Consider the following 237,399-nt stretch of genomic DNA (forward strand, 5'->3'; position numbering starts at 1 on the left):
TTGCTGTATTTAACCAAGCCCAATTAAACACTTAACAGGACTCTTAACATTCCTGTGGGAGTTATGCTTGTAGATCATTAACATGTTAAGTTTTGAGGATACCAAAATTGCCATGTGCTTAACCTAAAAGCACTGTGGGTACTTAAGCCACATGGTCAGGTGCTTTGCTCAAGGTTCTTTTTCGTGAATGGTTGTTGGTCCTGGGTGATGTCGTTGATTGAAAAAACAACAGGTATTGAAATCTATCAGACATTTCATCCTCACTGTATCATGGCGCCGTGGATAGAGCAAAGCACCAGAATCTTTTGGGTTGTTAGTTCACATCCCACTCTCGTTTATTCATATTTTTATTATTTTAATATGAGCAACGGAATGTCTGCTTTTCACTGTGAATCGCAAATCATAGCATTATTTTCTATGGAGATTTGTTCACGTTCTGCCTAATTTTAAGAACGTGGCGTGTACATTTTCATATTCCTAGTCTGAATGATGCTTTAAGTTTTTATTTATTTTTTATTGGCATTGGAATGTTTTTTTTTTTTTTTTTTTTGCTTTTCAAATATTAACCCTTATTCTTTTAAATATCTCACAGATAGTATTATTATTATTATTATTATTATTATTATTATTATTATTATTATTATTAGTAGTAGTAGTAGTAGTCGTAGTAGTAGTACTAGTAGTAGTAGTACAATAGTATAAAAAAAAATCATAACTGTGAAATATTAAATAATAGTAATTCAAACAGTAATATGTATGTGTGACGGGGGACTGCCCCGTCTTTATGATCATGGTTGGGACTGGCAGGGAGGGGGTTAAAATTCCTCCCTGCCAGGAAAACATGTGAGAATGTGGCTGGAGCCCTAATTGACTAATTAGCAATTATTGATTAATTGGGCTCCAGCCACAGGGGATAAAAGCCAGGGGAGAGGCCCTGGCTGGAGAGAGTTGGAGAGTGGTAGAGAGAGTTCTGGAAGGAGTGTGTTTTGTTTGTGCTGTGTTTTTCTGTTCCAGTGAAGGCAACGCCCAGCCTGGAAATCTTTATTTTTGTAAGTTTTGTTTTTTTGCTTTGTGTGTATTTTGTGTTTAAAACCTTTTTTTGTTTGGCCCTTGTGCTGGTTTATTTTGTATTTTTGTCTATTAAAAACTTTATTTTTGAACTTTATACTGTCTCTGAGTCTCAAACCTCGGTCCATCCTGTCACAGTATGATTCCCAACTCCACAGCTGTGAAAGATCACATAATAATGTGATTATTGATTGACAGAGTAATGTCTAAAAACCAGAGTAACATTCCTAATATAAGATGGTGCTGGTGAGTGATCAGATTTGAATACCTGTTGTTATTTTTTTTAAACTATCTCCGCTGCACTATACAAGATGGTATTTTTTGAATACTTGGCCTTGGACAGTTACATTTCACCAAGGGATCGTGGTGACGCCCGGGTTTGTGTATTGCCATTGGTCTGGGGCTGGGGCTCAGTTTCAATAGACAACGACACCCAGGAGTTTACCCAAGTCCTCAAATCATGGTGAGCATATCATTTAAAGGGCGGCTTCACAATTATAGAATATAAAACACAGAGCTTTGCTATAATTATCATAAAGATATATTAAATAAATGATACAACACAAAATGTTTTGAAATACCACCGCATGCTTCTGTATGAAGTAAGAAACAAAATGTGACCTGGCAATGATTTTATTAACCTCAGAAAAGAAACAATTTGGGCGTGAAGCGATATAGAAACCTGAAACTCGGCAAAGTGCAGCTGCATCACTTTGTAGCCTACATTCAAAAGTTCCAATTTCCATTTTTCATTCATTATTTATTGTTTATCCTGACAACTTAACACACTGTACCTCTATTAGTATTATTTATGCACTTTGTTCTAGACAGCTATATTCAGAACAAAAAAAATAAATGCACAAGCACGCAGACAATTTCAATATGCTGCCAAAATGTCGTGTGTGTAAAACTACCCATTTAGTTTGCAGTTAGGTGCACTTCAGATTTTTTTTTTATTGTGTGGCCCGGGGTGTGCAATATGACAGTTAAATAGTTTACAATAATGTAATGTACAGTAAGAATGTACAGTGATACTGTACATTATTTAAAAATGTAAGCAGAACAATGCCATTGCATACAGTATGTTGAACCATTAACACAGATGCTTTAGAGTTCAAAAGCTACTGTTTATTGTGCAGTGAAACAGTCTATGGAGTAAAGCATACATATTTAAAAGCAAGTGCAAAGGAATAAAACGATTGCAGCAAGGAACAAACCAGCAGCTCAATAATTGTTGTTCTGAGTGTTAATGATGTGCCTTTGCACTTCCTTCAAAATACAGCAGGACCCATAGCAATACAGCACAGGTGCATACAGTAGTTTATCATGTCCCTATAACCCCCAAGACTGAAGGGTTAGGGAGAGTCAGGGTTACAGTCTGACAGGCTGAAAACATGAACCACACAAGGCTTTACTTAACCCTGACCATGTGGAGAGTCCTCCTGGAGAGGCGTCAGTGGGGATGGGGTGGCATGGACAGGACAAGGTGGGTCAGTGGTTCTGATCATTCTGATCTGAGACACCTATGTGGGGGATGTGATCTCCATGTCACAGTCCAGCTCCTCAGCCAACAATCATTTGGGAGAAAAAAAGAAAATGATGCTACGGAGAGGTGTGCAGGTGCAAAACAGCAGCCACGTTTCCTTCAGCTGCTGCGAAATGACCCAGTTGTTTGTAAAGTGCTTTGAGACCCTGTGTGGTTCAAATACGCTAAATGCAAGTTCCAGCCCCTTGTTTTACAGAAGTGCTAAATAAGGTTTTAAAATCAATTTAATACCACCAGCAGTGTTATCAGTTCAGAATGCAGATATTTCAAAATGCAACGCTATAGATTAGGGTACCTAATCACTCCCTGTGCTATAGATCACCTTATATGATTATGGCTAGACCTAAACAGTGCGCTGGAAGTAATTATGCAGCAGATTTGGATCTGTAGCGCAGCAGCACAAGCAAAGGGGGCCAGTAATACTCTTGCTAGAGGTACCACCAGGCAATTGATTTTAAATTCTTGGCTACCACTCCTTTAACCATGTAACGCATCCCAGTGGCATCACAGATGATCCAATCTTTGCTATGAGTACAATCCCACATTAAACACAACATTCCAAATGCTGGAATTCCAAAGGTTAATGACCTTTTCATTAGACCTGCTAATTATCGTTGCATCAAATTAGAACCGTTTGAAGTCTCCTGATGCCGGTTTGTATTAACCTTGAGTGTGTGAGAGTGTGCTTCTTTTAGTGCTAGTATGGTAGATTAACAAGGTCAGCGCGTTGCTAGGATACACACTTTAGGCCTCTACGTTCGCATTGGACAAGCCAAATCAGAACTAGGCCTATTGTATTCACATTTTCTTGATTTAAAAATTAAGGCAATACATTTTTTTGTTTGTTTGTTTAAATCTATTAAATCTACCGATTTACCTTTTTTTCTTTCAAAACATGTTGTGTTTGGATTATATGTCAATATTATATAAAAAAAATAAGATGAATTTAGTATGGAAGTTAAATTACTCAGGATTTGTGAGATTAATTAAAATGTTTTGCTTTGGACATAAAATGTTAACAGTAATGAGCAACCATAGTTCAGATAGAAATGTCTTCTGTTAAAATATAGTATTTTTTATTATTATCACAATGTTAAAGGGACATCTGATACAGACGCACACATATTCTTTTCAGCTGTAAAAACTCAAGTCCTTTGTATTTCTTCTTTTATATAATTGGAAGTGTTCTAATTTGAAGGTTTTTGTGTTGAACTATTATGCACAACAGAGTTTTTAGTTATTGGATCTTCTGTTAAAAAAAACGAATGTTCTTTAATTTGAAAAAGAAAACGTCAATCCATTGATTATCGTTGATAAATGCATATACTATAATCGAATAAGAAATTAGGTTGCCGATTACACCACTACTGCTAATAACTGCTGCTAAACGCTGACAAAAGAAGACCAACACACTTTGTTACACTTGTTCTGGTTTCCTTGCATTGGTTGCCAGTAACATTCTGCCTGAATTCCAATGTCCTGTTGCTGAAAACGACAAAGCTGCTCCATCAGTGACAGATCTGGTCACATAATTCATGATTCAAATGCCCAGTGCTAGACAATGGTGAAAGGATTTTCTTTTGTATTTATGTACCTACATTGTGGAATGTATTGCCTGCAAGTGTAACTGTTTACTGTTATACTGAGGTTAATGTATCCTGAATTAAGAGGTTTTCTGGTTTTCCGGATTGGAGATCCTTTCCAAAGATGAAAAGTTTAATGAGAAAAAAGTACTTTTCTTTCCTCATCTTCCCTGAGGTATAATGCTCTGTATCAACAGCCCAGGCCCCTCCCTGGATCCTAATGTCCTATACTGGCTTTGGAACAGTGCATGTCTCCCAGTCATTCTGTCGATGAATTTGAATGAAAAAGACATTCAACACTGGAACTGTCAACACGTTTATATGCTCTAACTCACTCCTGTGCTGTACTTACTTGTGTGCTCCATTAATGCAATACTGGCATGGGCAATGTTTCCATGTGAAATCTGGTTTTAAGTGCAGCAGAGTAGAGTACAAGGTTTTTTGATAACATGGTAGTAGTGCAATAATTTCATATAATTGGAGGCCTGGGTTTGTATCAAGCTTAAGGCAGATGTGCAGTGGATCAGCCAGGGTCAAAGAACTCAGAGGATAACAGTTAGCACACACCACAAACCCCCTAAAGTATGTGTAACAGACAAACAGACAACGCAAGCCTTTTAATCATGTGGGGAATGGCACTCAACACAAAGATAATCCCGACAAATCACAGGAGGCTTACAAGTGTGACATAATTAGAATAAATAAAAGTTAAAACATAATCACTCCTCTGGCAGAGTGCACAGCACTCCACCCTGCGGTGGGGAGCATCTACACACAACAAGGAGAGCATTAATCTGAGGGGGTGATTCAGCTCTGAATACTTCCAAGGGGATTCATCTGGTTATCTTGCCGAATTGAAGGGTCTTATCACACATATTTCCAATACTGGGAAGTTATTTATTCAACTGTAGGCTCTTTGGTTGGAATGAAAAGGGAGATATTAATGTAATATTGAATGAAACTCAATTAAACTGGTGCCCTGTTTAGAGCCTTGTGTATCTCAATATCAGAAGCAACTGGATTCCATCTGTAACTGGAAATAAAGAACAGGATAAAAAGACATACTGTACATATAGGATGCATAGATACAAAAATCAAAGAGACACAGAATGGGAAAAGGGGGTGGGGAACAAATACAACAATGATGAGTACTATTTGAGATGAGGTTGCCATGGCAACGGCCAGATCACTCGGGCTTCATCACTGAACTCCACGCTGCTGACACAGGGCTGTGTTAAAAATAGACTGTCCAGAGAACAGAGAGCTGTTTAAAAAGAGAAAAGAGAGAACAACATGGGAGTGTGACAAGTTTTTATTTTATTGTCTTTCAAAACAAAAACAAGAAAAGAATGGCAAGTTGGGATGGGAAACCCTGCAACTACAGCAGTGTGAACAGGCTGGCTGTAGGGGTGACGTCAGACCAGAAATGAATGCAAGGATACTGGATATGGGGTGAAACTGAGTCGCAGTGGATGCGCTCAGTATTTATTAAACTGAAAATAAACATTTAAACAAAACACAAAAGAAAACGGCACTTTGGCCAAACAAGTAAACACTAAATAGCAACAAGTAGTATGCTGGTTGCCAAGCCAGCATACATAACAATTATTCTCTTTTTTTAACCTTTACTCTACCTCCCGACTCCACGACCATTCTCCACTCTGAACACTTCCCCGTGCAGCCAAAGCTGCAGGTCTTTTATATTGGTGACCGAGGGATTAACTAGCTAACAATTATCTTATTATCCCTCGGTCACATTTAGCACGGGTTTAATAAGATGCGTGACTGTCAACTAATTATACATTTAGTAGCTGATCAGTCACGCATCTTCACAAGATAGTTCTAAATAATAAATAAATAAATAAATAAATAATGGCGGTGACTTTTCGTCTAATCTAATCTAAGCAAAGCAACCTTTTCATTGGCGTTCTTATTTTAATTGTTTCATTTTCTTTTAAGAACTCTGAAGAATATGTAGTTGTACTGTATAGATTGTAACAAACTGTATCAAATCCTGTGTCTTTCACACCCATTTGAATTTTGTAGCGAGGATACGCATGGACTAGAGTCGCTACAGTGTGTCTTCACTCCTGAAGAATTCATCTGGCTGTTTAATCTGACCCCAGACTATCCCAAAAGGGTTCAAACCAGTGGCAGCGGAAGCTTTGTACGGTTGGTGGGGGTGAAGCTACCTCAGTGCTATTGGTAGTGTTCCCACCTAAACACAATTCATGAGTTAATATTAAAAATAATAAAGGCCCTACTTAAATCGTGGTGAGATAGTTCAAGTGCCTTTATTATCAACTGTGGTAACGTGACTGGCGGTCAAGCCTGGCCAGCGGCAGAAATAGTAACCCAGACTGAGAAACTGTATTTCAGTGCTTTCTAGTCACTTTTATTAACAAACACAAACCAAATATAACTCACAAAAGCCTAAAGGTCACCCCACACCAGACGCAATGCGATTTTTTAATTGGCGACGAGACACTTTCACAGTGGCATGACCATACACACCAGAGGCAACAGAGGCGATGCAACAGGTTTGAGAACTGCCAGATCTATACTGTAAAATTGCTATTGACAAAACTTTGATCAAGACTGGTACATATTCGTCAACATGATGTGAAAATTATGAGTGTCTTCTGACGGTATTTCAACATATATTACAATAAATCATATGTACCAGGCTTATCCAGTTCCTTCGAAATGGACTCCCATATATTATCTTTCAAATCTGTATAATTGTGATGCTCTTTATCATAAAGCTCTGGGTATTTTTTCAACAAGTATGTTATTTTCTCCATCATTCTGGGTTCTGCTTCACCCTGCTGGACCATTTTCTCTGATTTTTCAATGCTATTTATTTCACTTCGCTCCAGTGCTCCCCTGGTACCGCTCCTGCGTTGCCTGTCGCGTCGCCTGTGGTGTGAAAGATACTTATTAAAAGTATAGGTTCTATTCATTTTGACGCATCACTGCACAGTTCCTCTTGCCGCATCACGTCTGGTGGGTAGCAGCCTTAACTCCTCCCAGGAGTGCTCAACTAAACTTACAAGTTCTAACTTATATAACTATAGTATCATTAATACAAGTGCCTGGTGCATTCATTGGTCAATCTACAAGCCAATTATAGGCAAGTTCCCATCAACCTATAAGGTATATAAACTTACTTCACAAACTCAGTCCTGCTGAGCTTTTGAATTACCATTCATCGTTTGTTTGGTTACGTATCCCCACAAGCTACCTAACTCCTGCCCTGTCCTGCTAAGCCTACATTGCCTAGGGCTGCCATGCTTGCAATGCCTAGAACTGCCATGCCTGCAAAGCTTAGGGCTGCCGAGCCTCCAATGCCTAGGGATGCCACACCTGCACCGCCTAGGCCAGCTCGCCGTCGCCTGGGGAGGCCTGCTCGCCATCACCTCGGGATGCCTTCACAACACCGCCCGGGGATGCCTGCTTGTCATCACCTGGGGCTTTGTTGTACCCAGCAGCAGCAATTAGGCTGCTGGAAATTCTGGGGCCGGAGCCCAAGAGAAGGGGGAGAGGTGATGAGACCACCTCCACCGGCAATAGTGTGTTCAGAGGCGGAACGAGAGTTAGGAGGTGAAGTAGAACTAAGACAAACAATTGCTCCCCGTGCTGGTTCTAAACCAGCGCGATACTTGTTCATTTGGTATTTGTTCTGTGTCTGTTTTGTTTGTCTGTTTTGCCATGCCGTTTTCTTTTGTGTGAAGGGTTTTGTTTGTTTATCCTTTTATTTATAATAAACTGGCACAACAGCGCATTCACTCACAAAACTGGTGTCTGTCTACTTCCTGGCCTGACAGAGCTATCTGTGACAATTATGTATCTTTCAGGTTAAAGAAAATCTCTGATCCATTTCTTAATATACATATATACCTCTTACATGCCATAAAGAGACTCACTTGGGGGTTGAAAACATATTTCTGCCCACCCCAGCCTTTTCACTGGGGGGGGGGGGGGGGGGGGGGGGGGGGGCTGAATGCCCCCCCCCCCTGCCCCTGTGGTTCCGCTGACAGTGGTTAAAACAATGATAATAATCTCATATTAGAGTGTGCACACTGCAGTGCATGCAAACCAGAAAACCAGTTAGTGAATGCAACAGTAATAAATGAATGAGTCCAGATGTGAATAGAGGAATTATCTGTGAAAATGGTAAAAATAAAAGGTTAAGGAAAGGATCACCAGCACAGGGCTCTAATGGCTGCGGAGAAAAAAAGCAAGCAGTGGTTGAGAGAAGTGATTGAGAAATCCAATAACAATACTAATGCAAAAACTGGTCAATAGAAAACCTCTTCTTTAGCCAAACACCACGTTTCATCCACCAAGCCTGAGCACTGGATCTTGCCAAGCTACTGAACCGAGCCTCAGTCCACCCAATTGTCCCGTCCTTTTTCCTCCCTGGGTCCCAAGCCAAGATTGACAACTTGGTGCAAACAGGAGTCAAACCATGCTTCCATGACTCCGGTGACTCAGTAAGTGATTCTGTAATCATACAATTATGCTTGCAAACCATGCTTGCTATGTGTTATTTAGTACATCTGAAGACTGTGTGCATGTGTGAAATAACTGTATGAATTGTGTGTGTGTGTGTGTGTATGTGATGTTTTTAAAGTTTGCTTTGAATACAAATAAATAGAAACAGGGCTTGTGTTTCCATTCTGCTCAGTATGTCTGGATGTTCTTCAAATATATACAGGCTTACTTACAGTGTAGTATATTTTAGTCAATAAAACTGACAAAAAAACAATACTTAGCTAAACCTTGCATACATAGTTACCTTTAATCATGTTTTTTGTACTGCATATTCTTTTTTAAAAAAGAAACAAATGACTTACTGCAGTACCAATGCTCCACCGAAATGTACTATGTTGCTGTACAGCACCTGTATTATTGATTATAAATGTCGCTGTACACCTGTATTATTGATTATAAATAACAGCGCTTGATCTACTCAAGTGCAGACCTTTCCAAGTCCAGACTGGTCAAAACCAGGTGAAATGTGAGCTGGAAACACTGGGTTTTATTTGAATACTGTATCCTTTGTAGTTTATTTTATCCGTTTCCAGAACTATAAATTCAATGAAAAACGTTCAGATGAGCATCCTCAGATCCCAGGACTGTCCCAATGGCCTCTTGACAACCAGGAGCTCCACAGCAGGTGTCTGCTTGAGCTCATCAGACACTGTGCCCAGAGGGGCGCTGCACCATTTTCCTACCTAATCTGCAGAGTATCAGGGCCAATGCAACACTCCCTGTCAGGTGATTTACATCTATAGTCAATGATGACCTGCACTGTATCGTGTAAGCCTGCACTCCCGTGACTGTGTGACTCACCCTGTAATCCATGCAGTCATGCCTTTACCAGGTGAGCCCCTCAGGGACCCTGTAAGAGGGTTTTAATGAGTGGCAGTAGAGGGTTATTTTAACTGGTAAGTGGGGACTGGAATGTTCTTGTTAATAGAAGGATTCATAGCTGCGGGGGAATTTGTGTTCATTTAATAGTCTGACCTCTTGTTACGTTTGTTTTCCTTTTTTTTGTATGTTTGCAACACGATGGGGGATTGAAATAATGAGAGGCAGACATGGTGATATTATGAGGGATAAATCCTGCCCCCACCCCTGCATGATTGCTGTTATAATCACTCTGCTGTGGCAGCTTGTCCCACGCCTGGTGAGTGCTGTTCTATTCTAGACAGAACTCACTCTGTGTGCAAAATCACCACTGGCTGGACTTGCACCCAAGGAGCGCTGTGTAGCTGGGACTGAAACGTGTGTGGGGGGTCAACAGGCAGGACCATAATCATTCCCTACAGCACAGTGCAGAGCCTGTGTGCCACAGGAGTTCAACCCACCTGAAGAAAAACCAAAAGGGCTGTCCCTGTCAGATCAGCATGTGAACATTATCACCGCACAAAAAACAAACAGCCCTGTACCTTGACTGCAACCAATCCAGTGCATCCATTTAGCTGCTTATTCTTTATAAATCCACTATAAACGAATTACTAACACATGTTCAACATACTGACGAATCTCCCCCCCCCCTACACACACACAGACACCCTTCATCCTGACACACTGTTACCAGTTATATAGGGCTTATAGCAAATCTGTCATTTTGAAAGGGAAAATAATTCAATAGACAATACTGGTATAATGGGAAAGCTGTCTGCTGTAGACAGCCAGACACATTTGTACATAAACAGACAAACAAGTAGCTTACTCAAGTGTTTGGCCAGATTGCTTCAGATATTCAAATTACTTAAACCCCTTTCACACTGGCATGCTGTTACCCGGGTCAGAACCTTCCCGGGTCAGGACCCAGTGTCCCAGTGTCCACTGAAACCGCCCTCCTGTCTGTCACCAACTCACTTAAGTGTGCCCGAGCTGCCTCTCTCTCCTCTGTCCTAATTCTCCTCGACCTCTCTGCTGCCTTTGACACTGTTGATCACTCTATTCTCCAACCGCACTTACCAGGTAACCTGGCGTGGAGCAACCTCCACACCTCACCCTCTCTTAACTGGAGTCCCCCAAGGGTCAGTCTTGGGTCCTCTCCTGTTCTCTCTCTACACCCGCTCCCTGGGCCCCCTCATCGCATGCTCAAATTTTCCTTTCCTTCCCCACCTCTGACTCCACCATCTCCTTCCGTATCTCTACCTGTCTGTCTGCTATTTCCTCCTGGATGCACTCGCATCACCTCAAACTCAACCTCTCTAAATCTGACCTCCTTTTCTTTCCCTCCTCCTCCCCCTCCTCTGATCTCTCTATCTCTGTTCCTCTGGAATCTACCACACTCTCTCCCTCTTCCTCCGCTAAGAACCTTGGAGTCACCCTGGACCCCTGCCTCTCTTATTCCCAGCACATCTCCACTCTGGCACGCACTTGCCGATTCTTCCTGAGCAACATCCGAAGAATCCGACCCTTCCTCACCAACTATGCTACCCAGCTCCTGGTCCAGGCCCTGGTACTCTCCCGCCTAGACTACTGCAACTCCCTCCTGGCTGGCCTCCCTGCGTCCGCCACCCATCCGCTCCAGCTCATCCAGAACTCTGCTGCCCGCCTGGTGTTCTCTCTGCCTCGCTTCGCCCACGCTACTCCACTACTCCGCTCGCTCCACTGGCTCCCGATCACTCAAGACTCTTGTACTAGCCTACAGATGCCTTGACCAGACTGCACCCAGCTACCTCCAGACCCTGATCTCTCCCTACACCCCCACTCGACCTCTCGGCTCCGCCTGCACTAGAAGACTGGCTCTACCTCTGCTACGCTCCCCTGCCTCCAGAGCCCGCTCCTTCTCCACCCTTGCTCCGCAGTGGTGGAATGACCTTCCTACAGATGTCAGGACTGCCCAGTCCCTGACCACATTCCGGCGCCTCCTTAAGACTCACCTCTTCAAACAGCACCTGTAGAACTCCTCTGTTTGTATCCTGGGACACTATCACCCTTCATTTAAATGTGCTTTATTTTGCTCTTATCTGCCCCTTATCTTACTGCATTTAATCCTGTACTTCAGAATACTGTAATCTGCCAAGTGTTTAACCTGTAGTATTTTGTATTTAATCATATCCTTATGTAACTATCACTATTTAATCATATCCTGATGTAACTATCACTATTATCTGCTGTATTATTGAATTGTGGTTTGTCACACTTGAACAAAAGTTATTGTATTTCTTGCTCTTATTGTATTGCTTGTATTGTAACACTTGAAATGTATTTGCTTACGATTGTAAGTCGCCCTGGATAAGGGCGTCTGCTAAGAAATAAATAATATTAATAAAAATAATAATAATAACATGGGTCGGGTGCGTGATTTCACACTGCTATTGATAAAGTAGGGTTGACCTGGGTGACAGAAGCAAATGCACAATGTGCCCCGGAAGCAGCTTGTTACTGACGCTTCATCCAAGCTTCTCTGGATTGAACCGTTGGGCCAAATGTTGATTACAGCAAATGTTTCTACATCCCTGCTGCAATCTGGCTCATGGTGTGTCTCAATCAACAAAAATATGGCTAAACAAAATAAACAGAAAAGTTCCTTGCGGAAGTGAAATCTTCACGCAGGCGTAGCTGTTTGTTATTTTGTTGCCTCATGAACGGCCCTCATGCATTTTGTCTCGCTCAACCCGGATCAATGCGTGTCGACCTGCATCCTGAGGTGGGTCGCTGGGACCGGGTCAACCCAGGTATGACCCAGGTACAGGGTTTCACACTACTTAGGATTGTGACCCGGGTCGTCAGAACCCAGGGCCGGACCTGGGTAGGAGTGCCAATGTGAAAGGGGATCTAGGTAGTTAGATATTCTCTCTTGGAACTTCTATTCTGTTTAGATTAATTGAAAAGAGTCGATTCTAGTACAAAACATTATTGTATGGCACACTCAACAACAAAGAGTAAAAACGTCCATTACAAAACCAATGCATTATAAATAACCCTTTCAGGGGGTTCAGAATGCAATGCAATTTGGAGCTCCAAATTAGGGTGCCCTAATGATCCCATGTATAACTGTTAGATGTACTGTACATTGAACCCAGATTATAGAACTGAATCGTTCTTTACAGAACCTAGAACAATAGAAAGAGTTCCAAAACAGTCCAGAAGGTTATATGTAGTAGAACGCACAGGAATGCTGCTTTCAGCACAAGCTGGATAGGGAGGAGACTTATTCTTTTTAAGTTTAGAAGCAGGGCACTTTATAGCACACTGGGGGTAGATACATACTGTATGTTGCATCCTGCATAACCACACTATGTAAAACAATTTTTGTTCCTGGGTAGTAAGTGTTATTTCCTAATTGCTTATGCCTCAAAAGTATAGAACATGGCTATTATTCCCCACAAACTTTGCTTTTGTGACCAGGACAGTGATATTTTGAAATTTACCTATTTCCAATGAGAAAACGGGCGAATTTGTGTCTTTTCGTTCACATAAAGTCAGAAAAAAACAACATATGAATCCAAATTAACATGTATTTATACTAAAGTAATACAAAAATGACTACAAAAGATTTAGAAGTGAGTAGTTTTTTGAGATTTACGATTATACTGTAAATCACTTTCACGAATCAGCCCCCAAATGTAGTCTCCCATCATGTTCTCGTTATACTGTCCTTGGTAGCGGCGTTCAAAGTCCAGTATATCCTGGTGGAAGCGCTCGCCTTGCTCCTCCGAGTACGCTCCCATGTTCTCCTTGAATTTATCAAGATGAGCATCAAGGATATGGACTTTAAGGGACATCCTACAGCCCATTGTGCCGTAGTTCTTCACCAGAGTCTCAACCAGCTCCACATAGTTTTCGGCCTTGTGATTGCCCAGGAAGCCCCGAACCACTGCGACAAAGCTGTTCCAAGCCGCTTTCTCCTTACTAGTGAGCTTCTTGGGGAATTCATTGCACTCCAGGGTCTTCTTTATCTGTGGTCCGACGAAGACACCGGCTTTGACCTTTGCCTCAGACAGCTTAGGGAAGAAGTCTTGAAGGTACTTGACGGCTGCCGACTCCTTATCTAGAGCTCTGATAAATTGTTTCATAAGGCCCAATTTGATGTGCAGTGGTGGCATCAGCACCTTCCGGGGGTCCACCAGTGGCTCCCACTTGACGTTGTTCCTCCCCACAGAGAACTCGGTCCGCTGTGGCCAGTCCCGCCTGTGGTAGTGCGCCTTGGTGTCCCTGCTGTCCCAAAGGCAAAGATAGCAGGGAAACTTGGTAAAACTGCCTTGGAGACCCATCAGGAATGCCACCATTTTGAAGTCTCCTATGACCTCCCAGCCATACTCATCATACTTCAAGGCGTCCAGCAAGGTCTTGATGCTGTTGTAATCCTCTTTGAGGTGCACCGAGTGAGCCAGGGGAAGAGACGGGTACTTGTTACCATTATGGAGCAGCATGGCTTTGAGGCTCCTGGATGAGCTGTCAATGAAGAGGCGCCACTCATTCTGGTTACAGGCGATTCCGATTGCCTCGAACAGACTGGTCACATTGTGGCAGAAGCAGAGCCCATCTTGACAGGTGAAGAAACTGGAAAAAGGTTGGTGACGCTTCCTCTGATCTGCGACTTGCACGTGATAGCAGGTGCATTCTTGCCAGTTCGACGTTTGGAAGGGTCCACCATGCAGAAGTAGCAGTTGCTTGAGTGGTCAGTGGGTTCCCGCCAAATTCTTGGGATAGCGAACTTCATGGCTCTCTTTTCCCCTCTGTACCATCCTACAAAAATACATTTATTTCACCCATGACTAATGTGTAAGAGATTCTCGCAACATTTTTCATATATGATAGATTTTTTCAATAACATTGAAAATTGTAAAACATTTTAAAATTAAAAACTTTTACAATTTTAAAAATGTTAACAAATTTTATAACATAAAATTCCGAGCAACAATTGTCCATCTTACCTTCCAGAGTTTTTTTGCAGTGCTCGCAGGTGAAATGAGGTGCCCAGGGTTTGTCTTGATCCCCGACAGGCACGCCGAAATATGCCTTGTAGGCCTCACACATCTTAGCAGATGCTTCCACGGAGTACTTTTTCGCTCTTGTCTTGATAAATTGGCCGCAGACATAGCAAAATGCGTCTGCCGGATGCTTGCAGCCTCTTGATGCCATCTCAGAAAAATGCAGATATGTATCCACTTAGGCAGCTGGAACTAAACTGAACTGGTGGGCTTAAGGCCCCTGTATTTATACTACTATTTATATTACTGGAAAGTTCTAGAAGTTACTTCAAGTTTACTCAGCACTGAATCTATCTGGAATGTTCTGGAAAATAGGTAAATTTCAAAATATCACTGTCCTGGTCACAAAAGCAAAGTTTGTGGGGAATAATAGCCATGTTCTATACTTTTGAGGCATATGCAATTAGGAAATAACACTTACTACCCAGGAACAAAAAAAAAAAAAAAAAGTTACACGGTGCCATCAGTGAATATTCTCGGTAAGATGTGATCCACAGCGACGGGAATTAAACCCTCCTTCAGGGCACTCTACTGCCATCCAGCACCAATCTGCGCGGCACAGAGGCACTGAGGGGAGAGAGGGCGGAGGAGGCTGGCTTTCCTTAATAACATCTCTCTCTCTCTCGCTCTCTCTCTCACTCTCTCTTTACCAAACACTTCAGAACCTGCTGGGCACATAACAACTACACACAACATCGGTGGACTATAGTAGCGCAATAAACCAGCGAGGCAAGGATACATCTATAATCAAGACTGTCCGCGGGGGTGAAAAAGAACAAGACAACGGTCAATTCGGTGAGGAGACTTCATGTGTTCATAGTTGCTTGGTTGTCATGGAGCTTGATGCTAATTTGTAGTGGAATGTTCGGTGACTAGAATCTCGAGACCGTTTCTGCATCTTTGTTCGGACACAATCATTTCAGAGAAGCATTGTTTTTACAGGTTTGCAGCGTGTAATACACGCGTAATTTCACCAATCTGCTTGCAGGTTTAGCAGGAATTAGAAAGGATGTTGAGGGCATATAGTGTTAGTGTCTTAAAAGTAAATTACACATTTATACAATTAATTATACAGTGGCATACTGAGAAACTCGTTTGAGACACCAGCGTTTGATTTTGTCGAATACAGTCTGTACTAATAAATGTCAATCAATATAATTTCAAGAACTGTGCAATATTAATTTACAGTACGCAGTGTCATATATGTTGTTTAATAATAGTAAATAGATAATAACAAAAGTTAATTGATAAGTAACATTGGCATTTTGAAATGTTTAAAACAAATATAACTAATTTATGGACATGACATTAAATCGTGATGATGATATACATACACATGATGTACCTTTCAGAAACAAATCTAAACCTAGAATTATTTCAAACTTTTAAACAAATCTAATCGAGGCTATTTACAAGCACGGCAATAGAGCAGACCGTTCTCATGTGTGATACACTATTACATCCGTGTGTCAGTTAAACTAGACCTTATATTAGAATACTGTGCACCGGGAATGAAACGATTCTGTTCCACTTTCCTTAAAAAAAGAAAGAAAGAAACAGTATATATTGTGTACAAATAAATTCATAATTAAACGGGAACATAAATCTACATAGCATGTTCCAGCTCCTCGATTTGTTTTATTAGCGGTGATTTATTTGCAATGCACAGGTATTCATGCATACTTTATATTGCTAAGAGAATATTGCATTTCGCAGCTGAACTGTCCTTACATACTGTTCTCTTACGAGTTCATGATTACCCGCGTGGTCAGGTACAACAGGTCAGGTAACCAGGAATAATAGCAGTGCACGTTACAGCAAGGCTTCGCTTGAGAATGACGTATCTATCTATACAGGTGCGTTTCTTGGTCTTTAAATATTTCATTCATATTCCATCTACGATACTATGATATCGTACCATATGACATCCGAGTTTTAGTAAAATGCTTTTATAATTGTGATGAAACTTGATTAAGACATTCTTAGCTCATGGTATTGCAATCTAGCATATTTGTTGCAGAAACCTGCTCTGTCCGTCCAGCTTTGTATTTTCCATATACTCGACGAAACCCTGCCAAAAAAAAAAAAAAAAAAATTCAAAATCTAACATGATATACTGTACAACTACCATGGCTACGGGTAGACTTTTGTGATAGAATTTTGTAGTTTCTTTGACTATATGATGCTCAATAAAATATCTAAATTATGTATGTATGTGTGTATATATATATATATATTAGTTAATTAGTTTCATAATGAAAAGAAAAAACTGTAATTAATAATAATAATAATAATAATAATAATAATAATAATAATAATAATAATAATAATAATAATAATAATAATTGAATGTCTGGGTTGATTTTATTTTGTTTTTTCTGAAAACATTGCTGCATTGTCGATTTGGAGTAGAGCTTTGAGAATCCAGCCCAGCATGTTCTATAGTACGTACTGTATAAAGTCTGATTTCACGGGCGATTGTGCCTTTCAACAATTTGTTTCAATATGGTCAACTTGGAGTCAGACACCTTTTCATTGTTTTTTAAATAGCGTATTCTACACAGTGATAAACATAAAGTGAGCAGCATGTTATAATATGTTATTATGATAGTGTGTTCTACTCAGATACCAGAAAGACTGCTGAGTGCAACTCGATGGCACAAGCCAGAAGTTCTGGTATGTGAGTAAACACACGAAAAATAATGCACCACAACTGCCAAAGTAAAGAGAAAAGGGGTGGAATTGGTTAGTTGTCTGCACGGTTGCCAGTGTGAGATGGTTTTCTTACTGGTTCGCACGGTTGCCAGTGTGAGATGGTTTTGTTACTGGTCTGCACGGTTCCCAGTGTGAGATGGTTTTCTTACTGGTCCGCACGGTTGCCAGTGCGAGATGGTTTTGTTACTGGTCTGCACGGTTCCCAGTGTGAGATGGTTTTGTTACTGGTTCGCACGGTTGCCAGTGCGAGATGGTTTTGTTACTGGTTCGCACGGTTCCCAGTGTGAGATGGTTTTGTTACTGGTCTGCACGGTTGCCAGTGTGAGATGGTTTTGTTACTGGTCTGCACGGTTCCCAGTGTGAGATGGTTTTGTTACTGGTCTGCACGGTTCCCAGTGCAAGATGGTTTTGTTACTGGTCTGCACGGTTCCCAGTGCAAGATGGTTTTGTTACTGGTCCGCACGGTTGCCAGTGCGAGATGGTTTTGTTACTGGTCTGCACGGTTTCCAGTGTGAGATGGTTTTCTTACTGGTTCGCACGGTTGCCAGTGTGAGATGGTTTTCTTACTGGTTCGCACGGTTCCCAGTGTGAGATGGTTTTGTTACTGGTCTGCATGGTTCCCAGTGCAAGATGGTTTTGTTACTGGTCTGCACGGTTCCCAGTGTGAGATGGTTTTCTTACTGGTTCGCACGGTTCCCAGTGTGAGATGGTTTTGTTACTGGTTCGCACGGTTGCCAGTGCGAGATGGTTTTGTTACTGGTCTGCACGGTTCCCAGTGTGAGATGGTTTTGTTACTGGTCTGCACGGTTCCCAGTGTGAGATGGTTTTGTTACTGGTTCGCACGGTTGCCAGTGTGAGATGGTTTTGTTACTGGTCTGCACGGTTCCCAGTGCGAGATGGTTTTGTTACTGGTCTGCACGGTTCCCAGTGTGAGATGGTTTTCTTACTGGTTCGCACGGTTGCCAGTGTGAGATGGTTTTGTTACTGGTTCGCACGGTTCCCAGTGCGAGATGGTTTTGTTACTGGTCCGCACGGTTGCCAGTGTGAGATGGTTTTGTTACTGGTTCGCACGGTTGCCAGTGCGAGATGGTTTTGTTACTGGTCTGCACGGTTCCCAGTGTGAGATGGTTTTGTTACTGGTCTGCACGGTTCCCAGTGTGAGATGGTTTTGTTACTGGTTCGCACGGTTGCCAGTGTGAGATGGTTTTGTTACTGGTCTGCACGGTTCCCAGTGTGAGATGGTTTTCTTACTGGTTCGCACGGTTCCCAGTGTGAGATGGTTTTGTTACTGGTCCGCACGGTTGCCAGTTGGTTGTTTTTGTGTCTGCCCTTGAACCAGTGGGGTTTGCAAAGCGTCTTGCTTTTGAAAAGGGAATTCTGGGGATAACTGTACAGTTGTGGGTGTTGTTATACTATTGAAGCACATGTGTATGACCTATATTATATACTGCTTTAATGTTAATATATGAGTTACAAAATCCACCTTGGAGTGTTTCTAATCACAACAACCCTTTGTTTTTGTCCTCTGGCACTTTCATTTAAAGGAGGGGGAAAGGTTGATGAATCCATGTTCTGTTAGTAGGGACTGGTTGCCATGTTGCTTTCCTTAATTGATTTTGCAGTTAAAGGGAATAAAGCATGATAGAAACTCAATATGGTACAGTTGTGATGTCATGAATAGGGTTTGTCTGTGATATGCAAAACTGGTGTTCTGATATGCTGAAAGCAGTCCCATCTCCATCATAAACAATGTCAACCACCATACAGGAAAATGCTAATGTATTCCTAACACAAACATATTATATGACAACATAAGATAGATATTTACAAGCATGCTATGTCCATGGTGCCTTTATACCTGCCATCCTGTTTGTTCGCAGCCTGTGCTCTTGTCACGTCCTTAACAAGGACAATAAATAAATACATAGATAGATAAATAAATAGACCGCAGTGTTTCATTAACTCTAGAACCAAAATACAATCCTGAGTCAAACGTGTAAGCATTCATGCAGCACAGCAGACAATCTTTGTCTGGGAGAGACGCAGTGAGTGAGGGGGTGTGTGTGGCGGGGTGACGATTTGCTGGAGAAAATAGAAACTGGAAGGAAAATGTATCCTATATTAGGACAAACAACAACAAACAGGGAAGATTGCAACAAATGCCCCCCTTTATATATTACAGAGCTCTTGTGCTTGATATGTTCATGCCCTCTTTCTCTCTCTATCTCTCTCTTTCTCTCATTCTCTCAGATCATAGTGTATCGCTGCCTTATTCAGGGAAAAACAATCATTACGTTATTGTGTAGTTCTGTGATGGCAGCATGGATGGAGCTTTTTTATTTTTTAGATGTTTTTATATTTTTATTTTTTACGTGTTCATGCAAGGTGAAAAAAGCTTCCCTTTACAGCTATAAAAGCTGCCCTTTACAGAGAGAGAGAGAGAGAGAGAGAGAGAGAGAGAGAGAGAGAGAGAGAGAGAGAGAGAGAGAGAGTAATCTGAACAACCCCTGCCTGTCTGCCTGCCGGTCAGTCCTGGCCCTCTCTCAATTGTTTGTCTGATTGTGCTGCGTTTGTTTTATGATGTGGAGGATTATGGTAATGTACACTAGAGTCTAGGTTAAGAGACCACTGACAAACTCCTTTTGACCAGAGAGACCAATTCAACCTCAGGTCTTAACAAGTGAAGAGCCCAACCAGTTACAGATTTAGCGTGATGCACTAGCGAGTCCTCACCCCATGTGTATTATTTAAAGAGTTAGGCTGCAGATTTCAGTTTTATAAACTAAAGAAAGTGTTGCCAGCAATGCAAAAAAAAAAAAAAAAGAAAAAAATCTAAAAAGAGCCTTTTCCCCTGTTCATCTTTCTGCTTTTGGACAAATGTAATTAGCATAAGCAGCAGACCTGAAAGCATCAGCTTACATGTGAATGAGATCAAACCGCTTTATTATTTTTTGCAAACGGAATCAGAAACAGGAACTGGTGTAAGGATTACTGACTGTATGTTTATTGGAAGGAAATGTCATTGACAGTGAGTGGCGCTATTGCTTCTAGATATATCATATCTCCACATTCAAGAATTTCTACAAGGCATCAGCATCTATGGTGACCGGAGCAAGATACTGATGGGAAACACACTGATGTACATATGTTAGGAGAATGTCTGCATGCTATATACAGGTTGCACTATACAAAGTGAGTATGAGATAGTATTCTGCATACATAGTGTAGTACAGTATGGGGTTTTTGCAAGGGGCTGCTCAGGTAATTGTGCTACACACAGGATGAATCTTATATAAGTTAATACAGGTACGTCTCTTTTTATATCGGTGACGTCTTGTGCAGCTTTGGCAAGAGAAGTTCTTGCTGCTCAGATTGCTTAAAATGATGTTTCTGGGCTGTGGTGAGTCTGGGCTGTGATGAGGCTTGGCTATGGTGAGTCTGAGCTGTGATGAGTCTGAGCTGTGATGAGTCTGAGCTGTGATGAGTCTGGGCTATGGTGAGTCTGGGCTGTCATGAGTCTGGGCTGTGGTGAGTCTGGGCTGTGATGAGTCTGGGCTATGGGGAGTCTGGGCTGTGATGAGTCTGGGCTGTGGTGAGTCTGGACTATGGGGAGTCTGGGCTGTGGTGAGTCTGAGCTATGATGAGTAGGCTGGGATGTTTCTGGACTATGATGAGTCTGGGCTATGGGGAGTCTAGGCTGTGGTGAGTCTAGGCTGTAGTGAGTCTAGGCTGTGATGAGTCTGGGCTGTGGTGAGTCTAGGCTGGGATGTTTCTGGACTATGATGAGTCTGGGCTATGGGGAGTCTGGGCTGTGGTGAGTCTCGGCTGGGATGACTCTGGGCTGGGATGAGTCTTTGCTGTAGTGAGTCTGGGCTGTGATGAGTCTGAGCTGTGATGAGTCTGGGCTGTGATGAGTCTGAGCTGTGATGAGTCTGGGCTGTGGGGAGCCTGGGCTGTGGTGAGTCTGGGCTACGAATTTCCTGGTTTGATTTGATTGATCCTATAGGTTGAGGTTGTATCTCACCTGTTCTGGTTCTAGTTCAGGATGATTGTTTTTTATTTTGATTGCATTATAACCTTTACTCTGTAGTATTATGATACTCTGCAGCAGACATGTGAGTTACATTGCCATGCTGTTCCCAGTATTATATAACAGGACACATTCAAACCGTTGTTTATTAAAGTGTATTGATTAGCAAAGTTCCAGGCATTGCTCAGTGCAACAGGGGAGTTCATGTAAAGAAGACTTCAATGCAGGGTAATCACATCAATGTCACTGTTTATTTGAGTGCAACAATATTTCATTGTATGGTATTATAATTAATATAAAGCAATCTATCTGTTAACAGTTAATAAACTGTAATATACTGGGACATATTACCATCAAGTTAATTATTTTATCTTTTCTTAAAATACAGTATATCATTTCTGTATTTGTCCTTCTGCATGGGACGGTGTTGCTTCAGAGGGACTCCCTTAATCTCAATGGAACTCCCCCTGTTAGCAAAGCCATTAAAAAACCACAGCCTTCATGTCACTGTTTGTAGCTCAGACTTGATGTCCGCATTTCTCCTCTGGGTTAGACAGCAAGCCAGTGTGAATGAAATGAGAGTTGGGCAGACTGGCTGCAAACCCGCCTCGCTGCTCTGAGAGATGTAGCCCAATGAGAAAATGTGACACAGCCTGCTCATGACTTGCTGGGAGTGGTGATAGAAGAGAGCTTTGTTAGCGCTGCTAAAAAGCTAAATCGCTGAACTGCACAGTGCATATTGATTTATACATGTGTATATATAAATGTGCCTTGTCCTTGGAGGCCAGCACTGTGCCAACGCCCAGTCTCGAGCTGGCTTGCATCAGAGCAAGCCCACTGATCTTCACTTCTCCTGAGCTGTTGTGAGGGAACACAATAGAGAATTCTAAATGTGGGAGAGAAACACTTCAAACAATGAGAAACAAGAAAGAAAAGAAACAAGAAAGGAATAAGACAGGCTTCCAGATTAGTGCAATCTGTGAAACCACAGATATCATTTGAAATTGTAAAGAAAGGCATTGACTTTATGGGTATATGGATATATGGAGGCGGTATTGTGGAAGACAACACGGTTATCGAAAGAACCCCACTGTACTGAGGGGTTTGTTTAATTGATCTAACCTGTGTTTGAATAATTGAAATAGGCCCCTTTCTGGTGTTAAAAACATGCCAAAGAGACTCGTGTGTGCTGTTAAATGTTTGCTTTTCATAACCTTGGTACACAGAGTCCTATTTTAATTATTAAAAGGGTGGCTGTATTCTTTAGATCAATTGCAGAGGCCCCAGAACATTTGCAGTTGCATTACTGTGTGATTATATGAAATAATTACGCACCAGTAAAAGGTAGCGTGAAAATGGTGTAAATACAGTATTTAAGGACATTGAAAAAGACTGCTAGTGGAAACGTGTGAATTTATGAAGTTTCTTTTAGTATTTCTAAATTCAGCACTATGGAGTGTTTCATAGTTATGGATGCTCAATACAGCACAATACAGTATGTTTGACAGAAGGAAGCCCCTTGTTTTAACAATTTAGATTAAGCGTTGTTTTCCACAATGCTCTAGTGGGCCACTGTGGTGAATGGTGATCAAAAGGTAGGCCTCTGGTGGGAGAAAGTTTGGGATCCCCTGGTTTAGTCGTTTTTCTAATTTCTTTTGTAATAATAACAGGTGGCAGTGTGGCAGCTCACAACAAATTACACTTAATTACGCCACACTGCAGTAGTTCCTCAGCTGTTACATATTAATGTCAGCTATGGTTTTGTTGTCTGCAAATTAACAGCGTTTTCAATAATGGAAAAATGTTCCTTTGCTGTGGCAGGGCTTTGGCGATTGACTTGGAACAAACCCCCTGTGATGTGATTTAATAAAATACAGTTTCCTAAAATGCAAACAAATGACTCCATTGCAAAATCATTTAAGTTGTAGCGTAGCCAAAAAAAAAAAATCAAACGAAGTTAAAACAAAATACCACAGAAGCTTTTTACTCCTTAAAAATAAGTACTTGATGCAATGAAAGGGGAGCCCCTGAATGGAGATTTACCTGCGTAAACAATTGACAAGGGTTGTACATGTCTGCTCTAAAGTACCAGAATCTAGGGTAATATTTCCTAGTAATATTCAGCTGTGATTTTACCTGACAGGGTGTAACCAACCCCTAAGTCAAGTGACACATACATGTATTTTGGTTCCCTAGACCAAAATAAATAACAACTAATATTTGTAAATGTTATAATATTTATTGTGCTACATTTTATGGATTATATGGACTGTCCTGCAAGTATCACACATTGTAGTTCCATTAAAGGTTAAATATATTCTGTAGAACAATTTTTAGTTTTTGGCCATCATACAGACTTGTCCTTTCTTCCATAGCTTAACATTCTGTGTACTCTGCTTCTGTAGATAGCAGACTTTGTTGGCAGCCTCAAGGCACACAAGCCTCCTCTCTACTGAAGCCTCCTAACAATGTCATGCTGTCTCTTGAACTTACACCTACTCTCCAAGCCACGTTTATAGAGTTTCAAATGACACCTCAGCATATTTAATCTAGCAGGGGTGGAGACTGCATTATGGCGAGCCAAATTATCATTTAGAGATGTCTCAAATTGCATTTTAAGATATCTTGAAATATTTAATCAGAGACAAAATTGTCTTTAGCATCAATGATCAGCGTCTGAAAGAGAGACTATTGCGAGAATCAGAGCTTACACTAGCGAAAGCCATTGACATTTGCAGAGCAGCAGAGACAGCTAAAACGCAAGCAATGGGAGCCACAGCACTTGAAAGGCCTGTACAAGCAATTTCACAGGCAAGGTCACAAGTAAAAAAGAATAAAGAGCACAGCAAAATAAACAAAAGTGACAAGTATGCGCACAAACAAAAAGCACATGATGAACCTGCAAGCACATGTGGGAGGTGTGGAAGTCACATCATCCACGGGCATGTCCTGCCTATGGAGTCACTTGTCATGCGTCTGGTAAATGCAACCATTTTGCTAAAATGTGTGTAGCTGGAAAAGCCACTGGAAAAGCTGTCTAGAAGAAACTCCCATAAATTGATGCTCTTTTCATAGGAACAGTGGCGTGCGCTGAAGCGAATTAGTCATCCTGTTGTGTGATGCATTCAATGCGAAGGTCAGTCTGCAATTCTTTGTAACCAAGCACTCAGCAATGCCAATTCTTGGCAGACAGGCATGTGTGGAGCGGAAATAAGTAAAAAGGATCGAGCAGCTAAATGTGAAAGCTCCAGCTACTAAAGAGGACTTAGTGTCCAAATTCCCCACAGTCTTTTAGGGTCTGGGACAGTTTCCTGGAGTGCACCACATACATGTGGACCCTGCTGTAACACCTGTCATACATGGATGCAGGAAGATGCCATTCGCTGTGATGTGCAGACTGACAATTACACAGCAGAAGCTATTGGAAGCAGACGTCATAGCTCCAGTACAAAAACCCAATGGATGGGTGAACAGTCTCTCGTCATAACAGAAAAGACAAACGGCACACTACGGGTATGCTTGGATCCCCGTGAACTGAACAAAGCGATAAGACGACAACATTACTCGATCCCAATGCAAGCTGGCGGGCAAGAAAATATTCACCATCCTGGATGAAAAGGATGGCTACTGGCAGATAAGGCTGGACAAAGAATTGTCAAATACATGGGACATGTCATCACCCCTGATGGAGTATGGCCTGATGCTGAAAAGTGCCACCTCTCTCCCTCCTCCTCAGCTAAGAACCTTGGCGTCACCCTGGACCCCTGCCTCTCGTATTCCCAGCACATCACTCTGGCACACACTTGCCACTACAACCCCACTCGACCTCTCCACTCCTCCTGCACTAGAAGACTGGCTGTACCTCCTCTATGCTCCCCTGCCTCCAGAGCCCGCTCCTTCTCCACCCTCGCCCCGCAGTGGTGGAATGACCTTCCTACAGATGTCAGGACTGCGCAGTCCCTGACCACCTTCTGGCGCCTCCTCAAGACCTTTTCAAACAGCACCTGTAGAACTCCTCTTTTCCCTCTGGACACTTTATCACTCTTCCTTAATGCGCTTTACTTGCACTTATCTGCTCCGTATTTTATTGCATTTAATCCTGTACTTTACAGAGTACTGTACTGTAATCTGCCACTAGTGTTATTCAATCTGTAGTATTTTGCATTTAATCGTATCCTAATGTAACTATCACTGACACTATTATCTGCTCTGATATTGATTCGTATTTTGTAATATACTTGTACTTACTAGAACTGAAGTCATTGTATTTTATCTTGCTCTTCATTGTATTAATACTTGTACTGTGATTCTTGAAATGTATTCTTTGTTTGTTTACGACTGTAAGTCGCCCTGGATAAGGGCATCTGCTAAGAAAATTAATAATAATAATAATAATAATAATAATAATAATAATAATAATAATAATAATAATAATAAAGGGCTGCAACGCCTGCTGGGCACGACGAGATACCTTGCACAGTACATTCCCAATGAAGCGTCTATCACTGCACCACTGAGGAATCTGCTGCGCAAAGCCATGCAATGGCAGTGGGAACATGAGCATGACGAGACCCTGATGCAGCTCAAACAAGCTCTCACTCCGGCTCCTGTAACCAAGTTCTTCGATCCAGCCAAGCAAATCACCATACAGGCGGATGCCTCCAAACACCGTCTTGGTGCATGTCTCTTGCAGGAAGGAAGGCCAACTTTGTCGGATTCAGAACAAAATTACGCTCAAATTGAAAAGGAGCTGCTAGCCATTGTCTTCGCAGTGAAAAAGTTCCATCAATATGTTTTTGGAACCCCGGTGATGGTTCAGTCTGATCATAAGCCATTGGAAGCCTTTCTTTCAAAGCCACTGGGAAAAGCTCCTGCAAGGGTGAGGCCCCTACACACAGTGATGAGCTCACAGAACAGAAAGTAGTTTATGCCATGGAAGCTACAGAAGCACTAAGCTCAGAGATGTTAAGTCAGCTGCAGGAAGCAACATTGAAATACGAAACCTTGCAAACATTGCTGGATGTGCGCAACAGAGGTTGGCCTGTAAGAAAAAAACAGTTTCACCTCAGACTTCATCAATACTGGCCTATTAGGGACACCATCGCCGTGAAGCAAGGCATACTGATGAAAGGAGACAGGATAATAATTCCTAGTAGTGCCAGACCAGTAATGCTGGAAAAAATGACATTGTGCGCATCAGGGCAGCCAACGCACAAAAGCTCATGTATTGGCCGGGGATGGCGAAGGAAATAGAAGAGATGATTGAAGCTTGTGCCACCTGTCAGCAATATCTCCCCAAGAACCAAAAAGAGGCATTGTGGTCACATGACATCCCGGAACTGGAAGTAGCAGTGGACATATTTGACCTCAAGGGTCGGCCTTATCTCCTGATCGTCGACTACTTCTCAAAATATCCAGAAGAGCTGCACATGTCCGACAAGACAGCTCACACTGTAACAGCTAAATTGAAGGCAGTGTTTGCGAGACACGGCATTCCAAAGGAAATGGTCAGCGATCACGTTCCATTTCCAAGCAGTGAGATGCGAAGTTTTGCAGCATCATGGGGAATAAAACTGACACACTCCAGTCCAGGGTACCTGCAATCCAATGGAATGGCAGAGAGAGCTATAAAGATAGTCAAACTGCTGCTTAAGAAGGCAGAGCAGACTAACGTGGATCCGCACCTGGTGATGCTCAATCTGAGGAACACACCAGTGACAGGCATGGAATTCTCACCAGCACAGATGCTTATGGGTCGAGTCTTGAGAAGTATGCTTCCAAGTTCCACTGCACTGCTGCAACCTGCCATACCGAAAGGAGTTCACACCAGGCTGAGACATCTCCAAGCTAAACAAGAAACATACTACAACATGTATGCTAAAGCACTACCAGTGTTACAGCCAGGCAGTACTGTGTACATGGAGATGGCCAGCTGTTGTCCAAGAAGCGAGGTCTGAGCCACGGTCCTACAATGTTATGTCTACATCAGGTCAGCGCTACAGGAGAAACAGACAAAACCTGAGGAAGACCTCACCAACTTCAGAGTGAATTCAAGAGGCGAAGCTGACCTACAGGACGTACCTGAACAACAAACTGTCCAAGATGCTGAGCCAAATTCTGAACCAGTGTTGGTGGAGACACAGAGAAATGCATATCCTGAGGCTTTCCAGAATGCAGGACCAGTTCAGCACCCCAGAAGTGGAAGGGCAGTGATTCCTCCTTCCAGACTCCATGATTTTGAAATGAGCCAACGGTAAATGTTGGGCTCCAACGGGTCAGTAATCTCTGACCCAGAGGCAAGTGCTGATGGACATTCAGTGATTTAGAGATATCTTTAAATGAACAGGAAGTTATTTAGAGATATATCCAAAATTACTTCCTGTGAAAATGCTATATGTTTTGAATGGACTTCCTGTCCATTTAGAGATATCTCCAAATGAACAGGAAGTTATTCAGAGATCTTATTTCGAGAAAAAATCGGCATTTCCTATGCAAATTCTAACCCGGGACTCTTAAATTCCAACCGTGACTCTCAAGTAAAGAAGCCCAATCCCGCTTATTATAAGCGGACTTGGCAACTGTGAATCCCACCTCTGCCACTGACTGACTCACTGTGTGACCCTGAGCAAGTCACCTAACCTCCTTGTTCTCCATCCTGCGGATGAGATGTTATATTAAATCAATGTCCTATTGTAAGTGACTCTGCATATAATGCACAGTTCACAGCCTCTGTTCATATATATATATATATATATATATACATACAAGCCTGTTGTTATCTCTACTGGACCTGGCAGCCATCAATTCCTTCGTTTTATACAAGAATGCACTGGGGAAAATATCAGTAGGAGAGATTTCATCTTGAAGCTAGCCACAGCGCTTCGGCAGAAACATTTCAATCAGAAAACTGCTAAGCAGCAGGCTGCAGCAGCTCAACCTGGATTCAGTGCTGCGAGTGACACACACACACAAGAGAAATCATATGTTACTTTTGTTTTCAATTAAAAACTACTTTTGTTTTTACAATTTTGTATGTACATAAACCTGTTTACACACTAGTTTGTTTTGAAATGTTTATTTTATTATAGTTTTTCATTTTTTGAAGTAGTGCTTTATATGTGGTAAGTTAGAAAATAAACCCTATGTTATGTTTAATTGTTCATTTAAATACAGTGTTTCGGCTGTGCAGATGTTTGATATGATGTGCTTGAATAAAACTTTGGAGTTGTATCTGATAGTTTGTCTTTCATTTTAATATTGATGATGTTTAAATGTACCCTGATAATGACTGACGTCTGCGGTTATAGGTATGAGTATAACCGCGGTGGTTTTTTAAAGTAGTTCATAAATGTACAGTGTGTGTGTGTGTGTGTGTGTGTGTGTGCGTGCGTGCGCGCGAGTGTGTGTGTGTGTGTGCGTGCGTGCGTGTTGCGTGTGTGTGTGTGTTTTGTGGGGGGGGGGTATGTTTTGTACTGCATTTCTGCTGGCGATTAGCTGAGATTAAGTCAGAAGAACAGGAACTTGGCTCCTGAAACTTTGAGCACAAGCACAATTCCTGCTCTTTACATGGGTTTTTACAGCTGTTTTTATCGTGAGAAAGCGATTGATCCTGCCGTTAAAGTCGCGCTACCAAAAGGACGTCCTGTTTCACGATGTATTCACGTGACAACGTCACACAGTCATGACTGCAGAGTCGATTTTCATGTTCATGTAAACCAAGTCATTGTCACACTGCAGCCTGAGTGATCAGGAAGTCTGGGACTGAAAGTATCTAAGGACACTGTCAGTGACATGAACACTGATGTGTACGGGGCGCACCTGACTGTTGCTGCCCAGCAGATGCATATTTAACTGGGATTGAGACTCAATCAGAGGGCTGGACAAAGCTCTCAGATTCAAATGCACAGGTGCAGGTGCATACTGGACCTGTGGATGGTAAACAGCATGCTCCTGTAGCAGAACCAAGTTATAGGCAGCATGCTCCTGCAACCAGTTTGCAATGCAGTGTCTGCTATAAAAGCCTTCTTAAATAAGTACAACAAACGATACAACCATATGGGGTTCTACATATGTCTGTGTGTATTAATCATTAGATTTGCCAGGGGTCTGTTTGTTCCAATTCCTGGCAACTGGTTATTTCAATAATATACCTGAACAAGGGGAGTTCTGATACCCGGGAGTGGGGGCAGGGAAGTTTAAAGCCCTGTGTGGTGCCCATGTTATTCTTGTTTATTTCTCAAATTCAGATTGCAAGAAGGTTTCAGGAGAGAGGCAGCAAGCGATCCTGCAGCTGAAAGCACCTTTAGGCAATGCGAACAAGCAGAGAACACATTTAAAAGAGAATTTTGGAAACAGAGATTTCAACAAGAAAAAAAAAGAAATGTGTGGGACTACTTTAAAGATGATTTCCCTGATCATTTTTTTATTTTCAAATATATATATATATATATATATATATATATATATATATATATATATATATATATATATATATATATACATATATTATAACATTATATGTGAAAAATAAAATCTTGGGTATGGTTGCCAGTGTTTACCAGTGTTTGTTTGGTGGAAGAAAAAAAAATAAAAAACCTGCTTTATTACCCACTAAACTCTGACTTGAATTATCTTCACACATGTATAAGACAACACAGCTTTGATATGTTTCATAGTTGTTGAAAGGTACCAGTTTTTATCTACAGTATGTAACATGTTGAAAGCTATGACAATTCAAGTTCCATAAAAACGTTCCTCTATCGTTTGCCATAGCATTCATCTTTTCTAATAGATGACACGGCTCATAAAATATATCCTTTAGCTGAAGCTCCATAGGGGCTTGAGATTTAGACTGTAATTTAATGACTTGAGTGACACAGCCTATAATTAATGTGCTCTAATCTCGGGATGAACATCCTGTATTTCACACGTCTCAGTACAAGCTAGACTCAAAATTATACTACATTCAGCAAGGATCTTTTTAATTGTGACACACAAACCGATTACTGAGAAATCACATGATTTGAAGTAAATTATATACAAGCATGTCACTAATATGAAAAACTGCAGCACCGTGACCTACAGTACATTCACTGACTGCACGTGTAAGAAGTAAGACAGACGAACGGACAGACAGCCTCTATATATACCACCAGATGTACACTCAATAACTTATGCTAAAGAATGGCCTTACCAAGTTTCTTCACAACTGGACAAGTGCTTCTCTAGATATATGCAAAACTATACACAATATCCCTGACGGCAGGGACATGCATCAGCAGTGTGGGGTAATGACTGTCAGCCTAATCTTAAATCCCTTTCTACTCCCAGGATCCTCTGCAGTCTCCTCTCTGAGATATGGCGCTGGGGTTCCTGAGCTTCTCTTCATCCATTCCTAACCTGTGGATTCTTCTCATGGTCATCGCAGTCCTTTCTCAGCCAGGGTAAGCCAGCCCTGCTTTCAACCAGTCACTTCCAGCGTACAATGCATTGCTGCAGTAGACACTCCTCGCCAGCACCATTAAAATGGCCTTTGTCCCAGATTGGCACCTTTGTTAATGCTGTGTCTTGTTCAGGGGTGTCCTAGTATGCCTGGTACATTGCACTGAATAGCACCATAAAACAGTGAATTAATGTGGGTCACAGATCACGGCTGCAGTGTTGATTGAATCCAGCCCTTAGAGTTATTCCGTTCCTAGAACAAGCTGAAGATGGCATCGGTGTACATAGTGAAATCTGAATATGTGGCTATTTAATTACCACCTGTTTTTTGAATGGAGGAAAATCCATGTTGATGTTAGACAAACAAACAGCTTATACTTAAGGGATCTTTAATTATATTACTTAGTTCTTGTGAAATAATCAAGGTGCATTTCATTTTCTCTCTATTCTTGCCCAGTGCATGTTGTAAAATGGCAAGATGGTTTGCAGAGTCTGCAGGGAGATTCAATCCACTTGTCAGGGTCTACCTAAAATATTTGTGCTCATTGAAAAGACTGTGGTGCACAAGCTTCTTTCTGTGTGGGTGTGTGGGTGAGGTCTCAGTACATTAGCTGCAGCTAATAAGTATGCACGTCTAGTGACGTTTTTAACAATTACACTAAGGGAGTCAGGGAGATACACTGATTGGAGTCTTCCTATGACTAAACCAATAAAGAAAGAGGGGAGAGAGAAAGAGAGAGAAATGTCCTAGAATGGGCATTGTCCTGCAAAATAAGCTATATATATATATATATATATATATATATATATATATATATATATATATATATATACATACAGTACTGTGCAAAAGTTTTAGGCAGGTGTGAAAAAATGCTGTAAAGTAAGAATGCTTTCAAAAATAGACATGTTACTAGATTATATTTATCAATTAACTAAATGCAAAGTGAGTGAACAGAAGAAAAATCTAAATCAAATCCATATTTGGTGTGACCACCCTTTGCCTTCAAAACAGCATCAATTCTTCTAGGTACACTTGCACAAAGTCAGGGATTTTGTAGGCATATAGTCAGGTGTATGATTAAACAATTATACCAAACAGGTGCTAATGATCATCAATTCAATATGTAGGTTGAAACACAATCATTAACTGAAACAGAAACAGCTGTGTAGGAGGAATAAAACTGGGTGAGGAACAGCCAAACTCAGCTAACAAGGTGAGGTTGCTGAAGACAGTTTACTGTCAAAAGTCATACACCATGGAAAGACTGAGCACAGCAACAAAACACAAGGTAGTTATACTGCATCAGCAAGGTCTCTCCCAGGCAGAAATTTCAAGGCAGACAGGGGTTTCCAGATGTGCTGTCCAAGCTCTTTTGAAGAAGCACAAAGAAACGGGCAACGTTGAGGACCGTAGACGCAGTGGTCGGCCAAGGAAACTTACTGCAGCAGATGAAAGACACATCATGCTTACTTCCCTTCGCAATCGGAAGATGTCCAGCAGTGCCATCAGCTCAGAATTGGTAGAAAACAGTGGGACCCTGGTACACCCATCTACTGTCCGGAGAAGTCTGGTCAGAAGTGGCCTTCATGGAAGACTTGCGGCCAAAAAGCCATACCTCCGACATGGAAACAAGGCCAAGCGACTCAACTATGCACGAAAACAAAGGAACTGGGGTGCAGAAAAATGGCAGCAGGTGCTCTGGACTGATGAGTCAAAATTTGAAATATTTGGCTGTAGCAGAAGGCAGTTTGTTCGCCAAAGGGCTGGAGAGCGGTACACGAATGAGTGTCTGCAGGCAACAGTGAAGCATGGTGGAGGTTCCTTGCAAGTTTGGGGCTGCATTTCTGCAAATGGAGTTGGGGATTTGGTCAGAATTAATGGTCTCCTCAATGCTGAGAAGTACAGGCAGATACTTATCCATCATGCAATACCATCAGGGAGGCATCTGATTGGCCCCAAATTTATTCTGCAGCATGACAACGACCCCAAACATTCAGCGAAAGTCATTAAGAACTATCTTCAGTGTAAAGAAGAACAGGGAGTCCTGGAAGTGATGGTATGGCCCCCACAGAGCCCTGATCTCAACATCATCAAGTCTGTCTGGGATTACATGAAGAGAGAGAAGCAACTGAGGCTGCCTAAATCCACAGAAGAACAGTGGTTAGTTCTCCAAGATGTTTGGGCCAACCTACCTGCCGAGTTCCTTCAAAAACTGTGTGCAAGTGTACCTAGAAGAATTGATGCTGTTTTGAAGGCAAAGGGTGGTCACACCAAATATTGATTTGATGTAGATTTTTCTTCTGTTCACTCACTTTGCATTTTGTTAATTGATAAATATAAACTATTAACATGTCTATTTTTGAAAGCATTCTTACTTTACAGCATTTTTTCACACTTGCCTAAAACTTTTGCACAGTACTGTGTATATATATATATATATATATATATATATATATATATATATATATATATATATATATATATACAGGGATATATGCAGAATCTAAACGTTGTTTCCTCTCTGAAACTTTATGTTTTAATGGACTTGTAGGGCCTTTTCTCAAACAGTGTTGTCCACTACTGCCTTTTAAAGATTTAACAATGAATGGATTATTGATCACCCTAAAATCCCACTGAACATATTTTGCAAGATGTCTGCATCCTACCTTTGGTATAATTTCATCAGTGCAGGATTTGGACGGGGAGGATGGGTAAGAGAAATTAATTTGTCTCCATATTTTCAAATCTGCTTCAGTCTGACAGGTTGTATTTGTTTAATGCATTTTTTGTTTTCACAATAACAATGCCAGGCAAACCTGTCCAGAGAGCAGCTGCATTAGCAGATGCATCGTGTTTAAAATGAGCTCAAAGGGAATGCAGATGAATGACCACAGCAGCGGCGTGGCGCGGCGGTTCTCTTTACAGAGGGGTTGTCTTTACAGCCAGTTGCTCTCATTACCTCCTGAACATTCATTTTTCAGAAGCAGAGGCAGAGGAGTGTGGGCGGCAGTGTGTGTCTAATCTCCATCACGCTAGGTTATTGGCCAGACTGGGGTGTCAGCATGATTGCTGGCAGTTTGTGAGTTCACACCATGCATTTAATTGGCTATCCACCTGGGTTATTTAGCAGGTTGCTGTGGACTGAGGGCAGTAATTGATAGCGTGCCCTCCGAGCGAAATAAACATCAGGCCAGGATTTAGGACAAGCATGGACCAATTCATTCCTCATCTACTGTCGCTAGGAAACACAAACTCCTGTTATCAAAGCCCCGGACTGCAACTCACAACCCAGTTGGCTTAAATGGAGAACAAAAATAGTTTGTGCTGTTGCCCACAGAAGTGGTCACTAGTATACAGTAAATACTATTGCCCTCTAAGTATTTAAAGTGGCCCCTATAGTGTGCACTTTTAAATTGCATGACACCACGAAACAGATTGTGTGGTGGCTAATTTTAGTTTATTACAATTTATAGTTTAGATGCAATATTGTCTGGATATTACAATAAAAAAGCAAGGGCTGGTGGACTCAATTTAAAATGTTTGATTGCTCTATTTCCTTCGTGTAGAATTATCTGTTGTATAATGAAAGAAGCAATGGATAATAGGCTCTTATTAAATGTTTATTTGAAACATGTTAAAATCAGATGCTGTCCTTGAATTCCAAGTTTCCAGTTCGAAGGACATGTGTGACCTTAGTGCCGTGTCGTAGGAAAGCCAGCTGTAAATTTAGCTAGTGATGACAGTGTGATTTATAACAAGATTCCGAACATGGGCATCGAGAAATAAATGAGTCATCTCCAGAGCTGGAGTTCATGTTGTGCCCTTTATAACTCATTGTAACTCTGTGTTGCCACCTGTTCTGGTTTTCTTGGATATGCCACCTTGGGACCAATCAGTCCTGGGTTTCAATCCCAGACACCATGAGGGTCGCCCACAAGCAGTAGCAGCTGGTGTTGATGGAGATAGCTGCATCAGCACCAGACTAGCAGGAAACTGAGCACACATTTTGCTTTCTGATTAGATAAACCGTGATACAGTATTACAATAACAATTTTTTTCAGTCCTGTGATAGGCTTTTAAATGGATTGCATTAGTTTGTTTATTTTTGGGACGTAACAAATGGCAACCCCAAGAGAGATTCCTGTCCCTTACATTTCCACATGACCTCCGTGGGGGATGCGAATCTCCACGTAAAAATACATAGAACCAAGGACATACATTTTGAAGGTTTGCAGAACAATATTGGTTTGGTTAAAGAAAAATGTTGTTCGCCGTTTTCATCGTGCAAGTGTGAAAGCTGTGTTGGCCATCTACAAATCCACAGGCTCTGAGCCGATGGGAGCTGAGTCATGCAGTAAGTACAGTAAAGTCTCATGTTCAAGCATTTCCATGTAGATTGTGTGGACAAGTCAGATAGGATGGAGTACCACGTGAAACCTGCTAATTGTGCAACAGGTTGTCAGTCAACACAGAGGCTTTGCTGCATCGTGCGATAATATTTAATGCATGAAAAATAATAAAAGGTCATGATTTTGTGTATTTGCACCCGAGCAAACTTTGCATCCTCAAGGAAAATAACACTGTAAATGTTATAAAACTAGTAAGAAAAATGTCCATTTAACTGCTTTTACAATGATAAGATTTCTCAAAGTGGAGCAAATGCTGTATATATGGATAATCCAGCTGACCCTTTAGTAAAAAATTAATATAATTTCTGTATTTCAAGATGATTTTGACACCAACCAGATACTTTTAAACTAACTTTACTTGACCCATTTTCTACAGTTTACTGCTATGCTGTAGCTCAGCTCACATTCCTTGCTGGAGTAACTGCACATGATTCGTGCTACAGTGAACACACTGAGGTCTGCGTTCCATTCAGTGAGTCTGGCTGGGGCACGCACATGGCTCTGGGAGCTGCTGAAACAGCTTTGTTCTTCCAAGTGCTGAAAAGCCTCTCCTCCGATCCCCCAGTCAGCTCTGCAGCTCCAGCCCTGTTGCGGGCCAGTGCTGCTTGGTAACACCAGTCTCATGTCAGCAGGTGGCAACTTTCATGTCTGACAGATTAGGCTTTCAGGACAGGGAACAGTAATCAAGCATTTGTTCTGTTGTCTTCATTGCTGTCATGGCTTCATATCCTTAGACTTGGAGCTGTACACTGCACTGCTGTTCAGGGCTGTTTAGTTGAATCGTCTTTCTCTATCTCTCTATCTCTCTCTCTCTCTCTCTCTCTCTCTCTCTCTCTCTCTCTCTCTCTCTCTCTCTCTCTATATATATATATATATATATATATATATATATATATATATATACATATACATTTGAAAAGGAAAACTGTTCTGTACCAATACAGAACAGAAAGAATAAGTTCATATTCATTTTTAAACAACACAATACTAATGTTTTAACTTAGGAAGAGCTCAGAAATCAATATTTGGTGGAATAACCCTGATTTTCAAGCACAGCTTTCATGCGTCTTGGCATGCTCTCCACCAGTCTTTCACATTGATTGGGTGACTTTATGCCACTCCTGGCACAAAAATTCAAGCAGCTCGGCTTTGTTTGATGGCTTGTGACCATCCATCTGAGGTTTACTTGAGTCCTTTTGTAGCTGAACAAGCAAACAAAAACTAAAATTTTACTTTAAATACTAAATACAAAATAAAACAAATGTGGTTTTATTTGGTTCTCGTTTATTACATTCCACATAAGAGAAAGTCGCAACAAATATATAATATATACAATCTATATAAAAAATCACTACACAACATTTCCAGCAAGTTGAGCGCTGTTTAAGCGAGGCCTTTCAGAACGACGTGCTTGCCTTTTGTATGTCTCATATTAATCTCACATGTCATACAGAGCTCTTTTTCATTTGCCATTTTTAAAACTGTTACGCAATTTGTGGTGAGACGGTAAGTAAATGCAAGGTATTTTGTAATTTCTCGCGGATACGAACATCCGAATACATTTAAAAAAATATTCGTTTGGATATTTGTCCCAGCACTAATATATAGGATTGGGTCCAGTTTGAGGCTATCATATATTGTGAATGAATGCAAATCTGATTATTAGAAAATAAGAGCTTGTACTGGAGAGAGTTATCCAAGCAGGTAACACAACCGCTCCTGAAGCCATTCCCTTATTGACTGAAATCAGGTCAGCAGATGAGGTGAAATTCTATTTAATGGGTTTAGTGATGATAATTTAATAGCATGTGTCTGGGAAATTAATCCTAAGTAATATTCTCAATGGACAGCTATGCGAGATCTTTCTAGCATAAAAAAGCGTCTGGGATAAATCTTTTTAAAGGACGTTACATTAGCATGGAAATTATTTTTTAACTGTCAATAACTGATTTGTTTAATTGTTTTAGAACAGTAACATTAGCATGCTTGAAAATGCATATGGCTCCAATACAATGGTGCTTGAAAATGCATATGGCTCTGTAACAGGGGAGATCTGGACTGACTATCTGGCACATGCGTGGTACTGCAGGAAGATGGCAGCAGTCTCGTAGGATCCGCCTGTCAGTCACGGCGATGACACGGAGAGGTGGGGAAGAAGGTGTGTTGGCTTTCCCTCTCTGAGTGGCTGAGAGGCGGGTCTTGGGAGATTGCTCGGCCCATAAGAACTGCGCTTGGTTGTGCATTGGGGGGGCCGTGTTTGGGAATATACAGTGACGTTGACAGAAGACGCCAGTGTAAAACAAGGACCAGGCAAACCCGGCTGAGGGAGACAGCCTGCCTTAAAATAATTTTATAAAATAAAATAAATAATTATGTACCCGTGGGGACATGTGTAGGTATACGGGGAACTCTGGCCATCCCAGTGTATAGAAATAGCTGAGCGTAGGTCGGAGGCCCGTGCTGACCGGCTTAGCGGCAGTGAGGGCACTGCGTAAGCAGCACCTTTATTTTGTAGTATTATTACTGTGTTTTATTTTCCTTTTCATTTCGCCTTTTGTTTTCATTATTATTTTGAGCACCTGTGAGTGCACCAATTTTTTTCTGTTTACCAGTATTGGTATTCCTGTGGCCCTGTGTACCGTTGTCGGTACTCAGGCCATGGACAACAGCGCCCTCTGCGGGCTAAAAGACAAAACATCAAAAATAATAAAACTGGGCAACAGTGCGTTGTTTTCAAATACAACTTCTGTCTCCCGTGTGTGTCAGTGAATTGCCCACCACCCTTCCACAGGCTCCAATACAATGACTCTTGAAAATGCATTGTGCTCCAATACAATTACAGCAGCTGTCCCGGAGGACATTCACATGATCATCACATTTACAAATCACTTCTGGAGTTTGGAATAATACAGTGAGAAAGACAACATCAGGCTTTCACAAGCGTTCTATAGTAAGTAGCTTCAAATGGGATTTGCTTTGCTTGTGTATATTCTCCTTACTATTCGGTGGTGTTTGCAAGCATTCCAAGTGGTTCTGGGTTCTGTGGCTCCAACACTGAGCTGCTGCTGTAGAAAAGTCACATGATTTAAATTGTAACAAGACTTTGGTTTTTACTAGAACTTGACTTAGAGAATCATAGAATACAGCAGTGTAACAAATTAGAAGCCAGAAAAAAAACACAGCAAATTACAGCAGAATATGCTTATAGATCTTGTATTAGTTGTTGGGTGGGTTTTGTTCTAACAATCTGTGATTGTGCTTCCTATTTTTACCCCCACTATTTTGAAGGTGTATACAAATGTGAATCCAGCACATTGTAAGAATCACAAGCTTTCATGAAAACAAACATCCATCCATACAAGAAAGCTTACAGAAACAGTACGTGCTGTAATGAATCTGCTCCTAGTGGCTTAATAATACGGACATCAGCAGAAGACTGGCCCTTATCTCTTGTCTATAGAGCTTGCTCTTCAGTTGAATGGTAAGATGTGCATCTTTGAACCCTATGGTTTGTGGTTAGCGTTCAGCCCCTGCCTTTCCATTAATTCAATGGGCGGAGATGCCAATTCATTAGTGTGCTGCAAACTCAGTGTTTCAGCAGCTCTCAGTTACAGTAGCTGCAGCCTGGCTGATTAATGTTCCCGTTGTTTCTTTTTCATATAATGGTTGTTAGGATCTCTGCATGCGTGGAATCAGGTACAAGGTGTTCACTGCGTTTCCATCATCTTGTTTGTTATTGCAATGTTGTAATATGGCCTCTCAGTGTATGTACATTCGGCAACATTAAGTTTCTCTAATTACCTAGTAGTTACTAAATACATGTGTACTTACTATGGCTGTCAATTACAATTTTTGATCGGTTCATTTATGGGCATTAGTTGATTAATCGGTAGATTAATCTGTGCACATTTTTAATAAAGGTAACGATATTATAGTGGCTGTCTAACATTGTAATACTAAAAAGTCAATATAATCTAAAAAAAATCAATAAATAAGCCCCAAGGGTATTTGGTCTTTTGAAAAGCATTATATTATTTTATTTTAGTAAATTTAACACATTTTCACAGAACAACCGTTCTTTCGTGCCACTGTCAGTCACATACCTGAAAACACAAGACAGCTGAGCTGCGTTTCCCATTACAACTACGTACTTAGCTTCCTGTACTTCTTCTTTTATTGCATCTAGCAAAACCTGAGACACCTAAGAGATGAAGTTGTTTTGAATCTTGTTAGAGGTACCCAAGACTACTGTGGCTATTGACAAATGATTGCTTAACATGCTGTCATAGTCAGAAATCAGAGAAAGTCATTTCACATAATTACCTCTATTGAGGAATCAGTGCCTTGCCTGCCAAGGTAAACAACAGAATCAATCAACCTCACGATCTTTTGTTACTTTCTCATTGTGATGTATTGTATACATGCTCTTCTGCTCATCCAGGTGCAGAGATGCCAAGGGTTGGCTTTCTTTAAGAGTGAGATTACATCCCTGTTTTATCAATACAACAATATGTTTATTTTGCATATCACCCTGTCATAGTGATCATCGTTTTGAAAAACACTTTACAGTACCAATATTATTTGGTTTGTTATTATTGCTCATATTACCTGTTTTCGATCAAGTCCTGCTCGTTTTTTGGGCGAACTCATACTTTGACAGTCAAGTGTTCACACACACACAAAACCGTGTCGCCTCCTCTTGCGTGTATATAGAATGCCTGTAGTCTCCATGGTTACCACAGTACACAAGCTTAGAAAGAGGCTTTTGATGCTCTAAGTCCCGTGCCTGAGGCCCCAGATGTACTGTTGTTTCTTGCAGCCACTGAGAAAACGTATTTTAAATTGTTACAGTGCCTTGCGAAAGTATTCGGCCCCCTTGAACTTTGCGACCTTTTGCCACATTTCAGGCTTCAAACATAAAGATATGAAACTGTAATTTTGTGTGAAGAATCAACAACAAGTGGGACACAATCATGAAGTGGAACGAAATTTATTGGATATTTCAAACTTTTTTAACAAATAAAAAACTGAAAAATTGGGCGTGCAAAATTATTCAGCCCCCTTAAGTTAATACTTTGTAGCGCCACCTTTTGCTGCGATTACAGCTGTAAGTCGCTTGGGGTATGTCTCTATCAGTTTTGCACATCGAGAGACTGAAATTTTTGCCCATTCCTCCTTGCAAAACAGCTCGAGCTCAGTGAGGTTGGATGGAGAGCATTTGTGAACAGCAGTTTTCAGTTCTTTCCACAGATTCTCGATTGGATTCAGGTCTGGACTTTGACTTGGCCATTCTAACACCTGGATATGTTTATTTGTGAACCATTCCATTGTAGATTTTGCTTTATGTTTTGGATCATTGTCTTGTTGGAAGACAAATCTCCGTCCCAGTCTCAGGTCTTTTGCAGACTCCATCAGGTTTTCTTCCAGAATGGTCCTGTATTTGGCTCCATCCATCTTCCCATCAATTTTAACCATCTTCCCTGTCCCTGCTGAAGAAAAGCAGGCCCAAACCATGATGCTGCCACCACCATGTTTGACAGTGGGGATGGTGTGTTCAGGGTGATGAGCTGTGTTGCTTTTACGCCAAACATAACGTTTTGCATTGTTGCCAAAAAGTTCGATTTTGGTTTCATCTGACCAGAGCACCTTCTTCCACATGTTTGGTGTGTCTCCCAGGTGGCTTGTGGCAAACTGTAAACGACACTTTTTATGGATATCTTTAAGAAATGGCTTTCTTCTTGCCACTCTTCCATAAAGGCCAGATTTGTGCAGTATACGACTGATTGTTGTCCTATGGACAGAGTCTCCCACCTCAGCTGTAGATCTCTGCAGTTCATCCAGAGTGATCATGGGCCTCTTGGCTGCATCTCTGATCAGCCTTCTCCTTGTAGGAGCTGAAAGTTTAGAGGGACGGCCAGGTCTTGGTAGATTTGCAGTGGTCTGATACTTCTTCCATTTCAATATTATCGCTTGCACAGTGCTCCTTGGGATGTTTAAAGCTTGGGAAATCTTTTTGTATCCAAATCCGGCTTTAAACTTCTCCACAACAGTATCTCAGACCTGCCTGGTGTGTTCCTTGTTCTTCATGATGCTCTCTGCGCTTTAAACGGACCTCTGAGACTATCACAGTGCAGGTGCATTTATACGGAGACTTGATTACACACAGGTGGATTCTATTTATCATCATTAGTCATTTAGGTCAACATTGGATCATTCAGAGATCCTCACTGAACTTCTGGAGAGAGTTTGCTGCACTGAAAGTAAAGGGGCTGAATAATTTTGCACGCCCAATTTTTCAGTTTTTTATTTGTTAAAAAAGTTTGAAATATCCAATAAATTTCGTTCCACTTCATGATTGTGTCCCACTTGTTGTTGATTCTTCACAAAAAATTACAGTTTCATGTCTTTATGTTTGAAGCCTGAAATGTGGCAAAAGGTCGCAAAGTTCAAGGGGGCCGAATACTTTCGCAAGGCACTGTATATAGTTACTCAAAATGGGCTACGAGTACCTTATACAGGCAAAATGGATTTGACATTGACCCGAGTTACAAACATTAACATCTTATTCAACTTTGTTGTTAATCACAGATTTAACTGCAATTCATTGACACTACTAACATTTACTCAAAATAAGTGACTTTGGGAATGCACATGTTTTTGTGCTGTCTTCGATAGACATCCTAGATTGCTGTAGCCAGTGCTGTTCCATATCACCTTTTCTGTACTGAACAAAAGACAGTATTTTTTTTTTAATTGACAGCTACCGATACCACGGATACCTTTCATACTTAGAATTTTGGAAGTGGTGAGTATATCCCTTCCCTTCCTGTGTCAGTTTGGGTATTTGTGATGTATACCTCCTTTTTTAACAATTCTGAGAAAGTTCTTGAAAATTGATTCATAACCAAATCGACTATGATGTCTTCATTGTCTGATGACATTTTTTTTCGAAGTTCTCAATATAATTCAATTGTAAAGAAAAAATAATCTGCGATCAACTCTTTAGTTGATTAATCAGTCTGATTAATCTGTTAATCGGATCCGCCCTAATAATAACATTGCAGTTCTGTGTAAGTACACATGTATTTACTAAGTAACTACTATTGATATACACAGTGATTGGAGGTACGTAATGTAAAGTGTTAAGAAAAGACAACCTATGACGTTATAAAGCAGGTTTAGAAAGAATTTCTAATGAATCACAGCAGCAGGTGCCAGAGTATTTAACAGTAATACTCCTTCAGTGCTCTGAGAAACACAGATTACCTATTTGCCCTTCAGATCCTTTTGCTTTTCATCTCTCCTCAAACCGCACACTGGAGAACAAAGGTCCAAAGCAGTCAATGGTGACATAATTACAGAAACATTAAGATTAGGACTGGGGTTTACTGACTGTGTTGATTGCTGTATGTAAGGCTGCAGAGCTATAATAGATTAATGGCTGGTTTCACAGACCTAGATTAGCACTAATCTTGGACTGCCTAATGTTATTTTAGATAAGGTAATCCAAGATTAGTACTAATTAGGGTCTGTGAAACCAGCTGTGAAACTATCTATGTAAACGGTCATTTAAACTATCACACATTTTATAGACTCGAGACAGTTTTCATAGTCATCTTTAGTTATTTTAGTTATTTTTTATTAAGTTATAATTTCACATTGATTTTGATACAGTTTTCAATTACAGTGGTTTACAATACATGAAGATACTATAAATGATGAAACATAATGGACATTAATGGAAGGTAAAGCAGCACATATCTAGTTAAACAATTTGTAAAATACTACTTTGTTTCAGTAAGCTGTTTAAACCTGCTGTTTACAGTCTTAATTGTATGATGCGCTGGTGTTTTAAATGGTCTTTTCTATCATACTGTTTGTGTGATGGTGTGTTGCTGCAGCCACTTTGCTCGGTCACCAGTGTAAATGAGATCCTTCATATCAATTCATGGATTGCATTCGCAGGATGATTTTTTTTTTTACATTTATTTTTACAAAGCAGCTTTGGTTACCATCACTTTGGAGTCTGCACCTCTATATCACAACATACAAACCTGTAGACATCTCTCTGTGTATAGTAGCTAGGAATATGTTCTGTACACCATCTGGCCAGCAGCACCAAGCTTGCAGTTAGTTATACTGGGAACGGTATGACTGACACCACTGAGGGAATTAACACTCCTGCCTGAGATTCTCAGTGTGACTACAGGTTCACAGGGACATTGCTTTTATTCCTTAGTTTGTGAAGGGACTGTATCACAGTCTTCTGTACCTAATGGCTACTGGGCATTGTAGCATTGAACATGTAAAAGAGATTGCAAATAATACAATACCGTATGCATTCCTGTTCTAAGGAAGTCGGCATTTAGATATTTCTTTAATTTATTAATAAACAGATTTCCAATACGGGGGCTGTGCCAGACCTATGTCACTTTAACAAAGGTCCTAGCTAGAACAGGAAGCCACTGGAGTACAGTGGCTGTACAGTGAGTACAGTAACAGATTTCAGGACCCTGGACAGAGCATTTGGGGATTAACTTTACTAAAGAGAAATAGTGCATGAACCTTGTTGCAGTTCCATGAAATAGCCTTCCAGTGCATGCTCTCCCTATTCAACACAAAAAGAAAAGTCATTGATAGGATCTTCCTTTATCATTCATAAATCATAATGAGGAGCTATGGCTATATGTATGTATGGATTTCATGTATGTGCATTGTATATGTATTTAAACTCCCATTACATTCAAGTTTTGTGTATGTTTTATTAAGAGCATAAAGGATACATAAGAACCTTTTTATTTTATTGTGTTACATGTTCCCATGTGTTGCTACAACTGATTACGTAAGGTGTGTGTATTGTTTTATTATTTTTTTTACATTTTGACCTCTGTTTTAAACTTTTAAATTGCATTACCTGCCTCAAGATGGCTTCACATGTACCCGCATGGACCTCTCAGAACTACATTTCCCATCATCCTCCTGCTCACTGGTAAATCCATCTCAGTTACATATGTGAGCATGAAGATGATGGAAAATGTAGAGAGGTCCATGCGGGTACATGTGAAGCCATCTTGAGGCAGGGAATGCAATTTAAAAGTTTAAAAAAGTGGTCAAAATGTAAAAAAAAAAAAAATAAATAAAACAATACACACACCTTACTTAAACAGTTGTAGCAACAAATGGGAACATGTAACACAATAAAATAAAAAGCCCCTTAAATCAAGCTTAAATCAAGTTCAGCCTTGTTACCTTTACAGGTGGGCAAATGATGCTCACAGTAAAAACCCTGCAATGGATCACACTGCTAAGCAATGGGTGTGCAATTATATTTGCATCCCTATGTAGGTCAGTTCAACATATTTTTACCAGTGTTTAAAAAATGTACTTGCATCATATTCATGAAAATTCATACTGTCATGAAATGTACCATCAGACAAAATTGTTTTCAAGGTTGTTTCGTGTTTATTTAGCCAGTAAAAGAAAGTTCTCAGTGTAAGCTGCTGAGTCAGCAAATTGCTGTGACAGCACACCAGAGCAGTGTTATAATAGTGCTATCTCTCTCTCTCTCTCTCTCTCTCTCTCTCTCTCTCTCCCTCTCTCTCTCTGTTGTGTCTGCTGTTTCTGAAAATACTTTTGAACTTTACATCCTGTACATTTTCTTTTTGTTATGTGGATCCCACATAATCTCTCAATTAAGCAAAGCTGTGGTTCTGGCAGGGAACTCAAATCATGTAAACATCAAGCATATTCTAGGTGCTTCCAATACCAGATTGAATTGTTAGTCGAATAGCTAGTTTGTTATTTGTACCTCGATAAACATTTCGCAGTTCACCTCCTCCTCCCCAGCCTCCACCTGCTTTTTTTGGCTTTGTCTAATGGGGAGGGCCGCTATCCTGCCCCCCTGCCCATGGCTTCCCAATGGCCAGCCTCTCCACTTATCTGTGAGCTGACAAGGCCAAATAGTGTAGCTTAAAATGTGTATATTGTAGTAATGTCAAGCCTGTTTTAATAAGTAATCTATCACCTGAGTTTTCTGACTGAATTATCGGTTCACTCGATGCCACTTCTAGTAGTAGAGCTTGCACATTGACAGCACTGGCTCTGAAGCATATGAAAGAGAACAGGGAAGGAATTCACTTGTGATTGAGCGAACCTGCACTGCCTGTTTGCCCCAGTCAATCAGTCTGTCATTAACACCTGCTGCTGCTGTCTGTTCATTGTCATCAGTGAGTTAGGGGAAAGCACACACCGTATCATAAAGAAACAAAAAAGCCAGGAACACAAAGAAACACTCAGCGTAGCAATTTCAATGGAATTAAATGAACACAATAAAAATCTCCATAGAGTGTAACCCTGCCACGCTGCTCCAGCTGAGGATATGTCATGTTGTTTAAGTGTCCTCTGCTAATCGCTCATATTCTTCTGCCAAGCCGGTGGGTTTGAGTCCTCAATAGGTAGCACACTAAGGTAGAGCAGCAGTATAAGAACTTGCTAAGTCTTACTTTTGAAATACATACACACTTCTTGAGAAACACGACAAGGGTAGTCCCATGTATGCAATGAACTGCATGCACAATGCATGCATTACTTTATAAAATTGCAATTTTCATAATATACAGTTAATGTCAAAATTATCTGAAGCGTTTCTTAAAATGCTTCAGATGTCATGAATGTCTTTACATTTTCGCCCTGTTATTAATTTATTCTGCTTGTAATGACTGTGAATGGCTCTGGGTTCTGTTGCACCAGCATTTTCCTTTACCTGGCTTTGGCCTGTTGAACATCCTTTCTCATGCTAGCCAAACCATGTGACAGTGAGACATGGGTGTGGCTTGCAGAATTGAAAGGTCTCATTGTCACATGATGTGACTAGAATGAGGAACGCTGTTCAGGCCTGGTGTCAGAGGACCATTATTCGTTCCCCCTAGGAAACAATATATTCGGGAATATTGGTTCCCCTTCCAAATATTTGTACCCCCTTATTTTTTTGTAACAAAGTAATCTTTCTTTGCATATGTCTATATCCATGGATTTTCAACTAAAACCTTAATTTAAGACCACTTTTTCTAACCCTAACCCTGGACTTGTACCATCCAGTCCCCTCTGACAGTTCCAGTCTCACCTACAATAATACATGATAACAGCCTGCAAACATTGCTTTATACATGCATAATTTACATACAAATAGGATAAATAACAAACGTGCATGTAGGGGGGAACAAATATTAGTTTACATTTAGGATTCTTAAATGGTAACTCAATAAGGGAGCGACAGAACCAAGAGTGATTACAGACACTCCGGAACAGTACAGGGAGTAGAACGAGCAAGAACCTCTGAGAGTGATTACAGACATGCCAGAACAGTACCGGGAGTAGAAAAAACAAGAACCTCTGAGAGTGATTACAGACACGCCAGAACAGTACCGGGAGTAGAACGAGCAAGAACCTCTGAGAGTGATTACAGACATGCCAGAACAGTACCGGGAGTAGAACAAACAAGAACCTCTGAGAGTGATTACAGACACTCCGGAACAGTATGGAGAGAGGAACAAGCAAGAACCTCTGAGACTGATTACAAACACTCCAGAACAGTGCTGCCCAAACACGGTCCTGGAGAGCCCCTATCCAGTAAGTTTTGTAGGTCACCCTAAATCGCTAATTTCTAAAGACTGGGAACACATGGAAGTTATTGATCAATTAAGCAAATAACTTGTTCAATTAAGGGAACTCTGGTCACTGGGCCAGTTTACATGCTGGGAAAATGTCATGACTTGTTTACTGTCTTGACTTATTTACGGTGGTACGGTCTGGATTACAATTTTAGTTAGTTTTGGTTTATGTTTAGTTTATGTTTGAATACAAATATAATACATTATACAAAAATCAAATACAACATGAAGTTTAAAAGCAGGAATTGTTAAATTAAACAAACCAAAACTATCTAAAATTATAATTCAGCCGTACCACCTTAAATAAGTCATGACAGTAGACAGATAAGTCATGACATTTTCCCAGCATGTAATCCAGGCCATTGAGGGCTCAAAAGGGTAGTTCATTTTTTGTACCAAATGATCTCTAAATGACTTCATTTAATAAATCACCTGCTTAATTGATCACAATGAAATTGTTCCAGGTGTTAAGAAATTGATGATTAAAGGTTACCTATAAAACCTGCTGGATAGGGGCTCTCCAGGACCGGGTTTGGGCAGCACTGCTCCAGAACATAGCATTAATTAAATGTAATTACATTTGACTGTACAGTGAAGACAGATTTCTGGTTCAGTACTTTTGCTTTGCCAGAATATTTGTTTTTTTATGTGGGAGGAAAAGCATAACTGTATAGTACTTCTTTAGCGATCGTCAGCAACTTGCACAGACTAATATATGTGTAGGCATATAGGCGTATAATTAAGACAAGGAAGTGGAAATGAAAGTCGTGGTTTAGATCTCATTTACTGCTTGTACAATCTTAGGTGAAAGACTGCAACAGAAGTGCTGCAAACTTACATTCAGCTCTGTGACAGCCTTTACTAATCCCTTTGGATTTAACAACATTGTTTCTTCTTGTTCCTGTCTGATCTGGTGCACGGCTGCACGGTATTTTAAATTAAACCTCCTCATGTTTATGTCTAAATCAATACAGCAACTGTGCGGCAGAATTAAAAAAAAAAAAAAACTTTAAATTACCCACCATGCAAACATCAAAACAATGTTGCTTTGTAATGCTGAGTTTCACATCTGAAGCATTACAATATTAATGCTTCAGATGTGAAATTAATATATTAAAACTTGGAAAAGTAAATGGTATGTTTCTCTCTTTTTTCTCTCTTTCACAGATATATGAGACATGACGTTCTCCTCCCAGATGACGGTAAAGATAATATCACAATCTTTACCCGAATCCTCGACAGACTGCTGGACGGCTATGACAACAGGCTGAGACCTGGCCTGGGAGGTGTGTAAGAGTTTCGTGTTGTGCATTGCTTGTGTTTTGTTTTTTTGTGGTGTTGACAGTTTTCAGATGTAGGCCATTTCTAAGTGCTTGTGTTCAGTCTCAGGGGCATCTGAACCTCAAAGAGATTTTATATAGAAAAGCTTAATTCCCAGTAACATTTTGAGTACTGTCGGATGAAACTACACAAACGTCACAGGATTTTAGCTGTATCTATCAGACCCAGACGTTTGAATTTGTTCAACACTGTAGACCTGTATGTAGGTCTAGGAAAGAGTGCTTGGAGGTGGGACACCACGCTCCTGCAATGATATAAACAGGGTGTCAAACAACAGAGATCAGTAGGAGGCGCTGTGGTCCTGAAGTGGGAAGTGACTCAGCACTCTGCTCACACGCACAGCAAAAGGGTTTTTTGTGTCGATTGCTATGTCTGCTGACGTGTGGGTGTTTGTGCATAAACATTTTTTTATTTTTTTATTTCAAGAATTCGTTTTTCTGGTTTCTTTGTTTTCTTGTTGTTGGCCCCATGGCAGCTCAGGCATGTATAACTTTCAGAAATCAGCACCACGCTGTCCATCCAGATGGAATTCAAGAGCTAAATGAGGAAAAATCCATTCAAACTGTGGTGCAAAAATAAAAAAGAATTACATTCTACAGGCTGGCATCAGAGCTCATTGAATAGCACTATGAGAAAACCCTTCAGTTTATATTTCACGTGGTGTCCCTGTGGGGTCTGTGCACTTGATGTGTGAATTATGCTGCAGGCACTGTTCCAGTTGCTTGTTTCCAGGACAGTGAACTGGGCACACATTTGGTCTATTGTTATTTCTCTGGCTGTTTAAATACTGTATTAAGCAGTGTTTGTGGTGCAGAAGGCTGCTCGCTCTGCATTACCATACATACCCTGAATCATCCAAACTCACCTGACGACATAAATAAGAACATTAGTCGCTAATTGATCCCAGAATCTCATCTAGCAGCTTCTTGAAGGATCCCAGGGTGTCAGCTTCAACAACATTACTGGGGAGTTGGTTCCAGACCCTCACAATTCTCTGTGTAAAAAAGTGCCTCCTATTTTCTGTTCTGAATGCCCCTTTATCTAATCTCCATTTGTGACCTCTGGTCCTTGTTTCTTTTTTCAGGTCGAAAAAGTCCCCTGGGTCGTCGTTGTCAATACATTTTAGAATTTTGAATGCTTGAATCAGATCATCGCGTAGTCTTCTTTGTTGAAGGCTGAATAGATTCAATTCTTTTAGCCTGTCTGCATACGACATGCCTTTTAAACCCGGGATAATTCTGGTCGCTCTTCTTTGCACTCTTTCTAGAGCAGCAATATACTTTTTGTAACGAGGTGACCAGAACTGTTATGGATCATTTATGTTGCATTGCATATGCTACAAGGAATATCTTATACCCTCTGAATTTATTTAGTATTGATCGTAACACAATTTTTGTTCCTGGGTAGTAAGTGTTATTTCCTAATTGCTTATGCCTCAAAAGTATAGAAAATGGCTATTATTCCCCACAAACTTTGCTTTTGTGACCAGGACAGTGATATTTTGAAATTTACCTATTTCCAATGAGAAAACGGGCAAATTTGTGTCTTTTCGTTCACATAAAGTCAGAAAAAAACAACATATGAATCCAAATTAACATGTATTTATATTAAAGTAATACAAAAATGACTACAAAAGATTTAGCAGTGAGTAGTTTTTCGAGATTTACGATTATACTGTAAATCACTTTCACGAATCAGCCCCCAAATGTAGTCTCCCATCATGTTCTCGTTATACTGTCCTTGGTAGCGGCGTTCAAAGTCCAGTATATCCTGGTGGAAGCGCTCGCCTTGCTCCTCCGAGTACGCTCCCATGTTCTCCTTGAATTTATCAAGATGAGCATCAAGGATATGCACTTTGAGGGACATCCTACAGCCCATTGTGCCATAGTTCTTCACCAGATTCTCAACCAGCTCCACATAGTTTTCGGCCTTGTGATTGCCCAGGAAGCCCCGAACCACTGCGACAAAGCTGTTCCAAGCCACTTTCTCCTTACTAGTGAGCTTCTTGGGGAATTCATTGCACTCCAGGATCTTCTTTATCTGTGGTCCGACGAAGACACCGGCTTTGACCTTTGCCTCAGACAGCTTAGGGAAGAAGTCTTGAAGGTACTTGAAGGCTGCCGAATCCTTATCTAGAGCTCTGACAAATTGTTTCATAATGCGCAATTTGATGTGCAGTGGTGGCATCAGCACCTTCCGGGGGTCCACCAGTGGCTCCCACTTGACGTTGTTCCTCCCCACAGAGAACTCGGTCCGCTGTCGCCAGTCCTGCCTGTGGTAGTGCGCCTTGGTGTCCCTGCTGTCCCATTGGCAAAGATAGCAGGGAAACTTGGTAAAACCACATTGGAGACTGTGGCAATGCGCCCCGCCCCTGTGTGCATTTGTGTGTTATGTGTTATATGTTGTATGTTGCGTGCGTGTGTTAATGTTGGTGTATAGAGATTGGTACACGGGATATAAACGGGTCTGTGTTTCACGTGTACTTAATGTAGATTTGTATTTAGGCACGAGGAGGGCACAAATCACTTCACGTGCTGGTTAAATGTAATATGTGAGCACGGGGTTGCACAGAATTAATTCACGTGCTGGGATTCAAGTGAATAATTAATTAGTAATTGAATCCCAGCACAACAGTATATATAGATGCACATTTCTGTCAGTCGGGGTTAGGTGTTCGGTGAGTGGAGAACGGATTTGGAGACGGAGGTAATTGTAAAATTAAAGTAAATAGTTAAATCTGCTCACCATGTTTTGTTCGTCTGTCTGTGCACTGTCTAGTCCGTTTTGTGTGTCTATTTATTTTGGCGCAAGTGCCGTGTCCAGTGTTTTTTGTGTTTCAAACCTTTTATTTTCTGTGCTGTTTTATTAAATGCTGAGCGAAACCATTCGCTCAGCTCCACCAAACTCCAAGTCTGTCTGTTTATTTCCTGCATCTGGTCTGACGCCACCCACTCCGGCCGTCTTTGTGACACGTGGTGTCCTGCGTGGGATCTACAGCGCCTCCAGGACTCAGGCCAGAGCAGGAACAGCATTTTTGAATTGGAAAAAAAAAGAGAAAAAAAAAAGAGGAAAAAAAAAATGGCAGAAGACGCCATCAAAGTGCGGGACTGGATGCTGGAAAATGCTGGGCTGGAGGCCCAGTCTATACCAGTAGTCATCCGGTTCCTGCAGTTTATGGATAGAGAGCGATGGGAGGCGTATGAGAGGGAACAGACCGTAAGCACCTGGGAGGAAGGTGTGGGGTTGGTCCTCAGCTACCTGGAGGCAGTTTTAAGTGGAACAGCAGCCCAGGTAGCAGGTCCACCAGCAGAGGAAGAATGCCTGCTGTCCCTGTCTCCACCAGCAGAGGAAGAACGCCTGCTGGTTTTGCCTCCACAGCCCAAGCGGGAGGAGCCTGAGTGTCCACAGCCCAAACGGGAGGAGCCTGAGCATCCACAGCCCAAGCGGGAGGAGCCTGAGCGTCCACAGCCCGAGCGGGAGGAGCCTGAGCGTCCACAGCCCAAGCGGGAGGAGCCCGAACGTCCTACGCCTGAGTGGGAGGAGCCCGAACGTCCTACGCCTGAGTGGGAGGAGCCCGAACGTCCTACGCCTGAGTGGGAGGAGCCCGAACGTCCTACACCTGAGTGGGGGGAGCCCGAACGTCCAAAGCCCAAGAGGGGGGAGTCGGTGCGTCCACAGCCCAAAAGGGAGGAGTCGGTGCGTCCACAGCCCAAAAGGGAGGAGTCGGTGCGTCCACAGCCCAAAAGGGAGGAGTCGGTGCGTCCACAGCCCGAAGAGAGGGAAGTCGGGGCTTCCACAGCCCCAGGACCCAAGCTGCCAGCAGAGGGAGAATGCCTGCTGGTTCCACCTCCACCAGCAGAGGGAGAATGCCTGCTGGTTTCCCCGTCAAAGGCGGAGCTGCACCGGTTCCCTGCAAGAGAGGCAGAGCAGCACCAGTCCCCTGGAAAAGGGGGAGACTACACGCTGCTCCCACCTCCATCGGCAGGAGACTACACGCTGCTCCCACCTTCACCGGCAGGAGCAGAGCAGCCGGAGCTGCCTCTGCCTCCGCCACCTCCACTGGCGGGAGCAGAGGAGCAGGAGCTGCCTCTGCCTCCACCACCTCCAGGAGCAGAGGAGCAGGAGCTGCCTCTGCCTCCACCACCGCCAGGAGCAGAGGAGCAGGAGCTGCCTCTGCCTCCACCACCGCAAGGAGCAGAGGAGCAGGAGCTGCCTCTGCCTCCGCCACTGCCAGAAGCAGAACAGCAGGAGCTGTCTCTGCTTCCTGTACCTCCACCACAGAGAGTACGGTGGCCGGAGCCCCAGAAAGGGGAGCTGTCGGCCACGAAGAAGGGGGAGGAGGTCTGGAGACCACCAACCCCAGCAGCAGTTTCGCTGCCGGAGATCGTGGGGGAGGTCCGGAGACCTGCTCCCACTGCAGCTTCTTTGCTGCTGGAAGTACTGTGGTCGGAGCCCCACCAAAGGGAGCTCCCGGCTACAAAGACAGGGGGAGAGGTCAGGAGACCACTTTCCCCAGCAGCAGTTTCGCTGCAGGAATGGACCAGCATGCTGTCAGCCATGCCACTACCGGCAGGGGTGCTGACAGCATGGCCAGCCATGGGCCCACTGAAGCCTCCCTTCCCAGCCCGAGACTTTGTCCTGGACTGCTGGATTTTTAAGGGGGGAGGTGGCCGTTGAGGCCATGTGTGCTGCGCACAAGGGGGGGTATATGTGGCAAAGCGCCCCGCCCCTGTGTGCATTTGTGTGTTATGTGTTATATGTTGTATGTTGCGTGCGTGTGTTAATGTTGGTGTATAGAGATTGGTACACAGGATATAAACGGGTCTGTGTTTCACGTGTACTTAATGTAGATTTGTATTTAGGCACGAAGAGGGCACAAATCACTTCACGTGCTGGTTAAATGTAATATGTGAGCACGGGGTTGCACAGAATTAATTCACGTGCTGGGATTCAAGTGAATAATTAATTAGTAATTGAATCCCAGTACAACAGTATATATAGATGCACATTTCTGTCAGTCGGGGTTAGGTGTTCGGTGAGTGGAGAACGGGTTTGGAGACGGAGGTAATTGTAAAAGTAAAGTAAATAGTTAAATCTGCTCACCGTGTTTTGTTCGTCTGTCTGTGCACTGTCTAGTCCGTTTTGTGTGTCTATTTATTTTGGCGCAAGTGCCGTGTCCAGTGTTTTTTGTGTTTCAAACCTTTTATTTTCTGTGCTGTTTTATTAAATGCTGAGCGAAACCATTCGCTCAGCTCCACCAAACTCCAAGTCTGTCTGTTTATTTCCTGCATCTGGTCTGACGCCACCCACTCCGGCCGTCTTTGTGACAGAGACCCATCAGGAATGCCACCATTTTGAAGTCTCCTATGACCTCCCAGCCGTACTCATCATACTTCAAGGCGTCCAGCAAGGTCTTGATGCTGTTGTAATCCTCTTTGAAGTGCACCGAGTGAGCCAGGGTAAGAGACGGGTACTTGTTACCATTATGGAGCAGCACGGCTTTGAGGCTCCTGGATGAGCTGTCAATGAAGAGGCACCACTCATTCTGGTTACAGGCGATTCCGATTGCCTTGAACAGACTGGTCACATTGTGGCAGAAGCAGAGCCCATCTTGACAGGTGAAGAAGCTGGAAAAAGGTTGGTGACGCTTCCTCTGATCTGCGACTTGCACACTTTCATCCAACAAGTTCCACTGCTTGAGCCTAGACGTCAAAAGCTCCGCATTGGACTTGGTGAGACCAAGATCTCTAATCAAGTCGTTGAGGTCTTTTTGGTTGGGGTAGTATGGGTTTCTCTCCTCAGCTCCACCTCTGAAATTGTCTTCTGGATCTACAACGTCTTCCTCGCTCACTGACTTGCTGCTCTCTTCCGGAGGAGTGGGTACGGGGAGCTCATGGCAGTGTGGCACCGGGGCGATGGATGAAGGAAGGTCCGGATACGTGATAGCAGGTGCATTCATGCCAGTCCGACGTTTGGAAGGGTCCACCATGCAGAAGTAGCAGTTGCTTGAGTGGTCAGTGGGTTCCCGCCAAATTCTTGGGATAGCGAACTTCATGGCTCTTTTTTCCCCTCTGTACCATCCTACAAAAATACATTTATTTCACCCATGACTAATGTGTAAGAGATTCTCGTAACATTTTTCATATATGATATATTTTTTCAATAACATTGAAAATTGTAAAACATTTTAAAATTAAAAACTTTTACAATTTTAAAAATTTTAACAAATTTTATAACATAAAATTCTGAGCAACAATTGTCCATCTTACCTTTTTTGCAGTGCTCGCAGGTGAAATATGCCTTGTAGGCCTCACACATCTTAGCAGATGCTTCCACGGAGTACTTTTTCGCTCTTGTCTTGATAAATTGGCCGCAGACATAGCAAAATGCGTCTGCCGGATGCTTGCAGCCTCTTGATGCCATCTCAGAAAAATGCAGATATGTATGCATTTAGGCAGCTGGAACTAAACTGAACTGGTGGGCTTAAGGCCCCTGTATTTATACTACTATTTATATTACTGGAAAGTTCTAGAAAGTTCTAGAAGTTACTCCAAGTTTACTCAGCACTGAATCTATCTGGAATGTTCTGGAAAATAGGTACATTTCAAAATATCACTGTCCTGGTCACAAAAGCAAAGTTTGTGGGGAATAATAGCCATGTTCTATACTTTTGAGGCATAAGCAATTAGGAAATAACACTTACTACCCAGGAACAAAAAAAAATAATTGTTACATGGTGTATCAGTTTTTATCACCCCATGGTCTGTGTGCTTTATTTATAATTTCTTACCAGTTGGCATGTTTATTACATTTCTTCCTCCCTGAAACAGTGAGTTTGTCAGAAGTTTTCCATCACCCCTAGTGGTCATTTTTATATTGACCTCATTACAGAACAGAAGGACATAAGAACATGGGTGGCTCAGAGACTGCCCCAATGGTGACTATTAAACATGTAGCATATCTATGAGTGCAGACACACGAAATGGATAAGAAAGTATTGTACAAATTCAGAAGGTTTAATGTATACCACTCTAAAGCAGGATTGTTCACCGCACGTGTGATTATGTACAACAGTGCACCCCTGGAGTGGTTTATTGCATTTATAACACAGTGTTTACTTTGAAAAAGAAAGCAAAAAGCACGTATTTAAAGTTTTAGTTTTTGTTCACTTTCAAAAGTGGTCCCATCATTGTAAATATCCAGTGTTTCAGAGCCACACAAAAGTGAACTGAGGTGGATCGTTATTGGAGGTATGTTTGTGTATATTGCCTTTGTGCTTCAATAAAGAAGGTTTGGAAACGCAGACTAGCACAAGTGCCTGGATGGCAAATGCAGCCTATTTTACAGACTGCAGTTCTATACTGGGTACCTGTGTAGTTGCTGTACATGAATGCACCCCTATGATGCAGCCTCACACATTGACATGAAAAGAAAGACAATTGATGCCAGATCCCTAAGACATTAGATTTGATAGCTTGATTCAGCACAAGTGTGTGTCATTAGCCAAAGCTTAATGTGTATTTCCAGTTGGATGATGATGTAATGTATTGGAAACTTGTTCCTGAATTTTGCAATATTTTCTACTCTTTCTATTCACTAACAAAAAAGCAAAAAATAGACGTTTTTGTTTTTCAAGAAAAAAAAAAGCGCAACACTTCTCTGGCAAGGTTAAAGGATATATATGTTTCATGTCTGGTTCTATCAGCAGGTTTGTGGTTTTTCAATAGAAACGTTACAATAGAGATGAGGAGCTTTTGAAGTGATAACATCTTGTGACAAACAAAGACGGGACCCAAGATTATACCAGTTAATCAGTGTAGGTGTGAAATGTCATGTGCGGAGTTGAAAAGCCTTGCATTAAACACAGGAAAATCACACAATGTTCAGTTTCAATCATTTCTCACTTTTTTAACTTTTAAGGGGCGCATACAATTATTACAATTTATATGAAACCTTACAGACCCAATCCGTCCTACTAACAGTGAAAGGGGTTAACCCTAGTAAGGAGGATTGACAGAACACAAAGAGCACTTGATTCCTGATCCTCTCATCTCTCAGACTGCAGAGTGATCAACACTGTCAAGAATCTGCCCTAGATAGAGAGATGCACCTCTCATTGAAGCACCCAGGACATTGCTAGGCAACCATGGAATGTTTGCACAAACAGCACACTTCCAGGTTGTTTTCATGCTGCAGAGCATGGTGTTTGAAATTAGAATCCATGCCTGCTTTCCACCCTGTAGTTGTGCATCACACTGTTGAACACACTTTCACAGGCACATCAGCATTTCAAGCACATGTTTGCTTTTATACAAAGCCAATTAATGTGATGAAAATAGACACGGTCAAGGTGTACCTGTAACAGGGAGCGAAATGTCAACCACACACACCGCAATCGAGCATCTTAACCAGCGGGCGAGAAAGCCAGGATCGTCTGCAGGTGTGGAGCTTGTAACATCACCTCACCAGCAGGGCTCTGTGTCCGTAATGCATCACCCAACACTTTTTTGTTTTACTTTTACCCTACTCTACAAGTACAATTAATGGCAAGCCAATATAGATCTATCCATCCCTATTACAGTGGATTTGGCCATGCAATAAAATTGACAGTAAAATGTCATTACGTGAGCTCTCTTCCATTTCATGCAGCGTACGTTAATGAGCCGAGTTGCTGTAATTACAATTCCTTATGGGAACAGGCACCAACACAAGACAGCTTTATTCATCACTCCAAAGTCTGTGAGATGAACAAGCTTTGTACATATCTCACATTTCTAACAACAAAAACTTCAAACATACCAATACCAAAGCACTAAATCTTAGCCACATCATGTGGTATAAACATAACGTAAGATACTTGTTGTTTGAAAGAGCTCGTCATTGGTAAGATTTTCTTTCTATATTTAAATCAAAGTTCTCTCAGTTACCTAGACTAAGGAGTGAACCATGGGAGGAGATTTGACACAAGCCACAGTGAAATATAGTGAGTGCGCTCTGCAGAGGATACGTGTCTGTCCCTCTGTCAATACAGAGGCCCTTCACTGAGTCTCACTTATCATGAGTACTACTGATGCACCCAGACCCTTAACATCACAATATCAGTAACACCTGCAATTGCTGAAATCCTATAAAGGTGTTGGTATCCAGTCTTTTATTTTTATAAATGCTGCTTTCTGATTATTACCCCTTTTCTTAAGCTGAGGATGTGATCACATCACAAGGTTCAATTCTGTGTTCCAGAAATAGTCTCATGGATTATATCGTCTTAAATGCAATGCCATAGTCAGCCAACTGTTCAGAATCAAATACAGACAACCAGTATGTGTCCATCTTGTTTTTATGACTTTTTGTATTTAATTAAACCATTTATCTGTGGGAAAATCTGTTTCTATCAACACACTTTAAAAAAAACATGAATGCATATTGCCAATTTGAAAGGAGGTTTTGGCATGTTGTTGCAGGACAGAGTTGTATGTCTTGGTTAATGGATAGGGGTTTGAGATAAAGTCAAAACGTAGGGCCTATTCTGCAATTATTTTAATCCAGTCTGTAATTTTACCCCTGTTTTGATTAAAAAGTGAGAGTGTTTAACCTTCTCTGTGCCTGTGACGAGAGGACCCTCCTAATGCACCAATGATGATATCAGTTCCTACAATGGGTAACAGTGTTTCAATAAAGAAACTACATGGCCTTATGGGATCCCAGCAGGAGAGATAGCACCCTATTTATGGTTGGTAGGAAAGAAGATAATAGATTTAGTATCTAAAATTGAGAGGTGTTTTTTTCCTTTAAAAAAACGGAGCAAATTGCAAACAGGAGTAAACTGCTTCAAGCACAGGCCCTTTGGCTTTCCAGTGTGAAAAACAGCATGAGACATGCACGGAGCAATAAAAACACCAGCTCTCTCATTGTGATCACGCTGAGAAAATGCTGGTGGTATAGTTTAATCATAAAAATATATAGCAATTGATTGATAAAGGGATGCATCAATCACAGTATTATTTTTTACATGAAAAACATGATATGAAAAAGCATGGAGAATATCATGTGTTTATTGATAAGAAACTAGAATCATGTATTCTGGGATCGGCAGCCACTACCTTCAGCATCCTTTCATAAGCAACTACACTTCCTAGCAAAAGAGAAGTGGCTGAAACCACGATGGGCTTATTTTTGACCATCATGACATACAGTACTTCCATTTAACAAATTAAATCAGTAATCAGAAATAGGTCAGATAATACCTAGCTGCGTAATTGTACACAGATTAGATTTCTGGATGTACTCCTACCTTGAGTGCTGTTCAAACAGGATGTGAAGCTGTGGCGGGGTACACCCCGCCCCTGTGTGTATTTTGTGTTTTGTTATTTAATATGTATGTATTTGGGCACAGGTGTTTAAAGTCGGCTGGGATAAGTTCATACGTCCAGACTGTGCCTGGACCCGATTGAATGATTAATAAGCAGTCAAGCTCAGGCACAGCTGCATAAGAGGAAGAAATCTATCACTCAGGGTTGGGTGTTCAGGGAGCAAGAACGAGAAACGTGAGTGAAAACAGAAAATTGCTACTTGTGCTGGCTTTAAACCTCGCAGAACTGTGGTACTGGTCTGACTTCACCAGAAAGCGTCATTTCCACAGAAGCTCATGGAGGAGGACGGGCGGAAGGCAGGTGGAAAACCCTGATTTCAGAACACTGCCTAAAGCTCTGGGTGACTGCAGATATTAATAATAATACAACCGGGGGGAAGATTCTGCTACTGGAGTTGTCATGCCCTGTGCCAGACACTGCTTCGACTGAAGACACTGAAAAAGACTCCTAGTGGAAACGTTTGAATTGAATGTATTCAAGATTCTTTTAGTATTTCTAAATGTAGCTGTGTTGCATGTTTTATAGATATGGGTGATTTAATATGAAACAATCATGGCCTGCAATGGAAATGTGAAAGGGTGTGTTCCTATACCACTGCTGGTCAACAATGATAAGAGGGCAGAACCTACTAACTCTTACTGAGATCCCCCATTTTGAAGCCCAGACTGTTCCTTAAAGATAGTTGTCAACAGCTCAACAATGACATCATCCCTGTTGATCGGTTGGCATCCAGCAATGGATTTAGGAACACAGACGATGTCTGGAGATATTCCTGAGACAAGTTGACTAGAGTCCTGCAACTGCCTTAGAAACACTTACTTGGTGATTTATTGTGGCTTCTCTCTGACCATAACATAGCAAGTCAAAGTTGTGTGAATAGCTGGAGCCATAAGAGAAAGGCAATTTGAGCCCTCTCTGGTTTTGCTAAGCCTCTCCTCCCTGTCGTTTGCTATTTAAACTCACTGTAAATCATGGGAGGCCTTAAACTGCAATGCAATGGGATGCTATGCTGAACTATTCAGTTGTGCACGCTTAATATATTAGAACAGAACCGTTTATATTATGAAATGCGTTTAACCACTTAGCTTACCCCGATAACGCTTAAATTATGTAAAAGGAATTCTGGATGCCAGCTTGATTTCACCGCTTACGACAGCCGTCATGTTTTTGCTATTGCTATTGCTCTAAGCTCCTGCGGCTTGTTAACTTTCCTCACCAGATAAGAGAGGGGGCTTCTGCTGTCTGTGGCATGGGGCAGAGCTCAGACTGCTTTAACACTGCGTGGACTGGCATGTGTGCAAATCATTGAAATGGCTTATTCCTGTCTGACTGCTAATGACCTTTAAAACACATTAGTGTTGTGAAAAAGAACCCTCCTGCTTCAGGTTTACAGTGACGATGTTCAGCACATTTTCAGAGCTGACTATTTTCATGTTGCACGTTTGCATGGCTAAGTGGATCTCTCTCTCTCTCTCTCTCTCTCTCTCTCTCTCTCTCTCTCTCTCTCTCTCTCTCTCTCTCGTCAAGCCAGATGCAGTGTTTGTCATGTAAAAATCATTTCCCTGGCCTTTCACCATTCATCATGTGGAAAGACCAAGGGAGAAAAAGTGCTTTTGCTCTGCCTTTTAACAGGCTTGTCTGAAAGGCTGCTTTGCGTGCTTCCCATCACAAAACAGCCCTGGTTAACCATTGCCAGATGGGTTTGGTAAATTACCCTGCTAACAAACCATGTTCAGCTCATACATTTTCATTACCAGATCATGGGTTTCAGACTGATAGACAATTAAAAAAAAATATATATATATTAAAACTTAATGCTAATCGTTTTGTATCTTTGTTATTGTTTCCACAGAAAGTGTAACTGAAGTGGAAACAGATATCTACGTTACAAGTTTTGGACCAGTTTCAGACACTGACATGGTAAGTTTTGTGTGCACTGCATGTTGAGAAAATGATGATGTGTGGTTTCTTGAATTTATAATAATCATATGTTGTGCCTCTTCTTAAAAAAGCCAAATGTGCATTTCTCCTGACATGCATTCAAACTCACTTCTGATAAGGGCAGCACATTCAAAACAAAACATCTCACTGCCTAAATAAAAAAAGCATGTCAGTGACACCCATCCTCTGCCGTGGCTATAAATTCAAAACAAGAGCTAGCAGTAACAGGAAACAGTGGTGCATCCGCTGTTTGCACCTGGGCATATGTATGTTTGAGGTACGTGTAATGTCCTTACTCTCTGGTAAACAGGTAATGAAGATTCGGATGCACAGGTGGGTCTCAATTCACATGAACTTTATTCCATGGTTAGCAGGTAACATTAATGATGTTTATTACTGCTGTCCTGCACTACTGTTTACATTGTATTACTTAAAGGGGCAGCAGTACATTTCAAAAAGAAAAATATCTTCTTATGTTATTATTATTATTTTTTATTTCTTAGCAGATGACCTTATCCAGGGCGACTTACAATTGTTACAAGATATCACATTATTTTCTACATACAATTACCCATTTATACAGTTGGGTTTTTACTGGAGCAATCTAGGTAAAGTACCTTGATCAAGGGTACAGCAGCAGTGTCCCCACCGGGGATTGAACCCACGACCCTCCTGTCAAGAGTCCAGAGCCCTAGCAACTTCTCCACACTGCTGCCCACTAGTGTTTAAACATTAAACTATCCAGAACACGTGTGCATACTAGTGTTTAAACATTAAACTATCCAGAACACGTTTGCAACTCACTATATGTCCTCCTGCTATCCTAGAATGTACAAACAGATTCACAAACATTTACATTTGTTTTTTACATACTTGCATGTACCAGTCTTATGTCAGAACAAAGTCCTTCAGATGTGCAGGAGTGTTTATTCTTTCTTTGAGGTATCGAGGGGTTGCATCATCATCGTCCGTTCCCTCTGTGTGACTTTTTAACCCTTTGCGGTCCATTTATTCAGCGCGTGTCAGGCGCGTCAGGTCCAATTTATTTTCACACGCGCAGTTTATTTTAGACGCGCTGTTTAAAAGTATTTTTTTTACAGTAAAACAGGTTTAAAAGGCACTGCATATCAACAGAACACTCAGTACTGCATCTCCAGCCCCGCCCCACCCCTTGTTCGATATATTTTTTACATACCCCGTAATAGTAGTACATACCGATAAATCATCTCCTGATCACTCGTTTTATGACCAAACTCCTCAATAATGCGATCCAAGTCGTTATTTTATTACTATAACATCTAAAAAAAGCTCTGCAAATGTCGGTGATGTTCTCTGAGCGCTGGATGCGGAAGCAGCTATCTTGTTTGTTTATGTCCATGTTATCTATGTGGTGTCGGTTCTGTCAGTATTCATGAGATACGCCCCTTTTTTTCGGCTTCTCTCGGCTCCTATCGGTCTCACTCGGCCATTGAATGGTTTTCTCGGCTTTTTCCGGAGATCGTTGTCTACAGATGGAAGATTTGGAAGCTTGATTCTTAGGCTGTTAAACTACAGTTGCAGGTGCTTTGCCTGTGGAACAGCGTGGGGTTGCGCTGTAGACTGAGAAATCGGTATAGCTTTTGCTTTAAGTCTTTATGTTGTACTGTGGCAATGTCTTTTTCAGTGTCTGTAAAAATCTTTCCACATTGCCATTAGCTTGTGGCAAATCTGGTGTGATATTTTGATGGGGAAATCCAAGGCAGGTAGCAAATCGGGCAAAATCATCACTGTTAAATGGAGGTCCATTGTCTGTCTTGACAGTCTTTGATATTCCATGCTCTGAGAAGGTTTTGTCGAGTTACGGATTTGCTTCTCTGGCAGAAGTCGTGGACACTATTTCAACTTTTGGGAACCTGGAATGGTCATCCATCCTGACAAGTAAGTATTCTCCTTCAGTGCAGTACAGAAATGAATGCTGACTTCTGACCAAGGAGAACAGAGTCATTTGCAGTGGTGAGCGTACAATGCTGTTGGTTGCTGCTTCACATGCAATGCACGATCTAATGTGATTTTCTGCCATTGCGTCAGTGCCGGGGAACCAGACCTTTTCTTTTATCAGATGGTTGGTTTTGACAATGCCTTGATGGCCTTTGTGAGCAAGATCAAAGACACGACTGGGCAGTGATTCTGGGATTAAGAGTCTGGTTCCTCATAGATACATGCCTCACGTATGTATATTTGTCACAAAGACAGCCGGAGTGGGTGGCGTCAGACCAGAGCCAGGAAGTAACACACAGAGACTTGGATTTTGGTTAAGCTGAGCGTGTGATCGCGCTCAGCATTTAATAATTAACAGCACAGAAAATAAAAGGTTTGAACACAAAACAAAACAGGACATGGCACTTGCGCCAAAATAAATAGACAAACAAAACGTACTAAACACTTAACAAACGGTGCACGGAGAGACAAACAAACACGGTGAGTACAAACACTTATATTTACGATCTTATTTATTTTAACTCCTCTCTCTCTCTCTCCCGTTCTCCACTCTCGAACACCCAACCCTGAGTGAATGCTACGTGTCTCTATATATACTGTTGTGCTGGGATTCAATTACTAATTAATTATTCACTTGAATCCCAGCACATGAATTAATTCTGTGCAACCCTGTGCTCACATATTACATTTAACCAGCACGTGAAGTGATTTGTGCCCTCCTCGTGCCTAAATACAAATCTACACTTTTTAAATACACGTGAAACACAGACCCGTTTATATCCCGTGTACCAATGAATATACACCAACATTTACACACGCACGCAACATACAACACATAATAAGCACACAGGGGCGGGGCACATTGCCACATATACCCCCCCCCCCCCCTGTGCAAAGCCTCGGGCTGGGAAGGGAGGCTTCCAGGGGCCCACAGGTGGCAATGTTGCCAGTAGCCAGGCTGCTACTGGCCATGCTGTCAACAGACGTGCTGACAGCTCCCAGACTGACTCCTTCAGTCGGGGCAGTCCTGGCAGCGGAAAGGCTGCTTGGGGGATGGTCTCCTGACCTCCCCTCTTCTTCGTAGCCGGCAGCTCCCTCTTCCGGGGCTCCGGCCACAGTCTCTTCTGCAGCACAACTGCTGCAGTGGGAGCAGGTCTCCGGACCTCCCCCACGATCTCCGGCAGCGAAACTGCTGCAGTGGGAGCAGGTCTCCAGACCTCCCCCACGATCTCTGGCAGCGAAACTGCTGCAGTGGGAGCAGGTCTCCTGACCTCCCCCACGATCTCCGGCAGCGAAACTGCTGCTGGGGTTGGTGGCCTCCAGACCTCCTCCCCCTTCTTCGTGGCCGACAGCTCCCCTTTCTGGGGCTCCGGCCACCGTACTCCCCGTGGTGGAGGTACGGGAAGCAGAGACAGCTCCTGCTGTTCTGCTTCTGGCAGTGGCAGAGGCAGAGGCAGCTCCTGCTCCTCTGCTCCTGGAAGTGGCAGAGGCAGCTCCTGCTCCTCTGCTCCTGGAAGTGGCAGAGGCAGCTCCTGCTCCTCTGCTCCTGCCGGTGTAGGTGGCGGAGGCAGAGGCAGCTCCGGCTGCTCTGCTCCTGCCGGTGTAGGTGGCGGAGGCAGAGGCAGCTCCGGCTGCTCTGCTCCTGCCGGTGAAGGTGGGAGCAGCGTGTAGTCTCCTGCCGATGGAGGTGGGAGCAGCGTGTAGTCTCCCCCTTTTCCAGGGGACTGGTGCTGCTCTGCCTCTCTTGCAGGGAACTGGTGCGGCTCCGCTCCTATTGCAGGGGACTGGTGCGGCTCTGCCTCTGAAGGGAAAACCAGCAGGCATTCTTCCTCTGCTGGTTGTGCTGGGGAAACCAGCAGGCATTCTTCCTCTGCTGGTTGTGCTGGGGAAACCAGCAGGCATTCTTCCTCTGCTGGTTGTGATGGGGAAACCAGCAGGCATTCTTGCTCTGCTGGTGAAGGTGGGAACAGCTGCCTCTCAGGCTTCGGATTCCCGCGGTCCCCCCGTCTGGGCGCTGGACGCTCGCGGTCCCCCCGTCTGGACGCTGGACGCTCGCGGTCCCCCCGTCTGGGCGCTAGTTCCTCCTCTTCATACTGGGTGGGGCATATGGCTAACGTGTGCCCATAAGCCCCACAGCCAGGGCATAACTCTGCCGCGAGGTTCTTTAAAAAAACCTCCCAGCCATCATCCCCGACCTCCTCCCTTTTGGGCTGTGGACGCCCCGACTCCTCCCTTTTGGGCTGTGGACGTTCGGGCTCCTCCCACTCAGGCGTAGGAAGTTCTGGCTCCTCCCGCTTGGGCTGTGGACGCTCTGGCTCCTCCCGCTTGGGCTGTGGAAGCTCAGGCTCCTCCCGCTTGGGCTGTGGAGAGGGCAGCGACTGCTCCTCTCCCTCTTGCTCACTGGAAGGCATCCCTCCCATGTCTGCAGCTAGGTACCCCAGCACCACCATGGTGAGGTCACGAACGGATGCCGGGTTGTGCTGTTGCTCCCAGTCCTCCCATCGTTTCCCATCTCGCATCTGCAGCGCGTGAATAACCCAGGGGAGGTCACTGGCGAAGTTCCCCTCGGGGTGCACCAGCCAGTCCCATATTTCCCGGGACGGTGGGGAACCCGGTGGCAGTGGGGTGGCTACTGCCCCGTTGTGGCTGTCCACCTCCCAGCCCGGCATGCAGGATGAGGGCTGCAGCTGTTGTTGCTGCTGCTGCTGCTTCCGCTGCTTCCTGCAGCTCATTCTTCCCATCCTTGCTTTACTATATATATTTTTTTTATTTTTTTTTGTAATCCAAAACCCCCTCTCCTGGTCTGACGCTTGGAGGCGCTGTTTATCCCACTTCTGACACCACGTGTCACAAAGACGGCCGGAGTGGGTGGCGTCAGACCAGAGCCAGGAAGTAACACACAGAGACTTGGATTTTGGTTAAGCTGAGCGCGTGATCGCGCTCAGCATTTAATAATTAACAGCACAGAAAATAAAAGGTTTGAACACAAAACAAAACAGGACATGGCACTTGCGCCAAAATAAATAGACAAACAAAATGTACTAAACACTTAACAAACGGTGCACGGAGAGACAAACAAACACGGTGAGTACAAACACTTATATTTACGATCTTATTTATTTTAACTCCTCTCTCTCTCTCCCGTTCTCCACTCTCGAACACCCAACCCTGAGTGAATGCTACGTGTCTCTATATATACTGTTGTGCTGGGATTCAATTACTAATTAATTATTCACTTGAATCCCAGCACGTGAATTAATTCTGTGCAACCCCGTGCTCACATATTACATTTAACCAGCACGTGAAGTGATTTGTGCCCTCCTCGTGCCTAAATACAAATCTACACTTTTTAAATACATGTGAAACACAGACCCGTTTATATCCCGTGTACCAATGAATATACACCAACATTTACACACGCACGCAACATACAACACATAATAAGCACACAGGGGCGGGGCACATTGCCACAATATTGTATATTTTTTTCTTTGGCAACGACAAGTAACTGGTGCCAATGTCCAGTTCTGAGTCAAATCACGTTGAAGACAGGGATCTGATTTTGTGGCTTTTTAGATCTCTCTAGGGTCATCGCATGGGGAAAGGTGTGGTCAATGACAAAACTAACCTGTTCTTCTGCAAGCACTGTAGCCTGACTGTTGTCCATCTCTGAAGGTGAAAGCGGATGTCTTGAAAAGTAGTCAGTAGGATTGCTGGAGCCTGCTTTGTAGGTGACATCAAATTTGTAATTTTGAAATTTTAGTAGCCATCTCTCAATTCTTGGTGGTGGCTTGGAGGAAGGCTTGTTGAAGATGGGCACTAGTGGCTTATGATCAGGGATGACTGTAAATGTCTGTCCTAAAAGATAGAGGTGAAAAGGAAGACTGCCAGTGCTTCTCTTTCAGTCTGGGAGTATCTCTGTTCAGGAGATAATTCTTTACTGGCATATGCTAGTGTGTATATCTGACCATCTTGGGATCTTTGGGTTAACCCTTTGCGGTCCTATGTCGGATCTGGTCCGACATTGCAATTATTCCTATCCGGTCCAATGTCGGACCCTGTCCGACATCATCAAAAAGACGCAAAAAAAGGGTTTCTAGTCATTTTTTCTCCGGAAAAAGCCGAGAAAACCATTCAATGGCCGAGTGGGAGCAACAGGAGCCGAGACAAGCCGAAAAAAAAAGGGCGTATCTCATGATTAGTCATACTTGCCCCTGGCATCAGATAACGGCGGCCATAAGGAAACAAGCTGGCTGCTACTGCATCAGCGCTCAGAGAATATCACGGACATTTGCAGAGCTTTTTTCAGATGTTATAGTAATAAAATAATGACTTGAATCGCATTATTGAGGCGTTTGGTGATAAAACGAGTGATCAGGAGATGATTGATCGGTATGTACGACTGTTATTATTATTATTATTTATTTATTAGCATATGTGAAAGCTATAGCGAACGAAAGGGTGGGGCGGGGCTGGAGATGCCTAGTGAGTGCTTTGTTGATATGCAGGGCCTTTTAAACCCGTTTGACTGTGGAAAAAAAATACTTTTAAACAGCGCATCTAAAATTAACTGCACATGTGAAAATAAATTGGACCTTACGCGCCTGACACGCACTTAATAAATGGACTGCAAAAGGTTAATATGGCTCCTAACCCAACTGGACTGGCATCCACGCGCAGTTCTGTTTTCTTCAGCGGATCAAGTAGGCAGCACCGTGGTCACCTGTTAGTTTACTCTTTAGGGTGTTGAATGCTTAGTGATGTGGTTCAGACCAGGACCATGGCTGATCTTTGTTTTGTAAGCTCTCTCAGAGGCTGTGTCACTGTAGCTAGGTCAGGGATGAAATATCCACAATAGGTAACTAATCCAAGAAAGCTTCTTTGACTTGTTTAATGTCTGCAATCTTCTTGGGGTCTGCTGAAACACCTTGTCTGAAAACACACATCCAAAGAAACCCAGTCTTCTGACTGTAGTCACACTTAGCTGCATTGAGCATCAGATTAGTCTCATATCATCTTGAAGACTTTCTCTAGGTGATCATCGTGTTCTTGCTGAGTTGTGCCAAACACCAGTATGTCACTGCTGACATTCAGTACACCTGGTATGCCTGCTAGGGCTTCTCTGATAATGTTCTGGAAGATCTCAGCTGCCATGAGATTCCAGTTAAGCTGTTTGTAGCGCCACAGACCGACATTCTAGCAAATGATATCCAGCGTTTAGGTCTAGCTTAGAAAACACCTTTGCTCCATTGAGATCGGTGATAATGTCATCAACAGCGGGTGTTAAGTGTCTTTCATATAGAATGTGTTGATTAGGCTATCTCATATCAACACACAGTCGAATATTTCCAGACTGTTTTGGTTTTGGAGCAACAACTATAGGCGACACCAAAGGTGTGGGGCCTTCTCCTCGCTCAATAACATCCAGAGCTTCAAGCTCCTCCAGTTCTTTTTCCACAAGCTTACGCATGTGAAAGAAGAATGCGTCTGTGTGGATGAGCCGATGGTCGAACAGTAGGATCAATGTGGAGTTTTAATTGATGTCCCTTCAGCTTTCCTATGCATTGAAAAATGTCTGCATATTTTTCTACAAGCCAGCTCTTCTGTTTATCTTTGACATTACAAACTAGGCGCACAAGGTCAAACGCAACTGCTGCAATGTAGCCAAGCAGTGTGACAGCTGCATGATCTACTATAAATAGTGCCTTCTATGGTCTTGTCTCGAAAGTTCATTTGTGATTTAAATTTTCCTCATACTGGCAGAGGTGTAGTTGAACCATATAGGCATATATCAATCAATCAATCAATCAATCAATCAATATTTATTTTATATATAAGCCTTTCATAGTGGACCACCATCACAAAGTGCTTTACAAGATAGTGAGGAACAATGCATAATACATTAAATATAGGCATAATACATTAAATAAAAGGCTAGGAATTCTAAACATTGTGGATGCGTGTGTCAAGCTGAATCATACAAATAAGATGGAGTAAAAAACCTGAATTAGCAATTTAGACAACAGCTAATAACAGACACCAGGCTTAGACAGCATTAAAAGCAAGAGAGAACAAGTCTTAAGAGCTGATTTGAAGTGAGCGACTGTGGGAGCTGCACGCACTAAAGCTGGGAGAGAGTCCCAGAGAGTCGGGGCCATGAAGCTAAAAGAGCACTCTCCGAGTGTTATACGCTTTTGCTTGGGTATAACCAGCAGGCCTGAGTCAGAGGACCTCAGCTTGCATGCAGGGACATAGCGGGTCAGCAGGTTGGAGAGATACTCTGGACCTGTGTGATGGAGGGCCTTGTAGGCAAGCAGGAGAATTTTGTAATCCTGAATTTAACAGGTAGTCAGTGCAGTTGGGCAAGACAGGGGGTAATGTGCTCTTGTTTTTTACATCTGGTAAGGATCCTAGCAGCGGCATTTTAAACCAGCTGCAGTCTGTTTATGGCGCATGACGGAAGACCACCATAGAGAGAGTTACAGTAGTCGATGCGAGAGGAGATGAATGCATGACAGAGTATCTCTGCATCCAGGAGGGAAAGGTAGGGACGGACCTATGATATGTTTCAGAGGTGGTAGAAGAAGGTTTGTAATGAAATGGAAAGAAATGGTTTGCGGTGGCCGGGTCTCGGGGGTGTTACAACTGAGGGGGGACCGTGCATGACTGAAGCAGTGTTAGGACTAGTTGGCCTTGTGAAGAATAGGGAAAAAGAGATGGGTTGCTCAGAGATTCTCAATTACCAATGCATCATACAGCAGGAAGCTATTGTGTCATCTATCATCAATCTTGAAGGTGTAATGGACACTGTGGTGCAGTGTGTCAATTTTATAAAAAGCAAATGATTGAACCACCATCAGTTCAGAGCCTTTCTGGAGGAAACGGATGCACAGCAGGGAGATGTATTTTATTTTTCAGCAGTATGGTGGCTTAGTAGAGGGGTGACATTAAAGCGTTTCTTTCAGTTGCGAAAATAAATCGATGAGTTTATGCAGAGGAAAGGTCGCCACTTACCACAATTAACAGATGAAGCATGTCTATGTGATCTCAGCATCCTTGTGGATGTCATTGAGCATCTCAATTACCTCAATCTCAAGCTTCATGGCCAAGGACATTTGACCACATAAAAGCCTTTGAGCAGAAAATTAAACTACTGCAAAAGCACTTGAGCGAGGGAAACTTCACATATCCCTGCCTCTAAGAGGCTGCTGGTATACTACCTCACTTCACCAGTACACACAAGTACAAATCTCTCTTGGAGTACCTTCGGGAAGAGTTTGAGAAATATTTCCCAGATTTTCGATCCCATGACAGCGAGCTTGTTGTATTTGCCGACCCCTTCGGTTTTGACACAGAGACCACATTCCGGGTGACATGCAGCTAGAGCGGATTGAGCTCCAGAGAGCTTGCAGTGTGAAGCTGAGTTATGAAGCCAGAGTTTGACTGATTGAACTTCAGAAAGCTTGCAGTTCAAAGCTGAGTTATGAAGCCAGAGTTTGACTGATTTAATTTCAGAGAGCTCGTAGTTCAAAGCTGAGTTATGAAGCCAGAGTTTGACTGATTGAATTTCAGAGAGCTCGTAGTTCAAAGCTGAGTTATGAAGCCAGAGTTTGACTGATTGAATTTCAGAGAGCTCGTAGTTCAAAGCTGAGTTATGAAGCCAGAGTTTGACTGATTGAACTTCAGAAAGCTCGTAGTTCAAAGCTGAGTATGAAGCCATGGTTTGACTGATTGAACTTCAGAGAGCTTGCAGTTCAAAGCTGAGTATCAGAGCCAGTTTGACTGATTGAACTTCAGAAAGCTTGCAGTTCAAAGCTGAGTATTGAAGCCAGAGTTTGGCTCATATTGAGCTTCAGAAAGCTTGCAGTTCAAAGCTGAGTATTGAAGCCAGAGTTTGACTGATTGAACTTCAGAGAGCTTGCAGTTCAAAGCTAAGTATCAAAGCCAGAGTTTGACTGATTGAACTTCAAAGAGCTTGCGGTTCAAAGCTAAGTATCGAAGCCAGAGTTTGGCTCAATTCTATGCCAACCTTCCAGCTGCATCTTTCGTGCATTTTCAAACTCATGCTCTCTGGATTGCATTTCTGTTTGGCAGCATTTATGTCTGTGAGAAAACATTTTCGCTTTTGAACCATAACAAATCCAAACCGATCAAGGCTTAATGACTAACACCTCCATGCAATTCTTTGTATCTCCACCATGAAGTTTGAGCCACGACTTGATGCCATCATCAACAACAAAGTCCAGTTGCACAAGGCACACGAACACAAATAATATACAATACATGAGTAAGACTTTTCAGTATTTAAGTCGTTTATCTTATATATTGTGGCAAAGTGGTAATGACGTGCAGGTGAGTGCAGTGCAGAATAATCATACAGACAGACGTTGGTACAGGTGCAAGGGTGTTTATTTAATTTAATAAATGTCCAGAGCCTCAAGGCAAAACCTGTAAATAATAACAGTGCTGGAAGTGATACAGCGGCGTGTATCACTTCTAATTGTAATCCTACGGGTTTGACCCGCAACCCCAAAGTCCCGTTCCGACACCCACACTAAACACGAACACAAAGACAGTGCGTGATACAAGTGTTAAAAGGTGCAAACACAGAGACAGTTCCGAAAGTGAAACAGGTGAGTGGTGAAGTCCGGGTTTTCGCTGGCCTGCGGCTGCAGCTCCGGATCGTGCTCAGTAATCTTAGTGAGACAACAACACACAAGACACACAGTGTTAGGACACAGACACAAAACACTCACGGTCGCTTTCACGTTTCGGGCTCCTTCTCGGTTATATGTTTTAACCATATGCAAAGGAACAGATCACTCAAGCCATGCCCCCTATTTATACCCTCGCCCATGACCCCGAGGTTAACGAGCGCATCCGCTCCTCCAGTCCTCGGATGCCACACCGCTTACCGTCTGGGTCACTGAGCTCGGGTGCCATGGCTCCGCCCCCTTCCGAACTGACCGACTTCCATCTACCCTACGGAATAAATTGTCGTGCCATTTCATTAAGGGTACTCTGTTCCTCGTATACCGTGCTCTCACAGGTCGAGAGGGAGATCTAACACTAAGACTCATTCGATCTTTGTCACATATATATATATATATATATATAATATATATATATATATATATATATATATATATATATATATATATATACAGTATATATATATATTGCAATATAATGCCATAATTTACTCTCCTTTTAAAGTTTAAGATACAATTGATTATGTTGAGGTGGTCGGTATAGCATTGTTTATTTGCAGTAACTCAACCCTAGCCAGAGACAGCTTACTTGACTGGACATGTAGAATACCCATCGCCTCAATAGTAATCGATTGTAGATTAAAGGAGTGTATAAAACACAGTTTTTATTCCACACCACATACCACACACCTTGTGCACAGATGGTAATGATAGTCTTCACAATTTATTGAATAGGCTGTTACTGTTAATAAATGCCAAGTATTTATATATATATATATATATATATATATATATATATATATATATATATATATATATATATATATATATATATTGTGATAAACCTCAGGGCATGGTCCTGAATGGGAGATATGTGAGGGCAGAGATTTTGTTAGGACTTTGTCCGTTCACAAAATGGAGGTCCCAATAGGACTACAGTTTCCAAAATGGTCGCCCACCACAAACTACACTACCCAGGATCCTTACCAGGTAATTAAGGTATGTCAGCACACCTGCAGGTGATCAAGGGTAATGACCAGCCCTATAAAAGGAGCAAACTGACAGCACCATAGTGAGAGGGGAGTAGAAGGAGTTTGGTGCTGTGTGTTGAGAAGATTTCTGTGTGTTGAGAAGATTTCTGTGTGTTGAGAAGATTTCTGTGTGTTGAGAAGATTTCTGTGTGTTGAGAAGATTTCTGTGTGTTCTATTGATTTCTGGATTGCAATATTGTGTATGACCCTGGACTGTTTGGATAACCCTGTTGGCTTTCTTGACCCTATTTTGGATGACTACCTGATTGTTGGCACACTCTGGATTAACATTACAACTCTGATTATTGGACTTCCCTTGAAAATAAACACGCAGGTAACATCCTGTTTAAAATAAACTTACACTTGTTGTGTCTATTGTGTTGTCCCCGCTCATACTTGTGAACAAAGTACGCAAAGAAGGACTAACTTTGTCACAATATATATATATACACGGTATTACATGGTAATTGGATATTCAGTTGTCTAGGTATGATACATTACACGGTACACTAGTGTACCAAAAATAAAGGCTGCCATTTTTCTTAATTACTTTTTTTTTTTTAATAGCTAATTGTTTAGTGATTTTTCTAAAAACCATTAGCAAGCTTTGGTTGCAGTAGGCCTACTTTTAATTGTTATAAGAAAAAAAAAAAAAACGCCTTACCTTTTTGCTGTTATTGAACATCTGTTCGCATGGCGTGTGTTCCACTGTCTGCTCATGTCTCCCCACACTAATTAACCTCCCATCAGTAATTAACCATAGGCAATGGAAGAGTTTTGATTAATCATTTTACTTTGTAAGGAATACAGAAAGTATAAGTCATCCGATACTATGAGCAAAATAAACTTCTAATAGATTCCCCTGAACCTCTGCTCTTTGAGGGTAATTGTAAAGCCTCCACACAACTATAACAGTGTCACACGGTATTTGTTTCCCTTTTCATTACTCCTCTGATTATGTTATGTCTCTTTTTTTAAACAAGACAGGAAAACAGCATTTAGGTGTCTTTTTCTTTTTCTTTCCTTGTAAACTTACAAATCAGGGATTCAAAACAAGTGCCCAAAGCCCATTGAAACAGTTAGAAATAGCAAAGATGAAGCAAAGCTTTGTGTGTCCGAATCAAACTGCACGATGATATACAGTACACCGTCTTTCTGTACAATCCTAATCCCCAACATACATATTTGATAGTATGTTGTTGTTCTTGTCTAAATAATGTTTTAAAAAGTGCAGCTGTTTTTCTTTTCTTTTTTGTAAATGTACAAAGCAGGGGGTGGATGCTAGAATTTGAAACTATTCCATTGAATTAGAAATACTATTTTTTTTTTAATAACACATTTGTTATAGTACGTTGTTGTTATATTCTAAATTAAAGACTATATGAACTGGATTATTATTTTTTTTTGTATTTTAGTAAACTATTTTGAATGTATTGAACTACACAATTAGATCAAATCTTTCTTTCAAAACAAAACAAAAGAAGCGTTATGACAGCATGACTGGCGTATTACATCATATGTTTGCAAAATGTGTAACATACAGACTGATGGTGCGTTAAGAAAGTGAGCCGCTCAGAGCAGCTCAGTGAAATAACCCAGTTACAGCACGCTCAGTTCCACTCCATCTGAGCAGCTCAGAGCTGCAGAGCAGATTTCATCAGTGATCTGAGTGAGAGGGAAAATTCTTGCTATGAGCCGATGAGTTACTTAACGCACCCAAACAGACAGTCTCCATGTATTACACACTCAATAACTTGAAATAAAGAAGGTTTGCATCACAAAGCACTTTAAAGTTATAAGTGTAAACGTTGTCAGGATGTTAACAATGGAAAAAATACAGGTATGTTATTTAAACAGTTGTAGCAACATGTGGGGACGTATAACGCTATATTTATCAGCGTTATACATGTCCCTGTGTTTTTACTGCCCGATTCACACTTTTACAATTACTGGTTGTTTAATAAGGTCTGATGCAGAGCTCACAGAAAAATATTCCAGTATGTATGATAGAGAAAATGGGAATTACAATATCCAGTGGAGGATTTAGTCAAGAACTAATGGATTTTTGTGTACAAAAGGAATTGCTTTGTCGGTTTGACAGCCACTCGAGCATGGAAATCCAGCGTGGCATTGTACACCTTCTTTCCTTCCTTCTGTGGATTAAAAGCCATTTCTCATCTTTTCAGAAAGAAGATGAAAATTGCTCGGATTACTCTGAGCAAAATTGAGTGTCACTGAAATCAGCAACATTCATTTCAATCGATGACAAAAATAAAACGTTGCTCTGTTGATAACATTCATGGGTGGAATTAAAATGTTATATTACAAGCTGCTCCTGTATAAAAAGGGAGTGTGGGGCTAACCATTTGCTAAAGAAGCTTTTCAGAAGTGTCTGCGCTTCAGTGTGAAAAAGCACAGCCGGCATATTTACAGAATTCTTCTATTGAATTATCTTTCTTTTCTTTTTTTTCAATATATGGTTCTGTTTGGCTGTGGGTATGGTCTCTATGAAATACAATATGTACGATCAGTAAGATGAAGCCTTTAAAACATTCAAACATGGCCGGGTCTCACAGGCAACTACTTCATGTTGAGAAAAAGAAACACAAATGATGCAACCAGAATCTTACTGCTGTGCTTGTAATTATTGCAACAATGTGTTTTTGTCCCCATTGGATCGATCTCACTGTAGTGCATATTCAGGCTCAGGGGTGCCTAACTTTGTTTAATAGTGAGGGGTCTAAGGTACAGAAGAACTGTGGAGCGTAGCGAGGCACTTTTTTTTTTGCTAAGAAGCTCTGGTAAACCTTTTTACTGTTCAATCTTTTTGAAGTTATGGTTTTTGTAATAGTAAACCCACAAAATTGGACAGGTGTTTCAGCATAAAATATAGACTATTTAGTAACTGAGCATTTATTAAGTAGCACCAAATGGTGGAACCAGTTCCAGTGGCATATCTGCACAATGCTGTACAGTACTTGTAATTCCAACATGCAGCTTATTAAAGGGAAGTGCTAAACAAACACAAACAATAACATGTTATAATATGGCTTGTTTATTGAGAGATATATTGACATATGTATGTTAACAGTTAAAATATTTCTTGCTCGGCTTTGTTTTAAATGTAGTGCTGGATGCTAGAGAATGTTTTTTTCACGTTTTGTCATCAGACATTGCTCAATTATCACAGTGAAACCAGCTGTTCCAAGACTTTCGGAAAGTAAACACTCTATTGCAGGACAATGCTTGGTGCTGATAGGTTGAAACAATAAGCACCTGCCCTCACATTGCAATGCTTCGTGCTAATTGGTTGAAACACTAAACGCCGGCCCTCACACAGCCAATTCATGACAATATTACAGGCAGTGCAGATCAACCATACACTGCTCATACGTTAGCAAGAGTACAGTTGTATTCGGCCACACCAACAGCACTTCCACTTCCCGCATCCTTAGACACCAAAATAAATAAATAAATAAATATGGATGCGCCAAGTATGTGAAATGTACCTGCCCCAGACCAATGGAGTCAATGATATACTGAAATCTAACAGATTTCAGTAGGCCTATATCATGAGCACTGGCGTAGCCAGAACATTTTTGCCACTGGGGCAAAAAAACAAATATCTCTAGAAACTTTCAGTTTTTGCCAAGCGTTCCTGTTCTGATTCAGATTTAAGTAAAGCTATGGACAAAAGTTCTGCAGCACCTAGAATTTTAGAATTGGGAACAAAAATAAAAACTAAATATATGAACATAATTAATATATTTTATTTATCATGTAATCAAATAAACTACAAAATGATATCTCAAAAGTCTATCGGAAACCATAATAGTAGTACAGTATTTCATGTTCTGAAATGTCACATTTTTAAATTTTTGTCCGTATATGGAAAACTACAAAGATGTATTTAATGTTCATAAAATGTAACCAAAATGCATGTACCCATATTAGCTTATTAAATAGATAATATTAAAATACGTTCTCATATCGTACATGAATATAGATTCATATTCATTAACCAGGGTCTATTCTTTCATTTTTTTTCCTGAAAACATCCAGACTGAAAACTATAATCATTGGTTTAAATAAAGCTTCACAGTTTGATTTATTAGAGCGTGGCAATGTCGAATAACACTATTTGTCAGCTATTCAGACCTTACAAGTTACAAGAACAAAGTTTCATGAGTTAGATGGGGCAAAACGCCCATATTAAAAACATTAATAATGCATACGATTTCCAAAGGAATTAAATATATTTTTAAATTACTGCCACCTGTGCGTATGCAAGGCAGTAGTGATTGAAAAAAAAACTGCATCTTGCCCCATCCTACCCTGTTATTTCCAAAATGTACCATTTTTGTTAAACTGTTAACTATTTTGAAAGCACATAATAAACAATACATTCATTTGTATTACAGCAAACTTATAGGCAATGGGTAACAAGAAGCTAGTATGGCATTTAGTCTTTAATTACAATTATTATTTATTTTTATTAATAATGATCTAAAAATATGTAGCCCTAAAGACAAGACAAGACATGAAAATGAAGAGCATGGTACCAAGCACCCAGTTTAAATTATTAGTAAGTACACACGTTTTGATATGAAAGCTGAACATTAACATCAGCAAAGAACAACTAAGTTACATGTTTTTAATGAAAAAACAATTGTAGCCAACGTTTTCACTAAAGTAAAATCAGGCTTGTGTGATTGTAAAACGCCACTTTTTGATATATTTACAACTGCTTAATCTAAGTTAAAAATAAAATATTTTAGTGCAAACTGAACTTGTTCAAGGCCCCGCGGCAACATTACCCTATTTGTAATTCTAAAACCCAACATTATTTAATTTTTAATAACGGTCTGATACTCTCCCTTCCTTACCTTTTTTTCTTTTAATAGTGGTCTCTGTTCCTTCTGATATTTTTGCAAGTAATAAATAAAAAAATATATGCCTATATTTGAGTATTAATATTTCTCTGACCACCTGCCAAGTTCACATTCACTTAACAACGTTTTTTCTTACTGTTCAAACCACTATGTGCGTGTAGGGAGAATTTATTGTGATTGTTTTTAAATGTGGCCCATCCTCTGAATACTTTTCCATGTTTATATTAGATTTTAAAGCAAACCAATGCCAAACACAACAAAGTATAATACATAAATAATAAACAAAAAGTGTGTGTGTGGGGGGGGGGGGCAAAATATATAGTTTGACCCCCCCCCCCCCCATATTCAAAGTGGGGGGCATGTGCCCCTTCTGCCCCGTGGGGTTAGGCGCCTATGTTCAGGCTGTTAATTAGAGTGTAATAGTTTAAATTAGCATAGTATCAAACATTTAAAAATTGCCATGTCAAATATATGTTGGTGTTTATTGCAAGAGTATGTGGCCCTGTATGACTAATTTTGTTTTAATATTTGATATCCGTATATATCAGTATTTCACACAGTGTATTTCAGTGTTTCTCATTGCAGGTTTCAGAAACTTTCTAAAGTTCCAATTTAAGTGTGTTTATTTTTAAACCGATCCTAGCACCCCTAGTAAGGTATTAAAAAGTGTGTCGAAAATGACATAATTCACTCACCTACATGCAGCATGTATCATTCATGGTGTTTGGTTTCCAGTTATTATTTTGATTTGTTTTTTTTACATGCTTTTTTTGCAAGGTTCATAGCAATTTTTCCTTTTCTAAATTTCCCACAAGGGCTTGTTACATCCTCAGTGTGAGACTACAGGACTCATTTGATTAAGAACCTTGATGAGCTCAAACCACTTAAAAATATGTTTCAAGAATGGGGAAGGCAAACAAACTAAGAATTGGAAACCAAAATGCCTTGAATGATACATGGGTGAGAAACGGATTTCACTGTGTACACCCTACTTACTCTACCTTTTCAGCCATATTGCTTCAGGGACTGTGATTTAATGTTTTACAATCAACACTTTACAATGTTCACTCATTCTCAATACATTTTACCATGTACATATTGAATGTTCCCACGTTTTAAATAAGACACCTAGGGGGGGGGATGTTCAAACATTCGTGTTATTGTATGGAACTCGCGGAATCCTGAATGTACATTTAATCAGAACACTTCAAATATAAAATGCTGATTTATGATTATCTGGTGGTTGGTAGAAATTGGACGGCACGGATTTAAAAATAATAAATACAAAAATGAAATCCCACTATTCATGTACCCTCATTCGGGGGATAATTTGCCACATCTTATTACATAAAACTCTTTTAATGTGAATTTTGAAATCTTTTTTGGTTAAAAAGAAAACAGTATATATTTTTTTTCATCTATGTAGACTTGGTTGGGATTGATTTTCTAATGCTGACATTTACTTTTGTATGTATTTTAGTGTGTACGATTGTAGGCTATAAATAAATACGTTTGAACTGCCATTGGTGTTTGTAGTGGTTAGTTATTATACATGTATACCATGTATGTAACACTTCATTATATATTTATTAAGCTTTTAAATTATGATAGATCTCCCTAACAAGGATTAATATTTATTTCTTAGCAGACACCCTTATCCAGGGCAACTTACAATTGTTACAAGATATCACATTATTTTTTACATACAATTACCCATTTATACAGTTGGGTTTTTACTGGAGCAATCTAGGTAAAGTACCTTGCTGTACCCTGTAATGACCTGTAAGGAAACTTGATTGTAATAGTATGCTGTTTTCTATACCAAGATTTTAATTATTTACTCATGTTTTTATTTGTATAATTCAAATAAAATCTACAGTATTATTATTATTATTATTATTATTATTATTATTATTATTATTTATTTCTTGGCAGACGTCCTTATCCAGGGTGACTTACAATTGTTACAAGATTTCACATTACTTTTTACACTATTTTTTTTACATACAATTACCCATTTATACAGTTGGGTTTTTACTGGAGCAATCTAGGTAAAGTACCTTGCTCAAGGGTACAGCAGCAGTGTCCCTTAACTGGGATTGAACCCACGACCCTCCGGTCAAGAGTCCAGAGCCCTAACCACAACTCCACAGAATAAAGGTCAGTTGTCATATAATGTACGTATCCAGAGTTCAGATCATTTCTTGGTAGTAGCATTACACAGGGTACAAATAAGGGTATATAATTTTAGCAATACAACAAATGTTCCGTAAAGTTACAAATGGTTAAAACAATTACTCTCATTCATAACCACAAGTATAGAAAAGGCTAAAATATTTATAACTACAAATATTAAATTATCTAGATCCTTACAATACTGACCTACCAATATATCATCTGGTGTATTGGGTCTCTGAAATGATTAAACATAGCGGATTGTATCTAAATGTGTCATGACAGGAGACAGGGCAATCTGCACATACGTTCCAGATGTTGTAAGATGCATCACAAATCACCTGCTTGTTTAGTGACTGGAACCCCTTCCTGTTCACATGCGCATGGTGCTGCGGTGATTTGAGTGCAACGTGTGTGCAATCGATGACTCCCATTACTCTGGGAAATCCAGCAATGTCATAAAACTCCCTTTTAATATTGTGTAGCTGCTCCTGATTAAGTGGGATGCTGATATAATCGTTAACCCTCTTTATCAAGTTGTGACCCTTTGAAATGACCCATAGACATAAAACGACTATGCTGCCAAGCCAACACCTTCATATGCGGGGTACGGCACAGCCCCTTTTCGTAGGCAATTCAAGGTCCTCTCGCAGAGTCTGACAGAGGTCGACAAAATGCCCAATACAGATGCAGTTGAGTTTTTAGATCGTCATCTGGTAAATCTAAGACATGAACCCTGGTCCTGCCTTTGTATCGTCAGTGTTTTCCCACGCAAACAAAATAAATAGTCGCAAGAAGCTGCTTGTTGAGATATTAACATTATTTTGTAAAGCAACATAATTTATTAACACGATTATTTAATAACGAAATAGGCATAACGACTGCTTGAAAATGCCAAAGTCAATGTTACATACCGATGTATTTATCAGCACAGGAGTTATCATTTATGACCTTTTGAACCCCCCCCCCCCCCCCATCCCATTGCCTTAGCAAGTCTTGGCCTGTCTGTCTGTCTGTCTGTCTGGGTAAGGAGTATACATCTTCTTGGTTATATACAGAGTTAAGGGCTCTAGCAAAACATTACTATGTTAAACAAAACAAAAATATCACATAAAAATTGGGTTATTGCTTCTGACAAAGTAATAACCCAGTTCCACCAGCATTATATTGTGGTGATGCCTAAGGGGACAGTGCACGCGACACAGACCCTGTATTGAAGGGTGTTATTACATTCATAAATCTGATGGGAGCAAAACGGTTATGTGATATAAATTATAATAGTGAATAACATTACTTTTTATTTCCCATGTCAGTGTGTGAAGGCAGTAGAGTGCAGTTTGCGCTTGAGGCACTGTGTGAGATTATAGCAATGGCTCTTGCCTACAATGACAGCCCATTAAATAAAGAAGGAGGGAGCCCCTTGTTTTGGCATCTGTGCATATTCTCTGTGATGCTAATGAGCAGTGGGCATGTGATAGGTTGAAAGATGATTATAGCTCAATATGGAAAAGGACATGCCCATCAGTGTGGTTTTGCTCATTATTAACCTGGACATTTGGAAACTAATTTGTTGAGCATTCCCTTGAGGGTACCAGCTGATGAACAATGTAAAGAGATATAAACCACCTTTACTCATTTTTAAAGCATATTGGGCAAGGAAGGGTATATTTGATCTAAATACAAGACCTGGAGATTATAGTTGCGTGTTTTGGATGACATATAATGGTTCTGCGAGGTATACACATCTTTTATATATAATTTGTGGTGTTTGTCCTTAATTGCAATTCAAGAATTTTAACTGGCAGCAAAAATACACTTTTATTTTTGTTTCTTTCCATTACTAATTGCTTAACCTTTCTTTTTTACTTCAGGTACTCATTTTGAAACTCTAATTAGGCTTAATTAGGCTGTTAAAATGTCACCCAAAACTGCTGTCATTGTAAAAGTAACTGTAGTCTATTTGTACTTGTTTTTGATCAGTTAAGCTGGCTTGCTAGTTATTCTAAAGTGAGGGAATAGATGCTTAGCAAGCCCAGTCTAGGAAACACGATTTGCATCCTTAATATATTGCTTCAAAAGAGACCTTCATTATGTTACCATAGCTACAAGTCTTTCTGCTAGTTTGCTATCGAGATGCTTGCTGTGTAATAATCATGCAACAATAGTCGCAGCCTGCCTCCCAAGTATCCATGGTGAATATCTCTTGTTCAGTCTCAAGGACCATTTACTGTTATTCCACCTTTTCAGTAAATTACTTGTTTTTATGTCTGCTTGCTGACGTGACCTGAATACATTTGTTTTAAAATAGATATTTGTGTGTGTGTGTGTGTGTGTGTGTGTGTATGTGTATGTGTATATATATGACTGTGCAAAAGTCTTGCATTTTTCTACTCTGATGCATTATGAGCATCAACAATTTACTCAAAGCCTCCATGTGTTTTCTACTATTATAACAACCTTGACTTGCATCAAGCAAAAGAAAAAGCATTGAGTGAAATAGCTCGCATCACTTGATTTTCAAGGTGTGGTATCTGAAGCATAATCAACAAGTACAGAGAAACATCATCTGTAATTGACAAACCCAGGACTGGAAGACCCAAAAAGCTGCCTAACAAGGATGAGCAATACTTGAAGATAATATCCTTAAGGAATAGAAAGAAGACAAATGTTGAATTGACAACAGAACTGGCAGAAGGCACATGTGTCGTTGTCCATCCATCAACAGTCCAAAGCACCTTTGACCATTGTTCCATAGTCCAATTTATGTGTTCTTGTGCATATTTTAGCCTTTTAGTCTGGTTCCCCTTTCTTAGCAGAGGTATTCTTACTGCAACGCATCCTTTAAGTCTTGATTTCAAGAGTGACCTTCGTACTGTTGACTTGATGGACAACGACACCTGTGCCTTCTGCCAGTTCTGTTGTCAATTCAACGCTTGTCTTCTTTCTATTCCTTAAGGATATTATCTTCAAGTATTGCTCATCCTTGTTAGATGGCTTTTGGGGTCTTTGTGGCAAAGTGGTTAACAGTGTGCAGGTGCAGGTGATCAATGAACAGACAGACAATTATAATCCAGGTGCAAAGTTTGTTTAATGATATTTATGTCCAGTGCCTGACAGCGAAACAAACAGTAAACAATAAATGATGCTTTTCTAATGACTCATGTTGTAAGGTTTATGAAGGAAGGTAAGCATGGAATTAACTACTTTGTTACGCAGTAAGGATGAGACCAGGCCATGTTTCACATCTTAACAATGTTTACCATTTATTATTCCAAACAGCAAGCATTACATTCTACATTAAACATTATTGTTGAAATACAATAACGTGGCACTAACGCACCAGATAAAGAAATTGATCCAAATTACCATCCGCTGAGAGAGAAAGAGCTTCAGACACTACATCGATAATTACGTTGATCTTGAGGTATTGCGAGCTTCTCTGTCTGTGTATTCCTCTATGCCTGGTATTTATACTCTAGTTGGCTCAGAGCCTATGTGACTCAATTTTGTTTCTGTTATCTTACTAGTTATAGTTGTCAGCAGTAGTATTATTCAGCTGTTACTTCATTCAGGTGCAACCAACCACTAACTACTCTATTTTACAAGGTCACTGTGGTTAATGTTTGCTGTAGTTCTCTTTTCTCACCCATTCTTGCACTTGCCTTATCACTCAACATTCTAGGCTTAAGGCCAAGTGGGTAGTTGCCTTAGCAACTCTACTTATGTCAATGTCACCATAGCAAACTTGTTTCCTGTCATTTATATTAGAGCAGCGCAGACCTTGTTATCAGTTTTGTTGCTAGGCAGGCCTTGTTAGCTGTCCTGTTTAAAATGACCAACACAATTTCTTTCATATGATTACCAATACAACTTGTTTTAAAATGATACAAAATGATTTAAAAAAAAACAAAAAAAAAACATTTTTGCTACTGTATTGAAAGCATGCATTGTTTTTCTCTCGGTTCATCCACACCGTATCACCTACATTTCTGTTAGCATTATGACTTGCCAGTTTCTCATCTGTCTGTTTTTAATCAAAAATCGATGTCATTTGTGCAGTATTTCAAATCAGATCAGAGCAATACTGTAGATTTCAGTCTTTACATGAAAAGATTATTCTGTTGAGTGCAGCAAGGCGTATTGCAGTCAGTGTTTAAACAGGTGGTGTACAGGTGTATGAGAAGGGTACAACTATAATCCAATTCACAGAGACAGTCATGTAGATACATAGATAAAGTGACAGCACAGTTCTAGGGAGAATAATATTTATATGGCTGCACGCAGCTTAGACTTTACACAGATTGATGTTGATGTCGCTACAGTGCAGTACCAGCTAATCAAATGCATCGTGTGTGACAATAGGACAAGACACGTTAATGCATGCAACATGTTTTCGGATCTGCTTAGAAATAGCAGGGTTTTTTACTGTGACAGTTCTGTGGTAACCGATGGTGATACTTTACCTGGTTATTGATAAAATGATGACTTAAGATTATAACAGTATTTCAGGATATTGAGTGGGAGGCTCTGCAAGCTCTTGAGAGGGGAGAGAGGCAGGCTTTGTGTTGATCAAAAGAAATAGAAGATGCAGTGGAATTGAGGGAGGGCATTACACCTTGTGGATTTTATACGTATCAATATTTAATTGTTTCCTCATGTTAAGTCAGTGTCTCCCATTCCAACATGTTTTCACTGTCCCTCGATGTAATCCGACTGTGGTACTCGTTCATTTGCATATCTCGCACACAGCTTGTGGAATGCTTTGTTTTGTTGAAGATGTTCTGTCCGCAGGATCTTTGTCAGAATGTAAGATTAAGCTTTTTGTTCGTAGCTTTTCGTTTCTTGCTCTTACTGTGTGCATGTGGCATGCTTGCACCCAGCCTCCACCCTGTAAGACAAGGATAACTCCTTGTTTGTTTAGATGTATCCGGGATACTGTTGGAAACTAGTTGTTGCAACTCAAGCGCATGCTGTGGCTAGAGAATACAAATGTAATTGACAGCATAGGTATGTTCTCTGGGTGAGCTAACTTACACAAAAAAGCTGTGATCCCATTTTAATTCTGCAACACTCTTTCAGTTTAAATATTAAAGGGGGTTGGGGCACGTCATTATGCTGATCATGTGGGCAGGAGCCTGTGAGTAGGAACAGTTCATGCCATGGTTGAGAGGCCTGCCCTTTGAGATGGTTGGCAGACAACAAGTCATCAGATGATTTGGTTACAGCAGGATAATGAGCAGCCACACAGACACACAGACACACACAAACACTCCTATATGTTAGCAAACCTTTAATTTCTGCAAAAGTCATGTATGGTCTGCAGTTACTGTAATCCCTATCTATACCCTGTGGCAGGCATGCATTCAGTGGACAAGGCAAGCTCACACACTTGACCATCTACGATAAACTCCCCCAGTAAAAAAAAAACTAAACTAAATTTCAAGCTTGGACAACAACATATTCTCCCATAATCCTAAGCAACGTTGGAACAAGGCATTCTTTTAACAATGGGAAATGGGACCAAGAATGATGTTTGTGATACAAGCACGAGCTATCACAAAACCACCAAAAACACAGTGACACTCAGAAAACCAGCACCTCAATAACATCTTTCATTGCCAAAGGAAAAACAGAGATCAAGAAAGTTACATATGCAGAGACCTTCACACGTAGCAGACATGTTCCCAGACTCACACACTGCAGAGTATTCTGCAGGAAAGTCTGAGAGTGCACAACAGTGAAAGACGTTTCTATTACAGTTTCAGCATAAACATTGCTTTAGAAATTCAGGTTGATTGATAACATGTCTCTATATACTGCAATAATGTGCTCATTTAAAATAGTTGACAATGAAATGTGACTGACAGTGGTATTATTGATCCGCAAGATGCGTGCAGTGTAATGAATAACGGTGCAATACCACTTTGTTGTTCATTTGGGCTTTTTTCTTATTTATTTTTTTATGATGGACTTATTGCATTTAGAGTTGTTTTTTTCTTGTTATAAATTAGGTGCAGTAGCTCGTCCTTTGGGTTTGTCATGTGATGAAAGTAACAATGGCAACTGTGTTTGCTTTGCTGTCGTGCAAAATCAACTACAGTGGGCCTGTTTACAAATTGTTGGCTGCTCCCAAATCAGCCACCTACAATTACAGCACAATAAGAACAATTTGATTGCAAAGCATCTAATTATTTTGAAAGCTCAATGTTGACAGGTATGTATATGTTGTAAATATAATTTTTCCATCTGATCTATTCATAATAAAAATAAACTTTGAGGGACCCCAGAGTGGCTCCCCAGCGAAAAGCATGGCTGTTTGGTGGTTAGGGCTTGTCTTTTATTTATGACAGAATAATTGCCAGGTATGTCATTTACTATATATAGCCCATGTCCAACCCCTGTAAATTATTATAGATGATTGTGCTGTGAGCCTGTAAAAGTACCTACATAGCCCCTGTCTTGTAATACTTCGCATCTCCAAATACCAGTGGTGACATCACTAGTTTTTGATGATCAGAATCATAGAACATTTTAAATCACGATTGTTCACCAGCCGTTTCAGCTGGGAACTACAAGCTTTTAAAAATGTATGAAATGAGATATGAGACAGAACACTACACATGGTGCAGGCATAAAAATGAAGGATACAATTATATTATGTTGACAAGAAAGGCACAGAGAAATGCATTCATAGGAAAGTGCTGTTTGAGTCCTCACCACAAGCGGTGCTTGCAATGCAGTGGGACTGCCCTTCTGCTTGCCTCGTGAAGACATTTAAACATGTGCAGGGTCGTTCTGACTTGGGACAGTTTTAAGGGTTGCCTAGAAAAGCTTCTTTTATAAACTCAGATTTCAATGGAAAATCATTTTCAAACTGAACCATACCCATTTTACTGACAGCATTTGGTTGAAGCGCAAACACTCGCATGAGAATCAAATGAAACTGGACCCATGACATACCAGCTGCAATAAGAAAGGTGCCTATACTATTAAACTAAACTGTTTTATAACATATGGATTTTCTAATGTATTAATTTCCTTATTTTATTTCGCTGTGTTCTGAGCTTGTAAGCTATTCCATGGTACATTTTAACAAGTTAACTGAGGTGAAGAATTTTATGTTAAATACAGTAATGTAATTATTTCTAGAGTCGGTGTCAAACCTCAATGAAAAAAATGTGCTGCCGAGCTGATAAAGAACCTTGTGCACACGCGCACACACACGCACACGCACACGTGTTGTGTTGTCTTTGAAAACCGCATTACTGGAATGTGCCGCAGAGTTTGAAAACGATTGGTTTGATGTCTGACAGGTTTCTAGTGAGTATTAATAATACTGCATTACTGGAGATGAAACTGGACCCATATTCGTGATATTTAGAAATTTACATTGTATTAAGTTTCATATGGAATAGCTAATGTCAGTCAATGTGATTAACAAATAAATAATACTGTAGTTTTTAACAAGCCTTCCCCTTCTTTTTTCAGGCACTGTAGAAACAGATTTGTAGAAGTGTGCATTCTTGTAAAATGTAATTTGGTCTTGCTGAGCCACCTGAAATGTATATGCATGTAGACTTTAGAATGCACATCAAATGGCGTTGAAAGGGGGATATGTGTAATTTAAAAATTGACAACCCTTAAAGACTTAGAAATGTAGGCTAATTCATGTTATAATATTTAAAACAATTGCTCATAGAAACAGATTGAGCTTTATAAAGAGCTGTGGTTTGTCCATTCTTGCACATGCGGAATGCCTGGAATGCCCCTTTATTGCGCTAGTGTTTTTTTATCCCAAATAATTTCCACCTGTTTCTTTCATGATATTGTGTGTGTGTGTGTGACATTCTCCCTATGTGTGTGCTGGGTTAGGGTTAGGGTGAGTGTGTGACATTCTCCCTGTGTGTGTGTGCTGGGTTAGGGTTTGGGTGTGTGTGTGTGACATTCTCCCTGTGTGTGTGCTGGGTTAGGGTTAGGCTGTGAGTGTGTGACATTCTCCCTGTGTGTGTGTGCTGGGTTAGGGTTTGGGTGTGTGTGTGTGACATTCTCCCTGTGTGTGTGCTGGGTTAGGGTTAGGGTGTGTGTGTATGTGACATTCCCCCTGTGTGTGTGTGCTGGGTTAGGGTTAGGGTGTATGTGTATGTGACATTCTCCCTGTGTGTGTGTGCTGGGTTAGGGTTAGGGTGTGTGTGTATGTGACATTCTCCCTGTGTGTGTGTGCTGGGTTAGGGTTAGGGTGTGTGTGTGTGACATTCTCCCTGTGTGTGTGCTGGGTTAGGGTTAGGCTGTGTGTGTGTGACATTCTCCCTGTGTGTGTGCTGGGTTAGGGTTAGGGTGTGTGAGTGACACACTCCCTGTGTGTGTGCTGGGTTAGGGTGTGTGAGTGACACTCTCCCTGTGTGTGTGCTGGGTTAGGGTTAGGGTGTGTGCTGGGTTAGTGTTAGGGTGTGTGAGTGACACTCTCCCTGTGTGTGTGCTGGGTTAGGGTTAGGGTGTGTGTGTGACATTCTGTCTGCCACCCCTTCGCCGCCCCTCTTCCAGAATCCTGGAGTCACCACTTGGGGGTAGGCTATTCTGTCTGGATAATCATGAATAATCTTTACAATACTGCAAAGATAAGTTGTATTAATGATTCATTTCACACTATTTTTTTCAAACAGAATTCCTTTAAAAATAAATTTAAAAAAAAAAAAACCCTCCAACAGTATTGCTTATATGTTAGACATCAGGACCATCTCACATAGTCGACAAAACAAAAAAACTATGTCCATAATGATAGTTCAACATGCTCACTTTATACTAACAAACACTGTTGACTTTCAATGCCACTTTTTGACAGGTGGATTTCTGTTTCAAAACATATTTAAACGTGCACTGTAAAAAGTGTTTGATTCTGACAGCAGGCGCCTTTATTTACATTCCTTAATGATAAAGAAACATGAAAAAACTGGCATCCATCTATTCAGGTTGCCGTGATAATGAACTGTCACCTTGGCAACCGAAAGCAGTATCAATACTTTCCAAGCTTATAATGATCAATCAGAAAAGAGGAGACTCGCCTTTGAAAACATTTCAATTAATTTAGTATTAATTGATTTTTGTACTAAACCTGTACGTGACTCCACACTCAAAGACAACAACAAGGTGGAGTTCATATAAATACACAGATTGGATCACAAGCTCGATATTGCTTATATCTTTATTAGCTTTATTATTAGGTTTATTATTAGGCAGCTTTATTAGGTTTGGCATTGCCCTGGTTTGAGGGCATGTTCTCCTGGTAGACCCTGGGTCTCGTGATTACTCTAGAAGGCCGCACACATTTCATAGGCATTGCTGCGGATCAAGTCCTCCCAACAATGCCGCCTTGTATCCTGATGGTGCTGGCTACTTTCAACACCATAATGCACACATCCATTGAGCCAGAACTGTGCATGAATGACTTCAGGCTTTTCCCATGGCCACCACAATACCCAGATCTCAACCCACATGAGCATGTTTGGCATGAACTTCAACAATGGATTCATCCTCACGATCCCCTGCTTGCCTCTCTGCACAAACTGCCGATGATGGATGTATTACAAGGATGAAAGGGATGCCTCGAGACGCCTTCCAGCCCCTTCTGGGCTGTATGTCACGTTGTGTTAAAGCTGGGCTCAGTGGTGGCCAGCCAATCTTATGTACAGGTCCTAATAAAGTGGTCAGGCAGTGGACATACAGACTGCCAAGGCTGTACGAGATCTTTATGAAAACATACATACCCACATTAGAAACAGGTTTATTTCTGTTTCTAGGTTTCTTATTCATCTGGGCTGAACTCTGCAGGGAATATGGTCCCTGGAATAACGCTGGGAAGATGTGTTACCCCACTTAACGACACAGTAATTCAAGTATGAATTTTTAAGGATGCCCCGAGGATTCAACATCTGCAAGGCGTCTGTCGTCTTAAAATAATAATAATTAGTTGAAAGGTTTTAATGCATAATATTTGTGGTGACCCTAGAGGAGCAAATGTTAGGGGGAGTCCAGTGGCACTGCAATGAATACAATCCCTCTGTTTTTGTACAGAACATGTACAAAACAATTGCTGGAATATAAGGCTGACCCTGCATGAGTATACTGCACATACTTCTATATAATGTACAACTCGCATCACATAGACATTCTTCTAAAATGTGTAAAAGAGTAATTATTAAATTCTGAAAATGACAGGCAAGTAATTATTTCCACATTGCTTGGTAAACATTTTGAGGAGGTTTTTGTTAAATGCGTCACAACGACATTTATGTTGTAAAACTGAAGACAGCAAGAGTGTCAGTCAGTCCAATTGTTCTGGGGGTCAGTGCTCCAGTTGATTAATGACCCTGGACATGTGGAAAAAATATCAAGGCTAACTGTCAGGACAACTTTCATGGCGCCTGTGACCAGGGCCATGGTCCTTCACATATTATGAGCACTAAATCTGAGTGATAGTTCATAACAGGCAGAAACAGTAAGTAATGAGATTATAATAACAGGCAAGGAGGTGTGAGCCAACGCTAGAATACAAAAAGAATTTACATGATTAAGCAGATGCTTACATTATCCTACATTCACATTTTATTCTGCTTTGTTTTTCCCAATAAGGAATATACAATCGACGTGTTCTTCCGGCAGAGATGGAGAGATGAGCGTCTGAAGTTTGACGGTCCGATGAAGATCCTCCCCCTTAATAACCTGCTGGCGAGTAAGATCTGGACCCCAGACACATTTTTCCATAACGGGAAGAAATCTGTAGCTCACAATATGACCACACCCAATAAACTGCTCCGCCTGGTGGATAATGGAACACTGCTCTACACCATGAGGTAAGACTTCCAGTTTGTACTGTTTGTGTTTTCAGCCAGTATCCTCGACTGTTCTTCTTACTGGGGTTTGTTTTAATGATAGAATGCACACAGTAATCTGCTGCTGGGTTTTCCCCACTTATTACCTTGACAGAATACAGTGGAAAGCAGGTTTAGGACGGCTTTCAGCTCTTTGAAAACTATGCACTGTAAGCTTGATTGAATAATCAAAAAGGACTTCCTTCCTTAAAATAGTCAATATAAATCTTCTTCAGTTTCGTTTGGATATCTCTTTGCAACACAAATGTAACATTGCAGTGCATCTGTCCCTGGCAGACCAGCTGAATGCAGATCCTTGCTCATTTGTTCTTTCTTTCACTGGACTTTATCACCGCTAGCATTAAAAAGCATGACATAAAATAACATCTTTAATGATATGTATCTGCTATGTGAACGGAACAAAGGTTATTTAAATCCATCTCAACTTTTATATTTGAAGCCTTTGGGCTGACATAACTTGCAGTCAAAGTGATGTGGCATTGATGTTACAATGCATCCACTTCATTAACAAAGTAACTAACAGAAAGATAAGCTCAAAAGAACATCATTTTCGAAATTAGACATTTTCAGTCCCAGGCATGTTATCGGTTCATTAAATGTGGCATATGGTCCCAATATTCCTCAGGCTACGAATAACATTTTAAAATCAGATGGTTTTGAAATGTGCACGTGTCCTGATAATTTTATGTATCTCAGTTAACAAGTTTAACAGTGCAGTAATATGCCTTTTCTTTTTAAATCTGTGAAAAATTCATGTAAAACAGAGCTGTGTTAAATGTGTGTACAATGTTTTTGCACACCCTCACCACTGCTGGTAGCAAGTTGCAAGTAAGATAAAGCTCTTGTTATGATAAAACCAAAGTGCCTGGAAGGTGCATTTCTAGATATGCATTTTGAACAGCTTGAGGTCATCTATCTGTGCAAGCACATCATTAGCTAGTGGGGTTGTGAATTTTCTTTATTTTAAAGCAAATGGGCCAAAGTTGAATAGGCTAAGCAGAACGGTAATGTTGCTACTGGTTTTATAATGCACTGGTTCTTTCTCCTTTGAGAAGGCCCTTGGGCACAATGCCTGTGTTAGATGCATGGCTGTATGGAGACTGACCCCAACAGGTAAAAAGGTTAAAAGCTCTAAACATGCATGTGCAAACCAAACAGGCTTGTGTGTACAGTGTTTTAAGGACCCGCTTGGAGAGGCCCCCCGCTCCCTGTACTTTAGATCACAGGACATACATACACATGTAATAACATGGTAATAAACATGTAACTACCAATAGCTCCTGCTTACATGGTAACTACTGTTGGAATTAATTTGCATGTGACTGACCTATGTTGTGGTGTTACTGTTCGAATACATTAGGGAACACAATATTGTTTATAAGGCCATGTCCATGTAATTACACAGTCGTTACTGGAACTAATCATGTTATTACAATGCAATTACACAGCTATTCAAGCAAGTGCTGCAAAAGAGAACAAAACATGGATATGACATTTTTTTTATATAAGTACAGTGCACTCCACTCAGTATTGGCTGTTTCAATAACATTTTTTTTTATAGATATACAAAGGGCCCTGAAGAATTATTTTATCTCACATCATAAGCCCACAGCCTCTGTGGGGAGCACTGCTCCAGATACAGTACAGTTGTCCCAGCAGCATGACATTTTGAGTTTTTTTAGTGTCAGAGGACCTTGGCAATTTGCACACTATTAGGGCAGCAGTGTGGAGTAGTGGTTAGGGCTCTGGACTCTTGACCGGAGGGTCGTGGGTTCAATCCCAGGTGGGGGACACTGCTGCTGTACCCTTGAGCAAGGTACTTTACCTAGATTGCTCTAGTAAAAACCTAACTGTATAAATGGGTAATTGTATGTAAAATTAATGTGATATCTTGTAACAATTGTAAGTTGCCCTGGATAAGGGTGTCTGCTAAGAAATAAATAATAATATTACAGGTATTATGCAGCACGAGGATTATCATCATATTCTGCAACACTGGGGCTCTGCAATTATGTAATTTCGTTTTGCATAATTAATGTGCAAGTTTATAGTTCTACAGTTGGTGCATAATTTGGTAATACATTTTTTTTTTACCAGTGTAATTAAAATACCCAGACAAAGATGGCTGTTTCAGATACAGTATGCTTTTGTAAAGAGAGACATTATTATTTCCTACAGCAACATTTGAGAACATACAACGTTTAGAATAAATCAATATGACATTCCAGGGGAATAGAAGGTCTAATTGTCTGCTTGTTATTTCATTAAACTCCGTCTCGTTCTTTTGATGCAGGTTGTGTTCTGTGCTTTTTCTTGGTGTTTTTTCTCCAGTTCTACAGGGACTTTGGCTTTGGCTCTTAAGAACAAAAGAAGATTAATAACAATTGAAAAGCAGCTGCTGTGTTCTACTGTGAGGATGCTATTCTACTGATACAGAAATACTGTGCTGTTTGAGTTTAGCCTTTTATTCTCCATTCCACAAATAACATTAATAGCAATGTAATTACAAATTAACTAACACTTGGATTATCAATAAGGAATTTGATACTAAATTAATTTGAAGATAATATACAGTAATGCTGCATTCAACACTTGTCAGTTAACACTAGCCCTGCTCATATCAATGTACCTTTAGTAATGTTCAATGGCCAGCAAAGATTTTGTGAATGCTATCACAGGGCTGCAAATCCTTTTGAAAATGGGTACTGATTGGAGCACACTGATTCCAGGGGCGACCCAATTAGGTGGTCAAGCCACAGCAATGAACATGGTAAAGTCTGATAAATCACCATGCAAATTAGGCGTAATACATGTATAGCTTTTTTGTTTGATGATATTAATGGAGGCGCTATTAATGTAAAACAGTGATTCTGAACCATTTGAAACACCAGTAAGAATACTATCAATTTGGAGCTCCCATGGGCAGCCAGAACAACACTGATTTGATGTGGCAGTGAGTCTGCAAGGTGCTTAAACTGTTCTACATGGATACACTGCCATTCATCTAATTCCTAAAGGGTTGGAGGTTGTAATCTGCTTTGAAGTCTGTTATCCAGTATGGCCCGTATAGTCATTAAGTAATGTGTACAGTACAGCAGACACTAAAACATCTGTATTCAGCCCACTAGAAACCTTGTCAGATCTGCTGAATCTGACTTGTAACAGGAAGATGCAGCTTTACAGGGATCTTAACTGCATAACAAACGTACCTGTCATGCAAGAGACAGCATACTGAAGGTTTCTCCAATTTCTTGCCCAGACCCTGTATGGTGCCTTAAAATTCTTTCACACACCACATGCAGATTCTGTGTTAGAACATGCTAAGGAGGGCTTAGGTCGGCCAGGGTGTCCTCGGCTCACCGCGCACCAGCAACCGCTGTAGTCTGGCCTGGCGCCTGTGGGCTTGCCTGTAAGCTGCCCAGAGCTGCGTTGTCCTCCGACGCTGTAGCTTTGAGGTGGCTGCACGGTGAGTCTGCAGTGTGAAAAAAAGTGGTTGGCTGACGGCACACGCTTCGGGGGACAGCGTGTGTTCGTCTGCACCGCTCCCGAGTCAGCGCAGGAGTGGGAGCGGTGAGCTGAGCCTAAAAATAATTGTATATGCCAAATTGGGAGAAAATAATAAAATAATTGCCGATTACTAAGTTAAAAAAAAAAAAATAGAACATGCTGCAGGGATCATGCATTATCAGCACTACTGAGCTAAGGCAGGGAAGTACAGGTATCTTAGCTACAGCCCCTGGTATTCGCAAATGTCTGCTTGAAATAAAATGAAAACAAAATGATTGCATTAGATTGGGTCAAGGGTCATAAGATGCAGTGTGTTGAAATACATATGGTACACACAGTGGTGTGAGGCAAAAACACAAAATAAATCTCTGGGGGAATAATAGCTAAAAAATAAAAGTTCCCTGTAAACTCTGGTTCATCCAACACACCTCTGTCTTCCTATACTTTCACTGGGATTAATCCCTGTCCCTTTCCTACACAGATATGTCAAACTCTTGACCTTGGTTCAACACACAGGGATCCCAAGTTCACAAAGAAAGTCTCTGGGCAGCAATTAAATGCATTTTGACCCACGAAATGATGTCAATTGTACCAGAGTGGCACTGGCCTAACCCCAGGTGTTCCACGCTTGGAATACGCATTTCCAAAATCTAGAAAAGTATAGAACAATGACGGTTTGATGACATCTGGAATCTAGAAAAAGAACATCACATTCTGGGTGCCAAAAGGCATTGCAAATGTAGCCATTGCCATCATTTACCATTTAACAGTGACTCAAAGTGATCTTAGAAAGAGCATTGAGACTGCCTGTGATAATGGACATGAACTGCATAGTTCACAAGGCAGCTCCCTTCACTTTGTATCTTCAGCACCATTATCACCGCGTAATAAACCTGCATTTCGCTGTTTGATCAATGGAGGTCGAAGGTTCAGAAGTATATCATTTAGTGTGAAATTGGTACTGCAGCTTCAATACAAGGATGCAATCGTATTCGTTCTGAAATCCTGCTTTCCTTCAGACTTCTATTCAAGAGCTGGAATCTCAAGCCAAAAACAAGTTTGATGGAATCTGATACGATACTAGAATATCAGTACAATGTGTATTTCTTCCTGTCTTTGTCAGATACTGGCTTGGGAGCAGGTGGTCCATGATCTGAAAGATGAACTCCCCTGAAATAAACGTACTTTAAAATGACATTACCTAGATTTTATTCCTTTTGCAATTTCTCAGTGTGTTAAACATTAGAAACCTTACATGACGAATCAGCCAATCACTTGTAAGGGCTTATCAAAATTCGAAAACATCTCATACTGTGTATATGTAAGTAGTTCCCGAGTTACTCTTATTAATGATTTGTCATGGATTTAGTTTCAGTCTGGGAGTTGTACTAGAGAGGCACTAGATGTAATGTTCCGTGATTAGAGGCAGCTTGTGAAATGTTCTATATTCACTGACCCAAACCCAGTACTCCCCGCACCCTCTGCAGGGGGCTGCCAGTCCATTCAACACAACCTTGGAAAGTGTTTCGGATTGCTGTTTGCAGACATGAGCTGGTATTCCTCAGTGTAGCCGATAGGCAACGTATCAATCATAACTATCCAGACCTCAAACAGGTCTTGCACTGCCTGTAATCATTTCCGTGCCACGGTCAATAGAATGCTACATCCCCCTGGTGTTCCACAATAAAAATTGCAACTCCACATTGTTGTGCATCTGTTCTTTTTTAAATAATTTTGAAACAAAATAGCAACTTAGGGGAACTAATTTAGAGTTGTAATTTAAACAAAACCAGTGTTTGTCCTATAAACACCAAAGAGCTTATTTTGTGTTCCGTTTTCTTCATGGAGGTACAGCCTTCATTGTGATTCAGATTGGTACTGTTAATTGATTTGAGCAGTTTTCAGGATTTACAGCGGCTCTATCATTTAACTGTGAGTTACATACAATGTTTACAGTTGAAAATTTTACAATTGTGATGGAGGATCGGAAACAGCATAAATATAACTTGAAACCTGGTACTACTGTGAAGTTCTGTTTTACTGCAAGCTCAGGGAAATGCTGAGTAATTACATGCCCAACCTGTCTTGGCAGTCACACTTGCACAATTTAATTTTTGGGAGTAAAATAAAGAACGGGTGTTCCACAGAGATCCGGTATGAATGGATAAGATTTGAGGTTTCACTGCACTTGCGGGACGGATTGCTTATTAAAATCCTCAAGCACTGGGTCTGAGCGAGGTTGAAAGAGGAGGCAATTCCATGTGCTCCCATACCGGTATACAAGCCATCGAACAACACAAAACCCTAGGTGACTGGATCCGGTCCATTGTAAACGTTTTAAAAGAATTCAATGCAGTGACACAACCATCTTATAAGACATGCTCAGGATTTTAAGAATAAAACATAGAAAACCTTTGACTGTTTTGTAAGGAGACTAAACTGTACAAATCAATAAGGTTCAATTGTGGGTTTCTAAGACCACTAAATATCGTACATGTGCACAGGTTTCTAAGCAACAAGACCCTTTTCTACATTAACAAAATACTGTCTGCTTGTTAGGGTAATCACACACGTACTCTGTCCTTTTAGCATGTCTGCTTACCATGCTGTTCAGAACACCCTTAATTGAGTGGTCAGTACAGTGTGTGTGTGTGTGTGTGTGTGTATGTGTGTGTCTGTGTGTGTGTCTGTGTGTGTGTGTGTGTGTGTGTTAATCAACACAACCCACAAACCCTGGAGTGTGTTATCCCGCTTATAAAACAGACACAGTAATACATAGAAAAACAAACTTTTTTATATTTTTTTAAAAAACAAACAATTTTATTGTATATTCTTCCGCTTTGGAGAACAAATAGTCCATCAGGCATGGTAAAATGGAAGTTTTCAACATTTCCAACAGTAAATACAAATACAATAATAGAATACTATTGAATGAATTAAGCTATATTTATGCACGGCTTAAAACCCCTCAGCAGCCAATCAGCGTGCAGCAGTGTGGAGTAGTGGTTAGGGCTCTGGACTCTTGACCGGAGGGTTGTGGGTTCAATCCCAGGTGGGGGATACTGCTGTTGTACCCTTGAGCAAGGTAATTTACCTAGATTGCTCTAGTAAAAACCCAACTGTATAAATGGGTAATTGTATGTAAAAATAATGTGATATCTTGGAACAATTGTAAGTTGCCCTGGATAAGGGTGTCTGCTAAGAAATAAATTATAATAATAACATTCCGTTTTATAAATATATATATATAGGCAGTTAAGAATGACGTGCTAAATATACCACGTTGTATTTGTTTGTCCTCTAGTTAATTGTATCTAACCTGTTTTGCATCTCCATTGCCTACATATGTCTCTAAAATACAGTTTTGAGTAAAACACAAGCTATAGCAAACATGTATCATTTTAAAACATTATGGGCAGGATTTTCAAAAGGTCGTAAATGATAACTGCTCGCTGGCGGAAGAGTCGCCTCCCTGTATGCTAGTAGTTTCCATAACAGCGAATTCTGCTTCCATTCATTTTTCTTGATCTCGTTAACATGCATTTTGATTAACGAGTTCCCCTTATCTTGTCTTTGAGACAGAAAGTGATGTACGTGATCTGCGACAAGTAAGCTTTTTAACGAGAAATGCGTTCATTAATGACCTCATCGACTCACTTTCAAAGCATTAATGAATGGATTTAATTAACACATTTTGTTTGAAAATCACTTGCTACTAAAGCTCACGTTACTATACCACAAGTTCGATACAATAACACTGTTTTTTGAAAATCCTGCCCCATATCTGTTATTAGGGTATAGAAAGGTCTCAGTTTGCATGCCTTACTCTCAGGAAATCTGTTACACAAGGTCATTTCACCTCAGCAATTTATTTGTTTATTATTTGTTTATTTAGCAGACGCCTTTATCCAAGGCGACTTACAGAGACTAGGGTGTGTGAACTATGCATCAGCTGCAGAGTCACTTACAATTACGTCTCACCCGAAAGACAGAGCACAAGGAGGTTAAGTGACTTGCTCAGGGTCACACAATGAGTCAGTGGCTGAGGTGGAATTTGAACCGGGGACCTCCTGGTTACAAGCCCTTTACTTTAACCGCTGGACCACACAGCCTCCTAGCTGGGTCAAAGCAGCTGGTTGGTTAGACAGGAAAGAAGCCGTTGAGAGGATGGAGAAGTGATGAAGGAATTGCAGCACAATCTCAACACTTGGTTTGCAAACATAGTTTTCTTTAACCTAATGTAGTACCAAATACCAAGTTATAAAAAGCCTTATTTTACAGTTCTTTCAAAATTGCACCTTTAGGATCTACTATATACAACAAATGGAAGTGCACAACAAGTAACATTCCTGGGGTTATCTTGTTTGCTGCAGTCGCATTATTGCACACCATTATGTTATGAAGCAACAGCAAACGGTTCTGTGTTAAGCACAGGGAATCATGTGCAAGCTCTCCCTGCACTGCACAGTAACTGAATGCCAGTGCAATCTCCAGGCTTAGGGATTCTTGGCATCCTTCGCCGATGCTACCCAAAGTGTCAACAGATTGCTGGTAAACGTTTCTATGCTTACTCAGCTTCCTTTTCCTGGCACGCCTCGTCACCTGCCCTCAGAAATCAGAAAGGAGATTATCCTTTTTAAACAAGTTGTCCTCAGGGTGCCTTACCTCATTATTGCGTTTTGGCCAATGCTTTCTTCTTCTCTTCCATGTTGCGGTTTCTGTGTCTTGTGACAACATAATGTCATGTGATTAAACATTGGTGTAGAGGAGCTGGTGCTTAAGACTCATATAGATGCACATGTTTTTATTAGATTACTAAACATATATATAGATTTTACAGTACTTCCACTATAATTTTTTTTTTTTTAAATGCAAACATTTATGCTCCAGTGAGCTGACTTGAACACATACTGATTTTCACTCAAGTACAGCTTCTGTGGTGTGATGCACTTGCTGTTCATAACAGCAGAGCTCCAGATAATCTGTGTACTGGGTGTTTTACACATTGAAAAAATATGAGTTACGTATGATATTTAAATTGTATGCACATTGCAGTTTTGTTGCACAGGTTGAGTTTGCATGTTATCAAGCTTCTTGTGCTTCGTGGGTTCCCGGCGTCTCAATGGTCAGTTGTGAATATACTCCATGCTATAGCTATAGAATGGATCATAGTGATGTTGAGACAGCTGATTGTAACCTGCCTAGAAATTACCAGAAACATGTGACCAGTAAGTCCAGGGTTTTCAATAAAAACAATTAAGAAAAACATAGGGTTAAAATCACTCAGTGATGGGATTCTTCATCCTTAGGATTTCTCAGCTCCGTCTTAACACCTAACCTAACAATTTACCTATCTGTCAACTGAATTTTTAGAAGGTAAAACTATATAATAAATGCAATATTCTCTGTGTGGAGAGTCGGGATGCTTTTTATTGCTATAGCAAGGTGATCAATAAGGAATACAATATAGTTTAATAATATTTAGATCTCAGTGTTTTTGTTAATATAATCATTTGTTAAGAGAGTTCTGAATGGGTGTAAGGTTTTATATACATTCTGAATATTTATATGTGCCCTTTTAAAAGGTAATAACTGAGAGATTATTAAAACTCTGTTTGTGCTTAATATTTGGGGTTTCAGAATACTATATAAGCAACACACCCTTATTTCTGCCGGCCTAGTTTATCTAATCTGGCCTTGGTGTAAATGGCTAGTATTCATTCCTGGAGGGGGGATGAATGGCTGGTTAAATTATGTGACACTGAGCTTGTAAAGTAGATAGTGAGGAGACAGGAGAGAGGAGACAGGAGAGAGGAGACATGGGGAGCTTAGGGAAGCAATTTATATGTGTTTCTTTTTGAAAGAGCCGCGATAGCAGAAAAGGGGGCTTTTATGGTTTTGAGTGTAACTGTTACATAATATTTTGCACACAGGCTTAAAATGTGGTTGTAAAGCTGGCATATATATATATATATATATATATATATATATATATATATATATATATATATATATATATATATATATATATATTCTGTATGTTGCTGACAGACATTTCATCTTGCTGACACCAATACATCTCTGATACGAGATGAGGGCTCAGAAACTAAACATCTACACTGACCAGCCAGCTCACACACACCATCTCTGATACGAGATGAGGGCTCAGAAACTAAACATCTACACTGATCAGCCAGCTCACACACACCATCTCTGATACGAGATGAGGGCTCAGAAACTAAACATCTACACTGATCAGCCAGCTCACACATACCATCTCTGATACGAGATGAGGGCTCAAAAACTAAACATCTACACTGACCAGCCAGCTCACACACACCATCTCTGATGCCAGACGAGTGCTCAAAGACATCTGCTGAGGGCAGTTGCAGTTCAAATTAACACCAAATGAGACCTGGGAGACGCTCTTCATTTCGTGTTCAAAACAATTGGTTTCTCTGCTGTTTCCACAATAAAGACTTTGTTAGTTTTGACAGTCTTTGTCCAGACTATTTTATTGTAAAGAAGACGGACATTACATGGGCTTGAGGTGCTATGCTCAGAACTCAGCTTATTCAAGTCATTTAACATAACAAAGATTCAGAGCTAACTGATTTTTAAAGCACAGCAGTAGAAAACGCATGCAGCTGTACTCACAATAAAACATCCATTCTGTGGAGTGTTATGGTTTTATAGATAAGAGACAGCAGTTTCAGAAGCAATGCAAGACTGATAACAAAGCATGCTAAATGCTGTTTGATAACTGAGTCTGATGTTTCTAAAACTGCCTAAACTAGGAATTATAAATATTGCTTCTTGGAGATGGTCTGATACAGAGTTACAGACCCATAAACCTGTAGTTCCATGCTTACCATTAACGCACTTAACCCATTCACACTACTCAGGCATTGCACAATCTATAGCGATTGTGAATGACGTGAATGGCAATCACATGGTTTCAACATGTGATGATCAGGTTTTATTTAGCATGCGTGGATAGGGTCCTCCTGTTTTATACTGTCATCCTGACATCCTGACATCAAGGCTGTTGATTTAAAAGTACAATGTACTGAGTTTAAGAAGTTACACTGTACTGCTGTGTTGCTTTCCAGTACATATTTACCCTGGTCTTATTAAACAACACTGGTATTGGCTTTGCACTGCTACTGTTGTACGTGATTCTAAAGCTGTTTATAAAAGTGTTATGTCTTTGTGTTCTTGTTCTGTTTCCCTGGTGTTGTTGTTGTTGTTATTTACAGCTTAGGAAACCTTTCTTGTTAAGTTCTAGAAATGTGTGCTTGTTTTAGTTGAGTCTGTTGTACAGGACAGTATTGCATTGTGCAGTGCTCCATATTGAATGTGTATCAAGCTTGCAGTTGAAAGGGAGGTTTTTTTTACTGTAGGTGGTGCATTGTGATGCACATCCCTGAATTCCACAACAGATCATTTCCATAAACAAACCCTGCATACTTTATCAGGAGCCTCTGCAGGAGTCCATTGTTGTTAACGGCTACAGAGTGTGTGTAAGTGTGTTACCTTAAATATACCTAAACTCTGTAACTTGTAACAGTAAATAATTGAATAGTATTCAAATACAGCCAGTATCATTGTACTATAGTGTTACACTGTGTTTCCATTTTTAAGTAATGAGTGACACAATCACTCCAAGTACGTTCATGGACTGTAATATTCTATTTATAGAAAAGGTACAATGTAAGGGAAGCAATGTATTATCAAAGCTCTTCTTAGCAAGCTGGTGTAATCTGGAACATTGCTATACTCCCACAATGAATGCAAGAATGTCATAGCAATTATTTTGTACACAGGATTTTATGAGGCAAACCCATCTCCGCAAGCTGCTCTTATTGTTAGTATTTTGGTTAGCAAGTTGCTAGATCTTGTGAATGTGTATTGGTCAGGGTCTGGATTGGTAAGTGCAGGTATGACAACAGTCAACATCCTTCTAGCAGATTAGATTGTGTCCGAACAGTTGCTATGAACCCCTGGACTCTAAGGCTGAATTGATAATGTCGAGTGCTCTCTTCTGTTGCAGGTTAACAATCCACGCAGAGTGTCCCATGCACCTCGAGGACTTCCCAATGGATACACATGCTTGTCCATTAAAGTTTGGAAGTTGTAAGTTTCTGTTTTTTTGCCCACTCTATATTCTTTTAGCTTTAAATGCAATTGAAATTGTTTTTGTTGTTTTTCCATTTCCCTTTTTCATGATGTTCACAATGATTTAGATTGCTGCAATATCTCTACATGTGTCTTGCTTGCAGAATCAAAACTGGCAGGCATTGAACATCCTTGTTACATTCAAATCACTTGGTATACAAATACATATGGATTGATATCAAACTGTTTGGAATAAGGACTCTGTCAGCCTCTAGTCTGATATTGTAACAGAAGAGACTGTGTTGTGTGGTGCACATGGAAATCTCAGTAGAGATCTGCACATATCAGTTATTACATATCATTTGGTGCATTACAAGGAACATCACACATTTGAACAGACATTTCCCTGTTCCTTACTAAATCAGTACACAACACCACTTAACCCATATTTAAAATGTAGAAGTTTCTCTATGCAAAATAGTGCATGGCAGTTTTTTTTAATTAGTATACATCTCATGGATATAAGGCTTCAGAAACCAGACAAGGCAAAGCAGAATTGGTGATGCAATGCGACATGCACTTGAGGAAAACGCTGTGACTTGGAACTGTGTTCAGGCAGCAGTATCCACTGTTTCTACATTCCCTTTGGTACACTCAGTGTTCAGTAAATTAACAGCTGACTCCCCCACAGTCAACTTTCACTCAGTGCTGAAAAAAAGTAGCGAGATTGTAGCCCTTGGTAATTTAAATATGGGAACTGCTGAATCACATGCTGCCACCAAAAGCAATACTTAGTTGCTGATATTAACTATTGAAAGAGAGCAGTCTTTTACTGCCCTAGGGTGCTGGAGAATGAATAGGAATGGATGCAATGCTGGTAACCCTATTCCAAAGAGAAGGCAGTTTCAAGGAAGACACTTCTCACTGATTACTTCACACTAGATTGTATGAGTTTCCCTGAATTCTAGGGAGGGCTTACCCATTACACAAGACTGTGCTGATTCAGGTTTGACAAGGAGCCGTGACCTTAAATATTTGCATATACTTAATAATTAAGTAGTGTAGAACCCAACTACTCTGAGCACAATAAAAGGGGAACAGTAATAATGTTGTATTCAAAAGCTGTCCAAATGGATTTTAAATTAGCATAGGATAACAGTACACTGTACTTGGCTAATAATCCATGAGTAATTGCTGTATTTGTGTCCAGTAACTGAATTGTTTCTGTTCGATTTTGTCACTGAGTTTCCCTGAAGTCTTTTCAGATTAGAGCTGAGGTATATCTCACTGTTCACAGCTCTCTAAGCCAGTCCAGTTGCTATTGTATCTCTGGAGGTTCGTTTGATTGGCACAGTCTCATATCCTGCCACACTTCAAGTATGAAAGTTAAATGACGTGTAACAATACTTTCAGTGATATGTCAGCAATCTACCTAAACCTCAGAGAAAATGCAGTTCGCTCGCCAGAGCAGGGCAAAAGGGCGAGAGACTTTCTCAGATATATTCATTAGGAGCATGATACACTAGAAATTCTGACCTAGTTCAAAGAACATTATTCCTTGAAGGGAGTGACATGCTGTAGATGTGCTGAAGATCAATATGCTACACTCCTGACCTGTTGGGTGTCAGTTATAGTGTGAGTGAGCCAGCAAATGCAAACAGAACAGTAAATATTCTAGAGACAACTGATAATGAAATATGCTTTCATTGAAGAAATACCAAAGCCAGTTTGTTCCAAAGCCTTTAAAAACAATAAGGTTTATTACAGTACATAGCTTGGGTGGTGGAGTCTGTCAAACACAATCTGACCTTGTTCAAATGCCAAAGTGAGGCTGCAACTATTTCCAGCTGCAGCCAGACTTCAGAGAGTCTATACTGTTCGATTGTGTTTCTGTATTATTGGCATGTCATCCACCTACCTGCAGCCAGACTTCAGATGAGGAGAGTCTATACTGTTCGATTGTGTTTCTGTATTATTGGCATGTCATCCACCTACCTGCAGCCAGACTTCAGATGAGGAGAGTCTATACTGTTCGATTGTGTTTCTGTATTATTGGCATGTCATCCACCTACCTGCAGCCAGACTTCAGATGATGAGAGTCTATACTGTTCGATTGTGTTTCTGTATTATTGGCATGTCATCCACCTACCTGCAGCCAGACTTCAGATGATGAGAGTCTATACTGTTCGATTGTGTTTCTGTATTATTGGCATGTCATCCACCTACCTGCAGCCAGACTTCAGATGAGGAGAGTCTATACTGTTCAATAGTGTTTCTGTATTATTGGCATGTCATCCACCTACCTGCAGCCAGACTTCAGATGAGGAGAGTCTATACTGTTCGATTGTGTTTCTGTATTATTGGCATGTCATCCACCTACCTGCAGCCAGACTTCAGATGAGGAGAGTCTATACTGTTCGATTGTGTTTCTGTATTATTGGCATGTCATCCACATCATAGTAAAATGAATTGGCATCCCCCTGTTTCCGAAGTTTACTAAACTATCCTACTATATCTGAGTGTTCTCCTATTTCATCATTCCAACATCACAAAGGTGTAAGTTACTGTAGGTCCTGGGCAGGGAATGTGTAGACCATTCTTCTGCTTTCTTTCAGATGCGTACACAAACTCTGAAGTGGTTTATATTTGGACCCTCGGCCACGATAAATCTGTGGTGGTGGCAGAGGATGGTTCTCGCTTAAACCAGTACGACTTGCTGGGCCATGCTGTCAGCACTGAAGTGATCAGATCCAGCACAGGTAGGTGTGGGTTTAGCACTGAAGTGATCAGATCAGCACGGGTAGGTGTGGGTTTAGCATTGAAGTGATCAGATCAGCATGAGTAGGTGTTGTGGGTTTAGCATTGAAGTGATCAGATCAGCACGGGTAGGTGTTGTGGGTTTAGCATTGAAGTGATCAGATCAGCACGGGTAGGTGTTGTGGGTTTAGCATTGAAGTGATCAGATCAGAATGGGTAGGCGTGGGTTTAGCACTGAAGTGATCAGATCAGCACGGGTAGGTGTTGTGGGTTTAGCACTGAAGTGATCAGATCAGTACGGGTAGGTGTGGGTTTAGCATTGAAGTGATCAGATCAGCACGGGTAGGTGTTGTGGGTTTAGCACTGAAGTGATCAGATCAGCACGGGTAGGTGTTGTGGGTTTAGCATTGAAGTGATCAGATCAGCACAGGTAGGTGTTGTGGGTTTAGCATTGAAGTGATCAGATCCAGCACAGGTAGGTGTGGGTTTAGCACTGAAGTGATCAGATCAGCACGGGTAGGTGTGGGTTTAGCACTGAAGTGATCAGATCAGAATGGGTAGGTGTGGGTTTAGCACTGAAGTGATCAGATCAGCACGGGTAGGTGTGGGTTTAGCATTGAAGTGATCAGATCAGAATGGGTAGGTGTGGGTTTAGCACTGAAGTGATCAGATCAGCACGGGTAGGTGTTATGGGTTTAGCACTGAAGTGATCAGATCAGCACGGGTAGGTGTTGTGGGTTTAGCACTGAAGTGATCAGATCAGCACGGGTAGGTGTTGTGGGTTTAGCATTGAAGTGATCAGATCAGCACAGGTAGGTGTTGTGGGTTTAGCATTGAAGTGATCAGATCAGCACGGGTAGGTGTGGGTTTAGCACTGAAGTGATCAGATCAGAATGGGTAGGTGTGGGTTTAGCACTGAAGTGATCAGATCAGCATTAGTAGGTGTTGTGGGTTTAGCACTGAAGTGATCAGATCAGCACAGGTAGGTGTTATGGGTTTAGCACTGAAGTGATCAGATCAGAATGGGTAGGTGTGGGTTTCACTGTCTGTGTGTCACTGTCCGCACATGGCCGGCAGCCATAGCGCCTGAGACTCAAACCTCCCAGGTGTGTGTAAAGTGAAGCCTGCTTAAGATCACATTGGTTAAGATCAAATCCTGTTACTATCCCTATTTAGTTTCGTCCTCGTTTCTTTTGGTATGCAATGCTCTGTCAGTAACCAATCTGTCCTTTTTCTGTAACGTGCATGCTTTCAATGTGTACTGTGTTCCTTCACAAGCAGAAGCACCCTGAGAGGCTGCCTTGCAGGACACGTTGATCAAGGCAGCCCCTGCTCTGAGGACGAGCCAGGTGCACCCTGTGAAGTCACTGATCCTTCTGCTTTTCTGTGATTTCTGAATAGTTGCACACGACACCTTGTATAGGTCTAGTGGATCAGATGACCACAAAAAATTGCCTACATTTCAGACTAGGGAGTTCTCTTATTTAATTGCATTCTCTAACTTTCTGGCTGTCGTACTTCCACTGCCTGATTGATTACGAATATGAATGTAGCGTCATCAGCATGATAATAATATATGCATTACCCCCCTCTCTCTCCCCTGCAGGAGAGTACATAGTGATGACTACGTATTTCCATTTGAAAAGGAAAATTGGCTATTTTGTGATTCAAACATACCTCCCATGCATCATGACTGTCATTCTGTCCCAGGTATCCTTCTGGCTCAACAGAGAGTCAGTACCTGCGCGCACGGTGTTCGGTAAGTGTTATTAGACTCTAATCTTGGAATATGTTTCAAAAGCAACTTAACTTAACCTGGAAAATAGATATTCAGCTAGTTTTTATACCACCTGACAAATTGCTTCTTTATGAAATACTGTTCCTGTTGAAATATTGCGTGGTTTTTCAAAGTCGTGCCAAACCTAACTTTTTAGGTTGTTTTTTTTTTTGGGGGGTGGGGGAGGTGCAAATTAAAAAACAGCAGTGAAAAAGAATATAAGAGGGATCTGATACCATTTTGTTTTTTTCGTATTACCTTTTTAAACAAAATCTTTATGAACTTAGAGCAATTAATAAGCACTACTACTATAATAACAAAAGGGGAATGTGGCAGATAATTAATTAAGTGGTATGCTCAAGTTTATGAATACGGTAGTGTGTTATTTGTAAGCTGCTGAAACTTATTGTAGGTAAATGCATTTACTGTTGCACTAATGCTTTCTGAGTACAGCTCTGCATGTATGTTACAGCTTTAATTCCGCACTGCTGTTCAAATTTCATAGCCCCTTTCACAAGAGCCCAATACTGTAGCAAGTGCACCATTAACAGACAAACTCAAGTTTCTGTAGTAGAGAAGGAAGCATATTCTCATACCATATGTGCACAGTGCAGACTTCCTTGGAGAGACATTAGTTAGCATTCTGGGAAAGGGCAGAAACAGTCTTCCCTTTGCTGTGCCGTTTGGATATCTGTGAATTGCGGAGCTGCTTCATTGAGTGCTCCACTGGACAAGTGTCAAACGAGCAGACAGAAGGACCGCATGTTCGCTCATTAATATAAAATTAAACACTGCAGTGGAGCACATGTCAGTTGGCCCCTTCATGAAACTCTTGAGCAGAAGGAGCAGATTTTAGGAAGAGCTTGAGATGCCAGTAATTTACAATGCTGAGAGACAATACCTGTGCACAGCTTGAGGGATAGGACAGGATTGTGGTGCATTCGACTCTATAAACTCTTGAGGAGCATCAATATTATACAGGATTTATCCTGTTAATATGAAATGCAGTGTTTATTTATTACTGCTGAACTAATTTAAACCAGTGTCTCTTTATAAACTAATGCAAAAGTTATAATTAAATAAAACCTGATCTCATTTGCTAAACATGACATTGATAGTAAAGACAAACATAACCCCATTTCAATGGTATTCCCAAACTAGGGATATGATGTTTGCTAAACAGTTTTAGCTGACCAGGTTGTTACTGTATATTTTAATAACTAAAAACAAACCAATCTGTTAACGCATCTGTTATCAGTTAATATACTAAAAATACGCCCGTTAAAACATATTATGAAACATGTCTCAACTAAACTGTAACCTCTTGCAAATACAAAGAAATTAAGTTGTATTTCTGTATGAGTATAGTAAATTAGTCTTATAATTAATAAAACACCTCCGATACAAAAAAATGAAATTAGTGGATAGCCAATAAACACGGAAAACACTGGAAAACTGTGGAAATGGTTAATCAATTCACGTTGACTTTACCCTTTTCACATAAAAAAAATCAAACCTACTACAAAAATAGTAATAAATACATTTCTCTGTGCTGCTGGGCAATGTCCCGCCTTCCTGAGTTGTATCTATCATTGATTCGTTCTAAAAACTTTAAAGCCGCCCCAACTACTGAGTGACAGCACATTGCTACATTTCTATTGGAGACTCCACTTACGAGATTTAAATCGAGATTACAATCAGGATGGAGGCTTGTTAGCGGGATTTAAAGCTGTATTACAGTTAAGATACAGAGGATTTAAAACAGAATTGTGGCGAAATGTACAAAAATGCCTACACACAAAAACCCCAGAAGAATGTGCCCGTGACCATAGGGATTTTGTTGTGGAAGACAGCAATGGAAAGAAGGGACAACTTAATACATATTTTGACACACACACACACACAAAAAAAACGCTCAAGCATTTTGGAAAGTAACCGAAAACACTGATTTCATTAAAAATGTATTACTGGTATTTTGATATCCTTTTTAAAGAATGTTGTGTTTGTAAATTATAGTGCTAAGCAGTAGAAACTCCAGTAGTTTACAGCCTCATTACAAGATAATAAGCATGCTCATTCCTCCTGTAGTTAATACAAATACATATTTCCTAACGTTGCCACTGAACAGCTGGACAAAGCATGTAGCAAAAAAATCACATAGAATGAAAGATTGCAAATTTTGATAGATGAATACAGACAATTTTAAAACAAAAATGCTGCAGCAATGAAAAACCTGGGTCCCCGAGTGGCTCACCTGGTGACAGCACGGCTGTGTGGTGTGCAGGGTGAGTCATACAGTCAGGGGAGCGCAGGTTTGTGTCCTGGCTGTGTGGTGTGCTGGGTGAGTCATACAGTCAGGGGAGCGCAGGTTTGTGTCCTGGCTGTGTGGTGTGCAGGGTGAGTCATACAGTCAGGGGAGCGCAGGTTTGTGTCCTGGCTGTGTGGTGTGCTGGGTGAGTCATACAGTCGGGAGCGCAGGTTTGTGTCCTGGCTGTGTGGTATGCAAGGTGAGTCATACAGTCAGGGGAGCGCAGGTTTGTGTCCTGGCTGTGTGGTGTGCAGGGTGAGTCATACAGTCAGGGGAGCGCAGGTTTGTGTCCTGGCTGTGTGGTGTGCTAGGTGAGTCATACAGTCAGGGGAGCGCAGGTTTGTGTCCTGGCTGTGTGGTGTGCAGGGTGAGTCATACAGTCAGGGGAGCGCAGGTTTGTGTCCTGGCTGTGTGGTGTGCAGGGTGAGTCATACAGTCAGGGGAGCGCAGGTTTGTGTCCTGGCTGTGTGGTGTGCAGGGTGAGCCATACAGTCAGGGGAGCGCAGGTTTGTGTCCTGGCTGTGTGGTGTGCTGGGTGAGTCATACAGTCAGGGGAGCGCAGGTTTGTGTCCTGGCTGTGTGGTGTGCAGGGTGAGTCATACAGTCAGGGGAGCGCAGTTTTGTGTCCTGGCTGTGTGGTGTGCTAGGTGATTCATACAGTCAGGGGAGTGCAGGTTTGTGTCCTGGCTGTGTGGTGTGCTGGGTGAGTCATACAGTCAGGGGAGCGCAGGTTTGTGTCCTGGCTGTGTGGTGTGCTGGGTGAGTCATACAGTCAGGGGAGCGCAGGTTTGTGTCCTGGCTGTGTGGTGTGCAGGGTGAGTCATACAGTCAGGGGAGCGCAGGTTTGTGTCCTGGCTGTGTGGTGTGCAGGGTGAGTCATACAGTCAGGGGAGCGCAGGTTTGTGTCCTGGCTGTGTGGTGTGCAGGGTGAAGCATACAGTCAGGGGAGCGCAGCTTTGTGTCCGGCTGTGTGGTGTGCAGGGTGAGCCATACAGTCAGGGGAGCGCAGGTTTGTGTCCTGGCTGTGTGGTGTGCAGGGTGAGTCATACAGTCAGGGGAGCGCAGGTTTGTGTCCTGGCTGTGTGGTGTGCTAGGTGATTCATACAGTCAGGGGAGTGCAGGTTTGTGTCCTGGCTGTGTGGTGTGCTGGGTGAGTCATACAGTCAGGGGAGTGCAGGTTAGTGTCCTGGCTGTGTGGTGTGCTGGGTGAGTCATACAGTCAGGGGAGCGCAGGTTTGTGTCCTGGCTGTGTGGTGTGCTGGGTGAGTCATACAGTCGGGAGCGCAGGTTTGTGTCCTGGCTGTGTGGTATGCAAGGTGAGTCATACAGTCAGGGGAGCGCAGGTTTGTGTCCTGGCTGTGTGGTGTGCAGGGTGAGTCATACAGTCAGGGGAGCGCAGGTTTGTGTCCTGGCTGTGTGGTGTGCAGGGTGAGTCATACAGTCAGGGGAGCGCAGGTTTGTGTCCTGGCTGTGTGGTGTGCTAGGTGAGTCATACAGTCAGGGGAGCGCAGGTTTGTGTCCTGGCTGTGTGGTGTGCAGGGTGAGTCATACAGTCAGGGGAGCGCAGGTTTGTGTCCTGGCTGTGTGGTGTGCAGGGTGAGTCATACAGTCAGGGGAGCGCAGGTTTGTGTCCTGGCTGTGTGGTGTGCAGGGTGAGCCATACAGTCAGGGGAGCGCAGGTTTGTGTCCTGGCTGTGTGGTGTGCTGGGTGAGTCATACAGTCAGGGGAGCGCAGGTTTGTGTCCTGGCTGTGTGGTGTGCAGGGTGAGTCATACAGTCAGGGGAGCGCAGGTTTGTGTCCTGGCTGTGTGGTGTGCTAGGTGATTCATACAGTCAGGGGAGCGCAGGTTTGTGTCCTGGCTGTGTGGTGTGCTGGGTGAGTCATATAGTCAGGGGAGTGCAGGTTAGTGTCCTGGCTGTGTGGTGTGCTGGGTGAGTCATACAGTCAGGGGAGCGCAGGTTTGTGTCCTGGCTGTGTGGTGTGCAGGGTGAGTCATACAGTCAGGGGAGCGCAGGTTTGTGTCCTGGCTGTGTGGTGTGCTGGGTGAGTCATACAGTCAGGGGAGCGCAGGTTTGTGTCAGGGCTGTGTGGTGTGCAGGGTGAGTCATACAGTCAGGGGAGCACAGGTTTGTGTCCTGGCTGTGTGGTGTGCTGGGTGAGTCATACAGTCAGGGGAGCGCAGGTTTGTGTCCTGGCTGTGTGGTGTGCTGGGTGAGTCATACAGTCAGGGGAGCGCAGGTTTGTGTCCTGGCTGTGTGGTGTGCAGGATGAGTCATACAGTCAGGGGAGCGCAGGTTTGTGTCCTGGCTGTGTGGTGTGCTGGGTGAGTCATACAGTCGGGAGCGCAGGTTTGTGTCCTGGCTGTGTGGTATGCAAGGTGAGTCATACAGTCAGGGGAGCGCAGGTTTGTGTCCTGGCTGTGTGGTGTGCAGGGTGAGTCATACAGTCAGGGGAGCGCAGGTTTGTGTCCTGGCTGTGTGGTGTGCAGGGTGAGTCATACAGTCAGGGGAGTGCAGGTTTGTGTCCTGGCTGTGTGGTGTGCTAGGTGAGTCATACAGTCAGGGGAGCTCAGGTTTGTGTCCTGGCTGTGTGGTGTGCTGGGTGAGTCATACAGTCAGGGGAGCGCAGGTTTGTGTCCTGGCTGTGTTGTGTGCTAGGTGATTCATACAGTCAGGGGAGCGCAGGTTTGTGTCCTGGCTGCGTGGTGTGCTGGGTGAGTCATACAGTCGGGAGCGCAGGTTTGTGTCCTGGCTGTGTGGTGTGCAGGGTGAGTCATACAGTCAGGGGAGCGCAGGTTTGTGTCCTGGCTGTGTGGTGTGCTAGGTGATTCATACAGTCAGGGGAGCGCAGGTTTGTGTCCTGGCTGTGTGGTGTGCAGGGTGAGTCATACATTCAGGGGAGCGCAGGTTTGTGTCCTGGCTGTGTGGTGTGCAGGGTGAGTCATACAGTCAGGGGAGTGCAGGTTTGTGTCCTGGCTCTGTGGTGTGCTTGGTGAGTCATACAGTCAGGAGCGCAGGTTTGTGTCCTGGCTGTGTGGTGTGCTGGGTGAGTCATACAGTCAGGGGAGCGCAGGTTTGTGTCCTGGCTGTGTGGTGTGCAGGGTGAGTCATACAGTCAGGGGAGCGCAGGTTTGTGTCCTGGCTGTGTGGTGTGCTGGGTGAGTCATACAGTCAGGGGAGTGCAGGTTTGTGTCAGGGCTGTGTGGTGTGAAGGGTGAGTCATACAGTCAGGGGCGCGCAGGTTTGTGTCCTGGCTGTGTGGTGTGCTGGGTGAGTCATACAGTCAGGGGAGCGCAGGTTTGTGTCCTGGCTGTGTGGTGTGCTAGGTGTTTCATACAGTCAGGGGAGTGCAGGTTTGTGTCCTGGCTGTGTGGTGTGCTGGGTGAGTCATACAGTCGGGAGCGCAGGTTTGTGTCCTGGCTGTGTGGTGTGCAGGGTGAGTCATACAGTCAGGGGAGCGCAGGTTTGTGTCCTGGCTGTGTGGTGTGCTGGGTGAGTCATACAGTCAGGGGAGCGCAGGTTTGTGTCCTGGCTGTGTGATGTGCTGGGTGAGTCATACAGTCAGGGGAGCGCAGGTTTGTGTCCTGGCTGTGTGATGTGCAGGGTGAGTCATACAGTCACGGGAGCGCAGGTTTGAGTCCTGGCTGTGTGGTGTGCAGGGTGAGTCATACAGTCAGGGGAGCGCAGGTTTGTGTCCTGGCTAGGAAGTCGCAGGTTTTTGCTGTGGATTCTGGAGGGGGTGTCGCTTTGGCTCTGGCGCACCAGCAGATTAGGGAGACAAAACAGGCAGGGACATGTTTCTCCTCAGCGCGCTACAGCGGACCCTACTGGCCAGGTGCCGGTAGCTCGCTGACACCCGCTCTCGAGTTTCTGAGTGTAAAAGAGGAAAACGCGTTTAGTCATATGATCGGCGGGTGCCCAAAGCTTCAGTTCTCCTGTGCTGTGTGGGGAATTGCTGCGATGAGGGGGAAAATAATTGGGCATTCTAAATTGGGGAGAAAATCTTGGGTAAAATAATTGTAAATAAAATAAAAACCACGGAGTAAAATATGAAGTACACTGCTCCCTTTTTATAAGGTGTTGTGGTCATGGTGCCCATTTGCGCCATAATGCCATTCCATTCCACTTTCATTCTCTTCATAAGGCAGAACACAAATAGCACTGTATGATGTCTCTGTTTGGAGAGATGTGGTTCCTTTTCCTCTTTCCAATATTAGAATGTTTTATGAATAGCTTAGTATTATGTTGACCTTGAGAACTTATTCCCAAAAAGTATTATTCAGTAAACACTGTACTGTGTAATATGTTTTTTTATGTGTCTGGGAAACTAAATTCTGAATTTGCTGTCTGTTCTAGCCCACGCAGCCTGTATTGGGGCAATGGTTCTCAAATTGGGGGTTGAGGAAATGTTACAGTGGGTCCACATCACAAGCAGACCTACTATTCATAATGACACAGGGCGGTGAAGCAGCTCTTTTATATAAATTATACAGAATGCATTTTGCTTTAATAGTCATGTTCAAATGTATACAGTAACTTCTGACTGTGTAACATTTCTTTGTGAATAGCTTTTTTTTTAAAAGGGGAGGGGGTGTGCCTTGGGTACAGTGGGGTTCTAGAGGATCAGGTACAGTGGGGTTGCAGAGACGCAGGTACAGTGGGGTTCTAGATGTGCAGGTACAGTGTGTTCTAGAGGTGCAGGTAGAGTGGGGTTCTAGAGACGCAAGTACAATGGGGTTCTAGAGGCTCGGGTACAGTGGGGTTCTAGAGGATCAGCTACAGTGGGGTTGCAGAGACACAGGTACAGTGGGGTTCTAGATATACAGGTACAGTGGGTTCTAGTGCATGTACAGTGGGGTTCTAGATGCACAGGTACAATGGGGTTCTAGTACCTCAACTTTAGTACCCAAGATGTGCTGTATTTGAACTGTATTGTCTAAACTTTTCAACTGTGAGGTTACCTGGGGCTGTAGGCGTAACACTGCATGACTGAGGCAATGTTTTCTAATATTTATATAGCTGGGCAGGATTTGTGATGTTAATGTGTGAATGTCTATCAGCTGCAATGACTTTGTTTAAATTAATGAAGTTATTTTTTTTATTTTATTCATTTTATTGTGAAGCATTTTGAGATGGCTTTGCCATGAAAGACGCTATATAAAAATAATTTGATTGATTGAATTTACAACCAGTGTAGCTCTGTGAAACCGGGGTAAATAAATCAGAGAAAATAATAATTTGGTTTAAATAAAACGAACACCTAACTTCCTATGGGTTTATAGTGTCTTCCGAAATAAAACGGCACCCTTATCCTGTCCTGCTGGGTGTACTTTGTGCCTTATGTCATCATTCAGCACACAGCCGTGTTTCTTTCCTGCGCTGCAGCCCCTTGCGATGTGCCTGCCACCTCAGACAGATCGCTTCCTTTGAGAGCGAACACCTCAGGAAGTCATTACGGCAGCTCTGTATTTATTGCACCACATACTGTAGTATATCAGCTCAAGGTAAAATCAGAATATAGCTTCTTCTTAATTCAGGTCTTTACCAGTGTTATAGTAATATTAGAATGTGCTAAATTATTTATTATTATTATTATTATTATTTATTTCTTAGCTGACGCCCTTATCCAGGGTGACTTACAATTGTTACAAGATACCACATTATTTGTACATACAATTACCCATTTATACAGTTGGGTTTTTACTGGAGCAATCTAGGTAAAGTACCTTGCTCAAGGATACAACAGCAGTGTCCCCACCAGGGATTGAACCCACGACCCTCCGGTCAAGAGTCCAGAGCCCTAACCACTACTCCACACTGCTGCCCTACTACTCCACACTGCTGCCAAAAAGGTAAATAATGCATGTTAAAAATAGGCACAGTAATATTGCTGTATTTTTCTGTTTGCAAAGTTGGGAGTTAGATTTAAAAAAAATAATCATTGCAATACAGTAGTCAGTACCAAAGCCAGGCGTTGCTTGAAAACGAAGGAACATAGCTAAGAGGCGGATAGGTCTGTCTCGACTCAAACTGACAGCTATAGTCATTACTCAATTTGCTTCAAGGAACCCTATTGCATTGCATTGAAATCAGTTATTTCAAAGACTAAATTACATATGCTCAAATGTATTGGACAGGCCATAGCTACACATTAAAACAGCACAAAGCAAGAAACAATCGCTCCTGGTTCACTCAATCAGCAGCATGTTTACTCAAACAAACAAGCTCCAATTGAGCACTGCACGGCCTTGTGAAGAGGTCTCATCGTTTTTAGTTGTTGTTTTTCCTAGTTTAGGACATAAACAAGAGCAGCTCCAAATGAAAGCAGAACAGAAACCCTGGTAAGTGTTATTAACTGAAGTATTCTGTCATACGTTCTGTGCAAACTGAGTGCCATTTAATAGTACTCCCTGATCACTGCCTTCATTGTGATTTATGATAACAGCATGCTGTTTTTAGGGCCTGTACGTCCTTCCGCACAGTTTAAGCAACCAGAGCTCTCCCAGACTGTACAAGGTCACATCTCTTAAACAACAAGAGACACCATGCATGTCATTCTTTAACTTATAAAAGAGGCCAACGTACCAGAATTCAGGAATGAGCCAATACTCATGAAAGAAACCAACACCAGCACAGCATTCTTACCCTTATTTAGGCAGAATAGCATGCAGGTAGGGATTGATATGGGCATATGTAAAGAAGAGTATCTTTAAAATGAGAATTTAGGAGTTTATAGATTAGTTGGTGCTGTTCTTTTTTCCTTTGTGCTTCATGGCATACCCGAGTCGTGTAATTATTGTGCAGAAACCCACACCGTGTCGTGTCTTATTACTTAAATAAATAAACTCCCATCACTTTTGTCACTGTTGTTGATGCCCATTAGTGAGCTACTTTTGTAGCATCCGTTCTCATTTGGATTATTAATTATTGTCTGTATATTTTAAAGCACACAAGTGAATGGGCTGGGGTAGCTGGAGTGTGTATCACTGGCAGGCCTGAGCATCCAAGCTAATCAGAGATTTGGAGCATGACATTAGGATGTAACAGACAGGAAAGAATGTGCTAGAAGGGGCTTGCCATCCTTATCCACTTTCTAGAATTAGAGCCTGCAGCCCGGCAGATTGCAAGAACCCTTGATACTGTAGAGACTTTAGTAAGCAGAGGAAAGTGAATGTAGGTAAGGTAACTCAGACACAAAACAAACATTACACTTCAAAGATCCATTATGACCAATCAATACTGCATCTATAAATGTGTCACAGTAATGCAGTGCTATAACAGCAGCAGTGTGGAGTAGTGGTTATGGCTCTGGACTCTTGACCGGAGGGTTGTGGGTTGTACCCTTGAGCAAGGTACTTTACCTAGATTGCTCCAGTAAAATCCCAACTGTATAAATGGGTAATTGTATGTAAAATAATGTGATATCTGTATAATGTGAAATAATGTATAATGTGATATCTTGTAACAATTGTAAGTCACCCTGGATAAGGGCGTCTGCTAAGAAATAATAAATAATAACATGTAAATAAGGCGTTTGTAAGAAATCTTGGTAACACTTGTTTGTCTCTAATTACCGTGTATTTACATAGTAGTTAATATATAATAAATATATGTGTACTTAAACATAATTACAATGTTATTATTCATAGTTACAATGTAGTTAATGTGTACATTTCTTTGCATGATATATGTTACTAAACAATTGTATCATAAAATGGTTAGGGTTATATTGTGCAAAAAGATTTACACATGAAATATGTTGTAACTATGCATGATAACATTGTAAGTATGTGTAAATACACATGTATTTACTAAGTAACTACTATACAAATAGTAATGTAAAATGTTACAAAGAAATCTTATAATTACTTTATAACATTATTGTTTTGTTTGTTTGTTCCAAAGAAGGGGTCTGATGCATTGCTAAACAGTTTTAGCAAGTCTTTTTGTTGTTAGTTTATAAATAGGTTACTATATAATGGATTAACTAACCACTTTTAACAGTTGATTAAAATGAAAATCTAATTAAAGTAAAGCTTGACCCATTAAAAAAGTTATGGTAATAAAATGCTATTCCCAGTAATTAAATTGTCACAAATCCTTAATAACACGTTTATAAAATGTGTTACCAAAACAGACTGGCTTTATTTTTCATGCGTATAAATGCCAGAGTGTCATTAAACTGGTAACATACCTCCCTTCAACATGATCCTGAAAACCCAGAGAACGATGCAGATGTAATTACCTTTTACAGGGGACACAGAACAAGGTGATGTGGGTGAATCAGGAAATATATCAACTGTTATTTTAAATATGAGAAGAGAAAACCATACCAGCCTCAGATCATTCTCCTGTGAACGGGGCGAGATCCTTGAAATTGAATCAGGGTTTCCATGTGCAGCCGTCCCCAGCTCTTGTAGGTAATATTAGTTTCATTTGTTTCTGCAGCCACTCATTTATTGGTGGGAATACCTAACTGCCATGCATGATTTATGAATCTCCATGTCATGGGGTGGAAGAGAATGAACAGTATGCCCCTCGGCACTGACAGACTTTATTTGTATGCTAAGCAGCTCACTGACTCACGGTTTAGGCTTCTCTCCATACACAGTGTGTTTAGAGTTCAGGAATACAGTACCCTACCCTTCCTGCTGAACCCCTGGGAATCAGTTTATTATACCCAATAGAGGGACTCAATTAACCATCAAATAAGAGTCAATTTATTATACTCAATACAGGGACTCAATTAACATTCAAATAATCCATTAGGATCAAATAAACAGAGTATTCAATACTTTGAGATTACTGTATTTTGTCAGAAGAAAATCTGGCAAAATAACTGTCTGGATCAAAACCACTACTACTAATAATAATAATAATAATAATAATAATAATAATAATAATAAGAGGGAAAGTTTGGAGCTCTGCCATATTGATTGACACACCTGTCTAGCTAATCCTTCATCATAGAGAAGGAAGAGAGGCTCTCACTTTAAATATAGTATGCTTTTTTTCTTAGAAGATGTGATCAATGTACTGCATTCTCTCAGTTTCTCCTGCATTGCATATGTTGTTCAACATATTTTTGCTTATGTATATAATGGTTATAGCTTCTAAAGTAGTTGCACGGCAAGACTGAGCACCATAGAACACAAAAATGGAAAAAACTAGTGAGACATTTTCAAATCATTATTGCACAGTGGAATCCTGCAGTTACTATCGTGTCTGGCAGACTGAGAGCTGGTTACATGGGGGCACCTCTGGATAGCACTGAGATTGTAATTAAACAGTTTCCTCATACCCCCATATTCTGAGCAGCACTTTCAAATGTCAAGGAAAGAAAACAACGTACAAAGCTGAAAAACAAAACTCCTCCTCTCTAAACTGCATCCGGCCAAGACAGACCTGGAGTCAGCTGAATTGAGGTTTATCACTGACTTGAAGAAATTGTGACTGGCTAATCTGACTGACCTGAAAAATGCATGTGTTATGAATTCAAGGTGCAGATCACCCAATAGAATGTTAGCAGAAGCTGTGAAGAGGCGGTCGCCCTAGCAACCAGCAGCAGCACTGATTTAGGGTCAATCACAATGTTTACAGAGTTGAAAGTCAGTTTAAAGTCTCGCAGCGGTTCCAAAATGTTATGACTAGCTTGGCGTTTAACAAATAGGACTGACGGTGGCGCCAGGGTCACGGTGAAGAGGAGCTGTTGGTATTGTTGTTGTTGTTGTTTTCTGTCGCAAGCAAGGGCCCAGCCATCAAGTGCATCAAACCATTTTAGTTACCAGTATTTTTGCAACACTGTTTGCTGGTCACAAGATGTTGGGAACATACCTCCACTAAACAGTCCACATTGTGAGCTGTGCTCCACTCAACATACTCGGTTCAGTGAACTCTACGGCTGATTAAATCCACAGAAAGAGTATAGTATCTTCACAGATGGTGATAATCTGTTTCCATATTGAGTCCTGTGTGCTCCATGTCAAGCTAATTATTATTCATATGTTAAACGTATTCTGATGTTTCAGTAAAAATAACAGCAAATATCAACCCATAAAACCACAACAAACTGCACTTAAGATGATAGTGAGACCTAAAGACAGGTCATGAATGCTGTGTTTTCATGTCTGTAGAGACATATATACACATACAAATGTACATAACTGATCTTATTAAAAAGGTTGTGCATCTCGTAAGTGGACGAGCACGGCTTAAATAAGTCAGAAAGCATTGTTTCAAGAATCGAATATCATTGTTTGTGTTTTGTTCCACTCTTGGGGAGTCCATGCTCTCTGTTTTCTCAACTCCACATCGAAGCAAAAAAAAAAAGTTATCAGTAATAGATAGTATGAGTAACTAATTATGCTTATAATAAAAGAGCAGGATTGGATAGTAGAACCTCAGGGATCAGGGAGCAGGTACCAGTGCCCTTTCCACTGGGTTACAGCACACAACTCTGCAGATCAACCAAATTCCATTTTTTTTATTGACGATGCTGGTCTGTAAGCAGCGAAATTTATTCCTTCTACATTGCACCAGCCTCAGTAGTGGACTAGCACTGGTGTACATACTAGTGTTCTGCAGTACCTCATTTAGGCTACCTCGATACGATACCCTGCATAAGATCACGATATTCGATATTATCACGATTCTTTGGATTTTATGTCCATTACATGTTAATAAATGGCTGTCAAATAAAAATGTTCGCAAGTACAAAGTGTGGTATAAAAAGAGAACTGTCAATGCCAGGATGAGTGTTAAGAAAAACACCCAGTCCCACTGGTGCTAACAAAACTTACAGTACTGTGAAACAAAATAACACAAATACTTTTCTCAAACCATGCTTTTTATTACTAGGTCAGATGTTGTCATACAAGGGTGTCGTAGAAGTGCTCTAAGGAATGAAAAAAGGAAATGTTTTTATCGAGAGAGAGAGAGAGAGAGAGAGAGAGAGAGAGAGAGAGAGAGAGAGAGAATCATTTCTTCAAATTAATTTTATAAAATAAGTTCAGCTGGTGAAAAAAAAGTATTTCTGGCAAAGAACTTCTGATACTGTAGTACTGAAAACACTGATAACAACTATTAGAACATAATATAATGTCTCATCTTATTCAAGCCAAACGTCTCCTTCAAAACAACGTTGCAGTGCACTTAAATATAAACATAGGAAATGTTACACAATTTTATTCAGACCATCATGCGAGCATGGATGTTAATTTTGCTAAGAAAAAAAATTAGACAAAATACTTTTACAACTATATATTAGAGCAGATAGTTTACCTGCTGAACTGCGTATGCACGCCTTGAACTGTATAAGGAAAAAAAAACTATGCAGCCTGTGTATGTACTGTATGTTTTTGTGCTGAACCTGCAACAGTCAGACGTCCGTTTCCAGCATGAAAGCTAATTGTTTTACGCACACACAGAAAGAAAGTTTACCTCAAAATCCAAGGAATATATAAAGAGTGTTAACAAATATATTTGTGCATCTTAGTGAACTAACGAACGGCATTTTGATCAGCTTTTAGAGCGTTGCTATAGTGTTATCTTTACACAGTGTTTTTTTTTCATAGTATTGTACAAAATTGTACTATTTCAACTTCATATTGTTAAACACACACACACACACACAGACACACACACATATATATATATATATATATATATATATATATATATATATATATATATGTATATATATATTAATACTAACTGGGTGCATGATTTACATTTTGAAGGCGAGATGGAATTCACAGAATCTCAATAATATGTAAAACAAAAGAACTACAGTAAAAGTAAAACTATTTTCCCCGTAACTTACATGCTGTCCCTTCACTTCAACAAAGAGATTGGGGTGGCGATCTGATAAATGCTTAAATAAATTGGTGGTGTTTCCTCCCTTGTTTTTGACTTCTTTCAAACACCTCCTACATTTTGGATGTCCACCTTCAACTGGATTGCCGCTTTCATTTAATGGATAGCCAAAATAGTTCCACACTACACTTGTGGAATTGGCTTTAGAAACCAGCTGTTCTCCCGCGTCCGCCGGTGTTACTTGGGCAGTACTGTAATTAAATTTTCTGAGAACGCGCAGCGCAGGAAAGTTAGTTTCTTCCAGTATAAGCAAAAAAAGTTCATATTGTTTTTAAAGCACACAATTAAAGTGTTGTTTTGAAGTCTCAAAAAAAAAGAAGAAAAAAAGACAGGATCAAAAAACACAATATATCACCAAAAAAAAGATGGGACCGAAATAAACGATATATCAATTTTTTTTTTTTTTTTTTACCCGATATTAGGTATTGTATAATGTTTGTATCATGATATTTCGATATACCAAAATACCGCAGAACACTAGTACATACCATGCACTGTCGCTGGTGTGCGTATCGGTGGACACCCTTGTACTACATGTCAGTTGTCATTAAAGTTTCTTTTTCTTTCACAGGTGTCACTACCGTCCTCACAATGACCACCCTGAGCATCAGTGCTAGAAACTCTTTACCCAAAGTGGCGTACGCGACGGCCATGGACTGGTTCATAGCCGTCTGTTATGCCTTTGTGTTTTCTGCACTGATTGAATTTGCAACGGTGAACTATTTCACCAAGCGGAGCTGGGCGTGGGACGGTAAAAAAGCTATGGAGGCCCAGGAGCAGAGGGTAAGTGGTTTTGTCATATTGCGGGGGAATTGTAGTGCAGAAAGCCAGCATTAAGGAACATGCTGGATGACATACAGCAACAGCCCTTGCCTGTGCTGTTTGTGACCCAGCGTGCTCCTTACTGCTGGCATTCTGGACCATCATTCCCCACTGTGAAGCAGCAAGCGGGCGGGAAACAAGTTACTAGGCTTAAATAGGAAATAAAATAGGAAAAGTGATTTTGAACTTGGGAATAGTAAGTGGAGTATAGTACATGACAACAGGGGGTAATGTCACATCACATCAAGCACCCAGCTGACAACAGCTGCATGTCACTGAATGAAATACAGAGGACTTTATTATGGGATTTTATTTTGTGTGTTTTATGCTTAATTCTAGAAAATGTATGATCATTGCAAAAACAAGTTAAATCAGACTACAAAAATTCTCTACTTTCACTTTTAACTAGATTCTAGCTAGGAGCAGTAGAAAGCAAACCAAGCCAATGTGTACCAAATTGCAGTGTGCCAGGCAATTATTTTGCACTGAGCCTTATGTAAGCTTAAGAGCAATGCAAATTACTCAACACGCACAAATAATGATCCGCAATTATGATAATGAGGATCTCAGTGGTTGCATCAGTCTAATTAGCAGCTGCACTCGCAGAGTTAGGAGTACAGAGAGCAGTAGTCTCTGTATGGCATTTGTGGAGCATGAAAATACAAACCAAAAAAGAGGTAGAGGAAGAACAGCAAAGTCCTCTTGGCGCACGGAAAAGAAAAGAAAAGTTTTCTGAGAAGGAGCTGAGAGTCCTTGTGGCTGAGGTTACAGAGTTGTTTGGAAAAGTGTCAGCAAACATCAGTAATGCTAGAGTCCTTAGGAATTTATATATATATATATATCAGCCTGCCCTTTTTAGCATGACATCCAGACATTTGCCTAGAACTCTGGAAAAGGTGGATTTGGCTATCCCTCCAGACATTCCAAGTGTGGTCTGAAGTGAACCAGAGGCTAAGTAGTGCACAGAACACAGCACTTTCACATATGCAGGGATAGCGGTCCCTAGATTGATGCTGGGGTCTAGCTCATCCCTCAATTCAGCTATTGGGTCTAGGATGACCTGCGGAGTGAGACGATAACGCTTTAGCACAGCATCCTCCGGCATCCCAAACAAAGTGACCCTTGGATTGACTATGAGGGGTCTTATTCATCTTGCCCTTCTCCTCCAAACGTGTTCCTGCCTCTCCTCAACAAGAGCCAAGTGTCACCGCATCAGGAAGTGTAGCAGAGCAGCCATCCTGAAGCCAATGACAGGTATCTGCAGGTGTGTGCTTTTATACAGCTCTTAATTACTCGCTTCTACAATGGTTTGCACCTTGTAAGAAGAGGTGTAAAGTTTTTGGAGGGTCAGCAATTGCCTAAGTGCAAGGCAAAATCCTTACATCACATTATAATATTTGCACCCGCTTAGTATCCAGATCCCGCCCAATTCCATGCTCTTTTCTTCATTTGAATGTATTTCAGTATAATTGTAATGAATTAAACGCCAGGTGAACACCATTCTTTACATAAACCACATTTTTTGCAGCTCCTAAATCAGACTTTACAGCGGTTAAACACGATTTATGTCAGTATTATGGAGGTTTTCCACCCGCATACCACTTTGTGCATATCCTAACATCACCCCCTATATCTAATATCTTTAAACACATGCTCATACAATATATCTGTACAGTTCTTTTTCCAAATTGTTCTGAAATGACTTGTTTTGAGAATTCAAACTAAAGTACCTGAACAAACCATGTATGATGTGTAGAATGTTTGATAAAGTGAAACTTAACTAGCAGTTGGTGCTTGATGTTAATTAGCCACAAGGTTTTCTGAATGCTCTGTATTCCAACACAGAAGCACATGTTTTTCTACCTTAATAGACAAGTATATTATGCACATTATGCTTAGTACTGCTTAGCAATACTGTGTAATGCCCAATTGAAAAGCATTGGGGTTTTTTTATTAATCATTCTATATACCAGTATTTTATTCTTGGAAAACGCCTCACCCATCTTCTACATGGTGCCATTTAATGTACTGCATGTAGTTTACAGCTTTACTGCCATGACAGCCAAGTTTGCAGAACCCTAACATGAAAATCCTTTATACACAACTCAAATAAATAAATAAACCAATAAATATCTGCAATCTGAAATAGAAACAGTACCGCCTCCTCAGCTGACAGTGCATGCTCAATATTTGACCTTGGAATATATAACTATTGTCAGGATCATTGGGTATTATTACTTTAATAATATTACCATTGTCTATGCTGATTGTCTATGCCTCAGTTGCCTCACATTGACCTTAGAAATGGCTTTGGGGCTTTTTTGTTTTGTTTTGCAATTTTTAGTTGCACCAAAATAATCCTCTCCCTAAATGTACCCAGCACAGGCACAGTGGTGAAATACTGTATGGGTATGTGAACAAGATGGTATGGGGGTGACATCAGACCAGAAAAAGAATGGACAAAGTACTGCAAGTAAAGGGCTGCTGCGCGTATTTAATAAATAATAATAATAAACAAACACTAGACAGAACACAGAACACAGAACATAGAACACAGAACACAGAACACAGAACACAGAACAAGGGTAAAAAAAAACGGGACTATACAAAAAACCCCCAAAGAGTAAAGAACACAGGACAAACAGCACGGCACAGCACAGAGCACGAAAACCACTCACCACATACCTCTAACACCAACATTACCTCTAACACACTTACCCTTTCACCCTCCCCCCCCGTGATCATCTTATTTATACACCACATTCCCACGTGTGTTTGCAGGGAGGATTTTAACTCCGTCCCTGCCACCCAGTATACTCACATGTACAGACGTGCTCAAATTTGTTGGTACCCTTACAGCTCATTGAAAAAATGCTTCATTCCTCCTGAAAAGTGATGAAATTAAAAGCTATTTTATCATGTATACTTGCATGCCTTTGGTATGTCATAGAATAAAGCAAAGAAGCTGTGAAAAGAGATGAATTATTGCTTATTCTACAAATATATTCTAAAATGGCTTGGACACATTTGTTGGTACCCCTTAGAAAAGATAATAAATAATTGGATTATAGTGATATTTCAAACTAATTAGTTTCTTTAATTAGTATCACACATGTCTCCAATCTTGTAATCAGTCATTCAGCCTATTTAAATGGAGAAAAGTAGTCACTGTGCTGTTTGGTATCATTGTGTGCACCACACTGAACATGGACCAGAGAAAGCAAAGGAGAGAGTTGTCTGAGGAGATCAGAAAGAAAATAATAGACAAGCATGGTAAAGGTCAAGGCTACAAGACCATCTCCAAGCAGCTTGATGTTCCTGTGACAACAGTTGCAAATATTATTAAGAAGTTTAAGGTCCATGGAACTGTAGCCAACCTCCCTGGGCGCGGCCGCAAGAGGAAAATCGACCCCAGATTGAACAGAAGGATAGTGCGAATGGTAGAAAAAGAACCAAGGATAACTGCCAAAGAGATACAAGCTGAACTCCAAGGTGAAGGTACGTCAGTTTCTGATCGCATCATCCGTCGCTTTTTGAGCGAAAGTGGGCTCCATGGAAGAAGACCCAGGAGGACTCCACTTTTGAAAGAAAAACATAAAAAAAGCCAGACTGGAATTTGCTAAAATGCACATTGACAAGCCACAATCCTTCTGGGAGAATGTCCTTTGGACAGATGAGTCAAAACTGGAGCTTTTTGGCAAGTCACATCAGCTCTATGTTCACAGACGAAAAAATGAAGCTTTCAAAGAAAAGAACACCATACCTACAGTGAAACATGGAGGAGGCTCGGTTATGTTTTGGGGCTGCTTTGCTGCGCCTGGCACAGGGTGCCTTGAATCTGTGCAGGGCACAATGAAATCTCAAGACTATCAAGGCATTCTGGAGCGAAACGTACTGCCCAGTGTCAGAAAGCTCTGTCTCAGTCGCAGGTCATGGGTCCTCCAACAGGATAATGACCCAAAACACACAGCTAAAAGCACCCAAGAATGGATAAGAACAAAACATTGGACTATTCTGAAGTGGCCTTCTATGAGTCCTGATCTGAATCCTATTGAACATCTATGGAAAGAGCTAAAACTTGCAGTCTGGAGAAGGCACCCATCAAACCTGAGACAGCTGGAGCAGTTTGCTCAGGAAGAGTGGGCCAAACTACCTGTTAACAGGTGCAGAAGTCTCATTGAGAGCTACAGAAAATGTTTGATTGCCTCTAAAGGTTGTGCAACAAAATATTAGGTTAGCGGTCTGTGACAGGGTTGACCGATGGTGTGGTGTAAAATGACAGACTCCAGTCCAGTTTTACAATTTAAGCGCTTGGTTTTTATTTCCCTTTGCCCCAAGATACCAAAACGCGCTCCAAACAAATAATAATAATAAATCAAATAAACAATAGGGAAGCCGGGATACACAACAATGTGTAACCCGACAAAATAACAAGAAACGGGGGGTTGCAGTCCCAAAATAAACCAACAACAAAACAATAGTCTGTCTTCTTTGTGCAGTCCAAGCACGGGGAAAACACAGGGTAATAAAACTCAGCACTTCCGGGTTGTCGCTCCTCTAGCGTAATCCCAGAGCGTCCCGTTAGTGCTCTAAAGAGACAAGGAGTAGATGGGTTAACAGGACAGTCCAATCCACAAAACGTCCCTTCCTCTGTTTCTCTATTAGTTAGTTTTAGTTTTAGTTTCAGTTTCTCTCTCTCTCTCTCTCTCTCTCTCTCTCTCTCTCTCTCTCTCTCTCTCTCACACGCACTGTACCTTGCCAGAAGGAACAGAACCCCGGGCCACTCCCCCTTTTGTATGCCCCGTCCCGTGCGTGATTGCCACTGCGCTTCCCGACCGGGTCTGTGACGTTGCGCACCGCGGCTCCACCTGCTCCTCCTCCCCAGTGCCCTCACCGGTCGGAAGGGAGATCTAAAACAAGAATTCACTCTCTCTTTGTCACACGGTCCCATCATTTTTGTCCATGCCATTTTCATTTGTTTTCTTATTTACAATATTATGTTGAATAAAAAATCAAAAGCAAAGTCTGATTTCTATTAAATATGGAATAAACAATGGTGGATGCCAATTACTTTTGTCAGTTTCAAGTTATTTCAGAGAAAATTGTGCATTCTTTGTTTTTTGTGGAGGGGTACCAACAAATTTGAGCATGTCTGTACAACCCTGTGCCTCAGAAGGCTCTCAAACCTGCCACACTGCCACAGGGTAACAAAAACCTATTGTTCTGACTTTGCTTAACTATTAATGATATTATTAACGTTTTTTTCCTTAACTATTTGGTAAAGAGAATGTTACCCACAGTGTTCTGAATTTAGTTTGGCAAAACTAAACAGCACACTCTGTCACTGAGCTAAGATATGAATGAAACAAACAAACCAACAAACAACCAAAAAGGCCTTGCTGCTGGTAGTCATTGGAAGAGAAAGGGCAAGGTCATTGAAAGAAGACAGTGAAGGGTATATGATGGAAATAATCGAGGGACAGGAACACAAGCAAGACAGAGACAAATGTATTACTGCAAGGTAGTAACTGAGGTTAATAAAAGGGGTGATGAAGGGATGGGATCACAAGGTGCCTGGGGATAGAAGGGTGAGAATAGAATGCATAAAACAGTGGAAGACAAAATGGAGGGGTGACAGACAAGAGAGAAATACTGGGAGTCAAACTGTGCTTTCTCTGGAGCTGCTTGGTGTGAAAAAGCAAAGCACAAAGACACCAGTAATGATTGAACTCCATCAATTACTGCTGAGACATTTGAGTGTGTGGCTCCGGTTTGTGCAGGTTGAAACACTGCTGCACGTGTTGGAAGGAGGTAGGTTACAAGAAGGTACAGGGTGTCCCATTAGCATGTCCTCTGTTATACCAGGCAGCCACATCACATTGAATATCTGATTTGAATGTGTACTTCGGTGCCTATAGAGAACCAATATTAAGCATGTATACCAGTGATTCCTGACTTATGGGCACTCTGTGTTACCCTTCCGTGGCTGTATCAGTCTGTCTTGCAGTTTGTCATGCCACCTGTAGCGGGGTAGCAATGGGTTTCTCCTTGCTTTTATACACGTGTGGCGGGCAGTGGGGCCTGCAAATCGGGCAGAGCTCTCGCTTTTGTGAACATGGCGTTTCAGCTGATTCTACAGCTTTGACCAGGGTCGACCTACAAAAAGGTGAAGCAATCTGTCAGATTCCAGCCTAAAACTGTTTGTAAAGCTTCAGCCGGGGAAGGTAAAGAAAGACCCTGTCAAAGGGGGCTGGGTCAGTAGAAGGGCAGCTGTGGGTGTCAGCTCTGCTGAAAGCAGTCCCCAGGACCATGTCTATCCCCAACATCTGAGTAACTCCAGTATTGCTTTACTATGAGTTGGGATTTCGTATGAATTGTTCAACTGGACTAGCAAGCTTCCCTTTTCTGCTTGTCAGTCTGTATGTTTCTTAGTCAGGTAAGTGGACAGGAAAAAGTTGAATAAACACGTTAACTTTACGTTGATGTATGAAGAAAAGGCGGCTTGTTTTTCCACAACTACAACCTTGATCATGCACCCCATCACGGAATGTCCAAATAAAATATTAAAAAATTCTTGATTTTTCTTTTTATATTTTAGAAGAAGGATTCAGCACCGCTTTCAAAGAAAGCCAATAACACATACAATATTGTTGGGACGACCTACGCCATCAACATAGCTAAAGATCCAGGCTTACCTACGATTTCAAAGAGCGCGGCCACAGCAGCTGCAGCAGCGGCTCCCGTCAAAATCCCCCAAATGGAAGAAAGTCCCCCGGAAAGCAACAAAACCTACAACAGTGTCAGCAAAGTGGACAAGATGTCCCGCATTATATTCCCTGTGCTTTTTGCCATTTTTAATTTGGTGTACTGGGCGACCTATGTCAACAGAGAGCCCATCATTAAGGGGTCAAGCCCTAGTAAATGAATTTGCCTACACACGGTCAGGTTTTGTTGTCAAAACATGATTTTTCTTTTTTCTTCTTCTGTGTACCGCTAAAACTGTTCACAAGAGTTGTTTAAACATTCTCCTTTATTCTCTATGGGAAAATGATATCTTGTCACAAATTACTGTGATTCTGTCAAAGCAAGTTAAAGAGACAAGTCAGCTTAGTTATTTCCTAGGTTTCATTTGCTTGTAAGTAACAGTTCAACAGCGGGATTCAGTCAAGTTTCCTGCATTGCATTAAGCTTAGCTAGAGTTCTACAACAGAAGTATTATATACAGTACGTAGTCTTTTCAAGCAATATTATCTGGTATATACAATAATCATAAAACACTGATATGTTAACAAGGTAGAATATAAATACTGACTCACATACAAAAAAAAAAATCTTTCTTTTAGCGGAACAGCTACTATCCTGAAGATGCATACTGTATTATAGTGTTACATATTTTCTAATCTCATTGCATCCTTGTCTGTCTATTTGTTGGTAGTTTCCCTTTAAAATAAAATTGCATTTGGCAGGCGTTTTGTATGTTGAGGTTCCTTAGCAATAGCCACCACAGGTACTGATTTTGTTGGGGATTCATTGTGGCAGCCCAGAGACTGTCAACATACATTTACTACACTTCAATATGTTGTTCTTTTTAGCCTGCACTACTGTACTGGCAGAGTATATAGCAAAGACTCTTGATAGTTTAGCTCAATGAATCCAGCACTGGGGAGACAGTAGTTTACGATACAACCTGCGTCATTATGAATTTCAATTTTCAACCGAGATTTTATTTTTTTTAAATAATTAACTACATTTATAAAATAAAATAGACACAAGTTTACCAGTAGAGTATACATAAAAAGATAAAACAGTTTCAAATCTAAATACCACCACAGTTTAATTTCTGTTCCTTCCTTTTCTTACACACTGTGAGAGTTGACTTGGTTTCAAAACCTTGGTGTACAAGAGGTCCTATCCCCATGATCTGAACAGTATCAGGATCAAGGTCCACTGCTGTGTAGATCAGCTGAATAGACCCTGCCTCTGTGGGACGTGTGAACACAACTTCTAAAAAACGTGTATCTTTACTTGAGGACAACACTTGACAGTAATTTTTTTGGTTTTTAACAAGAAAACTGTGATCTTTGTCCGAAGGAGTGTGCCTGACCATTGGCTATGGCTTTATCCCTTTCTTTAGCTTGCATGTTCAATGGGAGAGTTCATGTGGGAGTGTTTTCTTTAAAGACTGGATATTTTGGCATCTCCGTCTGATTGTTCATTGATACAATGCCCCAGTGGGTCCCCAGTGGCTCACCTAGTGAATGCAGGGCGAGTCATGCGATCCCAGTTCAAATCCTGTTGCTGAACTTGGCTGGGGGCCCACAGGGTGGTGCAACATTTGTGCATTTTAATATTGGGTAGGATAAAAATAATAATACAATGTCCCGTTACTGTTAAAGTATAAGCAGAACAAACCCAATCAGACAAACCCATTTCTGGTAACAAGTTACGTTAGTAGTCCCAGTGTGTCATATTTACAAGAGAACCCTTAAGTCTATAGTCTATATACTCCAGTTACTCAAATGTGTGTCTAAAAAACATCCAAACACATACTGCATTAGTCGACTGTTTACTTTAACTATTCAAAGTTTTTACAGTTTATATTTCTGAAGGTTGTTTACTTGACAAGCCCATGTTGAAAATACTAACTGTATGGCTGTTTCATGTAAAATGTTATCAGTATACAAAAACACCAAAATATTCTTGCTGAGAGTGTGTAAAAGGCTACACTATGTAAGACTGTCATAGTTTGGGACACTGCTTTAAATAGCTGTTAATAGAGGGTGTGCCTTTCCCCAAATGTTCTGAAGTTCTGTCCCCCTTCCGGGGGGGTCTACAGTCTTCCATGGTCAGGCACTAGTTGACCTCTGGGTCTGCTGGATATTGTCCCTGACTTCCAAACAATCAAATTCACAAGCAGACAATATAAGAATATCACCACCACAGTCTGAGGCATTACTGATGAAGGTGTTAAGCCAAAACGTTTTAAGCCAAAAAGTTGTTAGTTGGATCTTATAATTTAAGATCTTAATGTAATGAAACATCTTCAGATCTTTTTTAAAAGGAGTCAGCGATTCTCTTAATGAGATCAAAACCCTAAAGACATTGATAGACACCTTGTGAAAACATTGTCTACAACAAGAAGACAGGAACGTAACCATATCTGCGAACATGAAGCCTGAGATAACACTTTAGATTACGAGACATACATTACTGTGTAATGACATAATAACTGGTGGTGGAATACATGTATAATGACCTGTGCCATGGGACTACTGTACCGTGTTATAACTGTGTAACAAAATGTTCACAAGGCCATTTCCATGTCATTGCGTAGTAGTTATCTACTGTAGCAAGAGCAGGAATTGGTAACTACCCAGTTATTACAATGGAATTCTATAGCTATGCAGGCCCTGTAATGATCTAGTGCCACCTAAATCTGCCACTTTACCTTCTGTAGTGGTTCCCAGTGCCTGAACGACTGCTCTGCTGCTGCGTCAAGGGAGCGTGTGATAGCAGTCTATGAGAGCCAAAGTATCCTTTCATCTTGTAAAGAAACACATGGGCAAAATGATAGAAGTGCAGTTTGTGGATACAGCTGACATTGTGGTTGCCTTATATTGGTTTGTGTTTTGTGTAACCATATAGTTCTGTGTAGACCAGCTACGTTAACCACCACTAGTGAAAAACAAAACAAAATAATCATTTTGCATTTAGGCCAGCAGCAGTTTAATGCATGACAATCCTAGTGATTTTTATACCTGTAAATAATGCTGTTAGTTGAAAGTCCCCTGGTGAAAATTAATTATTTCTCGTTTTGCTTAGGATTGGAGTGTTAGCATTTCCTTGTTAAATGCAGGTTCCTTTGGCGATTATGAGGAACATGTTTATATTGGAATACACTGGTGACTGGCATGTAACCTTTTTCTAATGAGAGTCCAGCCCTTAAGATTGTAAAATATGTTTAAGGCACTTTTATTTAAAAAGTTTGGGATTGTTCAGCGTTTATTTCCAAAATGAAAAACATCAAGGTAATATCGTGGGAGGACGCAAACAAACTGTAATAGTAGGAGTATTTCAGGGTTAGAATACATCATTAAAACATACGTATTATGTAGCACTGCAGCTGTGTTGTCTACTTTAAAGAAATTGAAAAAAACAGCCAACATTTTTTGATAAATCCAGCAATGCTTGTGTAAAAACGGAATGGAAATAAACAGCCTTAAATGTGTTATACCCCCAACACTGGAAGATTCCAGTTAGGATCATGGATGTGGGTGTTTTAATTAGGGGTGGGCACCAATATCGATATTTTGATATGATATCGATATCGTTCGATATTGATAATAATTTCCATATCGCAATATCGTGGGATTAAAAAAAAGTCACATACTGTCGCAGACATACTTTTTATTGCTAATACTGCTAAAAATATAAACCCAGTATAATCAAGTTTATTTTATATTAAGATACAACAAACCCTATACATACCAATCATTGTTAGTCTCATAGGCAAAAACCACACATCAAGTATTATTTAACCATTTTATACCATTGATTGGCGTTTTTCTTTTTCTAAGAACCCGATTAACAAATGTATTTGAAACATTAAATAGCTATAAATCAAGAAAAACAACAAATTCACAACCTGTGTATCCTCTCGTATGCTCTACTCTCGTTTCTTCACCTGTTTCCTCTGACCGGACAATCCCTTAGCGCAGGGCTACTCAACCCTGGTCCTGGAGGGCCGCTGTCCCTCCTGGTTTTTGTTCCAACTGTACCCTAAATTACTTAAGTGGACCAATTAAGTGCTTATTAGAAGCTTAATTGGTCCAATTAATCAATTCAGTGTACAGTTAAAACAAAAACCAGGAGGGACAGTGGCCCTCCAGAACCATGGTTGAGTAGCCTTGCCTTACCGGAAACTATATCCTGTTTTCAAAAAGTGCGCACATCAACTAATTAAGAAACAGGACCATCTTTTTTAAAGGGATACACATTTGAAAACAAACTTAACACACACAAAAAAATACTAAACACGAAAATCGGTTTAAATAATTTGATATATGTATATATCACTTTTTTTCTTCCATTCAGAACATGCTCACAAGGTACCAAACACTATTTGCATGCTGCATTAAGCACTATTGGGATTATTGTGAGATATGCGCATGCGTCAGTGTGGTTCATTGCATTTTTTCCATGCGATTACTTACACTGTTATTAATGTAATTTTAAAATGTGAAATGAGATGTACTTTTAAAACATCAAAACACATCTCAAAATAATGCAACATTCATTATATTTTTCTGTGTTTTGGAAGACTTTGATATTATTGATATCGAAATACATGCACGATATCAATATACAATTTTCATATCGATGCCCACCCCTAGTTTTAATGCAATAACATAACTCTGTAGTATTGATGCAGATCATGTTGCCTGCTTCTTCTTTTTAGCATTTCCAAAAAAAAAATCTCTTTTTTCTTCCCCACAAATATATTAAAAAAACCTGAGTAAATCACACTTCCAAAACTATTGAACCCTTTCGAGGGTCAGACCCTCTTAAAGTGCCCCAAACCACCTGACACTCATGTATGTATTCTGAAATCCTCAACAACATGTATGCAAAAGATAACAAGTGACAATCTGTGGACATCCTTGAGGGTCAGGACACTGGTCAGGGCAGAACATGCTGGGAAACGTCTTTACAACCATGGTGAGAGTCTTTGATTTGTGTAATAACAGAATTCCTTTCAATGTCAGCAGGGATGTGCTGGCAGCAGCTTTGAAAAGGTCCAGCTTTTTCAAATGTGTGGCATTGATTGAGTGAGTTAGGATCCTGGATACAACACCAAGTACGACTCAGATCAAGGGTAGTGCTAGAGGTCATTCATTCACTTCCACAACAAGACAAGGCTTTCATGTGTTGCTTCATCGCTGTGATTCACAGCAGAAGATGCTGAGCCCAGTTTTTTTGATAACCCTGCGACTATGTTTACATGCAAAAGTATTAGGCATGCACACACATTTGAATTTGTTTTTCTTTGATTCCATCAACGTACCTCAACAGTTAGGATAGTAGCAGCTGATTTCAGAGCTGCTGTTGATTTAGGTAGGGCAATCCAAAATTAGTGTCAACCTGGGGCTGTGAAACCAGCCATAAGGGTTTGGTTTCCAGTATTTTTGGATCTCTTAAAATAATACTGCCTTGCCATTTTCTTTGAAATGAAACTATATCACCTAGATTCAAGATCAACAGTATGTAGTATTGAGGAAACAGATGCTGTTTTCTGTGCTGCCATTTTTCACTCTTTTGTCTGAAAGAAAACATACATGCAAATAAATAGTTAAACTTTAAATAAAAAAAAACCTAAAAGTGGATGTTTAAATGGGAATTGCATTGATAAAATGGCACTAAGGTGACTGGCTAGAGAGAAATAGTTAATAGTGGGTTCCACTTTCACTGCTCCAACTATGCATCTCAATACCAAAATCTTCAGGAGTGCCAAAAGACATGCACTATAGGTAAGGCTTCTCCTCCTGTGACAGCCTTAGCGATTTCATCGTGTAACCCGTGCTTTTAATACACATGCAGTGTTATTCATTGCTGTTCAAATCAAAGCCATTCAGGCAAAGAAAGGTTACCAAGTATCTCCAGCTATAGAGAACTGGGATAGGCTTGTATTAAATGCAGAATATAGCACACCTACTGCAAACTCGTGCTGTGAGTTTAGGGGGTTGGATTCAATAAAAAAATACAGCGTCACTTTCTTTACCTTTTCCTGCGATTCAATCAAACGGACATGTCTCTACATCCTAAACAATCTGCCGCTCTGATTGCCACGGACATCTTGAGTATTAATAGGGTGTTTTTATTAAAATGGATTCAGGGTCTTTTTTTCTTTCACCATGTAAATGTGATATTCTAATAATCCCAGAATTAAATAGAGAGATACGCGTGTGCTCAACTGAGGAGTACCCCTGCTGTAGCTTGGGGTTTATGTGGCAGGGACAGGGTTCAAACTCCCTATCCCTGGACCCCTGTAAGAAAGCTGTCAGGCTAAACTGGACAGATACTGCATAAAGGAAGGACTGGGAGACAGCTCCCTGGCTCAATGTGAGCAGATGCTTACTGTATGTACTGTACCTTACAACATACATGCTAGGGTGTGTGTGTGTTGAAACACCTGGCCCAGCCTTAAAGGGACAGAACATTTGATTTTCATTCCGTGTTGTTTTGAAAATAAAAACACACCTGACCTTCTGTTGCCCTGTCTCGCCCCCCCGCCAGAATTTGATTGTATTTTATGATTGAATCCATGTCTCTGAACCAGGTCTTATAGCACTCCTATATTTACAGGGGTGTTAGGATTTCCTTATTTAATTCAGGCCTTTCAGTATTTGTTCAAATGACCGCTGGATTTGTACTATATATTAAAAAGTTTAATATTCAAGCCAGTCCACCTGATGCAAGCTTGATTCAACCTGTGCTTTATATTTACAAGCTTAAATAACCCATTATTTAATTGTGAATGCAAAACTATTAGCCTACATATCCAGGACTGTTTGATTTTAAGCAGTCTACAGTTAATTGCATTTTCTGTTTTCGTCGTTGTTGTATTGGTTATAGTGTTATTGTCATTATGTCTTCAAGTGAATTGTTCTGAAGAAATTTCTGATTTAAGTGTTTACCTCTTCTGTTTCTCTCTTGTTTTGTTTGTTGGTTATTGGATGTAAACAGTGTGTTGTTTTACCATGCATAACGTTTTGAATTTCCACTGTACTTTCAATAAAAAATAAAAAGATACTTAAATGAGTTATTCATTCGTACCTGCTTACACTGCTTAGCCACTTAGGACCTGTACCTAATATCAGGTTGGGTCACAGTGTGTCCTTTTCACAGTTATGACACAACATGGCATAGACTCCTCTATATATATATATATATATATATATATATATATATATATATATATATATATATATATATATATGGATAGATAGATAGATAGATAGATAGATAGATAGATAGATAGATAGATAGATACCTGTCAAACATATATAAGAAATTCAAAAAGTAAATGAGCCATTAGTTCAACACTTGAACATAACAATTTGACCTACAATTTGTAGATTTAGAAGAAATAAAATGAGATAATGTACAATACAGAAGAATAAAGGAAAAAAATAAATGGAAAAAAGGAATAGCAGACTGTTACATCATGGACTATGTAGTAAATGACACATTAATAGATTCAAATAGAAATACATGAGTGTAGTTTCCCTTGACAAAGGTATGTTAAACATACCGAAATGTTGTAAGTTGATTTTTTTAGTGCTTTGACCGCTACAATAAAAGTGTCTAGGTGTGTACAATATCCGTCCATCTTCAAGCAATGCTTTAGATTTCTTTGGCAAAGCACCTTTTCATATCAAATGCCAGAATCCACATTGCCTTTGGTATTAAATCTGTTCATTTGCTCAGTTAGTAAAAGTAATTAAGTTTTTTGCAAGTAAAAATTAAATTATACATAAGGATATTCAGAAGGCAATTCAAACCCAATATCCCTGGTGAAATGATCGACGGGTCATAAACAGAGTGAGTGCCCAATGAATTGAAGTGCTGCTGACAGTCATTCCCTTCGTCAGGCTTGGAGCAAGCCTCTCTGTTACTCATCCACTGGGCACATTTCTGACAAGGCAGTTGAAAGGATGGTTGGGTTTCCCAGTTAATCATTCTACTCAAGCTTGAATGCCATTATCATTACTAAAAAAGCAAAGATTTGCATTAAGCAAGGAGATGACAGGATAATTGACAGAAATGAATGTGCCTTGTGTGAGGTTCAGTGGAACAATTGCTGAGAGGTTTCGGCTTTATTCATTTCTGTTTCTAAGTCTCCGCTTTCAAAGCCCTCATTCCCCATTGTTCATTAAATGTGGGGTAAGTAATGTGGAGTTGTCATTGGCAATACACTCGTCCTTATCATCAGTCTTTTAAGTGTATTCTGACCTCTGATTAGCTTTAGATAGCAAAAACAAAACATCAAATGATCAAACAGGAATTTGTCAAGATGTGCTCCATGATAACCGCTAATGTTTTTGCACACACACGCACACAGACACACACACACAAACACACACACACAGACAAACAGACGTACATAGACATGCACACAGACACGCACACAGACACACACACACACACACACACACAAACAGACGTACATAGACATGCACACAGACACACACACACACACACACCTAAAGGAAATCCTTTTATATTACAGGCTTGGGACCTTGAACCAAGCCTCTGATAAATTCACTTTCTCTCCAATTCCTCAAACATTCACAGTGGAAGATGAAGGATACATGAGTTCAGCCAATCCTGTGACGGTGTCCGTATTATTCTGTTGCTGTAAAAGAAACAGTAAAGGTTATTAAACGTGATTGACACTAATACGAGAAGAGCCGCTCACACCTCTCTGCCCCTACGTGCGCAGCACCAGGTAAGGAGGCTCCCAGAGTGCTTCACTTAACTGTGAAATATAAAATTAGCACTCATCTGCTGTATACTGCAGAGCTAATTATGATGGGACCTGAAGGACTGAGAGACGCATAGTCATTGTTCTGAGTCTCCCAGGGGTAAAGACAAGGTAAAGTCTTTCTGTCTTGAATGTAAAAGCTTTATGATTCATGTAAATCAATGTGCATTCAGCAGTTTCCTCAAAGATGAAGCCTGAAGAATAGCAGGCACAGATGCTGCACTCAGGTTGGTCAATCCATTTTCTAACCAGCAAGCTTTTTTCAATAACACACCACCTGGAGCATCATCGCCATATATCAGAGAGGGTCTAAAAAATTAAGCAAAGCGGTGGTTCTGGCAGGGAACTCACTTTAACCTTAGATCAAGTCATTATCATCAAGCATATTTTAGGTGCTTCCAATACCAGATCAAATCATCAGTCAAATAGCTATTATGTTATTCATCCTTCAATGCACCATACATCCAGTGTTCGGCAAGGAAAGGATTTATATCTTACCATTATGTCCCTGCTGTGCGCCTCCTCCTCCCCAGCCCACCTGCTTTTTGGTTTTGCCTAATGGGGAGGGCGGCTATCCTGCCCCTCTGCCCATGGCTCTCCTACGGTCAGCCTCTCCACTTATCTGTGAGCTAATTTATGGGCAGGGGTACCTCGAAAGGTGAAGTCAAAGGCCAAAGACTGTAGTGTAAAATATGTCTAATGTAGTAATGTTGTGCAGTCTAAACTTCAATAAATAATCTATTGCATGAGTTTCCTGGCTGAACTGTAATTGGCCCTTCTAGCTGCTCATTTAAACCATTAATTGCACTCATTATTCAAGAGACTGCACTGAAGTAAATGTCAGTCTGTTTGACACTACTGCGTGTGCAAAGAAGTCTCTATGTCAGTGGTACTCAACTCTGCCCCTCGAGATCCAGTCAAGTCCAGCTTTTACTCCAAGCAGGTTCTAATGTAGTTAATTGAATCTGCTGAGAGGCAATTAACTAATTTAAGACCTGATTGGAATGGGTCTTGAGGGCCAGAGTTGAGTACCACTGCTCTATGTTGTAAGTTTCTGTACTATTTACACCACTGATGTTAACGTGCACCCCTAATATTTCATTTTAATACCCCAATCCTAGCCTCGGGGGTTCAGGGGAGTTCCCTGGTGCTGTGAAATGCGCTAATAATAAAATCCAGGGGTGACGTAACCCTGCTGGGCCTAGGCTGATCAAATCAACCCCTTACTCACACATCCTGACATGAGCAGCCCAATGAAAATCTCTTTCGATTAAATTTGAAATCAGCAAACAAAACTATCTTGAGATTTGGGAAATAAAGCTACTTGAGTCAATTAAGAATAAAAGGAAAGCTATTGTGACCACTTACACAGGACTGGACTGTATGGGAACTCTAGGGGATCTCTATTCCACTTGAATCCACCCCCCTCTCTCCCTCCTCATCTACCAAGAACCTCGGTGTCACCCTCGACCCCTCCCTCTCCTACTCTCAGTATATCTCTACTCTGGCACGCTCACTTCTTCCTCAGCAACATACGTAGAATTCGCCCCTTCCTCACCAACTACTCCACACAGCTCCCAGTTCAGGCCTTGGTACTGTCCTGCCTCGACTACTGCAACTCCCTCCTGGCCGGCCTTCCTGCCTCTGCTACTCGCCTTGTCTTTTCCCTTCCTCGTTTTGGCTGGTCCCTTTATTTTAAGTTGGCCCTTGTTTCTTTACATTGTCTGAAAGGAGTTTTGACAAATTGTATTTATGGTTCAGTGAAGTTTGTTCTTTGTTTTTTTTTTCTTTGCCGCTGTTTCTGAGGTTCCTGTCCTGTTAGTCTTGTTCCCATTCACACTGTTTATATTTCCTGAGTGAATTAATGGAAATATAGACTGCAGCCAAATCATTCAGTCTAAAATCATTTCTGATTCTATCTCATATGTATTCCTTTAAGCGGGATCTGTGTTTAATTTAATTTTTCTCCTCGAATCCTACAAACTGGCAGTGGCCTAGGTTCTGGATTGCTGAGAACGACTCAGTTGAAACTGTCCTATATTGCAGTAATTGGTCAATGTCATTTACTGTCAGTATCAATGCATTACCGGTATGAAATTGGTAAACCATATTAAGTTAATTGAGTAAACTGATCACTAAAACATAGACCATCTTCTTGATATTCTTATTATAATTGTCACCTAGCTTGTAATTGTACCTTTATTCTGGTATATACTGTGTGTGCATGTATATGTTTTAAAGGAGGTATAACTGAAGAGCACAAAAATGAAAAAGGTTTTTTTTTTCTGAAATAAATTACCTTTTGCGTAGAACCCAAAAAAGAAATCATATATATACACACAAAAATGTGAACAAAAATACAGATCAAAGAATCATGATAAGTTTTCAGTATGGACCGTAACACACTGTCAAAATGAAAACATTATAAAGTTAGTATCGGGCGAGACCTCCCTGAGCATTACACAATCCTGGCAGCGTTGACGCATAGACCTGAGCAGCCTCTGGATAGACTGCTGTGGGATGTTCCGTCACTCTTCCTGTGCAGCTGCAGCCAGCTGGCGATAGTTGGCTGGTCGTGGTTGTCTCCCGTGGATGACACTGGCGATTTGGTCCCACAGGTGTTCTATTGGAATCAGGTCAGGAGAAAAAGCTGGCCACGGGCAAGACCTCAACATAGTTTTCTTGAAGTCTTGCAATTGTAATCCTAACACTGTGTGGTCTTGCATTGTCCTGCTGGAAAATCAACACTTCCAGATTGGCTTGCAGGAATGGAAAAAACGTTGCCTGAAGGACTTAGGCAGTGTATTGCCGAGCAGTAAGGTTGCCCTCAATCTGCACCAAAGACGTTCTTGTGTTAAAGGAGATTCCTCCCCACATCATCACAGTCACATAACGCGCACCATGATGTCTCCGCACACGTTGTCTTCTGTCAGGTCTGTCAAGGGCAAAACGGCATTCATCAGTGAATAAAACACTCCACCACTCTCTCTGCCACCACATCAGATGTTCTCTGGTCCACAGAAGATGGTGATTTCATCTCTCAGCTGTCAACATATTACCCTTGAACGGCCTCCGAGCATGCAAATCATTTTCATGCAGACGGCGAGCTACAGTCATTCTGCTGATGCGCGGGTTATTTCTTCCTGGAATTTCTCATCTGTATCCACTGCAGTCTGAAAACGATTACGCAGATGGATCAGTCGGATGTGACGGTCCTGGGCCGGTGTGGTGACCCTCTGCCTTCTAGGACATGGCCTGTCCCTCACAGAGCCGGTTTCCTGGTTTCTCTGGACTAGTCTGCTGATTGTTGAAGGAGAACATCTCATTCTGCCGGCAACTTCTCTCACAGACAGGCCGCCTTCAATCATGCCGATAGCAACCAGGCGATCTTCATTACTCAAGCAGGGCATGGTCGTACCTTTCGCTGTTCTTGCGTTAATTAAAATCATGTCTTTTCGAATGGCTATTTATACTCAACTCAAATACCAAACACTGAGCCCCTGACCCTTTGTATATTTTCATGATTTATGGTATTATTATTGTTTGTGGCGCGGGTTTTAAATGTTTTAAATTCCCTGTGAGAATGCGTGACTGTCAGCTACTGATTATTTAACTAGCTAACAGTCACACAGACTTAATAAACTCGTGCAGACTGTGGCTGAGGGGTAATAAGATCATTAATAGCTAGTATTAACCCCTCGGCCAGGATATAAAAGACCTGCAGTTTGGCTGCACAGTGGAGAGTGTCAGTGGCGGAACAACACAGGAGTAAAGTGAGCTGCCTTGGTAACAAAACAATTGCTATTGCTATTGCTATTGCTATTGTATGTATTTGCTTACGATTGTAAGTCGCCCTGGATAAGGGCGTCTGCTAAGAAATAAATAATAATAATAATAATAATAATAATAATAATAATAATAATATTGCTATTGCTATTGCTATTGCTATTGCTATTGCTATTGCTATTGGTATTAGTATTATATGTGCCTGCTTGTTTACACCAATTCCATTATCTGTTTGTTTTGGCCCTTGTGCCCTTTTGTTTTTGTGTTTTGTAACACTGTTTTTTTTGTTTGTTTAAATAAAAAGCTGAGCGCCGTTGCATCTCAGTTTCACCCTCCAGTATTGCCTTGTTTTGGATTCATTTCCTGGTCTGACATCACCCTTGCAGCCATCTCTTTCACAGCTGTATATACACAAACATATTTTAAAAATATCACATTAGCTGGAAGGCAATGAAAGTGTTTTGAAAAATTGTCTTCCCTGGAAAATTAGGTTAGTTGTTAATTTGCTTTTCCCCCGAATTAAATGCTAACATTTGAATAATGCAAATAATTTTTCTGTGATTGCATAATTAAGTAAAAAGACATGTCTGGCATAACAATATGTCAGCCAAAGAGGATTAAAAAGGAATATTATTAACTGGTCCACATAATAATAATAATAATAATAATAATAATAATAATAATAATAATAATAATAAAAGAACATGATTTATTCACAGTTATAGGGTACCAAGTGATATGAGTGTAAATGACAGGGTAAGGTCATTGGGAATTGGCTAGCATTAACATGATTGGGAAAGATTGTAAAGAGGCAAGACTAATGGCAGAGTGTTTTCTTTATTGCAGGTTCAATTTCCCAGTGTAACACTTGTGTGATATATGAGACACTAACCTGATTTAGTATCTCTAAATGGTAATGGGTGGTTTGCAAGCTGAGCATGCTTCACCTGGGTCTCACATACAGCCAACATTCAAACCAATACGAAGCTCATCAGCTAATTGCAACTGATTGCAATAAAGATGAGAAGATAGAGAAAGGTGACCGGCTACAGCCGGCAGCTCATCTCGTGTCCTTGAAGAGCACATTGTCAGGACGTAGCTCTGTCTTATACGATTGATTGCAGATTGGAAGATGAGCTGTCAGGCTTCTGCCTTCAGTGTAAATTTACCTCTCCCTGACATTGCTGGAACTAAAAGGGGTCAGTGATCCAGATACAACAGAGAAACTTCCGAAGAGGAACTGAATCTGGGGATTTTCCAAAAGAGAGAAAAAAGAAAAAGAAATCAGAGGAAATGGGTTAATGGGTCATGCTTATTTTGTCATTTCTGTTGGACTGGTCTGGTTTAACTTTGTTTTTTTCTAAACACACCCTTATATGACTTTATATCTTTTCAGTGTGTCCAGTCCCAAAGCAGATCTCCTCTCAGTAATACAGACTCACATTGAAGTATTTCAGGACAAAAACTGAAATTGCTGTCTCCCCATTTATAATTCACAGGAAATAATGAGCTAGAGAGGCATGGCATTATAGAGCCATTAAAAAGAGGGACTCAAATGAATATGCCTTACAGATTTCTTTGCAATGATACACTCAGTTCTGCAGATGTATTATTGTTGAACAAGGTCTTCATGCAGTATCTTAGCAACAACTTCATTGCATTATGTGGCACACGGCCCAATGCTTTTTTTGCAAAAATTCTTAGACACTTCCATGCATATCAAAATAGATATAGAAACGTGTCCCTGGCATGCCTACTACATTGTATTGCTTTTCATGAGATGTATTCACATGTATAATTTAAACCAGCTGCAACAAGCAACATATCCTACAGGTTGAGAGAATACAGACTAATGCACACCCTTACCCTACACTGTAGAAACCACATGTTAAACAATACAGACCAATGCACACCCTTACCCTACACTGTAGAAACCACATGTTAAAGAATTACATATAAAATAGACTTTAAACACATTTAAATGTTTATTATTTTAGTCAATACTTTAGATGTTCAAAAAACACCCCAACTAAAAGAAGAATAGTACGAGCCAGCGCCATCTAGTTTCCTTTTGCATTGCTGGTGAATACAGTACACATATGCACACTAGATGGCGCTAGCTCTTACTTCTAAAAATACACTTTTTGCTGATCTAGCCTCTGTTACAAATGTCTACAGCAGACAACTAGAACTGAAGAGCAGCTCCTGCATGCATAGTCAAAACACTTTAATACTCTCATATAATAAAGACAAGCACAGTCTTTGAGTAATTGCAAACATAAAAACAAACAAAAAAACAGATTGTGTTGGGAAAGTGTCTCTTGAGTTATAACAGTATATGTCCTCGGCACCAATGCCTGGATGTTTGGAAGGAAGTAATAATAAAACATCAAAACCAGGATCATTCTGTTTGGTCAGGTTCCCTCTTGTGTACTTCTGTGGTGCAATGCAAGACACAGACAGCATACAAATACTGGCATGCTTTTCTTTTCATGATTTGCAGTAAAATGTTCCTGACCATCCTGTCCTATTACTGTCTTCATTGCAGCATACAGACCACAATAGTGTATTACATTGTAGTTATTAAATAATGTATATTAAATATTCTCTTTAAATTTATGGGAGAAAGCCAGCAGACCCTTTATGGCATATAATTAGGGCTTCTGTTTTTGGTTTTTTATTAATTTCATTTTTCAGTGCTTATTATTTGGGGTTGTGGTAAGGATGGCTGATGGGTGATGTCAGACCAGGAAGAGATGGGACACAGTACTACTGAATTTATTATAACTAAAAATATTAAACAAAACACTTCTCACAAAACAAAAGGCACGATGGCCAAAACAAACTGATAAAATAAAGCAACAAGTAACGTGCTGATGTAAAGCCAGCATGTGTAGCAATTGATCTCCCTTTTGTGATGGAAGTGGGAGCTACAGGTGGTCTCCCTCTTTTGGTGGAAGTGGGAGCAACAGATGGTCTCCCTCTTGTGGTGGAGGTGGGAGCAACAGGTGGTCTCCCTCTTGTGGTGGAGGTGGGAGCAGAAGGTAGTCTCTTGCTATCACTGGGGACTGGTGCGGCTCTCCCTTCTTGGGCACTGGGCGCACAGGCTCCTCCTCCTCGTCGGCGACCTTGCACCAGCGTCTTCCCCTTCTTTCGGGGACGACCACTCCTCCCCTTCTTCTTCAGTGCCGGTGGCAGAAGGGACCCGTGCACGATGCCGCACGCGGTGGTGCCGGGCTCGACACAGGCGAAGCATCACTCTTCCCCTTTGGAGGTGAAACAGGTGTCCGGGTCCGCGTTTTTAGTAAAATGTGACCAAGAGTGAGTTTTTGCAACACTGATAAATGGAGATGCGAGAGTCTGTGTGATGTATTTAAACACGCAAAGTAATTTAGAATTGGTAATATATTGTGATTAATTTGGTATAATAATTGTTTAAAAAGTGGTAATGTATTTAGTTGTTATTGATGTCTATATTTATTTGCACAAAGGTCATTTTGCTGTTTTAAGTTTACTGTTTCAATTTAAAATGAAAAGTTAAACTGCAAGTAGACAGAAACCTCATTGTGATAACATTAGTAAATAACACAAGCTATGGTGAATTACAAACTTAAACCATTTCCCTGCGTTTTGGATACATAAGTGTACTGCATCCTCCTCTATCTTTGTCCATCCGTTTGCCATTTTCCCCCAACATTACTGTGATCTCAGGCTATATACAAAATTGTCAGCCAGGGTCTTTAAACTACGTGCCACGTATGTTCACTTCTCATTGGTCAGTTTCCCTAGTAAAGGTGTGTGCAGCTCCAGGATCGAATCAGTGGAGCCTGATCCAGATCCTCGTAGTAAAACACCATCTCATCATCCGGCTCAAGTGATCCCGGATCCCATTGACTTCTGTACTGACTTGCGATTATATCAATAAATTATCGTGAAATAAAAGTTTTAGTACTCCTGCAATGTGAGGGGGACATTTCCCCATCATTGAAAAATGTCCCCCGCGTCCCCTGTGTAAATGATGCCTATGCAGGCTCTGGTGCACAATGCTTCACTTACAGGCTTCAGAGCTTTGCGCAACAGTAATATACTTCCCCACAATCAGCTATGGAGTATTTTATGAAACAATATAGTTAGTAAGGGTGGCAAATACTGATCTATGCAGAAATTATATGTAATTATAGAGAACACAAGTAGGATAGGACATGTTAAATAATTTACTATTAGGAAAATGTAGACAATATCAAATATTGCTTCAGGAAAGAATCCTCATGGCTGATTGTGGGGAAGCATATTATAGCTGCACACAACTCTGAAGCCAATTACTGAATTATTGTGCACTGGAGCTCATGCAACACTGATATGCTTCCTCAGCCTTGGAGTCTTTTGAAAAATAAACATTTCCTCAGAATAATTAGTAAGCATGGCAAATAATGGTCTAAGTAGAGACAAAATTAGAGATCAAACAAAACTCACCTACCAGAAAACGCAACAGATATGAAATTAAATGATAGGAAATGAGATGATAAAGTGTCCCTTTAATATTCACATTAGAATCAGAGCTTCAGCTTTTTAATCATTTATAACCAAAGCGGAGACCTTTAAAAACACAAATCTTCCCCTGTATGACCCCTTCGCATATGATGTGCAGGGAAAAGGAACAGCTTTTTGGTCATGAAACATTCATTTTCAAAAGCAGTCATGTGTCCGTGTTTGAATGGCAGCGAAAGAAAAGCGCGTGCTCTAAAAGCCTTTTTCAATTTGACATGAAATCTCAGATTTACAGTTAGAGGGAGCCATGAGAGGCTTCTTTTAGACAATTTAAACAGAACCGTACATCAAACAAGATCTGAACTCAAGTGCCTTCAGAATTCAATATACACCGATATTTTCTATTACTGCAAACATCAAGGTTTGGGGTGGGGTGGGGTGGGGTGGTGTTGAATAAACGAGAGAAGGTAAGGTGCAAAACATTTTTTCACTCTCTCTATGGTTGAGCTTGTCTTATAGATTGTATAAGATTTTAGATAAGTTAATGATTTGTTCCCTAAGAAACACATAATTAGTACTGTTTTCATACAATTACAGAGCATAACGTAGGTCAAATGTACGTTGAGTCCGGGGGAACCAGCGATCCATTCAACTGACAATTAGGAGGAATCGGAGAGAAGAAGAACAGTGGGAGAAGGCAAGAGACAGCAGTGTGGAGTAGTGGTTAGGGCTCTGGACTCTTGACTGGAGGGTTGTGGGTTCAATCCCCAGTGGGGGACACTGCTGTTGTACCCTTGAGCAAGGTACTTTACCTAGATTGCTCCAGTAAAAACCCAACTGTATAAATGGGTAATTGTATGTAAAAATAATGTGATATCTGTATAATGTAAGTCGCCCTGGATAAGGGCGTCTGCTAAGAAATAAATAATAATAATAATAAAAGAGAAGAAACCACTGCTGAAGGGTCAGTCTGCCCTGAGCTGCCCTTCTGTTGAAGGCAGAAACAAATATGAATCGAGGTATCTTGATGCATCATTTTAGTTTTGTCTCACATGCAATGCAATTTTTTGTTGGCCTGTCGAATGGGTTCTAAGTAGGTCGCAGCTTGTTCAGAACTCTGCAGCTTGTATTGTAAGACCAGGGCAGGATGACACCTTATCCCTGTTTTGAAATCTCTGGTGGATATTGGGCTGGTTTTAAAGTCACATGGCATTGCAGCTTCTTGCCTATATTTCAGAACTGCTCGTTCTACACAGCATGTGCCTCGTCGTGCCCTGGGATCTCAAGATCTTGGTTTACTAGTTACTCAGGGAGTGCAGGCTTTTTCAAACTATAGGGCCAAAACTCAATTCCAAAATGCATTAAAAATGAACTTGTAAACAGTAAGCACTGCATTGGAAAGAGGCCTGTTTAGCAGTTTTAGGACAGCAGTATTGAGATCAACGCTTTTCAGATAATTAAAATAGACCTCAGTTTCAACCTGTTCCTTTCTGTTGATCTTTACCATGCGTATGAGCATTTCAGCCATTGCACGGATGGAGGAATAGTGCACTGAAGCCTGTGGTAAATGAATGTCATGTTTTGTCACCGACTGTCTGCTTAACTAATAGTCCCTGTCTACAATGACTGATGCCGCAGCTCCACCAGAGACGACAGTCTCATTTGTATAGAACTGGTGCCGTGCCAAAACAAAATGAAGGGTAAATATTATTAAAGGCAGGAGTTACCTTTCTAGAAATGATTCTGTCACTTTGTGGCGAGTTCATTCTGTTTCTGTCAGCGTATCTGTGCTGGATCGTAAACATGAAGAAAGCTGCAGCCAGTAGAGCAGACAGTGCAGAAAACAAGTCCCAAGTGTGTGGGTTACCATTTACTACCACTGTGCAGCTGGATTAATGCATTAATTAAATACAATACCTAGTGTATCAGAACTGAAAGGGCAACTTGATATGTGTATCAAATATTAAGTAACTTTACAATGTATTCTTGTTTAAATTAACATTGTATATCATTATCTGTTTATCATTACATCCTGGTGACTTTTAGTTTAAAATACCCCTGTGACCCTCAAAATACCCCTTAAACATCTCCAAGTTCACCTGGTACTCCACAGTGCAACCATTCCTCTCTCCCCCTCAAATGCTCTGCTTTCACCTGGTACACCACAGTGCAACCATTCACCTGTCCCCCTCAAACACTCTACTCCTAATGGATGTCAGAAATACTTCACTAATAAGTGCCACTTAGAACAAATGTGGTATTTCTTACATGCACCAAGAGATAAGCATTGCTATGGCAGTGTGATGAAAAAGATCCTTAAGACCACATCAGAACTTTAACACATAGGATTTGCTAGCAGCCCATCTCCCATGTGTAGAGAGAAATGTCTGAGCTACCATTCTGTGCTGCCAGCTCCTTTCAAGCAACAATAGGAGGTGCTGTGGAAACATGGCAAGCCACCAGTTAGTCATGTTAGAACCGCTCTCACTGAGGCTCTAGTGGAAACAATCTGGAAATGTATTACTTTTCCCAAACCTCAAAATCATCAGCGGGTGAAACAACCATTATACCATGCTGCTTGTCTCTCCAGTGTCCTAAGGGCCTTAGAATGCACACATATTGCTATTAAGGTCTGTTGGGATGACGATTTGACAGACATGTGCATTTAGTACTGAAAAATGAGAACAATGCTATGTTCAGGGGTCTCCAAAACTGGTCCTGGGGGGCTGGTGCCCCCCCCCCCCCCCCCCCCCGGTTTTTGTTCTAACTGTACACTAAATTAATTGGACCAATTAAGCTTCTAATAAGCACTTGATTAGTTCAATTAAGGGTACATTTGGGACAAAAACCAGGAGGGACAGTGGCCCTCCAGGACTAGGATTGGAGACCCCTGGTCTAATGTTAATATAGCACACTGATACAGACCCCACAGTATTCTCCTTTCAAGTGTTTTCAATTCTTTTCCTCCCTCAATGGTAAAGTAAATGGTGCTGAACAGGTGAATCATACATGCCAAGCGTGCAGTATATCTGGCAGTCCACTGTTTTCTTAATATGTATTCTGTGTCCAGTATTTTCTTAGTCAAGGGTTTTTTTTTTTTTATTTTTTATTTTATTTGGTTGTTCTATTTCTAACATTTTTAATACTGTGACATTCAAAACAGCTATCATACTTTTGCAATATACAGGTATTCTTTACAACCAGAGGCACTGTATAATTGTGTAAAAGGATAATTGGTTGCATTTACAATGAAAATAGGGGTAGCATGCTATGATTGCTACGCTATTATTCCTGAAAACAAATCATTTGACCCTGTCCTTTTTTTATTTTGACAAGGTTTACAACAAACTTCTAAGTGTCGCGCCAGTGGGTGTCATTTTATAGTCATTTAGGAAGGGTTATGCTGATATTTCATAAAGTATGCATCATAAGAGCATAATGTGTGTATATCTGCACCAGTACTGCTCGTATAAAATCAAATCATACACACAATCTCAAATAAAATATCCAGTAAAATGAAAAAAACATTCCCACGAAAAACGCCCCCTCAAAAAGGATTAGATTATTTTGGTTTAACTAAAGCAAAGGCAGGAAGGCTGAATTGAAAGAAACCTCAGCACAAGAAAAAAAAACACATGGACACACAAAAATGGCTGTTCTTGACAAGTACAGGATACCAAAAAAACACAAAAATTATGAAAACCAACATAAAAACACTGGTGTTCCCCCCCCCCCCCCCCCCCCTTGAAAAATGATAATGCGACTATTTGCACGGTCGAGCACATGCACACACTGAAGGACTAGCCTTGAAAAAGGCCAATTACCCAACATCAACTCAAAAAAACTTTTTTAAAAATATATATTTTAATATATTCTTTCAGAAAAGTTAGGAAATCACTTTTTGAAAGTGAAAGTAATATATCTTTGAAAAGAGTTTGATTCGGAGACAATTCTGTCTGCCTGACCTCCTCACTCACACAACACAGAATAATGCTTAGTCCTCCTGGATTGGATCTCTGTCTCTAGACTCGAGACTGACAGTCATTACTGCCCTGTTATAGCCGGGAGCTGATTCAATGCATTTTCTTACATATAAATTTATATTTTCTCAGAATAGTAGTACGCATACTCTGAAAAAATGTCCATACCCATTACGAATACTTGTACTCGTACCCAGGCACACCCCTGGTGACATCATTGTGCCACATGTAAAATAATCAGAAGTAATCTTTTAATATTGCCATACAGTTAGGCTTCAAATACTGAACCACACACCCTACAAAAAACAAACCTTAAAGTTCTACTAAAGAGTTTTTAGGGCACTTCTGATGGTAAAAAAATTCACATTCAAACTTCAAAACAGTCCCAAAACACTGTCAAATAACATGTGATTTAATGGCATCTCCACTTTTTACAATTTATCTGCTTGATCCTTCTGCTGGTATCGTCATGTGTTTAATAAAAAACAAACATATTTATCCACGTGCCTCTTTGAATTAGAAACAAACATATTTATCCACGTGCCTCTTTGAATTAGAAAATGAGCAGGCAGTTGCTGATATCTTTTGTAATTATTATTATTTATTTCTTAGCAGATGCCCTTATCCAGGGTGACTTGCAATTGTTACAAGATATCACATTATACAGATACCTTGGTCAAGGGTATAGCAGCAGTGTCCCCCACCTGGGATTGAACCCATGACCCTCCAGTCAAGAGTCCAGAGCCCTAACCACTACTCCACACTGCTGCCCACACTCCCCACTGTGTAATTACTGTAGACTGTAATTACACATGGGGCTGTGTATTTACTTTGTAACTACTATGTGAACACATCACAGGGTTTGAAAGTGCAGATCATATAAAATGCTTTTTTGTGGAAAAGAAATATCTTTGAAGTCAGAATACATTTTTAAATAGAACCGAGGAAGAGCACATTTCAAAACCACCAGCCAATGATGTCCCTAGTGTGTGAATTCAGCTTCAGCGCCTGCCATGTGGGTCAGACACACACACTTGGGGTGTAACAGACAGCTGGGGGAGCAGTAAGGGATTCAACTCTCACATGATAAATCATGCTCTGTGATCTTTACAAATAGGAAGACTAAATTGAACTGTGATATTGAAATGGTAGGAAACATATTAAGGTCGTTTCTGAGGTTCATTTGGGAGGGTTTGTCGTGGGAATTGTGCTGGATTCCTGGCCTTTGTCAAAGGGGTGTGTCACAAAGACGGCCGGAGTGGGTGGCGTCAGACCAGAAGGGAATACACAGACAGACGGTGGTGATGAGAAGCTGAGTGCAAATGGTAGCACTCAGCGTTTATTAACAAAGTAAAAGGTTTAAACAGAACACAAAAACAGGACACGGCACTTCACGCCAAAATAAACAGACAAACAAAACGAACTAACACTTAACAAACGGTGCACGGAGAGACAAACAAACACGGTGAGTACAAAACACTTATTATTATTATTTTCCTTAATTTTACGTTCTCCTTCTCTCTCACCAGTTCTCCACTCTCGAACACCCAACCCCGAGTGAGTCAAACGTGCATCTATATGTACTGTTGTGCTGGGATTCAATTACTAATTAATTATTCACTTGAATCCCAGCACGTGAATTAATTACGTGCAACCTCGTGCTCACATATTAAATACTTTAAATGCACATGAAGTAATGTGCAATCCCGTGCCTAAATACAATTATACATTTTAAATACTCGTGTTACACAGACCCGTTTAAATACAATTATACATTTTAAATACTCGTGTTACACAGACCCGTTTATATCCCGTTTATATCCCGTGTTAAATGTTGGTGACTATACACCAACATTTAACACACCACACGCAACATACAACATATAACACACAAATGCACACAGGGGCGGGGCACATTGCCACAGGGTGATACACACGTTTTAAAAGCATTGCCTTATCACTGAACATTATAACAGGTTTTCCTCGCCTTTAGCTGTTTGTTTTAGGCATATACATTTATTTAAACTACAAAAGCATGAACGGTTGCCGCACTATTTTACCTACAGCACAGGAAGTAAATAGATACTAGGAAGGATACGTATAGAGCTTCAGATCAGCGTTGTACTTGAAAAAAATCGGTATATCAGGAGTACAAATATTTTTTTCCATATCGCTAAGCTTTGAATAGCTGGCAGCAGTTGTTATTTTTGTAATGGGATGCCCGGCAGATGCCATGTACAAGTCAGGTAACATATAAACAATTAAAAAACTGCTTTTAATCAATAATTCTAACCCAATGTGAAAAACACTGTGTGTGTTCTGTGTGAATAGCAGCTGTGTCTCTCCTCCACTGTTTGTATTATCTTAGAATAGAGACTTTGTTTTAATTCCACAATAGATACATGGTTTCATATTTTATTTTACTTTAAGATAAGTGTATTGCAACCCTTTATTCCTATTTTTTTCTATTAAATCAGCTGCTTGCTGCAATCTACAGTGCCACCAAGTGAGAGGCTGGGCAAAATGACCACATCAAAAGAATACTAATTTAACACATTCTTATTACCTACTCAGCTCAGTGGGACCAGTTCTTTTAGAAAGCGATACACACACACGCACACAGTAATAAACCCCCAGCTTTCTGATTCTCAGTCTGAATCTGCATGTTATCACTGTACTGGACAGTCCTCGCTTAGATTATATTAACACTTTGATGTGTGTTTTATAAAACGCTCTGACAAATATTTTAATAGAAGTGCCTTTTACCATGAAACAGCAGGAAGTCACTTCAAAGGGGGTCCCAACAAGTAAAAAGTTTAAGAACGAAGTTACTGCTACTGATAAGTGGAATAGAGGGAATGTTGCAATATAAATACTTTGAATGTAATGCATGCAACCACAGGAGATTACCAGTGGCAGGCAAAGTCAGCACTTCCAGTCCAGGTCTTTGTTCAAACCATGTCCTTACTGTTAAATTGAACCATGTGAGCAGGTCCTCAAGCGATGAGTCATTTCATTACACCAGTACGGGCTCTGTCCTCTATAACACCTCCATGGAAGCTCACACCAGCACGGGCTGCCCTGTGCTCTATAACACCTCCATGGAAGCTCACACCAGCACAGGCTGCCCTGTGCTCTATAACACCTCCATGGAAGCTCACACCAGCACGGGCTGCTCTGTGCTCCATAACACCTCCATGGAAGCTCACACCAGCACGGGCTGCCCTGTGCTCCATAACACCTCCATGGAAGCTCACACCAGCACGGGCTGCCCTGTGCTCTATAACACCTCCATGGAAACTCACACCAGCACGGGCTACCCTGTGCTCTATAACACCTCCATGGAAGCTCACACCAGCACGGGCTGCTCTGTGCTCTATAACACCTCCATGGAAGCTCGCACCAGCACGAGCTGCCCTGTGCTCTATAACACCTCCATGGAAGCTCACACCAGCACGAGCTGCCCTGTGCTCTATAACACCTCCATGGAAGCTCACACCAGCACGGGCTGCTCTGTGCTCTATAACACCTCCATGGAAGCTCACACCAGCACGGGCTGCTCTGTGCTCTATAACACCTCCATGGAAGCTCACACCAGCACGGGCTGCTCTGTGCTCCATAACACCTCCATGGAAGCTCACACCAGCACAGGCTGCCCTGTGCTCCATAACACCTCCATGGAAGCTCACACCAGCACAGGCTGCCCTGTGCTCTATAACACCTCCATGGAAGCTCACACCAGCACGAGCTGCCCTGTGCTCTATAACACCTCCATGGAAGCTCACACCAGCACGGGCTGCTCTGTGCTCCATAACACCTCCATGGAAGCTCACACCAGCACGGGCTGCTCTGTGCTCTATAACACCTCCATGGAAGCTCACACCAGCACGGGCTGCTCTGTGCTCCATAACACCTCCATGGAAGCTCACACCAGCACGGGCTGCCCTGTGCTCCATAACACCTCCATGGAAGCTCACACCAGCACGGGCTGCCCTGTGCTCTATAACACCTCCATGGAAGCTCACACCAGCACGGGCTACCCTGTGCTCTATAACACCTCCATGGAAGCTCACACCAGCACGGGCTGCCCTGTGCTCTATAACACCTTCATGGAAACTCACACCAGCACGGGCTGCCCTGTGCTCCATAACACCTCCATGGAAGCTCACACCAGCACGGGCTGCTCTGTGCTCTATAACACCTCCATGGAAGCTCACACCAGCACGGGCTACCCTGTGCTCTATAACACCTCCATGGAAGCTCACACCAGCACGGGCTGCCCTGTGCTCTATAACACCTTCATGGAAACTCACACCAGCACGGGCTGCCCTGTGCTCCATAACACCTCCATGGAAGCTCACACCAGCACAGGCTGCCCTGTGCTCTATAACACCTCCATGGAAGCTCACACCAGCACGGGCTGCTCTGTGCTCTATAACACCTCCATGGAAGCTCACACCAGCACGGGCTGCCCTGTGCTCTATAACACCTCCATGGAAACTCACACCAGCACGGGCTGCCCTGTGCTCCATAACACCTCCATGGAAGCTCACACCAGCACGGGCTGTCCTGTGCTCTATAACACCTCCATGGAAGCTCACACCAGCACGGGCTGCCCTGTGCTCTATAACACCTCCATGGAAGCTCACACCAGCACGGGCTGCCCTGTGCTCTATAACACCTCCATGGAAGCTCACACCAGCACGGGCTGCCCTGTGCTCTATAACACCTCCATGGAAGCTCACACCAGCACGGGCTGCCCTGTGCTCTATAACACCTCCATGGAAACTCACACCAGCACGGGCTGCCCTGTGCTCTATGATACCTCCGTGGTGGAATTACGTCACAACACTGACCAATTCAGTGACGAGTCGGCATAAACATTTAATCCATAGCTGGGGTGAGCAGGTTTCTCCATGCTTCAATATTCTTGTATTGTTTCTTTTAGTAACAGAAAGCTCCAAAGAACTGTTAGGATTGTCAGAAGTATAAGACCCCCAGACACAGGCCGTGGGCATGCCCTTGGCTGTCTCATTCCAATACTTGTCTGTCCCTTCAAAAGATGACAGGTATGGAAGAAGTCATATAAATGTTAAACATTGGATTATTGGTTACATTCAAGCTTGAAGGAATCACATCTTCCACTTGAATTAACAAGCAATGCTGACTTCAGGAACATCCTGTTCATGGTACTGACTGGAGAAACATAATCAAACCCTTCTGAATGTAAGAGATGTGATCATTATATCCCAGTTGGATTTAAAGATAGGCAGTGCCAAAAGCAAAAGGCCAACAATCTTTCACTGTACATAAACCCTCTTGGGGAGGAGAAATAGAAATTCTGAGACTGTAAGAGAATGCCATCCAATATGATAGACTAGCTAATGCAGGATGTAAAATAACTTGGTATGTATGTATGTATGTATGTATGTATGTATGCTGAGCATCAAAAGAAACCTATCACTATCATAACACATTTATTTTTGAAAAAAATAAGGTATATAAATGATAGACATTGACAAAATATTTTTGGCTTATTTTTAATCACTCGATCATTCATCCTTGGCCATGACACGCTTGAGTGACTATGACTGAAGCATATGCACTTAATCACCTAATTAGTGAGACAGTTGATTGGACACTGGATATAGAGTGATTTCATCTATTGAATTGCAAGCTTGAATAAGCAATAAAGAAAATTGCAGAAAATTACAGAAAAAAAACAATATGCCATGTCTGTCAAGAGAGCAGCGACCTCGTGCAAACGGCATTTTGGAGGCTGGACTAGGGCAGCGTACTGTGGCTCGCCATTTTGGGTGCTCACAGCCAGAAATTTCAAACCTGGTGAGCTGGTATAAACAGACACACTCTGTCAATGGCAGGCCACAAACTGGGAGACCAAGAGTCACAACACCCGCCCAAGATCGACAGATCATTTTACAGCATCTTCATGATGTCAATTGTTAATTTGACCGGTGTTCTGATCATCTGACCTACCCGCTCAGGATGAGCTACCCGGTAGCTGAGATTGTCAGACTAGTCTGAAAAACTGCACTACCCCTCAGAATGAGCTACCCTGATTGAAAAAGTATAGCAGAAGTTAATTCAAAGGCAGTAAACTTTACCCTGAGAAGCTTGCAGTCTATATTGTCTATACATTTTTTTGAACACAATAAGTTTTTTTAAAGGATTTTTAATTCTATATATCAGGTGATGCTCTGCGATGCGTCTCCGAGTTAAAGACTGTGGATCAGAGGGGATGTACAATCTTACGGGGGGCACTTTTTCATGCTACACTGGTTTTGGATAGCCCAGTCATGTTTTCCTATCAAGTTAATAGCAATATTGACTGTGTTTGATGCCTGTATAAAGTTATAAGCTAATATATTATAACTTCTAGGGGTGCCCGAGTGGCGTATCCAGTAAAGGCGCTCCACGTGGAGTGCAAGATGCGCTCTATAGCCTGGACGTTGCCGGTTCGAGTCCAGGCTATTCCACAGCCGACCATGGACGGGAGCTCCCAGGGGGCGGCGCTCAATTGGCCGAGCAGTACTGAAAAAGGTTACACAAGTTTACAGATCTGAAGGGACTAAATGTTTGTATACTATGTAGTATTTAAATATGTATCATGCACTTAAAACATTAATATATGTGATTTTTTTCTCTTTTTTTTTCTTTAATCATTACCCGAAAAAGATCCGGGTACCCAGGTATTTTTCACGGCGGGTACCCGGTTCTGGATTTTGAACCTGTGCCAACCTGTTATATATGCAGTGCAGTTTCTAAAGAAACAAATATAGCAAACATTTAGATTCATTTTAAAAACAGACATCTGTTTCTACACAAGGTTAAATGAAGTTCTTAGTTTGCTTGGCTTATCTTCCAGAAATCTGTTACTGCCGTTGTCATTTCACCCCAGCAGTGTCTTCTGGGTTAAAGCATGTTACTGGCTTGTTGTCAGTCAATAGGGGAAACAGCTGACTGGTTACTGACAGAAAAGAAGCCAGTGAAGGGGTGGAATCAATTTCACTATCCAGTGAAGTGCAACAGATTTTATTAACCTAGTGTAGTACTGGATATCATGTTTCAACATGAAAATACATGTTTGCTAAAACGTGGTTCTTTCAAAACTGCACATTTGAGACCTATAGAATGAACAAGTGGTGGAGAAAATGTAAGGAATTATTTTGTTAGCTGGAGGAGGCTGTCTGGTCCAGTGGTTAAAGAAAAGGGCTTGTAACTAGGAGGTCCCAGGTTCAAATCCCACATCAGCCAGTGACTCACTGTGTGACCGTGAGCAAGTCACTTAACCTCCTTGTGCTCTGTCTTGCGGGTGAGACGTAGTTGTAAGTGACTGCAGCTGATGCATAGTTCACACACCCTAGTCTCTGTAAGTCGCCTTGGATAAAGGTGTCTGCTAAATAAACAAATAACGTAATCACTTTAAAGGCACGACACTGTTGTATTGTAAAAACAAACGACTCGAACAACGTGTTACAGTAAACTAACAGTATGCTTTATTGTGTGTTTTCCTAACTCCAGCATTGTATCTCACTGCCGTAAACCAGCACGCCCACTCACCTACGGCAACACCCACAATCCACACCGCACGACACCCACACACACACCCATCATGAACAATAATAACACAACATTTCCCCCCCCCTTCCCCCGCACAGAGTTTCAGGTGTGGAAGGAGGTCACAAAGTCCTGCAGGTAGCCCGGACGCTGGCGAGCCCGGCTGGGCCGTGCTGCCGGCCCAACAGGTGCGGGGCCTCCTCCATCGGTCACAGCATCTGCACTGGAGGGCCAGAACCCGGTTCCATGATGGCCAAAGGGTACTGGCTGAGATCCAGGAGGCGGCACTTTGCGCAGCCGGCTAGCGTGCCAACGAGACCCGTCCTGGAGCTGGAAAGTAGTTGGTCCCAGCTGGCGGCTGACACGAAGTGGGGTGGACCAGAAGGACTGGAGCTTGTCTCCACGGTGGGGCCGTTTAGCTCTGACCCAGTCCGATGTGCTTATGTCAGGCGGTTTCACTCTGCGTGCTCTGTCGAGCTGCTGCTTCATGCGGCGCTGGTGCTGGCGGACCCTGGTGTGAGCAGCGGGTGCATGAGGGCGAACCTGGGGTGGGCGCAGCCTATCCAATGGCAATTGTAGCTCTCGACCCAACATTAGCAGCGCTGGCGAAACCCCTGTGGTAGTATGCTGGGTCGCTCTGTAATGCAGGAGGGTCTGAAGAAGAGCTGTTTGGAATGCGCAGCCTTGGGCCAGAAGCGCTCGGATACCGTTCTTGAGGGTTTGATTAAACCGCTCGACCCCCCCGTTGGCCTGTGGGTGGTAGACAGCTGTGCGGATGTGCTTGATCCCTCTTGAGGAAAGTGGAGAACTCGGCAGAGACGAACTGTGGCCCATTATCAGTGGTAATGGCCCGAGGCAGCCCCAGCAGGCGATGACAGTGTCTAAGAAGTTGATTATGGTTTGGAAGGTGACTGAGCCCACTGGGAAGACTTCAGGCCATTTGGAATGGAGGTCATAGATGACCACGAGAAAGCACTGGTGGTGGGGTACGCCATGGATTTCCCCACAGATGTCCATCTGCAGGTGTTCCCATGGTTTGGACGGCAGAGGCGTCACAGGTGACCAAGGTTGGGCTTGCGAGGTCAAAGTGTGCCAGGATGGGTGCAGTGGTGAGCTGGCACTTCAGCAGGCGCACGGCCTCCCGGCAGTCAACAGTCCAGGTCCAGGGAGCCTCCTTCTTAAGCAGCTGACGCAGGGGTGATGTTGTGGCTGAGTACTGCGGCAGGAAGCGGAGGTAGTATGCAGTCATTCCCAGGAAGGAGGCGAGCTGTGCAGCCGATGTGGGCTCCGGAATGTGGTGGATCGCGTCCACATTAGACTGCAATGGGAAGATGCCGTGTGCCGACAGCCGGAACCCCACAAACTCGATTTCCGGCACAGGAAAGACGCACTTCTCCTTGTTGAGCGTGAGGTTGTGCTTGGCCAGCATGCGGAACACCTGGCAAAGGCGCTCATCATGGGTAGAGGCGTTGGGGCCGTGCACCACAATGTCGTCAAGATAGAGAGACACGCCCGAGACGCCGGCGAAGACGGAGGACATGATCTTTTGAAAGCAGCTGGGTGCCGAGCTCAGACCGAAGGGCATGCGGGTGTCAGCGAAAAAACCAAGAAGCATTTATTGTGTATACATCTGCAGTGTTATATAGTCCCAGAGGACCTTTAATTTGTATTTAAGAATTTGTTTGAAGTTTTACTTGTTAAAAATAAACTGCACATTTCCATTTATTGTGAAGTTCTGCAGTAAAAAAAAAAAAAAAGTGTCATCTCAAAACTAGAGGACAGAGCACTTGATTGATGTGGATGGTCTAGGCAGAGGTTCAGATGAAACTAAGGAAGGAGGTGGAGCAGCCAGTTATTTGTGTGTGTGTGTGTGTTATTATTATTATTATTATTATTATTATTATTATTATTATTATATATCCATATATCCATGTTCATTGGATATACACCAATATATATATTTTTTGTATTGTGGCATGTTTTATCAGTGTTTATTGGTTAAATCCAAAAATCAGAAGCCCTAATTATAAATTAGCAACATCGTCTCTATTGCTAGGGAAGGGAACACAGTGTGGCAATAGAAAATGGCAAGGCAGTACCCTGCTAGTAATGACACACACCAACATTCAGGGAGAAATGAAAGGAGGCATAAGAAGTCTGGGCAATATGATACATCATTGTGGCAGGACAGAGGAAAAGCCCTGCACATATGAAAGGGGGCAGGGCTAAGCCCTGCTGAAAATGTATTTGTTTATTTTTAAGAGGATGTATTATTATTTAAAACAAATGTATTGTTTGTGTTTATTTTAGAACAGGGTACCCCTCCGCCCCTGTGTCTAATTTGTATTATTTTGTATTATGATTTATTTATGTATATATATGACATCAGGTACTGCCTGTGTTTCAGTTCCTGCTTCTGGTCTGACGTCATCAACCTCAGCCGTCCTGTCACAATCATGCATCTAATTCCTAATGCCATCTAATTCCTAATTCCTAATGATAAAAATCAGTAGGAAAAATTCATCCGATAAAATTAGCTACTTAGATTAAAAAAAACCTATATCTGTTAAAACTACGAATGGTAATATCATGCTACAGTATAACTGCAAATTTTATTTTGGCTTTATTGGCTGTTTTGATTTGATCGTCAATAATGCTTCCACCAATCCGATGGTTGCATACAGTGCTCGTAGCGATTCTGCCCTCTGGCAGATTGGTATACAGAATAGGTTAAAGAAGTGTTGGACAAGAGAAATAATGTGTCTGATATCAAAGTGGATATGAGAATGGCAGTGACAAAACCAATTTGCTTGAAAACATTAAAAGTAGACCGGACATTTCCATCAATGGATTTAAAAAATGTGGAATTGATGATGCGATCAGAAACCCAGAGGCAGTGTAAACTGTGCCTGCTACTGTAGTAGGACTCTTCTTTTTTTACAAGAGGTTAATTGTTTATGCCAGACTTGTTAGAAAGTCTATAGCAAAATGGTACACATTTGCTTTGGATTGTGTGGTAAAGTATGGGGTAGAATAGCAGAGGGGAGATATATTGGTCCCTGTATTGCTAGGAGCATATACCCCATGTAACACTACAGGTGCAGTGGAGACAGGGAGATGTAGTTCAGTTAGTAGTTCAGAGGGACAGACAACTACATCTCTCAGAATAGCAGAGGGGAGATATATTGGTCCCTGTATTGCTAGGAGCGTATACCCCATGTAACACTACAGGTGCAGTGGAGACAGGGAGATGTAGTTCAGTTAGTAGTTCAGAGGGACAGACAACTACATCTCCCAGAATGCAATGGTCTAATGAGGTATAACAAATTAGTTAATTGTAGAGCTGGTTGCAATTAACTAGGAGACCAGCTCAAACAGTGCTTGGTTGTTGGTGTTAGCACGGGGGGTGGTTGCAGACACTGCTAAAGGAAAGCCAGTGAGTAGCCTACATTGGATATACAAAGGTAAAACTAAAAACAGCCTTTTGGTGTATGAAAAGGGGGGGACGAATTAGCCCTCTCCTTTTAGAGTAAGGGACTAAATGGGTGAAATCACCCAAGTTAAGATAGAGCTCAGAGAGAGCTAGATTTTTATTTGAATTTTGTACACAGTGTTTTTGTTTGCATTTAAAGGGCCAGTCCCTCCATTTCTGTGTTTTGGACTTTGAATAAAAGAACAATTATTCACTGCATATTACGTGTCAGTAGTCTGCCTACAACCCGGAAACACCGGAAATGACGTGACTGCATGAGAATAGCAGCCTTGTCACACTATCAAAAGGGGGCGCTATCTCACAATTGTTATTGTTGATATGTTGTAGATACTGTTATTACTGAAGACACCCATCATGCAGGTATTGCAAAGTCCATAAATAAAAGAAAACAAAATGTTAAAATAAATTAGTTCTGCACTGTATAAAACTGAACTGATTTTTCCAGTTTGAAATTATTTCAAAGCAAATTTAAAGTATTTTTGTTTTGGCTTTATTGATAAAGTTTTCACAATGGCTTCTTAAATGTTCTTCTTAATTGTTCTCCAAGTTGCTGCAGTGGCATTGTGGATGCTAGTATAACGAGTTATTGTAAATGAGATAGTGTTTTAGCAGACAGATTTCATTAAATAAACATGTAATTTAATGTTTTTGGAATTAAAAGTATAAATGCAAAAATGTGGGGCATTTTTTTTCATTGAACATGCTAAGTGAAAAACAGCAATTCAAAAACCATCAAAATCCCCCAAGTAGCAAATCCACCGAATTTAATTCCAGCCAAAATGTCCCGTTATCCAGTAGGTAGGTAGAATTTCCCTTTATCCGGTATTTTGTATTCGAGTAGGTAGGTAGAATTTCCCTTTATCCGGTATTTTGTATTCGAGTAGGTAGGTAGAATTTCCCTTTATCCGGTATTTTGAATTCGAGTAGGTAGGTAGAATTTCCTGTTATCCGGTATTTTGTATTCAAGTAAGTAGGTAGAATTTCCCTTTATCTGGTATTTTGAATTCGAGTAGGTAGGTAGAATTTCCTGTTATCCGGTATTTTGTATTCAAGTAAGTAGGTAGAATTTCCTGTTATCCAGTATTTTGAATTCGGGTAGGTAGGTAGAATTTCCCTTTATCTGGTATTTTGAATTCGAGTAGGTAGGTAGAATTTCCTGTTATCCGGTATTTTGAATTCAAGTAGGTAGGTAGAATTTCCTGTTATCCAGTATTTTGAATTCGAGTAAGTAGGTAGAATTCTTTAAATCTGGGAGTTGTAAGAGTGAAAGAAGTGATTTCTGGAGTAAACGTAATGGATCTCTTCCTAGTGACCGATGAGTTAATAATACTGGCTTTAGCATTATCAGTTTACGTCCAGTCCTTGCCTCCCTGCTCAGTTCTATGGACTGTGATGCCAAGCCGTTCCAGTGGGGCCCTGTGGGACTGAATCCTGACCCTATTTTAAAAGATAGGAACACGGAGAGGAGTAGTCTGTGCTCTCTGTTCTAGCCACTGAGAAAGCTTGAGTTGATGCTCCTCTCTTAGCCTTAGCAGGCCAGACATTTTGTTTTGTATATAGAAGTTTACAAGCTGATGCTTAACCATCATTTCTGATTTGCTAGCCTGACCATCAGTCACCCAGTCACATGGTCACGAGAGTTCAAATGATGCATCACAGTGGATCTATCCTGCTTAAATATCTACTAATTAGGTCCCTATGAAATTCACAGGAGAATTAGAACGACATGACTAACCTGCAATTCAGTCCTAAACTTTAAGAAGTCGGTGTAGCCGCTCCACCTAAACTGATGAAAAAAATAATTAAGTAATCAACCCATCAAATTCTGGCTAATTAGAAAGCACCTCCTAATTATTGCCATTCTAGAAACTGATGCATTTAAAGAAAAAACTTACCTCGAGACTTGCTGTTTTAGAACACATAGATGCACCAACAAAAACTAATTTCTATCAGAGATCGCATGCAGCAATATCCTTATAATATAAGTTATTTTGAAATCCGTAATGTTAGAATTCATCAGATGTATAATAAAGTTCCAGAATTAATAAATACATACCGAGCACTAGTATAAGAGTTGCACAGATGGCAGAATAAACAAACTGTGTTAAAACTTTCCAAGAAGTTTTTGAAAAATTGATGAGTTACTAAAACCCTGATCAATGCAGAATAAAGCCACGTTTTATTTAACCAGCTCACAAGTCTCTGAAGGCAATGAGGATTATAGACCCACAACATGTTTGTAGTTTGGATAAAGAATCCCTCCTGTTAAATTGTATGCCAAGGTTTGATGTTTACTGTAAATCAGAAATGCAAGGATATCAACTATATGCAAAAGAAAAACGGTAGTGGAATTTCTTTGACCGAATTTTGGAAAAATGCAGAACTTTTTCCCAGTTTAGCAAGAAAGGCTAAAATATATTTGTCAGTTGTTACCAATTTTGTGGATGCTGAAGAAGTGTTTCTTCATATGGACACATTTTCAACTTCAATCCATGAAAAAAGACTGGTTAACCAACTGAGGATGCTTAAGTTTAATATATAATGCACAAGAACTGAGAATGGATTTTTTTGTCTTTCATGCAAACATAAGTAAAACTTATGGGCTTCTTATGAACATTTTTATTTGTTTTACATTATATTCAAAGAACAAAACAAAACCAATAAAAGAAAACAAAGAAAAAAAATACAGTTTACATAAGTTACATAATCTATCAAATGCACAGATTCCAATAAATGGTTATAATATCTATAGTGTTCAGGAATCAGGGCCAGAAACAGGCAATCCATTAAAAAACAATATCTTCTCTTCTGTTGATGAAATATATCTGGTGAGATCCAGATATCAAGAAAAGGGGTTTGTTTTGTGGGGGTTTTTTTACGAAATGATTTTCGTAGAAGTGTACTGGTAAATTAAAACCTATAAATAATGTATTTCCACTTATGAGTTCCCAGAAATAATATTGAAAAACCTTCCTTTTAAAATCCTGTTGTACGTATTCACAGAGATGTAAGGGTTAAATAAATGTCAGTCGCCATCTACAGCGTTCTGTTTATTACTTTGCTAATACGTACTTTGTAGGAATTGGATGAGTAATTGAAATGGTTAAAGTAATATAATGGGATGATTATTTAATGATTGCTCATTACGTCATTTACTATGGAGGCTATATCGACATCAGGACTAAATTACAGGTTAAAAGACTAGTCGCATAAAACACAAGGCCCTATTAATAATGTATACTATGACAGCATTGTTAACAGATGTGCATACTGTATAGGTATAGGGTATATAGGTCATGAGACCAGACTTTGTACAGCAAAACAGGCATTGTTAATGTTGGAACTGTGTTTGGAATAAGCAGATACACATCAAGAAATGTTTTTCTACAAGGGAGGAAACAATCACCAATTCCACATCAGAAACCCCTGCAGAGGCGAGCAGAGGTGCTGGAGAAGGTGTTAAACCCACTGGTCTGTAAATCTGTTAAACAGAGCTGCAGTGCAGGACTACTAACACACACACACACGCACGCACACACACACACACACACACACACACAGAGCTGCAATGCAGATCTACTAACACAAACACAGAGCTACAATGCAGGGCTACTAACACAAACACAGGGCTGCAATGCAGATCTACTAACACAAACACAGGGCTACAATGCAGATCTACTAACACAAACACAGGGCTGCAATCTAGATCTACTAACACAAACACAGAGCTACAATGCAGATCTACTAACACTAACACAAACACAGGGCTGCAATGCAGATCTACTAACACAAACACAGAGCTACAATGCAGATCTACTAACACAAACACAGAGCTACAATGCAGATCTACTAACACAAACACAGCTACAATGCAGATCTACTAACACAAACACAGAGCTACAATGCAGATCTACTAACACAAACACAGAGCTACAATGCAGATCTACTAACACAAACACAGAGCTGCAATGCAGATCTACTAACACAAACACAGCTACAATGCAGGGCTACTAACACAAACACAGAGCTGCAATGCAGATCTACTAACACAAACACAGCTACAATGCAGATCTACTAACACAGACACCGGGCTACAATGCAGGGATATTAACACAAACACAGGGCTGCAATGCAGGGCTACTAACACAAACACAGGGCTGCAATGCAGATCTACTAACACAAACAGAGCTACAATGCAGATCTACTGACACAAACACAGGGCTACAATGCAGGGCTACTAACACAAACACAGGGCTACAATGCAGATCTACTAACACAAACACAGGGCTACAATGCAGATCTGCTAACACAAACACAGAGCTGCAATGCAGATCTACTAACACAAACACAGGGCTACAATGCAGATCTACTAACACAAACACAGCTACAATGCAGATCTACTAACACAAACACAGGGCTGCAGTGCAGGGCTACTAACACAAACACAGGGCTGCAATGCAGGGCTACTAACACAAACACAGAGCTACAATGCAGATCTACTAACACAAACACAGAGCTACAATGCAGATCTACTAACACAAACACAGGGCTACAATGCAGATCTACTAACACAAACACAGGGCTACAATGCAGGGCTACTAACACAAACACAGAGCTACAATGCAGGGCTACTAACACAAACACAGGGTGGCAATGCAGGGCTACTAACACAAACACAGGGCTGCAATGCAGATCTACTAACACAAACACAGAGCTGCAATGCAGATCTACTAACATAAACACAGGGCTGCAATGCAGATCTACTAACACAAACACAGAGCTACAATGCAGGGCTACTAACACAAACACAGAGCTACAATGCAGATCTACTAACACAAACACAGGGCTGCAATGCAGATCTACTAACACAAACACAGAGCTACAATGCAGATCTACTAACACAAACACAGAGCTGCAATGAAGATTGTGGCAATGTGCCCCGTCCCTGTGTGCATTTGTGTGTTGCGTGTGTTAATGTTGGTGTATAGTCATTGGTACACGGGATATAAACGGGTCTGTGTTTCACGTGTATTTAAAAAGTGTATATTTGTATTTAGGCACGGGATTGCACATCACGCACGTGCATTTAAAATATAATATGTGAACACGGGGTTTCACGTAATGAATTCACGTGCTGGGATTCAAGTGAATAATTAATTAGTAATTGAATCCCAGCACAAACAGTATAAATAGATGCACGTTTAGTCACTCGGGGGTTAGGTGTTCGGAAGAGGAGAACGGGTGAGAGAGAGAGAGAGAGAGAGAGAGAGAGAGAGAGAGAGAGAGAGAGAGAGAGAGAGAGAGAGAGAGAGAGAGAGAGAGAGAGAGAGAGAGAGAGAGAGAGAGAGAGAGAGAGAGAGAGAGAGAGAGAGAGAGGGAGAGAGGGAGAGGGAGAGAGGGAGAGAGGGAGAGAGGAGAGTTAAAATCATTAATCGTAAACGTAAAGTGTTTGTACTCACCGTGTTTGTTTGTCTGTCCGTGCACCGTTTGTTTAGTGTTAGTCGTTTTGTATGTCTGTTTATTTTGGCGTGTAGTGCCGTGTCCCGTGTTTTTGTCTGTTCAAACCTTTTATTTTCTGTGCTGTTTTATTAAATGCTGAGCGAAACCATTCGCTCAGCTCCACCAAAACCCCAAGTCTCTGTCTGTTTACTCCCTGCTTCTGGTCTGACGCCACCCACTCCGGCCGTCTTTGTGACACGTGGTGTCCTGCGTGGGATCGACAGCGCCTCCAGGACTCAGGCCAGAGCAGGAACCCCATTTTTTTGAAAAAAAAAAAAAAAAGTGTTGGATTACTAAAAAATATATATATAAATAAACAAAATACAATGGAAGGCTGGAACTGGAGAGACGGCTGCAGTGAGCTGGAGGAGCTCCTCGGCAGGTTGGAGGACCAAGGCTGGTGCCTTGCCTGCGGGGTGTATGGGCACACAGTGGCTGTCTGCCCCTTCCAGGAAGAGGAGGAGGAACCAGCCCAAATGAGGAAGGTGAGGAGAAGGAGGCAGAGAGGGGGAAAAGTGAGGAGGAAGCAGAGGGAGCCAAGTTGGTGCACCATGTGCATTGCCTATGGGCATGAGGACGAGGACTGCCCAGAGCAGGAGCCAGGGGAGGAGGAGCCCGAACGTCCTACGCCTGAGTGGGAGGAGCCCGAACGTCCTACGCCTGAGTGGGGGGAGCCCGAACGTCCACAGCCCAAGAGGGGGGAGTCGGTGCGTCCACAGCCCAAGAGGGGGGAGTCGGTGCGTCCACAGCCCAAAAGGGAGGAGTCGGTGCGTCCACAGCCCAAAAGGGAGGAGTCGGTGCGTCCACAGCCCAAAGGGAGGAAAGTCGGGGCTTCCATAACCCTAGGAACCAAGCTGCCAGCAGAGGGAGAATGCCTGCTGGTCCCATCTCCACCAGCAGAGGGAAAATGCCTGCTGTCCCCATCTCCACCAGCAGAGGAAGAATGCCTGCTGGTTTCCCCTTCCGAGGCAGAGCCGCACCAGTCCCCTGCAAGAGAGGCAGAGCAGCACCAGTCCCCTGAAAAAGGGGGAGACTACACGCTGCTCCCACCTCCGTCGTCAGGAGACTACACGCTGCTCCCACCTTCACCGGCAGGAGCAGAGCAGCCGGAGCTGTCTCTGTCTCCGCCACCTTCACCGGCAGGAGCAGAGCAGCAGGAGCTGCCTCTGCCTCCGCCACCTCCACCACTTCCTCCATTAGGAGCAGAGGAGCAGGAGCTGCCTCTGCCTCCACCACCGCCAGGAGCAGAGGAGCAGGAGCTGCCTCTGCCTCCGCCACCTCCACCGGCAGGAGCAGAGCAGCAGGAGCTGCCTCTGCCTCCGCCATGTCCACCAGCAGAGGGTGAATGCCTGCTGGGTCCCTGTCCACCAGCAGAGGGTGAATGCCTGCTGGTATCACTTCCCCCACCGGCAGAGGGTGAATGCCTGCTGGTATCACTTCCCCCACCAGCAGAGGATGAATGCCTGCTGGTATCACTTCCCCCACCAGCAGAGGATGAATGCCTGCTGGTATCACTTCCCCCACCAGCAGAGGGTGAATGCCTGCTGGTATCACTTCCCCCACCAGCAGAGGATGAATGCCTGCTGGTATCACTTCCCCCACCAGCAGAGGATGAATTCCTGCTGGTATCACTTCCCCCACCAGCAGAGGATGAATACCTGCTGGTATCACTTTCTCCACCACCTCCAGGAGCAGAGGAGCAGGAGCTGCCTCTGCCTCCACCACCTCCAGGAGCAGAGGAGCAGGAGCTGCCTCTGCCTCCACCACCTCCAGGAGCAGAGGAGCAGGAGCTGCCTCTGCCTCCGCCACCACCACCGCCAGAAGCAGAACAGCAGGAGCTGTCTCTGCTTCCCGTACTTCCACCACGGGGAGTACGGTGGCCGGAGCCCCAGAAAGGGGAGCTGTCGGCCACGAAGAAGGGGGAGGAGGTCTGGAGACCACCAACCCCAGCAGCAGTTTCGCTGCCGGAGATCGTGGGGGAGGTCCGGAGACCTGCTCCCACTGCAGCAGTTTCGCTGCCGGAGATCGTGGGGGAGGTCCGGAGACCTGCTCCCACTGCAGCAGTTTCGCTGCCGGAGATCGTGGGGGAGGTCCGGAGACCTGCTCCCACTGCAGCAGTTTCGCTGCAGAAGAGACTGTGGCCGGAGCCCCGGAAGAGGGAGCTGCCGGCTACGAAGAAGAGGGGAGGTCAGGAGACCATCCCCCAAGCAGCCTTTCCGCTGCCAGGACTGCCCCTGCTGAAGGAGTCAGTCTGGGAGCTGTCAGCACGTCTGCTGACAGCATGGCCAGTAGCAGCCTGGCTACTGGCAACATTGCCACCTGTGGGCCCCTGGAAGCCTCCCTTCCCAGCCCGAGACTTTGTCCTGGACTGCTGGATTTTTAAGGGGGGAGGTGGCCGTTGAGGCCATGTGTGCTGCGCACAAGGGGGGGTATATGTGGCAATGTGCCCCGTCCCTGTGTGCATTTGTGTGTTGCGTGTGTTAATGTTGGTGTATAGTCATTGGTACACGGGATATAAACGGGTCTGTGTTTCACGTGTATTTAAAAAGTGTATATTTGTATTTAGGCACGGGATTGCACATCACGCACGTGCATTTAAAATATAATATGTGAACACGGGGTTTCACGTAATGAATTCACGTGCTGGGATTCAAGTGAATAATTAATTAGTAATTGAATCCCAGCACAAACAGTATAAATAGATGCACGTTTAGTCACTCGGGGGTTAGGTGTTCGGAAGAGGAGAACGGGTGAGAGAGAGAGAGAGAGAGGAGAGTTAAAATCATTAATCGTAAACGTAAAGTGTTTGTACTCACCGTGTTTGTTTGTCTGTCCGTGCACCGTTTGTTTAGTGTTAGTCGTTTTGTATGTCTGTTTATTTTGGCGTGTAGTGCCGTGTCCCGTGTTTTTGTCTGTTCAAACCTTTTATTTTCTGTGCTGTTTTATTAAATGCTGAGCGAAACCATTCGCTCAGCTCCACCAAAACCCCAAGTCTCTGTCTGTTTACTCCCTGCTTCTGGTCTGACGCCACCCACTCCGGCCGTCTTTGTGACAAGATCTACTAACACAAACACAGGGCTACAATGCAGATCTACTAACATAAACACAGAGCTACAATGCAGATCTACTAACACAAACAGAGCTACAATGCAGATCCACTAACACAAACAGAGCTACAATGCAGATCTACTAACACAAACACAGCTACAATGCAGATCTACTGACACAAACACAGGGCTACAATGCAGGGCTACTAACACAAACACAGGGCTACAATGCAGATCTACTAACACAAACACATGGCTGCAATGCAGATCTACTAACACAGACATCAGGCTACAATGCAGGGATATTAACACAAACACACGGCTGCAATGCAGGGCTACTAACACAAACACAGGGCTACAATGCAGATCTACTAACACAAACAGAGCTACAATGCAGATCTACTAACACAAACACAGCTACAATGCAGATCTACTGACACAAACACAGTGGTACAATGCAGATCTACTAACACAAACACAGGGCTGCAATGCAGATCTACTAACACAAACACAGGGCTGCAATGCAGATCTACTAACACAAAAACAGAGCTACAATGCAGATCTACTAACACAAACACAGGGCTGCAATGCAGATCTACTAACACAAACACATGGCTAAAATGCAGGGCTACTAACACAAACATAGGGCTGCAATGCAGGGCTACTAACACAAACACAGCTACAAAAAATCAGATCTACTAACACAAACACAGCTACAATGCAGATCTACTAACACAGAGCTACAATGCAAGGCTACTAACACAAACACAGGTCTACAATGCAGGGCTACTAACACAAACACAGCTACAATGCAGATCTACTAACACAAACACAGGGCTACAATGCAGATCTACTAACACAAACACAGAGCTACAATGCAGATCTACTAACACAAACACAGAGCTACAATGCAGATCTACTAACACAAACACAGGGCTACAATGCAGATCTACTAACACAAACACAGAGCTGCAATGCAGGGCTACTAACACAAACACATAGCTACAATGCAGATCTACTAACACAAACACAGGGCTGCAATGCAGATCTACTAACACAAACACAGCTACAATGCAGGGCTACTAACACAAACACAGAGCTGCAATGCAGATCTACTAACACAAACACAGCTACAATGCAGATCTACTAACACAGACACCGGGCTACAATGCAGGGATATTAACACAAACACAGGGCTGCAATGCAGGGCTACTAACACAAACACAGGCCTGCAATGCAGATCTACTAACACAAACACAGAGCTACAATGCAGGGCTACTAACACAAACATAGAGCTACAATGCAGGGCTACTAACACAAACACAGGGCTGCAATGCAGGGCTACTAACACAAACACAGGCCTGCAATGCAGATCTACTAACACAAACACAGAGCTACAATGCAGGGCTACTAACACAAACACAGGGCTGCAATGCAGGGCTACTAACACAAACACAGCTACAATGCAGGGCTACTAACACAAACACAGGGCTGCAATGCAGATCTACTAACACAAACACAGGGCTACAATGCAGATCTACTAACACAAACACAGAGCTGCAATGTAGATCTACTAAGACAAACACAGGGCTACAATGCAGATCTACTAACACAAACACAGAGCTACAATGCAGATCTACTAACACAAACACAGAGCTGCAATGCAGATCTACTAACACAAACACAGAGCTACAATGCAGATCTACTAACACAAACACAGGGCTGCAATGCAGATCTACTAACACAAACACAGAGCTACAATGCAGGGCTACTAACACAAACACAGAGCTACAATGCAGGGCTACTAACACAAACACAGAGCTACAATGCAGATCTACTAACACAAACACAGAGCTACAATGTAGATCTACTAACACAAACACAGAGCTACAATGCAGATCTACTAACACAAACACAGAGCTACAATGCAGATCTACTAACACAAACACAGAGCTACAATGCAGATCTACTAACACAAACACAGAGCTACAATGTAGATCTACTAACACAAACACAGAGCTACAATGTAGATCTACTAACACAAACACAGGCTACAATGCAGATCTACTAACACAAACACAGAGCTACAATGCAGATCTACTAACACAAACACAGAGCTACAATGCAGATCTACTAACACAAACACAGAGCTACAATGTAGATCTACTAACACAAACACAGAGCTACAATGCAGATCTACTAACACAAACACAGGGCTACAATGCAGGGCTACTAACACAAACACAGAGCTACAATGCAGGGCTACTAACACAAACACAGGGTGGCAATGCAGGGCTACTAACACAAACACAGGGCTGCAATGCAGATCTACTAACACAAACACAGAGCTGCAATGCAGATCTACTAACATAAACACAGGGCTGCAATGCAGATCTACTAACACAAACACAGAGCTACAATGCAGGGCTACTAACAGAAATGTAACGGGGCTACTATTGATTGTGTATTGGTTCCTAGGCAACTAGGTGTTTTTATGTTTTGTTCGTTTTTTGTGTCGTGTTTTTTTTTTTGTTTTTTTTAATTGATTGATTAGTGGTTTATTGGATAATTTATTTGCTTATATAAACTGCCTCTTTGTTTGAGACGGGGAGTAGAGAGGAAGGGCCGATAGGTGCGGAGGACCTGCGATTCGGTGTGCTGCTACTGTAGATGAGCGTTCTGGAGACGCGCTGTTTTGTGTTTGCAGTGTTAGAGCCGAGTGAGTATATTCCAAAAGTAAAGTGTTGGGTAATTATAGAGCTAGTCTTTTGAATAAAGCTCTGTGACATGTGGTTAAATCCCGGTCTAATAAATTTTGTTTTGTTAGATTAAAAGTCTTCCAGCAGCAGGTAAAAATCCCCACACCTTTTGGTTTTGTTTACTAATGCTACACCGCTGTGTCCTTCTCCTCTCATCTGGTTTAAACGGGGAAACGTCTTTGTCTTAAACATACTTTGCTGGCCAGCAATTACGGGTGGGGGATATGAGGGGCCGTTCAATTCAAAATTTCAACTTTTTGGCTATAACATATATCAGAACGGGTGTAACATATGTTAGAATGGGTATAGCATATATCAGAACGGGTATAGCATATATCAGAATGGATATAGCATATGTTAGAATGTGTATTACATATATCAGAATGGATATAGCATATATCAGAATGGGTATAACATATATCAGAATGGATATAGCACATATCAGAATGGATATAACATATATCAGAATGGATATAGCACATATCAGAATGGGTATAACATATATCAGAATGGATATAGCATATATCAGAATGGGTATAACATATATCAGAATGGATATAGCACATATCAGAATGGGTATAACATATATCAGAATGGATATAGCATATATCAGAATGGATATAACATATATCAGAATGGATATAGCATATATCAAACTTGTGTGGATATACAGCAAACTGGATACATCAAACTTGTGTGGATATACAGCAAACTGAATACATCAAACTTGTGTGGATATACAGCAAACTGAATACATCAAACTTTTTTTTTAAGAATTGACACGTGACACAGCAACAAATGCATGTGCTTCTGTGACCGTCATTTCATAATTATCTTCAGTAATGGCAGAGTCCGCGAAATCTGTAATTGATTTAGTCGACAAACTGGCAGGTGATAGGAGCCTGTTAACAACTTTAGCAAATGTTTTAGAAAACGGGGGTCGCAGGATGCACGAAGTCGTAAATGAAAATAATGTGGAAAAAGAATTAAACTATTTTTTTGAGACCAGCTTCATCAGTTGCCGCCGGGCCTACACATTCCGAAATCAGTAACACGTCAAGTCTTGCATCATCTTATTTCACGAGGTCAACGATACGACCACCACAAAGATTAACCCAACCAACCAAAAAGTAAGCATTACCTAGTTATATTTATTATTTTCAAGTGTGTTTTAAATTTTAATAACACGCATTTTGTGTGTAGGCCACACGGTAGTGTCCTATACACCTAGGCACGATAAACCAAATACGTGCATGCACGCCAAAAGAAGTGGTAATTCATAAATTCGTAACAGGCTTTTGTAACGGGAAAAAAAGTTAAGTTTAGTTTATGTGTGAGCTACGTTGTTATATTATTGTTATTATTTTAAGTAATTTATATTTGTATACATTAATGGATGCTTGAAACAGCCATACTGAAATGTAACTTGAACGAGTACTACATTTTCACAAAAGTAAGCCTATATACATGAATGAATAAATGCACATGTTATGAAAATAATGTGATATATTTCTTTGTTTAAGAAGGCGACCAACTTTCAAAGGTCCTGCTACTTTTACAAAGGAGGTAGTATTGCTGGGCGGACCTCACAACAATGTAGTTGTAAAACACGGAACCAAGCAATTACTCTATGAAAGTGGGCATGTGATGAATGCCTTTGAATTCCACAAGGAGTGGTCGGCTGAAGAACTTCTAGAGAATATTAGATCAGCTTTCAGCAGTCATCTTCCTCCAGGAGCTAAGTATGCATGTTTATTATTACTAATGCTACAGGGCAGATATACGTTAAGATGTACTATAGATGTTCTGCAGTTTAGTGCTATATAGGTAAAGTGTTGTGCTGTGGATTTTTACAATAGTTATACTATTAATATTAAAATCCACTGTGTATTTGTTACACTTGTATTATGTGTGAAAAATAAATACAAAAAGTGCCACACTGCTTGCACTTTACAAGTGTTTTAAAACATGTTTTGCTTTAATTATTTATTGGTGGTTGTTGAAAAACGTTTTGCAAGATCGCTATCCAAATATCTTAGATTTAATGCAAGAAAAACCTTATTTAATTACAGTTTGGAAATACTCATGGCTTGCCACAATAAACTGATAGCTCCTTCTCTAATGAGGAACCAAACACTCAATGGTTGGATGATGAACAAAATATTTAAGCAACGCTCTGTCTATATTCGCCCCTCTGTTGAAATCTTGGATCTGCAAAGGCTGGACCAACAACCTGTAAGTTTTATTTTTCTTGTTTTGTGAAATATTTGCCTCATGTCTATTTTAGGATTAAGTTACTAGGGTTTAGAAGTTTTGCTGTGTTACTTCTAGGTAGATGACATGCAAATCATATATTATACTTTTCTATAATTTGTCAGGGACAGTAATAAGTTATCTGTTCATCTGAAATTGTGTATTTGAGGAATTGTCAGAGAAACAGTATCCATCTTTATTAATAAATTAAGCATTCTTTGGCATCATCTGTCATCGTAATGCAGTTACACAATTCTGTTTCAGGAATAATTTTTATCCTGTTTAAAGAAAATAATACCACAGATTTTTTACTTTTAAAAATAAGTATGCTTTTGATGTAATGTATAATAAAACAAATAGATTTTCTATTTTGAATATTCATACATTATTAAGTTTTTATTCATTTATTTCATTACTTTGCCATTTTAGGAAGACTGGGATAAAACTAATGTGCCAGATAATTCTCAGGATCCTAACTGTATTCGTGAAGAGACACTAGTTGCAGATGAAATACTTGGATGTTCCTCTGAACCTGTGACATCCAATCCAGATGGTCTGCATAATGCTGGAATCGCATTTCCAAACTATCTAGGCTTGGACAGTAATGATCTTCATGCAGTACAGGATGTTTGTGTTTCTGCAGACTCTGTACTAACACAGACACCAGTGTCATTTGGTGTAGAGGCATCTAAAATACACACTACACTGTTTCAGTCTACATCTGCCATGACTTTGGAAACTAATGTTCTGGAGAAAAAAGGATCAGATTGTTACAAGTAAGATATTGCTTCATTTTTCTCAGTTTGTCACCATAAATGTAACACCAGTGTAACACCAGCTTTGTTACCATTGAATTTAGGAGGAACGTGTATGTAAGCAGAAGAGTTTCAATAAAATATCTTTTTATTTATTTTTATTTTAGGCAGTATACATTGCTTATCTATGATTGTATTGAGCTTAATTCTTCAAGTGATGAAGAAGGAGTACAGTTTGCTGAGAATTCATCTGTCCGCTTACATGATGGGTATTTTTTTCAAAATATTTATAATGTGTCAAAATGATTGCATTTCTCCCACTAATATTTTTGCAATGCTCAAGTGAACCCTATCGTATACAGACAAAAAATATAGTGTTTTATATTTTTAGCAAAAGTTGTGTTCACAGCACAATGTATTAACTACCTAAATGTTCTTTTCTTTTAGAGATCAAGTAACTCTTCATGATGTTATCACAAATCTTGCCCTACAAATAGATGAAGATGCAGTTTCAAAGTTCAATATTGATAGAATAAATATATGGGATGGTGCACTTCGTGGATTTAAGCGCAAAACATACAAGCCAGAAAATAGAATGTCTGTAATGTTTACTGACTCAGATGGCAACTCGGAAGGAGCTGTGGACAGAGGTGGTCCTACAAGGGAATTTCTAACTTTATTAATGCAGACACTACAGAACAGTAAAATATTTGAAGGTTCAGAAGACTGGAAAAATTTGACCTGCGATTCCCAAGGTAATTGTAGTTTTAGGTATTTAATTTGTTTTTTAATCTTAATTTTCTTGCAATACACCCATCTATAATTTTTTCACATGCTTCATTCTTTTATGTATTTCAATAGCATTACGTGATGATGATTACTTTCTGGCTGGAAGAATTATAGCCATATCTTTGGTGCATGGCGGACCATCCCCCAACTTTTTTTCTCGGACATTATATGACAGTCTAGCCTATGACCCTCAGCAGGTCACACCTTCTGTGAAAGACATCTGTGATTGTGATATTGCAGAGATAATTTTGGAGGTGCGTTCAAAGTTTTAACTTGAATACATTTAATGAGAATCTGTGTACCACTATTAATAATAATACTAATGTATTATTGGAAAATATTCCTCTTTACATAGATTTGTTGTGTGTTAGCAGTTTGTGACTATTGCCATGCTTCATGTTATTCTCATACACTCCCCCCACACACTAGTTTTTATAAAGGTTTGGCTGGTATGATGTTGTCATACCAATTCTGAGTTAAGTTTTATACTTATGTTTTGACTTTTTCAGATGGAGAATGTGTCAACACTAGAGGGGCTTAAAGATGTTGCAGCCAAGCACTGCAACCTTCTGCATGTGGCAGGATGTTACCGCTATTTACAAAATCTGCAAGACAGAGATGTACTTGTACAAGACTTCATGAAGTGGTATGTTTGTGGCCGAACAAGAAATTCCCTGGAAAGGTACATTTATTTTGTCATGCATTTCAGTAGATTACTATATTTATACTTGTCAGTTGAAAACATGAGTATATTAAATATGGAGTGAGAGTGTAGCAAATACCTGTTCAACCATTTAATTAATGCTTACATTAGCAATATTCACATTGAACTGTGAGTAATAGTTTGTTTAGATTTATAAAACATGTTAAGTACACTGTCACAGTAAATGTAGAAAATATTCTATGTAGTTTTGTAAGAAATATCTGAACTGATGTCCAACTTTATTTATTAGTACGGTATGTGTTGACTGGTCACTAACATGAAGAAAGAAGCAGGCATTCTGTTTTTCATGTACTTTATATATGTTTCCTAGGTTAAAAGAGGGATTGAAGACGCTTGGTGTGCTTGACGCCATTGTTGCACATCCTGTTCTTTTTGCCAATTCATTTTGCTGGAGGGAGGAAGTGCTCACATCTGAACAGTTTTCAGAATTGTTCAAAATATCATTCAGCACTGCTGGAAGTAATAAAAGACGTGAGGAACAAAGAATTGTGGGCTATTGGAGAGATTACCTACAGGATGTGGAAGGTAAAGATAATGTACTTGCAGCAATGTGGAAGGGCTGCTGGGTCATTGCAGCTGACAAAGTGGATATGGTTTAAATGTAATATGTACTTTTTCTGCAAGAAAGTGTAAGGTTACCTTCACCCAAAATCCCTGTATACAGCTAGGTTGAGTCACTTGTCACCTGAAGCTGTCCTAGGAACCAAATTTTCATACCAAAATCGTAATCCCCAAAACTGTAATAAGCCAAACACAATAAAATGCTTGCAGTCAAACATGCAGCCCAATAATATACACCTGCTAATAAGCAAGTAATTACTTTCATATTGAAGGGATCAAGTTTGTTGCACCTAAGGTGACTAGCCATGGCCATCAATTGCAGACTTGCCATTCTGAGATATATACTTTGGCTCAGACCTATATGAAAGACATTTACTATATTATGGTATTCATAAAGGTGACAGTTGCGGGGCTGGGACAAGACCTAAAGCATCGTCAATTTTCACTACATTAATTGTTTTCTGTACCACAGCCACCAGCAAGCTTTGGGGGGAAAAAATGTAGGAATATTTAACGTTTAAAAAAATAAATACACATTTTTCATATTTAGATAAAGTGTTGGAATATAAAAATACCACAAATGCCTTAATATCCCTTTTTACAGTGTGGTAATTGTTTGAATGTAAAATGATTTTAAAGAATATGATGTAATCCATGTGTATAATTTTGCAAAAGAAAGTTTAACTTTGATGCACAACACTTGTTTATGCATTTATATAATTATTTACTTTTATTTTTCACTATTTTTATTTTCAGATGCGGATTCCAGCGTGTCATTAAGACAGATTCTAGCATTCATTACAGGAGCAGACAAAGAGCCACCTCTTGGTTTTCAACCACAACCGTCTGTTGAGTTCCTGCATGAGAATAATGAAGGATATATCTCCAACTTTCCACAAGCTAACACATGCTGCAATATTTTAAAGCTACCAATTTTGAAGTCCTTTGATGAATTTAAGAAGCAGATGGATTTTGCTATTCTCAACTCTCCAGGCTTTGGTCACCCCTGAGGCAGTCCTTCATACTCTTACCAACTCCATGTTCAGTTGGACAGTTTGGGACAGTTCAGGCTTTTTAACTCGCATCTCAATGCATTTAGGTATGTTTTACTCGGGTACCTCATTACTTGTTTAAGAGAAGTAGTACTGCACTTAACAGAATGCAATGAAGTGTGAGTTAAAAAGCCTGAACTGTCCCACTGAACATGGAGTCATATGGTCACCTTAAGTATAAAACAGTTCAGTGCAAATGTTTGGGACAACCACACTATTGTACAATTATTTTTGTTTTGGTTAATTTAACAAGATGTGGTTGTAAACCAGTTTTTGAACACATGGTTGTTTAGTCTAAATGCAAGTTAATAAGCGTCTTCATTGATTTTATAAGGCACCTGCAGCCAGAAAGCAGTTGCATATTTATAGAAAGGGTTGCCATTGTTCTCATGTCCTCAGTGAGCCACCATAGAAATGTTTGTGTAGTAGCAGCTATTTGTTTGCAAAATGTAATTGTGTCAACAATGTAATTCACACATTTTTAGTTAATGAAAGATACGTTTTCATAATTATAGATGTGGGTATGCAAACTTTTCTTAACAAAAAGGAATGTAATGTGACTGTTTGCCAAATTTGCGTATAGACAAATGGTCTCAAAAGACAAATTCATTTTATTACAATTTCTTCATAGATAGTCAATATCAATCCTATTATTTACCTTTTCTGCAAATGGATTTCAAATGTTTGCCCGCGATTGCAGTTTAACAAAAACAGGAAGTGCACAGAAATGTATTGTTTTATTTTAAAATAATTGTTTCACACTGAATTTAGTTACCTAAACAATTTGCTCATACTCCAGAAGTTTACATGTGTATACATGGTGTCCTGCTATAATAATTTGGCCATCCCGATAAATTGTTAGTTAATGTTAGTTTGGTTCTGAAATTGACTAATAAAACAAAAGCGATATACTTTATTGTAGCGCTTGGTTGAGCCACCTTTTGCAGTGCAAAGAGCCTCTAACCTGCATTGAATCTACCAGGTGTTGCGTCATTCTTTGGTCCAGGTTTCTCCAGATCGGTGCGAGTCTCCTTTAGTTCCAACATATTGGTGTGTGGGATGTGGATGGGTTTATCTCCGCTGACGAGCCAGGCACTTACACAGGTGCTCAATTGGATTTGTGTCTGGGCTGTGGGGCACCCATGGAAGTTCAATGCCTTCATTCCTTTTCAGACTGTGGCCACACAAGACACACTACTAGATGTTTATTGAAGGATATCTCAATTCTGCACGGTGCATTAACATTTGAAAGAAAAATCTATTGCTGTGCCAAGATTTGATGCCCATACTCTTCAGAAGGACAGCGCTACATACCACTCCTTACATGTGACCAGTCCGGAAGAGAAATCAAATCAAAGCATTCCACTTTTTTCCCCTCGGTGCTCCAAAGCCCAGACATCAGTCCGATTGAGCACCTGTGGCAGTATCTGGATTGTGAGCAGCGAGCTACCAATCCCAAGCCCCCCCCCCCCCCCCCCCCCAATCTATTGCAACTAAAGGAAACTCAAACATGGATATGGAGAAACCTGAAGCACAGCATGGAACACTAGGTACTGTAGATTATAAAAACAGTAGAAATAACTGGTAAAATGTTGTGTTTTAACTTGTCAACACAGTTATAGTTATTATAAAGAGGTTACTTGATTATTACAAAAACTGGAAAGTATAACAATTGTAGATGTTGAATGAGAATTAAAAGCAACAATTTTGATCACATACTTTGACAGGTTCTTTTGTTAAGTGCATGAATATTTGAAAATTAATAATTTGAAATAAAATGACAAGTTGATTTATTATATTTTTAAAGTAAATGTTTTTGCATTACAATATTTGTTTTCTATCATTTTATTTAGCAATTCACTTTGTAGGTATTACTGAGCCCATTGGCATCTTATAAGTAAGATGTGAATGTTATTACATTTAAAAATAATGCATGTCTGTTTCTGAAGAAAATGTGTAATATTTAAAATTAAATGGTTACAGTGGAAATAAACACGCAAACTGAAGATAAAAAGCAAGGTATAGAGGATTACATGGAAATTTTTAACATGGCACAAAAATAAAACCAAGGCATATTTTATTCTATGATATAGATGACTTAGAAAAGAAAAAAGCATGTTTTCAAAAAATAATTTTATTTCTCTTCCATACTTACATTGTCTCTGGCTAGATTTGCACCTTTAAACTTTTACAATTACTTTCAGAAAATCTGGAGAAGCTTTTGCTGTGGAGCAAAAAGCTTTAAAAATCACCCTGAAAATCTCCCATCTATCTGAGGTGCATTCTGTGTGACCATATACAGTTCAATTTGATGAACAGTCTTACACTCAGGAATCCTGAGTGTGTGACTGTTGGGCCACTCTTTAAATATAATATTTGATGAGCAGTAGAAAGATTTTTTTGTACTTCTATGTGACTTCAAACATCACGCTTCATAACCAAAAACGCTCTGTAAAATATGACACGTGAACATATAATGATCTATTCCATAATTTAAATCATCAGTGCTCGGATCTACCATTGACTGGAGGTAGTTTATTTGCTCTTCAGACAGCAGTGTATTTTCATGCAATATATGGTCATTGGTATCATAGTCTGGATTTTGAGCACCATCGATATCATATTCTGATACAGGCACATCATGAAGAACAGTACTGTTCTGCAACATTCCTTCAGTCCACAACTGGTAAGGAGAACGATGTCCTTCAGTACTCAAGGTGTGGTTATTCCACTGGTGCATGAATTCTGTGACAGATCTATTGATCTTGCCCAAATAAACATAATGAAGAGCATAAATGTGGTACCCTCTTATAGATTCTAATATTCCCTGATTTTCCATCCAGTGAAACAAGTCACTGTAGTAGTGTATGACCACTCTGTTGAGCTCTGCCCACAGCCGCTCAATTCGTTGGTTATGAACACTCCTTCCCGCTATGAAGCTACCTCTATTTACACCCCTCATAGTAATCATAAAGCGGGCAACTCGAATATTCTCTCCCCCTAGATCCCCCCTAACTCGGTATGGTAGTCCAAATTTAGATACTCCATCTTCAAACAGTGTTAAAACTGTTTGGGACAAATTATTTGTGCAACATTTTAAGTAGATGAGAAGTCGACTGAAGCCATCCACACATCCATGGAAAATAAATCTCCATGACACTAGCTTGTGGTTACCATCAATGTGCCTGTGGAAACAATAGAAACTCAATTTAATTACAAATACAAGCTTCAACGTGGATATTTATAATTATGCATGCATGCTGCTGAGATCGGTATTTTCCATCTCTTGTGGCTCCAATAATACAAATGTCCTCCTTGGGTTGTGCTATATTGTAAAATAATAAAATGCCAACTTGAATTATAACTGACAACTGAAAGGAAAACAATTATGAAGTTATTTTTCGTAAGGATAAGGTAGTCAGTAACAAACTTCTTACATGTAAACTACTGTACGTCTATGCAGATATTTGTGGCATTTTTAACCTGTCCTTGACCATTAGGTGGTCTTTTATCACATACAAGCTTGCAGAGGTGGGCCAAAATAAATAATCTACATAAAAAGATATTAATTTAAATAACTATGCAGCATAGGTTGTGTTACATATCTTGTTTGGTAATATTTGATTAAACTACTGCGAGCAGCAAGCTTTCTATGTGACATATTAGGGCGAGACAATGTCAGGAAATGGTTTAAAAAGAATATGCATACCATAAGTGATTTGGCCCGGGCACATTGTAAACTCTGCGTCTAATTGCTCTTCGTTTTCTTACAGCTCTTCCAACTGGATCTAAAATAGAAAGCCGCTCCCGAACCCTCCACCTTTGCACTCTCACTCCTCTCTGCACAAGACTGCCCCTGACATAGCTTTCTCCAGCATTGGGAGTAAGAGACAAAACGTGTTGTATTTCATCATCAAGACTGTGATTACTCATGTCAGAAAATCTGTTGTGATGGGAGGTATCCATTCCCATTTCTTTTCTTCTGCGATACACAGTAGAAACGGAGACTCCCAGGCATTTTGCAATTGCTTTCCATGAAAATCCCATTTTCCGAAGAAAATCGATCTGGTTACTTCTGATTGAAAATCTAAACACACAATAGGAATTCAATATTGTTAGCGGGTCGCTGTACTAATGTTAGTGTGGCAGTATAACACATGGCCATTAAGATCAAAGTGTATGGATAATTTGTATGTAGCCTGTATAGGCAGGTCTACTTAGGCATTCATACAGGAAAGATAACAAACATACTTATCTTAATACATACGTCCTTATTACACCTACGTAATGTATTACAAGAAAACCTGTAGCCTATAAGAGTATTTTTATGTTTTACAGAAATAAGTAGTGTTCAGATTAGAGTGATATGTCTACAAAAGATAGATTTGTGAGGAAATACATTCGGATTAAAAAAAATGCAATATTGAGACAATACAATACAAATCGGGGCAGGGACAAAACCTACCACACGCTGGTCTATATAGTAAAGTAAAGTGTAAGGGTAAGGGCAAGTGCACATTGGCCCTAATCTTAAAAATGATGCCGATGGATATATTTATATTTTCCCATCCCAATACATTCGTATTTATATAATGGCTTGTACTATTCAAAAAGTGTATGTGAATTCTGAACACGATAGAATTATAAAGAGTTAAAAAAAACAACTTTTTGAAATGTCCCGATAACCCTAAACACGAATACCGGGCATTGTCAACATGTAACTCCACAGCACTTCATTGTTTAAATAAGTACATTCATATATGTGTGCATTTCCTTGTAAAGAAAGCTGTACTTTTTACCTTGGTATTCCCACGTGTCCTTGTCTCGCTGCCACGGTTCTGTAGGTAGAGTCGCAAGTATTTACTTGCATAGAGTCAATATTAATGCGTAAAGATTCAACTGCACATTTCAGATCTGTGTGAATTTGTTCAAATATGGAAATCAAACTTGGATGTTGAATATCAGCGTAGAAAAAATAAATAAGAATTGCTGCTATAATTTCGAGATGACTCTCTAGTTTAAGAAACAAAACTTCCATCAGTATTATGTCTCTACGAAGTTCCGCTTGCTCTAGGCGTCTCAAACACGACTTCAAAGAAAGTAAAAACTCCTCAATATCGATTATTGATGCTACACATGTGTTAATCGGCAAACAGAAAAGAAAACAGCAAAACATAAAATTAATAAACGCCATGATAGGATTACCTTCGCCGCTGCACTTCACTTTTCCGACCCCTTTAATTGTATGTGTATATATATATATATATATATATATATATATATATATATATATATATATATATATATTTTTTAAATATCTATGGTATGTTTATACATCATGTATTAATCATTACATGGCTCCTATCACCTGCCAGTTTGTCGACTAAATCAATTACAGATTTCGCGGTCACAGAAGCACATGCATTTGTTGCTGTGTCACGTGTCAATTCTTAAAAAAAAGTTTGATGTATTCAGTTTGCTGTATATCCACACAAGTTTGATGTATTCAGTTTGCTGTATATCCACACAAGTTTGATATATGTTATACCCATTCTGATATATGCTATATCCATTCTGATATATGTTATATCCATTCTGATATATGCTATATCCATTCTGATATATGTTATATCCATTCTGATATATGCTATATCCATTCTGATATATGTTATACCCATTCTGATATATGCTATATCCATTCTGATATATGCTATATCCATTCTGATATATGCTATACCCATTCTGATATATGCTATACCCATTCTGATATATGTTATATCCATTCTGATATATGCTATATCCATTCTGATATATGTTATAGCCAAAAAGTTGAAATTTTGAATTGAACGGCCCCTCATAGGGGGAGGTATTGTTTCTTTGTTTGTTAAAGCAGGTCAGTCAGTTTTGTGTCTTGTCCTTGGTGTACCGAAAGGTAATTGGTTGTTCATTTGTTGTTTTATTTTTGTTATTATTATGCTTGGTGTGTGTAGACACGGTAGTTAAGTGATTTATATTTCATTACGTTTTTGCTAGTTTTCTGAGTGTGTATGTGTAATGATTTGAGGTTATTGTTGATATTTTGATTATTATTAGTTTGGTTTGGGGTTAATTGGTGTTGTTGAGGGCAGTAGCCACCTGATTGACTGCTAATTAGGTAATGTAATTTTTATTGTGTTGCCTTTTGTTAACAATGAAGTCTTGCCAGTCTTAACAACTAATTAACCCCCAATTCTGTGCCCCTTATTTTGCTGCTAAACTTTAACTTTGCTGTTAATTGTCTTAAATATAATTAAACTTGTATTTTGTTGTTGAACTGTTCTAATGTAGTTAAACCAGGTACATTGCTGCTAACATTCTCTAATACTGTTAAACCCTGTTGGTGGGAAGAGCTGTTTCCAACCATTTACCACTCTTAATGAGAAGTGCAATCGTGGCTATATATGTTGGTCTAATACCCCATGCTTTTAAATACTGTGGCTATTGGCTGGCTTTAATTTCCCCTCCTTGTTTTTAGTAATTATTTGATGCATTTTATTGTATAGTTATTTAAACTGATAGATGTAAACCTTAGATCATTGTAATAAAGCTTTGTGTCTTTGTCATTCTGTTATCTTCCCTGGTCACTTTGCCTCTATTCCAAACCTTTTAATTTAGTTTAGTAGTGCCCCCCTTAGTGGCAGTGTTAGGACTCTCATTGGGTGTCACTGGGTGGCTGCTATGCAAACACAGAACTGGAGTAGGGGCCGGGAGAGCATGGGTCCTTAATTAGCAGCCAAATGGAAAAGAAAATCTTCATCCTACCTGGGCTAAGTGTGAAAGAAACCAAGAGAAGCTGATGATGTGGGAAGGAGTGTCTTTGAAAAATAGGCATTGCTGTGTAGCAAAAGGGTAAAGCAGTGTAAAGCAAGGTAGCAACATGGGTATATTGGCTCCATATATCCGCCTGTAAGATGAATATGCCCTAGCCTAGTAGCAGCACTGGTGAGGCAGATCACCAGCATGCCAGCTCCCCTCACAGCAGCAGCAGGAGCAGCAGCACTGCTACTGTCTTAGCTGACAAACACTATGGCTGCCACACTGGCCTACGGCTGCGAAGGTTTGAATGTTAAATGAAGATTCCTAAAATCTAAACTACCTTGTATTTTACTAAATATTTAACAGAATATGTACCGTTTAATGAGGATTTATTATGTATGTCTTAGCAGATGCCCTTATCCAGGGTGACTTACAAGATATCACATTATTTTTACATACAATTACCCATTTATACAGTTGGGTTTTTACTGGAGCAATCTAGGTAAAGTTCCTTGCTCAAGGGTACAGCAGCAGTGTCCCCCACCTGGGATTGAACCCACGACCCTCCGGTCAAAAGTCCAGAGCCCTAATCACTACTCCACACTGCTGCCCTTATTCCTTTAAAACATATAATAGTTTAAACGGTAAAGAGCCATTTTACATTTAAAATGTTTCATTTAGTAAACAGTTTCAAAGGCTTACTAACTTGGCTTGTGTTTTTCAGGCACAATAAAAGCAGATCTTGACCCCCACAGCTTTTACAGTTGTGTCTATCTGCTTGGTGCTGGCCAAGGTTGCACCAATTGTTTCTTCTAACTTAGCTTGTGTTTTTGATATCTCCACTTTTTAAATGGCTGGGCACTTTTGATAACTTTTTATGAGTAGAAGAAATAAGATACTTACAAAAAAAAGAAAACGCTATTAAATACAGTTTTGTTAAGTGCGGTTAGCGGGTTGTCAAAGTTTTGATTTGGTCCCAGCCTAAGTGTTTTTTTCACATTTCCAAGGTGTTTTTTTTTCAGATTTAGTATATAATAAAGAAATGTGTGAATCCAAAAAAAACCCAGAATCAAAGAATGCTGTGAAATTGCTCTTACCAACAAAGCATTGCATTGGTGAGCAGGACTAGACAGACTAACTGCCAAGTGGGCTGCAGATGGAGAGAGCACTGAGAGTGAAGCTGCCCAGGGCAGACAGCAGTGGAGACAGCACTGAGAGTGAAGCTGCCCAGGGCAGACAGCAGTGGAGACAGCACTGAGAGTGAGGCTGCCCAGGACAGACAGCAGTGTAGACAGCACTGAGAGTGAGGCTGCCCAGGACAGACAGCAGTGGAGACAGCACTGAGAGTGAGGCTGCCCAGGACAGACGGCAGTGGAGACAGCACTGAGAGTGAGGCTGCCCAGGACAGACAGTAGTGGAGACAGCTGTAGCGGTCAGTGCAGTCAAGTCAGGTTATTGCTGGATGTAATATACACTGTTTAAATTTGTTTGAGAAGTTGCAAGTTAATTTTTTTTCTCTTGGTCAAAGTAGACAAATGCAGCTTTGTGGAGCTGTTGTAAAAATTCCTTTGAGTAATCACAAACTGAGATCTCAGCAAACAGGCAGTTCTGGACATTGACGTGAACCAGTTCCATTCCACCCCTCGAGAACGCGGAGGGGGCGGGGGAAGAGCGTCAGTCACGCCTGACAAGAGAAAGGAAATTTGAGCGAACTGTCAATCAAGAGCTGTCGGCAAGGCCAAGGAGTGGCTAGAGACGAATTAACCAGTGTTTAAGCACGTTGCGTGACGTTAAACACCACCCATGAATTCAACTATCCAATCAAAACGGTTCCAGGTTTAATTCAAAAAGACTGGAACAAGGTCTGAAGTTGTGCTGAAAGTGGTTGGAAAAGGAATCTGGCTGAAAAAGAAACGGGCTGATGGTGTTCTGATAGTGTCAGAAAATGAGGTAGAAGTGGGTCTAAAATGAGGTAGAAGTGGGTCTAAAAGGAGTTCTGGGAATGTGGTTCTTAAAGTGTCTGAAATCTGTTTTGAAATCTGCTCTGAAGTGGGAATAGAATCAGATATGAAAATGGCTAAAATCATGTCCTGAGAAGGCTGAAATCAGCTCTGAAGAGGGCCCTGCTCTCTGCCCTGTGAGAGACTGAACCAGGAAACAGGACATAACAAAGATCCGAAAGCGGGTTTTTGTTTTTATTTCGCTGCTTGAAATCAACTACAAAACGAACTAAAGCAGCTAGCCAGCAGCTGTGCCTCTGGAAGGCCCCTTAGCCATACGAAAGAATTGCAACAAGAACATTTTTACAAACTACGTTACTTTTCAATTGCAATGCATTACTTGAACATTGAGTTTTGTCTGATCAATGGAACCCATTCCAGTTGGAAACCTTCGGACAAGTCAAAGATAATGTTGCAAGACTATCAGAAATCAACAGCTGCCTCCCTTTGAAAATAACTATTATTTTGCGAGCCAACGCAATACAATGCCTAGAACATGCAGTACAGTCTTCTTTTCCTTCGGTGGAGAGAGATGGGAGAAACTGCAGTGTTCTCATCACCAAAGGAGACTGACTTCTTTGTTGAAAATTGATAAGTATTCATCATATCAACTATTAAACATTTTATCACTAGAGAAATTAACTGTAGCAAATGCTGTCAAGTTAGTGGATAAATTGTTCTAGGAATAGAATATAACTTCTGTTTTAGAGTGTGCAAGAAACGTATTTTATTTGTTGAAATGTGTAACTCAAAGGAGCTGCTTAATAAATGCAGAGCATTTGATCATTTCCCCATTCCTGAGTTAATTTGAATATAGAATCAATTGAGGTTGATAAAATAGCCAGTATGGTAGATTTCATCTAAAATAAATTACACGGTACATTTGATAAATGAGTTATTGGAATGTTGGATTCCCTTCTGAATGAGAAGTTGAATTAATTCTCGTGCATTTTTATATGAAATATGATCGATTTACAACGAGAAACAAGTATTGAAAATACTAATGCAAAGTAGACACTTTGTGTGATTAGCCATAATTAATATTAGTATATTAGCCATGTATGCTAATAATGTTGTGGTCGTTGTAATCGTTTGATCATATTAATTAATGAACTAATATTGTATTTTAAATATATTAATAAAAATATATTTATTTTCACTATATTTGGCGTCCCTGGGTGGGCGACTAGAGACTTATTTATTTTTAAATAAATAGTATACCGAATTCACTACAGAGCACTGAGAGTGAGACTGCCCAGGACAGACGGCAGTGGAGACAGCACTGAGAGTGAGGCTGCCCAGGACAGACGGCAGTGGAGACAGCACTGAGAGTGAGGCTGCCCACGACAGACAGCAGTGGAGACAGCACTGAGAGTGAGGCTGCCCAGGACAGACGGCAGTGGAGACAGCACTGAGAGTGAGGCTGCCCACGACAGACGGCAGTGGAGACAGCACTGAGAGTGAGGCTGCCCACGACAGACGGCAGTGGAGACAGCACTGAGAGTGAGGCTGCCCACGACAGACGGCAGTGGAGACAGCACTGAGAGTGAGGCTGCCCAAGACAGACGGCAGTGGAGACAGCACTGAGAGTGAGGCTGCCCACGACAGACGGCAGTGGAGACAGCACTGAGTGAGGCTGCCCACGACAGACGGCAGTGGAGACAGCACTGAGAGTGAGGCTGCCCACGACAGACGGCAGTGGAGGCAGCACTGAGAGTGAGGCTGCCCACGACAGACGGCAGTGGAGACAGCACTGAGAGTGAGGCTGCCCACGACAGACGGCAGTGGAGACAGCACTGAGAGTGAGGCTGCCCAGGACAGACGGCAGTGTAGAGAGCACTGAGAGTGAGGCTGCCCAGGACAGACAGCACTGAGAGTGAGGAATGCCCAGGACAGACAGCAGTGTAGAGAGCACTGAGAGTGAGGGATGCCCAGGACAGACAGCAGTGGAGAGAGTACTGGAAGTTAAACATGCCTATAGGGCTCCCGAGTGGCGCATCCAGTAAAAGCACTCGCTAGAGTGCAGGATGCGTGCTACAGCCTGGATGTCGCGAGTTCGAATCCAGGCTATTCCACAGCCGACCGTGGACGGGAGCTCCCAGGGCGCGGCGCTCAACTGGCCGAGCGTCGCCCGGGGGGAGGGAGGCCAGGGTGTCCTCGGCTCACCGCACATCAGCGACCCCTGTCTGGCCGGGCGCCTGCGGGCTTGCCTGTAAGCTGCCCAGAGCTGCGTTGTCCTCCGATGCTGTAGCTCTGAGGCGGCTGCATGGTGAGTCTGCAGAGTGTAAAGAAGCGGGCAGCTGACGGCACACGCTTCAGAGGACAGCATGTGTTCATCTTCGCCCCTCCCGAGTCAGTGCAGGGGTGGTAGCAGTGAGCTGAGCCTAAAAATAATTGGGCATTTCAAATTGGGGAGAAAATAATAAAAACTAATTGGCAACGTCTAAATTAAAAAAAATAAAAACATGCCTACTTCTAAACGTAGAATGACATTACAGTGGACTTACACAGCATCCTTTTTTCAGGCAAACCGTTTACTTTGTATTTTACCATTTAATAAATGTTAACTGCATTTCTTGATTCTTTAACACAACTGTGTGCTGTGACTTTAGAATTTTAAACATGCCTAATTCTAATGTTAAAAATATTACAGTAATATTGCTTGTTATTTCGCCCCTGTCTTGAGTCAACACCCCTCCTCCACTTTTGCCTTAACGTTAACTCTACGCCGCTGGGGCGTTGACTTGGCAAAATCCGAAATCCGATATATATATATATATATATATATATATATATATATATATATATATATATATATATATATATAATGGAACTGTTTGCAGCAGTTCAGAGTAGTCAATGTTCGAGAGCATACATGCTGTTTTAATAAAGGTAAGGCTCCAGGAGGCTCATTTGGAACACTTGGTAAGCTGGTGGGTGGGAATGGGTAAAACTGGAATTTTTCACTAAAAAAGTGTGTACAGTAGTCTGTCGCTGAACCGGACGTGTCTTGAGATAGAGAAGTTGTCAGAAATAACGAGATGTCCAGTTTAAAAACAAAAATCGCACATACATACATTTATTGTGCTCAATTTATTTTAAATGTAGAAATCATTGCGCTGAAATGACATGAATGTGTTCTCTGTACACATTACATTATGTAAAAATATAAATCTGTACAGTAGGCATATACCCTATAGATTGTACAGTACTGTACAATGAGAAAATAATAATTATAAATCATGATGCCGCACAGTACCTTACATATTCTGCGTACACTTTACAGAAATAAATCATTTTTACATTTACATAGAACATTTTACAAAGTATGTGTGGCTGCAAGTAAAACACAGCCTACCTGCTGCTTTTGTTTTCTGTTGGTATGAGTCACACTTTCTTTGCAAAAGCAATTAAAGGCGTTAGTTTAAACTCTGTAGAGTGTCTATTTATACGCCCTATTTTAATCATGGACTGGACAGATAAGCCGTTTACCAGCCAAGCACACTTCTTCACACAGTTGCAGCTTTTACTTTACACAATACCTTTTCCTTTCTTAAACACAGCACTTCTCTTCTCACTCCAGCTCCCTGGTGATCTCTCTCCTAATGGAGCTGCACGCTCCCTTTTCAGTGCATGTGGCTGTTCCCAATGAGCACCGTGTTACACAATTAGAAGATTCTAGAAGCATGTGGAATGTTCCTTTCTGAGACCCCACTACAAACAAAATACAACACCTGGTAGCAAAATGTCAGATTGCAGTTATTCAAGGAATAAAGCTCTTAGACTGATATCACAGTAGGCTACTTGTATCTGTTTTTCCATTTGTTTTCATCCTGTGTTTGATGTCAGACTTTTTTTCAGTGTTTTTTCAGACTTTTATTAGCGAGGGAACTGCTGTAATTTACAAGGGAGTTCATTTCTGATATTCTGTGCCGTGTCAATGGTACATTTCCATGAAATTATTATTATTATTATTATTGTCTGGTTTCTGCTCCTGCTCTTTATCGGTGCATGTTGAAGCTACGTTTGTGACAATTTGTTTGGGCTTCACAAACACGCACTTGTGTTTTCACACAGCAGTGTTCGTTGCTCTTTCCCGTGTAGCCGATGAGTCTGCTCCTGTTCCAGTCAGCTGATGTTATACTTATGCTGGAAGCACGTGGCACACACAAGGCAGTCCACTGGGACAGCCGGGACAGCCTTTAAATAAAGGTATATGTCACTGTAATACATTGCTGAAAATGTGATTTATGAGTTGAATTAGTCTAAGAATTAAAAAGGCATTTGTCTGTTAATATTTAAATTATTATTATTATTTACTCATTTAGTAAATAATAATTTACCCAAAGTGACTCACAAAGACTAATAATAATTTTACCCAAAGTGACTCACAAAGACTAGGGGGTGAACTATGCATCACAACTGCTGCTGCAGAGTCACTTACTATAGGACCTCGATTTTACGAAGGACGTGGATATTAATTGCTGCCTTGAGAAAAGGCTGTCCTTCACGAAATAGTAAATTATACAATTAAGTACATAAATCTTAAGGCATTTGTAATAAAAAGCTTTGCCAGGGTTCGGAATATGGATGCTGGTCTCGTAAAGTTAATCTTTATTGATGACAGTTGATCATATTAATGGGCTCTTGTGACAATAAGTGGTTTAAGCAGTTCTGGTAAATGAGGACATTCTCAAAATATCTTAAATGATTTTGAAATGAAAGTAGCAGTTGCTATTAGGCTTTTTATTGCAAAATGATAACTTCTTGGCATGTATCCCGCTTACATAAAGGCTGAAATGGTCCAGAAGCAAAGCTCCAGACTGGTACACCCTATGGCCTCTATTTTTGGACATAATTTTGGTAACTAATAATGGGTTCGGCCACTGTTATCTCTGATCACAGCTTTGACACAATGTGCCATTGATTACAGAAGGACTGGAGGCTATCTTGAGGGATGCTAACCTTTGACACAATGCCATTGACTACAGAAGGACTGGAGGTTATCTTGAGGGATGCTAACCTTTGACACAATGTGCCATTGACTACAGAAGGACTGGAGGTTATCTCGAGGGATGCTAACCTTTGACACAATGTGCCATTGACTACAGAAGGACTGGAGGTTATCTCGAGGGATGCTAACCTTTGACACAATGTGCCATTGACTACAGAAGGACTGGAGGCTGTCTCAAAGGATGTTAACCATTGACACAATGCCATTGACTACAGAAGGACTGGAGGCTATCTTGAGGGATGCTAACCTTTGACACAATGCCATTGTCTACAGAAGGACTGGAGACTATCTCGAGGGATGCTAACCTTTGACACAATGCCATTGACTACAGAAGGACTGGAGACTATCTCGAGGGATGTTAACCTTTGACACAATGCCATTGACTACAGAAGGACTGGAGACTATCTCGAGGGATGTTAACCTTTGACACAATGCCATTGACTACAGAAGGACTGGAGGCTGTCTCAAAGGATGTTAACCTTTGACACAATGCCATTGACTACAGAAGGACTGGAGGTTATCTTGAGGGATGCTAACCTTTGACACAATGCCATTGACTACAGAAGGACTGGAGGCTATCTCAGAGGATGTTAACCTTTGACCCAATGCCATTGACTACAGAAGGACTGGAGGCTATCGAGAGATGTTAACCTTTGACACAATGCCATTGACTACAGAAGGACTGGAGGCTGTCTCAAGGGATGTTAATCCGTTCAGTCATTGATTGAAATTGGTGCAGAAAGGCAGGCCGAGGGTCATGATGATGAATACTTTGTTCATTAATTGCAAACATTGAGATCTGGCTATTGGGGTGGCAAGGAAGAAGTCTCAGTCATTCTCCTCGGACCATTTGCTCTCAATTCTGGTGGATGGGTGCGTTTTGAAAGTAACCATCGCCGTCAGTGTACACATGCAGCATTGTTGGGTGGACTAGATCCCCAACGATGCTTGAGAAAACTACGCCACTAGCAAGGCCTTCCAGAGTAATCAAGGGACCCAGAGTATACCCAGAGAACATGTCCCACACCCGGGCGTGCCAAATCCAATTGGGCAAAGAAGGCTGAATGAAGTGGCCAGGCAGTGTATGGACTGTACATTTTATCAGCAGTGTTACTAGTTTATAGGTACAATGAAACCTGCTTGATGTCTCACTCTGCATATTGTCACCACATTGAAATATAACAGGAGCCAATGGAAACAAACTCCTGATAATATTACTTCAGTTAATATTACACTCCACTTGATACCAATCAATCATCAGACATTTTTCATATGTGTTTTTTTTTTGTATTATTGGCAGCCAGAAATGCTTATTTTGCTAGGTTATTAGTGAACTCCTGATAATGTCAACTCTACTGACCATTTCTGCCCAGTCTCTTTGAGGTTATATTAAGCAGGTTTGACTGTATAACCATTAAAACAATGAAAACAGCCTTAAATAGACAAATTATAATTTGTCAGTTTGAGCAATAAAGGCCCTCATATTGCTTTTTTTAGTAGGTGTAACAGGGCGAGCAGCCCTGTACATTGTTTATTTATTTTTAGATCGGGGTCTCCCCCTCCGCCCCTGTGCAGATTGTTTTGTATTGTTTATTTATTTTTAGTGTATTGTATTTGTCGGCGTGCGCCGTATGTTTTATTGTTTTGAGTAAATGACGGCGTAGCGCCGTGTTATTGTTTTGTTTATTTTTAAAAACGTGTCCTGGCAGAGGCGAGATCGGTGCTCGTCCTCTGCCAGGAGTAATAATTAATAAACCCGTGCAGATTGTGGCCGAGGGGTAATAGGATGATTTACTAATTGGTTAAACCCCTCGGCCATGATATAAAAGCCTGCAGCTCTCTAGTTCGTGGTGGGTGATAGAGAGGAGAGAGCGAGCAGAGAGACGGAGAGCGAGAGAAGGTTTATTTAAAAACGAAACTAAATCAGAGCATACAGGAACAGTGACAGCGACTGCCCAGCCTGACCTGTATGGTTTATGGTTTATTTATTTTGGATTTTGTGTTCGTGATTTGTTTTTGTTTAACCTTTTATTTTGCTCTGTGAGCGAGTGTTTTCTGTTTGAAATATTTATTTTATTTTTGGTTGCTTTTAAATAAAACGGCGCCCGCGCCACTGCATCATACCTTTTTGGTTTTGTTGTCCCTTCTTCTGCCGTGACGTCACCACTCAGCCATTCCTGTCACACGTGGTGTCCTGCGTGGGATCGCAGCGCCTCCAGGACGCAGGCAGAAGAGGGTACTGCATCTTTTTCATTTTTCTTTTTCGTTTTTTGATTGTGTGGAGAAAAGGAGAGTGAAGAGGAGGAAGAGCTGCAGAAGGCAGCAAAAGGAGCTGCAACAGCGACCACCAGGGGTTGTTGTGGTGGAGGAGTGGTGCCCTGGTTGTGGGGAGTTTGGGCACACAGTGGCCATCTGCCCCACCCAATACCAGGGAGAGGAGTGGGCTGCCCAAGCGAGCCAGGACCAGATACCCCGGGGGAGACCCCAGAAGCGGGAGCTACCAGCCGCGGCCACCAAGCGGGAGAGCAGCTGGGATGCCATCCTCCGGGTGGTCATGCATGACTGCTGGTGCCCCATCTGCGGTGAGCGGGGACATTCTCCACTCAACTGCCCTCTCCTGCCAGAGGGGTGCCTGCTATGCCCATTCCCACCAGCAGAGGGAGAGTGCCTGTTGGTCCCACCACCACCTGACAGAGGAAAAGTGGAACGAGGGGAAGAGGAGTGGTGCACCAACTGCATGAGATACGGGCATGAGGAGCACCACTGCCTGGGGGTCTTCAAAGACACGGACCTGGAGTGGGAGGAGCCCGAACGTCCTGCGCCTAAAAGGGAGGAGCCCGAACGTCCTGCGCCTAAAAGGGAGGAGTCGGTGCGTCCACAGCCCAAGAGGGGGGAGTCGGTGCGTCCACGGCCCAAGAGGGGGGAGTCGGTGCGGCCACTGCCCAAGAGGGGGGAGTCGGTGCGTCCACGGCCCAAGAAGGGGAAGGCCGAAGGTCCACAGCCCAGGTACCTGCCAGCAGAGGGAGCATTCCTGCTGGTTCCACCTCCACCGCCCTGGGAGGACTGTGAGTCGCTCCCACCTCCGCCAGCAGAGGGAGCATTCCTGCTGGTTCCACCTCCACCATCGTGGGAGGACGACGTGTCGCTCCCTCCACCAGCAGAGGGAGAATACCTGCTGGTGCCACCTCCGTCTCCATGGGAGGACGACATGTCGCTCCCACCACCACCGCCAGCAGAGGGAACATGCCTGCTGGTTTCCCTGTTGCAGCCAGAAGGGGAAGCGCCCCTGCCGCCTTCGCTGCCAGAAGGGGAGGAGCCGCCTTCGCTGCCAGAAGGGGAGGAGCTGCCTTCGCTGCCAGAAGGGGAGGAGCCGCCTTCGCAGCCTGAAGGGGAGGAAGCCCTGCCGCCTTCGCAGCCTGAAGGGGAGGAAGCCCTGCCGCCTTCGCAGCCTGAAGGGGAGGAAGCCCTGCCGCCTTCGCAGCCTGAAGGGGAGGAAGCCCTGCCGCCTTCGCAGCCAGAAGGGGAGAAGCCCCTGCCGCCTTGGCCGCCTGAAGGGGAGGAGCCCCTGCCGCCTTGGCCGCCTGAAGGGGAGGAAGCCCTACCGCCTTGGCCGCCTGAAGGGGAGGAAGCCCTGCCGCCTTGGCCGCCTGAAGGGGAGGAGCCCCTGCCGCCTTGGCTGCCAGAAGAGGAGGAGCCCCTGCCGCCTTTACCGTCAGGAGGAGAGGAGCAGGAGCTACCTCTACATCCACCACCACCACCACCACCACCATTGGGAGAAGTGGAGCTCCTGCTGCCGCCTTCATGGCCAGGGGCTCCCCTCCCGCCGTCGGCATCGCTTAGGGTCGCCTGTGTCTCCCTTGCATCTCCTAGGGTTGCTGCCGGTCCTGCATCGCCTCCCGAGGGTCCGCTGCCGTCTCCTCCCGAGGGTCCGCTGCCGTCTCCTCCCGAGGGTCCGCTGCCGTCGCCTCCCGAGGGTCCGCTGCCATCTCCTCCCGAGGGTCCGCTGCCGTCGCCTGGGGTCGCCAGGGATCCTGCTTCACCTGGGGACACTACACTGTGGTCGGAGCCCCACGGAGGGGAGCTGCCGGCCATCAAGAAAGGGGGGGAGGTCAGGAGACCAGCTCCCCCAGCCGCACTTTCGCGGCCAGAGGTCATGTGGTCGGAGCCCCACGGAGGGGAGCTGCCGGCCATCAAGAAAGGGGGGGAGGTCAGGAGACCAGCTCCCCCAGCCGCACTTTCGCGACAGGAGTTTGGGTGGTCAGAGCCCCACAGAGGGGAACTGCTGGCCATGAAGAGGAGGGGGAAGGTCAGGAGACCAGCTCCCCCAGCCGCACTTTCGCGGCAGGAGTTTGGGTGGTCAGAGCCCCACGGAGGGGAACTGCTGGCCATGAAGAGGAGGGGGAAGGTCAGGAGACCAGCTCCCCCAGCCGCACTTTCGCGGCAGGAGAGAGTGTGGAGGGAGCCCCGGAAGAGGGAGCTGCCGACCACGAAGAATTGGGGGGTGCTGGAGATTCCACCATGGCCACCCCCCGGAAACAACTTGCTTCCCCCTCTTCCGGGACATTGAGACTGAGGGGGGAGGTGGCCGTTGGGGCCATGTGTGCGTTGCACAAGGGGGGGGATATGTAACAGGGCGAGCAGCCCTGTACATTGTTTATTTATTTTTAGATCGGGGTCTCCCTCTCCGCCCCTGTGCAGATTGTTTTGTATTGTTTATTTATTTTTAGTGTATTGTATTTGTCGGCGAGCGCCGTATGTTTTATTGTTTTGATTAAATGACGGCGTAGCGCCGTGTTATTGTTTTGTTTATTTTTAAAACGTGTCCTGGCAGAGGCGAGATCGGTGCTCGTCCTCTGCCAGGAGTAATAATTAATAAACCCGTGCAGATTGTGGCCGAGGGGTAATGGGATGATTTACTAATTGGTTAAACCCCTCGGCCATGATATAAAAGCCTGCAGCACTCTAGTTCGTGGTGGGTGATAGAGAGGAGAGAGCGAGCAGAGAGACGGAGAGCGAGAGAAGGTTTATTTAAAAACTAAACTAAATCAGAGCATACAGGAACAGTGACAGCGACTGCCCAGCCTGACCTGTATGGTTTATGGTTTATTTATTTTGGATTTTGTGTTCGTGATTTGTTTTTGTTTAACCTTTTATTTTGCTCTGTGAGCGAGTGTTTTCTGTTTGAAATATTTATTTTATTTTTGGTTGCTTTAAATAAAACGGCGCCCGCGCCACTGCATCATACCTTTTTGGTTTTGTTGTCCCTTCTTCTGCCGTGACGTCACCACTCAGCCATTCCTGTCACAGTAGGATAGACAGAAACCGTGCAGGTTCTGTGGGTTAAACGATAACCACTCCTGGGCCGTCACTCTTTCATTACAAAGACGAACCCAAAACCTCAAAGTTATTGTATTTAACAAAAATTACCTGTCACAAAGACGGCCGGAGTGGGTGGCGTCAGACCAGAAGCAGGAAATAAACAGACAGAGAGGTGTGGTTTGGTGGAGCTGAGCGAATGGTTTCGCTCAGCATTTAATAAACAGCACAGAAAATAAAAGGTTTTAACACAAAACACGGGACACGGCACTATACGCCAAAATAAAGACAAACAAAACGTACTACACTTAAACAGACAGACGAACAAACACGGTGAGTGAAAGCACTTATATTTACGCTTTCTTTCACTTTTAGTTACTCCTTCTCTCTCTCCCATTCTCCACTCACCGAACACCCAACCCTGAGTGAAAGAAATGTGCATCTATATATACTGTTGTGCTGGGATTCAATTACTAATTAGTTATTCACTTGAATCCCAGCACGTGAATTAATTCTGTGCAACCCCGTGCTCACATATTACATTTAACCAGCACGTGAAGTGATTTGTGCCCTCCTCGTGCCTAAATATAAATCTACATTTTTAAATACACGTGAAACACAGACCCGTTTATATCCCGTGTACCAATGACTATACACCAACATTTACACACGCACGCACCATACAACACATAATATGCACACAGGGGCGGGGCACATTGCCACATATACCCCCCCCCTGTGTGCAGCACACATGGCCTCAACGGCCACCTCCCCCCTTAAAAATCCAACAGTCCAGGACAAAGTCTCGGGCTGGGAAGGGAGGCTTCAGTGGGCCCATGGCTGGCCATGCTGTCAGCACCCCTGCCGGTAGTGGCACGGCTGACAGCCTGCTGGTCCACGCCTGCAGCAAAATTGCTGCGGGGGATGCTGGTCTCCTGACCTCTCCCCCTTTCTTCGTAGCCGGTAGCTCCCCTTGGTGGGGCTCCGACCACAGTACTTCCGGCAGCGCAAGTGCTGCAGTGGGAGCAGGTCTCCGGCAGCAAAACTGCTGCAGTGGGAGCAGGTCTTCGGACCTCCCCCACGATCTCCGGCAGCGAAACTGCTGCAGTGGGAGCAGGTCTCCGGACCTCCCCCACGTTCTTCGTGGCCGGCAGCTCCCCTTGGTGGGGTTCCGGCCACAGTACTTCCTGCTGTGATGCGGAGCACCTGGCAGCCCCAGGCGATGCGGAGCGGCTGGCAACCCCAGGCGATGCGGAGCGTCTGGCAACACCAGGCGATGCCAGACAAGCATCCTTGGGCGAAGCGTCGCAGGCATCCTTGGGCGAAGCGAGGCAGGGAGTCAGGACAAGCTGGGGTGCGGGTGTTGGCCCTCTTCTTGGCCTCTGCGGCCGGGCAGTTCTTCCCCATGCTTCCCTCAGCAGCCTATGCAAGGGCTGCTGAGGGCCGCCAGCTTCATGTCCTGGTCTTTCTGGTGAAGGGAGAGGCAGCTCCTGCTCCTCTCCCCCTGATGGTGGCGGAGGTAGAGGCAGCTCCTGCTGCTCTGCTCCTGCCGGTGGCGGTGGAACCAGTAGGCATTCTCCCTCTGCTGGCAGCTTGGGTTCTAGGGCTGTGGAAGCCCCGACTTCCCTCTGTTCGGGCTGTGGACGCACCAACTCCTCCCTTTTGGGTTGTGGATGCACCGACTCCTCCCTTTTGGGCTGTGGACGCACCGACTCCCCCCTTTTGGGCTGTGGACGTTCGGGCTCCCCCCACTCAGGCGTAGGACGTTCGGGCTCCTCCCACTCAGGCGTAGGACGTTCGGGCTCTTCCCACTCAGGCGTAGGACGTTCGGGCTCCTCCCACTTGGGCTGTGGAGGCAAAACCAGCAGGCCTTCTTCCTCTGCTGGTGGAGACGGGGACAGCAGGTACTCCACTGCTGGTGGACCTGCTACCTGGGCTGTTGTTGTGGTTATGACCGCCTCCAGGTAGCTGAGGACCAACTCCACACCTTCCTCCCAGGTGCTTAGGGTGTGTTCCCTCTCGTAAGCCTCCCATCGCTCCCTGTCCATCAACCACAGGAACCAGATGGCTACTGGCATAGACTGGGCCTCCAGCCCAGCATTTTCCAGGATCCAGTCCCGTAGTTTGATGGCGTTGTCTGCCATTGCCCCTTTTTTTTCCCAAAAAAATGCGGTTCCTGCTCTGGCCTGAGTCCTGGAGGCACTGTAGATCCCACCAAGGTCACCACGTGTCACAAAGACGGCCGGAGTGGGTGGCGTCAGACCAGAAGCAGGAAATAAACAGACAGAGATGTGTGGTTTGGTGGAGCTGAGCGAATGGTTTCGCTCAGCATTTAATAAACAGCACAGAAAATAAAAGGTTTTAACACAAAACATGGGACACGGCACTATACGCCAAAATAAAAAGACAAACAAAACGTACTACACTTAAACTGACAGACAAACACGGTGAGTGAAAACACTTATATTTACACTTTCTTTCACTTTTAGTTACTCCTTCTCTCTCTCCCGTTCTCCACTCACCGAACACCCAACCCTGAGTGAAAGAAATGTGCATCTATATATACTGTTGTGCTGGGATTCAATTACTAATTAATTATTCACTTGAATCCCAGCACGTGAATTAATTCTGTGCAACCCCGTGCTCACATATTACATTTAACCAGCACGTGAAGTGATTTGTGCCCTCCTCGTGCCTAAATATAAATCTACATTTTTAAATACACGTGAAACACAGACCTGTTTATATCCTGTGTACCAATGACTATACACCAACATTTACACACGCACGCACCATACAACACATAATATGCACACAGGGGCGGGGCACATTGCCACATTACCATACATAGCTTATTTTACTCACCATCACCTCTTATAACACGCTTGCAAACATGCCTCCAGCGGTTTCCTTCGCAGCAACACAAATTGTCATGTTGCTGTGATTGCTGTCAATCGCCAACCACGTGGGTGAGATGGCAGTGCGTCAGCTGGTTCGAGTTAGGACACCAGTGATACCAGAAAAAGGTTTTTAGTTCTGATTTGTAAGTTCTGTTGTGACAAGTGTCATTGTGTCTTTATCCGTGAAGAGAAAGGTGGAACAAGAGTGCTGTGTGTTTCAAGAGAAATGGGGAATTTCATATTTCTTTGTGGGCATGAATGGAAAGCCAATGTGCTTAATTTGTAAACACAGTCTATTGTGAAATAATACAACATTAAAAAGACACTGAAGCAAACCATGGCAAGAAATATGATAAATATACAGGAATGTTACGTGAAGATAAATACTCTGAATTAGCAATCATTGAAAAAGCAGCAATTGAGGTTTACTAATGCTTGTAGCAGAAGTGATGCTGCTGTTAAGGCAAGCCATGTGATTGCTCACAAAATAGCTGTCTCTTCAAAACCATTTCCTGAGCTTTTGAAGAAATGCTGCTAAAAGCTGCTGAAATAGTGTGTCCTGAGAAGCAGCAAGCTTTCTCAGTCAAGTGGTCATAGACACGTTTTCATAAAATAATAACATTAGTTTTTAATTTGACTAAACACTTCAAATAAATAAAAAATAAAAAAGTGTTGTTTTTTTTTTTTGCATTTCACTTAACAAAAACTAGGATTGCACCATGAAAGAAAATTAAAACGTTGATTACTATACGAGTCATTTATTTTGCAAGTATGAGCTGTATCATAATATTGCAGACAGAAATGGACCCAGATTGATTCGCTTCTACATATATATATATATATATAGAGAGAGAGAGAGAGAGAGAGAGAATAATAGATGGGCTTCAGTGAGTTACAGGAAAATAATTCCATTTGGGTTTCTGTGACATCATAAATTACGAGACCGAAGGAAGAACAGCACAGAAAAACAAAATCTCAGTTGGTTAAACCCATTTAAATCCCTTGAATAATCTCCTGCAAAGTGAAAGTGAATTGTTATGAAAGGCGGAGGAAAACACTCCCAGACAATACCATTGTAAGAGTTGTAAGCATTTACAGAAGGCAAGCGAGCAATGAATAATGTGCCTTCAACTGTAAATGAACTAGAAACTCAGATATAAGTAAAATGAATGGAATTGTCAAGAGGCCAGTTCTGTGTGGGAAAGATACATTTAGCACATTAAAGCAACATGGCTGAAATAATCAGGGAGCTGAGAAAACTCCTAAAGGTGTTGGGCTTGTCAGAAAGGAGGGGGGGGATTTTTATCATTTCAGTGTAGCCTGTGGCTTCCCTGCTTTCTTTGACATTTCATTTTGAATCATTTAGATGTCAAATTGCAGCCTCTCACATCGCTGTGTCGTCGCTGGAGTGCATTAAAGGAACAAGAAGATGCTGCTCGCAGCTAGAAGGAAGGAAGGAGGCAACCTAACTCTGCTCTGCTTTTATTGTGGGAGACTTTTAGAAGAGATTCTTGTGTCACGGCTTGTGACCTCGATCTATCTGTGTCGCACCAACTACGCCACCTTACGTTTAAAGGAAATAAGACATTCTATTTCATTGTTATAGATTTGACTTACTGTTTATTTCAGTACCCAGGTTCATGGCGTCGACAGCAGGCCATACCAAACCAGGAAGACACAAAGGTAGGTATAAATCAATTAGTTTTATTATACTTAAACACGAACCAGGACGTAAGTCAAATCTGTAAGGACATCCAATACAAATCATCAAAACCAGTGAAACAATCAGGCTATAAAATACAGGATACAATCTATAAAAGTCAAGTAAAAATCAATCCATAAAATACAACTTAAAATATATTCATCTTACTATTTTCCTGGCCAGCTCATCAGTGAAGGATATAGCTCCAAACTCCTGTTCACAAAATTAGAAATGACCAATTTTCACTTCCTCAACAGGGGGCACCACTCCACCACTGGGCCTAGCCGCACAGCCTAAGCAACTCTCAGTTGTAAGTATGTATCGCTGTCCTCCACCATGCACAGCCCGAGGCAAATGGGGAGGAAGATCAAATTCAGTAGCTGCGCTATTTCTGTGGTGACACCCTCCCAGCAACATGTACACTGCACCGCTCACAGGAACAGCCCCCCTCAGAGAAGCAAAGAGAACAGAAAGTGGTTTAAGCCTTACTAATCAGTAAGTCTCTTTAATATTCACTAAATGCATGCTGTAATTCACCATAATACCATCTTAATCCAGAACGATAAACAAAGTGCATCTAACTTATCATTTAATTATGTGATCTATAGTTCATGCTTCCCCCCATTCAAGACTTAATTTATCCTGGGAGTTACATCCCTCCTGCAACACACTTCACTTATGGGTAAGAATTTACAAAACAACTCTTTTGATTCTCTCCCCCCAGCTATGACATCTAAACATATACTAAAAGTCCAAGATCAACTATTTATTTGCAGGAATCACGCCCAGAAGCAAATGAACACTGGTTGTGTTCCCCGTCTATCCCTCAGTGCTTCGTCACAGCTATACAGTGCAGGTCTGCCAGCCTCTGCTCCCTCTGCTCTGGCTCCAAGCCTCTGTAAAGACTTCGCTTCTTGTTTTGTTTTGTCTGCCAGCCTCTGCTCCCTCTGCTCTGGCTACAATGCCGCTGTAAAGACCTTGCTTCTTGCTTTGTCTTGTCTGCCCTCCTGGACACACACACACACAGTATTACTCCATTACGGCACTTGTTTGGTTAGTTCTCTTCCTGGGCGACCGGCTTATATCCAACAGTCTATTGCTTTCACCTGCAACCATTTTAGTAACTCAACCCGGCGATCCGGTCTCCCAGGCAACCAGGTATTCCAAGAAGAGCCTCCGGGTGACACAAAAACAATAAATACATTCACACTTAAATCGTGCTCAAAATCATTACAAACGTGACGAAAATAAATACACAGACTACTACTACTACTACTACTACTACTACTACTAATAATAATAATAATAATAATAATAATAATAATAATAATAATAATAATATACCAAAAATATGAAGTACACATCGTCACCAGTGACATTTGCACAGTTTAGCTTATTCGATTAGAAGACAAATCTGTTTATTCACATCCCCTAAAGGTATTTGAAGCTGGCTTTCTTCTACATCACCAGTCACAAGACACACAATAATCGACTTAAAGATATGATCTGGTGTATTTGCCATCTTGGTCCCAACTGTTCTGTAGTTGAGAACATTATTCTAACTTTCAAACCCTCTGGCCTGTCTGGCCAGGTACCTGAGAGTTTTTCATAATGGTCCTTTACATTTTTTTTAAATGTTACATTCCTTATTTGGTGTGCGTGATGTTTGCTGACCTCATCACCGACCTCACAATGACTGCCATGACTACCTGTCCTGCCTGCACTACCCTGGTCAGTTTGAACCCACACTAGTTTGAGTGAAGACGTGATTCCTTTGACTTGTCAGAACATGTTTCTTTGTGCGCTGATGACTGTGCCAGACCTTCCTCAGGTAAGGATGGAGTTCCAGAGTGTTCTCTTGGGAGGTAGATACTGTAGGGTCAGAAGTTGAGTCCTTTTTTCTTTTCAGTTTTCAATTGAATTGATGGAGTTGTTTGGTAGATGGTGTTTTCAGTACTTCAGTGTTGATCCACCCCCTATTGGCCAGTGTCAGTTCTTAGAAGATTTCAGCATGGTGAGAATGTAAAGAGGTATCTTAGCAGATTTAGGGAATGTAACAGGGAATTCCAGGGAATGTCATCCCGATAGTATTTGCATAATCGAGGGGGGGAAAAAAACATTCCAGTGATTGCAATGTTGTTTTTCCATGTTTGCGAGATCATGACGTTATGACAGGGTGTGGCAAAGTGGTAAAGACGTGCAGGTGAGTGCAGTGCAGTAATCACACAGACAACGTTGGTACAGGTGCAAGGGTGTTTATTTAATTTAATAAATGTCCAGAGCCTTAAGGCAAACCTGCAAATAATAATAGTGTTGGAAGCGATACAGCGGCGTGTATCACTTCTATTTGTAATCCACGGGTTTGACCCCTAACCCCAAAGTCCCGTTCAGTCACCCACACAAAACACAAAACACAGACACAGTTTGACAGTGCGTGATTCTAGTGCTAGTGGTGAAAACAAAGACAGTTCTGGTAGTGCAAAGAGTGAATGGTGAAGTCCGGGTTTGTCGCTGGCCTGCGGCTGCAGCTCCGGATCGTGCTCAGTATCCTTCAGTGGCTAAATAATACACAAGACACACAGGGTTTAGACACAGACACGAAAACACTCACAGTTCTTCACAATACGGGCTCCTTCTCGGTTAGTTAGTTTAACCATATACAAAGGAACAGATCACTCAAGCCATGCCCCCTATTTATACCCTCGCCCATGACCCCGAGGTTAACGAGCGCATCCGCTCCTCCAGTCCTCGGATGCCACGGCGCTTACCGTCCGGGTCACTGAGCTCGGGTGCCGTGGCTCCGCCCCCTTCCGAAATGACCGACTTCCATCTACCCTACGGAATAAATTGTCGTGCCATTTCATTAAGGGTACTCTGTTCCTCGTGCACCGTGCCCTCACAGGTCGAGAGGGAGATCTAACACCAAGACTCATTCGATCTCTGTCACACAGTGGTACACATTTCTGTTGCTTGAGGTGCAGAGGCCCTCCTGGTGTTTGCTCCTGCTGTATATTAAATGGCCTTATTGAACCAATAGAACCTCCTTCCAAGTCTTAACTTCGCCCTGGATAAGGGCGTCTGCTAAGAAATAAATAATAATAATAATAACTTGTTCATTATTTAATGATACCTATAACACTTGGAGGGCTCCACACCTTAAGGACAGATTTTGTGCGCCTCTGCTTTATGACATCACCAGATTACATTATGACATCATGGTGTTACAGATTAGTGCCTAAGTACCACATTCTGGTCGAAAGCACATGTGTCTGTGCTGTGATGACAGGGGCCCTGAGCTTTAGACCTGTCAGGAGACCCCACCCCCACCCTTCTTCCCCCAGTCCCATGTCAGTTGTAACTCAGACTCTTATCCTTGGTTGGCTCCTGAAAGTTCGGTAGTAGGGTGCTCCTCAGTTGCTTTGTTCTGATGTAGAAATGGAAAGGGGATTAACAGGGATGCTGTTTTGGAGCTGAGTTGAGTTTCTGTTTGACTCCCCCTTATGAAGATGTGAATTGATGTATTTGCCATCTTGTGTTTAGACGTGTTTGGCATGCCTCTATCATGTTGAGCATGTTGCTCTGACTCTTGTGCCATGCCAGTGAGTGAAACGAATAGTGCAAGAGAATATGCAATGTCAACATGAATAGAGGTAGTCATCAGACACGTATTCATTAAATCTCAAATAAAACAGCCAAAAATTAACATATGGAATGTGTTTTTACAGAACTGTGTTCTGGTTTAAACATTTAGAATGTCTTTTTCATTGACGTTCAGAGTGCAACTTCTACACTCTCGGCAACCTAAGCGTAGATGCTTCTGCTACGCTCTACAGGAGACGTGACTTTTAATATAGTTCAGCACACTGTGCTGGTGGAGCCGTGGTGCAGCAGGAGCCAGTTTCATACCCATGACTACCTGTCCTGCCTGTACTGCCCATGGTCAATTTAAACCCAAACTAGCTTTTTTCTATTATTATTATTATTATTATTATTATTATTATTATTATTATTATTATTATTATTATTATTATTATTATATTGTTGTAATATATAAAAAATGTAGGGTCAATGTATGTATTGTAAAGCCTGTACATGTTAAATGTATGATCCACATACACCATATATATATGTGTGTGTGTGTGTGTGTGTGTAAAAACTACATGTCAGTTTGGGTGATAGGACTATTACTGTTTTGTGTAGCTCCAGCACCAGCCTCCCCCTCAGAAGAAGTGGCCCCCCATAGGCCCTAGTGAGTGGAACCGCTTCTTCAATGAACAGGGTGAGCTGCAGGTTTCTCAAAGGACTGTCATGCATGAGATCTTCACCAAGGTCAGTGTAGAAACATTTACTGAGGACCTCATTTCACTGTATTTTGAATGTTATGTAGAAATGTTAGTAAGTGGGTCAATACAATTGAGTGTTGGAGCTGTGAAGCCCTTGTGTTTCTGTGTTTAGGGGCTCCACCCGTCAGTCCGGCCTGCAGGCTGGGAGTTCCTGATGAACTTTCACCCCTGGTACAGCGAGGAAGTGGCAAGGAGCTTATACAGGATGAGAAGAGAGTAAAGAGGGAGGGGAGGGGCATTGAAAATGTGTGGATTCTTCTTCTTCTTCTTCTTCTTCTTCTAGTCCTCATTTGTTAGGGGCAATTCAGTTGTTTATAGTCAGACCATCAGAAGCCAAGAGTCTGGCCAGCAGGCCTCCAGAGGGTAAAGAAGGGAGTAGTCATTCATTATCTCAAGGATGTTCTGGTCATATTGCAACAAGGTGCAGTGACACCATCACTTGGTATCTATGGAGTTAGAGGGGTTGACATCATAAGATGTACCGTAGTATCAATTGCTTTTACTCTACTGAAGATCACTAGAAAGGAATAGGAATTCCTATTGCATGTAGGAATACTCTAACTGGAAGAGGTGCTCGGAATCTTTGGAATTGTGATCCTTAACTAATATGCACTCAGTGGTGCTTAATTTAGAAATACTAAAAGAAACTTAAAGAAATAATGACAAGTTTCAAGTCTTTATTTTGGTTAAAGAAAAAGACTTCTAGTCGAATTGTTTGTCATTTCTTGTGTCTTGTGTTTCCAGGAAATTTTACAAAGCTCTGAATGAGACCGTGGTCCAGAATCCACAGGTGATGACAAAGAAAGAAGTTGTTTTAACTCGGAGCAGCATCAGTAAGTACCAACCTGGCTGATGGATGATGGGTCTGTGTTAGGTGTTAATGCTGAGGGGGTCTCTTTTAGAAGATGGGGCTGTGTGTAGGTGTTAATGCTGAGGGGGTCTCTTTTAGAAGATGGGTCTGTGTTAGGTGTTAATGCTGAGGGGGTCTCTTTTAGAAGATGGGTCTGTGTTAGGTGTTAATGCTGAGGGGGTCTCTTTTGGAAGATGGGTCTGTGTTAGGTGTTAATGCTGAGGGGGTCTCTTTTAGAAGATGGGTCTGTGTTAGGTGTTAATGCTGAGGGGGTCTCTTTTGGAAGATGGGGCTGTGTGTAGGTGTTAATGCTGAGGGGGTCTCTTTTGGAAGATGGGTCTGTGTTAGGTGTTAATGCTGAGGGGGTCTCTTTTAGAAGATGGGTCTGTGTGTAGGTGTTAATGCTGAGGGGGTCTCTTTTAGAAGATGGGTCTGTGTTAGGTGTTAATGCTGAGGGGGTCTCTTTTAGAAGATGGGGCTGTGTGTAGGTGTTAATGCTGAGGGGGTCTCTTTTAGAAGATGGGTCTGTGTTAGGTGTTAATGCTGAGGGGGTCTCTTTTAGAAGATGGGTCTGTGTGTAGGTGTTAATGCTGAGGGGGTCTCTTTTAGAAGATGGGGCTGTGTGTAGGTGTTAATGCTGAGGGGGTCTCTTTTAGAAGATGGGTCTGTGTTAGGTGTTAATGCTGAGGGGGTCTCTTTTAGAAGATGGGTCTGTGTGTAGGTGTTAATGCTGAGGGGGTCTCTTTTAGAAGATGGGTCTGTGTTAGGTGTTAATGCTGAGGGGGTCTCTTTTAGAAGATGGGTCTGTGTTAGGTGTTAATGCTGAGGGGGTCTCTTTTAGAAGATGGGTCTGTGTTAGGTGTTAATGCTGAGGGGGTCTCTTTTAGAAGATGGGTCTGTGTTAGGTGTTAATGCTGAGGGGGTCTCTTTTAGAAGATGGGTCTGTGTTAGGTGTTAATGCTGAGGGGGTCTCTTTTAGAAGATGGGTCTGTGTTAGGTGTTAATGCTGAGGGGGTCTCTTTTAGAAGATGGGTCTGTGTTAGGTGTTAATGCTGAGGGGGTCTCTTTTAGAAGATGGGTCTGTGTTAGGTGTTAATGCTGAGGGGGTCTCTTTTGGAAGATGGGTCTGTGTTAGGTGTTAATGCTGAGGGGGTCTCTTTTAGAAGATGGGGCTGTGTGTAGGTGTTAATGCTGAGGGGGTCTCTTTTGGAAGATGGGTCTGTGTTAGGTGTTAATGCTGAGGGGGTCTCTTTTAGAAGATGGGTCTGTGTGTAGGTGTTAATGCTGAGGGGGTCTCTTTTAGAAGATGGGGCTGTGTGTAGGTGTTAATGCTGAGGGGGTCTCTTTTAGAAGATGGGTCTGTGTTAGGTGTTAATGCTGAGGGGGTCTCTTTTGGAAGATGGGTCTGTGTTAGGTGTTAATGCTGAGGGGGTCTCTTTTAGAAGATGGGGCTGTGTGTAGGTGTTAATGCTGAGGGGGTCTCTTTTAGAAGATGGGTCTGTGTTAGGTGTTAATGCTGAGGGGGTCTCTTTTGGAAGATGGGTCTGTGTTAGGTGTTAATGCTGAGGGGGTCTCTTTTGGAAGATGGGGCTGTGTGTAGGTGTTAATGCTGAGGGGGTCTCTTTTGGAAGATGGGTCTGTGTTAGGTGTTAATGCTGAGGGGGTCTCTTTTAGAAGATGGGTCTGTGTGTAGGTGTTAATGCTGAGGGGGTCTCTTTTAGAAGATGGGTCTGTGTTAGGTGTTAATGCTGAGGGGGTCTCTTTTAGAAGATGGGGCTGTGTGTAGGTGTTAATGCTGAGGGGGTCTCTTTTAGAAGATGGGTCTGTGTTAGGTGTTAATGCTGAGGGGGTCTCTTTTAGAAGATGGGTCTGTGTTAGGTGTTAATGCTGAGGGGGTCTCTTTTAGAAGATGGGGCTGTGTGTAGGTGTTAATGCTGAGGGGGTCTCTTTTAGAAGATGGGTCTGTGTTAGGTGTTAATGCTGAGGGGGTCTCTTTTAGAAGATGGGTCTGTGTTAGGTGTTAATGCTGAGGGGGTCTCTTTTAGAAGATGGGGCTGTGTGTAGGTGTTAATGCTGAGGGGGTCTCTTTTAGAAGATGGGTCTGTGTGTAGGTGTTAATGCTGAGGGGGTCTCTTTTAGAAGATGGGTCTGTGTGTAGGTGTTAATGCTGAGGGGGTCTCTTTTAGAAGATGGGTCTGTGTTAGGTGTTAATGCTGAGGGGGTCTCTTTTAGAAGATGGGGCTGTGTGTAGGTGTTAATGCTGAGGGGGTCTCTTTTAGAAGATGGGTCTGTGTTAGGTGTTAATGCTGAGGGGGTCTCTTTTAGAAGATGGGTCTGTGTTAGGTGTTAATGCTGAGGGGGTCTCTTTTAGAAGATGGGGCTGTGTGTAGGTGTTAATGCTGAGGGGGTCTCTTTTAGAAGATGGGTCTGTGTTAGGTGTTAATGCTGAGGGGGTCTCTTTTAGAAGATGGGGCTGTGTGTAGGTGTTAATGCTGAGGGGGTCTCTTTTAGAAGATGGGTCTGTGTTAGGTGTTAATGCTGAGGGGGTCTCTTTTAGAAGATGGGTCTGTGTTAGGTGTTAATGCTGAGGGGGTCTCTTTTAGAAGATGGGGCTGTGTGTAGGTGTTAATGCTGAGGGGGTCTCTTTTAGAAGATGGGTCTGTGTTAGGTGTTAATGCTGAGGGGGTCTCTTTTAGAAGATGGGGCTGTGTGTAGGTGTTAATGCTGAGGGGGTCTCTTTTAGAAGATGGGTCTGTGTTAGGTGTTAATGCTGAGGGGGTCTCTTTTAGAAGATGGGTCTGTGTTAGGTGTTAATGCTGAGGGGGTCTCTTTTAGAAGATGGGTCTGTGTTAGGTGTTAATGCTGAGGGGGTCTCTTTTAGAAGATGGGTCTGTGTTAGGTGTTAATGCTAATGTTAATGTTCTAACTTCCCCGCGGTTCTCTGTTTAACAGACACTGATGTGATCCGCACCTTTGTGGTGCCTGGCAAGCCTCTCTGTGAGAAGAAGAGGAGTGAGCTCCAGAGAGTTCTTATTGCCACGTATATCTATGACCGCGTAGCAGGTGAGGCAAGCAGCCGGGGACTATCCATTCAAACACCAGATAGCTGTGAACCCCACACTCACAAACTGACCACCACCACTCTTTTGCCTGTGCTAGGTTACCAGCAGGGCCTCCATGAGATGGGGATGGTTCTGCAGAGTGTGATGAAGACAGAATGCGATGTCTTCTGGGCGCTGCGGTCCTTGCTGCAGAAGACTGTAAGTGTAAAAGTTACAGAGAGGATCAGGGCTTTCTTCCACGACACCTTCTTCTCAGTTATGTCTTGCTTCTTAACTGATCATGACTGTGGTTGAAATATTATAGTTACACATAATTGTCACCCTCTGCCTCTCCCTTTCAGGATTACACGTCCATCATTGACGTGGGAGTTATGAAGAGCATTAAGTTACTGGAGAAGCTAATCATGTTCTTGGATCCCAAATTTCATACTTTTCTGTGTAAGTTACCCTTTCAGCAGGGGTTCAAATAACACTTTTATTGGTGATAATTTACTTTTAAATGTTAGAATCACGCAATAGGCATGTCTGGTTATTATTATTATTATTATTATTATTATTATTATTATTATTATTATTATTATTATTATTATTATTATTATTATTATTATTAATGATTTGTGATGTTAGTGAATCTCTTTTCGCTGTTTTCAGATGCAAACTGCAAAGGTGATTTATTCTTCCTGTTCAACTGGTTCGTTCTGCTGTTCCTCCGGCAGATGAAGAACAACACTGAAGTCCTGCGGCTTTGGGAGGTAAAGCACTGATTAATATTCATCACCTTGGTCAAAGAGCACAATCAAAAAGTGAAAAAGACACTCATTATTCTAAATGTGCATTCCCTCGTCACAAAGTCTGACCACAGTCGTACACTTTTTGAGGTCTTTGGTAGGTCATTCCATTAATGTGGTGACTAGACAATATTTGTCAGTTTATGTAAAATACGTTTCTACTGTAGGAACCTGGTTTACAGATTTCCAAAGGTTTGTACAAAGTGCAAAATACTGTACTTAAATGTGTTTAGTTATGTACAGTATCTTCGAAGATGTGCATCTCATTTAGAACAATATCGAGTAGTTTACACGCGTTGGATTAAAAGGCTTTGAAATGTTCTTAATAAATGCTGTCCCTTGTGTGACTGCCTGTCTCCTGAGAAGGTGCTGATGACCAGGAAGCCCTGCCCATGCTTCCATGTGTTCATTGCGCTGGCCATTCTGCAGAATAGGAAGAAGCACCTCCTCTCCCTGCCACAGGATGAGAACTCCATCATCACACAGGTACCCAGCATGCTTAATCCTCTTAAGGACACATCAGAAAATTGACTTTCCTGGTAACCTGAGGTGTGGTTTGACTCTACCCTTTGTGATTTTGATGAGCACTTTAATAAAAGGGCCGTTTCTGTTTGACTCCTGGGGTTCCAAGAATTTCAATTTAAATAGAGTTTTTTCACTCAACCCCATGTTTTGTACATGGGTAAAGCATGAACTATTAGAATGGTTAGCCCTGATTCCCCAATCATTTTTATACCAGGAGTGACCATAAACTGATGCATATTTAACAATATCTAACAACAAATATTTTTTGTGTAGCTTAAGGACCTTATTTGTTTGGGGTCCATTGCATTTTTTCACTGGTGTTTGGTTTGAAGTGGCAGTAGGTAAAACAAATGTTTCCCATTTGATTTTGCAAGAAGGGACAAATGGGTCCAAGTGATTGTGAGTGGCTGCCTTTGTGAGTCTAACACTTCATCTGAGAAATGTTCCAAGCTGCTGGAGAGAGCGTTTCTATTCATAACCGTCTTTATTTGCAGAGTTAACTTGCTGGCATGCAGTTATTAAGCTGTGCCTTGTGAAAGTGGGAAGTTTGCACAGAAGGGAAGATCGTCTCACACGCCCAGGGGCTGCTCTGAGAACCACGCCAAGCTATGAACCCCCTGCTAGTCTCTCATGTACCTGCATGCAGTAGAAGGAAATTGGACTGTAGAGTGACCCCCTTTTTGTTTTTTCTAGGCCTGTAACAAAATCAATGAACTGGAAGCTGAAGACTTGATTTCTACAGCATGCAATGCATATTCAGCATTCCAAAAAGCAAATGTAAGTATGGGTTTTCATACAGTGAATACAGAGATAATGTAGACCAGGTGTGCAGGGAGTGGGGGTACTGGGGGTGCAGCCCTGGCTTGAAGTACAGGGGTGCTGTGCATCTGTTGGTGCAATGATAGATCCTGTTAGTTTAGTGAATTTCATGAGCTGTTTGTGCAGTGCACTGCTCCTTTTTACATTGCTTTTGAACACAAACCATAATAGACGATATACAGTAAAATGGTTATTGAAAATGTCCCAATAAGGAATATCAGGTTTTTTGGTATATTCTTCAGTAGCATCACCTGCTAAAATCAGCTTGTCACAAATGGTGCTAACTGGGTGCTGCTTTGTGGAGCAATGCTAGAGCTGGAGCACAAGTCAACCATTGAAGCTTCTGACTGTCCTTGTCAGCATCGACTACTGGAAAGACTGTTTCAACCTGTTTTCACAAGTAAACAAGACATTTCTCAATTGCAGTTTTTAAGTGGCTCATAACAGCATAGCTACTTTTCGATTTGTTTGCTCTACATGTTTTATGGTAAGCATGCTGTAAACATTGTAGCAAGGACGACTGTGGTTAAAACATGTTTTGCTTAAAGAAATAAACAGATGTTGATGCTGCTTCGTTTTACATGTTTTAACATAACAGCGACCGAATGCATGGCTTCCATCATATACAGGGGTTACAGTTTTGTTCAATGGCTTTCAGTACCCACACTATAAGAATGGTTCCAGCGCCACTGTTCAGCACTGCCCCTCACCTTAAAACTGTTTAAAAGCATCTTGGTATGGGTATTAAACCCAGTGTATTCTTCCTTGCTATGTGGTAACTGTATGTACAACTTGGGTACCAATGTGTTTTTATTTCGGTTACCAGGCTCCTGAGGATCTTAGAAGGTACTTTGGTGAGGGATGAAAATGAAAATGCAGATTCTGTGTGCGCTCGTCCGAGTCACACAGCGCTCCAATGAAAATGCAGATTCTGTGTGTGCTCGTCCGAGTCACACAGCGCTCCAATGAAAATGCAGATTCTGTGTGTGAGACAGAATCCAGGATCCAGATTGAGGATTGTTACTCCACTGAAGACTTGCTAACATTTTAAATAAAGCACGAGCTGCCCACACCGTTTGTCTCTGGTCAGATTTCAATAGAAGGTACAAGACAAATGAATAATAATTACAGTAGTGTTTTATATAAAATGAGTGGTACCAACTCATTAATATAAACAAACCAAACGTAATAGAACTTGAATAAACACACACACACACACACACACAAAATATTAGAAATCCAAAAAGAACCAAACACTTTATATTAATGACCTCCCCAGAATCTGCTTAAAAAGGCTAAGTCAGGCTATTTTATTTATTTATTTATTTTTTTAAATTTAGTTTTTGTAAATTTAGTTTAGTTTTTTTTTTTTATTATTATTTTCTCCCCAATTTGAAATGCCCAATTATTTTATTATGCTCAGTTCACCGCTACCACCCCTGCGCTGACTCGGGAGGGGTGAAGATGAACACACGCTGTCATCCAAAGTGTGTGCCGTCAGCCGCCTGCTTCTTTACACACTGCGAACTCACCGTGCAGCCGCCTCAGAGCTACAGAGTCGGAGGACAACGCAGCTCTGGGCAGCTTACAGGCAAGCCCGCAGGCGCCCGGCCAGACTACAGGGGTCGCTGGTGCGCGGTGAGCCGAGGACACCCTGGCCGACCTAACCCTCTCTCCCCCCGGGCGACGCTCGGCCAATTGAGCGCTGTCCCCTGGAAGCTCCCGTCCACGGTCGGCTGTGGAATAGCTTGGACTCGAACTCGCGACGTCCAGGCTATAGAGCGCATCCTGCATTTTAGCGAGTGCTTTTACTGGATGCGCCACTCGGGAGCCCCCAGGCTATTTTTAATACTAGATGAAAATAAATAAATTAACAATAAAGAATAAAGCACCCAAAATACAAATAAACAAGATAAAAAAAGCCAACCTTTGAAATGGCTTGCAATTCAGAACCAGGGACAGCACCTAGAGCAACCTTCCTGCAAAGTCCTGCACAGTCTGTAGCTCCCAGCAGAATGACCTCCCAGCCTGGACACTCTCCAGCATCATGTAACACTTAACAAGGTGTCGATTTCTCCTGTGCGAGGATAGAGAGAGCATCTAAATACATTCCCCAGTCCATTAACCCTGGTACAGGGGTTCATTTGTGCCGAATTGCACAGGATCCCTGATCCGGTACCTTTTTGTCTGACAGGTGAGAATTTCTTAGGTTGGTGGTGGTTGCCATGGTAACAGCTATGCAAATGTGCATATTTTAATTATTTTAATGTAAAAAGTAAGTACCCAAAGTTTGTTGCGGATATATTCATTTTTAGCCAAAATATGGCCTATACCCATTTTTCACCCAGTGCTTAACCTTACATTCACAGTTTCCATGGAAACAGGTCTAACTCTACTACGGACTTTATGAAACTTTTTTTTTTTGCAAAAAGAATCCTATATACATAACATGTGCAATAAAAAAAACGCTTTCCTGTTCCATGAACTGAATGACAAAAGTGTATTGGAACAAAATATATAGTACTAGTTTATTCAACATCAAAGCATTAGATGTATAAGATCCGCTACCTTTTTGTTTACAGATGACCCCCTGCAGTGCTAACACGTTTTCTTGAAATGGTAACAGAGATGAGCAGGTGTTCAACCACTGTTAATGCCCCTGCCCTTTGCCTTTGCAAAGCCACCCCTGTACCACGTGCTGCAGAAGTTCTAACTTTAACATCTCGTGTGATCCCTATGATGAGACATTGATGGAATTGATACAATCGCATCAAAGAAGAATGCAGTGCTTTGTGACATGCGTTTATATCCCTGTCATAGGGCTATTAAACCATAGAGCTATCAAATCACTGATCACACTTCAATTGACTTGAAGCCAGGGCTCTAGTACTGGTGAATAAAGAAACTCACCTGCAGTAAAGGGTTAATGCACGTGCCCTCCAAGCCTTAGTTGCTATGCTCATCACTAATAGGGTATTGGATGGAAACCCTACTCTCAGATCTGTCTTGAGTTGAGATATCTGTGGTTGAGATATTGCCTGTGTTCCTGCAGCCTGTTGTATGAGTGCTCTTCATGCGTGACTGAGTGGATTCTCTTCACTGCTTGTACTGCATGCATGATTGATGTTTACTGGGTACCCTTGAATGATTTTCAGACTCAGAAGTGTGTCAGTTCTTCCCCCTAAGGCCCTGCAAACACCTTATCCAAGCCTGCGGTCTTTAGTAGCTCATCTGTTTGCTTTGCACCTATCCGGCTTACCTTTGGGAGCCTCCCAGTGCTATACTGGTATCTGCTCGGGGGTGTGAATCAGCACTCTTTCAGTGTTCACATCCTCCAGCCTCTCACTGCAATCATAGTGAGTCCAGGTCAATCTCATTAGCTAGCAATTATAGCTTCACTGATTATCAACTGCAGAAATGCTGCTGTTATGACCACTCCAAATTAGTGCTTTAAAGTTAGTATCCTGGATTAAGAACATAAGAACATAATAAAGTTTACAGACGAGAGGAGGCCATTCAGCCCATCTTGCTCGTTTGGTTGTTAGTAGCTTATTGATCCCAGAATCTCATCAAGCAGCTTCTTGAAGGATCCCAGGGTGTCAGCTTCAACAACATTACTGGGGAGTTGGTTCCAGACCCTCACAATTCTCTGTGTAAAAAAGTGCCTCCTATTTTCTGTTCTGAATGCCCCTTTATCTAATCTCCATTTGTGACCCCTGGTCCTTGTTTCTTTTTTCAGGTCAAAAAAGTCCCCTGGGTCGACATTGTCTATACCTTTTAGGATTTTGAATGTTTGAATCAGATCGCCGCGTAGTCTTCTTTGTTCAAGGCTGAATAGATTCAATTATTTTAGCTTGTCTGTATACGACGTGCCTTTTAAATCCGGGATAATTCTGGTCGCTCTCCTTTGCACTCGTTCTAGAGCAGCAGTATCCTTTTTGTAACGAGGTGACCAGAACTGAACACAATATTCTAGGTGAGGTCTTATTAATGCATTGTAAAGTTTTAACATTACTTCCCTTAATTTAAATTCAACACTTCTCACAATATATCCGAGCATCTTGTTGGCCATCTTGTTGGCCTTCCCCACGTTGTCTAGATGAAGACATTTCTGAGTCAACATAAACTCCTAGGTCTTTTTCATAGTTCTCTTCTTCAATTTCAGTATCTCCCAATTGATATTTATAATGCACATTTTTATTGCCTGCATGCAATACTTTACACTTTTCTCTATTAAATGTCATTTGCCATGTGTCTGCCCAGTTCTGAATGCTGTCTAGATCATTTTGAATGATCTTTGCTTCTGCAACAGTGTCTCCTATTTTTGTGTCGTCTGCAAATTTAACAAGTTTGCTTACTATACCAGAATCTAAATCATTAATGTAGATTAGGAATAGCAGAGGACCTAATACTGATCCCCGTGGTACCCCACTTGTTACCTCGCTCCACTTTGAGGTTTCTCCTCTAGTCAGTACTTTCTGTTTTCTACATGTTAACCACTCCCTAATCCATGTGCTATCTATGTTTGCATTCGATTGTCTCGAATGCAAACATAAGCTTGCTTTTTAAAATCACAGTTTCACCCTACTAAAATTGTTTTGATTTATTTTATTTTTTTTACAGTTTGACCACTTTTTTAAACTTTTAAATTGCATTTTCTGCCACATGTACCCGCATTGCCCTCTCAGAACTATCCTGTGTACAGATACTCTGTATTGAAGATACCGCACAATACTAAATAAAAAAAAAGATTTAAGAGACATCATTCTACACAGTTTCAGCTGCCAGGATTCTCTCGTCCAAACTGCACAAGATGATTATACCTTTATTAGACCATTGTCATTGTTATTGAAACGAGGGGAAAGGATTCATCCTTTTGATGTGTAGCGAGGCATTCAGCAGGTGAAATGTTTGCTCTGATTGGCTGAAAGATCCTCAGTCTTATATCAGTTCCCTGCTATTCTCCTTCCTGCTTTCTGTACTCTCCAGTCCAGTGTCAGAGTCAGCCTGGGGCTCCCAGAGGTTTCCTCCTCAGGGGGGGCTTGTCTCTTTTCCTGTCAGCTGCTGGGCCATATCTTATTAAACATTAACAATGAAGCTGAGACAAAGTAAGAGTACTAGCAGTGTTAAAGTGAGGAGGGGCCTGGAGGGGAATCACCAAGCCCCCACTAGCTATATGCAGCAAGGGGCCAAAGGGAGCGGAAACAATAGTGTAGGGTCATTTTAAGTTTGTGGAAGAACTCATGAGGCAGCAGTGTGGAGTAGTGGTTAGGGCTCTGGACTCTTGACCGGAGGGTTGTGGGTTCAATCCCAGGAGGGGGGACACTGCTGCTGTACCCTTGAGCAAGATACTTTACCTAGATTGCTCTAGTAAAAACCCAACTGTATAAATGGGTAATTGTATGTAAAAATAATATGATGTCTTGTAACAATTGTAAGTCGCCTTGGATAAGGGCGTCTGCTAAGAAATAAATAATAATAAAAAAATAATATGATTTATACGCAAAACTGTACTGTTAATTTGTCATTGTCTGGGATAATCTTAACAACACCACCAAATCCATAACAAGATGGATTCCTGGATTACTATGCAAATATATGAAGTTTTAGAAAGACGACAATAATGTTATCCCAGGTGAAGAACTTAGGAGCGTCTACATGAGGGGAGACACACTAAATAATATATTAATAAGAGCAAGACTTCCACAAGATTCTCCTAACATATTACAATTCGAATGTAATATAATACAGGCTCTTAGGTCACATATTGATATGAAGCTATTCATACAATTCCAGCAATCGATATTTGAATCAGTTCTTAAGCAGAGAACTTAACCTCACAGAGGAGTCCTCTCCTTTTATGACAGAACCCTTATACTGGCTCCCTTCTCTCATAAGAACCCTTATACTGGCTCCCTTCTCTCATCAGAACCCTTATACTGGCTCCCTTCTCTCACCAGAACCATTATACTGGCTCCCTTCTCTCATCTATATGTCTATTTTCTACTAAAAATGAACTACAATTCCATGCGCCAGGCTCCAGATCTCCACTTAACACCTCCCCCAGCTCCAGATCTCCACTTAACACCTCCCCCAGCTCCAGATCTCCACTTAACACCTCCCCCAGCTCCAGATCTCCACTTAACACCTCCCCCAGCTCTAGATCTCCACTTAACACCTCCCCCAGCTCCAGATCTCCACTTAACACCTCCCCCAGCTCCAGATCTCCACTTAACACCTCCCCCAGCTCCAGATCTCCACTTAACACCTCCCCAAGCTCTAGATCTCCACTTAACACCTCCCCCAGCTCCAGATCTCCACTTAACCACGAGTCCTAGAATAATCATTCTTACATTGATATCAGACCGGTTTAGATGGAGTGCACATAGATGACATCGCAAATAAATTTCAACCTTCTTGATGACGTTCTTCGCAGTATGCAAGCCGAACAAGGATATTATTTTATTATTCTGAGTGGACATAATAAATATAATAATTTGATTCTAATGGCCATTGTTTAGTCATTTTTAAACCCAGCTGTCACTCTGGGCCCCCTTGTGACTAAAAAACTACATCTCGCAGGTTTTAATCATTTCAAATAAAAACGTTGTCTGCTTATTTCACTGGTCTAAAGATCTGAATACCTCCACTCTTAAAGCAGTCGGCCTGCACTAATGTAGTCCTTGTTCCACTGTTCCGTTGCTATTGTGTTCAGTGGGGGAAACCCAGTAGGATTAATATGGTGATCTTCCTCTCTGTCTACATTATTAAAATACAGCAGACCCCAATGGGAATGTAGTTTTACCTGTGTGAATGAAAGGTGGAACTCTATTGGCATCTGGTTGTTCCATTTTCTCAAAGCTTAGATCAAAACAGTGTCTCTGTGTGTGTTTCACAGCTTACAGTTGAAGGCATAATAATAATAATAATAATAATAATAATAATAATAATAATAATAATAATAATAATAACCTTCAGAAAGAAAAACAAAACATGCAATATGCATTATTGTGATCAGGGTGTAAAATTGGTGTTAAAGTAAAGTAAACAGCAGGCTCTAGTGGTTAAAAGTAAAATTGACACAGTTTTTGACCCATTAAATATGAAACTGGCATAGTTTGCAGAATAAAAGACGACACACTTCAGAATACAGGTATGTCACGGATATTACCTCATGCACTGATCACATGGTGCTGGCATTGTGTGGATGACCCACAGATTTAAGGACATCTATCTAACAAAGTTATTTTCCTGATCGTACCCTTTTATTGTAAACACATTCAATAGTGGCATACAGGTAGTTAATTTACCAGTATTTCAAAGTATACCCAGTATTAATACAGTTTTAATAGATAACCATATTTAAATTTAAATATAATAAATACATAATAATGCTAGCTAGCTTTAAATGTCTTAAATCAGTTTGTGAATGAAACTTGTGAATGAATCTGATTAATTGATTTAAAAAATATTTATGTTTAGACTCCATTATTATTATTATTATTATTATTATTATTATTATTAATGTTCTGAATCACTAACTCCCCATAATACCAGGGGTTCTCGTCACAAAACTATTTAAGGAATGTTTTGTTGAGGACTGTTTAATTAAATTAAGTTTGAAGTTTAGAAATCCTTCTTCAAGTGTTTCAAAGAAAGTTAGAAGTTTTTGAATTTCGAAGCACGTTTAACCTCAGAGAAGGTTTATAAAAACAGTCCTTAAAACTGTCAAAGGTACGACCCTGTGTTTATCACATTTATTTCAAGCAAGCGTGTAGCAATGAAAACAGTGGTTGTATTAAGTTATCATGTTTGTACACGTCTGTGCTCAAATAATAAATGCATTACAATGTTTTCAGTGCCCACTGCTATATTTCTAAAAGTGGAAACATATTGAAAATGTGGGAAGAAGTGGATGTGTCTTGTTCAGAAATGCAGTCCCTCTCCAGTTCTGATTCACACGACTCTCTGTAAAGAAACCTTGAAAGCGTTCAGTCTCCAGAGTTTCAATTCATCTCGTTGGCTTTGAATCCATCTTGTTGACTTCACTACTTATTTTTTCATGAACACCACAAGATTTGCATTGAAGGCACTGAACCTTAAAAACCTTCAGATGTAAGAAACAAAAAGCAGCTGTCAGTTCAGTAGTTTTCAGAGTGCCCTACTTCAGCAGTTTTACAATCAGTTCCCTTCCTTTCACGTTATGGGTGAGTCAGCTATGGTCTGATCTGGCAGAATCATAAACTGCTCTTAATAAAATGAGATCTGTGTTTGAGACACAAATAAACCCAATTAATGGAAAGATACAATGCCTGTAAGACATTTTTCAATAAATACTTGGTACATGTTCACATATATCTGTTGCCTTGATGTAAGATGTAACACATTGGTTGAACGTGGTATTTCGTTCTGATGTATTTCAGTGTTGCGGGGGGGCAGGTTAATGGTTACACTCTGGTGTACCAGCTGTGCTAATAGAGAAGGCCCTATTGAAGCCTTAAGCTTTGATTGCTGAAACAGAGACTGATATAAGAAGTGACTCTAAACAGAAGAGAAATACATTGGTTAAGATACTATAACTGATGATGCTGAACAAGACTTTTAATAACCAGTTCCATTAAACACCTTCAGTGATGTGCTGCTGTCCTACATGTGTTCTTGCACTTTGGCTGCTGCAGACTGGCATATACCTGCCTCTGCAGCTCATCTGTATTGAAAACACAAAATAGTGTCTGGAGTTTACTGTATGGTAAATGCCGGTGATAACTTAGATGTCATTTCTACTGTATTTGAATATCTTGTAGTACAAACTATTTTTTAAAAAGGCTTGCAAACCATCCTTTTTATTGCAGCCCGAAAACATGTCTCAATACATACCATTATTTCCAGCAGCTGATTTAGAGTCTTATCATAAACAAATTTATTGACACGGGAAAGATTACAATACAAAATCCAATCAAAATTCTGCTGATTTCTGTAGCTGCAATAAATCACATTATCAAAACCAGTGGCATGGATCTTCCACTGTGTTCCCCAGTCAGCACTATGCACATTGCACAGACTGATCCCACAGATAAATTGCTCTTTGCATACACCAGTTTGAAACACAGAGCTTTTATCTGCAGTGTTAAACCCTTTATTAATACAGGGCTGTTCTGTTTTTTAAATATTGCATTAGACTACAAAGTGGAACAAAAAGTAATGAAACAAGATTGTATTTGTCCCTTTTTTTATGCGATTGCATTCCGAAATGTCTTTTTGATAAATGAGACTCGTTTTAAACACATTGCTTTTAATCTCACCCTTGTGTAGCAGCTCTGGGATCACTGTTTCGGGGGCTGCCGAGCCATTTGTCAAGTGGCGGTTGATAATGGAAACCTACAAAACAGGGGAGGGACCGAGAGGGAGGCTTTGGGTTTGGGTCAAGCCTGTAATTCAGTGAGATTGAGGCTCAAATGAAGACAGATCAGTTTGGATCAATAGTGCTCCTGTAAGTAAGCTGCTCCAAGGAGTTCTTTTTTTGTCCCCTTACCTTTTTATGCTGTTTCCAGTCATTGTGCTTCCTATTCCAATCACTTGTATGTTGTATAGTTGGATGTGTAGAGGTGCTTTCACTATAGATTCAAGAGCTGCTCTTCTGTTCTAGTGGTCTGCCATTGGCTACATCAGCCAAAGTGTCTGTATATTACTAAGCACCAGCACCATCTACTGTAGAGCACAGGTGTGTATTGCCAGAAAAACAAAATTGGATCCCTATATAGCCCTGGCTCTTCATTATTTCAACTACAGGTTACTTCTATTAAGGTGAGCAGGTACAGTAAATCTTCGTCCCACTAAACAATACAGTGTCAGAGAATATATGTTCCCCCCGAATATTTGTTCCCCCTAGCAACCAATATTCAGGAATATAGGTTCCGCTTCCAAATAGTTATGTTTTTGTAACAAAGTAAGCTTTCTTTGCATATAAGTCTATATCCATTCAATTTCAACTAAAACCTTCCTTTTACAGTAAGTCTTCCTTCCAATCTTATTTGTGAAACAGTTACTCAGTTTGCTTTGAGCATAGTTTCACTGTTTGGTCCGAACTTTGTCCTATCCAGTGTACTGTAGATTTGGTTTCCTAACCCTAATCCTAACCCCTAACCCTAACCCTAACCCTAACCCCTAACCCCTAACCCTAACGTGGCACATGTGTTCCTGCAGATTTTGTTGTTAATGAAAATAATACTCGATAATAGCCTGCAAACATCACTCCCATTCGCTAGCATTACACACATGCATAATTTACATGAAAATGGGAGAAATAAGAAACGTGGGGTGAACAGTTGTTTGCTGATGGGAATAAATATTCATTCCCGGGGGGGGGGGGGGGGTACAAATATTCAAGGGGAACATATATTCTCTGACACAGTACAACTTCAAAGTGCATATATTTTTTCCCCACAGGGTACAAGATACTTCAGCAAATAGTCTGGACCCACATTCCAGTTGATGAAACTTGGAACCTATGATCATTCCTGATTGCTGGAAAGACTTATTAAAGCTAAATTGTTCAGTGTACAACTGTAATTTCTGCTCCCTCTGCAACAACTGTGCCAATTCTGAGGTAGAATGGAAAATCCCTGCAGCATTCTTTTTCATGTAGGTGTGCAATAACAAAACTCCAGTGTTTAAACTCAATTACAATAACAATGTTAAAACATCCGTTTCAGTTTTTTTCAAGCTTAATTAACTATTGATTCATTTAAAAAAGAAAAAATAACTTTCAAAGTCAACCAGGGCACACTGTTCTGGTTAGCTGAAAAAAAAAATCAACGTTGTGTTTGGAAATGAATATTTCATGCACAAGCTTAGTAATTTAAAACTTCTAGGTCTAAATCTGTCTCTTTCGGTAACATAAAGTTAGAGGTTAATCTATAAAAAGTAAAGAGGCTCAATCACTTTGTGAAGCATACATTACTATTTCACAAGCAATCAGTCAGAGGGCTACCTTGGGGAGGCTGGGCTCTGTTCTTTTGTCAGTTATTTAGTACTCTGGGCACAGGAGACTAGTGAAAGGTTTGTTCAAATTATTCAGGATGATTCAGATAGATGGATGTTTTGCTTACAGACTGACCTCCTTGGATTCGACCACCCCCTGGGATCGGGATGATGAGCAAGGCTGGATAGGAGGCCTCCAAAGAAGACGGTTCCAGTAATTCATTTGTTTATTTATTTAGAAAGCTGAAGGAATAACAATGCACTGATAGTTACCCCTAAACCTCAATCCTGACATCAACACTCCCTTTCTCGACACCCCCTTTCTCAACACCCCCTTTCTTAACACCCCCTGTCTCAAGACCCCTTGTCGCAATACCCCCTGACATCAACACCCCCTGTCTCAACACCCCCTGTCTCAACACCCTCTGCCTCAATACCCCGTCTCAACACCCCCTTTCTTGACACCCCCTTTCTCAACACCCCCTTTCTCGACACCCCCTTTCTCAACATCCCCTGACATCAACACCCCCTTTCTCAGTACCCCCTGACATCAACACCCCCTTTCTCAACACCCCCTGTCTCAACACCCCCTGCCTCAATACCCCCTTTCTCAACACCCTCTTTCTCAACACCCCGTTTCTCAACACCCCCTGTCTCAACAACCCTTTTCTCAACACCCCCTGCCTGCCATTCAGTCCTGAGCTTGCCTGAGACTTGACAGGTGTAACAAACTGGGTGGTGTTTTGATTTGTGATGTGGATTGCACTCATGTCCACTGTCCAGGTGTAATGTTCACCCCACTGACACAGACTCTCACAATTATAATGTAATTACATGGCTATGCATGCTCTGTAGTCTAAAGCGCTACCAATCTTACTGCATGCACGTCACACTCAATTCTGAGATTGCTTTATTGCATGCACGTCACACTCAATTCTGAGATTGCTTTACTGCATGCACGTCACACTCAATTCTGAGATTGCTTTACTGCATGCACTTCACACACAGTTCTGAGATTGCTTTACTGCATGCACTTCACACACAGTTCTGAGATTGCTTTACTGCATGCACTTCACACACAGTTCTGAGATTGCTTTACTGCATGCACGTCACACTCAATTCTGAGATTGCGTTACTGCATGAACTTCACACACAGTTTTTTTTTTAAATTAGTAAAACCTCAATTCAAGTTTATAGCTCAAGTAAATTTATTTATTATTTATTTAGTTATTTATTTTATTTATTTATTTATTTTTACCATTAAGACTGTTTCAGAACTGGAATTTCATGGCAAGTAAATTAATGAATTCTTCTCACAGGTCAGGAGGCGAGATTTATAACATATTCATTCTTTCTCTGTCACATATCCAACCTTTCAGAGTGGAGCCGAAGGAACACTCGGCTAAATCTACTTTTCCCATTACACGCCCCTCCCGGGAAAAATAATCCGCATTTTGGTGGTTCTTCACTGCACGGTGAATCATATGATATATGAAGGGCTGCCATGCCAGATACCACGAGTTATCAGGGCACAGCTGTCCTTCATTGTGCTTAACCACTTAAGTGGGGCGTGGTCTATGACGATATCAAATGAATGTCCCAGCAGGTAATATTGTAAATATCGAGTGAGTAGCCCATTTAATGGCCAAACACTCCTTTTCAACTACGGAGTAGTTGCGATCCTGGGGGAGCATCTTTTTACTCCTTCTACTCTGTCTACCTTTTGGGACAAAACCGCTCCCAGACCAACATCCGAAGCATCGGTGTGGAGGATGAATCTTTTGTTAAAATTTGGTGTGATGAGGGTGGGGGCCTGGCAAAGTTTCTGCTCGATAGTGTCAAACGCACCCTGACATTCTCCTGACCAATTAATCAAATTTGGAGCACTATTTTTAGTGAGGTTGACTAAGAGATTGACCACTGTGGCATACTCGGGGATAAATCTTTAGTAATGACCAGCCAACCCCAATAGATACCTCACCTGGGACTTGGTTTTGGGGTTTGCCGCGTTCATCCTGGACTTTGGTGATAACGGGTTTCACCCACCCATTTTCCATAATAAACCCCAAATATTGAGCTTCTAATTTGGCAAATGCACATTTTCTCAAGTTGGCTGTCAGCCGGGCTACCCTTAGAGACTGAAGGACGGCCGTGATCCTAGCCAGATGCTCTCACCAGGTGGAGCTGTAGATAACCACATCGTCAATATACGCTGCCGCGTACTCACGATGTGGGTGTAAAACCTGGTCCATCAGTCTCTGAAAGGCAGCGGGCGGACCATGTTGCCCATATGGCATGGTTATGAAATGGAACAGACCATCAGGAGTAGAAAATGCAGTTTTCTCTATAGAACTGCAGGTTAAGGGTATCTGCCAGTATCCCTTCATCAGGTCCAAAGTTGAGATGAACCTGGCCGTTCCCAGTCTGTTGAGAAGCTCGTCGACCTGAAACATGGGGTAGGCATCGAACTTGGCAATAGTGTTTATCTTACAGAAATCAACACAGAAGCAGTTGTTGCCGTCCTTTTTGGCGACTATCACAATCAGACTCCACCACTCGCTCCTGGAAGGTTCAATCATCCCAAGTTCGAGCATCGCTCGTACCTCTTTGCTAACGCCATCTCATCGACTTTCTGGGATACGGTAAGGTCTTTCTTGAACCATGACACCTGGGGGAGAGATAATAGCTCTCTTTGCTGATCTGGAAGTAACTGTTCCCCCATTGGAATGTCTCTGGTGCTAGGGGCTGCTAGACAGGTGCCTAAATCATCCTCTACTTCTCATGGGGCTATAAATAAGGCCTCACTTGCCTGCCAGGGCTTCAACAAATTAACATGATAAATGTTGTGCTCATTTCGGCGATCAGGCTGATGAATTTCATAATTGACCTTTCCTATAGTATGAATCACCTCATATGACCCCTGCCATTTAGCACACAGTTTCGATTCCGACGTGGGGAGGAGCAACAGTACTTTCTCTCCTGGCTGAAAGGTTTGAATCCATGCATTTTTGTTGTACTGTTGCTCTTGTCGATGCTGAGACGATTTTAGATTGTCCTGGGACAATCGACCAACCAAATCCAGGCGATCTCTGAGTAGGAGCACATGCTGCACTACATTTTTGGACAAGTCTTTGTGCTCTTCCCACCACTCTCTCAACTGATCGAGGATGCCGCAAGGCTGTCGGCCATACAAGAGCTCGAAGAGGGAGAACCCTGTCGAACTCTGCGGCACCTCTCTCACTGCAAAAAGGAGGTAGGGAAGAAGCGTTGGCCAATGTTTTTGCTCTTGAATCACAAAACATCTCAGCATCTGCTTTATAGTCTGATTAAAATGTTCCATCAAACCGTCTGTCTGTGGATGATAAACAGAGGTTCGGATGGGACGTATTTTGAGTATTTTGTATACTTGCTGTAATCTTTGAGACAAGAAGTTCATTCCCTGATCAGTCAATATCTCTTTGGGGATCCCTACTCTGGCTATAATCCCCACTAGTTCTTTTGCTATCGCAGATGCACTTATAGACCTCAATGGAACTGCTTCCAGGTATCGCGTTGCATAATCTACCACCACTAATATATGCGTATACCTGGAATCAGAAGGTAGCAAAGGGCCTACAATGTCCATCGCAATGCATTCAAAGGCAGTGGAAATAATCGGCAGTGGAACTAAAGGGGCAGGGCAAACTCGACACGGTGCTACTTGCTGGCAGCCTGGGCATGTGACTACATATTTCGACACATCCTTATGAAGTCCTACCCAATAAAATCGGGCCAATATGCGTTCCCTAGTTTTATCGACTCTGAGGTGTCCCGAAAAAGGGATGTCATGCGCAAGCCTCATGACCTTGGTCCGATACGACTGGGGAATCATTAATTGTGTTACAGGCTGTCCTGTGCCCGTGGCAGGGTTCACCTTATATAACAATTGCAATGTGGATATACTAGCTGCCCAGTGCCTACAACATACCTTCAATAGCCCGGACCTGTCCTCAAGTGTGCACCAGTGTGAAATCGTTTTTCTGGTCCCACACTAGGTCCACGCTTCAGTCCCACATGTCCGGTATATTGAGAGGGGCTGGTGTAGCCTCTGCCCTGGATTGCCCAGTAACCTTCAGTAATGGATTTCCATCAATGAATATATTGTTGAATTATCTTATATTAAGTGTAGGGTGCCAGTACTTTTGTCTGCAACTGTATATTTAGAGCTGCACAGGGTACCTGCAAGCAGCTAATTCTGAATATCGGCATGTAAAGGAGTGCATTACTGTGACAGCTCCCACGGGCCTAGAGTAGAAGACCGCTGTTTATTTCACTCATGTGTGTCTCTGAGTGTTATTTAACTGACAGAGAAACCAAAAGCAGTAATGGCCTGCATATAGGTCAAATAAGGCACACTAAAAGCATGAGGGAGCACACACCATTACACTGTCAAAAAAACATCAAAGTCCTCAAAACGTTGGACAATGCCTTACAGATGAATGAAAAACTCTAAAGACACAAAGGTCAGACGACTAAAGGAAGAACAAAGAAAATCAGCAATTGATGGAAACTAGGATACAAAACACATACTGCCAGCTTGTGTTTTAAGAGTGAAGCGTTGATTTATTTATTTATTTAGCATTATTTATTTATTTGGACTGAAGGGAATACTGTAGATTTGACAAATATTACTCAGCGGATCCCTTCAGCAAAAGCAAACATTGCCTTGATGGATACAGTATATACACTGGTATGCTTTAAAATACATAGAGATACAGCAACAAAATAATCCCATTAAATCTTGCTAATATGTATAACACACATGCATTCCAATATGAAAGATGCACACATACATGTGTGACAGAGAGAGAAAGAATTCAAACTGTAAATCTCCCTCCCGACCAAAGAAGGCGCTTGGTAAGGTGGATCGTATGCTTCCTCCTAGATGGACTGCCTTGACGGTAGGCGGAAACCGGAAGGTGACCATATTAGGGGGAGCGCGTAGTTGCATGTACCTGGAAGGATTCCATTGCAATCAGCTGCGGGGCGGGCCCCTATTGGAGAAACCATGGCAACGGGTTGTTTGCAAGGAGGAGGTTCTGGGTACAAAGGGGAAGCAGTTACGTTAGTACGGCCCCCTTGCGCTGATGACGGTATCCAGCCGGAGCCTGTGTCTCTGTTATTGTTTTGTTCCGGCGATCGGGTTGTCTGATTTCGTAGTTTACATTACCAATTGCCCGCATCACCTCATATGGTCCCTGCCACTTAGCGTACAGTTTAGACTCCGAAGTGGGAAGTAGCAGCAGTACCTTATCTCCTGGCCGAAAAGTCTGAATCCGTGCTTGTTTATTGTACTGCTGCTCTTGCCGATGCTGAGCCTGTTTTAAGTTCTCGTGTGCCAACTGACCAACCAATTGCAGGCGATCTCTCAACATAATTACATATTTCACTATGTTTTTAGCATCTTTATTTTGCTCCTCCCATCCTTCCTTTACAAGATCAAGGACCCCTCGTGGCTGTCTCCCATACAGCAGCTCAAAGGGAGAGAACCCGGTCGAGCTCTGAGGCACCTCTCTCACTGCAAACATCAGGTAGGGAAGGAGTTTAGCCCAATGTTTTTGCTCCTGGTTGACAAACCGCCTCAGCATCTGCTTCAATGTCTGATTAAAACGTTCCACCAAACCATCCGATTGCGGGTGATAAACGGAGGTCCGAATGGATCGAATTTGTAATAATTTATACAGTTCCTTTAAACACTGTGACATAAAATTAGTTCCGTGATCAGTCAGAATTTCTTTGGGGATCCCTACTCTCGCTATGATCTGCACTAACTCTTTTGCAATCGCTAATGCACTAGTGGACCTCAATGGTACTGCCTCTGGATATCTGGTTGCGTAGTCCACCACTACTAAAATATGCGTATATCCACAGTCAGACTGGCTCAATGGGCCCACTATATCCATTGCAATGCGTTCAAAGGGGATATTGATCAGGGGCAGTGGAACCAATGGGGCCGGGCGAACCCGCCCCAGCGCTACCTGTTGGCACTCTCTACAGGTCGCCACATACCGCTTCACCTCACTGTACAGCCCGTCCAGTAAAATCAAGCCAATATTCGTTCCTGAGTCTTTTCGCTACCTAAGTGGCCCGAACAAGGGACATCATGAGCCAACCGCATGATCTCATGTCGAAAAGACTGAGGAACGAGTAACTGTGTTACAGTCTGCCCTGTGCTCGGGGCTCGGGATACTCTATACAGCAAATGCCCAAGCACAATGTGGTGAGGGTATGTGAGCGGCCGATTGCCATCTACTTCCTTCCCCTCGATAGACCGAACCTGCCCCCAGAGGTTAGCCAGCGTAGGATCATTTTTTTGCTCGTACGCTAGATCAACATCTCGGTCCCAGACTTTCGGTATATCGAGCGGGGATATGGTAGCCTCAGCACTAGGGGTCTCAGTAACTCGGCCCGGTCGGTCACACTGGATCCCAGTTCCTTTTCCCTGGCGTTTATCAGACGTGGAGGAGTCTCCTACCAAACCCCAACCTCGTGTCATTGATGCGCCCTCCCATTTTTCCACCCTTCTCTCTCGTTTAGTTTTTTTTGGGCGGAACCGAGAGGGAAACAGATCAGCATGCAGCGGAAAAATATCTCCAATAGTTTCCCCCGCTGCTCCTATGGTCTTACCGGAGACTGGCTCTACCTTTTGGTTTATAATTGTTTTGAAACATGGCCAGTCTCGACCTAAAATAACAGGGTATGGCAACCTTTTTGCCACCGCCACAATTACACGGCGGGTGTGACTACCAATGGTCACATCTAATTTAGTGAGGGGGTAGTCCTTGTTATCTCCATGGATACAGGAGATGACCACTAACCCACGTGACCACCAAGGTACCCCTTCTAAGAGAGTTTCCGAAATCAAGGTCTGACCACACCCAGAGTCCACTAATGCGTGGGTGCTCACATTACCAACCTGCACATCAACAATACAAGGTCCCTCCCAATCATTACCCCTGGACTTACCTGTCGCCGGTACCAAATAATGCGAAGCTGCACCACACTCCATTGCTGAGGGGCAATTCCGGGCAAGGTGGCCGACCCCATGGCACCGGTAACATTCCAGAGGGAGAGGCGCCCACGGAGCCTGATTGTCCCGCTGCCGACCTGACAGCGGGGAGGGGGCCCCTGTTCTACCCCAGCTGGGGGTTGACCTCGGCCTCCAGTGTTGTGGAGCGAGGCCACCCGTTGGGGAACGTGAGGGTGCTGGTCCAGACGTGAAGGGTGTGTGTGGGTGAAGGGGCCCCGGCCTTGGGCCCGCCATCCTGGGTCTGATGAAGGTCGGCGTGGGATGTGTCGGGGTGGGCAGTGGTGTGAGCATAGAGTCCTCGTACCCCTCAGCCAACCTGACCGCGGCGTCCAGCGTGATGGGCCAGTGCCGGCTGACCCAATTACTGGCTTCTGGCCCCAGCAACTGTATAAATTGTTCAATGGTGACAATCTCAGCCACCTCCTCTGCTGTGCGTTCACCAGGGCAGAGCCACCGGGTCACCTGGTCCACCAACTGCTGGGCCATTACTCGGGGTCGGACTCCTTCTGGGCGTTGGTACTCCCGGAACCGGCGGCGGTGCGTCTCCTCCGTGATGTCCAGTCGCTGAAGGATGGCTTTCTTTACAAGATCATAATCCATGGCTTGTTCATGGGTTAAAGCGTGGTAGGCTGCCTGGGCTTCCCCGATCAGATTGGGTCCCAGCTGGGTAGCCCACCACTCCCGAGGCCATAGGGCTGCTGTCGCCTGCCTTTCAAAGGATGTTAAATAGGCCTCGGCATCCTCCAGCGACATCTTCACCACTTTAGGTTTCGGAGGCGCTACTGCTGGTTCGGCCACCGGTTCCCTCCTCTGGTTGGCCGCGAGGAACATGGCATTCATCCTCTCCATCACCGCTGCCAAGGTCTCTTCATGCCTACGTGCCTGAGCCTCCATCATGGTGTTCAGTGCTGCAGGGTCCATTGTAAAATCCTGTTTCTGACACCACTTGTGAACAGGATGTGAGTGGTGATAATAAAGGCAATGTCCAGACCAGAGTTCTCCCAAAAACGTCTGTGTTTCTAATTTCAATAATTATAATAAATAATAATAATAAACCCCCCCCCCCCCTTTTGCCAGCGATGGTATCGGGGGGAACACGGCAGGTTTACAGTCCTTAATAACAAAAAGAATGACACTCCTGAACCACAATCCTCAGTGCACGAAACTGTGCTCTTTCTTCCGGGGTCGTGGTGAGTGCTGGTGCTGTGCTGTGTTGTGCTGTGAGGGACGTGCTCCGGGTCTAATGCTGGCTCCGCGGCTGCAGCTCCCGACTCTCACTCCTCCCCTGTCAGAGACAAAACAAAACAATAACAGAGACACAGGCTCCGGCTGGATACCGTCATCAGCGCAAGGGGGCCGTACTAACGTAACTGCTTCCCCTTTGTACCCAGAACCTCCTCCTTGCAAACAACCCATTGCCATGGTTTCTCCAATAGGGGCCCGCCCCGCAGCTGATTGCAATGGAATCCTTCCAGGTACATGCAACTACGCGCTCCCCCTAATATGGTCACCTTCCGGTTTCCGCCTACCGTCAAGGCAGTCCATCTAGGAGGAAGCATACGATCCACCTTACCAAGCGCCTTCTTTGGTCGGGAGGGAGATTTACAGTTTGAATTCTTTCTCTCTCTGTCACAACATGTTAATACATTTTAATGATATTTTTTTCAGAGCAATTCAAAATATTTCAGTGCCACACTTCAACTAGAAGTATTTTTCAAAGAACTGAAGAAATTGAAATAAAATGTATTTAGTTTGTTTTAGTATTACTAAAATAACTTTGTGCTTTGGCTGTTGTTTCCTGCACCAATCGCTGTTTTTCCTGTGATCGTGGGTTCAATATTGACTGTGTATGTTCATGAATGCATTGCAGCTTGTGGGTTCAATATTGACTGTGTTCCTTCATGGATGTATTGCAGCTTGTGGGTTCAATATTGACTGTGTATGTTCATGAATGCATTGTAGCTTGTGGGTTCAATATTGACTGTGTATGTTCATGAATGCATTGCAGCTTGTGGGTTCAATATTGACTGTGTTCCTTCATGGATGTATTGCAGCTTGTGGGTTCAATATTGACTGTGTATGTTCATGAATGTATTGCAGCTTGTGGGTTCAATATTGACTGTGTATGTTCATGAATGCATTGTAGCTTGTGGGTTCAATATTGACTGTGTATGTTCATGAATGCATTGCAGCTTGTGGGTTCAATATTGACTGTGTTCCTTCATGGATGTATTGCAGCTTGTGGGTTCAATACTGACTGTGTTCCTTCATGGATGTATTGCAGCTTGTGGGTTCAATATTGACTGTGTTCCTTCATGGATGTATTGCAGCTTGTGGGTTCAATATTGACTGCGTTCCTTCATGGATGTATTGCAGCTTGTGGGTTCAATATTGACTGTGTTCCTTCATGGATGTATTGCAGCTTGTGGGTTCAATATTGACTGTGTTCCTTCATGGATGTATTGTAGCTTGTGGGTTCAATATTGACTGTGTATGTTCATGAATGCATTGCAGCTTGTGGGTTCAATATTGACTGTGTTCCTTCATGGATGTATTGCAGCTTGTGGGTTCAATATTGACTGTGTTCCTTCATGGATGTATTGCAGCTTGTGGGTTCAATATTGACTGTGTTCCTTCATGGATGCATTGCAGCTTGTGGGTTCAATATTGACTGTGTATGTTCATGAATGCATTGCAGCTTGTGGGTTCAATATTGACTGTGTTCCTTCATGAATGCATTGTAGCTTGTGGGTTCAATATTGACTGTGTATGTTCATGAATGCATTGCAGCTTGTGGGTTCAATATTGACTGTGTTCCTTCATGGATGTATTGCAGCTTGTGGGTTCAATACTGACTGTGTTCCTTCATGGATGTATTGCAGCTTGTGGGTTCAATATTGACTGTGTTCCTTCATGGATGTATTGCAGCTTGTGGGTTCAATATTGACTGTGTTCCTTCATGGATGTATTGCAGCTTGTGGGTTCAATATTGACTGTGTTCCTTCATGGATGTATTGCAGCTTGTGGGTTCAATATTGACTGTGTTCCTTCATGGATGTATTGTAGCTTGTGGGTTCAATATTGACTGTGTATGTTCATGAATGCATTGCAGCTTGTGGGTTCAATATTGACTGTGTTCCTTCATGGATGTATTGCAGCTTGTGGGTTCAATATTGACTGTGTTCCTTCATGGATGTATTGCAGCTTGTGGGTTCAATATTGACTGTGTTCCTTCATGGATGCATTGCAGCTTGTGGGTTCAATATTGACTGTGTATGTTCATGAATGCATTGCAGCTTGTGGGTTCAATATTGACTGTGTTCCTTCATGGATGTATTGCAGCTTGTGGGTTCAATATTGACTGTGTATGTTCATGAATGCATTGCAGCTTGTGGGTTCAATATTGACTGTATATGTTCATGAATGCATTGCAGCTTGTGGGTTCAATATTGACTGTGTTCCTTCATGGATGTATTGCAGCTTGTGGGTTCAATATTGACTGTGTATGTTCATGAATGCATTGTAGCTTTAACTGAAGCATTGGTTGGTGAGGAAGTAAGCATGTTTTTTATACTACCCCCCCCCCCCCCCCCCCATGTGGGCTAGTTAGGTAACAGCAGGGCTACCAGAGAAACAGCAATGCGTTTCAAGTGCAAGCAGCTCTAAAGGAATAGCTCTGAAGACAGACTGCAGATACACCAGATCTCAATCCCCCTCCTTCTCTGAGGCTCCACTGGGATCAGGAACACACAGCGCTTTGAGAACAGATATGTACGTGTGAACCAGGGCTGACAGTCCCATTGCTATTATATTGTTTGAGGCTCAGGAATTTGGTAAATACAACTTCCAAAACACATAACATCACATACACAACAGTAGATTCTCTTCTCTTTTCAGTGACAAGGGGATTCAGGTCAAAGCTTTGCTGTAGATCACAGGGTACTTCCTTTTTCTGGAGATGTGGGTTCCCAGTTTGATCTCTTTGGCCATTGTTTGACGCAGCTCAATAGTACCATGGTGAAATATACCAGAACTGGAAGTCAGACACTTCTCAGGAGTCACTTCAACTGCAAAGTCCATTCAAAACCTTCACCTCTCCGGAGTCACTTCAACTGCAAAGTCCATTCAAAACCGTGACATCAGGAACTAATAAACCTAAATATGGCAGATCAATTTGCAAACCAATAAAAGTCCTTTAGCAACAGAAATCTGACTTTCCATCTTCAAAGAAATGACTTACAAAAGGCTCCTAAACACAGGTATTGAAGGTAGATTAAGGACATGTTACAAAATTATACTTGTTTGGTCTTTGTGCAATGGCTTCAGACTTGATTGCAGACTGCAGGTGGAACTGGCAGGGGATATGCAGCCCCAGTTTGATACTGGAAGTTCATATTGCGATTACAGACTGGATTGCAGACTGCAGGTGGAACTGGCAGGGGATAGGCAGCCCATTTGATACTGGAAGTTCATATTGAGGCAGATGGTGGTGTGTCATTAGTAATGATATTTTAGGTAGTAAAATTGTTCCTTTTGGAAATAAACTACTCTTGCATAGGTCATTTAGCCCTAGCTAACATTTTTGTGAGACAGCTCAAACTGCATTGAGTATTGCAAAGCACCTGTGCTCAGTGGGGCTCAGAGTGGAGGCTCAGGTGTTTGTGATGCAGCTGCAGTACTGGGACGGGAACATCCCTGCCTCGTGTTATTCAATGCTTTGCTCAGGCCTCCTGGGAGCTGTGAGGCTTTGCAAGGGGTTGTTACGCTGTATTGAGTTTAATTTGATGAAAGTGCTTTATACAGCAAAACGTCTTCTATTTATGTGCTTCGTAAATCCCCTATCAAGTGAAGCTAAACCCTGGCTTAGCCTGTAAATGCACTAGACGTCATCCTCATATAGCTGTGAGTCGTTGTGTTGTGCTTCTGCAAAAATACCAGCAACAAAAATGGATATCTAATTTCATGTATGCATGTTTTTTTTGTTTGTTTGTTTTTAATAACAATACAAGTAATAAAATGATAAATAAATACATAAATAAATGATAAGAAGAAAGGCTCTCTATTTGAGCTTGTCAAATGTAAAGACATGGTTTCCAGGCATTTTTAAATTTGATTTGTTTTGCTATTTTAACCCTAACCCTAACCCTAGAGTATCCAGTTATTTTATCCCAGTTATTTTACTCCCTACCGGCCCCTAGAGGGCAAAGGTCAGTGTGACTTGTATCCGATATAGAGGTCTCACTTAGATATATATTGTGAATTAAACAGTCACAACTTATACAGTAGCACAGGTGAGTTTTGTTTCTCACGGTGTGTAAGGGTATACTTTATATTGCATTGTATATTCTGTTGATCTACAATTAACTAAATATGTATCTTAATAATTTTAAAAAGGTAAATTCAAATAATGGTGGTTAAAATCTAAATGATTTATTCGTTTATGTAAAAAAAAAAGTTAAACTGCATTATCAAAGTTTTTTAATTGTTCACTTTATACCTAAATAATGTTTGAGTATTTGCAAACAGATAACTTCACACACGCACGCGCGCGCACACACACACATATATATACAGACGTGCTCAAATTTGTTGGTACCCCTCCACAAAAAACAAAGAATGCACAATTTTCTCTGAAATAACTTGAAACTGACAAAAGTAATTGGCATCCACCATTGTTTATTCCAGATTTAATAGAAATCAGACTTTGCTTTTGATTTTTTATTCAACATAATATTGTAAATAATAAAACAAATGAAAATGGCATGGACAAAAATGATGGGACCGCTAACCTAATATTTTGTCGCACAACCTTTAGAGGCAATCACTGCAATCAAACATTTTCTGTAGCTCTCAATGAGACTTCTGCACCTGTTAACAGGTAGTTTGGCCCACTCTTCCTGAGCAAACTGCTCCAGCTGTCTCAGGTTTGATGGGTGCCTTCTCCAGACTGCAAGTTTTAGCTCTTTCCATAGATGTTCGATAGGATTCAGATCAGGACTCATAGAAGGCCACTTCAGAATAGTCCAATGTTTTGTTCTTATCCATTCTTGGGTGCTTTTAGCTGTGTGTTTTGGGTCATTATCCTGTTGGAGGACCCATGACCTGCGACTGAGACAGAGCTTTCTGACACTGGGCAGTACGTTTCGCTCCAGAATGCCTTGATAGTCTTGAGATTTCATTGTGCCCTGCACAGATTCAAGGCACCCTGTGCCAGGCGCAGCAAAGCAGCCCCAAAACATAACCGAGTCTCCTCCATGTTTCACTGTAGGTATGGTGTTCTTTTCTTTGAAAGCTTCATTTTTTCGTCTGTGAACATAGAGCTGATGTGACTTGCCAAAAAGCTCCAGTTTTGACTCATCTGTCCAAAGGACATTCTCCCAGAAGGATTGTGGCTTGTCAACATGCATTTTAGCAAATTCCAGTCGGCTTTTTATGCTTTTCTGTCAATAGTGGAGTCCTCCTGGGTCTTCTTCCATGGAGCCCACTTTCGCTCAAAAAGCAACGGATGGTGCGATCAGAAACTGACGTACCTTCACCTTGGAGTTCAGCTTGTATCTCTTTGGCAGTTATCCTTGGTTCTTTTTCTACCATTCGCACTATCCTTCTGTTCAATCTGGGGTCGATTTTCCTCTTGCGGCCACGCCCAGGGAGGTTGGCTACAGTTCCATGGACCTTAAACTTCTTAATAATATTTGCAACTGTTGTCACAGGAACATCAAGCTGCTTGGAGATGGTCTTGTAGCCTTTACCTTTACCATGCTTATCTATTATTTTCTTTCTGATCTCCTCAGACAACTCTCTCCTTTGCTTTCTCTGGTCCATGTTCAGTGTGGTGCACACAATGATACCAAACAGCACAGTGACTACTTTTCTCCATTTAAATAGGCTGAATGACTGATTACAAGATTGGAGACACGTATGATACTAATTAAAGAAACAAATTAGTTTGAAATATCACTATAATCCAATTATTTATTATCTTTTCTAAGGGGTACCAACAAATGTGTCCAGGCCATTTTAGAATATCTTTGTAGAAAAAGCAATAATTCATCTCTTTTCATAGCTTCTTTGCTTTATTCTATGACATACCAAAGGCATGCAAGTATACATGATAAAATAGCTTTTAATTTCATCACTTTTCAGGAGGAATGAAGCATTATTTCAATGAGCTGTAAGGGTACCAACAAATTTGAGCACGTCTGTATATATATTAGAGGTCTGCACAGCGCGTAAATGTTGGGCCTGGAAGAGGCGGAGCCCCTTTCTCCATGTGTATATGTTTACTAACTTTGTCAATAAACACTATCAGGTGGCATAGCTCCGCCCCGTGAATTGTAATATTGAGCTTATCATCTCACATACATATACAATTGTAATATTGAAGCTTATCATCTCACATGCAGATACAATTGTAATATTGAAGCTTATCATCTCACATGCAGATACAATTTTAATATTGAATCTTATCATCTCACATGCAGATACAATTGTAATATTGAAGCTTATCATC

General features: G+C 41.7%; 3 protein-coding genes and 2 long non-coding RNA genes across 5 annotated transcripts; 4 read left to right on the forward strand and 1 right to left on the reverse strand.

Annotated features, from left to right (window-relative positions):
* Positions 1-15,261: 15,261 nt before the first annotated feature.
* Positions 15,262-135,240, forward strand: LOC117412371 (gamma-aminobutyric acid receptor subunit alpha-3-like). The gene is made up of 10 exons (XM_058989022.1): positions 15,262-15,458; positions 30,739-30,851; positions 48,099-48,217; positions 60,495-60,562; positions 89,996-90,216; positions 101,816-101,898; positions 104,496-104,639; positions 106,244-106,396; positions 121,168-121,379; positions 128,017-135,240. Exons 2-10 carry the CDS (start codon positions 30,766-30,768, stop codon positions 128,341-128,343), a joined length of 1,413 nt encoding a protein of 470 aa, XP_058845005.1. The 5' UTR covers positions 15,262-15,458; positions 30,739-30,765; the 3' UTR covers positions 128,344-135,240.
* Positions 135,241-172,591: 37,351 nt separating this feature from the next.
* Positions 172,592-174,650, forward strand: LOC131697777 (uncharacterized). Its single transcript, XR_009307484.1, has 4 exons — positions 172,592-172,722; positions 173,116-173,334; positions 173,665-173,827; positions 174,275-174,650. It is a non-coding gene; the product is annotated as an uncharacterized LOC131697777 (long non-coding RNA).
* A 136-nt stretch (positions 174,651-174,786) lies between these two features.
* On the forward strand, positions 174,787-179,193 carry LOC131697778 (G2/M phase-specific E3 ubiquitin-protein ligase-like). Its single transcript, XM_058989023.1, has 6 exons — positions 174,787-174,869; positions 175,048-175,355; positions 175,462-175,643; positions 175,899-176,071; positions 176,424-176,638; positions 177,431-179,193. The coding sequence occupies exons 2-6, from the start codon at positions 175,196-175,198 to the stop codon at positions 177,682-177,684; spliced, it is 984 nt and encodes a 327-aa protein (XP_058845006.1). The 5' UTR covers positions 174,787-174,869; positions 175,048-175,195; the 3' UTR covers positions 177,685-179,193.
* Positions 179,194-179,842: 649 nt separating this feature from the next.
* Positions 179,843-182,953, reverse strand: LOC131697660 (uncharacterized). Its single transcript, XR_009307427.1, has 2 exons — positions 182,526-182,953; positions 179,843-181,813 (listed from the first exon to the last, which is right to left on the reverse strand). It is a non-coding gene; the product is annotated as an uncharacterized LOC131697660 (long non-coding RNA).
* A 22,889-nt stretch (positions 182,954-205,842) lies between these two features.
* On the forward strand, positions 205,843-212,947 carry LOC131697874 (TBC1 domain family member 21-like). Its single transcript, XM_058989615.1, has 10 exons — positions 205,843-205,848; positions 205,909-205,967; positions 206,541-206,629; positions 209,599-209,709; positions 209,806-209,906; positions 210,050-210,146; positions 210,360-210,460; positions 210,863-210,982; positions 211,715-211,798; positions 212,667-212,947. The coding sequence occupies exons 1-10, from the start codon at positions 205,843-205,845 to the stop codon at positions 212,703-212,705; spliced, it is 807 nt and encodes a 268-aa protein (XP_058845598.1). The 3' UTR covers positions 212,706-212,947.
* Positions 212,948-237,399: the final 24,452 nt, after the last annotated feature.

Source organism: Acipenser ruthenus, chromosome 16 (assembly GCF_902713425.1).
Source record: "Acipenser ruthenus chromosome 16, fAciRut3.2 maternal haplotype, whole genome shotgun sequence".
NCBI lineage: Eukaryota > Metazoa > Chordata > Actinopteri > Acipenseriformes > Acipenseridae > Acipenser > Acipenser ruthenus.

Coding starts and splice junctions, on each gene's coding strand:
- LOC117412371 (XM_058989022.1), top strand. CDS start 30,766: ATGGCGCTGGGGTTCCTGAGCTTCTCTTCATCCATTCCTAACCTGTGG. Junction 101,899..104,495: donor TCCATTAAAGTTTGGAAGTT/GTAAGTTTCTGT, acceptor GCTTTCTTTCAG/ATGCGTACACAAACTCTGAA. Junction 121,380..128,016: donor TGGAGGCCCAGGAGCAGAGG/GTAAGTGGTTTT, acceptor TTTATATTTTAG/AAGAAGGATTCAGCACCGCT.
- LOC131697778 (XM_058989023.1), top strand. CDS start 175,196: ATGTCTGTAATGTTTACTGACTCAGATGGCAACTCGGAAGGAGCTGTG. Junction 175,356..175,461: donor TTTGACCTGCGATTCCCAAG/GTAATTGTAGTT, acceptor GTATTTCAATAG/CATTACGTGATGATGATTAC. Junction 175,644..175,898: donor TTGCAGAGATAATTTTGGAG/GTGCGTTCAAAG, acceptor TGACTTTTTCAG/ATGGAGAATGTGTCAACACT.
- LOC131697874 (XM_058989615.1), top strand. Junction 209,710..209,805: donor TATCTATGACCGCGTAGCAG/GTGAGGCAAGCA, acceptor TGCCTGTGCTAG/GTTACCAGCAGGGCCTCCAT. Junction 210,983..211,714: donor AGAACTCCATCATCACACAG/GTACCCAGCATG, acceptor TGTTTTTTCTAG/GCCTGTAACAAAATCAATGA.